At 40.6% G+C, this 288,358-nt stretch overlaps 10 protein-coding genes, 1 long non-coding RNA gene and 7 other non-coding genes across 25 annotated transcripts in view; 9 read left to right on the forward strand and 9 right to left on the reverse strand.

Annotated features, from left to right (window-relative positions):
* The window catches only part of tmf1 (TATA element modulatory factor 1), a 14,138-nt gene extending 6,982 nt beyond the window's left edge, over positions 1-7,156 (reverse strand). The window contains exons 1-7 of the mRNA XM_037776257.1: positions 6,575-7,156; positions 4,192-5,582; positions 3,442-3,545; positions 2,853-2,979; positions 2,551-2,656; positions 1,793-1,935; positions 1-65 (exon numbers count right to left, since the gene is read on the reverse strand). The exon at positions 1-65 is cut by the window's left edge and continues 102 nt beyond it. Coding sequence (XP_037632185.1) covers positions 1-65; positions 1,793-1,935; positions 2,551-2,656; positions 2,853-2,979; positions 3,442-3,545; positions 4,192-5,582; positions 6,575-6,710 — 2,072 coding nt within the window. The 5' untranslated portion in view covers positions 6,711-7,156. The remainder of the gene's footprint in view (positions 66-1,792; positions 1,936-2,550; positions 2,657-2,852; positions 2,980-3,441; positions 3,546-4,191; positions 5,583-6,574) is intronic.
* An 834-nt stretch (positions 7,157-7,990) lies between these two features.
* Positions 7,991-15,542, reverse strand: uba3 (ubiquitin-like modifier activating enzyme 3). Of its 4 annotated transcripts, XM_037783264.1 has the most exons (18): positions 15,425-15,505; positions 15,250-15,288; positions 13,107-13,218; positions 12,918-12,998; positions 12,738-12,820; positions 12,549-12,629; positions 12,373-12,416; positions 11,890-11,954; positions 11,557-11,712; positions 11,345-11,447; positions 10,632-10,745; positions 10,316-10,369; positions 10,098-10,134; positions 9,921-10,002; positions 9,722-9,822; positions 8,857-8,920; positions 8,682-8,736; positions 7,991-8,561 (listed from the first exon to the last, which is right to left on the reverse strand). In XM_037783264.1, the coding sequence occupies exons 1-18, from the start codon at positions 15,442-15,444 to the stop codon at positions 8,473-8,475; spliced, it is 1,380 nt and encodes a 459-aa protein (XP_037639192.1). In that variant the 5' UTR covers positions 15,445-15,505; the 3' UTR covers positions 7,991-8,472. The 4 variants fall into 4 exon arrangements, with proteins under 4 accessions (XP_037639192.1, XP_037639199.1, XP_037639187.1 ...); XM_037783271.1 differs by lacking the exon at positions 15,250-15,288 and having other exon boundaries at positions 15,425-15,542; XM_037783259.1 differs by lacking the exon at positions 15,425-15,505 and having other exon boundaries at positions 15,250-15,424.
* A 33,568-nt stretch (positions 15,543-49,110) lies between these two features.
* Positions 49,111-96,153, forward strand: fgd5a (FYVE, RhoGEF and PH domain containing 5a). 2 transcript variants are annotated; one of them, XM_037778320.1, is made up of 21 exons: positions 49,111-49,436; positions 52,679-55,358; positions 64,193-64,310; positions 66,268-66,326; positions 66,713-66,743; positions 71,052-71,215; positions 72,441-72,597; positions 80,853-80,943; positions 81,783-81,833; positions 82,054-82,112; positions 82,837-82,908; positions 83,072-83,140; positions 87,793-87,876; positions 88,078-88,157; positions 88,303-88,399; positions 89,258-89,395; positions 90,524-90,626; positions 90,708-90,844; positions 92,216-92,344; positions 92,687-92,841; positions 94,626-96,153. In XM_037778320.1, exons 1-21 carry the CDS (start codon positions 49,427-49,429, stop codon positions 94,660-94,662), a joined length of 4,521 nt encoding a protein of 1,506 aa, XP_037634248.1. In that variant the 5' UTR covers positions 49,111-49,426; the 3' UTR covers positions 94,663-96,153. The 2 variants fall into 2 exon arrangements, with proteins under 2 accessions (XP_037634248.1, XP_037634257.1); XM_037778329.1 differs by having other exon boundaries at positions 92,216-92,317.
* On the reverse strand, positions 91,131-91,202 carry trnae-cuc. The gene has a single exon. It is a non-coding gene; the product is annotated as a tRNA-Glu (tRNA).
* Positions 91,736-91,808, forward strand: trnaf-gaa. The gene has a single exon. It is a non-coding gene; the product is annotated as a tRNA-Phe (tRNA).
* Positions 92,928-92,999, reverse strand: trnae-cuc. The gene has a single exon. It is a non-coding gene; the product is annotated as a tRNA-Glu (tRNA).
* Positions 96,154-107,217: 11,064 nt separating the features above from the next.
* Positions 107,218-138,788, forward strand: LOC119494063 (protein kinase C delta type-like). 2 transcript variants are annotated; one of them, XM_037779686.1, is made up of 17 exons: positions 107,218-107,427; positions 123,763-123,893; positions 124,147-124,419; positions 128,655-128,823; positions 130,789-130,820; positions 130,922-131,007; positions 132,027-132,156; positions 132,307-132,407; positions 132,540-132,624; positions 132,843-132,970; positions 134,586-134,759; positions 134,989-135,080; positions 135,209-135,271; positions 135,679-135,817; positions 136,036-136,224; positions 137,163-137,291; positions 137,443-138,788. In XM_037779686.1, exons 2-17 carry the CDS (start codon positions 123,785-123,787, stop codon positions 137,599-137,601), a joined length of 2,058 nt encoding a protein of 685 aa, XP_037635614.1. In that variant the 5' UTR covers positions 107,218-107,427; positions 123,763-123,784; the 3' UTR covers positions 137,602-138,788. The 2 variants fall into 2 exon arrangements, with proteins under 2 accessions (XP_037635614.1, XP_037635615.1); XM_037779687.1 differs by having other exon boundaries at positions 128,658-128,823.
* On the reverse strand, positions 125,367-125,438 carry trnae-cuc. Its single transcript has one exon. It is a non-coding gene; the product is annotated as a tRNA-Glu (tRNA).
* Positions 138,789-141,641: 2,853 nt separating the features above from the next.
* sfmbt1 (Scm like with four mbt domains 1) lies at positions 141,642-168,337 on the forward strand. The gene is made up of 21 exons (XM_037782258.1): positions 141,642-141,810; positions 149,640-149,697; positions 149,791-149,885; positions 150,325-150,568; positions 152,460-152,548; positions 153,360-153,612; positions 155,851-155,948; positions 156,088-156,189; positions 156,502-156,661; positions 156,858-156,940; positions 157,894-158,020; positions 159,838-159,951; positions 160,127-160,169; positions 161,001-161,068; positions 161,192-161,331; positions 162,611-162,720; positions 163,659-163,834; positions 164,533-164,711; positions 164,834-165,055; positions 166,208-166,336; positions 166,502-168,337. Exons 2-21 carry the CDS (start codon positions 149,673-149,675, stop codon positions 166,640-166,642), a joined length of 2,598 nt encoding a protein of 865 aa, XP_037638186.1. The 5' UTR covers positions 141,642-141,810; positions 149,640-149,672; the 3' UTR covers positions 166,643-168,337.
* A 1,358-nt stretch (positions 168,338-169,695) lies between these two features.
* Positions 169,696-181,580, forward strand: stimate (STIM activating enhance). The gene is made up of 9 exons (XM_037780384.1): positions 169,696-169,944; positions 170,342-170,757; positions 173,819-173,867; positions 173,953-174,048; positions 175,164-175,285; positions 175,537-175,649; positions 176,856-176,933; positions 177,161-177,304; positions 181,247-181,580. Exons 2-9 carry the CDS (start codon positions 170,532-170,534, stop codon positions 181,358-181,360), a joined length of 942 nt encoding a protein of 313 aa, XP_037636312.1. The 5' UTR covers positions 169,696-169,944; positions 170,342-170,531; the 3' UTR covers positions 181,361-181,580.
* Positions 180,893-180,965, forward strand: trnar-acg. The gene has a single exon. It is a non-coding gene; the product is annotated as a tRNA-Arg (tRNA).
* A 4,761-nt stretch (positions 181,581-186,341) lies between the features above and the next one.
* On the reverse strand, positions 186,342-186,413 carry trnae-cuc. Its single transcript has one exon. It is a non-coding gene; the product is annotated as a tRNA-Glu (tRNA).
* A 1,861-nt stretch (positions 186,414-188,274) lies between these two features.
* Positions 188,275-192,731, forward strand: mustn1b (musculoskeletal, embryonic nuclear protein 1b). The gene is made up of 3 exons (XM_037780397.1): positions 188,275-188,543; positions 188,664-188,787; positions 192,254-192,731. Exons 1-3 carry the CDS (start codon positions 188,535-188,537, stop codon positions 192,367-192,369), a joined length of 249 nt encoding a protein of 82 aa, XP_037636325.1. The 5' UTR covers positions 188,275-188,534; the 3' UTR covers positions 192,370-192,731.
* Positions 189,778-189,849, reverse strand: trnae-cuc. Its single transcript has one exon. It is a non-coding gene; the product is annotated as a tRNA-Glu (tRNA).
* A 4,037-nt stretch (positions 192,732-196,768) lies between the features above and the next one.
* On the reverse strand, positions 196,769-197,264 carry LOC119489947 (inter-alpha-trypsin inhibitor heavy chain H3-like). Its single transcript, XM_037773002.1, has 2 exons — positions 197,045-197,264; positions 196,769-196,939 (listed from the first exon to the last, which is right to left on the reverse strand). Exons 1-2 carry the CDS (start codon positions 197,243-197,245, stop codon positions 196,769-196,771), a joined length of 372 nt encoding a protein of 123 aa, XP_037628930.1. The 5' UTR covers positions 197,246-197,264.
* Positions 197,265-197,927: 663 nt separating this feature from the next.
* LOC119494458 (inter-alpha-trypsin inhibitor heavy chain H3-like) lies at positions 197,928-265,209 on the forward strand. Of its 3 annotated transcripts, XM_037780341.1 has the most exons (32): positions 197,928-198,110; positions 198,412-198,441; positions 198,650-198,673; positions 200,416-200,570; positions 200,654-200,758; positions 200,895-201,057; positions 221,116-221,226; positions 222,075-222,203; positions 222,663-222,779; positions 222,864-223,032; positions 223,307-223,432; positions 223,791-223,972; positions 224,072-224,257; positions 225,061-225,200; positions 226,106-226,266; positions 226,442-226,468; positions 226,569-226,637; positions 227,187-227,270; positions 228,090-228,158; positions 228,944-228,970; positions 229,071-229,139; positions 229,689-229,772; positions 230,604-230,672; positions 231,588-231,656; positions 232,358-232,387; positions 232,490-232,644; positions 261,445-261,550; positions 262,325-262,438; positions 262,525-262,726; positions 263,364-263,539; positions 263,630-263,723; positions 263,832-265,209. In XM_037780341.1, the coding sequence occupies exons 1-32, from the start codon at positions 197,997-197,999 to the stop codon at positions 263,971-263,973; spliced, it is 3,498 nt and encodes a 1,165-aa protein (XP_037636269.1). In that variant the 5' UTR covers positions 197,928-197,996; the 3' UTR covers positions 263,974-265,209. The 3 variants fall into 3 exon arrangements, with proteins under 3 accessions (XP_037636269.1, XP_037636287.1, XP_037636278.1); XM_037780359.1 differs by lacking the exons at positions 221,116-221,226; positions 222,075-222,203; positions 222,663-222,779; ... (21 more) ...; positions 263,630-263,723; positions 263,832-265,209 and adding exons at positions 201,162-201,272; positions 201,953-202,081; positions 202,311-202,427; ... (11 more) ...; positions 210,233-210,344; positions 210,457-210,875 and having other exon boundaries at positions 197,951-198,110; XM_037780350.1 differs by lacking the exons at positions 197,928-198,110; positions 198,412-198,441; positions 198,650-198,673; ... (21 more) ...; positions 232,358-232,387; positions 232,490-232,644 and adding exons at positions 249,729-249,897; positions 251,866-251,901; positions 252,008-252,031; ... (11 more) ...; positions 259,991-260,151; positions 261,253-261,282 and having other exon boundaries at positions 261,389-261,550.
* LOC119494472 (inter-alpha-trypsin inhibitor heavy chain H3-like) lies at positions 237,581-247,776 on the forward strand. The gene is made up of 22 exons (XM_037780372.1): positions 237,581-237,757; positions 238,059-238,088; positions 238,312-238,335; positions 239,352-239,506; positions 239,590-239,694; positions 239,831-239,993; positions 240,098-240,208; positions 240,862-240,990; positions 241,220-241,336; positions 242,022-242,190; positions 242,294-242,419; positions 242,519-242,700; positions 242,964-243,149; positions 243,256-243,395; positions 243,561-243,721; positions 243,897-243,923; positions 244,024-244,092; positions 244,836-244,949; positions 245,106-245,307; positions 245,413-245,585; positions 247,134-247,245; positions 247,358-247,776. Exons 1-22 carry the CDS (start codon positions 237,644-237,646, stop codon positions 247,494-247,496), a joined length of 2,748 nt encoding a protein of 915 aa, XP_037636300.1. The 5' UTR covers positions 237,581-237,643; the 3' UTR covers positions 247,497-247,776.
* Positions 265,210-266,550: 1,341 nt separating the features above from the next.
* On the reverse strand, positions 266,551-267,460 carry LOC119493935. The gene is made up of 2 exons (XR_005208053.1): positions 267,380-267,460; positions 266,551-267,055 (listed from the first exon to the last, which is right to left on the reverse strand). It is a non-coding gene; the product is annotated as an uncharacterized LOC119493935 (long non-coding RNA).
* Positions 267,461-288,358: the final 20,898 nt, after the last annotated feature.

Here is a 288,358-nt window from a genome sequence, read left to right on the forward strand (position 1 = left end):
ACAGCGTTCAGCTTCTTGATGTTCTCCCTGTGCTGTTTCTCCACCTCCTCCTTCCCATCTAGAACCTAAACACAGAAAACATGGACAGAATTGTAGCCATGATTATTAACTAGATTATTTAAGCCAGTGTTTCCAAAACTGTTTTTCCGGGGGACCCACTTTTTAGAAACAACAAATCATCACGACCCAATTCACAATAGGCCTTATATCTATAGATCATGGGAAGAACGAATTTGTGTGTAAATGAACATTCCTGACCATTACCACCGTTATTTTATCTTGAATAGGTAGATGAACCAGCCATTTCGAAGAGATATATGTTTGATAAATCACAACTTCATTTTATACATATGTTATTGAAAACAGACCAAACAATTGCCTTTAGGCAGAGTTAACAGGCTCTCGTTTTTTTCCCTTCCATCAGTAAAACAAACAGAACGAACGCTAGCCTTTCATATTAGATTAAATGTTATAAGAAGGCTACAATTATTGGAACAATACGAACATTCAGGCTCCCTCATGTGGCTCAACGGTGTACTGCAGATATAAATCTTAAATAACAGACGATAGAAGAAATTCTGAAAATGTATTTGTCCACCCTAATAAAATCTCCTGCTACACACCCGTGGGTCGCGACCCAGTCTGGGGAATAACTGATTTAACATAATCATAACTAACACCATATAATCATGAAAAGTAACCGAGGAACAAATGTCAAGTCTTTGGGGAAAAAACAATAATGTTTTATATTTTTAGGGTTTATGATGGAAGTCAAAGGTAGCAGTAATGAATAGTGGTAAACCAATAACAAATGCACAGATACACAGCATATAAAGGGCCTATATTCTTCCCTATAAGCTTCCCTGAACAATAAGGACACTGAATGAGAACAAGGTGTTTCATCATTTGGCCAATAAATACAGTATCGTGAAGAAGTGTTATTGAGACGTGTTCTTTTTTTTTTTTAGACACACCTTTTACTCAAGGCCTTATACACTATAAAAAAATAAAAACCAAAAAATGATGAGTACATGGCCCAGCCTACTCCATCTATCATCATGTTAAACCTGCAAGGCTACCACAGCCCTTAAGAAAACCGGCACTAGCAGCAATTCAAGTGGCTTATCCATTTCAGAGAGGCTGGTCTATTGTGACAACTTTAGACGGTGTGAAGAACAGTTTTAGGATTATATTTAGTTTTAAATCAAGTCCCATCTGGTGACATTAATTCCTGCTTTTTCTAATGAAAAGCCAAAAACATGTCAAACAATGCAACAACAAAATTACCTCAAAACAATTTTACTGTGCCTCCTAACAATACCAAACCCTGACTGGTCATTTCCTCTAATTTAACCAAAGTAAACTTCTTGAGAGGAGACTTGAGATTTCAAATGCTGCTAGCTGAAACAATCAAACTAAGTTGACTGGCGGAGAGACAAAATTTGCCTGTAAAGAAAAAATTATCCCGTTGAACCCTAAAAACAATATTAACAATGGCTAAATGAAACAGAATGTATCATAGTAAGTACATAAACAAAGTCAATTTAAAATTAAACATGAAATTTAATTCAAACACTAAAATGATCAAACTAAGTAAAAAAAAACATAATCAAATTAAATTTTAGAGAAAGTTCCTCGGACTAAAAATTGATAGGAACTGAAACTGAAAATGACAACTACTGCCCAGATCGCCAAACCTCAAACGTGCTTAAAGCAGTCATTTAACAGTGGCAGGGTAAACATTCTTTCCATTGATAAATTGAGATTTTTAAATCACGTAGTAAAATCTGACCTGCTGCAGTTGCCTGAGCTCCTCCTCCTGCTCCTTGATTTTCCTCTGTTGCTTGATGAGTCTTGAGTCGCTCTCCTTCTCCTTCACACGCAGTTTCTTGATGATGTTGCTGTGCTGCAGCTGCTGCTTGGACAACTTTTCCCCTAAAAGTGATAGAAATAAACACCTGCTCAGCCAACTGAAGTTAAGTTAAACACAGATGCTGAGGCGACACCCTGAGTAATACTTCAGTAACAAGCTGTTCTTCATATCATCGACACTCTACTCCTTAAAGAGTGATGTATGCATGGTTTCTTCACTGATAAATCATTTACAATAACTTTTCCATCAATTTTTTATGGTTTAGTGCTCTCCCACTGTAAGAAATAACACATGTTTGTTAGAGACTTCTGGCTAACATTGAGAGCTTTTTATACAATTTCAATCAGATTGCAAATCTGCAGACTTAGTTAATAGATGACTGAGATATACTGGGACACCAGTTATTGTAAGACAGCTTACATTTTGACATGTATACTGTATATCCTGGTGGTAAATTGCCTATCTAACATTTATATTTCTTTGGGTGTCATGCCCACTCTCCATTCAACACCTTATGTGCTACTTGAGCAACTTTTTGTTAAGTTGGATTAAGTAAAAGCAGCTGTGGTATTATGCAAGACCGAACATTTTCTTGACTGTACAGTCCCTGTCTAGAGTAGAATTGTGGGGGTTGGTGGAAGTGAAGAATTATAGTGTGCTACATAAATTAGTCTTACCTTCTTCCAGCAGGCCTCTGATCTGCTCTTCCTTCTCTTTGATGAGCTCCAATGTATCACTGGAGTGAAGTCTTGTCGAAAGCTCTTCTCGCAAGCCCTTTATTTCCTGTAGCATAAACAAATGTCATCTTTGACACGGACACTTTGGACATGTTAGATTTTTGATTTTAACATCTGAGTCGATAAATATGGGTTAGTTATAACAATAACAGGGCCTTTGTAGCTCTTGGAGAACTATCTCAACTTACCGCTGATGGGAGTAGAAAGAAAGTAGAGCGTTAGATCACTAATGTGTGAATTACCTTCTTGGCTATGTCTCTCTCTTTACAGGCCAGCTGAGCCTTCCTCTCTGCATCTGCTATGCGCTGGGTGAACTCATCCTTCAGGGACTGAACAGTGGAGCTCTCCTCCTTCAGGCTTATCACTTCACTAGAGGATGAACAGACTCATTAGTGTAAGAGCTCATTGTCAAAAGCAACACAGCCTCAAAGCCAAGACGCCTTTTAAAAACTCTGCACACAAGTAGATTATTTTAAGCATTTAACAATCAGCGTGACTTCATGAAAACATCACTTGAAAATGTCAGCAGTATCTCTACAGTGTAGTTACAATAATTACATAAATACATATAATACATATTTAAATAAAGACTATTTAAAACATGATAGTAGCTTCATTTACGAGTTCAACAAATGAATTGCATTTGTTAGTTTCATAGAAAAAAAACATAATACGGTGGTACTGTATCATGTTGCCTTGACCTGGATATCAGCGAGAACATTAACCTCTTGTCAAAACAGCTTTCTTTTCAAGATTAATTGCAGTGCACCAGGTGTGTGTGTGTGTGTGTGTGTGTGTGTGTGTGTGTGTGTGTGTGCACCACGGACTCACTCTTTTAGATTATCACACTGCTCCTCCAGCCCGGCCTTGTCTTTGCTGACTGCCAGCAGCTGAGACTCTCTCTTCTCAAGGCGACCTGACAGCTCATCAATGACCTACAACATGGCCACAACATTTAATTGTGTTTAACAGCAGCTGCACAGAAAAGCCTAAAAATATGAAACTCACTCATAAGGAGAGTTGAGTTTTACGATTGCCTTCTTCATACAGCATAACAAATTCTGGGACTTATGGGAGAAATACTGAGATTTGATCAACTGTTTTTTTAACAAAAACTCTGACAATATATTGGCAGATGTTTTAAAATACACTAGTGTTCAATGGTCTTCAACCACATAGCAAAACCAAATTGGGATTAAAGCTATTAGATGGGGAAAATTGAGCTGGTTTAAATGCATTTGTTATTATTGATTAAATGTTGCATTGTGATTACTGCAGAGTTATAGCTATCTTTCAATGATTTACTTATATTCTATATACATATATATTACTTTTTAGAGCAGTCTAAGACTTTTGCATGGTATTATATACACATACGTATTCCTCATATTTGTTTATCAAAGTGTACATACAGTACATACTGGAGGTATGGTGTTTTTGAAGTTGATAAATAAACTCTAGTGTATTCAACATGATCCACACAGTTATACGGACTTTGTAAACATACTGTACGTACAATATGTACATAAAATAAATCTTTACAGTTCATACTACCAGCAACATAAAAACAATAATTTCTACCTTTTGAAACTCCAAAATCTGAACTGTTGAGACACTCTTCATCTCTTCAGTGATTGGTGGAGTGATCTGTTCTTCAGCTTTGGAGGCAAGATCAGACAGTGTGACATTCCCTTCAGACTCCTGTTCCTGTTCTATCAAGTCTTCTGGCTGCTCTATATTGACAGGTGTCGCACTCCGTCCACTCTCCTCCATCTCATCCAGCGACTGCTCCCTCATTGTTTCAGTAAATCCCTCTTCTTCCTCCTCCTCTTCCTCTTCCCCCTCTCCTACCTTCTCCACTACCCCATCTTCCTGCTTCTGGCATTCAGCTGATGTTAAAGGAGGAGGGCCTGCAGTGACAGACGCTAGTGTCCGACTGCCAGGGATATCATCGTCAGAGTTAACCTCGCTGACACTCCGGCTATCCAACGACTGCACGCTGAATGAATCTATGCGTTCAAATGCATCCGAGGATGAGCCACAGCTCTCCGTGAGCTTGGAATAGTCCTCCAGACGGGGGAAATCTCCACAGGTGGAGGCAGTGAGAAGCTGGAAGGAGCCCTGCATTAGGTGAAGGCCAGCCTTGCCCTCCCCTGTTTCTTGTCTGGAGCTGGCTGAGCTCTCACTCAACACAGACTCGTGGTCAAGCACTTCAATGTCACTGGTGGTGGAGGTTCCTGAGGAGAAAGCGCTGACTGGAGGAGACGGGGTGTCATTTTGACGGTCCTCCCCCTTTGAGTCTTTATGCTCTATGAGTGCTTCCTTAGAGGGCGGCGAGGGCGAAGGATCAGAAGGTGTACAGCACTTAGGTTCAGAAGTGACAGCAGCAGGTTCAGATGAATCTGTGGCATCCTGCTCAACCTGGTGATCTGACGGAGTCTGTGACTGCTCTGTTTCTGAGTCAACAGGGACTGTAGAGCCAACATCTGTTTTTGCACTGCTCGTTTTGCTGTCAGGATCACAAGGAAGATCGCTGGAAGGAGAAGACGGAGGAGAAACTGGCTGCAGGAGGATAGTTACTGCATAAGGTTCTGCTGGTGAGGACTCAAGCTCAACAGGCTCGCTCTCATCATCTGTCTCCTGACTCTCATCAGCAGGTGCTGACATTTGAGTCTCCACTTCATTTTGTGCCTCTCTGTTTTTCATTTCCTTCTCCTGAAGCCGCCTCTGAGACTTAATAGGGGGTACAGACACGACCTGGACCTGGGTGTTGGTGAAACCTTGTTGTACGTCTCCAGGTGGCAGAAAGGCACTGAAAAAGTTTTCGGATTCGTCCACAACTGTGCGGGTGACAGGTGTAGTGATGGCCTCAGAGGAAGGAGGAGGAGTGGTGGACCTTTCTTCATTGGGTGCTTCCCACTGCGTCATTCCCCATCCTCCACTCAATGACAGCTTTCCAGGTATTGTGACATCTGACAACAAAAACATGTACAAGTTGTAGCAAGTGCTCCACAGACAGACTCAGGAAATCCTTTGTCCCCCGAGCCATCAAAGGAGAACGGTCTGCAGGACAGATAATAATGCAAACAATGCACTTTCATAGGCTAAGCTACTGGAGTTACCCTGCACTATACTCATTTTTAACAGTCTCTTCTGCCCTATATTCACTTTTTTTAATGGTCGTGTATCACAGCTGTTACCCTTCACTATATTCATTTTTAACAGTTTTCTTCATCTCCTTGTATTTTTAAATCTGGTATATTTTTTTGTACTTTGTACTACTAACTTTTTTACTGCCTTCTTACTAACATGTTTTGCACTATGGAACTGGGATGCTGGAAACTTGAATTTCCCTCGGGATCAATAAAGTTACTATCTATCTATCTATCTATCTATCTATCTATCAGCAATCAGAAATGTGCATATGGCAACAGCTTTTTACCTCCATATGTTACACTACTTACCATCAAAGGGCAGTACTGGAGTTACCCTGCACTATACTAATTTTTAAGTCTCTTCTGCACTATATTAACTTTTTTAATAGTCGTGTATCACAGCTGTTACCCTGCACTATATTCAGTTTTAACAGTTTTCTTCATCTCCTTGTATTTTTATATCTAGTATATTTTTTTTGTACTTTGCACTACTAACTTTTTTTCTGCCTTTTTACTAACATGTTTTGCACTATGGAACTGTGATGCTGGAAACTTGAATTTCCCTTGGGATCAATAAAGTTACTATCTATCTATCTGTCTATCTATCTATTTCATAATGCTGCTAATATATGAATATTACAATATTGCATCAATGGGCCATAGGCTCAATCACCTTTGTGTTACCACATTTGGCTATAGATAGTGACTTAACAGACATTTCTTTAACATTAAATGAAAATATACAAGATCAGCAATCAGAAATGTGCATATGGCAACAGCTTTATACCTCCTTATGTCACACTACTTACCATCAAAGGGCAGCACAACCGTGTCTCCCCATTGGTCCTCTTCTTTGATATCCAGAACTCGGTCTATGGACTTCTGAGCTGTTGTTAAAGCTTGTTTAGCGAAGCTGGACAGGTGAGATGCGTTGAACCAACTCATTTTTGACTGTCAGGCTAGCTAGCTATCACCAAACCCAGAGATTACACCGATTTTTAAAGGGAATTTGGTGTCAACACACAAAACACTCAAAGCACAGTCACTTTAACTGCATTTAGCAACCTGGTGCAAACAATGTTTTGCAATTTCAACTGTTGTCCCTGTGCAGAAAAGCTTTGTTGACAGCTAGCTACCCCTCAGCTAGTTAGCATAGCTGTAGTGTACATGGACAGTATCGATCCCAGGTACAGTTACAGATCAATAACTGGCCAGTTGGCATTTAAATACAGGTATTTATAATACCGTATCATGAACTCTACTACCGTTATCAAAGCTAAAGCATCCCCATGCTTAATCCGAGCTTGTTTCGGCTCCTCTGCTCGGCCGTCATCGTTTGTTTTGGTCGCTCTCAACTTGTAGCCCCATTAGCATTAGCACTGCTAGCTACTTCCTTTCCACGTAGCATCATGACGTCATGATCCGGCAGTGTATAGAAGGGAACCCCCACATTGGGAATAACTCTCGCGAGATTGTTAAGGTTAGGCATAGGTCGTCGGACATTGAGTCTCGCGAGAGTTTGTCGCAGGTCAGATTTCGCACTTTAAGGGTTACCTTCTATATAATAATAAACTTTATTTATATAGCACTTTTCTAAACAAGGTTACAAAGTGCTTTACATTAAAGAAATTAAATAAAATAAAAATAGATCAGCAAAGAATAAAATACAATCAACAGAGGGATCATAAAAACAAGAAACATCTGTGGGTAAAATACAATTTAGAAAGCATTAGCCTGCTAGCTACTTCCTTTCCACGTAGCATCATGACGTCATGATCCAGGGTCTGACAGACGGCAGTGTGTATAGAAGGGATCCCTCGCATTGGGTAAACTCTCGCGAGATTGTAAAGGTTAGGCATAGGTCGTCGTGCATTGAGTCTCGAGAGAGTTTTCACAGATTTCGCACTTTAAGGGTTACCTTCTATATAATAATAATAATAATAATAATAATAATGAACTCTATTTATATAGCACTTTTCTAAACAAGGTAACAAAGTGCTTTACAGAAAAAATCTTAAAAAAATTAAAAAATTAAAAAGAAAATTAAAATAAATCAGCAAAGAATAAAATACAATCAACAGAGGGATCATAAAAACAATAAACATCTGTCTGCAGAGTGAAATCCTCCAAAATCAACAAACAAATTTACCTTTTACAATTATAAGATTAATGAATTCTACATAATTGCAATATGTAGATATTATTAGCTCAAGAAAACAGAAAACTTTGTAAGAAAAACATTTTTATTCCAGTTCACACATCGTTATCAGTGTCGATTACCACTTCAGTGGTTACTGCAACTAAAAAAAACTGTGTTGGAATAAATAAATATTCAAAATATTCAAAACCAGAACATGTACAGAATAACATTTACCAAAGTAACCAATTTTTGTCTCTTTGTTTGCACGTAGCACGCTTTAGGTTGTAGTGCAGATAATGAAACATTAATGCAGAAATCCTCAACATTTGCAGACAATGTATCACCAAAACATGACAAGGTATGAACTATGATTTTGGCTTTTCAGTGCAAAACATTAGTCAATAAGTACATTAAAACAATGAAATTAGCTACACTCATTTACACTGTGACTGAATACACTGTAAACTGTTCCTAGTTTTTAGGCCATTTTAAATATTCCGCATCAAGTCATAGCTGGCCAAGAAACAAGAATGACATCAACTGTTTGTGGGAGTGCTTGAATTCATCCTATGAGGTAAAGCAAAGTCTGAACAACATGGTTTGGGGTGTGGTGGCATCGGCGACGGCCAGCTCTTGTCTGTCAGACAGCCCCAGCTCTGGAAAAACATGTTTATAACAAAAGTGAGTCAGCATATTCACAGTGTAATTACCTAACAAATTCAGAATGTAGGCATTGCCATTTTTAGGAAACATATTCAGTAAATAAAGCACCTCACCCTTCAGCGTTTTGGACAGATTTGGCCGCGTCCTCTGTTCAATCGAAGCGACAGACTGTAAAACAAAATACCAACTGAACGTCAGCTCAAACCAAAATGTGCATGATTGCCTAATTTCGTCAGGACACATCTCAGACTGAAAACACAAAACAGTGTGAAAACAGAGGCTAATTACCTGTAAATATAATGTTTTGTTCTTTCCTTCCACTGTTGCAGTTATAGCAGGTGATTTCATTTGTCTGAAAAAATACATTAGATTTGGTTGTTGAAGACAATGTGTAATACACTACCAAAAATCTAACAACAAGCAAATATAACCACAAACAAAACTTAAAGGGATAGTTCAGGTGTTTTGAAGTGGGGTTGTATGAGGTACTTATCCATAGTAGGTGTATTACTTACAGTAGATGGCGGTCAGCGTGCCCCCAGCCTCGACAAACAGACAGGAGCACCAACACCGGAGCAAAGCAATACAGTGATGTGGACGTGGACGGCAGAAAAACATATTTTAGCCACTTAAAAGAAAGGCTCACCTAAAAAAATTGATATCCGTTTATGGGTACACTATATTTAGAATATTTTCTGACAGCGAACTGAACTGAAAGTGAAATGTATCTATACTGTTTTTGTCGTCTGAGCCTGCTGGCTTTGGAGAAAGCATAGATGAGTTTCACTTTCAATTCCCCGTCGGAATGGAGAAGGAAAGGGTTGTCTGACAGCAAGATAAAGTAGTGAAAATATTCTAAATATAGCGTACACTTATACAGATTTTTTTTAGGTGAGCCTTTCTTTTAGGTGGCTTAAATACGTTTTTCTGCCGTCCCCTTTCACAGTGCTGTATTGCTTTTCTCCGGTGTCGGTACTCCGGTCTGTTTCTCCAAAACGGGTGGGAGTGCTGACCGCCATCTACTGTCGGTAATACACTGACTATGGAGAAGTACCTCGTACAACCCCACTTCAAAACACCCGAACTATCCCTTTAAGTAAGGTGGTACAGTGCAGTAATTAGTGATAAATCATAATAAGGCAGCTAAACCTACAGGGAGGCACTCTCAGTCAGGTAGTCCAACATCTCCTGGAGTTTGGAAGATGGAGAAAAGTGCAAGTCCAGAGGTACTTGGCTGCAGGCCGAACAGTTTTCCTGCATCAGAAGTGAACATAAACATGTGTTTTTCAAAAAGGCAACTTGATCTCTGACTGTAGCAAATATGAACTGGCAGATGAAAGTCTGGGACGAACCTTCCGCTCTGCTTCAAAAGTGTAGGTGTACAGGCCGTCAACATCATTGAAGACCATGTAGTTATTGAGAGGTATATAGGCACTGTGGATGCAAAAGGTAATATCATGAGGAGCGATGAAAGGCATGTGTGGTTTATACAGAGCTTCACTTTGTGCAAACAGAACGTGCAAACTCACCTTGATGCTATTTTGAAAACCTCGGTTGCGCAAGCAGCTGGGTAAAATGAATCGGAGAATAAACAGTTATGTCCGGGTAGACAGCTCTGTTTACAGGAAGTTAAATTTACTCAGAACTGTTTGGAAATGATTAACTCTTATATGGCAGGATATACAATCTTTCATAAAGGCATCAGCTCTCTACTAACACACCATCACTCTTTAGTCAAGATACTTACCAGCTATGACAGCATTTGTAGACGCTACAGCTGGAATTATCCTCTTTACGACACCTGCAAAATTTAAAAGGATATAGAGAATATACTTATACTTTTAAAAATGGACAATCAAGACATGTTTGTTGCAATGTTTTACCATTTTTCTTGCACAAAAACAAATAGTTCTGAAGACACATACAAAAGTATCAAACTTCCGAAATGATTCAGACGGCAAAAGCTTGCTGTGTTTTATGTACTTTGGCTCGTCTCCCGGCAGAGCTGCAAGAAAAGTAGCAGGGTTGTGGTGGTGACGGATAGATGTGCTGTGTGTGCTCACCCTGGGTTAGTCTGTATGTGACTCCTGTTATGTTGAAATCTGCTGCCCTCTCCAGGGATCTCTGGTACACCCACTGGATGTGATCTGGGTCATCCCCGTCCAGGGCCACACCATCTAATCCACATACACACACACACACAGATAAGAACTTAAGTCAGGGGGCATGGTTTGTTGAAAGTCATGCTTAATGATCATTCCAAAGATTACAAAGACAATTCAACAGAAACAATAACTGCAGTGTGTGTAGCGACTTCAGGAAACAAACTAAGCTACTGAGAGGCTGAGGTCGGGCCTGAATTGTTTTGTCTGACAGCGGGGCGCAACCAAAATGATTCACTGAGATTCAAAAATACGTTGGACAAGATCTTAATGAAAAGGATCAACTTATTATAATGTGCACAAAACTATAATCAGGATAATCAACAGTGATCAAAAGAAAGTTGCGGTCAAACAAAAAATACAGCAACCCACCAAACCTCTCTTTTCTTGCACACTCAGGTGAACAGCTGATTATATTAACTATTAATGCAGACAATATCCGTGTAATGCAACTCTCCCAACATATCGTGATCACATAGTAATAAATGACACAATAATAAATGACATTATCAAAAACACTAACCGATACCAAAACCATCACACATCTTATTAACATTACTACAAACGTCACTCCTTTCTGAATTGGTTCATGGCTCCTACAGTGTGATTCATACCTCCAAAGGGCATCTCTTTGGGCCACTGCAGCATCCGGACATACTCAATGCAATGTTCAGGCAAACGAGGCATGGAGGCTATTGTGCACATGGGGAAGTTGATCTACAAAGACAGGTGTATTTTAGCAACAACAAACTGACCAGGAACTGTTTCTGTAAGACCACCAAGTCGTGGTTGTAAACATCATTTTATAAAAATAAAAAAATCTCACCTGAGGAGGGTAAAGCTCGAGGGTACAGTCGATGCAGGCGTTCATGCCGGGGAGGATGACTCTGGCATTGCCTTTAAAGCCTTCGGTCCCACCATCGATTAGAGGTATGATGGAACCTGTGTCTAAGACGCCATCCTCATATGCCAACAAAGACAGCTGCACAGGAAGACAGAGGGATAGCTTGTAATTACATAAAACATTTTCTTTAGCACATCTTTACAACTTTAAAATTCAAGCATTACACAAAGACAACTTAGAAAAAACAGTTGGCCAAAGAACTAAACCTGAGAACAAAAAGAGTGTGCCAAAGACTGCAGTGAAGGTGTAACTTACCAGCATACCATTCATCCACCTCCTGGCAACTACAGAGTCCAGTCCACAGACAATTATATGGAATTCTAGATGAAAACAGAAAGATGAATGAATGCAAATCTACAGTCAAAGCAGTAGGGGTGTAACAAAATCTCATGATGCAAAAATATAATGCAACATAGCCCTGAAAGATGGAGCGCAGTATCATTTAAATCTCATGTGAGAGGTACAGAGGTGGAATGGAGTGGAGTGCTGTGAAGCGGCTATTTAGTTAGGGAAAGTCAGCGTTCACCAAAATAACAAGTGAAATGTGACTTTTGGTCACAAGTAATTTATTTTAGTGAAAAAAGTATTTTAAGTGTCAAACCGTGAGCCCTGCATCAAACCAAAATAAACTGACTGCATTGCTAGAGCCCTTCCAACCTGACATTAGTAAAGTTGGTACTGAGTAGTCTTAACATAGAAATATAACATATATCTTCTATGAGTCTTAATGATACTTACGTCTGTAGAATGTTTCATCTAAATCTTGAATTTTCTTAAAATGTCTGCACACAGCATTAAGGAGAAATTCATGTTTGGACAGAATGTTCACGTGGATTGGGATTTGGGTTTTTTAAACAACTGTATTTATATCAAGCATCTCAAATCTTGCAGTAGCTGTTCAATCAAAAGGATACGGGATTACACAGCATCCAGGTATGCGGCTGTTGATGAAATCAGCTGCAACTTCCGCCTTGGGTCGACCTACATCTTTTGGCCTGGTCAACATCACACACAACGTTAAAAGAACATATCTGATTGCTTCAAACATTACATTCAACGATAATCAGAAATTTACATAGAATTTTTCACATAATTATACTGACCTGAAGAGGAACTGTCGATTCAGGTTTGACACATCAATGGTGTCCATGTCGACAACTTGAATGTGGCGAAAGCCTGATAAAGCCTGAGCCACAACATGAAGAAAAACGAACAATAAAGTGTTGGCCCTTCATTAAAGCACAATTATAACTTACAACCATTTTAAAATATAATAATCCTACCAGGTCTTTCAGCAGCTCACATCCCAGACCACCAGCACCAATGACCAGGATTTTGCAGGTTTCTAACATAAACTGCAACGACTGTGGTGAGAGGTGATAAAGACATAAAGCAATATAAGATGACACAGGGCAGATGAAATGACAAATACTTACAAATACAAAAACTTGCATATTACCGCTAATTGTTACCTCTGTGCTGGGTTCAAAGTCCGGATGCGTGAAGGGCCCTGACCTTTCCAGAAACTTTTTGATATGGTTCCATCGTCCCTCCCACTCACAGGTGCCTCCATCAACCACCATCCTGTAGACAACAACATGTACATTTAGCATGTATCATCATCTGCATTTAATGGTAGATGGCATGCATAACATTACATCGTTTTGTTGATTAACACTCCATGAAAATATAGTAAAACTGTTATTAAGTTTAACGACTTTACTAGTGAGGGCATCTCCCTCAAGTATCTGATTTACTGTGTCCACATTGTGCTAATGAATCTCGGTGTTTAATCTCTCATTACAGGCTGATTAATAAACCTTGGATGGGCTTCTATGCATTTTTAAGAGACATGCCTGTGGGCATGTGAACGTAATGAATCCATCTGTCTGCAACCTCTCTGATATTATAGGAAATGTAGAAGGTACCTTTTTGCAGAGGTCACCAAAGATCTGCCTAATGTATGCACTGTACATTTAGGATGCATCATCATCTGCATGTAATGGTAGATTGCATGCATAACATTACATTGTGCAGTATGGTTTGATATTACACACAAACTGCTAAGTCTAATATGATTGTGCAAAAAGGAAAAGCAAATCAATCAAGACCTAAACTGTGATTACCTGTCACATAGTGAGGGAGCTATTTATAGTACACAGCAGATCTTGCAGTAATTTAAGAGGTTCAAGAGACTAGATGTATTTTGATATGTCTCCCCTATGTTGTTTAACACTGCATGAAAATATAGTAAAACTGCATATTTCTGACATGTGGGCGTTTCTGACCCTCTAAGGGTTAGCTAGCTTTACTCTCTAACCTAGGCACTGTACATTAAGGATGCATCATCATCTGCATTTAATGGTAGATGGCATGCATAACATTACACTGTATGGTTTGATATTGCACACAAAAAACTGCTAAGTCTAATAAGATCGTGCAAAAGGAAAAGCAAATCAATCAAGACCTAAACTTAATACTTAAACTTAAATACCTGTCACATAGTGCTATTTATAGTTCACAGCAGATCATGCAATAATTTAAGAGGTTCAAGAGACTAGATTTTGCTTTGATATGTCTGCTCTAACATGTGTAACGTTTTGTTGTTTAACACTGCATGAAAATATAGTAAAACTGCATATTTCTGACATTTCTGGCATTTTAAGGGTTAGCTGGCTTTACTCTCTAACCTAGGCACTGTACATTTAGGATGCACTGTACATTTAGGATGCACTGTACATTTAGGATGCATCATTTTCTGCATTTAATGTCAAATAGCATGCATAACATTGAATTGTACAGTATGGTTTCACAGCAGATCATGCAATAATTTAAGAGGTTCAAGAGACTAGATGTGTATTGATATGTCTGCACTATGTCAGCCTCTGCTCTGTGTAAAGTTTTGTTGTTTAACACTGCATGGAAATATAGTAAAACTGCATATTTCTGACATTTCTGGCATTTTAAGGGTTATCTAGCTTTACTCTCTAACCTAGGCACTGTACATTTAGGATGCATTATCATCTGCATTTAATATTAAATAGGATGCATAACATTAAATTGTATGGTTTGATATTACACAAAAAACTGCTAAGTCTAATAAGATCATGCAAAAGGAAAAGCAAATCAATCAAGACCTAAACCTAATACTGTGATTACCTGTCACATAGTGCTATTTATAGTTCACAGCAGATCATGAAATAATTTAAGAGGTTCAAGAGACTACATATGTTTTGATATATCTGCACTAACATGTGTAACGTTTTGTTGTTTAACACTGCTTGAAAATATAGTAAAACTGCATATTTCTGGCATTTTAAGGGTTAACTAGCTTTACTCTCTAGGCTAGGCTAGGCTAGGCTAGGTGAATAGCTAGCATGTCAACAGTGAGAAGGTAGTCCTCTAACTTTACATAGAGGTGAATGAAACCATCAATGTTTGACTGTAGAGACGTGTTAGCTACTCACGACCCAACTAGTCACTATGTATAGCGTCAGTGTCCTCTCTTTATACAATAACACCATCACCAGGAGGTTAGCTGTTAGCTCCTCAGCTAGCTGCCGTTAGCCTCCTGTCTGTGTTTAACCTCAAACCTTCTACAGATTCATCACTAACTTCTCAGTCAGCTCCACTACTCTCCTTCTTTTCTTCTCCCTAAAAAGAGAGAATAAAAGAAGTTTCATTCCATGCTTCCCGTGCCCTCCAGTAGGTTAAGAAGCATCTTTCCGGGCAGTTAATGACTGTTAATGATGAAGTGTTTCTCTGCTTGTTTTCTTCTGCAGCTACTTACGGCTCATCCGCGTCCGCCATGTTTCAATACTTATGCGTTCAAGTGCTGAAGAGAACTGTAGGAAATACGGACTCTCATAGGCAATAGTGTCAAAAATAGACCTTAGGACAGGGGTCAGCAACCTTTACTATCAAAAGAGACATTTTAGGCAAAATAAATAAATAAATAAAAATCTGTCTGGAGCTGCAAGATATTTGCAGTGAGGTATTAGGGCCACATTGAGGGGGAAAAAATCAGAGATTTCGAGGAATAAAATCACAATTTAAGGAGAAAAAAAGTCATATTACCAGAATAAAGTCATAACTTTACGAGAAAAAAGTTGTAATATTACTAGAATAAAAACACAATATTACGAGAATAAAGTCATAACATTACGTGAAAAAAGTTGTAATATTACTAGAATAAAAACACAATATTACAGGGATAAATTCAGAATTTTACGAAAAAAAAGTCGTAATATTACTACAAAAAAGTCATAAGTTTACGAGAAAATAGTCGTAATATTACGAGAATAAAGTCATAACATTACGTGAAAAAAGTCGTAATATAACGAAAATAAAAACAATATTACGAGAATAAAGTCATAACTTTATGTGAAAAACAACGTAATATTACGAGAATAAATTCAGAATTTTACGAGAAAAAAGTCGTAATATTACTAGAAAAAAGTCATAAGTTTATGAGAAAAAGTCATAACATTACAAGAATAAAAACACAATATTACGAGAATAAATTCAGAATTCTACGAGAAAATAAGTCGTAATATTACTAGAAAAAAGTCGTAAGTTTATGAGAAAAAGTCATAACATTACGAGAATAAAAACACAATATTACCAGAATAAAGTCATAACTTTACAAGAAAAAAGCATTAGCTATGTAGTTTTAGTTGAATTCTAAAATGTCCGATAGACTTGAAGGCAGCATTGTCAGCCATCCACTACAAAGGCAAGGCAGCTTTATTTGTAGAGCACATTTCAGCAACAGGGAAATTCAAAGTGCTTTTTACATAAACATTCAAGAACATTGCGACAAAGTGCAAAAGAACATTAAGACATAATTAAAACAGTTATAAAAACATTAAAGATTAGAAAATAAAAACAAGCTAAAAATAAAAGCTATAGGATAGAAGCTAAAATAGAATATAACACCCGAGAGTAAAAGCTTTAGTGCAGTATATAAGATCATTATCTGGTTTAATAAAAGGCAGCAGCAAACAGGAAAGTTTGAAGCTTTGATTTAAAAGATCTCAGAGTTGGAGCAGTCCTGCAGGTTTCTGGGAGCTTGTTCCAGATATTTGGTGCATAACACACATATTTGAACGCTGCTTCTGCATGTTTAGTTCTGACTCTGGGGACACTAAGCAGACCTGATCCAGATGACCTGAGAGTTCTGGATGGTTCAGAACATAGCACAAGATCAGGAATATATATTGGCCCTAAACCATTTAGTGCTTTGTAAACCAGCAGGAGTATTTGACAAAGACTGCAAAAACACCACAGATCCAACAGGTGGCAGCATTTACCCTCTGTTTTTTGTACGGTTCAGAGATGTACAGTACATACACTACTGTGCATACCTACTTTAGATTATATCAAACTATTTCCCTCAAAAATGTTAATGGCTAAAGAGTGTATTTATCACAGATGTGTTCATGCAAGATGAGGTTGTATGAATGTAGGACATTGGAGCAGTGGGTTTAATAATAGCAACGTGTGGTAGATAATTGACTCTACCAGTGATTACTTGATAATTGCTCTGTTCTGTATGTTTCAGCCCTATAACTTTTTAGCAATTATCTATAAAAACGGTTAACAGCCAAGGAGGGGACAGGATGAGAGAAATGGCCCATTTGAGTTAAATAAACGTGTTTCAAGAGCATAATCAAACTGTCCTGGATGCAAACTGGATCAATAATTCAATCTTTCAGTTTAGTTACAGCATTTGTCCTTGTGTTGTTATTATTATGTCTTTTACTTGCTACAAACATCCGAGCAAAACAACTGCATAAAAAATGACACAGATTTAGTGCCTTGAGTTGCCTTATTGTGAGTTGCTGCATGAGGCTCTTTGCATGAATAAGACATGAAACTGAGATCCTGTTATTAAGTTTAACGACTTTACTAGTGAGGGCATCTCCCTCAAGTATCTGATTTACTGTGTCCACATTGTGCTAATGAATCTCGGTGTTTAATCTCTCATTACAGGCTGATTAATAAACCTTGGATGGGCTTCTATGCATTTTTAAGAATCATGCCTGTGGGCACGTGAACGTAATGAATCCATCTGTCTGCAACCTCTCTGGTGTTATAGGAAATGTAGAAGGTACCTTTTTGCAGAAGTCACCAAAGATCTGCCTAATGTATGCACTGATAGCCTGGTGCTCTCAAATTAGGATACTGTGTGTGTGTGTGTGTGTGTGTGTGTGTGTGTGTGTGTGTGTGTGTGTGTGTGTGAGAGAGAGAGAGAGAGAGAGAGAGCATGCCCAGCAGGACATAGAGCTTGTTTTCCTCTGAGTTTTGGCGATTTGAATGGTTTGACGGAGCACCAAGATTTTTTTCTTCTGATTTTTAATGAGATGTTCCGAATGACAGCCCCTGAAAACTGATAACTAAAAATAACTGCTCCGTCCACATGTCCTTCATAGCTGACTGCCTGCCATCTCATCCCTCCTCTCTCTCTCTCTCTCTCTCTTTCTATTTGTTCTGTCTGTCTTGTCCTCTTTCATTTAACCTCATCCATGCTCTCATGTTAAACAGAAGGGAAATGTGATGACATTTCATCAAAAAAATATGGAAGATTGAAGCCCGCAAGACACTTAAAAATTATGTTATGAATGAGGACGACTGCTGTGGGAGTATTACTCGTGGGCACCTCAGTAGGTGTGATTCATATCTTCAGGTTGAAGTCAAATCAGTTATATATTTTACAGCCCAATATCACAAATCGCAAATTTGCCTCAGGGGTCTTTACAATCTGTACAGGATACGACACCCTCTGTCCTTTACACCTTTACAGTACGATCCTCTCCAAAAAAAACCTTCTAACCTCTAAGACCTGCTGACTTTACTGTCTTTCAGAGGCTGTACAGGTTCAGTTTTGGGGCTAGAGTGTGAAGGTACTGATATATGAAACCAGTGCATGTCATGTTAGCTTGTCGGGAAGGAGGCTAAATAACGCTCCAAAGTTGGGCTAAATTTTGGCGAGGAAAAACTGGTATGGCCATTTTCAAAGGGGTCCCTTGACCTCTGACCTCAAGATATGTGAATGTAAATGGGTTCTATGGGTACCCACGAGTCTCCTCTTTACAGACATGCCCACTTTATGATAATCACATGCAGTTTTTTTGCATGCAGTATAAATGTGTTATTTTCGCCCATTAAAAAAATGCTTTCTTCATACTGGGGTCCCTAAACAGTCTTGGAATTGCATAAATTGGGTACCACTGTAAAGTTGAGACTCTTGTGGATCCAATGAGCCCAACTGTATTCATGTGTGATGATGTTAGTCCCCATAGTAACCATTTCATTCAGTTTCCAGAACAGAAGTTTTCGCCATCCAATCGCCAAAAAATGCAGATATCTTAAAATGTCAAAAGATTTTAATACAAAATGTATTTATTATAGCAAACTTATCAAGGAGTCAAAGGTCTTTAGCTGCACAGTTAAGAACAGGAATCCTTCCTCTGGCCCTTGAAGTCGGTAGATTTAAAAACATCCAGGAGAACAACAGGTTGTGCGAAGTATACGAGTTAGGAGAAGTTGAAAATGAATCACATTTCCTTCTGTATTGTCCATACTATGAGTTAAGAACTTCTATTTTAAATGAAATGTCTGTTCAAAATCCAGAAATGTTTTGGTGCTAGGATTATGATAGAATGGAAAGGCTATTTAATTTTAATGCTCATAAGTCGGCTTCTTTTCTTAAAAACGTCAGGATGGTTTATTTGTTTAGTATTGTTTGTAATTTATATAGCTACTCTGGTTTCTGCCTTTGTCTTTTCTTTATTTTCTAAATAATTGTGTCCTGTAAGCCTGTTTGGGCTGGGCATATTATTTATGCATGACACAATAATAATAAAATCAAAACCAGGCGTCGCCAAACAAACAGAGCTTGAGCAACATGACCTCCTCTCCACTACAGAGAGAGGACAAGATTTTTCAGTTTTTAGTTCACAGTTGCGTTGGTAATTGAAGCAATGTTTCCCTTATTAATTTTGCCTCCAGCGGTATTTCGAAGGTCTTTAAAGCATCAAGTGTTGCTGAATTCAGATCTAAAGTAGGGCAGCAGGGAACTAGAAGTCAAAACATCTTCCAGTGCTGACACATTTTTATAGATTCATTGAAATGCCATCTGTCATTCCCCCCACCTTAAGCAGGGACACTCTGAATGTCACTGCCGTGCCTTTGAGGTGACCCAGCTCTCCGCCATCCATCACAGCCGAATACAGTTCATGCAGAGATTGAAGAGTCCACAGTTAAATAGACCATTACTTGAAATACTAGCAGGCTATCAGTGATGTGACAGCTTGCTGGGAAGGAGAACCTCAGAGGAGCTGTTGATGTTTTCCAGTCTCTCCTCATCTCGCTCTCCAGTTTTTCAGCTTTTCCTCTGCGAGCACTGACGTGGGAATCAGGGTTTGTCAGCTTTATGGCCCCATATATCTCCATATCCATTTGCCGTTTGATGGCTCTCTGTCAGGGCGTCCAAAGTGGTGTTGATTGTGCTAATGATAATGTGTCACACAGCAATGTGTCCCATGTTAGGCACACAGAGCGGGGCTGCCAGACAGAAGACAAGGAGACGCTACCGGCTGATGTTGTGCTGCTGTATAAGTGATTGATGACTCTCTCTGTTGTAGTGCTTTGATTAAGACTCCAGTGATTTATCGCCACTGCTCACAATTCAATTAAACTCCATATATACACTCAACAAAATAGTGTTGCTATGATCCCAAATACGTGTGTGATTGTGCACCCACTCGTGTGTTATCTTCATATATTATTATTATATTGTAACGGTGTGCATCTAAATGCTTCCCAAGTCTGTCTGAGCAGATTCCCAGGAAATAAAACACACCCCTCTGCTCACTTTTTTTGTAATAAAGCAGGAAACGTGTTGCATGTGAGGTATTTATTAAATTATTTAATATGTGATGGATGTGTTTACTCTTAACGGAAATTGCCTGGAGTGTCTTCGCTTCACTATTGCCAAGAAGCTCGATAAATAGATGTTATTTGAAAATGCAACCGTGCTGTGTTTGATGGTTCAGGGCTGTGGGTTTTGGTTTGTCTTGGTCTCTTTAGTTTGATTGAAGAAGAGGCAAGAAAGCAGATATACCATGAGGGCTAGCGATTCATTCTTGGTATTTCAAGTAAAAAACAACCACTATAATAAAGACATTTTGTTCCGACATTGCTACTTCTAATGCAGATGCTTTATTTTTGAAAGTATTGCGGCAATATATAAACAAAAAATCCTAGGTTCCCACTGTCAATGTCTTCATTATTTTAATATTCGAATATTTTTTAAATATTAACAGACAAAGGTGTAACACGAAATATAGACATTAAGGTATGAAACAGATGTTATGATTTTATTATGGTGCACATTTTTGGTTGTTTTGAGGAGTATTTTAAGTGTTTGTGTTCATGTATGAAAGTGTGTTGTGTAAGTGTGTCATATACAGTATGTGAATAACTGGGACCAAATGCATGTGCAGGTATGTCCGAGGAGAAGGAGGAGAAAGAGGAGAAGGAGGAGGAGAGATAAATAATTTAATAAATAAATAAATAGATAAATAAATAAATAAATAAATGGTAATTGGAATAATGTTGATAATAATAATAATAATAATAATAATAAGAAGAAGAAGAAGAAGAAGAAGAAGAAGAAGAAGAAGAAGAAGAAGAAGAAGAAGAAGAAGAATATTAAGGAAAATATAAAAGTAAATAGTAATAATATTTAAAAAAAATACTACTAAGTTTAGTTTTCTACTAAGTAAACTACTAATAATAAGAATAAGAATAATGTAAAAAATAAATAAGTAAATGAATCAATTAATATTAAGGGGTTTGGCCGATGCCACCATTATAACATGAGGCCAGAGGCTGGGCCAGCAGATCTTACTGTACATCGGGTTGTTGCAACATCACCAAGGTGTCCAACAACACAATCCATCTTCCTTGAGTGAGGGGTGTGGCGTCATTGCTGGTTTGCACTTTGTTCTTCCTGTTTCTGATGGGCAGAGCCCCACAGACGATTTGTGCTCGGCACTTCCTGCCTGCAGGGGCGGAGGACTTGCTGTGACCTTGCTGCACATAGTTTGTTTGGTCCCTAAGAGTTATTTCTAAGATGGAGGAAAAGCTGAAGATTGGGACCGAATCACGTGGTGACGCCTCACTACACTGATGATGATGTAACAGAGTGTAGTGTAGTCGGGCCATTAAATGCAGCCACTGCATTGATTAGTGTGTCTTATAGGTTCAAGTCTGACCCTACAGTTATATTTCACATGAATGCATTTTCATTACTTAGTGACTACAGTTTCATTTAGCTTTAAAGGTGACAGACTTTTGACCATATACGTTCTCATTAAAGCTGCAGTGGGTAGAAATGGAGCAAATATGATTTAAAAAGTTATTTTTATAGTGCATGAGACAGGTAATCTGAAAAAAATCATGTGTCTCTGTGTCCTCCGGTGCTCCTAATGTCATCTGCAAGATTTCACAGACAGGAGGAAAACAACCAATCAGAGCCGAGCTGGAGCCTGTCATCTCTGAGCAGCTGTCAATCACTCGCTAACTCCGATCAAACGGTCAAACTAGGCAGCGTTGATCAAATATGGATCAATATTCTGTTACTGTAATGCCTATTTTTCGCCTCAAATGTTTTCAGAAACATCTTGTAGTGCACTGTTTAGCTGTAAATTGAGAAAGTTTGTGACCCGGCAGCCATGTTGTGATCAGTTGAGGACCAAGCACCGCCCACCAGCCAGAGCACAACCAATAGGAACGCTCTCTCTCCAAAATGACCTGTGATTGGCCAAAGTCTCCCGTCACAGGCTAGGTTTTCTAAAGCCAGAAAATAGAGGCGGTGCAGAAGTGTAGTTTTCTCTCAGAACACTTGAATTACAATATGCTGAAAGGTTATTATGGATTTCTTTGCCCAATGATGCCAAAAATATTCTGCCTACTGCAGGTTTAAAGGTGGTAAACAGGCTGAGCGATGTGTCACTTGTTTGAAAAAACGCTCACTTTATGCGAAGTTTCACGAACCTGCTCCACCTCCAACCTACTTTTATTGGTCAAAATCGACACTGACAGTAACTGACTAAATTAATATTACTATTACTATGTCATATATTGTATATGACATTGCTCATAGTATATCTACACAATTTTTCTCGCTCCATTCTTTCACGAGTTTGCTCGTGTGCTGTATGTTAGGAAGAGGTGTCAGGTGAGACAGAAAGATAGACATGGAAGTGAAGAGAAAAACAATAACCTACAGTAAGATGCCAAATTAGAGTCCCAATTAACAAAGACTAAGACAAAAAAGACAAAAAAACATGACTGTAGTTTCAATCTTCTGATCTAATTTTGGGCCAGAAGGAGAATAAAATGTAGAACTATTCCTTTAACTTTCATGATAAGTCTTGACAGCCACCAGATTGTGGGTGCAGTCTCATACAGCGGACTGATGGTAGGACTGATTTTCAATGGTTTTGGCACTTATACTTGTTTACAATATATTGCTCAGGCCAAGACAAAGAATTGCATGTCCTCATGTCTCCATTATGCTGATTTGGATCAGTGCAGTGTTAACGTCAACCATGATATATATTCCTCCTATCAGATCGTTCGTCTTTGGGAGAGGCTCGCTCTCTGTGTCTTTCAAGGACAGCGGAGGAATTGCTTGCAGGACAACCTTAAGACAGTGGAACGGAAATTTTCCCTTCGGCTATTTCAACAGCGTTTATTCCTGCTTGCGCTTCCTATTTCCTGTCCTCCTCAGCATGCTTCCTGCTCTGCCATTCCTACTGTTCCTCCATCACTATTGTCCCCTCCTTGCTATAAAAGACACATTGTGAAGACAACATCCAGTCTGTCAGCAACAGTCACCCAAGAATTTCCTCACAGGAGTGAAACACACCTAGAAATGATGTGGCAAACAACAGATATTTCAAGGCATAGGTTGGACCAAGTCAATGTTTTGCAAGTCACAAGTAAGTCTCAAGTCCTAAACTTTCAGTTTTGAGTCCTAAACATAAACATAAGTCATAATGTGCCCTTCACCAAATGTAATGCCATTTGCATCTCCGTGTAATTTTTGACCTGCAAGTTCTGCATACCGCAATCTGTTTTTGTATGCAAATTAGATTATTATTGCTATGTTTTTTTCCAGCTGGCGCTCAGTAACGTAACGTTAATTCTTCATGGTTCTTTCCTGCAACTTGGTTGGATGCTGTCAGATTGGTTCAAACAAAGCCGATCTGCTGGGAATGAATAGCATTAACAGAAGTTGATTCAGGAAATGAAGGTAAATTAATTGATTTGTGGCGCACTTTTTAAATAACATATACTTTTAAATCTGTGGGCTTGGGGGGAAGGTATCAACTATTTTCAAGTCAAAAGGCTCAAGTCCAAGAGATATCACGAGACACTGGCCCAACAAAGTCTTTTTTGATTTTGTCAAGTTGAGTCTAAAGTCGTCAAATTTGTGATTCAAGTCTGACTCAAGTCTAAGTGATGTGTCTCGGGTCCACACCTCTGCTTCAAGGCTCAGATGCTGAACATGAGAAGGTACATATCAAAAAAGGAAACTCCCTTTTTCCTAAAATGTATTGTGTGGTGTGTTTTTATCTGCGGGGCGTCAGTTAACACAGCGGAAGCACAATGCAGAAGAACACTTTGCCAGCAGCACTTTGTCAGCCCAAACACCCCCACGGTCACATCAAGACCCACTCTGATGTCACCTTAGAGAAAAAAGGAGTGTAACTATAACACAAATGTCCATTTTTCAGTCCTGCCCCTGACAGCGTCTGTGGCGCATGGAATGTGATTTTCCTTTTCTATCAAAACCTCAAACCTCCCATTGATCCAGCACATGTTGGTGTGACAAAGTAGAGCAATAACTCATTTGGCCAACAAAGGAACATTGCTTCAGAAATTTCCTCTGATTCTTTTATTTGTGACAGTTTTGCTTGATCTTAACCCTTTATCATTCTGCCCTTGTTTTTTAGAGGGTTAGGGGTGGGAGACGGGATGTTCAGGGGTAGATAACAAGTCAACAGTAAACACTGCTGCACAGAAGTGGTGTACATCATCTGAAAGCTGGGAACCTGAAGATTCATTTGAGATGTAGCTCAGCACTATGTGACAAGTTGTTCTAGTCATAAATCAGAAATGAACATGAATCAATTAATTAAAATAAATAGTGAAAGGGCATAAGGGCTAAGAACATGATAATAGAAGTATATGATGGTCATCCCCATGCTCTATTATGTCTCATAAGTTGTTGCAGCAATTTTGGGGTTGATACCATTTGTTACACCGATTTGGTGCTAAATTTAACCTTTTTTTACCACACAAGAGTTGATAAAATATTATCAATAATCCCTCCAAAATACCACATTAAGACACCAAGACCTTGAGGAACACCATAGAAAAAGCCATGCTGTGATTTGGAATCAAAACTTTTGACATTTGGAGATTTCTGCAAGAATTGCATTTTTTGGCGATTGGATGGTGAGCACTTCTGTTCTGGAGACTGCTCAGAAATCCCCTTATTGTCAATCTACCTAGGAAAGCCATCCATCTTCTGAATGCTCTAGGTCTTTATTTTGTGGCTGCAAAGTGTCATGAGGCTGTGATTATCCTAGAGGTCACCACAGGTCATTTTATACAGTGAGGTCAAGTTCCAAAAAATGGCCTCACTACAATGAAATGGCTACTATGGGGACTAACATTATCACACATGAATACAATTGGACTCATTGGATCCATAAGAGTCTCAGCTTTACAGTGATACTCAATTTATGCAATTCAAAGACTGTTTAGGGACCCCAGTATGAAGAAATATTCAAATACACCATTTTAGAATAGGTGAAAATAACACATTCATACTGCATGCATAAAACTGCATGTGATTATCATAAAGTGGGCATGTCTGTAAAGGGGAGACTCGTGGGTACCCATAGAACCCATTTCCATTCACATATCTTGAGGTCAGAGGTCAAGGGACCCCTTTGAAAATGGCCATGCCAGTTTTTCCTCACCAAAATTTAACATAACTTATTTAGCGTTCTTCCCGACAAAGGAGCATGACGTGGTTGGTACCAATGGATTCTTTATGTTTTCTAGTTTCAGATGATACCAGCAAATCCAATGATCAAAGCAACCAAATTCACTTAGGTTAAGACATGACAAGTTACCATATAAACAGGCCTGATTTATGATAAGAGACGCTGTCCATGCTGTTCCCACCCTATAAGGTTTAACCCCCAGAGAGTTCCTCAGCGCTGCATTTTATGTTCTCCTCTTTCCTCTGCAGAGTACGAGGCAGGGTGGAGCTTTAGGAAGTGGGGTATATCCTTCCTCTCCACCGAGAACACGACTGAGGAGAGAGGCTGGAGGCTCGGATGGCTGGACGACAGATCCCGCTAGCTACTTACAGCTTATCTCCTCTGTCTCACGTGTTTACAAGTCATATTCATATGAAACAGTCACAGGAGATAAAGTATCCTGAAATCTTTCCCCACTCAAGTAATAAACCGCAGTGCACCTTGCAGCCCTCGGAGTTAAATTGCCTGTGAGATTTGCATTGTAAAACTGAAAAAAACATGCTGTCATAACAACTTCATTGCAGCAATATGTATAAAAATGTGTAATATTGTGGTTCTCTACAGCTGGATCAGTGAGATTTAGACCTTCCTACCACCGAAACAACAACTCATTTTTATATGCACTCTTAAGATCGACTATATCACATAATGAAAAGAGCAACATTTTTATTCGCTTTTCACTTCGATTTATATACAAAGTGGACGACAACCATAATCGTAACTGCGGAGACTGTTAGCTGAAAGCACAACATTACTCATGTTGACATATCACACATAAACGAATCATAACATTATTCATTTGTGTTTTCCTCTTTTAATCTTTGTGGTGGCTGTACATCTGCGTGCAGCCTGCATTGTAATAAATCATAATTTAATCTGTGAATATGAATTTATCACCACATTAAACAACCATAATGACGATATGATGTGACTTGTTAACATCTCAGTGGTGGAGACACTTGAAAAAAACACCTGTTTGAATTCTCAAATGAATATCGAGACAAGAATGATGCAGTTTAAAGGATAGTTTACAACTTGGATCTTATTCTTGTAGTTTTGGTAATCATTCCTGACGGTAATAATAACGTTGTATTCACCAAATGAATTGTGGCGATGTGGGAACGTGGAGATAAAAAGAAGACAGTTTTAAACAAACCCCTCAGTTTAGCCAAACAACAAAAGCAAATGGTAAAATAATCAAAAACTGTCTGTAAACATCCATCACAGTTAAAAGCTGCTGTAATCAATATCTATTTCTATGATCTATCTTTCTATGAGCATCTTTGCGTCTTTCAGCGCATTGTTTCGTTTTTAAGGTCACAAATTTAGTTTTGGTTTATTGTCACTACTCTCATCAAACCCACCGCTGTTTTCAGTAAAAAAGTTCTGATAAACACTCTACGACCTGCCGACCGGCACCAAAGGGCAGAAAGGCAAAGTTTGTGAACATAGTGGAGCATTTAGTAACTAAAGATCCTGATATTTTTCCAGTGGATTAAGTGAAGTCAATGCTGAAGTGCCTTAAACTTGCATTCTCTCTAACTGCCAGCAGGGGGCGACTCCTCTGGTTGCAACTCCTCTGAAGTCTGATTGTATAGAAGTCTATGAGAAAATGAGCCTACTTCTCACTTGATTTATTACCTCAGTAAACGTTGTAAACATGAGTTTATGGTCTCAATTGCTAGTTTCAAGTCTTCTTCAATACAGCATGATGTTCATTTAGTAAATTATGGTCCCATTTAGAGTCAAATAGACCATAAAGCAGGGGATGCTTTATGGCGTGGCTACAAAGTGATTGACAGGTCGCTACCACGTTGTTGTCCGGTCTGGGAGTTGTCTGTGTATTTGTCTTACAACTTTAACCCTTTCACGGTGTGTTTTCAGTTCATGAAAGTTAATTATAACATTTTTGGTCGCCTAAAAATGTTTCATTCAGCGTTTGGTTGTACTTAGCTCCACCCTCTCGTCTCGTGGTGACGGCCAAAATGCCAAACTCGAGGCTTCAAAACAGCAGTCCACAAACCAATGAATGATGCCGCAGTGACTACGTCCACTCCTTATATACAGTCTGTGTATTTTTCTCAGAGATTGGTGGAGACCAAAACAGAGCTAAAAGGACAGTGAATGTTGGACTTAGGTCGGGTGGACACAAAAACAACTCCAAATAAGTTCTGGACCTTGTCTACTGGATGTGTAAATAAAATAAGCAACTGTTTGCTAGCTGCTGATAACTTATTGACAACATTTTGGGTGTTCTCACTTTCAGTTTTTGAAATAATATGATTACATTTGTTTAAACCTTTCTGGATGACAGGTTTCACGACTTTGTTGTGGCGATGTCATGGTCCATAGTCCTTTCCTCTTGCGTCTTCTCTGGTTTTACTTCCTGCTTTATTTTGTTTCCTTCCATTTTGATTCTCTGACCTGATTAGTTTCACCTGTCCCTCATTATTCCTGCACTCACCTCACATCCTGCTCACCTGTTCTCACTTCCCCAGTTAGTCAGTCACTATTTATAACACCTCAATTCTTTCATCTTTTGTTGTAAGGAGTTTTGTTTGCCAGCTGTACCTGCCTGCTTTTTGTACCTGGAGACTTCAGTTCTATTAAAATATCTGCGTGAATTACTTAAGTGAGTGCAATGTTGTCATAACTGACAGAAAGGATAGCCCAAACTATGAGAAATAAGACAAAAAACTAGACATAGAATTACCCTTTAACCATTGGGAAGATTCATACACAAGATATGACTCGTGATTGTCTCAGATTCAGCTCTGTTTGATGACATAACGGTGGATCCCCTTGGTGCGGATACAAGCAACTTGCCAACCAGCGTTAAGCTCGGTGTTCTCCCCAACCCACCATAATGAATTCATTAGAGCGCAGCTAAAATGAAATCTTGATTAAAAACAATTTGGGTGCTAACTTATTTATTAAGGTGGTGGCCAAGTGGTGTTTACCAGCTCCTGTGGGCCACTCAGTGAAGTAATGGTCGCCACGTGACTCAGTATACTGAATGTGTAAAACACAAACACACAAAAAGAGGCAGGCACCCACACATTCATGTAACACTTGCAAGTGTTTGTTGCACACATCTTCCTCTCTCAACCCAGGCCAGCTGGCGCCTCATCACACCAGGCAAATTATTACTCTCTCTCTCTCTCTGTCTCTATCTGTGTCTACCTCTCTCTCTCCCCGCTGCCTGAAGTGATGACTCCATCGTATGTCACTGTCTCCCAGCATCCCCCTGAGTGATTGCCAGTCCTGACACCCACCTGCTTGTACCACTAACCCACCCAAATACCGGGGAAATTAAACGCTCCGCCGAAGTAATAAAGAGAGTAAATCCTGGTTGTGTTGTCTGCCGACGGCCGGGGTGTTGTGGGGGCAGGTATTACCATATTAAGCCCGAGGCAGGAGGGGGATCACGGCCCAGCACGCCCTCATTACACCTCATCTAGAGGGGATTTACTGCTTTTCCCAAAAACAGCTTGCGTACAGCTGTAGTTTTAGTCCGTGGGTCAAGTGCCGGCCTATTCATGTTTGAGCACAAAAATTCTGGTTATGATTTAGGGAAATAGTTTCATGCATTTCACTGTAAATTGTTTAAAATTGATGGTGAAAGTCCTGCTACCATTCACAGTGGCAACCTCTTCTGTCTTGTTTATCGAGGACGGCCAAAAGTGTTTGAGTATATATGTGCATTTGTAGGTTTATACATACTGTATAGATGTACTATATGTGCTGCATGTATGTATATACAGTATATATATATTTCTCTTGGTCATGGACACACATTGTAGACAACCATCTATCGGCTGGTGCTGATTGTTTTGCTAATCATATTGCTTTGTGCCCTATAAGAGCATTTTTTTATTATTATATTTTCTTGTTTTGTTGTTGTTTTTATCCCTGAGGGCGGGGGGTGGGTTACTACGTTGTAGCTGTGTAACTTGTTTATGTTATATTTAAATATATATATTTATTTTCAAAATCTTTGAATAAAATATTAAAAAACTACTATTCACATCAGTAAAACTCACCTGAATTAATATAGGAGGTTTAAATTGATTCTTTATCCTGTAGGATTTTGACCGTAAAATCTAAAATACAAATTTGAGTCTCATAATAATAATAATAATAACAATAATAATAATAATAAAACGGCACTTCAAATATAAGTTAAAAAAACAATGAAAACAAAATGTTTTTTCTTGTAATAAGTGAAAATTCGCTTGTTGAGATTTCTTGAAATAAGATGTAATATTTAGGCCTTTCAATATAAAAAAAGAGATCTTGAAATTAGCTTATTTTGAGCCATATTTCACTAGTATTAGGAAGTGTGATGTGTGTGCATTTTTCCCAGAAGATATTCAAGATGCATTGTCTAAAAACAAGTCCCTATATCTCACTGAAATGTTACTTGTTAGATGATGATGTCTTATATTCAGTGTTATAAGATATTTTGACTGGTAATTAGACAAGTCTACTTGGTAAGATTTTGCGTTTTTGCACTGTTCAGTATTGGCCGGTGAGGCAGTATGAACAGCTTGTACAGTGACTGCAACAAACAAGATAAAACCGCTCATTTTGAACAGATTTTCCCTCCTGATAACAGCTGTCGAGGAACAGATTAATAATGAAGTAGAAAATGAGATTATGTTGAGTCATTAAGTTTATAACCCTCTGTAGAAGTAGATAATGGTTCTGCAAGTGATCATAACTGTTGGCACAAAGAATGCTTGATTATAGTCCGTGAGATCTTCCTCCGCTGAGGGCGGGATAACTTTTTATTACTGACGTGCAATGTCAGTTTATGAGTTACCAACAGTTGTTTGTCTCTTAGAAGATAAAGTAAACAAAAGTTTAAAAAACAAACTTAAAGGAAGGATCAGATAACTCAGTTAAACCCTTAAGATAAGACAGCGTGCATTTCTTGTGCACCCAACCGTCACCAATCCACTAAATGCATTTTCAGCTCACAAAGTCAGAGACTGTAAAAGTCTCCTGCCAGGTGTCTACGTTTCCACAATACACAGTTTGTGCACACAGGTATGTAGAACAAAATTGGCCTTTTTTGCACAACTACTGTAATGTGACTGCAAACACTTAGTAAACAGCCTGGGGCGGGCCCACTGAAGGTTTGTTGGTGTATCTATTTGCATTTTACACGTTGTCTTCCTACAGTCGATCAACCTGACTGTTTTCAGAGATTGAAGTAATCTGTTGGCACAGTAGGGGACAAACGGTTGTCATTAGCATCAAGCTATATTGCTATATTGAACAAATTAATTTACCTCAGAAGAGGGAAATTCAGTTTAGGTCTTAACTTTGCGAGCAAATCATAAATTTGCATTTGGGATTTTTAAACTATTGGAACTGTGCACTAATGCACAAATACCCTTTAAAAAGCAGCAGCAGCAGTAAAAGCATGGAAGCTCCTTTTTTAAAATACCCGTCTGCAAAATTCAGCTAATTACCTCGGCGACAAACTGGTGCTCTGGTCTTTCATTTCAACTGTACCACATCTGTGCTGCAGTAAACACGCTGCTGTTTTGTAGTTGAACTTGATAAAAACATATTGTAATTCTAAACTTTTGGATTTTTGGAGAAAGTTGCATATTGTAGAAAGAGAGATTTCAATATATTTTTATGCCTCTGCGCCGGCGACAGCCAGGCGTCATGTTTTCAGGTTGTCCGTCCGTACTTCCATACCCATTCTTGTGAAAACGATATCACAGGAATGCCTGGAGGCGTATAAAATTTGTCAGAGAACTACGGTGGCTTTCAGATAACGTAAAAACACTAAAGTCCCCTCTAGATCCATTCTGGGCTACTGTACAAACATGGAGGACTACGTGAAGAGGACCAACTCCCTATGTAGATACGAAGGGCTCATTCTAAGCTAACGAAAACAATTCTCAGGTGATTAAACATTAAAGAAAACATAGAATGAAAACTATATTTTATTTCCACCCGAAATGTCACACACTATACCTTTAAAACTTTACCACAGATTTTTTCATCACACACAAACCCACAGGCAAATATCTGTTAAGTGTTCAATCACAGCTGTCAAGAGGAGGATTTAGCATGTGGGGTGTTGATGGAGGATCAATACAACTCCATCATGGCTAAGCTGTTTTCTCGCTCACTGCAAGTAAACACAAACCAGTCACCACTTTATGATGTTCAGGGACAAAATGAATCCAACATACACACTTCAGGGGCTTAACAAACACACAGAGAAACAACTTGGGATGTGATCACACACACATCACCATCAGTTACCCCGAAATGTCTCCAGCATTTGATGCCTCGCCTACAGCTGCTATCAGCTCCACATCACTGTTGAACTAAAGCATCCTCTGCCGCCATGAAAAGAAACAAATAGGCCTGATGTATGTCTTGATATGAATGTATGAATGGTGAGAAATCAAATAAGAGCAGGTGTTCCAATGCTATATTTTTCATAATGTGATAATGCAAGGTATATATATCTGTGAGTGCAGGCCTTTACTGAAATATGGGGACCCCTAAGCTACTGTGTGATAAGAGACGTATATTTGTCTTGGTTATATTCTTCCCATGGTGATACTGAGGGGGAGAACTCCCACTATGTGTTAAAGGCAAAGCGATAAAAAACATAAATGGGGGTCGAAACGGAGAAGATCATTGTTTATTGTGGTTTAGGAATTTTCATATTGCCTGAAACCAGCAACATAAATAGAGAGATACCCCTTGAGATTTCCAGGGTATAGTTTATATAAAACATATATAAAGGTCTCTCAGATGTGGGTCCAGCCTCAGGTGGATCAGCACTAGATAGTCTCCTGATTCAAAGCCTGCAGCCATACTACAGCTTTACTCCATGCAGCCCCACAAAGAAGCAGCACCTTCTCTTATCATTTCCCTCAGCAAACGCCTTTGTGTGTAGAGAGGGAAATGTGAGAAAAACTGTAGCAATTAAAAGAAGAAAAGAGGTGCAAAAAAGAGAAAGTTGCTAATGGGGGAAGAACATAAATCAAACGCATGTGTTTTTCTGAAAACGAGGGAAGGGAAGGGAAGGTGGAGGGCGGGGGCAACCATCTGTGTCTGCGCACAAAGTGGCACCGAACACTTGCATTTAAGCACATGCTCGACTGGTCACACGTACTGTATATTAGATCACTGAGCGTATGTGCTGAGGTGGGATGTTCCTGTGAAAGGCTGGTGGCTCACAGGAGGTGTTGTCTGGATTTACACCCTCGGAGGGCGACTGCTGCTGCTGCTCCCCTCGGCAGAGGAAGATCCAATCAGGAGGATGTCGAGCACGCAGAGCATTGTTAAAAACCTCACACTGACTCTGATTAGCGCGTGAATTAGCATAGACTTATTGTTTATCACATGTAATTCCAATCCATCCAATATTATCTGATAAAAATACAGCTCGTTCTGTAATCACTGCATGTATTCATGTGATATTAATGCGATAAGACATACAGCTATGGGAATATTTTCATAATTTTCCACTTCATCATTTTGATTCTTGTTAAACAGACTGTCATATTGTTTTGGCCACATTAGCAGCCTAGCCAGGAAGAGCTGGAAAACATTGCTGGGGAGAGGGACGTCTGGAATTCCCTGCTTAGACTGCTGCGCCCGCGACCCGGCCCCGGATAAGCGGAAGAAAATGGATGGATGGATAGCAGCCTAGCTCTAGAGCAATTTCTGTCTGTTGTTTGCTTTGTGTTAGCATACTAACCATAGACTGGATATAAGAAGTGGACGTAGCACAGTGACATCACCCGTTGGTTTGTGGACTGCTGTTTCGAAGCCTCGTGTTCGGGATTTTGGCCGTCCCCATCTTGGTTTTTGAAACCAAAAGAGATGCAAGACGCAACACACACGCACACACATTTGTCTTTTTTGATACATTTATTGTTATTGTTGCTATTATATATATCTTGTTATAATTGTTTGTTATCACTATAATGTAGTTATATTATTTCTTTATATTAATCTTGTCTCTAGGTGGAGGCTTCAGATAAGCCCAGTTATTTTTTTTGTTATGTTGTGTAGTCTTAAATTGTGCAAAGTAAATAAACAAAGGGTGGAGATAAGTAAAACTGAACGTTAAAAAAGACATTTTAGGCAACCAAAATGTTACAATTAACTTTCATGAACTGAAAACACACTGTGAAAAGTTTTAAGACAAAAACACAGACAACTCCCAGATCGGACAATGTCATGGTAGCGACCTGTCAATCACAAGGTAGCCACGCCCTAAAGCATACCCTGCTTTATGGTCTATTTGACTCTAAATGTGACCATAATTTACCAAATGAACATCATGCTGTATTAAAGAAGACTTGAAACTAGCGATTGAGACCTTAAACTCATGTTTACAATGTTTACTGAGGTAATAAATCAAGTGAGAAGTAGGCTCATTTTCTCATAGACTTCTATACAATCAGACTTCTTTTTGCAACCAGAGGAGTCGCCCCCTGCTGGCTGTTAGAAAGAATGCAAGTTTAAGGCACTTCAGCATTGGCTTCGCTTTTCAGACCCGGATGTTGCCCACTGATGCCAACAAAACTAAACTAAGATGATTAATAAACATATTACCTGCTTAGCATATGCATGTTAACATTGTCATTGTGTGCATATTAACATGCTGACGTTAGCATTTAGCTCAAAGCATTTATCAAGCAACGTTCAACCTCACAGAGCCGCTGGAATTACTTTAATTACAATTCCTCGCGCTCAGATTTTTACATAATTAAAATCACTATTATCAATATATTTTCCATATCATGTCAGAGGAAACTCATAGTTTCCTCCGTGTGGTTTGCCATCACAATGAGAAGCCCTTAGGGACTGTTTAATCTCAAATACAACCAGACAATATTTATAGCAGCTACGGAGATGGATGTTAGAAATATCTGCCACAGGTCTCTCATATGTAAAAATTGTGATTCTGGCTAATTACATTTGCTGACAAAGTGTGAACTAAATGTTGGTATGATGTATTGTCGCCTGCCAAATCCCCCCTCCCCACCTCCAACCCCATGCATCACAGTGATTGAATAGCTTTAGAGGTATCAACAACATTCACCAATCGCTTGTCTGCCAGACGTGAAAGTCAATGACATTATGTCTATTTATGTGTTTTGATTAATTGTCAGGAATTGCTTTTTCAGTGCGCATCTCCCCGGCGTTGAGAGCAGTAGCTGTTGACAGTCATTACCATAATCATGTTAGTGTTTGGCTCTGCCCTTGTAGTGGCTCTGTCCCATTATAATTCCACACAGTAATGGATGCACATCGGAGATGAGACTGTGACAGCCGTGTCCTCTGCAGGTTAGGACACTGGTCTCAAAACAAAATCTGTTTTTATAAATGCGCTCATCAAATTTGATGCTTCAAACATGCACCTTGCTGATGAAATTTCCTGTTTATGTGCACCCCTTTAGTCTGAAGTTGCTGTAGCGTACTAGAGCAAATGTGTCTGTCTTATAATTTACGCAGTGCTCCGCTGACAGTCTCCGCAGGAAGCTCAGTGTGCTCTGCTGTTAGCTTGCTGTTATCTATCTGACTGAGACATCTCTTGTTCCATCTCAGCGGCCACCTTAAGCTTCATTTCTCCGCCTGTCACGGCCGCCCCGCTCGCTGTCTGTCGCAAGGACGCCGCGCGGTTTGATAAAAGCCACTCCGCCACATATTACATCTCATTTCACTGACACTAGTCGTGCATTTGCGCTGTAAGACCCGAGCCGACCTCACCTCTTGACCTCACCTTATGAGAGTAATGAAAAGTGCAGTTGTGGATAAATGTAGGCCACACGCACATTCACATCTCCCAACGGGCAGGAGAGGGGGGGAAATGCTGAAAGGTGTTGTTGCTAAAGGGAGCCGGGGTTTTGTTTAGCACAATAAGCATGTGTCCATCCTGAGGAGAACAGGAATCCAATAGCAGGGTTTGCCCCAAGGATGATATCTCCGGTTTTATGGCCTGTTTATGTCGGTGTTAGCACAAACTTTGTAATGGAGCTCATAAAATGTGCATACTGCTGGAAGGTACAGATTTTCTCACAGTGGGGACCTCTCGCTGCTACAATGGAAAGAGCACCGATGCTTGTACTTTGTGTTATTTTTACCTCTTTTACAGTTTATTCTGCAACATAATTTGCAAACAGAATTGACAGTGAGATAGCTACATCTTCAACATTTCGCCCTGCAACATTGTCATCTTTATGCCAATGTTAAATCAGTTTAATATGATGCAGTCTGCAGATACAGAGAGAGCTGGAGAGACTCTAATGACGGTTATGTTTCATACCTCAGTTCATTGACAGCAACGCCATTTGAATACATCTAGTTAATCCAATCAGCCACATTTCATTAGCTTAGTCTGAATTGTTGCTTCTATTGCGACATTTATTCCTCAATATGTTTTGCCGCGGCTCGGTACTTTGGGTTGAAATCGGCTTCACACGACAGGGGAACCAATTGAATAAAACATGACAACAATGAATGCTCCAAATTATTTTTGTCTGGTGGTCTAGCTATAACCTCAGCTGTGCTTCACCTCCAGGTGCTACTTAACCTCATTAGAGGGGAAATAAAAAGTATATATATATTTGTCTACCCATGCACACATGAAATATAAACAAATATTTCAACGCTCAACGCTTAAAAAGACACTTTCTTTAAGGCGATATATCTTTATTACCTACTTACGCTATAAGCGGCTCCATCACCTGACATTTAAATCTCCGTTATTGCACTGGCGCCGCGGTGCTGAATTCATAAACCAATATGATGCAGCAGAGCCAAGACCCCTCTCAGGGAAACAAGTGTGGGCATTAACAGACAATGGCCACCGGGTCAATGAGGGGTGAGGAGAGGAAGTGAGTCCCAGGAGACGGAGCAAGAGGGATTTTCACTGCACCAAATAATGACAACTCAGGCCAATATCGCCCTGCCGATGAGTTGCGACGACAGTAACGATCGGTTGTGGTTCATTGTATCAAAGCTGACCCTTTTGACCTCTGGGTCGCCATGGAAACACTTCAATAGGAGTGATAGCTGCTGATTGACATTGTTGAGACACATCACTTGGGGCAGATATTACTTATAGACTTCTGTTTCCCGCCAGATGAGCACACATGCTAAAGGTCTCCACAGGTCAGCGTGTTTTTCATTATCACCACCGGAGTGTAGCAATGTTGTGACCCGGGCATTGTTTTCATGATAAATCGCATGATCAGATATACACGCAGAAGCATATTCCACACTTTGGTGGTTTTTGTGGCTTCCATAAATGAAAATTGACCGTGTTGTTTGTGCTGATGTTGTTAGAAAACCCTTCAGTTTGCACATGAAGCATCCTCCCCCCGCCCCAACACCACACCCTTCATCCCCGGAGGCTCACTGTGCATGAGAATACACAAGAGCCTGGCTGAAACCACCTCAGCGAAATATCTGACTAGAGACAGGACAGCTAGACCGCTCGCGTCCCTCGAGAGTGTTTCACTGTGTGCGTAAAAGAAAGGATAACAACAAGGTGAATGAGGATGTTACTGAGGATGAGGATGGAGAGAAAAAAGAAGGGGGAAAAAATAGATATTAGCAGTCAAATGTATTCAAATAAGCTGCCATGACAGCCTCCTATAGGGTCACCTTGTGTTGACAGAATGGACGTCAACGTCTGGGGAAATGTTGTCCTGCCAAAGGAAAATTCACAATGACCTGAAGTGAATCTGGGCATCAGATGGCATTCAGAAAGGACATAAACATGCTATGAGTTGCCTTAAAGATGAAATAAGATAGTAATTAAAAGGGACTTATCATGTTTTTCCTTATTTTCTGTCATATATATAACGTTACAATGTCGGATGTTCATATTAACGGTGGCCAAAGTGTCAAATAATGACATAAACGTATGTAAAAGTATTTCCTGTGAGCGTTGTGAACACTCTGATGATGTTGTATTGTTTTTTTTGTTGTCAACAAATCCCATTATAAGTATCAAAACCTACAATGAATTGATCCTACTAACAAGTACTGTCTGTGTATGCACAGCTTATTCCTCTGTGCCATAGAGCTCCATTGTTGTCCAAAACCTATTAGGAACACATCAGCGAGCCACATTGTTGCACTGGGTGACGTGTTCCCTCGTTACCATGAACACACACACTGTAGTTTATTTTGACTCAACCCCACTCACACTGTCCTGATGCTGAAAACACTTAGTTGAAAACCAAATGTGTAAAAATCCGCAGCTGAAAATAATCCCCAACAAATGCTTAATTTGCTCCTGTTTGAGTAACACTTGCTAAAAACTACAGTGCCCAGCTGCTATAGGAATTTATTTAGGTTTTTGTTTAAATGTATGTTAACAGTCATTGCCCATTTTTTCCAGTTCTGGTTTGAGTCTTTTCATGGGATTTGTTAATTGTAACAAACATATACAACAATGCCAGTTATATCCTTTAAAGGAACAGTGCGTAGCATGTTGGGGGATCTATTTTCAGAAATGGGATATTCATAACCATGTTTTCATTAGAGTACAATCACCTGAAACTAAGAATCGTCGTGTTTTCGTTAGCTTAGAATGAGCCCTTCATATCTACATTAAAGAACATATATTGCCAAGAAGTGAAAGTCAATTGTTCGTTCCATTGCAACATCAGCGTCCCGCAGCAAAGCTACGCTTCCGCCATTTTGAACTGAAATCGACTACCGGACGGCAATAAAACGTCCACCTAAAAAGTGTCGTACAAAAGTAAAACAACATTATTTCTATTCTATTGTCATATTCTGCTGAAATGGGCTGTGTTGAACAATAAAATATTATAAATATAATAAGCGTTTTCAGTCCAAAATGGCGGCAGCGGCTGTTGTAAAAAAAAAATACCAGAGTTTCGTCTTATTGCTTCTATACTCTTTGTCTACATAGGGAGTGGATCCTCTTCACGGAGTCCGCCATGTTTCTACAGTAGCCCAGAACGGACAAACCAAACACTGGCTCTAAAGGCCACCGTAGTTCTCCGACATGCTGCGGTAACGTGAGCCGCAGAGTGCAAAACCATGGTACCGCCAGCCACCGTCTGAATTCTCCTAAAGTAGTGTTATTATGGTATGGACGGCCTCTGAGTGAGGTGAACGGCGTTACCACGGTTTTGCACTCGGCGGCTCACGTTACCGCAGTCTTGGAAAGGGAGGAGTGAGCAGAGGGTTACTCAGTTGGTTGCAATCTGCAACCACACCTCTAGATGCCGCCAAATCCTACATACTGTACCTTTAAGATAGATAATTGAATGGTTTTATCTCTGGAGTAAATACATGGAGTGCAGACAAATGACCAAGCACGCAGATAAAGTAATCTACATCATCAACAATTGCTGTCGGAAAGTTGATGTACAGTACAGAGATGCACAGCATGAGTAGAAATTTAAATATAAAGGTGCACTAAAACAACACAATGATCCAAAGCGGAAGCCTTGAACAGATTTATAATTTTGAAATCACATTTTTCTGATTTAAATGTCAAAAAATACTCAAACTTATGAAATGCCTGTCACTATGAGCACATGTGCTGCATGATACGAACGGTAAGTCTCATTTGAGTGTAAAATAAACATGACCAGTGAGTTAGAAGGGGTCTCACATTGTTGCAAAGGCTACCGTTTCCAGCTTCATCTAATTTTAATGCAGATCTCTCATTTCCTGTCTGTCACGGACCCGTCTTGATTCGAAAAGGACTTAATTATTCCAAAACAAAAGCCTGGTGGAGACACAAAAGGGAGGCCGTGGTGCTGGCTGTTGATATTGTTCTATCAGACAGCTCGAAGGGAGGAAGTCCTCTGTCTGAGCTGCCAGGCCGGGCTGTTTTTGGGGCGGGGGGGGATAAGAGACCGCCCTGTTATCTTTGTGTAAAAAGGTCACACAGGTCTGGCGGAAGAAGCAAAAGCAACAACCATCTGTGTTTTCCACACACTCTGCTGCGGCTATCTAGACCGCGGACAGCCGGGCTGAGTGAACACTGCACACATGCACACGGACATCACATCGCTCACTCATATCTCTTGTCGTATGATGGAAGATGCGTTGTCAGAAGAAGCTGGAAAGCCCCCAGATGTGTTTTTCCGCCTTGTGATGTGTGCGTAAGAGTATCATTGTTTTTGTAACGCACACAATTTATGCACATGCTATTCAGAATGAATGGTACTGATTTATCAAAGGAATAATGGTTTGTGCTGATATTGTGCAGATTGTTGTGTGTTTTTTTTTAATTCATGTGACGCCTTCAAGGACGATATTTCATTTTGCAACTCTGACATATCACAAAGAAATAAATTGTTTTGCTCTACAGTGAATGCACTCTAGCCAGATGACTGATAGATTTAAAGGACAGATATTATGAAGAATTCACTTTCTCAGTGCTTTGTGCACAAACATTTGGGTATCTGGAGTGTTTACCAACCCACACACTGTGAAATAAGACAACCCAGTCAGTTTTCTGTGGGCTGCCGAGATCAGAAAACATGTGATTCAACAAGCCATCCAGATTTGGCTCCCCTTCCTATGTCACGTGCCTACTCATTAAGCTTTGTTTATACCGGCACGAGGCACCGTGGCCTCCAACGATGGGACATTCACTACAAAACCTGCAAAAATGCACTTATACTCAACACGTTGTTCATTGCAGTATTTGCCGAAACGCCACAGGGCATACAAACTAAATATTTTGTGAAGAGCCACAAAATCAATGAGTGTCATCGGCAAAAAACAATAAACCAAACTCCTCAATGCCGGGGGGGAATTGTAATTATCTGTGAACTCGTATCTCATATTCATGGACATAATAATTGTTCACCTTTATACAACCCCTGTAAAGAAAGGAGCCAAGTATTAAATGTATTATAATGAAACCAAGGTTGAAAGGTTTTATATCCTGAAAACAATTTGATTCGGCCAGCAAAATATTTACTCACATGTAGATTTCTAAGATCTGCTTGTAAAGCATTTCAAAATTAATTTTTCTAATTCATTGTTTTACTTCCTAATTTGTGTTAATTGCTTTTATCTTATTGTGGCAGTCATGTCTGAAAAGCCCTGTGTGCACAGCAGGCGCCTCGTTACAAAGATTCAGAGGTACATACATGCCCAAGCGCTACGACAACTTGCAGAGCCTTCGCGCTTTATACGCAATACGTGATGATGTCTACAATAATACGGTGAGTAGAAACCCGCCCTTAGAATATGTCGCCCACAGCTTGAGAAATACCTTTGCAAAGGTACGCCCTATTTTTCTCGCCAGCCAATCAGAGCAGACTGGTCTGTTTCAGGAGGGGGGTCTTAAAGAGACAGGCGCTAAAACGGAGCGTTTCAGACAGAGGATGTATACAGTTATATTTGGACAGACAATGTGAGGAAAATAAGGTGTTTTTTGAACATTAAAGCATGTAAACATGTTCTAATAGAAACACAAAATACAAGTATGAACCTGAAAATGAGCATGATATGTGCCCTTTAAGCCTTGGTTTAAATCACAAAGTTTCTTCTGTTGCACGTTTTTACTTAAGTCAGACAATGTGCTAACACTTACAGCTGCATGAGACTATAGAAAAGCTCTGCCAAAGACGTGTGTTTCAGCAGCAACTAGAGTATCTGCATCCTCCCAGTCTCCCTTTGGCTGAGACATGTGAAAACACTCACAGAAAGAGTGAGTTCTGGCTAAGGGCTTTTTTTCATGATCCTATTGTTGCTGTGCCGTACACAATGAGAATGGCGGTCGTGGATCTTGCACACACACTTTTACGTACAGCACACACCTGCATGAACACACATTACACACACACTTTACATGCTCAGAGCATGACTCCATGCGGGGGGAATTCATGTTATAGCCTATTGCCACGCGGGACCTGAGTGTTCAAGGCCATTAAAATGGTAAACACAAACATACCGCAGAGATTGAGGAAATATATAATGCAGTAGAAACCTGCAGAGACACAGACCGCATGAACTCAACAGTCTCTCACAATGAAAGGCCTCGACGGCGCTCGTTAATCTGTGACGCCAAAAGCCCAGCGTCTAATGTTTTGACTGTGCTTTATTTGGAGAGGATCATAAATGCTTCTTTTTTCTCCTTGAGAATTTTTATTTTGAACCAGTAAATCATTGTTTTTACAGTGCGGCTCGGAGGATTGTCTCTGCAGCAATAGAGAATAAGAATAACAAATGCATCTGTTATCAGTCTGACCTACTCTCTGGGCTTCTGGCTAATTAACGGCAGTGTGACAGCTATTGTGCCGTAGCCGTGGCCTTTTACTGCTGAGCAATAATACTTTGTTTTCTGGTAATGGAGCAGCGCTGCCGCTTTATCTCAGGTCGGGTTGGTAGGCTAGACTTAACACAAACAGCTCCTCTGAAATTACGAGGTAATGTGACCTAATGAGCCACTGACGCACCACTCGGTCATTATTTGGTCATTTTTTAAAAAGTGCTTACACGTGGGGAAAAAAACCCCATTGTGATGACTACAGCACTATAACAATAACATACCTCGGACATTTATGAACGTAATAAAATGTGTCTTTGTTATTCAAATGACAACAATGATACAGGCCAGTTTTATTGATTTGTTCTGAAGGCCCTGTGGGGAATTAAACCTGTATTTGCTGCTTTTTGATGAAGTGCTGACTTCCATGGTCCACCTGTTTACTGCTGCTGTTTTGTGCATGCAAAAGCAAAGGGGGGGTCATTGGCTTTATATTATTGGGAGAATACACTGCTGACAAAAGGCTTTTCTTATTTCACTCAGGTTACACAAAACTATTATTATGCATGCACAGAAATGCACGTTTCCAGCGGTTGATGTGTTTTGTGTTTAATAATGCATCATCTATCTTGTCACAGTTTGTAGAAACAACCAAACTCCATTAATCCTAAAATAATCTCTGCATATTCGTTTTTTTCTGACATTTTAATAAAGTCTGTTGTCCTCATATATACATATCCTTCTGCTCCGAAGTCCCTTAATCAGGATCTAAAGCTCGGGGGCGAATACACAAGTCTCAGAGGAGCGCCGTGCACAGCTAGGAATCAATAAAACATGTCAATAATGATTTGATCCGTTGCAGCAGTCAAACGCTTTGCCATCTAATTACAAAGGTGTTTGGGTCACTTTAAAGAATGGAAGCCTGATTGTACTTGAGTATCACATAAATCAATACCTGAACTTAATACACTACAGCTAGTTTGCATAACGGCATGATTAAGTGCCTTCTTTTTCTTAGAAATGAATTCTGCTGCAAAGCTGCCACGCATGCATTAAAGATAATAATAGCTTATTAAAGGGAGGGTTGGTAGTGCTGTTCAAATAATTTCTTTGTTATATTTCTTTGAAATTCTCATTACATCCCGATAGCAATCAAAAACGTTACTCGCTCTCGTTCTCGCCCTCTCTCTCTTGCTTCACCATTCACTTCCCACATACACAAACACACACTGTAAGTACTCTACTCTTACAACAACTGACTCTAGAGAGGACCATTCACGTTTTCGCGTCGGCCACCGTAGCTCTCCAACACGCTTGGCACACAGGAGAAGTTTTCATCTTTAACCTCACCGCTAGATGCCTCCAGATCCTACACACTGGTCCTTTAACGCACTACAGCTAGTTAGCATACCAACATGATTAAGTGCCTTCTTTTCTTAGGAATGAATTCTGCTGCATAGCTGCCACATTAGAGTACACGCTGTGCCATAATGGGGCAAAAAAAAGCAAAACATGTGCTTTCCAGTAATCAGCTGCACTAAAGTGTGATGTCACATAACTGTGAAGTCTCAGAGGGGAATAAAAACACTCAGCACATCCATTCAGTCCCGTGTCCAGTCGCTGGCAAAGCAGGTGTTATGGATTGTCTCAGCTCTGGGAACGCGTCGCTGACCCCTTTCCCTGATCCCTTTCCTGTTTGGCATTGTGTGTGCAGCCCAGTCGAGGGGGAGATAGTGCCGGTTTGTTCCCTGCTACTATACGGCGTGTTTTTCCAAAATATCACCATTCCCTTTCTCTCTTCCAGTCAAGTCATGTTCCAGGTGGGGTGACAGAGCACAGCGCGCAGCTACAGGCGGTCCAGGAAATTTGTGTCCTCCGTCCAAAAACATGTTTTGACCGTCTGTGCCACATCTGGAGGGATATTTACTCCTGAAGCCATTCTTTTCTGCAGCCACATGACACAATACTCTTGACAGGTTCTATTTGCGCGCCCCGCAAAACCAAAACATATTTTGCACAAATGAAACCAAAAAAAAAAAGGTCATATGTAGCAATTGTGAGCAGAATACTCTCGAGAGAGGCGGTTTGGCACCAGAGCGGAGCTATCTTTAGTCGTCCAGTTTAAAAACAAAAGGTTACTTTATGGCAGCTATAAATGTGCTACTACTGACACATTAAAACTGGTCTTGGCTTCAACTCTCCATAATGGTTATTACAGTATCTCATTGTAACAAGGGGAAGCAAAACAACTGGTTCGCAGTGATTTTATTGTTTTGGTGCTGTTGTTGCATATTGCAAAAATACATTACTCAGCATCCTATTTACACAAATAAACTGCTTAATTACTGCAGCAAACACAGAGGCCGCATCTTCAACAGAAATTATTTCATATTTAATACCCTCTTTAGTGGCACGCTTAACCCTCTGAAACCCACAATAGACCTGTTTTTGTATTTTTTAGGTGGGTACAGGGATATTTTAGGGGGAGATAGCAGGTCAACAGTAGATGTCACATAGATTGGTGTGCATCATCTGAAAGCTGGAAACATGAAGATTAATTTGAGATGCAGCTCAGCACTGTGTGCCAAGTTGTTGTAGTCATAAATTAGAAATAAACATTAATTAATTAATTAATTATTTAAAATGAATGTAAAAGTGTATAAGGGCTTAGAACATTATGATGGAAGTATATGATGGTGATTGCAATATTATATTGTAGATGCAATATTATGTCTCATAAATTGTTGCAGCAATTTTTGGGTTGATACCATTTGTTACGATAGATTTTTTACCACTCGAGATTTGATAAAAATGATCCATAATCCCTCCAAAATATCACATTAAGACACCAAGACCTTGAGGAACAGCATAGAAAAAGCCATGCTGTGATTTGGTATCAAAAACTTTTCACATTTGGAGATTTCTGCAAGAATTACATTTTTTGGCAAATGAATGGCGAACACTTCTGTTCTGGAAACTGCTCAGAAACCCCCTTATTGTCAATCTACCTAGGAAAGCCATCCATCCTCTGAATGCCCTATGCGATCCCGTGCGTCTCAGAAACCATTACACACACCAACGTATTTATTGTTTAATGAGATGACCTGTTACGACTGGTGAACCCACAGAGAGAAAAAGGCAGGACTCAAATGCACTGTTCGAGACAAGGCAGGTGTAATGCGGCTGTACTTCTTCCTACTCCTTTTCGGACATGTAATATTTATTTATGTTGATTATTTGTTAATTGAAAGTTTGCTATATGTTTACTGTTCATTTTATTAGTTATTTTTGTTTTGTTTTTTACATGTTCAAAATAAATAAATAATTAAAAATAAAGTGAAACAACATGGTTTTCACTGTCCACTCATATTTATCAATATGAATCCCAATTAGTATATGATATTGTTTGCTTTCATGAATGGTGCGTATCGTTAAATGTTGCAAATGCCGCAAGGAATTGTGAGGCGGAATTATCTCCTTTCCTTTGGTAAAGGATGGCCCAGTGTATCCTATAAGCGAAGATAAGATAAGATATTCCTTTATTAGTCCCGGAGTGGGGAAATTTGCAGTGTACAGCAGCAAAGGGGATAGTGCAAAAACAAGAAGCATCAGTAAAAAACTAAAATCAAGATACAACACGGTGCAAAAAGCAAAACAAAAGTAGACAGACATATAAAATATGAACAATTTAAATAGAAGGAAATATAAAAATAGGAACAATATACAAGGGGAATATTAAATACAGTATTGACAATAAACCGACTATTAACAGAATTGCACAAGTGGAAATATGATGTTGCACACAGTGATTGGAATGAAATTGCATCTGAAAGTATTGCACAGTATGAATTGAAGTTGCACCTGAGTAGTATTGATAGACAGTCAGTGCTATGCTATGCTAAAGGAGATAATAAACAAAGCATTGAAGACAATTTCCTCAGCATTTAGAGGATTCAAACAGCTCTTATCATGGCTGCCACTTAGATTCTTCCGGGTCATTTCACTCCGTGAGGAACCTTCCTAAGCAAAGAAGACTATTCGACCGCAGCAAGACTAAATACACTGGGGAGGTGAGTCTAATTGGGCACAGGTGAAACCAATAGAGGCGGGGCAGATAGTCACACATAAGGGCAGGGAGTGAAGTTTCTGAAATGAGAGGGGAGGTAAGTAACACAAAATAAAACAGGAAATTATAACTTAATATAATAAAAGACATAACCTAAGGAGCAGGACGAAATATGACATGCAAGTGCAAAGATAACATGAGGTGATTATGACATGAACTCTTTGAGTTGAGAGCTCGTGCACCTGCAGCAGAAGCTTCATCCTTCCTGCACCAAACCATCTGGAGTGGGAGTTCAGCTGTGTGTATAATGTATGTGTCCGTACGCCGCTGCAGCAGTCAGGTCCAGAGCCCCGCGGCGATACAGCACAGCTGATTCTTTTCTTCTCCACTCCATCACTATCCATTTCAACTCTGCTGGAGAAATCCCAGAAGTCTTTTACATTGTTTGACCTTCAAGATGTTGGGTGTTAAACCAGCGGAGCTGACAAATGAAAGACCCCAAGTGGACGACGATCAGCCTCCCCCCTGTGTTGTACAAGGTGCTTCTGTCCTTGAAAGCCTCATTGGACTAGAGCTGGTTTTAAAGTTTTTATCTGTTCCTCGAACCATCAGGCTCTGCACAGCACCAGTCAATCAGCTCTGTTAGAGAGTTACCTAAGGGGTTAACATTGCCAACCTTTCCCATCTGTTGCTAAGGAAGTGTTGCCTGTTGTGCAGGAAACAGGGAGAGCGGTTTCCTGTTATGAAGAGAGAGGGGTTTTAAAGGCTTGCATTCATTCAATCATGCAACAGATGCCGGGCCAGGAAGCTCTGCCAATAGCAAAAAAGCTTTGGTGTCCTGGAGAAAACTGTATTTGGAAACTGCTTTTATAGGAACCTTTTCTACGGTTCAGGAAATAATACATGAGCAAAACAGGGCTGGGGGAGAAAACACTGAGAAGAGCTGGATTTCTGTGTTATCCTCTCTATACGTGCAGTCATTCCATACTGGAACACTTTCCAACTGCTGAAGAGACATGCATCAAAACATGGCCAGATGTGATGTGAAAAAATAATTGTGCAAAAAAGCAGTAGCTGCAGATTTAAAGCTGCGCAGTGAAACACTGGTTTATAGTCTCATATTAATGGTCCAAATCTCTCACAGTGAGTGGATTTGGTCAAGTATGAATATGAAAGAATATGGCACATCACATACGTGGTGGAGTGTCCTGAAACAAAACATGCCCAGACAAGATAAGATAAGATAAGATAAACCTTTATTAATCCCCGGAGGGAAATTCAGATGTCAAAGCAGCAACATCAGCAAACAGAGTGAAACACAGGAGAGGTAAAGGTATACAAAAAATTATAAAAACAATAATAGAGATATAAAAGATACAGAGTGAATGGGTGAACATAGTGTGTACAGTCCATCAATAAATAAATGTAGTATGTGCAATAAATAAATGTAATATGTGTATATGTGCAGTCTATAAAGTGGTATATAGGATGTATAGTGTAAAGTAAGTGTAAAGTGCGCGAGTGGTTAGAGTCCAAGATGGTTGCAGATAGTGCATGTTTAAAGGCAGATAGTGCATGTTTAAAGGTACACTGTAAAAAAATAAAAAGTGTAAAAATTTTTCCAGCAGCAGGGGCGCCAGAAAATGACTGTTAAAAAACGAAAAAATACTGTCAGTTAATTAACATAAATAAACTGTAAAAAAAAAAACAGTAATTATCTTTATATAATTAGCCTTTATTACTGTAATATTACAAGAAATACTTTACTTTTAACATATATTTATTGTTAGAAAAGTCAATCACAAATGAAACATGTAATTTTACATTGCAAAAGCCCAAATTTTCATTAACTCTCAGAAGTTTTGCAAAAAAATCTGTATTTTTAAAAGAAATATTTTTAGAATTTCATGAAATCCTTGTCTTCTTACATAAATTAATTGTTAAAATAGAGTCATACACCTCTAAAAAATAGAATAATTACCTTTAAAAATTATCAAGAAAAGTTTAAATACAGATAATTATGATTGTGATTACAAAAAATACTGTAAATCTAAGACCATTTACATATATATCACAAATGAAACATTTGAAACATAATTTTGAATTACAGACAAAAAATTTAAAAATTATTGAAAAAAACTTTTTTTTACAGTGTAGATAGTGCATGTTTAAAGGTAGATAGTGCATGTTAAAAGGTAGATAGTGCATGTTTAAAGGTAGATAGTGCATGTTCAAAGGTAGATAGTGCATGTTTAAAGGTAGATAGTGCATGTTTAAAGGTAGATAGTGCATGTTCAAAGGTAGATAGTGCATGTTCAAAGGTAGATAGTGCATGTTTAAAGGTAGATAGTGCATGTTTAAAGGTAGATAGTGCATGTTTAAAGGTAGATGGTGCATGTTAAAAGGTAGATAGTGCATGTTTAAAGGTAGATAGTGCATGTTAAAAGGTAGATAGTGCATGTTTAAAGGTAGATAGTGCATGTTCAAAGGTAGATAGTGCATGTTTAAAGGTAGATAGTGCATGTTCAAAGGTAGATAGTGCATGTTTAAAGGTAGATAGTGCATGTTCAAAGGTAGATAGTGCATGTTTAAAGGTAGATAGTGCATGTTTAAAGGTAGATAGTGCATGTTTAAAGGTAGATAGTGCATGTTAAAAGGTAGATAGTGCATGTTTAAAGGTAGATAGTGCATGTTCAAAGGTAGATAGTGCATGCTTAAAGGTAGATAGTGCATGTTCAAAGGTAGATAGTGCATGTTTAAAGGTAGATGGTGCATGTTTAAAGGTAGATAGTGCATGTTTAAAGGTAGATAGTGCATGTTAAAAGGTAGATAGTGCATGTTTAAAGGTAGATATTGCATGTCTAAAGTTCTTAAAGTCCTAAAATGTGAATATCTCCAGATGTGCATTGCAGAAATGCCTCATAGACAGAGAGAGTGTGTGTTGGGTTGTCTCTAGGCTGGTCCTGCCTCAGGAAGCGCCCAGCAGCTCCTCCTGTCTCCACACCAGAGCTCACCAACCAACCAGTTCACTGTATCACTGTACAGCATCAGCTACTGGAGAGAGAGAGAGAGAGAGAGAGAGAGAGAGAGAGGCAGCCGGCTGAAAGCTCAGCAGAAACACGGACAGTCTTCTTCCACAACTCTCACTGGAGAGGAACGAACCAACACAGTGAAGCTCCTCGACTCTCCGTTTACAGCTTGATGATTTCTCCTGCAGTGTGTTTGTGTTTGGATTAAGTTTCCACGTCATTTGGAGGAGCGAACATGAGGAGAACTGTGGGATCCCGAGGATGAGGATGATGAAGATGATGATGCTCCTCCACAATGAACGCAGGTTGGTTAATGCTTTATGTTCATGACTCCAGAAACCAAACTTTATACATGTTTTACAGCAAACTAAGTGAGACAGTGTTGGTGTGTCGGTGGTGATTCATGAAATGTGTTGATTCTGCCTGAAAACACACAGTATCTTTCTTTTCCTATTTTACATGCAAATTGATATCCAATGCAACTTGATGCAGCCTGTTGTAGAGCTGCTTTAAATGAGTTTCAAGTTTCTTTATTCGTCTTATGCACAATAATTAAAGCAAGCAGTCGTTGGCAGTGAAAATCTGAGGTCTCAGGTACCATTTAACAATGCTCTTTGAACATGTATATAACCTATAAAAAAAAGAAAATCACAAATGAAAGAATCAAAGAAATAAAATAGTGCAAGTTATATAATATTAACATACATAAATATAAAATAAGTAATTTAAATGTGAATTTGTGGAAGGTTTCAAATGCTGAATGTAAACAGGATGTAGTATGTATATGCATTTATAAAAGTAATAAATATATATATATATATATACACAGAGGTGTAAACAGGGATGTAGTATGTATACATACTACTATATATATATATATATAGAGAGAGAGAGAGAGAGAGAGAGAGAGAGAGATAGAGAGAGAGAAAGAGAGAGAGAGAGAGAGAGGTGTAAACAGGAATATATTATGTATAGTATATTAGTTATATTATTATAGTATATTTATTTACATAGTATGTATATATAAGTAATAAATAAATAAATATACACAGATGTGAGAGAGAGAGAGAGGTGTAAACAGGAATGTAGTATGTATATGCATGATGAAAGTAATATATATATATATATATAGAGAGAGAGAGAGAGAGAGAGAGAGGTGTAAACAGGAATATAGTATGTGTAGTATATTAGTTATATTATTATAGTATATTTGTATATATATAGTATGTCTATATAAGTAATAAATAAATAAATAAATATACACAGATGTGTAAACAGTTTGTAAAATAGTAAGTAGAGTATATAGAGCTAAATGGCAGTTATTCTATAGGTAAAATGAAATATAATGAGGGCTATAGATTAATCTTAATTTTCATGGAAGTGATGCTGCTAGTTTTTCCATAACAACAATACAAGTGGGATGATTTCTCTGTACAGAAATGTGTAGTTTAAATCCGTATCTGTGGATAAAGTTGCTTTCCGTGGTAGTCTCCACTGGTGAAATCTGCTGTAGGATTAGTAATGTGGTTAGAGATGGGATTATAATCCATGTCTGTAAAAGTAGTAGACAGAGCCATCGCTCTGTAGAAGGTCACCTGTCTTGCAGGTGCCATTTTCTGTGAATATATTAAGTGAAAGAAGTTGAAACTGGTTCTATTATATGTGATTTCTGTCAAAGGAAATCTTTATTTTGTTCTTCAGCCTTGTAACTTTGTATTTCAGACAGTTTGTTCAGTCTTATAACGGGTGACATTTCATGATGAGGACAAAGTCTGATATCACATCCTGTGAGTTTGGCTCAGCCAAGGTCCCGGTGTCTATCTCTTCCTTTGTTTTTCAAACATTTGTTTTAATTGAATTCTTGTTGCATAATTCACATCCTGTTGTTTGCAGTTGGGTGCTTTGTCAGACTGGGACCCTTGTTTTTCTCTCCCAGTTTTTATTGTTCTTTGACACACTCAAAGGACCTTTTCAGCAAAAAAAAAAAAAAGTGTGTGTGTGTGTGTGTGTGTGTGTGTGTGTGTGTGTGTGTGTGTGTGTGCGTGTGTGTGTGTGTGTGTGTGCGTGTGAGGCGGTATGAGTATGTTTCGTGAGAAATGGGGGAAGAATGACAAGAAGGAAGTCCATTTGTGTTGTGAAAATGTGTACTCCTAGAGAGGTTCATGGAGGAGTGATGGGGGCCGTAGTGTTAATGTCCGTCCCCCCCATGGACATCCTGTGTGGAGTCCAAGGAGGCTCTGCTGGAGCAGCTAATAGAGCTGGAAAAAAGAAAGAGCGTGATGACATTAATAGAGAAAACAATATGTATAATTGATGGCAGAAAGCAATATATGGCAATGAAGGGCCGTTTCTTCATAAGCTCATATTAGACTGAGAGTGAGCGAGAGACAATGACACAGAGAGAAAGAGAGAGAGAGAGAAAACAGTCAGAGATAACCAGAGTGCACACAGGGTTTAATAGGATGTGCGTCAGGGCAGGTACTAAATAACAGGAAGAGACGAGGGGTGTACACACTTTGTTAAGTACGGGTGTGTTTCATGACAATTCTAAATATCGTAAGCATGTGCTCTTTAATGACTTCACACTTTTTTAACACTTAACTAAATATAAAGTCTAAATTCAAAAGCATAGACATAGATGCTCAGTGTCAAATATTAGGATGACGTGATTACAGATTAAACCTGCAGTAGGCAAAATATTTTTGGCATCATTGGGCAAAAAATCCCATAATAACTTTTCAGCATATTGTAATTCAAGTGTTCTGAGAGAAACTAGACTTCTGCACCTCCTCATGGCTCTGTTTTCAGGCTTTAGAAAATGTATTCTGTGACAGGAGACTTTGGCCAATCACAGGTCATTTCAGAGAGAGAGAGCGTTCCTATTGGCCTATTTATATTTTATAGGAATTATGGAATTTTTACCCAGTGATGCCAAAAATATTCTGCCTACTGCAGGTTTAATTAGACCATTTCTTTTTTTGTAATTCAATTTTATTGGTTTTCAAGATGTGCATTTGAAATTATAAAAATAAATAATAATAATAATAATAATAATTATTATTATTATTATTATTATTATTATTATTAATAAAATAAAATAAAATAAAATAATAATAATAATAATAAATACATGAAATAAACTTAATAATCCATTTCAATACAGATAAGACATTTTTGAAGCAATAACAAAATCATCCTCAAAGTTTTTGATCATTTTGACAGTTAGCCAATCATGTGTTAAATCTGATTCTGCTATAAGCGTCCAACCTGCATGTGTCATATCCCAGACAGGGAGATGTTATTGTTCCTCCTCTAAGTACCCTGTGGCTCTGTTGTTTTTCCTGCTGATAATGTCCCCTGCAGCATTCTGCATGTCACTGACTATTGTACAGGACTGTAGGACTTCCTCTTAGCTTTCTATACCAAAACAAGACCCACATATTTATCCTTGTGCAGGCTGATAATATGGTACTACAGAAGAAATGGAAATATTATTGATTTATTACTTTTAAAAAAAATATACATAACTTTTATTCTCTTTGCACAGATTTTCAAAATCCACTGCAAGTCCCTCGACCAAAGGTTCGCAGTCACCTGACCATCAAAGTGCAGTCCAAGCTGATGTCCAGGCCGTGTCCCCCTGTCCGTGGTCCAAAACCTCTCGTCGCCCCCAAGCCCCTGTATGAGCCACCAGAGGAGCCCTGCCTGAGTAACGGAGACCTGGCTCACTCTGATGGGGAGACGGAGGATCTCCATGAGATGGCTGAGGAGAACCACGACAAAGAGGAGAAAAGTGAGGCAGAGGATGGAGTTAATGACAAAGAGGACGTAGCGGAAGGAGAAACTGAGGAAAAAGAAGTAGATGTATTAGATAATGACGGCGACAGCGTTGGCTCTGAGGACACAGTCAAAGCAGGTGATGGTTCTACTGTTGACACTACTGAGGATGAAAACACTGACAATGACTTGAACCAGTCTGAAGGCGGCAATCACACTGATGATGAGAATACGTCAACGCCTTCACTTCCTCCTGCTGAGGAAGAAGCAGGAGAAGAGGAACAGACTTTTAGTGACATAGTTTGTGGCTCTACAGGACGCTCAGACGAACGTGTAGAGGAACTTAATCTCGATCAAACACAATCACTCAGTCAGGGTGATGAGGACAATGATACTGGACTAGTGGAACAAAGTGAGGACTGTGATTTACACGCAGATGAGACGGAGCTGGAAGCTGGAGGATTTGCGTTTGGATTCTGCGTGCTTCCAACTGTAACCGAGGAGTATCCCTACGATGTGATCGGCCCCACAGATGATGCCAGTGACACGTGCGAGTCATGTGACACAGTTGAAACAGGGGAAACGGGGGTATGGCAACCAGAACGGGCCACCAAGGACCTCTCTGGCTGTTTCAGATTCACATCCAGCACCGAGGACGTGTTCGGGCCTTATTCGGTCATTGAATCTCTTCCGCCGGGTATGACGGCCACCGCCGACCCAGAGTGGAGTCAGGACGATGCTGATGACAAACCGGCAGATGAGCTGCAAACGGCAAGTGCTTCTAACCAGGAACCTTTCTATGTGTCATCAGATGACGTGGACAAGCTGGAGGATAAGCAAGTCCTCTCAGAGCAGGGTGAGATTGAGGAGATCACCGAGCAGCTGAATCAGCACACAGACAAAGGAAAGGATGGTGATTCAACAGATGAGTACGCAGACATTGACGATTCACTCATTCAAGCAGGGGACGAACAGCTGGAGTGTGTCTCATCGGAGGATTACGTCGAGATAGGCGATGACGACGACGAAGAGGAAGAAACGGAAAAGAAACACATCAGAGGGAAAAGTGCAAAAGAGAGAACGGCTAAACGAGAGCAGGCGTTCCTCAGCAAGCGGGTGAGCTGCCAGCCTCGCCTCCGGCTGTGCAACATCACGGTGCCAGTGGACCTAGACGCGGGCCGCACCCCGGAGCTCACCAACAGGGTGGTGTTCGCCCACACCACCGAGGCCTTTGAGGAAGACATTGAGGAACTAGACTGCCATATTGTGCCTTACTACGAGGACACAGACTCGGACAGCGAGGAGCACATATACGAAGAGGCGGGGTTTGACTCAGAAGGGGAGAACTTTATGACGCTTGATCGGAAGACGATCGTCACGCGATCGCGCTCTTATTCTGGGAAAGTTCCAGGTTATGTCCCAGAAACTGTACCAGAGGAGACGGGGACGGAGTACCAGACTCACGACTACTGCACAGTGGCCTTAGATAAAAACAACGAACCACTTAGCCATTCACAGCCGCCTGGGATCAACTGTTTGATCCCGTCTACCAAGTCTCGCCGCTTCTTGTTTTACTCCCGGTCTTCAGAGGGTCCAGAATTGACCTTGAACACCCCATCAGAGATCAACCGCTCTCTGAACGATGACATCAGGATGAAGAGGAAAGACGATACCCTTTCGCTCCCGTGTGTCATAACCTCCTCTGGAAGCTTCTCCCAGCGTAGCCTTCGATCATCCAGTGGTGTTTCCACGCCAACCTCTCTAGTGGACATCCCGCCGCCGTTCGAACTGGCATACATCACTAAAAGACCAGTCACCAAGAGTTCCCCGTCCCTTCTGATCCAGCATGAACCCAGTGACATACCTCAGAAGAAGAAGTCCTCCTTCAAGCGTTTCCTGGCGCTCAAGTTCAAGAGGAAGTCAGATTCAAAGGGTTTTAGCGATGGAAGTGTCCGCTCTTCGCGTTCTTCCTCCGAGTCCAGCCACCACGGCCCAGGAAGAGTCATAGAGCTGGATCGTAGAAGCACCGGCAGCTCTCCTCAGCTCCATAACCACATCGTGAACCCCCAGCAGCGCCCTTTAGAACTGCCGTCCCCCTTCATCCTCTACAAAGACCACCAGAGGAGGAAAGCTTACGGCAGGGGCGTCTCCAGAGTGGAGTCCTTCGAGGAGCGTTCTCGGCGCTCCGCCATGCCGCTGCCTTTGACCAAACCGCGCTCCATCTCCTTCCCCAGTGCGGACACCTCAGACTATGAAAACATCCCAGCAATGAGCTCAGACTACGAGAACATCCAGATCCCAAACAGACCCACCAGGTCCCACACTGTGACAGAGTTTTTTGAGGACCCAAATCGCGCTACAGTTGCCTGCAATGAGAATGATGGCTATGTGGATATGAACAGCTTTGGGATTGACAGCATAACCCAGACATCGAAAGAAGACACTGAAAGGTATAGTAAAAGCTCAATCAAGTTAAAATGGCTTTGTATCATCTCAAAAAACATATATTACCTTACCTACCTTACCATATCTAACCATACAGATACTTGCCCAGGTTTGGAGATACCTTTCTCTGAAATTTCTGCTGCCAACTCGCCTTGGCGGACCCGAATAACATTCCCAATTTCAGTGCTATGACCATCCCAAATTCAATTCTATCCAAGTTAATTGCATTGGGGATGAAGCAGTAATTTCAGAGGCAGATATCTCAAAAATCTGGGCAAGTGTAACCAAAATTACCTGCATGGCTGGATACCACGAACCTGGGTGAACCTTTAATGCAGGGGTGTCAAACTTATTTTAGTTCGTGGGCCACATACAGCCAAATTTGATCTCAAGTGGGCCAGACCAGTAAAACCATTGCTTAATAACCTACAATTATCATGACTTACAAATGTTTCCCTTTGTTTTGGTGTAGAGAAGTACAAGTACAGTCTGAAAACATTCACAACTAGAATGGCATTCAGAGAGCGCAGACCTCCGCCTCCCTCTCCGTGCAGCTTGTGCCATCATCCACGTGTATTTTTGTTTATGATGAGATCAGCTGTACGTATTGTAGCATCGTAAAATACTTCATTCAAACTGGACAGAAACAAAATAAAACTCACCTAAACCGTCTTTACTCTTTCCAACAATCACCAAGTGTTCTTTGGTCGAACTCAACTGTAATTTCACCGAGTTTAATGTGAAAAAATGCAGATTCTACAGTTGTTCCCCTCCACCCCCCCACTGTCTCTTTGTCTCTCTCTCTCTTAAGGAAGAAGGCGGGGTCATGCGTCATCAATGCGTCATCAGTTACACTGTGCATGTGTTATACCCAGAGGTCTTAATGTTCTGGCTGATTGTAATGCTTAAAAGAAATCCTAAATCCGGACTATTATCCGGCATCAAATGGCTAAAATGTGTTTTGATTTATGATTGACTATGGCATTACAGCTAATCTTCTTATACATGCCGGTATTAAACTGTAGAAATGAAGCATATCCTGTATGTTCAGTTTTGTAGTCTGTAGAACAGGCGAGCGTGTTTATTTTCTGGAACCACTCTGAATGTACTCAGCTGAGTTGTTAGGCCCGGACCTATCAGCTCAGAGGGGCAATCTTGACCCCTGAACAGCTGACGGATATTCTCACACTGTACCTCAGATGAGCGGAGGACACCTGGCTGAGTAGAGTCGGATCTCCCTCTCGTAGGAAAGTGTTTCGGTGAGAGATGAGCAGCCTGCCGCGTCATGCATCGCTGGCTTTGGAAAGATGGACAATGCATGTGGGAGAGCTTACTCCTGTTTTTTCATTTGGTGGATTTAGAGGACACATCTGGTGCCGCTGCTTCCTATGCAAGTCTGAGGTGATAGAACAGGTAATGGCAATTGGGTCGCTTACCGAGCGTAGGTTACTCCCTCTCACACTAGAGAAAGTCGTTATGAGCTGCAATTAAAAGTGATAAAAAATGTGGGGGAGCTTCTTTTACACAAGGAAGTGGAGGAGGGTGAGAGAAAGGTGAGAGAGCAAAGGGAGGTGATGTGTTGATAGCAGGTGCAGAAGGGTAAGAATACAAAGAGTAAAGTCATATAGAGGAGGGGGAGGGGAAGTAAGAGCAGGAGAAAGAGCAGCTCTGGTGTAATTGCTCTCCTGTACCTGACACTTATTGTTAAGTTTAGGAGGGCTTTTATTAAAGTAGCTCTCTCCAGAGTGCCTCTCTTTCATTGGACCCTTAAGGGGCGGCAGGATTTACTGCAGTGTGTGATAGAGTGAGGAATCACCGCGGTCAGACTGTACCAAATTACCCCGGCCTGTGCCACAGCTTCAGCCACTACGGGCTGCAGTCTTTCCCCAGTCTTAATAAAATAGTTGTGCTTGATGACCTGTGTGTAGTCAAAGAGACAGGCCATTACCAAGAGCTTCTGAAAGGCTTAAGATAATCTTGGGGCAAAATGCTTCTGCATTTGTTTCTATTTCTTCTGGTACTCTTTGTTTATATTTCACCATTTTATTTTGCAGATACTGTCTGTTCTGGCTGGGCGATAATTCAGTTTGATAATTTACCGTCTTTCAATGGAATTCTATCGTAATAAAGTCATACATCAAGTAGGGTTGTCAAAGTAAATGGGATAACAACTCGTTTTAACGCCCCTAATTTCTTTGATGCATTAACGCGTAATGCGATGTTTAGGTTGTAGCGGGCTCAGTTTTAAAGCTAGAGTGTATGGCATCATATAAAACTAGAAAACCTCAGGAATCCATTGGAACCAACCATGTCATACTAGCTTTTCGCAAAGGAGGCTAAATAACACTCCAAACTTATGCCAAAATTTTGGCAAGGAAAACCTGGCATGTCCATTTTCAAAGGGGTCCCTTGACCTCTGACCTCAGGATATGTGAATGAAAATGGGTTCTGTGGGTACCTACGAGTCTCCCCTTTACAGACATGGAGGCATGAGTTTGCCATGTTATGATATGAGCATATTTGTTTATGCTAAATGTAGTACCTGTGAGTGTTTCTGGACAATATTTGTCATTTTTTTGTGTTGTTAATTGATTTCTAATGATACATATGTACATACATTTGCATAAAGAAAGCATATTTGCCCACTCCCATGTTGATAAGAGTATTAAATACTTGACAAATCTCCCTTTAAGGTACATTTTGAACAGATAAAAAAATGTGGGATTAATTTGTGAGTGATAGCAATTAACTATGGACAATCATGCGTATAATCGCGATTAAATATTTTAATCGATTGAATAGCGAGATATCGTGATACACAATTACGTCGTGTATCTTTCACACACAAAGCTTGTCTCCTCCTGTGCAGATACTATACCATGATCCCCCCCCAATGTTTATTTACAGTGTACTTTAAACTTTATACATGTCAACATTTGAAACTCGTCCATTTCGCAGACAATGGTCCCTCAGTGAGGGCTCTTTTTCTCCCCAGTGATGTTATCGCTGTGGCTCATTGTGCGGTGGAAGTCTCACACCACTCACAATGATGCAAAGGACCTATCTGTCCTGTCGCCTTGCCTTCACCGCATTCCCCCCGGAGCTGCTTCAGTTGCCAGGGCCACCCTCTGGTGTGTCTATACGGGGCTTTTTTAATGTTTATTTGAGTGTATATACGTTTCAGTGTACTGCCTTTGTGTGTATACATCTTACACTAAACTCTGTTCAAAGCTTGACATCGCCGCTGTCCCAGGGCCGCCTCGCTGATGATGGCAGTGATTTATTGAGAACACATTCAACAGTCAACGTAGCTTTTAGACCCACAGTAGGGAAAAAGTGGATTTTTGTGGTAAGGAAAATGACCGAACGGCCCCAGAGCCCTGCACACAAAAGGACCGTGCCGACAGTAGCAGACACGCATTTTAAAGAGAAACTCACAAAGCTGCTGTTCCACAGGCTTGGCTTGTTTCCACTCGTGTGATTAATGCACAGCACCATTCAGACGCTACTTCAGCAAAAGCTTGCAGGGTAAGCAAAGAGACATGTTCATTAGCAAGCTACCACAGCGTACAATGGGAACAGAACAGACGCACTAATGATTCATCCCAAACCTAACCAGGGTGTTTGTTTATAGGTGTGTGTGTGTGTGTGTGTGTGTGTGTGTGTGTGTGTGTGCACATATATATGCATGCACACTAAGTTACAACTGCTTTATCAAAGATGATAATGCAGTCTCAGCAGAATTGCAATTGCCAAGTAGCGTTGCAGCAACAAATGAGAAAAGGCAAAGAAAGCCCAGGATTTGTTGTTGTGAGTCCATTAAACGTTCTTTATGTGAAGTTTAAGCAGTTCCAGGTAGACTTATAACAGGGAGGCAGATGTGTTGCTGTCCCTGTGTGCACAGTAAACAGAGCTATACTGCCAATATATGCAAAAATGTACATTTCAAGCTGAGCCTTTGGTGTCATTTTCACCTCTTCAGAGTGATGACGAAGCCCTGCCACGGCCTCTGAAACGGCTCCTCCACCCACTGTTATGTTAGCGTTAGTAGTGATGAGGGAGCCATCTTAAGTACATTGTTGTACTGGGTGGTGGCTGTGTGGCGAGGTGGTGGACAGGGCGTGTCGTTTGGCTCGCCAGGCCTGGTGCCATGCGCTCTGAGGTCATTGCCAGGTCATCCCCCGGGGAGGAAGCGTCCAGCCTAGGAGCTTCCCACCAGCCTGTTTACAGGAAATGCAGGACGAGGGCGGGGCTCTGCATGGCGGGAGGCAGAAAGGGAAGGTGGAGACAGGAGAGGACAGATAGGACGAAGGGAGGAGAAGGGGGTCACCGTGGTGGTGGTGGTGGTGGTGGGGCGGAGGTTCCCAGACTCTCCCTTGAACAACAAGATGAGGTGTGGTGCCGCAAGGAATGCCAGGTCTGCTGTTATTGTTGCTCCAGTTTGTCAGGAATGCCTCCCACTCGGTCAAGTACTCTTGGTGCAGTGGCATAGAGGGTAAAAGAAGTGAGTAGAGGTCATAACAAGCGGGCAACTCCGGGTCTGAAAAGTGAAGCCAATGCGGAAGTGCCTTACATTCTTTCTTACAGTCAGCAGAGGGCGACTCCTCTGAAGTCTGATTGTATAGAAGTCTATGAGAATATGAGCCTACTTCTCACTTGATTTATTACCTCAGTAAACATTGTAAACATGAGTTTATAGTCTCAATCGCTAATTTCAAGTCTTCTTCAATACAGCATGATGTTCATTTAGTAAATTATGGTCCAATTTAGAGTCAAATAGACCATAAAGCAGAGTCTGCTTTAGGGCGTGGCTACCTTGTGATTGACAGGTCGCTACCACGGCGTTGTCCGGTCTGAGCGTTGCCGTGTTTTTGTCTTACAACTTTAACCTTTTCACAGTGTGTTTTCAGTTCATGTAAGAAACATTTCGTCTCCTAAAAATGTCTTATTCAGCATTCGGTTGTACCAGAAAACAAGATGGATCAAACGCTTTGTCCGAAATTGCATACTATGCACTACATGCCCAGCAGGTGTACTATCGCTCAACATACTTATAAACAGTAGTATGTATCTGTTCGGACGCACTGAGCAGTAATTTACGTCATCACTTCCTGAGAGCGTCCTTGCCGGTTGGAGACGTGTAACCATGGTAACACGTGGCAACCTTATGTGAGAATCAAAGTCTGAATTAATTTAAAATGACGTATTATTGACGTCACAGAGCTGTCTGTCAACGTCTGTTATGAACGTTGTCGTTACTACCGCATTACATTGTGGGATATTTAAGCTGCCGTAGTGTCCAGCGTTGCATACTGTATATTTCACCAAAAACAGTATGCAATTCATGCACTATTGGTTTCATATTAGGGTTTCAGACATACTAAAAAATCTCACATACTCTTTTCTCTTACTAAATAGTTAGTTGTTAGTATGAAATTTATATGCAGTCTATGGTTGTAACTCTGTTGCATATTACAGACTGTCACATTATGTGGGGTTATTATTATCCAACGCCGTCTTCTACCACGTCACAGGTGAGGCAGCAGCAGTCAGAGCGCCATGCGTCTTCACAAATCACTTCATCACACGCTGTCACAACAGCAGCCACAGGCTACATGTAATCATCATCACTAAAAGCAGCAAACAATTTAAAACAGCTCCCAATCTCTCGATCCCTCCATCAGTATCTCAATCGTCTATAGTTAGCAGGCTAATGAACCTATTCAGCTGCTGCTATTTCCCATAATAGTGCCATTACAAGTTGGAAAAAAGGCCTGTCTGATTGCACCTAATATATATTTTAATACTGAGTGTTTAGCTCAGTTGAATTACATATTACAGGCATCATCAGATTCACAGGAGACTGGTGGGATGAAGGTCTTTTTCACAGAGAGTCCTCCTCTGAATCTGACACAGTAGATTTAACTTTGCTGTGTTATAAAAGGCATTGCAATCTGCTGGAATAATAGCATTGCCTTAATGATCCTATTAAAGGGCTTCACGTATTACCAAATTACAATATCACATTTTCGCACTGCAGGTTTAAATATGGAAACTGACTGGAGCTAAACAAAAGGTATATTTGGGATTTTATGGTGAGAAATGGGCTACGTTGGTATAGAAGAAAACTGGAACATCAACTTTAAACGTTAATGTTTTCTGTCCAAGAAAAGAGATGTAATTAAGAAACTATTATAATCTAGCTATTTGTAGTAGGGCTGTCAATCAATTAAAATAGATAATCACGATTAATCACAAATTAATGGCAGATTTTTTATCTGTTCAAAATGTACCTTACAGTGAGATTTGTCAAGTATTTAATACTCTTATCAACATGGGAGTGGGCAAATATGCTTGCTTTATGCAAATGTAATGTATATAGTTATTATTGGAAATCAATTAACGACACAAAACAATGACAATGGGAATGTCTGTAAAGGGGAGACTCGTGGGTACCCGTAGAACCCATTTTCATTCACATATCTTGAGGTCAAAGGTCAAGGGACTCCTTTGAAAATCCTCACCAAAATTTAGCTTACGTTTGAATCGTTATTTAACCTCCTTCCTTAGGATTTCTAGTTTCATATGATGCCAGTATCTTCACACTAGCTTTAAAACGGAGCCCGCTACAACCTAAAAATCACAAGATGCGTTAATGTGTTAATGTGTTAAAGGAATTGTGGCGTTAAGTGGGGTTACAACGAATTTGCGTTATTATCGCGTTAACTTTAACAGCCCTAATTTGTAGTAATTGTTTTTTTAGTTTTCTGTTGGGCTTTTCTGGGAGACATTATCATAAATTGGACACAAGCCTCCATTACAGCACAGAAGGTGTGTTTTCTGAGATTGTTCTGTTGATGGTCAAGGGTGAAAAGGTGAAGGTGAGAATCACATGAAGGAATTCCCCTCACTCGTAGAATAAATCAGAGCTTAAGAACGAGTTCAAAGAAGACCCATCCCTCTTTCCCTCCCCACAACACCCAGGAGCCCACACCAGGTTGATCTGTCTAGCCTGAGGTCAACCATGAGTAATGGCCTGTAGGTGCTTTCTGCAGCCCACCCAATAGAGCTGATGGGTGTCTATGTGTGTGTGTGTGTGTGTGTGTGTAGTGTGAACCCCATGAGGTATGAGTGTGACTGAATGGAGATGAAGTCCAGTAGGTAACTCTGTTAACCTTTGGTCTTCTAATAGCCGTCTACACACACACACACACACACACACACACACACACACACACACACAGGAGGCTGTTCAAGACATCAGGACATTGATTATTTTCTGTAAAATGCCAGAAAAACAATCACAATTTCTCACAATTTACTTAAGCCCAAGTGACGTTTTCAAATTGCTTGTTTTGTTGCCCAACAGGCCAAACATATTAAGTTTAATAACACATAAGATAAAGAAAAGCAGCAAATTCTTACAATTGAGAAGCTGGAACCGGACAGTGTTCGGCATGCCTGCTTAAAAAAGGATGATTAATCCATTAGCAAAATATTGCAGATTATTTTTCTGTTGATCGACTAATCGATTAAAGAGGACCTATTATGCTTTTGTGCTTTTCCCATTCCTTTATTGTGTTATCTAGTTTTTTGTGCATGTAGATGGTCTGCAAAGTTACAAAGCCCATAGTCATCTCTCCCCACACAGAAACACAAACTGCCTGAAACAACTTGCTTGAAGTCCCGCCTTTTCTTTCATAACGTGGTGATGTCACCAAGTAACACATAGCGGCCAGTTTCAAACAAATCTAGTTAGAGCGGAGCTGGAGCGGAGTCCGAAGAGTTTGGTCCGGTTGACCAATCACAACAGTGGTGCTGCAGCACTACCGTGTTTGAAGAAAATAAAGTGTTTTTTGAACGTTAAAGCACATAAACATGTTCAAGTAGAAACCCAAAATACAAATATGCACCTGAAAATGAGCATAATAGGTCCTCTTTAATGGAATCGCTGCAGCTCTAGAAAGGAACATCTGTAACGTTGTTTGCTAATTTAAGGGAAAGTCCTTGTAAAATACTCCCCACTTCTGAGGCAGGTTTGTTGTTTGGTGTATTCTTCGTATTCTTGCAGTTAATCAGCCATTTTTAACGTTTAAGTTTCAAATTTATTTGGTTTTTTTAAACGAAGCAAAGAGGATTTGGAAGTATTTGTTCAACATATACCATTCTGCACTGATAAGGTAGAAATTTTTCATTGAAAAAGTGGACATATTGCAAAGCAAGTGTGCTATAAAACCTTTCCATTTGTTGTGAAACCTGCAGCTATATGATATATAGCTATATATACAACTATATGACAAGCTGTCCTATAGCTGCCGTATACTGCTGCTTTTGAGAATGCTTGTTATCTAGTTATCATCGTGGCGATATGAATTAGGTCAAACACACTGAATGGGTCTTAATGGGCCAGAGGACATTAATAATTGCCACAGGTAGCATTTAAAGGGATTACATGTGAAATGACCTCCAGCGCGCCTCCCTCAGGTACAACAGCACACAAAAGGATTACCAGCGTACGAACACAACGGTGCCATCTGTGAGACGAACTAATGATGAAAGAGATTACAGTGGGCCGCTGGAGGACTGTGGAAATGTTCAGAGACACACACAGGAAAAGGAAAAATGTATATTTAAAGTATAGGGGGACTTAATGCTCAGTTTTTTGATGCTGCTGCAAAGATTTACTGTATATGTGCTATTTGTGTCATCAATGCCTCCCTGCAATTGAATCCCAAAACTTTCTTTATGGTTAAAGCAATGCTACTGAACATGCGCTTGCTGTAATAGTATTAGATATTCATATTTCCTGTATTCATACTGTCTTTTCTTCCCTCGGCAGTGCCTACACAGAGCCTTTCCCAATGAACACTGTCTCTGCTGGGCTGTCGGCGGACGAGGACCACGGGCGTACTTCAGAGGAGGAAGAGGGTGCGGCTGAGCAGAGCTATGACCGACAGGTGAGATTATGGCATACAGAGACGAATGAAAGCAGGATAGAAGGTGGTTAATTCAATCCTCGGAGCTGCCAACTGGCACAGCAAATCAACATAATGGGGTGAAAAATGTTGCAGCATGTCTTATTAATAGGCCATAGATTTGAATTTGAAAATATTTTCGAAATGCAGTTGTCAGATTTTAAGAAAAATTACATCATAACATAAGATAGGTGAACAACAGGACCTAATGACAATTACTGTGCACTTATGGGAGGATGCATTATAAACACTTTGGCTCACATTCAACAGCTTATATTGCTTTGATCGAGCATTGAAGGGACAGTGTGTAGGATTTGGCGGCATCTAGTGGTGTGGTTGCAGATTGCAGTCAACTGAGTACCCCTCCGCTCACTCCTCCCTTTCCAAGACTGCGGTAACGTGAGCCGCCGTGAGTAAAATGGTGGTGACTTCGTTAGCCTTGCTCAGAGACCATCCTTACCGTAACAAAGTATTCTCATATAACGATTCCGATGATATCTTTTATTTGTTTTCCTACGAATGTCCAGCAACACGTGTCAATTTCCGTTCGTTACATATATACAGTCTTTTCAGAAACAACTTCTTTAGGTTTAGGCAACAAAATTACTTAGTTAGGTTTAGGCAAAGATCATGGATTGGCTTAAAATAACTCCAAAAGGGGCGTTACTTAATTTACGTAACTTACGTGACAAATAAATCAACGTGGACTTCTGGTTTCACACGGGGCATTAACGGCGATCTCTTGGGCGAAAGTCCGGTATTTTTTGACCCACCCATCCACTCTGACCTCGCCCCTACGCGGCGTTCACCGCTCTTTATATTTCCCCGTTCACAAATACGTTCACACACAAATTGATTTTGTGGGATATACACAAATTACAGGGCATTACTTTTCGTAGGTATAGCTATGAACAGTGTGTGAGACCAGCCTGACCATGATAACACTACTTTAGGAGTAACGGAAGTCAGACGGCGGCTGGCGGTACAACGGTTTCACAAGCGTGTCGGACAACTACGGTGGTCTTCAGGTAACGTCTAGCTCTCGCTAGAGCCAGTGTTTGTTTTGTCCGTTCTCATGATTCTTAGTTTCAGGTGATTATACACTAAGGAAAACATAGCTGTGTATATTATATTCCTTTTCTGCTAATAGATCCCTCTGATTGTTACACACTTTTTCTTTAAGTGGGACATGTACCGGTCCAAATGCATCGCCTCAAACTCCCCAGACTTCCATACAGTAAAAGACGGCCATTTTACAGTAGCTCAGAGAGATGGACCCCGCCCGTCCTGCCGCCATAAAAATATCAGGCAAACAGCTCCCATCATGTGACACGCATTTCCTTGTTTTCTTTCTTCTTCAAAGAGAAAAAATACAGTAAATTGAGGAAACAACAGAGAGGAAGAGGACCAGAGAGACTAGAGTTGGCCCCAGGAACAGTTTCATTTAATGGAGCCGTGTTTTATTTTCGAGGAAATGAGGATCAACGTGCTTTTGATGCAGCATTTGTGAAATGCCCCACATAGGAAAAAATAACACTGACAAAGCACAGGAGCCTTGCCGGTAAACCCCTAAATGGTTTCAATGTTATGTTTGGGCTCGGATGTTTTGAGACCCAGTGATTAGCCTTTAAATCAATGGGCAGCATTGTTGTCGCCACACACACACACACACACACACAGGCTCTCATACATAATGCATCTGAATTTAAAAGTCCCGTGTTTGAGAGAGCCTTCATGTCTGTGCTGTACTGTAATGAAATAATCCGTCTTATTTTGACAGCAGAAATCTAACAAAAAAAATTTGCTTTTTCTCGCCAGTCTCCTTGGCTGCTGCGTAGCTGCTCCTATTAATGTTAAAGAGGAATAAGTGCCCCTAGAGAGCCTTTAAACATTAGCTGTGTTCATTCATCTCCCGCCATTCTCCCTCCCTGTCACGCAGATTGATGGCCGATCCCGGGCCTTCTATGTCGCCAAAGAGCTCGTCGACTCAGAGAGACTGTGAGTATCCGTGCTCGTGGATTTCCCCATTTGCACACTCTCCCCTTCATGTCATCACACACAAACACGTTGCATCCAAATCTTTGTCTTTTTGTCGCCCCGTATCTACTCTCCTTTTCCTTCCAACTCTCCCGCTCCTGAGCTAATCCATCGTGCATGCAGAGTAACTGACAGCCAATTACACAAGTGTCTTGTGTAACGTATTAAACACACCAGCTTTGCCTTTGCCCTGCTACACACTTAACCATTCTTCTGATGTAGTTTTCCCATCATGCATAATTTAGTTAATTTAATGAATCTCGTAGAAAGATTAACATAGTTGTGTAGAAGGTTGTAATTTCTTTTTCACAGTTTAATTATTAAATCTTGTGTTTCTTTTTTTCCAGACACGTCAGCGCCCTCAAGTACCTTCAAGAGGTAAGAAAAAGCTTCCACATAAGTGTGTCACATTGGTTTTAAATGTCTCCTGACTATTAAACTTTCTTGAAAACCTTCTGATAACATCATATCCTGAGTGTCTGCTCCCCAGTCTCTGTCTCCGTCTTGTCCTCCTCCCCCCTTCGTTGTACGGCTCTGCTCAGGTTTATCAATGTTGTTGCAGCAAGATCTGCTTCCTGGTCTTGACAAAGTTGACATGTTGCACTCTGGAGTGGTCAGTTGTAAGATGACGCAGCGCTGCGTGCACCAGGCGCTGTCGCTGATGCTGTCCTTGTATCCTTACTCAACTGATATCTGTACAACTCAGCTGGCAATCTGCCACCTAAAGGTCACTAAGAGGCTGTTGGGGCCTTTTTATAGTGGTTGTATTGGGTGTATGATATGAGCAGGTCGGCCATAAAATGGAGACTTTTCCCCTTACGAGTAACGATTGTAGTTAAAGGTGCTAAATTTGATATCCAGAGCATTAAAATAGCAGCAAACAACTATTATCTATGTAAACATATAGAGGAGTAATGTCTACCTGAGCAGAGAATGAAGTAACTCTCCCTCTGTGTGTGTTATAATCTGAGTTTCTCCGTGCTGTGTTGATATCGCCGGGCTGGCTGTGTGTACTTTTAGTGCATGTTTGTGCATGTGAGCGTGCCCCACTGGCTAGCTCACGGCCGCCGCCCTGCACTGCTCTAATACGGCGGTTACAGCTGATAACGCCATCGGTTGTTGTCACGGAAGAGTAGTCCCCACCCTCCTGTCCTCCCACCCACCCCAACTCAACAAATACAGCCCTCGGCATCGGAGACCGACGCACAGTGTACCCTTTTTGCGTTTTTTTTGGTCGGAGCTGGCACAGCGTGTCAATATAAACTTGTTACATGCATCGTGTACTTTCGAAATAAACTTCCGTTTTCACAGGAAGTTAGGTTTAGGCAACACAACCACTTAGTTAGGGTTAGGAAACGGTCGTGGTTGATGTTAACTTTACCGACTAGCGACTCACGTGACTCACGTAGCTGACAATACTAACGACTCATGCGACTCATGGGACTCACGGGACTTACCGACAGCACCGACGAGTTGTGTGACTAAAGACTGACGTGACAAAATAAGTCAACGTTACTTTTAGTTTCACACGGGACACGAACACCGGTCTCCTGGTTGACCCATACACCACCCCTCCCACCCGCCCTGAGTGGATTCACGCTATTAATACTACGTCACTCGCTCCGACCGTTGAATAACATTACAGGTGGGTTAACATTGGAGTTAGTTGAAAGCCCGGTTCCAAACATACTGTTGCTAAAGGGTGCCTCTGTGTGTCGGTCTCCGATGCCGAGGGGCGCTTACCAAACAGCGATATTTGACGAGTTGGGAGTGAGAACGGGTTGGTTATCTCTGTCAGCACTTTCGCCGTTGTTAGCGCAGTTAGCACCGTTAGCCGTGACCATGTTGAGAGCCGTTGAGAGGCAATAGAAATGCTCCCAATCCTTTATTTAGCACCTTTAATGCAGGACAGAGGTTTTTAAGGTGAGCTGTGGTGAACCTCTCGAGATCAGCAATGCATCACTGCCAACTGTCCTCATCTATTTCCATCATTTCTCACTCACTGCCTGTCAAAACAACCACATCCCTGCAGAGTTCAGAACAAGGAAGGATATTTACCAAAAAAAATACCCCATAAATGACACTGAAACAGTTCAAACAATTATTTCATTGTAATCAAAAAGGAAAGTCGTACAGGAAAGGTCAGATGGGCAACACCTTTTAAAGAATGGTGTGGAAGAGTTGCTATTAAGGTGATGGTTGCCAGTACAAATCTGACAGGGAGAGTCATTGAACCTGGAGAAGCCCATCAGTCAGCTTGTACCTTATAACCTTGGAGGAGGTCGTAACCTGAATGTCTCATGTGTGCCGACTCACTGTGATTTATGAAAGCCTGATGTGGGTACAAAAGCAACTGCTTCGTGTGATGTGTAATTTGATGCCATTAAACAGCAAGTAATGCAAATATTATACAATATAATCATAAATCTGCAATCTCATCATGACGCTCAATTATACTAATTATCTGCTGCATGGCAACGCAGAGACAGAAACACACGCTGCAAGTCAATATGGGCATCAGTGGCGAGTCAGAAGGGACATTTTGACAGTGTAGCCTGAACCATTAAATATATTTTTCAGTGTTTGAAAGATACTGAGCAACCTTAGCTTGCGCTCCTCTTCGGTGTTACCACCTAATTGGATCTTTTCGCCACCTTTCTAAGGTGACACTGCGGTCTTTTTCATCATGCTGTTGCATAATGCATAGGTGCAGTGTTAAGGATCTTGTTACTGTATTCTTCAAACTTCAAATATGTCGAGGTATTAGTTACTGTTTGATGCAGACTGATGTCATAATTAGCATGAATTCAGCTGGGAAACACTCCAGCGGCGCAACATTTTGGGGGAGGAAAAAACCAGGAGCAGCGTTAAGTGAGAGGCACACATGAGCTATTGTTCTATTGTTTGATAAGGAATAACAAGAATACAAAGAATTTCCAGACCCTGTCTCCACATAGGAAGGGAGGCCGTGCTCTTCTTCTGAAGGACTTTCCCTACAACAGCTTCAACACATGAGGCTCAGACTTATTATTTTTTCTCGTTTGTAGCCCGTGACCTCTGAACAGATTCTCCATTGCTGAGTTATGACCGAGTATGACTGGCTGCTCAACCAACTGCTTAACACCGCTTCTTGACCTGCCTTACGTGAGGGAAATAGGGATAAGGTGGAGAGAGTAAAGCTCCTCTCATTCATGGATCTGAGTGTGTTTTTGTGTGTGTGTGTGTGTAACCTGGGAGACAGAGTCAACCAGAGCAGTTAAAGTAGCTGTTCTTCTCACCGGCAGATGTGATGAATGTTAACTCATACGCGATCGATTGTGCATGATGAACGGCGTGTTCTGAAGCGCCCGGTGTCACCACATTATCTCGCGGCCGACTGGGACGACTCTATTTGTTTTATGTCGGTGCTTTACTCAGAACTGGAATAGATGGGCTCCAGACATGTATCCCTTACAGACACACTGAGGATTTATATATGATGTTAGTTTGTTGGACAGCTTGGCCCACAGAGAAAACTGAGGGTTTTTTTAAAGCATGTTGACGCCTCCTGACGATTCAACTACTTTCATCTATTCCTTGTCTTCATTTGCTGCTGTGGCAATTTTAGACTCTTTTTAGGGATGCTCAAGCACACCTAAATTTCATCGCAGCACCCTAAAAGATACGAGAAAACCTAAGGAATCCATTGGCTTGTCTGGAAGGAGGCTAAATAACGCTGCAAATTTAGGCTAAATTTTGCAAACATGCCCACTTTATGCTAATCCTATGCAGTTTTGGGCAAAAACCATGCTGTTTTTTGCAACCCCAAAATTGCTGCAACAACTTATGAGACATAGCCCTTTCACAATTTATCTTAAATAATTCATTCATTCATGTTTATTTCTTATTCATGACTAGAACAACTTGGCACACAGTGCTGAGCTGCATCTCAAATTCATCTTCAGGTTCCCAGCTTTCAGGTGATGCACCACTTGTGCACAAATGGGTCTCTTGGGTTAATTATTAGGCCTACTATTATTGATTAATATGCGTCCCTCCAGTGTTGAAAAAAATCTATGCTCTTGTCTGAACATGTTACGTTCTCATTAGGGGCTGAGCCCTCTCAGAGATCTGATCCTGAGTAGATAAATAACCTCTCTCCGGGTTTTTCAACTCCCATGTGCCATAACTCCTCATGTTAGTCCTCTTAGTCTCTGACACTGCAGCTATTACTGCCTGTTGCGTATGTTTTATGTGTGCTGAATGGACTTCAGTGGACCTGAATTCATTGTATATATCAGTGAGTTTTTCGGCTCTTGTCTACAGAGAAATGAAAAAGTGGCGACTATGTACAAAACGGCATTGTGTCATTGAGCACCAAGGTCTTTATGCAACAACACCTGGTGTGTAACTCTTGTGCGAGCATCGCCGCCTTTCCTGAATGCCTGGACGGAGCCCAAAGTGGCGGGGAGGAGGCACTGAGGTGATTTGAAGGGAGGGTGGCAGGAAGGATGTTTAGGAGGATCTGACCTTCCTTCCTTCCATTTTTCTTTTCATTCCTCATTCCTCTATGCCTTTCATGTCTCCTGCTCTCCCTCACTTCCTCCTTTCCTCCTAACAACCACTTCCTCCATTCCTCTCTCTTTCTACCCCACATTTTTGTCTCATTGTAAATCTCTCCTCCTTTTTCTCCCCTCTCCTGTGCAGGACTTTAGGTCCGCGGTGACGGAGGAGGCGGCGGCGGTGGGTGATGAGGAGGAGGAGCCTGTGCTGGAGGAGCAGAGGTTAGGAGAGATATTGGGCGTGCTCCCCCAGGTCTACACCCTCCACAGCAGCATCCTCACCGAACTGGAGGAACGCATTAGTCAGTGGTAAGAACACACAGCTGGTTGGATGTAGAGTAAAGAGACTTCATTTGTTCTCCACTGAGGGCACAATAACTACTCTGCTTTAAAATGCACAGCTGGATGATATAATACTTTGAGAGGTCATTCTTCCACCGCACTGAAGTGCTTTAGAGGTGGAGTTTTTGATATTAATCTAGTCTTAAAGCATTGGTGGTGTACTTTTCTCATTGTTAAAGGTACAGTGTGTACCACGGTTTTGCACTCTGCGGCTCACGTTAGTGCAGTTTCATAAGCGTGTCGGAGAACTAACGAAGGTAACGTAACATGAAAGGCTCTCTCTAGAGGCAGTGTTTAGTTTGTCCGTTCTGGGCTACTGTAGAAACATGGCGGAGCCGCTCCCTGTGTAGATATGAAGGGTTCATTCTAAGCTAACGAAAACAAAACACGATTCTTAGTTTCAGGTGATTATACACTAATGAAAACATAGTTATGAACATTATGTTCCATTTCTGCTAATAGATCCTCCGAAATGTTACACACTGTTCCTTTAACTCTGTGCTGATTTTAAGTTTTAAAGTCTAAGGGATAGTTTTATATTTTGGGAAATATGCTTATTTGCTTTCTTGCAGAGTTAGACCAAAAATTATATTCCACTCTCATGTCCTGGCTAGCTTAGTTTAGCATAAAGACTGGAAGCAGAGGGAAATACCTAGTCTGGCTCTGGCCAAGTCCTAGCAGCTTCTCTGGCGGCTGCTGATTGTATCTAATAAATGGACAGATATGAGAGGTATCGATCTTCTCAGCCAACTCTCGGCAAGAAAGCAAATAAGCGCATTTTCCCAAATGTCAAACTATTCCTTTAAACCGAAACATCAATGGCAGTGCTTTAGTACGAGACTCTCAGCAATAACTTCTTTCTAGACTCAACATTTTAAGATGATAATCCCCAAAGAGACCATAATGTAGTGCAGTCACAATTAATGTAGCATTTTTGTAAACTCTCTAACTCGCGCAACTTTCAACTAAAAGCAAAAAATGTTTACATCTGTTTGTTGAAGGTTGTCAAACATCATTATGGAAATCAGTAACTGGGGGAGAAGTAGGCAGGTTGAGGGAACAAAAAAATAAATTATAGATTCTTGGACTGCACATCATATACTTTGGATTTTTACATTGATTTAAGTCACAAACATTTACTGTGCATGAAATAACTAAAGATACTTAATCTCTGATGTTCCTTTCTGCGTAGGGAGGAGAGCCAAAGGGTGGTAGATGTCATCCTGTCACGTCGGGAGGACTTTGGGGTGTTTGACACTTTCATCTCAGAGTATGATCGCAGCATGTCCTTACTGGAGGAGAGCTGCAGGGACAACCACGCCTTTGCCAACGTCGTCAAGAAATTTGAGGTAAAACACTGAACAAAGGCAGCTCTTGATTGTGTCTTCTGCCAACCTTTGTGTCTACTCCCATTTTTTTGTGTTAGGAGAACTGTGAGAAGTGTTTTGACAGTCACGTATTCAAATCTCGGGTTCAGTTTCTGTTTGTGGAGGGAAAGTGAAGCCTTGTGTGTGTTTCCAGGGAGCAGAGATCGAACCTGGTATTTCCCCTGGCGCTCACTCTGCGGCTCTCGACTTAGATTTTGTCACCCAGCTTCCGCGGGGAGATAATGGCCTTTCTTAAACCCCCCTCTATCCCGCTCCTCTTCACGGGACTGACCTTTCCACTGTCATGTTCGCATATTTTATACCCACTCAACACCAAATACTCAGTCTTTGTCCAGCATGGATCTCTTCATCCTTTTTACTCCCTGGAGAGCAGGAAAGTGGGATTTGGGTGACGGGATCAAAATTCATAAAAAAAAAAGCTCATTCTTAAGCCGTCGCAGTCGTCCACAGATCGTGTGTCTGGTTCACGTAAGCAACACTTTATCCTCATGTTGAAAAAGAATGGGTATAGTCCAAGCTGGTAACTATTTTTATGCCTCTGGGCAGACGACAGCCTTGTCCGTCTGTATGTATGTACATACATACGTACAGACCATTCTCGTGAATGGGATATCTCAGGAATGCCTTGAGGAAATTTGAAACAAACATCCACCTGGATTCAAGGATGAACTGATCAGATTTTGGTGGTCAAAGGTCAAGGTAGCTGTGACTTCACGTCTGCCCCACTCTTGTGAACGCGATATCTCAGGAATGCCTTGAGGCTTGAATGCCTTTCTTCAAATTTGACACAAACGTCCACTTAAGGCTGGCCCACGCTTAAAGTAAATCTTAACAGATTTAGAAAATGTGAGAGACCTCACACATAACAACATGTAATGTTAAATTTAACAGTTTTGTTCCTATAGTGTGTGGTGAGCAACGATTTGGCCAAAAAAAGTCAAAACAACACACAGTAACAGATTCCGTTCATGAACAACAAGACTCCCGACTCAAAAAAAACGGAAATCTCGCAAAATATGTCGCGATCAAACAAAACTTTAGTCTAAACAAATATGGCGGACAACAGCGATGTTAGTTTTTACGCTACTTTGTACTGAAAATACACAAAGGAAAAAGTTGCTTCTCGATTTCTGAGGTCCATCTTACTACTACTTTATGCTTCACGTTTTGCATTAGCTCATGCATTAGCCGCGACCGCCATGATGGCAGTTTTTGTCCTTCCTTCTTCATTCAGCTTGGTTCCAAACTGGCTATCGTTCTTTCCCACGTGTCGATGTCATTCGCTGTCCTCGGGGTTCCCCACACATCTGATTGTAAATATTGAACATGTTTAATATTTGCGATTTGAAACCCTTGCGGCCAGGATGGACTTCCGAGCAGATCGGGGATGTAGAAATCACTCTTAACACACATCACACCACAGGAATATCTGGAAAGATAATCTCTAGAACCATCAAAAAAATCAGGGATTTGCTGGCAGCTTAATTCTCGTGTAGTGTGTGCCTGGCATTAGACTCAAGAATGAACTGATTATAATTTGGTGGTCAAAGGACAAGGTCACCTTACAAAATACGTTTTTGGCCATAACTTCATAATTCATATGTTAATTATGACAATTTCACACAAATGTCTAACAGGATAAAATTAGCAAGTGATGAAATTTCTGACGGACATGGATGTAAACTGTAACTTGACTGGTTGGCGGATGTATACAACCACAAGGTGGTAATTCTAGTTAACTAAAAGACAGGATATTAAGGGAGCCTATAGATAAGACCACTGAGATACAGCAATAGATTTCTCATTTCCATGCGGCGGTGTCCTGATCTATAGAATTGATTCCCAATTTACAGAGTTTAAACCCGCCGTGTATAGCAGCACACAGGTCACCCTGAGTAAGAGAACAGACCAAAGTAAAGCCTTTCCCAGGCTTCTGTTTATGTTAAACTTCTGTGTTTCACAAAGCCATGCACCTTTCCCTCATAATGTACGCATTACCAGTTCCATGCTGTAGTCTGATTCACCGTGAGCGGCTGACACAATGGTTCCAGGCGTTTCAGGTTTGATAAGATAAGCGAACGGACAAGGCACCAACTGTCTCCGCTCATGAATATTCAGAAGCAGCTGCCCCTTCTCAGCAAAACTTTGGCTCTGCCAGGCTTTAGTGAAGCTAATGTAAATATGAGGGAGTGGACGTGAGAGATGAAGAGACCATCACAATGACCTTTAGTATCTCACACACACCTGGTCTAAGTCGGCTAATAATGTAGCCCTTGATAACCTTGATTGTTCGTTTTAGCCTCATGAAGTTAGTCCCTTTTCTCACATCATAAACCACTAATTGCTATCTGGAGTTGCCATAAAATGATTGATTTGCAAAGGATACATGTATGAAAGGATATCATCTTATCTAAGGACACAAGTTGATCTTTTCTCTGCAGAAAGGTTGAATAGAGTGCTGCAGGGATGACGTATTTTAGTAGACCAACCAGGAAGTTAGAATTGCCCTGGTTCCCTCGACAAAAAGCCAATGGGATTTTGCCATTGGGTTTTGGGTTATTGCAGTAAATAAACTCGTTGTAAGTATGTTCTCATTCCCAGGGCGTCAAATACCAATGCTTTGTGACGGCCGTCGGCGTTAGATACCTACGCACACGGCACCCTTTAGCGTTGGTATGAGACGCTCCGGGTTTTCTATTAACTACAATGTAAACCCATCAACGTCAATATAGTCAATAACGGGGGAGTGTGGTGACGTAGCTTTAAGAACGAAAAGACACACACCGGGCAGGCGGTAGGGGAGATGGATGGGTCCAACAAACACAAGGCTTTCATCCAGGAGATCTCTGTTTGTGTCCCGTGCGTCACATTACAATCACCTGTTCGTTCATGTCCTGTGTTCACAGCGTTCAGTGTCATTTTCACTGTACAAACGTAGTAGTTTTAAGCCCAACCATGTTGTTTTTTCCTAAACCTGTGTTTACTGCGACCGAAAAGAGTGACGTCGAGGGGTCTGACAAAGCGAGTAAGGATGAGAATGCGTTGGGCAAACAAACGTTTATGATACTTACTGTATATGTTTTGTTCAGTAAGATAATCTCCACAAATGAACACCACTTTTATGAATTTTGAAGCGTAAATGCATTTGCCAGAAATAAAAAGCTGACGTTAGGCTATAAACGAACTACACCACGGTCGCATGAACGCGAATACACAACGAGGCTGCAAAGGCGGACGAGTCGGCATGATGATGTTTAGTAGTCTCATTTAGCCACTTGTTAGTAACCACCACATTTAAAGACACATAAAGGCTTCAAAATTCAAGATTTTACTGACGTATTTTATATCGTAGGACAAAATGTTAAAATCTCTTAAGCTTGTGTTAACCAGAGACTTTATTTCAGGCATCTAAAAACATATTTAAAAAACCCGTTGACTTCCAGACGAGGGAACTCATTTCCAGGTTTTAGGACTCATCCCTGCACCTCTCTTTAAAAATCGGGCTATGTGTTTTTTTGTCCTACTCCTCATTTGTGTCCATTTAAAGACTGTGATTCATCTCACACTTCTAAAGTTAACACCCAGAGGCATATTCAATAACTTTTTTATCAGTCCACTGGCAGATTCACCACACCTGCCACTGTATATATACACTGCATATTGTATTTATGTTTCCCATATTGCATATATAGCTGAGGTTTGTGTCCTCCCCGCCCTCCCACACCAGGGCATTGTGAGTGTGTTTGTGTGATGGATGCTGCGTTGAATCGGAGCACTGTCTTGGGAATTGCAAGGTGTGTGTGACCCCGCTGTAATGAGGGAGAAGGAGGGCCGAGGGAGAGCAAGGAGCATCGTACGGGTCACGAGATGCCCGATACGTACTACTGAGAGAGACGATGGTCATTTATCTGTTGGCTGTGTGATGCTTCACATGTCATTATACTTCATAGGAGTGGGGGAATGTTTTTATTCACTGCTTGCAGCTATTTTTGTGGATTTAAAAAAATCTTCTTCATCAATCCCTGCCATTTTATTCTCTTCCTTTTTTTCAAGACTTAGTGACTCAGTGGCGAATAGGGTTAACAAAAATAAAACTAATAGATATCACCATGAAACTTCCCCATTTGATTACTTACATTAAAACAATTATTTTTTCTATTTCAATTTTTCTGAAGATGTATGTTTAATCAGAATCAGAATCCTAAATACTTTATTGATCCCCGGGGGGGAAATTGGGGAAAAAGGAAAGGACTAGTGTGTAATATTTAGGGGGATTTATTGGCAGAAATGGAATATTATATTAATTAGTATGTTTTCTTTAGTGTATAATCACCTGAAAATAAGAATCATGTTTTTGTTACCTTAGAATGAGCCGTTTATATCTATAGGGAACGGGTCCTCTCCACAGAGTTTGCCATGTTGCAGCGCTATGTTTCTACAGTAGCCAAGAATGGCTTGAGCCAGAGTCGATAACGTTACTCGCTCCGGTCGCCGCCGCCGCTCTCTCTCTCTTGCTTCACCACTCACTTCCCTCATACACACACACTCTACGCAGTGGCTCTGCATGTTCCAAATGACCTACGCTGCTCTACAACAACTGGCTCTAGAGAGGGCCATTCGCGTTTTCGTAGCGGCCACCATAGCTCTCCTATTCGCTTGGCACACGGGAGAGGCTTCAGTTGGTTGCAACCTCATCGCTAGATGCCGCCAGATGCTACATACTGCTCCTTTTAATATACACATATTAGGAGAAATCTACAGACGCAAATAGACAAAATGTAGTAAAATTGAAATGTTGCATGTTTTCTTTCCACTAATCTAAAAGAAGACATGTTATGGAAGCAAAACAGTCCAAAATCTCAAAATTGACAAGTGCATGAAAAAGGATGTTTTGTTCACTGGGTGTTTCGCCTTAAACCTTAACCTCCCTCAACACGTCTCTTTCTTCTCCACCCTCCTGCTCCTCCGCTGCTACAAGCCGGCAGTATAAGTGGTAGTAATTTCATTGTGGATGTGGTGATGACAGTGATGAAGTAGCCACAGACCCTGATCAGATCACAGCTAGACCCTTACAGGCCTTAAAGCCTCCTCTCCACAACCAATCGCTTGTTTACCACACCATCCAGAAACATTGGCCGACACAGTGCAGTACGTGTGTCCTCTATGTGTGACTCGTTGTATCGGTGTCTGATCGTTTTGCAGGGGCATGTCCACACACAAATTGTGTGGATTTTGTGAAACTAGTTTTATTAAAAAAAAATCTCTTACCAGCCTGGATTTATATTCACGCCACGGCCTGTGTGTGTGTTTTCTCTTGTGCAAGAAGCCCAGGAGGAGAGGAGGAGGCGGCTGTGCAGCAGGTGGACGGAGAGCGATAGAGGGAGAGAGCAATGGAGTGAATTCCTTGTAAAGGCAGCTGGGCAATGAGGCAGACAGAAGCTAATTAGAGAAGCAGTCTCCTTTACAACTCCCCAATTAGATCAGTTGTGGGTGTGTATGTGTGTGCGTGTGTGCAGGAAACAAATCAGCTGGCCGTGACAGAGTCTGAAAGGTGTGTTTGTTTGTCCGTGCACGTGTGTGTGTATGTGTTTATCTCCCAGCACGAGGCATCACACACTCCCTCTTCTCTCCTCTTCCTCCTCCTCCTCCTCCTCCATCATTTGGCTCGCTCACCCAAACAAACCACACGCTAATTACCATCTCTGGAAAGCCACTTCCTCTGAACAAGTGTCAATTGGATGACAATTTACTAGCGACACTTGAGGAGAGAGGATGTTCTGAAGCCAATACGGTAATAATGGAGAGCTGGTTATTATTGTACTCGATGCATCGTGCAGTGAACGGGAGGAAAAGAGAGGAGGGAGAGAAACTCAAATAAGAGGTTGTTGCTGAGGACTGAAGTCAAAGGAGAAAAGGATGATGAGACAGAAAAAGTAGGGCTGTCAATCGATTCAAATATTTAATTGTGATTAATCGCAATTAAATCGCACATTTTTTGTCTGTTCGAAATTTATCTTAAAGGGAGATTCGTCAAGTATTTAATACTCTCATCAACATGGGAGTGGACAATTATGCTTCCTTTATGCAACTATATATATATTTATTATTGGAAATAAATTAATAACACAAAACAACGACAAATATTGTCCAGAAACCCTCACAGGTACTGCATTTAGCATAAAAAATATGCTCAAATCATAACATGGCAAACTGCAGCCCAACAGGCAACAACAGCTGTCAGTGTGTCAGTGTGCTGACTTGACTATGATTTACCCAAAACTACAGCAGAAAGAGGGCATGTCTGTAAAGGGGAGACTCGTGGGTACCCATAGAACCCATTTTCATTCACATATCTTGAGGTCAGAGGTCAAGGGACCCCTTTGAAAATGGTCATGACAGTTTTTCCTCACCATAATTTAGCGTACGTTTGGAGCGTTATTTAGCCTCCTTCACGACAAGCTCGACAAGCACGACACGGTTGGTACCAATGGATTCCTTAGGTTTTCTAGTTTCATATGATACCAGTATCTTCACTCTAGCTTTAAAACTGAGCCCGCTACAACCTCCAGAACATTGATTGCATTAAAACTAATTTGCGTTAACGCGTTAACTTTGACAGCCCTAAGAAAAAGAAATAGTAACAAAAGGAGGAAGTGAGTTTTTGTGAAGGCCTTTGCTCATTAAAAGAGGCATCAGCTCTCTGTTTTCCTGCACTCCAGATTGCGATAATGAAGACAAAGAGTGGTGTGTTTAACTCACATCCCATCCCTCCCCTTTACAGGCCAAATCACTGTTATCTCATCGCCAGCCCAAGGCCTCTGTGTGTGTGTCTGCTTGTGTGTGTGTCTGCTTGTGTGTGTCTGCTTGTGTGTGTCTGCTTGTGTGTGGAGGGGCGCATCATCAATAATATATTGCATGTGTTCATGAATGTGAGATGTGTGTGTCTGCGTGGGGTTCTTGTGTGTGTGCAGTGTAAATAAGATGAAGATGCTGTTTCCCGCAGGGTGCTATCTGTGCCTCTCTAATGAAGGATAGGACTTCATTGGATTAGAAAAGACTGTGTGTGTGTGTGTGTGTGTGTGTGTGTGTGTGTGTGTGTGTGTGTGTGTGTGTGCACACTCAGTCCCCCGCTGCTCCTCTACCGCTCAGGGCATAAATACCTGTCAGAGACAATTAGATCCTGATTGATTTTCTAAAGCTCTCTTTGATTGTGCCAATTTCTGTCCCCTTTCACCTGCAAATGACTTCTCCGAGAAGAAGAATGGGAGTTGTTCAGGGTTTTTTGTGTGCTGGAGAGATGCGTGAAGGTCAGCCGGTCCGATAGCGTCCCCATAGTCACTTGTGACCTTGACTCGCAGCATCGTGTTATAGAGGTTATACCTTCATAGAGCTGTGGGTTTCTGGGTTCCTTTGATGGGACATCCACATTGAGCAAGATTTTTATTTTGCTATAATTTTATTCAGCAGAAATGATCAAATATCAGTGGTGTATTGGTTAAACGATTCAATAACTGAACAATAATTGTCATATAGGATAAAATATGTGAAGTTAAAGGTCCCATATTGTAAAAAGTGAGATTGGCATGTCTGTTATAGTATAAAGCAGGTTTAAGTGATATATAAATACTGTTAAACTATCAAAACGCTCAATATACGGAGAAACACACACAGCCCGTATTCAGAAATTATGCGTTTGAAACAAGCCGTTAGGATTTCTGTCCATTTGTGATGTCACAAATATACAATATTTAGACCATTGCACGTTTTTAAACGTAAACATTCTAAATGTACCCCAGTTTATTTCCTGTTGCAGTGTATGTCAATGACATCAGCTGACAGGAAGTAAACATGGACCCAGACTGTTGCCTAGCAACGCAATTCCGTTGCAATTCCGTTGAAATGCACTAAAACGGAGCGTTTCAGACGGAGGGTAAATACAGGTATATTCAGGTAGAAAGTACGAGGAAAACTAATTTTTTTTTTAGCATTGCAGCATGTAAACGTGTTCTAGGGGAAACAAAATACAAGTATGAATCTGAAAATAAGCACTATATGGGACCTTTAAAAATTACTCAAACCGATAAATCGATTATCAAAAGAGTTGCCGATTAATTTAATAGTTGACAACTAATCGATTTATTATTGCAGCTCTATTTATAAGCCATGTAAAGCTGTGCTATCTGTATATTTACCTCGCTTTCTTTGTGTGTGTGCAGACAAAAAGCCCAGAGGAAGCTGAAGTCCCACTGAAACACCAGCTGCTGCAGGTTATAGTGAGAGTGCTTCAATATCGAATGCTACTCACAGGTAACACACAAACACAAGCACGTACACAGTAATCTTTAAAGCAAGCCCATGTCGTTTTTTGCTCAATAGTGGCCATTGAGGCCTATAGTAGTAATTATGGGATAATAGTAACTGCTGAAAGTTAATGTAGCACATGTAGAGAAGAGTCAGCCATATTATTATTAATTCAGAGCTTTGCTGCTGCTTTTAACCAGAACAAGAGAGAGAGAGAGAGAGAGAACATCAGCCCAGTTTTAGCTAACCTGCACCGGCTCCCAGTGTCTTTTATGGTTGATTTTAAAGTTGTTTAATTGTTTACAAGACTCTAATGGTTTGGGACTGGCCTACTCTACTAATGCATTGTTGTTTTTTCTAATCCTTCACGGCCTCTTAAGTTTTTTTAAATACCTACAAAATATCACACTAATAAGAAAATAGGCAGCTCAGCCTTTTTTAAACTATGCAACTATGGATTTCCCTACTGAAGGCTATAAGAGATGCAGCTCTGTGAACATTAACAATAGCCACCGTTATCTACTGTTCATGTACCAAAACAAGTAAGGCTGTAGCAGTTAAACCGCTGAGTTTTTTTTAGAGCAAGGGTGTGTTTTATTGCTCATGAATTCAAATTTTCATTGTAATATAATAATGTGTTATTTCTTCTTTTGAAAGCTACATAATCTCACTTTTAAATACACAAATGCTAGAGAAGAGTAGGCTATTAGCATTATGTCGTGGATTAGCTGTACTTTTACAGACAGTTAAAAAATTGTCACCATTATTGTCACCATTAGTAAGCGTTATATTGTATTTAAATAATATTTTCACGTTTTGACTATTTTTTTTTCTGTCTTCTCCAGATTACCTGAACAACCTTTCTCCTGATTCTAAAGAATACGAGGACACGCAAGGTAAAACCTGCAGAATATAACCAGATACTCATAACCAGAACCATAAATAGTGATGTTTCTTTCAGTAGTAAAAGACATACTGACACACATGCATGCACACTGCAGCTGCTCGACATGTATCAGGCCCTATTTGTTGAGTCACAGTCACTGAGTGTGTCTTTATTGAATTGGGTTGCACATAAATCTCCCTCTTTCTTTCTTTGCTCTGTTTGTGTTGCAGCTGCCTTGGTGATCGTGTCCGAGGTGGCAGATCAGGCCAATGACAATCTGAAACAGGGGGTGAGTTCACTCTGGATACACTTCATGTGTTTCACAACATTCAGACTGTTTAGCTCCCTGTTGAGTTTGATATATTCACAGCCCAGCGTGCCATTATTGAGACACCTCTTTATATTCCGCTTGGCAATGAAAGAGCAATTTTCGGCTGGAGATGGAGCGTGAAGACGTTAGACAGCTGAGGTCTTCCTGTGTATGAATCCCTCTTCTCTATAAATGACACGCTGGAGTGAAGGAGAGGTCTATATGCCTCTTTGGCGGCCGGCCTCCGCAGCTTGTTGATTAACGCAAGGGGCGAGGAAAGATGATGTCATCAGAAAGTCCCAGGTGTATCATTACAAAGGGAGCAGTGTGAGGGTGGACATGACTTACGCTCTCCCTCAAACATGAGCAGCTCATGGAGACAATTTACAAACCGTCTCCCCCTCGCTGGGCTCCTCGCCTCTCACTGTCAAGATCCCCCTGTGCCTCCCTTTGGCTCGTCTCCTGTTTATCACACTCGCCTTTTTTTTCCTCTTCTAAGCACATGCACCGACACACATGCACAGGCTGACAGACAGTGGAAACACAGGCTCTCTCTATCTCTGCTTACCCCCTCCTATTCAGTTTTCAGTATCACATCCCTTTCTGCCTCCCTCCCTTCCTTTCATTCACGAACAGGGACAGTCTCCTCTTCCGTCCATCACTGGTTAATCTCCCTCCATCTCTGCTCTCTCTGCTCCCTCAGGAGAACCTGCTGCGTCTGGTCCACATAGAGTACAGCGTTAAAGGCAAGAGGGACCTCCTGAAGCCCGGAAGGGTGAGCACCACCACTGTCTCACTCTCAAAACTACAGTTACACATTTGTTCTGTTATGACATCTGAAGAACAGTATTTGGAGGCCTTCTTGGGGTCTAAAACTTAGTTGACATATGCAGCAATTTGCAACTTTCATATGCTTTTTCTCTTGTTTCTTTTGGCAGATGTTTGTCAAAGAGGGCACACTCATGAAGGTCTCGAGGAAAAGCAGGCAGCCCCGACACCTGTTTCTGGTAATATGTCTATCTTCTTTCCATAGGCCTATCACTCTTAACATTTAGACACATTATTAGACTGTATTTGTTAGTGTTTAAGCCTTTAAATACCCTTTTTTACCCTTCCATAGTTTCAAAGTAATAGTTTGACATTTTCGGAAAATATGCTTATTGGCTCTCCTAGAGTTAGATGAGATACCACTCTCCTATCTGTCTGTTTAAAAAGAAACTACAGCCAACAGCCGACTTAGACTTTAATTTAAGAAGAAGAAAACTTTAATGTCCCCAACAGGGCAATTTATGGTACAGCACAGTAAACATAATATAGACACAACATAACACAGAACGACTGAGACATCTACAAAAGTCTATGATTATGATCTATCAATAAATAAGACATATATTGGGCGGCAGTAGCTTAGTCCGTGGGGACTTGGCTTGGGAACCGGAGGGTTGTTGGTTCACGTCCCCGCACGGACCAAGTATAGACTGTGAACTGGTAGCTGGAGAGGTGCCTTCAAATGGGGTCATGTTTACCGTTTTCATGAGAAGAGTCCATATGAACGCCCTCCTCTTGTGGTATTCACAACCTTGTAATGAACCACTTGCCAGCTTGCCAAATTGTTAGCTTCTGTGGTTTCTGGACTCCGACAGTAACGTTAAAATTACCGTTATTCAGCAGCGGATTTCTCAAGACTTGAACACCAAGCATAACGTGTACACGACTTCCCATGTTGTAAACACAAGCTCACGGGTTTAATTTGAAGGCAGCAAAAGTTCTGTGTTTGAACAATATTTGGATGTACACCATGAATTTGTAATAGTAAATAGTTGTTACATCAGTGTTACATATCAGTGATTGGATCTGGTGCACTACTGAAGAAAACACCTGCAGCCTTATTGTTGCGGCAATGGCGAAAACAAAGCTGGCGTGGTCTGTGAAAATAAGGGTGTAATGCTGGGTGGAGGTCGGTATGCGAGGTAGGTGAGGTTGGGAGGGGAGGGGGCACGAGGTCAAGGCTGTAAGACCTCCACTTGGCACCACACCCATCCAGAGAGGGCCTCCCTCTCCGCTCTTCTCCTCTCCTCTCCTCTCAGGACTTGTTTTCCAGGGCTCCACTTCCTTACAGGATGTTTGGTGTGGGTCACTGGATGCTGGCTTCCTGTGTATTGGGAGGGGACTGACAGCAAAGTGAAGGCCAGACACCCTGTAGAATGCAGGGAGGAGGAGGAGACGGAGGAGGGGGTGGTGGTGCTACACAAACACATAATGTGAAATAGAGAAGCCCACTCTATTGTTCCATGTGCAATCAGTGCTGTCTCATGTTCTGAATTATGCTTGAGCTACATATCCGTAGGAGTTGATTAAAATGACGTGAAGGTTTTAGGGCCGTCAAAGCAAGCGAAAATTTGTTTTAATGCTACAAATTTCTTTAACGTATTAACACATCTTTTGATTTTTACATCGTAGCAGAGCTAGAGTGACGACGCTGGCATCATGTGAAACTAGAAAAACCTAAGAAATCTATTGGTACCAACCATGTCATACCAGATTGTTGCAAAGGAGGTTAAATAATGCTCTAAACTTAAGCTAAATTTGAGTGAGGAAAAACTGGCATAGCTATTTTTGAAGAGGTCCCTTGACCTCTGACCTCAAGATATGTGAATGTAAATGGGTTCATGGGTACCCACGAGTCTCCCCTTTACAGACATGCCCACTTTATGATAATCACATTGGGGCAAGTCATAGTCAAGTCAGCACTCTGACACACTGACAGCTGTTTTAGCCTGTTGGGCTGCAGTTTGCCATGTTGTGATTTGAGCATATTTTTCATGCTAAATGAACCCTGTGAGGGTTTCTGGACAATATTTGTCATTGTTTTGTGTTGTTAATTGAATAAAATATTTAATTGCAATTAATTGCATGACTGTCCATATTTAATCGTGATTAATCGCAAATTAATCTCACAGTTTTCATCTGTTCAAAATGTACCTTAAAGGGAGATTTGTCAAGTATTTAATACTCTTATCAACATGGGAGTGGGCAAATATGCTGCTTTATGCAAATGTATGTATATATTTATTATTGGAAATCAATTAACAACACAAAACAATGACAAATATTGTCCAGAAACCCTCACAGGTACTGCATTTAGCATAACAAATATGCTCAAATCATAACATGGCAAACTCAAGCCCAACAGGCAACAACAGCTGTCAGTGTGATTAATTTGCGATTAAACACGATTAAATACGGACAATCATGCGATTAATCGCGATTAAATATTTTAACCGATTGACAGCCCTAGAAGATATGGATTTATATATCTTTTTTCTCTTTTCTATCATTCTCCAAGTCTCTATAAACAGGATTGCAGTTGAGCGATAGCTGAAAGGAGATGGTGGTTGATACTTGTAGGCTATTAGGGTTATATAGCCATTCGCTCCCTTGAAGTTGACGGTTTCAGTGGGTCAGCTGTTATTTATGGGCTCTTTAGGAAAGAGGATCCAGACAACAGTGAAGATGAAAGCCATCACTCACCTCAACGACGGAGAGAAGCTGTAGCCATGTCACAAGCTTGGGCTCAAAGAAGAAAGAGAAGCGAGGTTAAGGGATTATAAGGAGGATGGAGATGGAGGAAGAGAGGTATGAGTGAAAGAGGCAGGTGAATGAGGTGAAGGGTTAATGGATGAGATGTTGAAAAACTAAGGCCCAATTCCAATCCGGCCCGTACACCCTCTCCCTACCCACTTCCACTCAGTTTGCGCGTTTGCGTCGAGGGTCCGCCATATTTAATGCCATCCCAAACCAATTAGTGGGGAGTTATTTATTAGATACTTTATTGTCTCTTCAAATGTGCAATACTGACTTAACAATACAATAATTTTATGCAATATTAAGCTGTGCAATAATCAGGTTTACTCCGGCATTATTACTGCATTTATTCATACAGTATATTTAAACTAACATTCTTATTTATTTATACTATTCTTGCATTTTTACACAGTTAATGATGGATCCTATTTTCAGAATTATTATTAGCACTGCTGTTATACATATTTCTTATTTATATTTTCTTATGATTTCTCTATTTTTTTATTCATATATACAGTATATATTCTATAACAGCTGTCAATCGGTTAATCGCAAATTATTCGCGCATTTTTTGTCTGTTCAAAATGTACCTAAAAGGGAGATTTGTGAAGTATTTAATACTCTTATCAACATGGGAGTGGGCAAATATGCTTGCTTTATGCAAAGGTAATGTATATATTTATTATTGGAAATCAATTAACAACAGAAAACAATGACACATATTGTCCAGGAACCCTCACAGGTACTGCATTTAACCCATTTTCATTCAAATATCTTGAGTTTAGAGGTCAAGGGACAAACTGTGAAAATGGCCATGACAGTTTTTCCTTGCCAAAATTTAGCACAAGTTTATAGCGTTATTTAGCCTCCTTCTCAACAAAGTAGTATGACATGGTTGGTACCAATGGATTCCTACGGTTTTCTAGTTTCATATGATGCAGGTATCATCACTCTAAACTTTAAAACGGAGCCTGCTACAACCTCCAAAAGATCGATTGTTTTAATGTTAATGCGTTAAAACAATTTTGCGTTGACACATTATTATTGCGTTAACTTTGACAGCCTTAATTTCTATTCTAGATTGGGAGCAAAACGTAACTCAATTGCCCCCCGGGGATCAGTAAAGTATTTGTGGCCGCTGTATTGATACCCTACGCGTTAAAGAAGGGTGCTTCATTGAGCTGTGAGTGTGACTACAAACAGAGTTCACTCCACTGCGGAGTGGGAGGATGTCGGGGCCAGATTGGAATTGGGCCTAAATGTCTTAGGTGCCCAGGGGTCAAGTAGGTACATGTTGTGTCTCATCTGGGAAAGTCGTTTGTGAAGTCTGTTAACTTGGCACTCGGTTGGGTTTCTGTGGAAGGAATCTATGAGTGAATGAGCGGCGCAGGGTGGAGCAGACGAACTGCTGCGGTGGCTGCAGCCCAGAGGTCGCGGGCAGGGCTCGGGCTTTGGCTATCACGCTCTGTTTTGTCTCCAGCCAGTCAAGCCAGCGAACCCGTTAGCTGCGGCTGTTTGTGTTGTTGTTGTGGTGAAGGTGGCCGGTTCCACCCAGTCCTGGTTCTCAGCGTATGCTGGGAGTGCTGGGGGGGAGGCCTGGAGCCCAGAGTTGGGTGGAGAATTCCTGGATGCTGCCTTTACGGCCCCAGCGGATGTTTAGAGCACACATTAGGTGTGACCAATGATGTCACCTCTTTTGTCTGGGAAGGAATGAAATGCCTCTCATAACACAATGGACTTCTCAGTGTGTTCAGGGGATCACAATACTTTTGTTTGGTCAGACAAGCAAATAAACACTTTTAATGCCTTATTTTGTCGTGTGCATACATGGGAATTTTGTTGCGCAGACGTGTGTGAACGCTGCGAAAGGAAACATGATCTATAAGGAACCCAGAAAGTTGCTTTCAATAAAGAAAGAATAAACAAAGAGGTGTGTACTAAAATTGTATTTCCTCTCAAGGTAACACCACCACCTTGTGGTAATTATGGGTTATTACATCCTGAATAGCTGGGAATTGAAGTCTCATTTTTATAACCAAGTAAAATCTAACATAATATTCTTCTTCTTTATCAGATGAACGATATAATGCTGTACACCTACCCTCAGCAGGATGGAAAATACAGGCTTAAGAACACACTATCTCTGTCTGGGATGAAGGTACAGTACATTTTCACATCTCTGACAATCTCAGTGTTACACCAAAATCTGTGACCATGGAAATCTGTGACTGCAGAGAGCTAGCAACACATAAGGTCACCTTTTCTGACGACTGTCGTTACAGATTTCGGTGTAACACTCAGCTCAACTTCATCTATGTTTTTTTGGCTCAACTGTGATGTGTTTTTGCCCCTCACACAGGTGAGCAAACCACTCCTAGACAACGTGCTGAACTGTCTTAAGATTGAGGTGTCTGACATCACTATTACACTCTCAGCCAGGTGAGCATCTGACCGCCAAAACCTTGAAATTAATGTTGTTTATGACTGAAATGCCCATACCTCTCCTGTTAGACTCCTGTAGTTCAATAGATGTTATCTCTTTCAGAAGTATCAGGTGTGATTGTTTGTCTGTTTCTGTCTTCAGTTCAGTTGGAGAGCGGGAGGACTGGTTCCACACATTGAGTCGAGCCATAGCGGACCATGCAGCAGGACTCTGTACGTTTGGTGGACCCTGCAGTGAGGTAAGATAAGTAAAGAAATACTGTTTGATGAAGCTAAAGCTATTTTATAATTGCAAAAATCTGTTATATTCCTTTAACTGGGAGTATTAGAGTAATTTGATTTGTTTTAGTCAAGTCAAGTCTTTTTATTTATATAGCACAGTTTAAAAACAACCCGTGGTTGACCAAAGTGCTTTACACAGTAAAAAGGAAAAAGGCAGAAATTGACAAATGACACAATGACAAAGACACATATTGACATATCTAACACACATTGAAAGCCAGAGAAAATACTTGGGTTTTCAGCCTGGATTTGAAACATTCGATGGTGGGAGCTGATCTATCATATAGATGGAGGCAATTCCACAATTTCACCTTTACACCTCGAACGACTATCTGGGATGGAAAGCAGCAGTTTATCGCTCAGTGTTCTAGGAGGACAGTGGGGATGTAAAAGGTCACTGAGATACACTGGAGTTAGCCCGTTCAAAGCTTTCAAAGCGAAAAGCAAACTATTGTAGTCAACTACAACGTGCGGCCGTATTTTGCATCAGCTGCAGGCATGTCATAGTTGTCTGACTGACTCCGAGATATCATGCGTTGCAATAATCCAGGCGAGAAGAAATAAAAGCATGGATTATTGTCTCAAAATCTCCAAAAGAGAACTTGTCCTTGACCTTCCATAAAACTCTTAGAAGCTAAAAAGATGACTTAAAAACAGCATTTATTAGTTTATCAAATTCAAAATAAAATGCCAAGATTCTTAGTGTAGGGTTTGACATAACCAGAGAATGGTTCTACATTTTACATACAGTGACATCAGCTTATAAAATCTCAACATCATTCTCACCTCATCTAATACATTGTATGTGCCCACAGGCCCGTGAGAAGTTGTGGATGGCGCTGGGCGAGGCTGCTCCTGTACTGGTGCCAGTTTCTCATGCGATGATGTGCATGAACTGCACCTCTGACTTCAGCCTTACGCTGAGACGACATCACTGCAACGCCTGCGGCAAGGTCAGATACACAGAACTGCAAAAACTACTTTGACTTATTTGTGATCAGTTTTTTACTACAGTTTTGTTTCACATTCTGAATTTCTACAGTGAATAAAATATAGCTTACTAGGAGATATTGGGTTTGTGGGTCCTGCCCCAGGAAAATTTGAAGGGTTTTCACTTAAAATTATGCAATTTCACATAATTTTGGACCGTTATTATTACTATGGAAAACGACCAAAAAGTTTAAAGACAAAACTTTATATAACTGAATATTTATTTTATTATTTACACTTATCACAGCCTTCGTTTAAACATTAAATCTGGTAACACTTAATTTTACAGGTCTGCAAATTTCATAGTAATTAGGTGATAATTAGCAAGTAACCTATTTGAATTTTTTCAGGCACAAATCTCACCATTGTGTGACTTATTGTCTACACAAATGTAACCTGGTAGCTAATGTAATGATTCAGGGAGTTTTTTAAGAAATTTCAAAGAAGTTGTTTGCTAATTATCATCTATTTACCAGCAGACATGGAAATAAAGCATCAATTAACTTTGTATTCCTGGAAATGTATTAAATAAATTACCAGCTAGTGGGGAAATAGCGGAATATAATTATTAATTCATATTTATAATAAAGTAATTTCGATCAATTTTGAGGTAAATATTGGGGTCATTTGGCAGTAATTCCAAAGAAATTTCAAATAGGTTACTTGCTAATTATCACCTAATAACTATGAAATTTGTGGACCTGTAAAAGGAAGTATTACCTTAAATTCATATGGAAATGTTTCCCCTGTAAATTCATCATCTGTAAATCAAAACAGCAGATTCAGAAACAGTGCACTAATTATTTTACAAAAAGGACGTGAACATTGGACCGATAAATTACAGCAGCCTCGTTCTCACTCAAAATGTGGTGAATACCGGACCACCTTGAGCACTGTCTGTATGCATCCAATAAACCCATTATCCTTGGTTCATCATTTAATCTCCATAAATGATTGTATAAAAGAGTTATAATGTATTTCACCAAGCAAGTGACATGCTTTAAATAGACTTAAATTTCTTTAATGTATTTTGATCATTCTATGAGAGTATTTATTGGTTGTAAATCTTTGTCTTGTGTCTCTCCGAGCAGGTGGTGTGCCGAGCTTGTTCCAGGAACAGATACCCACTGAAGTACCTCAAAGACAGAGTGGCCAAAGTGTGTAACCACTGCTATGCCGAGCTCAGGAAAAGAGGTGAATCTTAGCAAAATGATCTTGGTGTGTTTCTTCCTCTTTGATATGTTATTAACTGTATGTGTGTTTGTGTGTGCGTAGGTGGCAGCGTGTCGGGTGCGTGCGGTAACTCCAGCCCTCGGACTCACCGGGCCAGCCGTCCCCTCTCTGCCGTCTTCCAGAGCCTGCAGCCCCCGAGTTTGTGGAAGAGCAGGAAGAGCACTTCCCCTTTCAACCAGGTGGACTACAGTTATATCTGCACCTCTTTTTCATTTCAAACATACTTTTTAAAGCCTCAAAATATGACATTTTATGAGCCCAATTTTGAGCACAGTGTATCCCACACTAATCTCACTAACCATATTGGTCATGATAGTCCTTTAGGTGGGTCTGGTGAGACTCGATTTGGCTTTAGTGTTTTGTTTGAATGAAATCGTGCTCATTTTCAACATGTAATTGCCTACTGTAGTACTATATGTCTGAGGTCGTTAATCAAACAGCCTCTATTAAGTAAGTAAAGTTATGTTCCCTGACCGGGAATCGAACCCGGGCCGCGGCGGTGAGAGCGCCGAATCCTAACCACTAGACCACCAGGGACCATGTGTGACCATGTGTCAAGCTTGTGTACTGGAATGTGTGGCATGTATGACACCTGATACACTGCAAATGCTGTTGTGTGTAATGCAAAACGGCTTCCAGTAGGGTTCACTCTCTGCCTCTCTACCCTTCATTCATATCTTCAGGGTTTGGACAAAATAACAGGAATGTAATGCAAATTTGATTTGTTACCTCCGCCAAGGAGGCCTAGGAAGGAGGTCATGTTTTCACCGTTGTTGATTTGTTGATTTGTTGGTTTGTCCGTTTAGAGGATTACTCCAAAAGTCCGTGATGGATTTGAATTACATTTTTTGGAGGGGTGGGGTGTGGCACAATGAACAAGCCATTAGATTTTGGTGGTGATCCGGGTCATGATCCGGCTTCGGGTGGGGGTGCAGCGATGTACAGCTCATCTCAACATAAACAAAAACACATGTGGATGATGATAGCGACTAGATGAAACCTGCCTCGGCGGAGGTCTGCGCTCTCCGAGTGCACTCGTAGTTATTGTTATTGTCAATATTGTTGAACAGGCCGAAATAGCTCAGTTGGGAGAGCGTTAGACTGAAGATCTAAAGGTCCCTGGTTCGATCCCGGGTTTCGGCAGTCAGGTGTGACTTTTGGGGCGGCAGTAGCTCAGTCCGTAGGAACTTGGCTTGGGAACCGGAGGGTTTCGTACGGACTGTGGACTGGTAGCTGGAGAAGTGCCAATTCACATCCTGGGCACCCATGAGCAAGGCACCGACCTCCTAAAACTGCTCCCGGTCGCTATATACAGTAGTAGCTGCCCACTGCTCCTAATGGGAGCAGGGATGGGTTAAATGTGCGGAGGACAAAAACAATGTGTGACAATAAAAGTTGATTTTCATATTTTTTTTTTACATTCACATTTAAATGTACATTGGTGAAACTGTCAGAAAAACTGGAGATGGTAATTTAGTTGTTTGTCCCTTTATCTGTGTATCTGCATTAATGTAGTTTATGTGTCTCTAATGTGTCATGTGTTTCACCAGGTGTCGCTTACTGTGGAAGGATCCACCATGAGTGGCAGCCTGCAGCGCCGGAAGAAGAGCAAGAGGAAGTGGAAGCGGCTCTGGTTCCTCCTCAAAGACAAGGTGCTCTACACCTTCACGGCCCGTGAGGTGAGGGGGCACAGAGTCTCCCACACCAGCCCCAAAAAACACTCGTACACTCCCTCGATCACAGAGGCTTTTCCTCACAACCTTTGTCTATCCTGTTTTCTTCTTCACATCTGGCCAATGCAGGACAGAACTATTTAACACTCACGTTTCCACTGTTCAACCTTTCCTCCTGGGCAGAACACTTCATGGGACTAATGAAGGGACTCTCTGTGCTCTTTCTCTGTTTCTTTTGTTCTCCTTGAAGCATGACATTCTCGTTATTCGCATACTGCTGCAGACAGCAACGATTGTTGTTTTTAACTTGTGTGCCTGTGTTTGATGTCTTCACTATGGTTCCTTCAGGATAAAGTGGCTTCAGAGAGTGTACCTCTGCAGGGCTTCACCGTCAAGCTGACCGAGAGGCCGGAGGGAGAGGAAAGCAGCAACGTGTTTCATCTCTACCACAAGAAAACCCTGTACTACACCTTCAGGGCCGACGATCCACACACCGCGCGCAGGTAGTTAGCGCTGCTGTTTATATAGATGTGACCAGAGATATGGCTTTTGTTTCTGTATTGGAGCTGAAGTGTCTATTAAAATTGAGTTCTCTGACCGGGAATCGAACCCGGGCCGCGGCGGTGAGAGCGCCGAATCCTAACCACTAGACCACCAGGGAGCTGTGTGGTATGTTTAGGAGACAGCCGGTCAGCTTGAACTGCATTCCTGTGTATACAGCTCTGTGCCTCCATAGTGCACTTTCCTCTCACTCCCATATGACCTGTATATCTTATGAAATGTCCCGGTCAGTATCTATCTGGGACCTCACTCAAGACTGTTTGTTTACTAACGGCTGAAATATTGATATCAGTACCAGGCTCAAAAATACATTTGAGCCTGGTACTGATATTTACTATAATTTACAGTACATCATTTTATATAGCAGTTTTCAAAGTAGAAGTTATAACGTACTTGACAGGAGGAAGAAAAAAGCAAAAAAGGAGATAAAAGAGAGAGAGGACAAAATATAAACCATGAAAAAGAAGTGCACAAACCACAAAACATAACATTTTAAAATCAAGAAAAAGAAAATAGGTTTTACGATCCTTTTTAAAGATGTGCACTCATTTATTGGTAATATAGTATTTTTAAACTGATGGTCATCTACAGGCGACTACAGATGAAAGTTTCTGGCTAACTCTGGCGTATTTTCAGAAATGTTATTAATATGCACTGTTCCTGTCAAATAAAATAATAAAATTAACTAAATCTGATTGAAGCACTGAGAACAACTTTGTGTAACAAAGTGTATTAGTTAGTTTAATAGTGCTTTTAATACTGTGTAGCAATTTTAACAATTTAGTATTGCATTTCCATAAATCTTTAGAGGTCAAGATATCCCGACCTCTAAACCTGGTATGGCTATGGTACGCCTTGGTACAGGTCAAGCTCCACAAACACTGGATTCTTCATTTCCCATCATGCAACCAGCAGTATCTTTTTGTGAGACCCTCCGTGCATGGTAAAGCAGGGACTAGTAAAGTGACTGTCTTGTAAAATCAGTGGAATGCCCCTTTAAGACATCAAGACCTTGAGGAACTCCAGAGAAAAAGCCATGCTGTGATTTGGTATCAAAAACTTTTGACATTTGGAGATTTCTGCAAGAATTACATTTTTCAGCGATTGGATGGCGAGCGCTTCTGTTCTGGAAACTTCTCAGAAACCCATCCATCCTCTGAATGCTCTAGGTCTCTAGTTTGTGGCTGTAAAGTGTCATGAGGCTGTGATTATCCTAGAGGTCACCACAGGTCATTTTATACAGTGAGGTCAAATTAAATAAAATGGTCTCACTACAGTGAAATGGCTACTGTGGGGACTAACATCATCACACATGAATATAATTGGGCTCATTGGATCCACAAGAGTCTCAGCTTTACAGTGATACACAATTTATGTAAATACAAGACTGTTTATGGACCCCAGTATGCAGAAATATTCAAACACATCATTTTTAGAATAGGCGAAACTAACCTATTTATACTGCATTGTTTTTGACCCAAACTGCATGTGATTGTCATAAAGTGGGAATGTCTGTAAAGGGGAGACTTGTGGGTACCCATAGAACCCATTTTCATTTACATATCTTGAAGTCAGAGGTCAAGGGACCCCTTTGAAAATGGCCTTGCCAATTTTTCCTCACTAAAATATAGCCCAACTTTGGAGCGTTATTTAGCTTCCTTCCCCAACATGGGGTTAAGTGTTCCATGAACGACTGTTAAAGGGTTTCATGTTTCTTGTGTTTCAGATGGGTCAACGCCATGGAGGAGGCTACCGTTTTATAACACCTGCTCAGTTCAATGAACACGTCCTGCTGTCTGTGACAACATAGCTACCTGCTGCTTCTCAACTCAGACCATCAGTGAGAATTCATCACATCTGACCTGTTTGTGGAATATCATGTGAAATTTAATCACCTAGACAAGGCTGCCATCCAGTGGTAGGAAGGTCAAACTGGGGGATGACGCTGTGTGGAAAGGAGAAGTGGAAACCTCTTGTTGGATCTAACATAATGAAACCTCCATGGTTCCCCCTTTGTGCTGATTCAACCGAGTTCACAGGAGCCTTCACTTTTTATGGATACATCAAATACGTCATCCAAAAGAACATTTAATTCCCTCTGTTTCACCTTTTTACAACAACCATCTCACCAAAAAAAGTTCTCCAAGCTGTATTTTGGTATCTTTTACCTGACGTTCCACTGGATTATTATTAAACCACTCTTTCGGGTTCTGCAGGAGAGCGTCACATCCTTCATTTTTTATACGTGAGACAGTTACATCCTGTGATGGGTATAACATCACGAGTTGCTCCATAGTCGTATTCGCAGCTAGTAAAAATGGAAAATATTGGTCACCGATTTAGAGAGATATTCTGAATATATATTGTGAGATATACACTGAAGTGAATTATAGGATTTGTTTGTATAGAAATGGTGTTACATGATGTTCTGAGTGGGAGGTCGTTAATCATCCCGGTGTGTGTGTACATTATATTTCTTGTGGAGTTTTACTATGATATTGAAAGCTATGGAATGACCCTCAGCATGACAACCACTCAACAGTATTTCTAAGGATGAACACTTTCAAAGATACTTTGCATTTGAATCTGTAGGTTTTAAAAAATATACGTCAAGTGCCAATATCTTCCGGTTGAATGCAGTGCAATTTGCAATTGATGATGAATGTGCCTGAAATGAAATTGTACTCCTTGTTCGTCTTTATATGATCAAAGTACTGTATTACTGTCATGTCTCCAGAAGAGACCGCTTTTTATCTACTCTTATATACCTTCTAGTATTTTTTTTTAACAGTTCGGTTACAGTCCAGTACCATAAGAATATACTATTGTGCCATTTTTATTAATGTTTTTTTTTCATGCTGTATATTCACTGCTGGATTAAATCACACTTAATGGAAACGGCTGGAACAGAAAAAAAGCCATCGTCATACTACCTATAAACTGCAAGCGTTAAGAGTCATCTGAAGTAGTGTGACACTGGACTCTTCTCTACTGTTACTAACATCCATAGTTTCTCTTAAATAACCTACCTAAAGGCAGAATGCAGCTGTACTACTTTCACCCGTCAAACCACATTATTTCTACAGCACACATTTCTTCTTCATCAAGTACTGTTCAGCTTTTCTACCTGTTTCTTATGTGCCATACCTACAGTATAGCGTTATTATTATTATGGATTGTACCTCTTGCATATAGTTCATTGTAAATGTTTATGTATATAGATACATATAAAAATAAACGCCTTTAAAACTTAAGGTGCTTTCACAGTGCTGTGCTGCCTGATCTTACATATGAAGCTGTTTCTTTATTATAAGTTACACAAATATTGAGTGGACACAATAACATGAACACCTGTACAATGATACAATGAATTACTACCCTTGTGTAATGCAATGTTCCTTTTTTTGCTGGGAATATGTGCAACTGTGGTTCAGAGGTAGAGCAGGTCGCCCACCAATCAGTAGGCCGATGGTTCGATCCCCGGCTCCTCCAATACCATAATCCTTGAGCGAGATACCGTACCCCAAATTGCTCCTGAAGGCTGTGCCATCGGTGTGTGAATGAGTATTTAGATTAGATCCTGATAAGCAGGTTGGCACCTTGCATGGCAGCCTCTACCATCAGTGTATGAATGTGTGTGTCAATGGGTGACATAGCACATTGAGTGGTTGGAAGACTAGAAAGGGAGCTATATAAATGCAAGCCCAATACGTCAGAACAGCTCATTTGTACGGTAAATTTAAAGGGGACAAATCATTTTACACCAGTGAAAAAAAAACAACTTACAAATTAACAGGAATTACAATTAAAATGTAAATCTTTTTAATGCAGCAACAAATTGGTCAAAACTTAAACAGGAATTAAAATTCCAGTCTATAGTATATAAATCTGGAGTGCTGCTGTAGGAGCCATTTTAGTTGGTTTTGTTAAAGAACTACAAGGCAGTTTTAAATGACACAATCACCGCCCGTCCGTCATCATCTAGAAACAGAGACAGGTGCGTGACATGAGGACGCCGAGAGGAAATTGTTTTTCAGCCGCTCACAAGCAGTTTTCGCTTTACTTTTTTGATGTTGAACTATAAGGCCTACGTTTTTGAATACATTGATGCATGTATCAAACTAGAGTTTCTTTATTTTGTTACGTTACAAGCGTAACACTCTGCACATTTGCACACACACCACTCATTCATTCATTCATTCATTCTCCTGCTGCAACCCAAACCAAACCTTCAATCAAGCCAACTCAAAAAGTAAGTGATGCATAATTATAAGTTATTGTGGATATTATTGAAGCGTGTTGGAATCAATCTGTCCCTATAGGCGTCCAGTGAGTTTAACTAGCGTGAACTAAACTGTGAAATAAGACAACCCAGTCAGTGTTTTGTGCGCTGCCTCACTCAGAGCAGACTGGGGTTTTTCAGGAGGAGGGTTTAAAGAGACACGCGCTAAAATTAAGCAGTTCAGACAGAGGGTGAAGACAGGTATATTCAGACCAGAGGTCGACCGCTAGTGGATTTTTAAAGGCCGATATAATAACAATAGTTTGGAGCAGGAAAAAGCTGATACCTTCTTTACTTCTGCAGCAACCTAGTCAGCTACTTTTTAAGAAGAATTTAATAATTCGTAAAAAAATAAGTGTGATTTGGTGGATTTCATTATTGGAAAATTTTCTATTTATTTGCAATGAGCGATATGCTATTCTGTGGCTTACACCGACCAGGATTACTTCTGTTGCACATCTCGTACGTTGTTAAATGCCACTCTTCTAAACCATTAATGTTCGTGCATCTTCAATGAATGGATGGTTACGTAGCTGGATTATTTGGAAGAGAGAACGCCAAATTGGTAAACAAGTTCAAGTAACAGTGAATGATTTCTTTTCCGTCTTGTATCTGGGACAAAGAGCTGATACGTTGTATTATATGTTTGAAGGATAACTTTTTTTCTCCCCCTATACCTTCACTTTGTGTACGGCCACTATCAGAGCCCAGTTCCACCAATAACGATAGTTTGTAAAACGTCCTATCGGCGTTGATTAATCTGCCAAACTAATTAATCAGTCTACCTCTTATTCAAACAGACAGTAGGAGAAAAAATAAAGTGTTTTTTAGAACATTAAAGCATTTTAACGTGTTCGTAGAAACCCCAAATACAACCTGAAAATGAGCATGATATGGCCCCTTTAAGGCCGTATTTTGTACATACACGATTGCATTTTATCATAAGTTTCTCATATTATTCCGTCTTTCTACTCAACCCCTATATCTACATGTATATTAAAATACTATTCAATTCAGAACCAAAATACTGCACACTCACTGTAGCCACATACAGTAGTTCAGTCAATGGTCTTGCACAATCTCAGGAGCTATAATTACAGTATGAGCTTCATAAAACCAGTACTTATTGAAGGGTTGATGCTATGCATTGTGTTTGTTTGTACAGCTGTTGGTGCTGCTCTTATCCCCTGTAAGTGATAAATACTGGAATGCTGCTGAAATAAGTACATACTGTACCTGTGTGTGTCCTTTGTTTGTGGCATTGGCAAACAGTTTAGTTAAGTTTCTCTTTCATCCAGCAGAGCGCAGCAGCACATCAGGCCAAACAGATCTCAGAGCTCCTCCTGCATATTCCTGTTTGTCCACTAGTAAGATTCATGGTGTTGGGGATGTTTGAGTTTACAATGAAGATGAATAAGAGGCAAATACAATACTCACATTTTCACATACTAGTGAATGATATGTCCTAAAAGTTCAGGCAGCTTTGTGTTTTCATCATTAATGGAAAACGAAACTTGAAGTATCAGTCTTGTCTTGAAAACATGTATTGCTTTAGACAACAAGAAGAGAGAGAAGGAAAGAGTGCAAAGCTATTATATGTGAAGTAGTGTGACGTGTATCATATACCAGGCGGCCCCTTTATGCTGCAGATATATACAGTCTTTCTACACACACACACACACAGTAGTGGAAGAACTACTCAGATCGTTGGCTTGAGTAGTAGTAGCACTACTACCGTGTAAAAATACTCTGTTACAAGTGAAAGTCCTGCATTCAAAATCTAACTTAGGTAAAAGTACAAAAGTATTTGCATTACTACTTAATACTTAAAGTACCAAAAGTAAAAGTACTCATTATACAGATACATTTCAGACTCTCTCTATATATATATTCATATATAGAGTCTGAAATATGCTGGTAAAGGTGGGGCTGATTTTAACTATATATACTATGGGTTGCCTTACTCCTTAATATTACATCATAATTTATTTGTTGATTATGTTTTATATTTTGCATTGATAACCTGAATCTGCAAAGTAACTAGTAACTAAAGCTGTCAAACAAATGTAGTGTAGTAAAAAGTGAAATATTTTCCTCCAAAATGTAGTAGAGTAGAAGTAAGTAGCATGAAATGGAAATACTCAAGTAAAGTACAAGCACCTGAAAATACAGTACTTGAGTACATGTACTTGGCTACATTCCACCAACGCACACACAGATACATAAGAACAAATGTCAAGTGATTTTATCGTCATAATGCTTTTACGTTTAGCCTGTGAATAACGTTGGAGATTGTGGGGATTGCATTTCAAGGTGTAATATCGCTGCAGATTGTGTTTAAGATCCAACCAATACTCTATTTGACAGATGTTAATTCTAAATTAAACATCTGTTAAGGAAAAGAATGGTGAAACTTTACAGCAGTAATTCCATGAGTGAGAGTAAACTAACCGTCCAAGCCAAACCTCTGAAGTTTTAATCTAATATTTCAATTGACATAGGAGGAAATGTGTCGAAGCAGTTTACAAGACTTCTGTATTTTTCTTACTGTGATGTCCTGAGGTTTCACAGTTGTCAGCACCTTTATGTATTATCGCAAAGGTCTGTGATTCTCCCACTAAAAACAAGAAATACTGTATTTGTCAAGTCATTTATACGTCACACTGGATCAGAATTCAACTGCACTGATTGACCCAAGGGAGGCCCGCTAACTTTAGGTCAAATTAAGGTGGCATATTTGTACTGCCCAAAAGGGATTACACATCATTACTGGGAATTGTTGCCTTGTTGCTGATGTAAATTGGCCAAATATAAAACATTCCCATCCACTGCTAGAGACCATAATGAGCCTTTCTTTTCTCTTTTCCCAGCCCCATGCAGCCAGACTGCTGGGTAATACAAGCCATCCCAGATAAGTTAATTAGTTATACCAAAGAGTTCCACCAAGCCAAAAGTCAGACGGCGATGGGCCGCGACCAGGAAAGCAGTGCTGGCATAAATATTTAACGACAAAGAAACAGCACAAAACATTTGGGCCTATTTCTTTTTTCAACGTCTGCAATATTAATGAGCGAGTTAACCAGAGCAGGCCCGATGTGACAGCTTACTGAAGAAAAGAAAGAAGAGGTGGCTTTAATTTATCGGCCAGTGCAGCTCCTTTGATAATTCAATTTGATTTGCTCATTAATAATTTTATAAAGGCTGTCTATACAGATAATAAGGAAGGGAAGGGGACACTGTTACTGGATGGATCAAGACCAAAAGATCGTTTCCCATTAGATGAGTTAAGATGAAGTGACTGCACGTCAGTCAGAAAGTAGGCAGAACAGAAAAAAGGAAGATTGGGGTTGCTCTAGATATGTGATCCCAGGAGCGTCAGTGACCCAATACTTACTTGAAGTATAAAGAGAAAGAGAGAAGTGAGAAAGGCATTGTAAGCATGGGAAAGTTGTACGTTCCCTTCAACCACCTGAAAGTTAAAAACACCTCGTTCCATTTCTCGTCGTTGAGCATGAACTCAGTCACATGGTCTATCGCACATGCAAACATTTCCCTTCAGTAGCCAGCTAGGGAACCAGAGACGCAGACAGTGAACGTTTGATTCAATAACCTTCAATTTCTGTAGTCGAGGCAAATTGTAAGAAAAGGAACCTCTAAAAATAGTAAAAGGACAGCTTCTCCTTGTACACACTCAGTTTCTCCTTGTACAGAAATTCAAGATAAGAGTGTCTGTATTGCATTTGCAAAGCTCCAAACTATGCAGGCAAACAGGTTCAGAATCAAACAGAGAAAACTTATAAATCAATATGAAAAGATGGTGTGAGATTTAATTCAAGATCAGACAGTGATACTGACTGTATGCTGGAATAATGAGTACACAACACCAACGTATACCAACTTTCCATGCTGTAATCTCAAAATAATTTTCCAGTAGCTCTAGACACACCTGACCAAACTTTGAAGTAAGGGTTTTTTTTTTGAAGAGGAAGTTTTCCATGTGATTGCGTCTAAAGCTCCTATTCATGTTATGTTAGTTAGACAATAGAGGATAAGTATGAATGACAGCATAACATAAGCAGCTGAGTACACTAATGGACACAACAGGATGTACCGAAGCCGTGCATGCTGATATTCCAGCTCAGTGTTTTATATATCTGCTGTCTGTGGTGGAACATTTCAACCGGAGACAATACAAACACTTGTAGATGTTCTTTTGTCACGTTGACAGTGTATAAAAGAGGAAAGTCAGCTGCTTTTAGAGAGAAAACCCACCAACTTTTTTCCTTAAGGGACCATTTTCCCATCATCGTGTAAACTGATGACCCCTGACTAAGTGACATATTTTATGGATATTGCATAATATATTCAATGTATAACAATAACAGTACAGAACGCCTGATAACTGTACAATTAATCCAAATAGTGAACGCAAGAACTGCAGGAAGTTTGTGTAAAATGAGTGATTTGGATGAATTTTGAGCAGATTATTTCCTGTAAATATTTAATCAGAGAGGAGTTTTCCTGTTATTTTTTAGGAACTATAATAATATAATTTATATTTTTATATTTTTTAAAAATCATACATATATAATAGGCTTCTTTTTTTGACAAATTCAGTGTTTTCTTCTCCCTGACACTTGGTCATTGTTCTATCAGCTCTTTGGTTGTTATAACTGCCTTCTTTTCTAGTGCAGGACGAGGTTGTTTAGCAGAGAGGGAAGACTGTGAATATAACTTGTGTTCAGGTCTTCATCGTGTCCTTATCCTGTTTGTATCTTAAATAATAATCCAAACTTTAAAAATAACAATTTCATTTAGTTTTCTTCACAGGTATGGATTAAATGCTGAGATATAGGCCAACTGTATATGTTTTTCAGGGCTGTCAATCGATTCAAATATTGAATCGCGATTAATCGCAAATGAATCACACATTTTTTTATCTGTTCTAAATGTACCTTAAAGGTAGATTTGTCTAGTATTTAATACTCTTATCAACATGGGAGTGGACAAATATGCTTGCTTTATGCAAATGTATGTATATATTTATTACTGGAAATCAATTAACAACACAAAACAATGACAAATATTGTCCAGAAACCCTCACAGGTACTGCATTTAGCAAAAAAAATATGTTCAAATCATAACATGGCAAACTGCAGCCCAACAGGCAACAACAGCTGTCAGTATGTCAGTGTGCTGACTTGACTATGACTTGCCCCCAAACTGCATGTGATTATCATAAAGTGGGCATGTCTGTAAAGGGGAGACTCGTGGGTACCCATAGAACCCATTTTCATACACATATCTTGAGGTCAGAGGTCAAGGGACCCCTTTGAAAATGGGCAAAACAGTTTTTCCTCACCAAAATTTAGCGCAAGTTTGGAGCGTTATTTAGCCTCCTTCGTGACAAGCTAGTATGACATGGTTGGTACCAATGGATTCCTTAGGTTTTAGTTTCATATGATATCAGTATCTTCTCTCTTGCTTTAAAACTGAGCCCACTATAACCTAAAAATCAAAACTTGCGTTAATGCGTTAATGAAATTGCATTAACTTTGACAGCCCTACTAATAATCCAAAACTTTAAAACTAACAATTTAATTTAATTTCCTCACTAATGAACTAATGAAATGCTGAGATACAGTTCAACTGTATATATATAATTTTTTTAATTGTCTTACACCCCTTAAAATCAACAATGCCTCGTGACCCCCCCTTGAAGCTTTAGCGACCCCTAGTGGGGGTCGGGACCCCCTGGCTGGGAACCAGTGCTATAGCCAATGTTGCTATGTACAGTATGAGCTAAGCCAACCCTATGTCTGTCTAAATACTGGTCTGGTTTACCTCAAGGCCATCTGAATGAAGAACCTGTTGAACGTCTCTTTGTCTACAAACATGCAGTCATCAGCCTTGAAACATGAAAAGGCAGAGGAATGATATGAAGAGACATGTAGGAGACGTAAATGAGGACAGATAGAGAAAGGCAGATTCAGTCTGTGGCATGTCTCTTGATGAGAGGACTATTTCTCTCCTTTTTTAGGGATTGTTTTTTCCCCTCCCTCCCTCCCTCTGTCTGCTCTTCTCATTACTCACTCTGATGTTTGCCCTGGCACCGCTGGGATTGGCAGAAATGGCCGTCACAACAGGAACCGTCTGCCCGGATACAAGTCTAATTCACAGGGAAAACATGAAGCCAGTAGTTTCATACAGTATATGCTGCTACGTGTACTAGTGAAATTACATAACCCACAGAGACTCAACAACAGTCAGGTCAAAGTGAACTAACTCAAGCTGGAATTCTAACAACAGATGACGATGCCTGTAATTTAAACTTTAAAGCTGCAAGGTGTCATTTTGCTTTCCTGCAACCTCAGGTCTTAATTAATTTTCTTACCGTCACATAACTTGTGAGATCAGAAAACTATGCACCCATCTGACCCACATTGCTTCGTTCAAAGGTGACATAATCTTTTTTTGCTTGCTCGTGATGAGGAGTAAATCTTGCTTCTCCAATTTGTTGTATTTCCTGCTGAACCAGAATGCTGCAGGGCGGGACAAAACCCTGCAGGGAGGGGTCACTCTAGTGCAAATCCACTGGATATCAGTTGGGAAAGCCAGAGAGCAGGTTTATCTAATGGGAGTGGCAGGCAGGGGTCACTGATCAAAAGTCGGTGATAGTTTTATTGGGTGGAATTTTTATATATAGCTACTGGTGCAGCATGAGGTCATCGGTGAAGATAGACAGTTTTCCAGGAAATGAAAGTAATGGAAAAAAGTTGGGTTTTCCAGTCATGGGCATTCATGTTTTTATGGTAGATTAACTAACACACACGTTAGTACGACGGAGTATTCGGGCCACTTTGAGGAAAAATAAATTTAAAAAAACTGTAATATTATGAGAATAAAGTCATAAGTTTAAGAGGAAAAAAGTTATAGTATTATGAGACTAAAGTCATAATATTATAAAGTAGTAATTGTACGTTTTATTTTAGAGGGGAAATAGAGCAGCGTGCCGCCTGTGTGAAAATGAGGAACGTGGAGCATCTTGTGAAGTTATACTTTAGTAAAAGTTTCACAATTAAGGAAATACTTAATCTTTCGACACATCAGCAACACATTATCATAAGTATCAGGACCTTGAAAAGACTGTGCAAGAAACAAGAAGAAAGAACCAAGGGGAAAGGGCCTAGGGGAAATTGCCTCTTTTGTGGAGGAGGAAATAACTTTTTTTCTCCTAAAGTTATGACTTTAATCTCGTAATATTACCACTTTTTTCACGTAAAGTTACAACTTCATTCTTGTAATATTACGACTTTTTTCTCGTAAAGTTATAACTTTATTCTTGTAATATTACCACTTTTTTCTCTTAAAGATATGACTTTATTCTCATAATGTTACGACTTTTTTTTCTTTTAATATTAGGACTTTATTCTCGAAATCTCCAAAAAAAAAATTCCCCCAATGTGGCCCTAACACTCCACAGTGTTAGATACTCTTTGTCACAACCACAAATTATAGTTTTGAGTGATCTTGAAAATTACCAAATTATAACATATGCTCGACTGCAAATGTGTGTTTTTGTAGTGAAATCTATTGTCCTTCAGTTGAGTTGCTCCAAATGCTCGTGGTGGTGATGAGGTGATGAGTAACGCCGTAGTCTCACTCAGTAATCTCTATCAGCATTCAAACCCGGTCACCTACTCTATACGTCATTGTTGAACCCTTTTCAGAGCTATAAATAGCCCTTTAGGGGTTGAGACAGGCTGTCTAAATTTACTGGTCCATTCTCTCTTATAGTCCCACAGTTTTGGTGGGTGGGGGCTGATGACTCAGCACCACATGGATCTCTGTGTGTGCTTTGCCTTGTGTGGAGGTGATGTGGGCAGGGCCAATATGGGAGTGCACATGGCTGTTTGGATCAGCCCACAAACTGTATTCTACCTAAACCTGTGTGTGTGCGTAAGACAGATGGAAAGAGAGACACTGTATCCGAGCATACACATTGCATTGATTTCCTGGTTTGTATTGGTTTTCCTGCCATATTCAATTTTTCTTACTGAAGGGGAAAAACATGTCAATTGAGGAGCATCATAGTCACCTCATTGGTTTGCATTTCAAAACTGATATGTTGTCTGAAACAATGTCAAGTTCAGGGCAAGGTTTTAACAGACAAACTGAATCCTACGAAGACACAGCATTACTCATGATACAGTGGCTAAGAGAAGCCAATTTCCAATGTAAAATATCAGGTTTACAATGTTGTTGGTCCAGTCCTGCCAGTGCCAAAGTCTGAAAAGTAAATTATAATAAGTACAGAGCCTGTTTTTTATTAATCTATTTATTTGTACACATATAAAACTTTATAAAATCCAGATAAAAATTATAACAATGTGACAGGAGAGGTCAAGAAGCCACAGGCTAATACAACAGACCTCCTCTCAATGTAAGCAACAGACTGTTATAAAGAAATAACAGACCGTAGAACGCCGTGAATGACCAATCAGAATCGAGTATTCAACAAAGCTGTGTAATATATATATAAATATATATATATATATATTAGGGCTGTCAAGGTTAACACAATAATAATGTGTTAACGTAAAGTCGTTTTAACGGCACTAATTTCTTAACGCATTAATGCAACTTGCGATTTTTAGGTTGTAGCGGGCAGTTTTAAAACTAGAGTGAAGATACTGGCATCATATGAAGCTAGAAAACCTAAGGTGTTCATCGGTACCAACCATGTCGTACTAGGTTGTCGCGAAGGAGGACAAATAATGCTCCAAACTTACGCAAAATGTTGGCAAGGAAAAACTTGCATGGCCATTTTCAAAGGGGTCGCTTGACCTCTGACCTTAAGATAGCCACGAGTCTCCCCTTTACAGACATGCCCACTTTATGCTGCAGTTTTGGGGCAAGTCATAGTCAATTCAGCACACTGACACACTGACAGCTGTTGTTGCCTGTTGGGCTGCAGTTTGCCATGTTATGATTTATACATTATTACTACATACTAAAAAAACAAACAAAAATTACAATGGTAGCGGTCAAAGCTTCGAGGCCTCGAAGCATTTGGGTCAGCCCTATAGTTTTCTGGACAATATTGGTCATTGTTTTGTGTTGTTAATTGATATCCAATAACAAATATATACATACATTTGCATAAAATAAGCATAATTGTCCACTCCCATGTTGATAAGAGTATTTAATACTTGCCAAATCTCCCTTTAAGGTACATTTAGAACAGATGAAATACAGTATATATATATATATATATACTGTATTTTATCTGTTTATGGGAAAAAAAGTTGTAATATTTTGAGAATAAAGTCATAAGTTTAAGAGAAAAAAAATCATAATATTATGAGAATAAAGTCATAAGTTTACGGGAAAAAAAGTTGTAATATTATGAGAATAAAGTCAGAAGTTTACGGGAAAAAATTAGTAATATTTTGAGAATAAAGTCATAAATTTAAGAGCAAAAAAGTTGTAATTTGAGAATAAAGTCAGAAGTTTAAGAGAAAAAAAGTCGTAATATTATGAGAATAAAGTCAGAAGTTTAAGAGAAAAAAAGTCGTAATATTATGAAAATAAAGTCAGAAGTTTACGGGAAAAAAGTAGTAATATTTTGAGAATAAAGTCATAAATTTAAGAACAAAAAAGTTGTAATTTGAGAATAAAGTCAGAAGTTTACGGGAAACAAAATTGTTATATTATGAGAATAAAGTCATAAGTTTAAGAGAAAAAAAGTTGTAATATGAGAATAAAATCAAAGTTTACGAGAAAAAAATCAGACTCATATGAGAATATTATATATATATATAATATTCTCATATGAGTCTGATTTTTGTGTGTGTGTGTGTGTGTGTGTGTGCGTGTGTGTGTATTAATCCTCAGTTCTATTTATATGACTTTAAGCATTGCAAAACCATATAGTCTCACTTCTCTGTGTGTGTGTCTGTGTGTGTGTGTTGGGGGGGATTCACCTGATTGACGTCACACATTCACTCCTCTCTGTAGCGCGCGCTGCCGTAGAGCCGCAGCAGTAGGCAGACAGACAGAGAGAGAGACACAGACACACAGAGGGAGAGGGAGGGAGAGTTAACAGCAGCCGACCTCAACACTTCCTTAACCACTTCTGAAGATTTTGAAGTCGAACTTTTGGGGGAAAACCGTTAAAAAAAACCGGTAAAAAGTCGTAATCGCGACAAACTACAGACAGTTTCCAGCTCAGCGGAAGAGAGAGGTAAGAGTCTCAACGGTTTCTTCAGAAGCGGTTAAACTTCTTTTTCTGCGGTTGGACCAGAACTAGTTGTAGTTTGACAGTTGGGACAAACAGCTCTGGCTCTCCTGGCTGTCAGGAGTCTTCTGTCTTTACTTTAACCCGGGTTTAGCTGCTGTTTGGTCTCATATAGCTCGACTGTAAACCTCGGCTGACATCAGTAGTAGTAAAAGTAGGCTAACAGTGAGTGTTGTCGGGAGTGAGAGGAGGAATGTCTTCCTCTCTCTCTCTCACCGTGGTACAGTTGTAGTTACGTAACTTTTAAGTCGTGTTTCAGTACTTCCAGGTTTGCTGGTTAATGTCACTGAACTTTACTTTATGTCGCCTGATTCTGAGTGGAGTAATATATCCAACACAACACCGGGAAGCGTGTTTGTTTGCTTTATACATTCCTCTCGGGAAGTGTTGTATCCTATGGCAACAGAGGGTCTGTCTCAGTGATGTAGTAACTAGTGGAGTATAAGCATGGAGGTGGCTTTCATCATTATGCTGCTAACACAATAAAAACAGAAAAAACATTACTTTAACTCAAGCTCTTTATCCCATTTAAAGGTTTTCTTTTTTATAATATTAAAATTATCTGATTACAGCTTGCTCCTCTATGACAGTAAACTGCATATCTTTGAGTTGTGGACAAAACAAGACATTTGAGGACGTCATCTTAGGATTTTGGGAAACACTGATAGACATTTTTCACTATTTTCTGACACCATATCTGACCTGACAGATTAATCAACTATGAAAATAATAGTTAAAGCTGAAGTAGACGAGATTGGAGCAAATATGATAAAATTATTATTATTATTATTATCCATCCATCCATCCATCTGCAACCGCTTATCCCGTTAGGGGTCGCGGGGGGGCTGGAGCCGATCCCAGCCGACATTGGGCGAAGGCAGGGTACACCCTGGACAGGTCGCCAGTCCATCGCAGGGCTAACACATATAGACAGACAACCATTCACGCTCACATTCACACCTACGGGCAATTTAGAGTCCACAATTAACCTAACCTGCATGTCTTTGGACTGTGGGAGGAAACCGGAGTACCCGGAGAAAACCCACGCTAACACGGGGAGAACATGCAAACTCCACACAGAAGGGTCCCAAGCTGGATTTTGAACCTGCAACCCTCTAGCTGTGAGGCGCCAGTGCTAACCACTGCACCACCGTGCAGCCCCTATTATTATTATTATATATGATTGAATTATTAAACGGTCGCTATATCCTGACAGTAGTACATGAAACAGGTAACCTGAAAATAATCATTTGCCTCTGTGTCCTCCGGTGCTCCTAACAGTATCTGCAAGATTTCACAGACTGGAGGAAAACAAGCAGTAAGAGCTGATCTGAGGTCTACTGTCTATGAGAGCCGGCTGTCAATCACTCGCGTACTCCGACCAAACGGTCAAACTAGGCCGCGCTGATCAAATATGAATCAATATTATGTTACGTTAATGCCTATTTCTCTCCTCAAATGTTTTCAGAATCATCTTGTAGTGCACGGTTTAGCTGTAAAATGAGAAAGTTTGTGACGATTGTAAAATCTGTTGAAGGAACCCCAAGTTCAGGTCACATGACCGGAGCATTGCCAATAGTAACGCTCTCTCAATGAATTAGAATGAATATATATTTTTAAAGCCTGAGAACAGAGCCATGAGGAGATGCAGAAGTCTAGTTTTCTCTCAGAACACTTGAATTTCAACATGCTGAAAGGTTATTATGGAAGTTTTGCCCAATGATGCCAAAAATATACTGCTTACTGCCACTTTAATTGCAGACCTACTACTTGTCGTAGTATCATTTCGTTTTGTGTGAAGCCGCTCAGTGAACTACATCTCTCGTCTCACACAATTTACATCATCAACACTAGCTGGCTAGGTAATTTAGCTATGTTCCAGGCACAGATTAAATGTTATCTTGCCTGATGTGTTTTATCCAGCGACTCCAGGTCTTTTTATCAGCCGGGAAGCGAAAGAACGAGCGAGAGCTGTTACTCGTGTGAGGTATAGCTTCAGCGAGAGAGACGTCACTACACGACTTTTAACTGTGTAGTCTTTCTAATTATGTATTTTCCAAGACTTATGCTTCAACAGTTTTACAACAAACTGCGACTTTCGTGACTTGCAAAATGATCTTTTAAATTGACAAACATCATATGTGTGATTCATGGCGCAATTCAAACGGTATCCAGAAAATATCTGTACCTTGCCGTTGACTACTGTTCATATTTTTTCTGAAATAAGGTCCCATGATGGTCTACCGGAAGGGGCGGGACTTCGCCTCTCTTTACATGGCGAACAGCAGCACTTTGCTCGTTGTGACCTAACTTGAACTGGAGCCGGTATGCATTGTTCAGCTGAGATTAAAATACATGAGCTTGATATGCTCTTCCCTCATTGCACTCAGGTGTAGCAACTGGAAATTCCATCACATAACTCCCTTACTGTCCTTCATCATCTTTTGTGGGTGAAGTCAATGATTGAGAAGTAGGCCACATGTAAAACACAATGAGAACGATGTATTTGTGTCGGTAGGATGACGACATGAGCCTCTGTGTCAAGACTACCCTGGAATCTTGTGGTTATAAACAACTCCTCTGAATCTACAGTAGCTGACATGACTCTTCAGCTCCCCAAGTACACTAAACACATCATCATATTTTGAAATATTCCTTCCATCTCTTGCGAAAGTCTTGTGTCACTAACTACAACACAATTGTGCCTTTGTGGCAATAAGACTCTGTATCCTGTTGTTATCTTGTGGAGGCGATGCAGCTTTGTGAGCGCAGGTAACACTATCTGCCTGCAGTTACTGGTGTGTCAATATTGGCTTGTGGCTTCATGAGCTGCTTGGAGGACGCGGTTGGGACATCTGCTCAGTGAGGAGTTGCCCATGCAGCACTGATCCCTCGATAGTGAACAAGCATATAAAAACATCCCCGACTAATTTAGACGGACTGATATTAGGCTGCATAGTGTGAATAATTGATAATTTCTTTTAAGACAGGATGTCAGAGTAGAGTAAGCTTGTATGCCATGGTTGGTACCAATGTATTCCTTGGGTTTTTCTAGTTTCATATGATGTCAGTATCTTCACTCTAGCTTTAAAACTGAGCCCACTACAACCTAAAAATCACAAGTTGCGTTAATGGGTTAAAGAAATGAATGGCGCTAAAATGAATTTGCGTTAACACGTTATTATCGTGTCAACTTTGACAGCCCTAATAACTACACACACAGAGAGCAGACACTCACACAACAAACAGAGCCGCTCGGCATGAATTTGCTAAATCAGCACTGGATGATGATAGTTTGGCTCATTGTGTGCCCTTGGCCTCTTGTCACTACCTCTCTCTCTCTCTCTCTCTCTCTCTTCACATCATGCCATCCTGCTCGGCTCTCCTTGCTCGGCTCTCCTTGCTCGGATGCTGTTTTGTCCGTCTTAACTGAGCCTTTGTGAACTGTGATCGAGGCAGAAATGGACACCGCTCTTAATGCATGCACACGCACACACACACGCACACACACACAGTGGCACTGGCAGGATTCATTCCATGCTGGTATAGCAGGTTTGACACGGTGCCAAAGAGCTCGATGATACATTACTCAGGAGGAAGGTAGGGAAAATCAGAAAAAGGTTATCATGCCATGCAGTTTGGGTTCATGTGTACTGTCAGTTTATCCAATAGACAGTTATTAACAGCTTGCGTTGATTTGGTCTTAGGTTTCATCAAGGCACAAAGTGTATTATTATAACAGTATCACTGGAATAAATGTATCACAACAGCTATTCATCTGACTCTGACCTTGAACCAGCAACCTCAGCTCTGGTGTCATTCTTCACTCACTCTTCTTTCCTGTCTTACTTTGTCCTGATCGCTGGGTGTACATACTGTATGTGTGCGAGACAGAGAATTTAACATCACAGTAGTAAAACATACAACTTCTGTAGTATTTCTGTTGACATGACCTTTGTGAGTGTGTGGTATGGTGGCGGGGTGGGCTGTTAGACATTAACCTTGGTTAGTGAAAGAAAGGAAGGCTTTGATTCTTTCAAGCCAGCCTCCACTGAAATTCATTAAAGGCTGCTTTGTTCAAGGTTATTAGTGTGTGTGCGCGCGTGCACAAGGGCACTTATGTGCTTTCGAGGCTGTGTTAATGCGGTAATAATACATGCCACCATGCCTCAGTGAAAGACTTGTGGATTAACGCAGGATTATTTGTGAGAATTACGCTGCTTTGTTTGCATGAATTTGTCAAAACTGGGAATGAAGAAGAAAATGAAGTGATTGATTGGGCCCAAAAGTTACCGTCTCACATGAGATACTCTATGTTATTACCTTTCCACCAAGGAGGTCATGCTTTTTCGCCCTACTGTGTCTCTCTTTATATAGACTGTATATAAGAAGTGGACGTAGTCACCACCACGTCACTCATTGGTTTGTGGACTATGGTTTTGAAGCCTCAAGTTTGGCATTTTGTCCGTTGCCATCTTGGTTTTTGGTTGTTGCCATCTTGGTTTTGTGCAACCAGAAGTGATACGAGTGGAGCTAACCAAACTGAAAATACATTTTTAGGCGACCGAAATGTTACAATTAACTTTCATGAACTGAAAACACACAGTGAAAGGGTTAAAGCTCTAAGATAAAAACAAGGACAATTCCCAGATCAAAACCACTGTGGTAGCGACCTGTCAATCACAAGGTAGCCACGCCCTAACTCATACCCTGCTTTATGGTCTATTTGACTGTAAATGGGACCATAATTTACTAAATGAACATCATGCTGTATTAAAGAAGACTTGAAACTAGCGATTGAGACCATAAACTCATATTTACAGGGTCATTTTCTCATAGACTTCTATACAATCAGACTTCTTTTTGCAACCACAGGAGTCGCACCTGCTGGCTATTAGAAAGAATGCAAGTACTTCTGCATTGGTTTCACTTTGCAGACCCGGCGGTAGCCAAGTGGTGTCGCTTGATATTTGTATTTACCACTCCGATTCCCACCGTCACGGATTTTCATCATAAATTTTTTTGCAAAACACTTTTTAATCACATTTGGTTGATCTTAAAGAAAGCTGTTAAATTGTTTGTCATAAATTCATTCTTGAAGGCATTGTGCAGTTATAATGCAATTTTGACATGTGCTCATATCAATTCCACTTCTGCAAATTTAGTGGCTAAAGCAGCATTATCATTTTAAATGGCCAAAACTCTGTGGAATTTTGTTCGGCTCACTTGAAAAATGTTTGCAAAAATCATCTGTACAGCCCTAATAAACCCTAATATTCACAGGAGTTTTGTATTCTATAAAAGTCTGCATGACTGCCTTTCTCCATGTATGTTTAGCTGCAGATGATGATGAAGATAAGAAAAAAATGGTAATGGAGGATTGTTCAGACTTGACAGAGGTACAGTTTGTACAGTATGTACTCTCTCAGTTATTTCTAGTTTATGTACTTTATGTGAAGCTAGGAAAATTGCTATCACAGTTAGGAACACACCTTTTCCACGATCACTGTTTAATTTTCAATGTTGGGGGACGGATTGTTCTTCTTTGAGCTATCATAAAGAGCGGTTTTATGATGTAATATATGTTTATTCACTCAACCAAACACCAGGTTATTAGCTTTAGGCGCGAGTGTGGCCTGGCTGACTCTGACCGTGCTTGTTCAGGTACATTATGATGGTGTGGAGCGTGTTTGTTCAGCTGTAATTTGCCAGCCCACTGCTCCATCCAGCCAGGCTGTTCTGGGTCTGTTGTAGACCTTTGCGTCTCTCACTCAGCCCTTTCTTTCTCTATCATTGTGCGTTGACGGCACAGTCTCTTGAAGTCACTGTTAAAGGAACAGTTAAACTGAAAGGTGTTTTGACATACTTAGTTGCCAACCCTCCCGATTTTCCCGGGAGACTCCCGTTTTTCATTGCCCTCTCCCGGTTTCCTCCCGGGGTCACAATTCTCCCATATTTCTCACTATTTATGGCAAATTTTCACACTTTTTTTCTCTTTTCGTTATCTTAACCTGTTTTGGCACTGTACAGCGTGTATAATCCCTAAAGTGTCCACCCGGACAACAATAGAGCTACACCAAATGTCGTTTCCTGGCGGAAGAGAGCAGTCTGTGCTCGGGACACAGCGCAGTTTGAGCTCATGTTTGAGCTGCGTTCGCTGCTGGATTCAGCGCACATCACAGCGTGCAGCGCCCGAAGTTGGGCTTTGCTCGACATAGCAAAAAGCCGTTGTGACGCAGTGCAAGCCGTTGGAAATAATGGGTTTCAGAGCGCAGTGGTGCCGTTGTCACTTTGTGTCTGAAAGGACCTTCAGTGAGTGAGAGAAGGAGAGAGGAATGGAGAGTACTAAGAGAAAGAAATACTCAAGCAGGGGCAAAAAAATGAATAAAAACTGATGAATATTAGTTTACGCTAGAGATTCACACGCCAATTTTACGTCAGAGGGGCGAATTATTCAGTTTTCCTTCCTAAGAATTAAAGCTAAAATTTAAAGCTTAACATAAAAATGCTGTTACAGTGTACTTATTATTTTGTTATTTTCATTCTTGCAGGAAACAAAGTCCCTGAAACTCATATTCCCCCACTTTGATTTTGAGAACCTTAGTTTTAAGGTCTCAAGGTTGGCGAGTATGTGTGTGGATCACATGGAGTACAAGCACACGGCCTATTTTATTTTCTCTATATTTCCTGATATTGATTGCTGAATATACAGGATACAGTACGGGAATATGTCAAACACTTCCTGGTTTTGCTTGACCACAGGCGCAGCAACAACTGAGCCGGAAACCTCCAAACCTGACATACTCTCACACTGGTTGACATAAAATGTAGTTTTGCAAGACTGACGTTGTCAAAACCGGTTGATCTGTTAACTGCGTCTTACTTTTTTCATCTTCTAGCTTAATTTAGCATCCTGTCAGGCCAGTTTTCATTGCTCGAGGCCTTTCTTCTGTCACTGAGGCAGACAAAGCTATCTCAAAGCCCCATTTCGCCCTTTTTTATAGAAGACAAACACCATGTGAAACTTTTGTGAAGAAATGTGCCACCCAGGTCAAAATATATCAAAAGTACTGAGTCAAAGGAGCCAGTATGCTGCTGGTGTGCTGGACTTTTTTCTCATCATTTCTCATCCAAGTGAGTTGGATGAGAATTATGCCTTATAGATTATGCCTTTTTCACAGCAGGTATTTTGGCTCATCCTATTAGGAAAAGCTCAGATGTTTGTAATAACATTATTGATGGCTCTGTTCTATTCAAGTGTATCACGGTGCCTTCAAATAGGGTCGTGTTTACCGTGTTTACGAGATGAGTCCATATGAACGCCCCCTCATGTCGTATTTACAACATCGTAAGTGGAAAGTTTTTCTGAAAGCTCAGAGTTCACGATGTGTTTGATGGTATTGTCAGATATGGCAGAGGCCATGGAAGTTTGTTTATCGGTGCATAAGTTAATATATTTTAATTTTGTTGGTATATTGTTTTTCTTGGTAATTTTATAATATGTCTGAGGAAAATGTTGATATTCCCAACAACCTCATCTTTTTCCTCTGTCATTATGCCTTTGCATTCCCTGCATTATTTTACCCACTTGCTAGCTTGCTAAATTGTTAGCCTCTGTGGCTTCTAGACGCCGACAGTAACATCGATATTGCCGTTGCTTAGCAGCGGTGCTCTCACGACTTGAACCACTTGAACTCCAAGAATATTGTGTACACGACATCCCATGTTGTAAACACGAGCTCACGAGTTTCATTTGAAGGCACCATCAGACAGTAACCCATGAGGGTGTGACAGTGAGTCAGCATTCACAATACCAGGACCCTGAAACCAAAGCAGCTAAATGGAACCCAGCCATTGTTTTTTTTTTTTTTTTTTTTTTATTTACACCTGTGCTTGTCCATCTGTGACATATTCAATAGGCCATTTTCACAGCAGCCATTTGTACATGTAGTTGCAGTGTAAACACAGTTGTATTGATAAAATTTAATTATGGTCCCGTTCTATTTAGTGTCACAGCCATTCCAGTGAGCCAGCATGCACAATACCACCTAAATGGAACAGCACCATAATTAATGTTATTAATTGCACCTGTGTTAAATGGATGCTGTGAAAAGGGCCCGTTGGTGTTGAGTCAGCTGAATGTGAACCTGGGTATTAAAACCTAAGTTTAAATAGACCTTTTTCACTGCAGACATTTTGACATGTCACAGTAGAAAAGGCACAGGTGCACAGGAGACAGTTTCAGTCCTGCTGTTTTACAGGCAGTTCACTGGAATGGCTTACTGCAAGATTTAATGACACTACTGTAACTGAGCTGTCGTTGCTGCTATTCCTTAAACCTGTGTGTTTCCTGCTATGACAAGTCAAAATGTCTGCTGTGAAAAAGGTATGTGCCCATGTTTAGGTTTGAGTGCCTTTAGTCCTGAAAGTCTTTTATTGTTAAACAAAATCACTGCTGTCAGTACTTCTAGACACTGAGTATTTGGATATTGACACATTTCTGTTGTTGGTCTTGTACTCCAGCACACTGATGGTGTTTACCTTCACATCACATGAACAATGTAGGAACTGTAGCCCATTTTAATATATATACACCCAATTTAAGGGCGCAGAATGTAATTGGACAAGTTACCATGAACTTAATTGAATTCATGTTTAATATGTGGTTCCTTTGCAATCAATGACATCAGTAGACACTTGGTATCTTTCCTGGTGATGCTCTAATAGGCCTGTACTGCATCCATATTCACTTCTTGCTTGTTTCAGGGGATTTTTTGCCTTGAGTCCGGCAAGTCAAACCAGCCCGTTCGCACAAAAAGGCGTATGAATGACACGATGATGCGCAAGGCATTTAGCGTGCAATACAAATGCCTTTCTTGCTTTTGATGTGTCATTTGTATGCCATGTAGTCTGTACTGAGTCCAATGTAAACACATCCGTGTAAATATGCCATGCTCAGAGCTAGTGACGTAGAATAAAAAGCAAGAAAGACCGCTTAAGTTATACAACCTTTAACCAGGAGACCAGTGTTTTGTTTTGCAAGTTACGTTTGTCATGTATTGTTTAGTGACATTTGTGATGTGTTACGTTGTTTCCGTACGTATTGTACTTAGTTTACGTACTTATTTTAAGCCCAACCATGATGTTTTTCCTAAACCTATAAGGGGTTTTGTTGCCTAAACGTTACTGTGGACGTTACCGTAGTTTTGTTGTGTGATGTACAAATAATAAGTGAAAAGCGGCGTACAAATGACACGCGAAAAAGGCTAAAATGCATCCTCATGACGTGCGGAATGTGTAATGTCCTGCTATTAGGGCTGGGACAATACATCTATCTCCCGATACAATACTATCATGATACTTGGGTGCCGATTCTACAAGTATTGTGATTCGATATTATGATTTATTGCAATTTTTGTTAACTTTTTTAACACTATACCATGGGAAAAAGTTGAATCATACACTTCTAGGGACCTTTACTTTAGAAAATATCTAAATTAATACAGTCAAAATATTTGATTTTCAGCACGTATGTAATCAGAGATGTCCTAAAAGTCAAATATATTAGTCATTGTCAGGCACTATACCAATATAGATGCATGACACGCATGCTCCTTTTGATGTAAACAAAACCTTCCTTGTAATGATGTAGCATTGATTTGTGGATCTCCAAGTCAACTCTGCTAGTGGCAGAATTCAAGGTGCTGCAGTAAGAGAGGGAATTCTGTTGTTCTTGTTGCTCTCTGTATAATCCTACCTGTCTTTGCTCGTTCCTACTGATTAAAGGTTGACAAAGCTCCCCAACCTGCTAGACCTGCTGGATCACCTCTTACACTAAATGGCATATCCTCTAATTCAGTGCATACCAAACCTTTGAGTTGCTTGTGGTGCTTTGCTGAGCATGACTTTGATGATAGTCTATCTGTTGCAGACAGTCACGTATCTCTGTCTCTCTCCAGTACTGTGTTGTGTTTATGGAATATTAGTTTCACGTCATTACAACTAAAGGTTATTCTCCTTTAATTAATTAATACTCTTAATCTCTTTCATTGATTTGTGGATCTCCAAGTCAACTCTGCTAGTGGCAGAATTCAAGGTGCTGCAGTAAGAGAGGGAATTCTGTTGTTCTTGTTGCTCTCTGTATAATCCTACCTGTCTTTGCTCGTTCCTACTGATTAAAGGTTGACAAAGCTCCCCAACCTGCTTGACCTGCTGGATCACCTCTTCCACTTAATGGCATATCCTCTAATTCAGTGCATACCAAACCTTTGAGTTGCTTGTGGTGCTTCGCTGAGCATGACTTTGATGATAGTCTATTTGTTGCAGACAGTCACGTATCTCTGTCTCTCTCCAGTACTGTGTTGTGTTCATGGAATATTAGTTTCACGTCATTACAACTAAAGGTTATTCTCCTTGTTGTACATTAATCTGCTTATTTTATGAGCTACTTGTGATTCTGCTGCTGTAAATGCTGATTCTGTAATACATTGCACTCAAAACATAGTAGTTTATAAGTTATATATTGTTCATATAGCTTCCTCAGAGCTGCCAAGTAAAGTGGCATTTAATGGAATGTTTTAGTTACTTACATCTTGTTGTTTTCATGTTTTCCGCATACTGTGCCTTCTTCAAGTGACTGTATAATTTATGAATTATGTTGTGTTGAGCAGGGTTAACACAATGCCCCACAGGGTGGTCCAGCTTTACATTTAAATCTAGGACAAAAGCTAAAGACTTAGAGAAGCTAAAAAGTTCCTTGAGGCCACAGACATGCACATCCATCTCGCTGGAAGTCGACTTCATTGTGGCTGGATCTAGTGAAGGCAAATCTGGTTCTGTCATTGAGTCGGATTTCTCCTCATGTCCACTGGTCTGCCTTCCAGTGTGTGCTTTTTTTCTTTCCCTCCCTTTTGCTCTTTCCTCTACCCACCCCTTCCCAATTGCATGTGCTCATTTTTTCCACTCTCTCTGGGGAAACAAGGCTCTCTTTTCTGTGTAGCAATGCCTGTGTATGTGTAGGCCTACATAAGAGAGTGTTTGTGTAAAGTGGAGAGAAAATAGGAAATGGACTCTAAAAAAGCAAGCTCCATAACTGTCTGTCTGTATGTGAGCATGCTAAAATAGTTGCTCGACCCTCTTGACCTCACTCAAGCCCCTTTCACACAGAGATTCCACAATACTACTGTAAAGAAGATCCGCCGTTACACCGGCTTTGCTTTTACACAACTGAACAAAACAACGGCCGGCATAATGCCACCCCGGGGTTTGATTTTTGATAGCACGCCAGCACCGTGGGAGCAAAAGGGGTGTGACGTTAAACACAAAAGCTTTGGCGTCTCTAGTATGTGTGTGCGTGTAGACTCGCTGTGCCGGGTGTCCCTTTCACACAGACATCGGCTCGGCTCTGTGACTACCGTCATTGGCGGTTCAGCGGCGGAACAACTCTATCGCCTCATTCCGTCTCCGTACCTTTCATACAGAACAGCGAGTCGGAATAACGACGCAACATTCCCACCTTGAACAGGAAGTGTGAAAGGGGTTTCAGAAACAGTGACAGTTGCTTGTTTAGGAGTCTTTAGTTCCGTGACAGGATCACAGTCAAAGCTGCAATTGTTTTTTTGAATGGGTTTTTAGTTAGATGACGTCAGTAAATATCCCACTCGTGAATTTTGAAGCCTTTACGTGTCTTAAAAAGGCGGTTGCTAACAAGTGGCTAAATGAGAATACTAAACGTCATCACGCCGACTCGTCCACCTTTACAGCTTTCGTGTATACTCGCGCTCATGTGACCGTGGTTTAGTTCGTTTATAGCCTAACGTTAGCTTTTTAACTTCTGGTGATTGCATTCCCGCTTCAAAAATCATAAAAGTGGTGTTCATTTGTGGAGATTATCTTGCTGAACAAAACGTCCAAGTATCATAAACGTGTGTTTGCCACAGAGCTTATTTTCTGCAGTAATCCAAAACCCACTGGAAGAATCCCATTGGCTGGGGTGGTATGATGAATCATAGACAGGGCTGTGAAGGAAGACTTAATGATGAATCATACCACCCTGAATTGTTTGGAACACAAAGGTTTGAATGAACTGGCTGAAGGACTTTTTGTATGGAGATGTTGAAGCATGGACTGTGTGTGTTTTCTTCCAGGTGCTCCAGTTTCCTCCAAAGTCATTAAATTAGAAAATTGCTTGTCTGTATGTTTATTTCACTAACTAACATTTTGAAACGCATGCTGTGTTTCTTATCAACAACCAGCAGTTTCTAAGTTACTGTCAGTCACTCCCAAAAATATAAGTCATTAAGTCTTTCTTAACATGCCATTGGGGTAGCCAGTTAACATTAAATGAAACTGGACTGTTGACATTTTCTCACCTATTTGCCGGCTGCTGACTAACCTCTGACTTTTGGAGCAGCTGGAGGTTAAGACGCTTGCTCAAAGGGCACCGTCAGACGCCCGTGTTAGTCATTCACTTCCCCATCCAGATATTTCTTGCTTGTCTGCTGGGATATCAAACCACCAACTCCCAGATCAAAAGCCAGCCTCTGTTGGGCCCCAATGCCTGAGGTATTATTTATCAAGAATTATGTTCAGCTGCACACATTTATACTGCTGCACGTACATTAACACCTAAGACCTGTTCAGTGCAGACAGTAACATCTTGTACTGCTAAGCAGCTCCACATAGCGATATAAAAAAAAACAGCGGAGAATAAGAGACGAGGTTTCCACTTCAGAAAACCTTTCAGCCGCAGTAAGAGAACATAATGCTTTCTCTCTCTGTAAAAGTCTGCATTTAGAGTGTCACTCAGCCCAAAATAGCATCTGGTCTACCTTTGTAGGCCGAGCAGCATACATGTACATGTTCATAATATCACAGCACGCACTGGTTCAGTCACTCAGGAACTGAGACTGACAATCAAGTTGACATTCAGCAATGTGAAAAGGAACATGGACACAAACAAAACTCATGTCCTTATGAATTATTTATTATGAAAACAGACACAGGGAGGCGACTGCAATTCCTGTTCAGGAGTTTAATGTACATAATACTCACTTAAAAGAAGGACATGTCTCTGTGCATTATGCTTTTAGGCATTTTTGTACAGAAATGTTATTTCATAGAGAAGCTAAACATCATTGTATAGTAAAATGAGAGGATGTTTGCCTTAAATCAAAGGCGTGCCATGTCGCTGAAATGACTAATAAAACTGAGATTATGTTAATGGAGCAAGAGACTACAGCTAAAAGAGATCAAGTTAAGGGAACTTAAAAGCTCATAAAAAGTGCAGTGTGGAGGAATTCTGTGGGATTTTTTCGCTGCTTTGGGAATTAGGATGTAGGTTGATAGGTCCTCTGGGTCCTGCTAGTTTGTGACGTAGCATATGTGTGACTGTTGTGTGTGATACAGCCTTGATAACATGAATGGTTCAGAATTTGTTAGTGCAGTTCCTTCAGGTACAGGTCCAACATGAGGCTTAACTGGCTGCCCGCTACGTCACCCTTTGTAATCTGTTATAACAAGGCCCCTTGAAGGGAAACGGCACTAGTAGTCTCAGCTATTGTTTTAACGGTAAGACTGTTAAACCTGCAGTAGGCAGAACATTTTTGACATCATTGGGCAAAAATTCAGTAATAACCTTTCAGCATATTGTAATTCAAGTGTTCTGAGAGAAAACTAGACTTCCTCATGGCTGTGTTTTCAGGCTTTAGAAAATCTAGCTGTGAAGGGAAACTTTGGCCAATCACAGGACATTTCAGAGAGAGAGCGTTCCTATTGGCTGTGCTCCGGCTGGTGGGCGGTGCTTGGTATTTCCTCAACACAGCTGCCGGGTCACCAACTTTCTCATTTTACAGCTAAACAGTACACTACAAGGTGTTTCTGAAAACATTTGAGATGAGTAATAGGCATTACAGTAACAGAATATTGATTCATATTTCATCAGCGCTGCCTAGTTTGACCGTTTGATCGGAGTTCGCAAGTGATTGACAGCTGCTCAGAGACGGCAGGCTCCAGCTCGGCTCTGATTGGTTGTTTTCCTCCAGTCTGTGAAATCTTGCAGATGCCATTAGGAGCACCAGAGGACACCGGAAGACACAGAGGCACATGATTTTTTTCAGATTACCTGGCCCATGAACTACTGTCAGGATATAGTGACCGTTTTATATACATAACTTTTTTAATCATATTTGCTCCAATCCTACCCACGGCAGTGTAAAGTATACACACCAATATAGTATATGTAAAGTGTAAACAAAAATGACTCCCTTTCCAAGAACTATACTATCAGCCTGCTGTCATGTTGGCTGCCACAAAGAGTTGCCCAAAAAGTGTTTTTTTTTGTGATGAAAAAATAATTGAACATTGGTGGATTTTATATATGTGTGTATTTATGTATTTATTCATCACAGCATTACATTTACATAATTATATACTTGTGGGTAGGAAATCATTCATTAACATGTTATACAGCTTTATACAGAGTCTCTGCCACACTACTTGTTTTAAGATGTATAGAAGGGATGTCAGCTGGCATGAAACACCCACAAGAGGAAGTGTATGAAACACATGGAAAATAGAGCTGAACAAATCTTTCAGTGGAGCAATTCAGCTTAGATGAAGCAAGCAGGTGGACACTGTTGCAAGCTGTGGTTTCTGTTTCAGTTTTGAAATGAAGTGCAGAATTGAATTTGCACGTAGAATGTAAAACCTCTGAGAATTAATGCATTTTAACATAATACATCAAAATACTTTTGTATTAGGTGAATATATATATACGTGTATATATATATATATATATTTATATATATATATATATTTATATATATATATATATATACACACACGTATATATATATATAATACCTTTACAAATGACTTGAAGTAGGTATTTTGTCTTTGCCAGCATAATAGATCTAATCCTGCCATTTTCAGATGTGGCCTTCAGACAGCCTGATGTTAGTCTAGATTGACTCAGCAACGTTGTAGCAGTTATAGATAGAAAAGAGGGAATTTATTTTTGCAAATACATTATTCCAAAATACAGAAAGGAGATACCTGAATGGTCAGTGAAGTCCAACAAAACAGAGCAATGGAGAGGCGTTTTGGCCAACCATTCAATTAGCAACTGGCCCCAGAGCTACACCCTATACTACTTACAGAAAAAGGAAATACTAAAATATAAGATGCATAATTTTGCTACTACGGACTACTAGTACCTTTAAAAGATTATAGAAGATTAAATGTACTCCACAAGTGTCTACTCACAATCGACAAGACTGATGCTCGTGATCACAATTGCTCTATGATGTAATGCTCCAAAAGCCCTTTAAATAATAGCCGTACAGACCCAAATATATACAGCCAACTATAAGTAGAGACAGTTGTGAGGAATAAAGGCTAAACCAGGATTAAAGAGCATAATTTGTGATGGAAAAAACCCACAAATTCAATGTGAAAACCGTAAAGTAGCAAAGAGACCGCACTGCTTATCTTTTTACCCTCTATTTGTCTTTTTCCCTAACACTGGGACTTTCTGTTTGTCTTTGAAATGTGATCCTTTTGATTTTTTGTTTTTTCTCTCTGGTAATCCCAAACTGTGCACATGAGAGCAGGATGAGGGAATCAGACAGTTTCTTCTTCCCGCATTACTGGCTGGTAGTTTCCAAAGTTATGTCTTGAGTTGAAACTTGTACTTCCTCTGTAGTTACCGTCTGCGGACACCGTTAGCCACAGACTCTCTTCCTTCTTGTTTTAAGTGCCGAACTTAAGCAATCAAAGTACAAGAAGAGTGTGTGTGTGTGTGTGTGTTCGTGTTCGTGTTCGTGTTTGTGTTCCGGTGTGTGTGTGTGTGCATGTGTGTGTCAAGTAAAGTCAAGTCTAGTGCTGTCCTCGACCAAAGAAATTCTTAATTGATTTACACTCATATGATTTTGTGGACTAAATTTGATTTAGTTGATTTAATCGACAGATCTATAAAATTGCGTTTCTCCACAAAGAATGACACAAAAGCACCACTTTAAATCTTGTGTTTACCAGAGATGTGCTTATAAGTTTCTTGGATATAAGTCATTCAGCATGAAAATCTACTAAAGAAATCTTAGTCGACTAAGACCAAAACGACCGATTCATGGACTAAACGACTACGAGGAGGCAGCCCTCATTTCAAGTGAATTTTATTTATATTTATATTTTTATTTATTTATAATTGTATTTATATAGCCCTATATTGACCCTACTGTGTGTGTGAGATGTTCTAACTGTGGGTTTATGTCTTTGTTCTAGGAGGCTTAGGTGAGCGGTCACCATGGCACCCTTCCTGCGTATCGCCTTCAACGCTTATGACGTGGGCGCTCTGCCTCCTCTGACTGAAACTCCCATCTGCGCCATCAAGATGAAGGAGTCTGTCAACACCCGTATGTACAGATGCACACACACACACACACACACACACACACACACACAGTCATAATTTTATCTAGATATAGGGGAGTGGTACAGTGAGTAGGGAGACCAGACGTCCCGCGTTTAATTGCCTTAACATCCGCCATCTGCTGGGCTCAAAAATTCACAGGCAATCTCTCTACCAACTTTGGTCTTTTTCCTGAGAAAGGAAAAGTAACAAACAAACGTTTTGTTCCCAATGATGATGCCAATCGTCTTTCACAGAGCGAGGAATGACTTTGGTCCAGAGGAAGCCCACCATGTATCCAGCCTGGAAGTCTACATTTGATGCTCACATCTACGAGGGGCGTGTCCTAGAAGTGGTCCTCATGCAGAGCGCTGAGGAGCCGTTGGCCAAGGCCACGGTGGGCGTGTCTGTACTGGCAGAACGCTGTAAGAAGTCCAAGACCAACGGCCGTACTGAGTTCTGGGTGGACCTGCATCCTTCAGGGAAAGTCCAGATGGCTGTACAGTTCTTCCTGGAGGACAATGATTCAGGTAAAACTGATGCATCTTTAGATCATTAGATTAGATATGCTTGACTAGATATGCACGTTAAAGTTCATAAAAAAACATTCTTAGATATTATTTGTTAAAGGACCAGTGTGTAATATTTCAGGGGATCTATTAGCAGAAATGGAATATAGTATTCATAACTATGTTTTCATTCGTGTATGATCACCTGAAACTAAGAATCGTTAGCTTAGAATGAGCCCTTCATATCTACACAGGGAGCGGGTCCTCTTCACGGAGTCCGCCACGTTGCTCCACCATGTTTCTACAGTAGCCCAGAACAGACAAACCAAACACTGGCTCTAGAGAGAGCCTCGCACATTCTTACGTTACCTAAAGGCCACCGTAGTTCTCCAACATGCTTGTGAAACTGAGGTAACGTGAGCCGCAAAGTGCAAAACCGTGGTACCACCAGCTGCCGTCGGACTTCCGTTGCTCTTAAAGTAGTTTCATTATGGTAAGGATGGCCTCTTTGCACTTTCTGCACTCACGTTATCGCAGTCTTGTAAAGGGAGTGAGCAGAGGGGTTCTCCGTTGGTTGCAATCTGCAACCACACCACTAGATGCTGCCAAATCTTACACACTGTACCTTTAAGAGTTATTATGTCAAAAAGATCTGCTTCATCAGGACTGTGTAAGTGTAGTTTGATCAGATTAAATCAACAATTTAAGCAAGCAACCCCACAACTGTCATCACATTTAGATTCAAATATTGCTAAATCTTGATCGGAAACATGTGATACCACAACAACATTTCCTTTTTCTAACTAAGCCCAACACAGTTCAAATTAGTGAGAACAGCACAGTGATGTGAAATAACCAAAACTATTCCAAATTTGGTAAGAAATAGTGTGTTCTTGTAGGACCCCATCACTCAGTGAAGTGTAAATAGGTGATTTAGAGAACGTGTTTACACGGCTTTTAAAACAGTGTTCCCTGACCGGGAATCGAACCCGGGCCGCGGCGGTGAGAGCGCCGAATCCTAACCACTAGACCACCAGGGAGTGGTGATCCCCATGAAATAAGATAGTCTGCTGACCATAGCTGTTAGGAAAGTTCCCCTGCCCCCCCTCTCTCCGCTCTCCCACTACTCTCATGTAGACCCACAGGAAATCGCTCTGCTTCAGTGTTGATACAATGCCCTCTGCTGGCGGAAAGGATTCCTTATCTAGTTTTCATTTCATTGCACTTTCTACACACAACCACAGCTTGACATGTTAGCTAATGTGGACCTCTCTGGGGAATGTGGAGTCGTCGTGCTCTGCGCCAACTGCCCTGCAGTAAACTGTCTACCCTACACTGCCAAGGGTTAATCTGCATGCTGGCGACATATCTCACACTAAGCTTGTCAGCTGACTACAGGTGTGGCCATACAGCCAATGCACTGTAAGAATCCTTCAAGGCCATGAAGGAATTTAGCCTCGGGGCTGGCTGTACTTTGAATAAGTAGCTATGACACTAAACACAACAATGAATGTTTACTGCTCAGCATAACAAGAAGTGTTAATGCCTATTTCTCTTTATACAGTGTACAAATGTGTTCACTAGGACTACACTAGGATGTAGTGATCCAGTGATATCGATTCAATGATCAACGATCCAATATCATTAATGCAAAGTGAAAACATCGATACATATCGTCATCTTTAAGATACGCCTTTATTTATAAATTCCAATGGCACGTCTGTGTCACCTTTTCCGTCGAAGAGCTCCTCCTTCCTCAACATTCAGCACACATTCAAACAGTGCTTAAACATGAGAAATGTGGCCCTTAATATTGAACAACAAGAGGCCTATTTGTATTCTTTTTATTAAAAAGAATAGATTGTTTTTCATTTAAATGTCTGGAAGAGCCCAATAATACAATTGTCAAAACATATTTTAGTTGCTTTTTGTTAGTTGATGTCAATATAACCGATAATGTTAAATGGGCATATGATATCATCTAATATTTATCGCAGACAGTTGAATTGAATCAAATCCAAATCGTATCGTGGCAGACTTTGTGATATCAGCAAATATCGTATCGTTGTTCAAAGAATCGGTATAATATCGTATCGTGATGAAACTGGTGATTTACACCCGTAGGACTAGGGTTAAACAAGTACATACAGTATATTAGGCCTATATCGGTATTATATAATAAGAGATTATTAGTATTTTATGCTTTTTTATTATGCTTTTCAATGCAGAGTTTTAGATCTTCATGGTCTAGCCTGTCGGGTATGAGGGGGAAACATTGAATCATTGAGATATTCTGGCCACTTAAAGATATTTAATATCAGCACAAATGATCCACCATTGAAAGCTAGATTTCGAAATCATATCGCTATCCTTATCTGCTTTCAAAAACTACTTTTTAGTTTCACTTCAGCTGTTTGAAGCAGAAGTTAAGCAGCTGCTAGTTCACCACCCCAGACAGGGAACCCGGTCTATGGTAGTCACCGCTGTCTGCCAACATGGAGTGGGATCGGGTGAAGATTTACAAACTGGTTCTGTTCGGGGGGAATTTCTGCGTAGGAGCAGCACAGTCGAGATTCACTGTTGAGGGTTGGAGAGGGTCATGAGAGGGGGGGTGTGTCTGCTGTTATGAAAGAACTCCATACTCCATCAGCTGCCTCCTACACACTCCGCAGGTTTCCTGAAAAGCAGCATAGAGTATTTTTAGGCATGTGTGAACAGCCCTCGTCGCTGTCTGTCTTCTCTCTCTCACTCCCACTGTCTTGGCTCAGCTCACTGAAGCACTGTCCAAACATAAACATCTGTCAGTAGGATGGCAGAGAGGAAATTAGTTTATCTCACTCGCCTCATCACTCTTCCCACTTTTCCCTGTCTATCAATTGTCTCTTTAAGGCTACTCCTTTTTTTGAACCGTCCCTCTATCTCTCTCCTCCCCCCAGTCCACCCACTTACCCTCCTTATCTCCTCCAGAGTAGTTTCTGCCTTCTTTGTTTACCTCTCTCACGCCTCTTTTGCTGTCTTCTCTGGATGACTTTTGACCCCGACCCGGCTGAGTTGTGTCAGTGGAAGCCGCTTATCCAAGATGGCATTTTTCTATGCTTACCCTCCATTTAGCAGTAGCAATAGTGGCCTCCTTTGAAAGCTAGTAGGGCTTTTTCACTAAATACCCCGCTCAGTAGGGCTGCAACAAACAGTTATTTTCATTGATAATTAATCTGTTGATTATTTTCTCAATTATTTGATTAGTTGTTTGGTCTATAAAATGTCAGAACACGGTGAAAAATGTTTATCAGTATTTCCCACAGCCCAAGATGACGTCTTCAAATGTCTTGTTTTGTCCACAAATCAAAGATATTCAGTTTACTGTCATAGAGGAGTAAAGAAACCAGAAAATATTCACATTTAAGAAACTGGAATCAAAGAATTTTGACTATTTTTTCTTAAAAAAAATACTCAAATTGATTAATTGTTGCAGCTCTAAAGCTCATCCGATAGATTGTAAAAAAAAAACCCGTTTATTTTCCTGATATCATATTTATTTGTCTTTGGAAATCAATAAGAATTGTATTTGGATAACACTTCTCACTAACATAGAGAGAGCGAGCGAGCGAGCGAGCGATCTCTGGCGAGTGGCGTGTGAAAAGTTGTCCAGATATACTACAAGCTATTACATAGAGAGAGTGATATTACTTTATGTCAGTTACTGTCAGCGTTGATTTTGACCATTTAAAATAGGTTAGAGGTGGAGCAGGTGCGTGGAACTTTGCATAAATGGAGCCAGGATGGGGCTTGGCAATATAACAATATATATCACCAAAACGATATAAAAATGCGTATCATATATTTTTCTATATCATTTCTATCGTGATATAGGCTAGGCCTATATTTATATCTTTTTTCTCTATAATTTAGCTTAATGAGAAAATACTTTTCATTTGTCAAGTATTTTTAATTCACATTGGAGTATACAAAAACAGGCCTTACCATGTGGTTATTTCATACAGACTATTTATTTATTGAATTACCAGAAAACATGCTATATCGTATTTTTTTTAAACAAGCGTCACGTTGCTCAGCCTGTTCGCTGACGCACGGAGCAGGTTTGTACATCTTCACTGGGAAAAACTGAAACAATCTGATGTTCGTTTGTTCGCAGATTGAAAGAGGTGTAATATTGCACTTTAAAGCTGTTTGACAAGCAAGTTTTGAATACAAAAGAAATACAGTAGATTGATTTGTAAATTTATCTCTCTTCTCAGCAGTGGGTCAGCCATCGGTGAAGGTTTCTGCCGAGGATGGACTCACGACCCTCAACAGGAGGAGAGGAGCTTTCAAGCATGCCAAAGTTCACATCATCAGGGACCACGAGTTCACCGCCACCTTCTTCGGCCAGCCCACCTTCTGCTCCGTCTGCAGAGAGTTCGTTTGGTGAGATGCCATGTCCGGCCTTGGTTACATTACACATTTCATTATTATGTTTGTGTGCTTTAGCTGGTTAGCACATAGAAATACTTCTTTTACTTTGACCTTCAGTATGTTTTCAGTATCTGCTGCATTCCAGGGAGAGACTATAATTTCCGATGTTTCTCTGTCTGAGCATGACTTATCCAGAAGGAGATAATTTGCCTGTCTACTTGTTTTCTGCATTTGTTTTTATTAAGATGCCACTGACACAGCTTTGATAATTCCACACCATTTATACTGTCACCTTCTGTATGTTCTCTGGCTACCAAATGAGACAAAAACATCAGTTGTCCAATAAGAAAAGTCCAGCCCCCCAAGGGTGCTTCTCAAAAGACCAATTAGTAGCGGTTCTAGTTTCCTAAACAGAGCCGTCCGGTGGGGGGTTTTGTAATGGTAGAAACAACAGCAGGACTGCTACTGTGAGAATGAGTCACTGTCTGGGGAAATCCCACAACGCTGTCATGTTGTGTTTCAACTATGTCAGCAGCACTAACCTGTTAGCCAAGCTCCTCCTCACCCCAGTATTATATTGTCTATCCCCTTCAGAGACAGACAGGCAGGAGGAAATCTGATGCTGTCTTTAGTCTGTAGTCTGTAAGTTTCAATCTCATGATCTAACATGTGAAAGATATCTTCCAGTTAGGCTAATAACAAATATATCCCATGGGTCATTGCTGTTGCCGACTCTAGTAACGGGTATCTCATGCTTTTCCCATGCTTGTTTTTATACTTGCATAACACTTTGGATAAAAGTTTGCTGACAGATGTAGCTGTTACATAAAGGAAACCAGTGCTCAAAGTGGGACGGAACTCACCCTACTTAATTTTACTCCTTGGTGTAACACGATTCTTTCTTGCGCACCAGCACTTTCTGTCCTCTCCATATCAGGTTCTCTGGGAGATTCATAATTGCGATTTATAACAGCGCAGCGCCAGCGTATTTGCACCAAGCACCATAAACCATATGAATATAAAAACAATGTGGAGACGACTGGATGACGTGCAAGTCATCAATACAATGTTCACGTCCTTTTTGAAAATAAATAGTGAACTTTAGTTCGTCATAACTTTTTTTATTTGTAAAAAAATATATAATTAATGAAACATAATTTTAAAAGTTTTCTGAATCTGCTCTTTTAGGACAAACATTTCCAGAAGAATCAAATGTTCAGACGAAGGCTGTGATATGTGTAAATAATAAAATAATTTAACTAGTAATAATAATGGTCCAAACGAAGTAAAATTGCAGTTTTAAGCCAAAAACCTTAACATTTTCTTGGGGAAGGACTCCCAATTCAATATCTCCTAGTGTCTTTTATTCTCTGTATAAATTGAGAATGTGTCTCTGTATAATATGTAGGAGCATCCTGACTGCGACACTGCTGCTAAAATCCTAATGATACCCTACTATATGCAACAAATAACACAGGAAAACACTTTAACTATTTACACTAAACACACCACCTTAACCCTATAATGTTCCAGTTGGAATATTATTGGGGTAATATAGGCCTACTATAAAAGATGCACAGCCCAAGTATAATAATATAGCAATAAAACCACAGCTGGTTATGACTGACACAGTATAACGAGCTTAAAGAAATAAGGAATAAATAGGAATAAGTGGCAAGAGATTACTGATACGGGCCGATACACACGCCAACATGTGAATAAGAGGAGTACCGGCACTTATTTTTTTCCACTTCAAGCACTGAAGGACAGTAAAGTTGTGCTTTACTGCTGCTAATTATCTGCATGCTAGCTGCAGTACATCACTGTCATATCCACAATCCTAGTATTATCCATCCTAGATATATCGCTCTAATATCAGCAGCCATATTTTTCTTAGTTATAGCTGAGTAAAAAATTTTTTTTTGCTTCATCTCAGCCATTGCAAGGATTTCATTACTCTCCTTTCCTCCCATACAGGGGACTCAACAAGCAAGGTTACAAGTGCAGACGTGAGTGTTTTCATTAACTGCTATCTGCATTTTCGTCACATTTTATCCTTCTTGTATTCTTCGCAGTTAACACAATATATATATTTTTTTATTTCACCCAGAATGCAATGCCGCAATCCACAAGAAATGCATCGAAAAAATCATCGGCAGGTGCACCAAGACGGCGGCCAACAGTCGAGACACCTTGGTGAGCAAAGTTAATGTTCTCCAACATCAATGCAAAACCGCACCTCAGTTCTGACTCTTTATTTTATGGCACATGACTTATGCACTATGTTATGAAGTCGTCCATTAATCATTAATTTGGTCAATGTCTTTTTCCTTACACAAAATTACACTAATTTTTTTTATGAATCAGTTGTTCAGTACAACTTAATGCAGATTCAACTAAAGTTTACAAACAACATCAATATTAGATTCATTATGTAAGTATTGGCTGTTTCATTAAATTTCATTTAGATTTCTACTCGTCACTCAAAAGCAACTAATAGGGCGTTTTCACAAGACAAAATTGAGTCCATTTTAAATGAACTCTGATGCTGTTCGACATCTGGTGTGGTTTGTTTGGGCGGTTGTGAACACAATAATCGGTCCGAGACCGCTTGAGAGAGGTGGTCTCGGACCGTTTCCAAGCGAACCAAAACGCAGGCTGCCTGTGTGAGAATTTGTTGAGATGGACACAGGTAAACGACAAGTTAACATGAGTGGGAGAGGACTGACCTGGAGTCTGATGTTTGCTTGACATTTGGGCCGAAGAGAACACATAGAATATACTAAATAAAGTCCACAAAAAAGTGACATTTATAAAGTAATTTGAGATAAACTGGAGGAGAAGGGATTCATGTGCACAATAGATCAGTGCTGAGTCAAAATGAAAAAACTTCGACAGCAATATTTCAGTGTCTGTGAGTCCCTGCATAGAAGTTGCAGCTCTCAAGACAAAAAAAGATAACTTTGCTCATTCGTACACGCCCCTCAGCAAAATAATGTTTTTATGTGGTCCGCTTTAATTTGTGCACTGTGAAACCGAACCAGACTAAATAGAAAACGGACCAAAAGTATAAATTTCACTCTGATTCGGACTAGCCAAACAGACTATGGCTTGTGAAAGCGCCTAAAACTTACAACATACAGTCCCACATGTGTCTACTTTATTATCAGATAGCAGCTTTCTGTGGGTTTAATGGATCTCTGTGTGTTTTGTAGTTCCAGAAAGAGCGCTTCAAGATTGACATGCCGCATCGCTTCAAGCAGTACAACTATAAGAGCCCCACTTTCTGTGACCACTGTGGCAGTCTGCTCTGGGGTCTCTACAAACAGGGCCTTAAATGTGAAGGTGGGTCTAATGTTTTGTTTTTTTTACTCTGTCCATAAATGTTATGTTCCCTGCCTCCTTCCATGCCTCCATGACATTTGTTTTCTTTTCATTTTTTCATTGTATTCTCTTTCTCCACTTGACAAATCCATTTTTCACACCTCTGACCAGACTGTGGCATGAACGTACATAGTGGCTGTCAGAAGAAAGTGGCCAATCTGTGTGGAATCAACCAGAAACTACTGGCAGAGGCTCTGTCTCAAATCAGCCAGGTTTGTACTGTAACAAACTATGTTTATATTAGTTTGTATGCCAGTCAGTGTTCAAACAAAAATGAAGAACAAATTATTGATTGTTGATGTACAATGTCAAGAATATTCTAGCAAACCTTTTCTCATCCCTAGAAATCTGTGAAGAAGCCTGATGACTCCAATGCAGCAGATATTGGGATCTATCAAGACATCAAAAGTGCAACAGCAGACCCTAGTGGTAAGATGGGTTCATTGTAGCGCACGCTGTAGTACAAAGTCATTTGATTTAAATCAAGTTTTATCATTAAAGGTAAAATAGGAAAAGTACTGTGGCTGATAGTCTGTATAACTTTATTCACGTTCTCAGATCTTTATCATTTGTGTGAGTTTGCATGCATCTTTGCATTCAGGTTTGCATAATGTATTTACTTTGTGTGTGCAAATGTGCATTTACAGCAGATGGCAATAGCACGGCCACTGAGGGCGTGAGCCCAACCCCGGCCGCACCTACAGGTCCCCGAGTACGCCTCAACATGAACCACCTGGTGTTCCACAAGGTGCTGGGAAAAGGCAGTTTTGGCAAGGTACAGATGTCCCCGTGGTCCCCGTCTTTATATCATTTCCTGGATTTATCATTTAAGGATTGTGTAAACACAAAAATAGAAGACACTGTAAACTTAAAACATTGCAAAAACATATTATGCCAATGATGTTACACATAATATATATGGTAAAAAAAAAAACGCATTCATCCTGAAATTATCCCCATGTGAATACTAGCTTTGTAGATGAACATTATCTACCAAAAGTAACCATGGTGTCGACCATGATATTCCATATCTTCATGTTTTAGGTAGTTTGGAACCATAAGAAGAGGCATTACTAAGAAAAAAAAATATGTTTGAAAGCTGAAATCTAATACAAGCAAGCTCTGAAGGGCACACATCTTCAAGAGGCAGATTCTTATTATGTTATAGGACTGCACGATTATGGCCAAAATGATTACCCCGATTATTTTGATCAATATTGAGAGCACAATTATTTATCACAATTATTTATTGATGTTAGGGACAAAATATTTTGATTGTGCTTTCACAATTAAATAGACAGAGCGCTGCTTTCACTTCCATGTTGTGCCACATTCCTGCTAATGTACAAATATTTGCATCCAAATAAAACTGGTCTTTATTCACAGTGTATCTCCTAGAAGCAAAATAAAACTGGACCAAAACTTTTCACCCAAAATGAAATCCGAGCACTGCTTTCACTTTCCCGTTGTGCCAGGGTACATTCGTACTAATTAACAAATCTTTGCATCAATATAAAAGGGACAGGGACTACATCAAGGCACTTGAAATAAGGTTCTTCTTCACCTGAAATCAGCGTGTTTTCATTTTGCCTGTCTGCTCTATTTTGTATAATATAACAGAGAGCATACAAGCAAAACAAGTAATATACAGTACACTACTCTTGTACTCTGGACTTCAGACGCAACATTCAGGAAAGTTTTTCACAGGCTGCAGCTGTAGGGTGCGCGTGCAGTTCCCCAAAAGTGTTGCCAAAACATCTCGATCGCTCCAAGGTGGTTGGGTGTTAGTCTAGGAAGGAAGCGCTTGATTTGATATGTAGCAGCGTTTTCTATGAGCAGAGCACACATTTTGAATATCAATATCACAGTCGATCATGTTCATTTAGATGTAGGAAGTCAAAGTCGTGATCACGATTAATATTCGATTCATTTTGCAGTTAATTGTAATTTATAATTAATTCATTAATGACAGCCTCAGCTGTAGTTTACCTAATTTTTTATAAACTGGGTTTACTAGATCAATACATCTACTCACTGCATGTTAGATGACTTCCCTCATATCGATGTTGGAGTGGGAGATGGTTTTCAGATGAGAAAAGAGCTTGGTTATTCATCCATCACTAGAGATGCTAGGCAACATTTGACAAAGACATACATCCTACATGAAGGTTGACCTATTTGAGGAAAACAGAGACGCAAAGGATCGAAGATTCATTTATATCCAGTGTAGCCGGGGTGCGCTCCATTTCAGTGAGATCAAACATCCAAAAGAGGGGGAGATATAAATAACCTCCTCATTTTGATTATATTTTTGCTATGATTGTACTCCATGAAACTGGTTTGATCACACTGACGAAGCCCTCACTCTAAGCGGCTTTGATACCCTGTAGGTGCTGCTGGCAGAGCTGAAGGGGCAGGGCCAGTACTTTGCCGTGAAGGTCCTGAAGAAGGATGTCGTTCTCATGGATGACGACGTGGAGTGCACCATGGTGGAGAAGAGAGTCCTGTCCCTCGCCTGGGAGAACCCCTTCCTCACACACCTCTACTCCACGTTCCAGTCTAAAGTAAGCACACTCACATACTGAACATCTTTGCTAGTAAAACGTATATTCTCTGATAGGGCGTCAACCCAGGCAGCAGCGACAAGAGTGACAATCCCCAGTTGTTGATAAAACCCCCCTTATCTGAATCCATTCTCTCTCACACACACACACACACACACACACACACACACTCTTCATATCTCATTTTTGTCTGTGACAGTGAGCTGACAATAATGTGTTGTTTGCACAGGAGCACCTCTTCTTTGTAATGGAGTACCTGAATGGCGGGGACTTGATGTTCCACATCCAAGACAAAGGCCGCTTCGATCTCAACAGAGCCACGTAAGTACACTTAAAGAACTATGAGTAACACTGCAACTGTCATTTTACAAAATGGAGGATCTGTAACTGTAGCTCTCGAGCACAGTAAAGCTGTGTTTAATGGTTGTTTTGCACATTTCAACCCTCAGGTTCTACGCTGCTGAGATAATAGTGGGACTGCAGTTCCTCCACTTGAAAGGAATTATCTACAGGTAAGACCCCACAGCCGCTCTGTGCTGGTGTCTGCAGTCTCGATTTTCAACCCATAGACTGTGTATATAGATGGATAACGCGTCTCCACACCTCCCACTACCTAAAATGACAGAAACCATCTTTGGGAAAAATTTGATTGACATGTACTTTGACTTTGTAGTTTGGCAGGGGGGCAGGATTTATGACCTATACTGCAGCCAGCCACCAGGGGGCGATCAAGATGTTTTGGCTTCACTTTTAGGGAGCTGTCATGTCATCCATCTTTATATACAGTCTATGGTTCAACCTGTTACTGCAACAGAGGAGGCTGGAACTGAATCTCTTTGGATTTTTGACTACAGTACTTCAAACAGAACAGCAGAACTGGTTTTACATTGTATACATCTCTTCCTGTGTCTTTCCTCAGAGATCTGAAGCTGGACAATGTGATGCTGGACAAGGACGGACACATAAAGATAGCAGACTTTGGCATGTGCAAAGAGCGCGTGTTTGGAGACGCCAGAGCCACCACATTTTGTGGGACACCGGACTATATCGCACCAGAGGTTAGCTTCATTTCATACCACTGCTTTTCCAATAAATTCCTTATAAAACCTATTTACTCTGCATTTTTTTTTCGTTTATTCCATCTATAGTCCTCTTAGTCATCATTAGGAGACATGGCAGGCTCTGCACATGTTCACTTCTGCGATACTGCTAAACAACAGCAGAGTGCTTCCATCTAGACGGCGTGTGTTCTAACGTCTGATGTCTCTCCTCTCAGATCCTGCTAGGACAGAAGTACACCTTCTCAGTAGACTGGTGGTCATTCGGCGTGCTGGTGTACGAGATGTTGATCGGTCAGTCACCGTTCCAAGGCGACGATGAGGATGAGCTGTTTGAGTCCATCAGGTCGGACACCCCTCACTACCCTCGGTGGATCACCAAGGAGGCCAAGAACCTCATTGAACTGGTACCTAACAGGATTCATATGTTATTATTCGGGACACTTTGTTCCACATAGGGAGGGACGGCGTTTTTATCATACACATGAACAGATTTTAATTAGGGCTGTCAATTGATTAAAATATTTAATCGCGTTTAATCGCATGATTGTCCATAATTAATCGCAAATCAATCACCAATTTTGTATCTGTTCAAAATGTACCTTAAAGTAAGATCTGTCAAGTATTTAATACTCTTATCAACATGGGAATTTGCATATAAGCTTGCTTTATGCAAATGTATGTATATATTTATTATTGGAAAACAACAACAACACAAAACAACGACAAATATTGTCCAGAAACCCTCACAGATACTGCATTTAGCATAAAAAAAATATACTGAAATCATAACTCAAGCCCAACAGGCAACAACAGCTGTCAGTGTGTCAGTGTGCTGACTTGACTATGACTTGCCCCAAACTGCATGTGATTATCATAAAGTAGGCATGTCTGTAAAGGGGAGACTCGTGGGTACCCGTAGAACCCATTTTCATTCACACATCTGGAGGTCAGAGGACAAGGGAACCCTTTGAAAATGGTCATGCCTGATTTCCTCACCAAAATTCCATGTAAGTTTGGAGCGTTATTTAGCCTCCTTCCACACAAGCGAGTATGACACGGTTGGTATAATGGATTCCTTAGGTTTTTCTAGTTTCAAATGATACCAGTATCTTCACTCTAGCTTTAAAACTGAGCCCGCTACAACCTAAAAAAACGCAAGTTACGTTAATGCGTTAAAGAAATTAGTGGTGTTAAAACATATTAGTTTTAACGCGTTATTATCTCATTAACTTTGACAGCCCTAGTTTGAATGCATACATATCACAACATATTATTAGAGGGAGTTGTTGTATTGTTTCTGAAATCAAAATGGCTCTCTTCCTTCTCTCCATCATTATTCCAGTTGTTTGAGCGAGATCCCAGTCGCAGGTTGGGTGTGGTGGGAGACATCCGTGCACATCCGTTCTTCAAAACCATCAACTGGCCAGAGCTGGAGAAGAGAGGGATGGTCCCTCCTTTTAAGCCCAAAGTGGTACGAGCCTATGATATATTTTTTCTGAACAAACTATATATGTAACTGAAATCCATTTGTGTAAATACGACAGCATGCATCCAGGATACCGATTACTTCAGAGTGCTGTGTTGCATTAACCTAACTGAAATCCCTGACCCTCCACCCACAGAAATCCCCCAGCGACTGCAGCAACTTTGACCGAGAGTTCCTGAGCGAGAAGCCGCGTCTCTCCCACGCCGACAAGAACCTCATCGATTCCATGGACCAGGCAGCGTTCGCTGGCTTTTCCTTCATCAACCCCAAACTGGAAAACATGATAACCAAATGAAAAAAACCCAAAATGGCTCCTCTGGGAACACGGTCTTAGCCCTGCACTTGGAAATAGGCTCTTATCCTATTCCCTTTTACAGTCTAAGTTCAACTGGATGGATAACAAGAACATAAAAAGATTTGACTATGACTTCTTTAGTTCCTCTATTGGAGGATGAGAGATAAAATGAAACCAAGATGTTTGTTGGGATCTAAATCTTGTATAGCTGTATAAACGCTCCAGGAAATTAAGGGAGATTCTTCTGAAACAAGGGTGACCATAATCAATTATGCATTCTGTCTTTTCTTACTTTTCTGTCATGTTTTCCTCGCGATGACACCTTGAATCTATACGAATCATCTAATGTACTGTACCCGGAAATTTTAAATTCACAGACACAAGCATGACACCCTTATGTAGTTATAGAAATATATACACCTGGCATCATGCACATGCACGTCAAGAGAGTTCAGTTCAGTATTCACTCTCACTCTGTGTTGCTTCGCCGCTGCATGCCTCCTATTACACCCCACCTGTATGTGTTTGTGTGTTACCACATGCATACAAACACGGGTGTGTGCAGGTATTTTTTAGCTGCAGATGGTGCTACTGTAGTCGGGCATGTTGTCTGTTATTATTGTCGAGTGAGTCCTCAGTTAATCCCTCTGCCAGACATAAATACAGGCATCACAGAGAGAGCTGTACTATAAAGTTGAGGGGAGACACTGACTGCACTGTCTTGAGAAATCAGAGTTGCTCTAAGCACATCCCAGAGTCTCACATAACCTCAAAATCTGTTTTTTTAAATTTAGCACAGATTTCTAGTCTTTTGTGTGCCATTGGTGTCAAACATCATGCTACATCAAACAGTGCAAACAATCCATACATAATATTTTTTTTTTTTGGGAAAGCAATGGTGTGGTACTATACCTGTACATCTATATGTGTTGGATGTGAAGGATGTGTTGTTTTGTGTGGGAGGGAAGGGCATTTCACTGTAAGCATTTTGGGTCTTTGAAATGTGTTATATTACTTGAATGTAGGAATTTTATCATGGAAAATAATAATAATAATAATAATGATAGTGCTGTATATGGAAAATTAATATGTACATTCCAATGCCTGTGAGTTATATGGGTGTACTTTTTTTTACTCTCCTCATCTTTTACATCTGATTATAAATAAATATATTGTAAACTCTTAAATCCCTGTCAGCCAGTGTTACTTACTGTTACTGTTAGTATTTACTTTACACGTGTTGTGTTGTATAATCACAAGGCCTCACATGTAGAAAATCCTATTGTAAAGACCGGCATACCGTAGGAATTCCTGTACTAATCACTGCATTCCTGCTGTTACGGTGTGGTACTCTGGTTCATGTTTATTTGTTTCACACATATGAAAAATACAATTCACATGAAAGGAATGTAAAAGAAATGTGTGAGGGTGTGGTGAAGACCTATAATGGCGTATATAAAAACCACACCCAAAGGACATAGAATAGGTAAAAATATTACCATGACAAAAATCACCAGTACATTTTAAGATAAGATAAGATAAGATATTCCTTTTTTAGTCTAACAGTGGGGAAATTTGCAGTGTACCTCAGCAATGGGGATAGTGCAAAAAACAAAAAGTATCGGTTAAAAAACTAAAAGCAAGATACAACACGGTGCAAAAAGCAAAACAAAACTGAAACAAAATATGAACAATTTAAATAGAAGGAAATATAAAAATAGGAACAATATAAACAGTATTGACTATTACCAGACTACTTTCACAATATTAGTATTATTAAGTATTAGTGTTCAAAACATCTCACATATAAAAATATAGTGTAAAGTGTAGGTGTAAAATAGAAAAAGCAGGAGTAATTGCCATATTTACAGTTTCTAAGAGTCATCTTTTTTTTCCAAATCACATGTTTTTGTCAGCAGAGCATTTCTAAGTCTCTTTTCATACATAGACAATGACACAGAGGAATCCATTAAATTTACATTTTCCATACCACTGGATGTTTCTGGTCACTGCTGGTTTCCAGTGATTATTTGGGTCTATATATTGGACACTTGCATTGCTTCTACCTCGCCTCAAAAAAATGTGAACTCCTTTGTAAGGACACCCAAACAGGGATTGTGTCAGTGCCTATGAGAGAATGACCTGTGAGGTTTTTACTGCCACCCAGCGGTCAGGTGCTGTAACTGCACTCTCCAGCGTGTGGTGGACTATACAGGCGAGGAGACATTCCTGCAGTGCGCACGGCTTTATGACCTGTCCTCGTCCTCTGTCCCCAGCAGTAATCCTTCCTCTTGCCTGCTGCTGCAGGATGTGGACAGTGAACAAAATAACTAACAATAAAAGCGACAAAAACACAGTCAAGTTGTTCATGCAAACAGCCTTAGTATATAGAGCAATGCAGCATTAAAGTTGTAGACCCCTTAGAAATAAATAAATAAACAGATTTTACATCATAATCAAAACATTTATTTTTTCTTTATGTTTATTTATTAAATAATTTCTTAATATGAGTCGTTGTGTTTGACTAGTGAGAGCACCTCTACACTTCTTTAATAAAATGACTGAATGAATTTGGGAGTAAATGCCTGCCCCCTTCTGATTTGTATTCATGCCTCTCCGATTGTTTCGACTATTTCAGGATCCGATCGCTTCTCTGTAGCACCACATTTATTGCAGGTTTCCACCTCAACGCGTTGCATATATTTTTTTCTTTTGTTATAATAGGCATCCGAAGGGGTTGGTCTATTGTGGAGGATTATGTGAAGCATGCAGCAGCAGCAGCAGCACATACATATGGTCCAAAAAAACCTGTTTGACGCGTATTTAATAAAGAAATCACATGCATTATATAAAATAGATACACTTTGAGCATTGCACTCACAGTGTCAAGGCATATTTGCAGCAGTTTCTCCCGCCCTCTTCTCCAAAAAAAAAAAACCCGACTGTGTGCAGCAGAAGTACCGTCTACCAGCAATGACATGCAGTCATTATAACAGGGCGTTATTGGGATTTTTTTAACAAAGTAATTACCTATTCAGCCTGTTTGTTGCGCATTTTGGGGGATGTTTTGTTGACTAATAAAAACAAAATAAAATTAAACTCGAGGTCACCTTCAATAACACAAAATTACGAAACGAATTGCTTTTTCGTGGAAAACAACCCACTCCACTTATCGAAAGTGGGTCGATTATATGTGCAATTAATTCCAGCTCAGGCATTAACTAAGTGTAGATTCCTCTGGGGATAAACCCCCTCATTAAACGACATGACAGGTTAACCCCTCGTGTTTATGTGTGAATTAAAGCAAATATTTCTGCTTTATTATTTATTTATTTATTTATTTTGTATTTATTTATTTTTTATAGATTTTGGTCTTCTGGGTTGTGTGACATTTTATTGTGTGTGAATTAAAGCAAATAATTCTGCTTTATTATTTTATTTATTTTTTATTTATTTATTTATTTTTTATAGATTTTGGTGTTTTGGTTGTGTGATATTTTATTGTGTGTGTTTGTGTGTGTGTTTATGTGTGTGTGTGTTTGTGTGTGAATTAAAGCAAATAATTCTGATTTATTATTTATTTATTTATTTATTTTTTATATAGATTTTGGTGTTCCGGTTGTGTGATATTCTATTGTGTGCGTTTGTGTATGAATTAAAGCAAACAATTCTGCTTTATTATTTATTTATTTGTTTTTATAGATTTTGGTGTTTTGGTTGTGTGATATTTTATTGTGTGTGTGTTTGTGTGTGAATTAAAACAAATAATTCTGCTATATTATATTTTTTAATCTATTTTTTATATATATATTTAGTTCTTCTGGTTATGTGATATTTTATTGTGTGAAGATGGAAGTGAGCGTGATGTGGATGTAGCCTGGACTCAGAGGCTCAGAGAGGCTCACATATAGGCGTGCAGAACAGAACATGCGCAGTGGTTTCCATATTGGAAATGAGGTCGTGAACGAGAACTGCGCGTCAAGCTGACGAGATTCTACGAGAGCTGACACCGGAAGTAGCGCTCCACATATAAAAGAGCGGCTGTTGCTCTGACAACGGTTTTAACTTCCGCACCGTTTTATGTTGAAAAACACCCAACCGGGACTCTCCGGTGTTATTTCCGTTAGCTTAACTTAACTGTTAGCGAGCAGCAGTCGGAGAGGAACGGCATCTACTAAAAAAAAAGCGACTTGGAAAAACTACTTATCGGTAAGAGGTGAATTTAGCGACTAAATATTCACGTACTGTGTGTTGTTAGTGACAGAGTGGTAGCGGTGTTTAGCGTCGTGGTGCAGCATCCGTCTTTTTTCCCGTCTCTCAAATAAAGATGAGTTCGGCTCGAGTGTAAAGCGCCCTTATTGCTCGTCAGCCTGCTCTCTCTCTTATATATATACTGCTCAAAGAAGCCGTGTGACGTCCAGTAACTTACACTCACAGGCGGGTTTAACATGTGTCTTCCACACGTTATAAACCACGTGTTTATGTATTAAAACACACATTTAATGATTCTCTCAACCGGTTATCTGTCCTGTTCTCCTCCAGAGTGAAAGTTAGACTGCTGTAGTCTCTCTCTCTGCATTAATGGCCCATCTCTCTCTGTGTGTGTCTCAATGCTGCGGTTAGTCTACTCTGCACTAAGCTAGTTTTGAAGGATTGTGTGGACATTTCTATTGGATTTGTCCTTCAATAATCAGTATATTTACAATGTCGAAGCCTTACATAATGACAGCCAGCTAAATAAACTGTTATGCTATTGGTGTGCTTTTTTTAAACAGCTGATAGATAGACTGGGTGATGCTCAGAAAAGGTTGCATTTGTCAGTTGACTTGTTATTGCAACCTATTTTTGGTGCTTAACTTCCCTATTGTTGTGCAACTTGAGTGATCCTCTGGCAGGCAGCAAGCAGCGCTGCTCCGGGTTGACGTGCCGCTATGCAATGATGGCAACGAGGTTGCATTTGCAACTGAATGACTGAAACCCGCCTTGTTTATTTAGCCCATCGTGCGAGCTGTTTGGTGGATTTTTTCATCTCATGCATCCTATTTGGTGTGAAGTTATATAGCAAGTTGTTGACAGAATTAGAGGTCAGTTTGGCAGAGCAAGTCAGCTCCCTATTGCTTGGTCTTTCAGAGCAAACCTTTGTTGACAACCGTGATATCCATATTAAAAGTGGCAATCCTTAAGATTTCAGTCATCGTTGAATTTCTTTTTTTTTTCCCACAATATTTTATTGAATTTTCAAAATCAAAATACAACACAAAAACAGAAATCGTGTGACAGCAAGGACAAACCTGCTCGTGGTTGGAAAGACTAAAAAAAACAGTATGGTATTTAGATCTATACATTACATGAAAATACATTATGCAGAATTGTCAGGGCTTGGATATATTATACAAATCAGGGAATACACAGCCAAGGCAAGGCAGTAAAATGCCCAGAGAAGAACGTTAGACGCTCATGGGGGCACTGGAAGGGCACCAGTCCACAGTGCAATGCCCCCTACGTATTAAATCTGCTGTACAGTTTGGGAGGTGGTTTAGAAAAGGTGCCCACAACTCATCGAAAGCCTTCTCATTCCCCTTCAAGATTGAGCTCAAGTGCTCCATTGGCAAAACTTTCTATGGTTGAATTTCTATTTCAGTGAAAACATTGTAATTGTGCTTAGAGTTTAGCAGTCTGGTGGATTTTTGTTGATACATGAGCATAGAAATAGATTAGAAAAATTCTATGTCTGTACATGAGCTTCAAGTTTTCAGAATTGTGTGCATCCATTGTGTGTATACACCATTTTTTTCTGAGAATATCAGTACAGACATTTCATAATACAGCAAATATATACATAATGCAATACTCTCATCCGTGGACCATATAGGCTCAATCCCCAGTGTGTTACCTCTAGCGCGGTCAATCGTTAAAATATTTAATCGCAAATTAATCACACATTTTTTATCCGTTCAAAATGTTTACCTGAAAGGGAGTGGGCAAATATGCCTGCTTTATGCAAATGTATGTATATATTTATTACTGGAAATCAATTAACAACACAAAACAATGACAAATATTGTCCAGAAACCCTCATAGGTACTGCATTTAGCATTAAAAAATATGCTCAAATCATAACATTGAAAACTGTGGCCAAACAGGCAACAATAGCTGTCAGTGTGTCAGTGTGCTGACTTGACTATGACTTGCCCCAAACTGCATGTGATTATCATAAAGTGGGCATGTCTGTAAAGGGGAGACTCGTGGGTACCCATAGAACCCATTTTCATTCACATATCCTGAGGTCAGAGGTCAAGGGACCCCTTTGAAAATGGCCATGGCAGTTTTTCCTCGCCAAGTTTGGAGCGTTATTTAGGTTCCTTCGCTAAAAAATCGCAAGTTGCGTTACTAGTTACCTCATTTGGCTATAGATAGTGACTTAACAGACATTTATTTAAATGTACTTCTTTGCCACTTTGATGACGTTATTTAAATCGCCATGGCAGGTGTCATGTATCAAGTCATCATAGAAACCTGAAAAAAACTCCGCTGGGCTGCGGTTTTATCATAGCTATTATCAGGGGTGCCATGGAGTGTAACCTCAACTTTATTTACCAGCCTTTTAAAGGTCATTTCATCTAAACTACAAAAAAGCCCCCATGTTTTCTCACTTAGTGCTATTGACCTATCATCAGATGGTTTTATGGTGTCAAGTCTTGAGACATCAGTCTGAGATTTCTGCCACCACCCCAATACAAAAGAGGCAAGTTTAATTTTGATTTGCCTAGCGTTGCCTGTTAAACAAGATAATCCAGACTTCACTGTAACCTGTTTTCATTGGAATTACTTTCTACCGAAGAAATAGTTCATATTAAAACTGTTCACAGTGTTGATTATTTAGAGTTTGGTGGAAAGAGATGTTGCGGTAGAATTTTTTTAAATGTAACTTTTCAATGTTTTGAGTAGAGCTGCAACGATTAATCGATTAGTTGTCAACCATTTTGATAACCAATTAATCGGTTTGAGTGCAGTAATGTGAGCCGCCGAGTGCAAACCCATGGTAACGCCGTTCGCCTCACTCAGAGGCCATCCGTACCATAATAACACTACTTTAGGAGCAACGGAAGTCAGACGGCGGCTGGCGGTACCACGGTTTTGCACTCTGCGGCAAAACTACGGTGGTCTTCAGGTAAAGTAAAAGCATGAACACCTCTCTCTAGAGCAGGTATGGGCAAACTATGGCCCGCGGGCCGTATATGGCCCGTTGGGCTTTTTAATACAGCCCGTCGAATATTGGTACAAAATTGTCCAAATTATGGTAAAGACCGCATTCATTTTGCCTTTTTCCTGCGATACCCGGCGTTTCAGTTGATCCCACTCCCCAGTACGAACACTCTAATAGCCCTTATTTAAAAAATTAAGATCTATTTCGACCTCACTCTGACCGTCACCACGGTCTTCACCTTGAATGAACCCATTCAAGGTGCATAGTTGGTTAGTTCAGCGGTTTTACATGTAGCAACTGTGTGTTATAGATCACCCGGTAGAGCGGGAGCTCTTACCGCGGCAGGCCGGGGTTCGAATCTACCTTTCGGCACTTTTTATTTAGCCAAGGATTTTGCCTTGTGTTCCCCCTCGTGTTTAAAAGGGCGTTTTCATTTTCTTTTTTCATAAATTACTGTTTTTCCCTTAAACCTCTGTGCGCAGTAGGTGGGATTGGTTTAGAATTGCCACAACCAAACTGACACCAACCTTTGATGCACTGGCAAAAAAGGGTGACCAACAACACTGTTCCCACTGAAATTAAATGTAAGTTTTTGTTTACTTTTTAGTTAATGGCTTTTACTTGTAATTTATATTAGTTCACACAAACATTTCATCCATCTGATACTGGCACCGGCCCGTCTGTCAAATTTTAAAACTCATTGTGGCCCCTGAGCCAAAAAGTTTGCCCACCCCTGCTCTAGAGCCAGTGTTTGGTTTGAGCAACATGGCGGACTCCGTGTAGAGGACCTGCTCCCTATGTAGATATGAAGGGCTCATTCTAAGCTAACGAAAACAAAACACGATTCTTATTTTCAGGTGATTATACACTAATGAAAACCTAGTTATGAATATTATATTCCATTACTGCTAATCAATCACCTGAAATGTTACACACTGTTCCTTTAAGAAGAAAAAAAATAATTCTCTGATTCCAGCTTGTTAAATGTGAATATGTTCTGGTTTCTTTACTCCTCTATGACAGTAAACTGAATATCTTTGAGTTGTGGACAAAATAAGACATTTGAGGACGTCATCTTGGGCTTTGAGAAACACCGATCAACATTTTTCACCATTTTATGACATTTTATAGACCAAACAACTAATCGATCAGTTGCGAAAATACCAATTCATTCCTTTGTATTAATGTGAAGGCAGAAAGAACCTGGTACCATAAAACCAAAACTAATTGCATGGCTCAATAGCAACTATAGGTGAGTGAGAAAAATATGTTTTTTATACTTTAGTTGAAATTAACCTTTATGCTACAAATTCACAACACTTACCGTAGTATAACACCAATGCAGATAATAATTAGAAAAACAAATAAGTGCTCTTCTGAAAATAGGTTTTGGATGGACACCAACAGGAGAACATACTAATTTTCTGCCACATTGCTGCTTATAATGTCATACTGGTGATCAGCAGATGCCATTAAATAGTGTTTGGGGAAATGTTTCAGCCGCTAATTTTATTGAAAGCTGACTTTTATTTCCTGCAGACGCCATGCATAGGCCTACATGCTGTGTGAATGTGTATTTAGTCAGATTGTATTTCCCTCCCAGGGACCTCAAAGGTTCAGGAAGGCTTGGTAGTTTAGAAAAGCTCATTCTGATCACATGTTAAGTGCGGATGAGAATAATTCAGTAAGTGCTTGTAAAGAGGATGTAGTGTGGATCTCAGTGGTCTGTGTGAGTGCTTGTTTGTGTGTGTGTGTGTGTGTGTGTGTGTGTGTGTGTTTGCGTGGGTGTGTGCACATTTGGCCCTTTCTCTTTCAGGTTCAGTCAGAGTCTCGGCTGGTGCAGAAAGACTCAGGCAGGCTGCTGTTAGCTGTCGTCCATGCAGACCACTTGCAGTACATGAAACAGGGGAAGTTGCTTTTCTTCCTGCCTGGCCGTACAAGCCGACACCGTGCTATTCTGCAAAGTCAACTGCTGCAGAAACCTACAGCTCAGGCAGTCGAATAAGAGACAATATTGAAAACGCGTCTTCAGGAATTTCAAATGATAGTTCTCAGAAGTGTTGTAATCAATATACCTCTTTAAAGGGTGACACTGCTTTAATTGAATTTAGAATGACTGATTCAGTTTCATCTGGTTTAAAATGCATTAAAAACAATCACATACATAGAAAAGCCAGGAAATGGATTGTCGAGGAAGGTGCAAGTAGTTTTTATATATCATAAGCATAAAACTAACACTGCAACTAACGATTATTTTCATCATTGATTAATCTGTTGATTATTTTCTGGATTAAACAGTTAGTTGTTTGGTCAATAAAATGTCGATCGGTGTTTCCCAAAAAATCAGTACGTCACACAAGTAATTTGACTCTCAATGTACTTACAGAAATAACAGCTTGGACAACAAAGCTGGACAATAAAGGTGAGGAATAGACAGGACTGTTATGTACACAAGTAGTGAAAACATAGGTGTGTATATATAAATAGTATATAAACATATATAAAAAAGCACCAATGACCCAACAATAAAATAAGAATACAATAGTAAAATAAAATGTCTATTTACAAGTCAAGTGTTCTGGAAGTTGTAAACATGACGTCCTCAAGCGTCTTTTTTTGTCCACAACTCAAAGATATTCAGTTTACTGTCATAGAGGAGTAAAGAAACCAGAAAATATTCACATTTAAGAAGCTGGAATCAGAGAATCTTTCCTTAAAAAATACTCAAAACCCATTAATCGATAATCAAAATAGTTTAAAAGTTGACAACTAATCGGTTAATCGTTGCAGCTCTACACAAAACAGAACTCATAAATGAGCTATAAGCTCAGCATCAGGTGTTAGAACACAGCTTCTTAACTTTAGGCCTGTATTTCTACTCCTGTCTTCTTAACTGCTCTTTTTTTTCCGCTCTTGTGTCAGGAGTGTGACCCCCAGAGACAATAAGGCCCTCTGGTGTGTGTGTGTGTGTAAGGGGGGGAGAAAGACAGAGGGAGTCTGGGGCAGGGTCGCGGGTGAAAGGTGGCGCTGATCCCGGTGGAGCACGGGGGTCGCGTTGGCAGTCCGGTCGTCGTGAGGTGGGGTGGGGTGGTGGGGGTTGTTTCTGACGGCAGCCTTGGTTTTAATAGAGATGTCAGACGTGACAAAGACGGGCCTGACAGGCCGGCTGAAAGGAGCTGCTGTGACAGAGCAGCTCTCCTCAGCATCCCATACACCGCTCTCCCCGCTGTCGTCACGCCCAGCGCTCCCTTCCCTCGGTCTCATTCATGCCACCTCTCTTGTTGTATTAACTTATTTCATCTGCTCTCCACAATGCCGTGGGGCAGTTTGATGTGTCAAAGCTTGACGTGTGTGTCCACATTCATGTCAAAGCCTTGTTTGAGATCTTCACATGCAGGGCAGGAAAATGTATGACGGTTTTTAAAAAGACGAGTTTCACAAGTAGAGGTGGAGCTGGATGAGATTTGCATAGTTCAATATATTTCCACATACCATCTGGTGTGTGTTACTTAGGTGGTGGTAGCCTGTGCCGCCCTAATGAACGGCAAATGTGCAGCATGTAAATTTGTGATTTTATTCATCACCACTTCTCCTGTTTTGTATTGATAGAGTCCAGGACCAGATAGAAGCTCTTGAATGTTGATGTAGTAACCAAACCAGCTCTATTATCAAGGCCTACGAGGAGACCTTGATTTTAGAATGGCTGGAAAAATCCAAACAAATGCAAATTAATTTCATTTTGGCCTTGAAACAGGGTTGATAAATTAAGGCCATTAGATTGTGTCTTTCTTGACCTAATGATGCTACTGTCATGGTTGCTGGTATATTAATGTATTTCAATGTTGACTGATAATATCCCACTACTATAATTGGAGAGCGGTTTGTGGGTTTGTGTGTGTGTGTTTGTGTGTTTGTCTCATAAATATACTATTCATCCAATCCCCTCCAAACTGGCCCCAAAAAAGGTTCAGTGGGGCGGCGGCCTTTGTTTAGTTTATCGGCGTTTTTTATCATTTTATTTAATATTTAATGTTGAATAAATACAATGTGCCGCGAGGCATCTAGTGTATCTCAAACTCAAGGATGCTTGTCAAGGAAGAAATGGACGTGTTATTTTGTTGTTGTTGTTGTTTTTTAACTTTATTTAGAACGATTCATAGTCTGGTGACCTGTCCAAGGTGTACCCTACCTTCGCCCAATGTTAACTGGGATCGGCTCCAGCAACTCATTAAAACCATCTTTATTAGCTCTTTCCACAATTCCAACAATCACCGACTCTGGTTTGGATGAAATAAACCCTTAATTTAACACGTTGGATGTCAAAAGAAACAGCTGTTATGCTACCAGACTCAACTGAAAAAAAAAAAAAATGTTACCTCGCTGATTGTAAAACATACTCAAACTCGACAGAAACAAAACAAAACCATCTTGGTTAGCTTATTTTTTATTATCTGTAGCTGTTGGCTGACACATTGCATGCTGACCGATGTGTCTTAGGAGGTGTGTTGTGAATATGGTGGCCAGCTAAAGTAAGTCTTGATCTCTGTTTCCAGCTCTTTTGTGTAACTTTTTGCTGATACAGTTGGTTTTTGAACTGCTGAGCGGGCTGTTAGAAGCCAGCGGTATCATCACCCTCATTAATCTTTATAGTAGCGAGTTCAGTTTACCTAGTGATGTCCAGATCTGCAGATTGTGATTTGATTAAGTCACAGCATAGCGTGCTGCAGATGAATGCGATAGCTGCAATTCTGCCGCCAGAGTTTTAAACCGGCGCTTGTTCATTTACTCTCGTTAAGTCGCTGGATAATAATCCTTCTTCTGTGTTCCTCAGAGCTCCTAGTCTCGGCCTTGAGGGGGCACCAGCATGAGTCAGGAGTCGCTGGAGTCTGGTAAGAACTGTTCTGTGAACGGCTGTGTGAAATGAAAAAGATGATCTGTTGTAGAGCAGGTTGGAAAAGAGAAATGTGTTGTGTGTCTTCCAGACAGAGACTCTGCTCAGGATGCGTCTGACTTTAACTGGGACGACTACCTGGAGGAGACGGGTGCCGCGTCCGTGCCCCATCACGCCTTCAAGCATGTGGGTGGTGACAACCTTCACAGCTAACACACACATCACAGGATGTTCCAGCTATTCATAATCAATTACTAAACATCTGTGTAACATTTTTCTGAAGAAGTTAGTTTCAAATGATGTATTAAATCTGAAAATATGACTCAAATTTATGGAATGCGTCAGCTAGTAAAGCCCCTAGAAACAGCTGTAGAGGCATCCAGTCATAAAGTAATCTACACAGAAGTCACTGTAGCATCACCAGTAGCAACGCTTCTATAAATACGCTTTTAACACATGATACTTAACTGACAGGTAGAATGAAAGTAATCATTTCCCTTCTTCTCTGTTATTTATGTAAGTTTTTTTTTGTGTAACCAGCTGCAGAACAAAATATGGTTTAACTGCGAGTGTGCAGATGAAGTTAATGATTCCATGTATCTCTGTTCTTCTGTCCTGGTCTCAGGTGGACCAGGGCCTGCAGACAGGACTGACTCCAGGCATGAAGCTGGAGGTGTGTGTGCGCTCAGAGGCTGACAGCCCCTACTGGGTGGCCAACATCATCACCACATGTGGCCAGCTGCTGCTGCTGCGCTACGAGGGCTTCCAGGATGACCGGCGTGCCGACTTCTGGTGCGACTTAATGACGGCGGACCTCCACCCGCTGGGCTGGAGCCGCCAGCACGGGAAGACAATGAAGGCCCCCGAGGGTGAGGCATGGCTGCTGTTGGCACGGCGGTTTATTTTTTTTTTGCTGTTGTGAGAGGTGTAGTTAAAGTAGTAATCCACCTATTGACACTAGACAGGTTGCATGGTGTCTTTCTGTAGAGCTGAGTGTGATATAAAACTTATGTGCAGCCATGAAAAGTTGTTCCGGTGCCAAATATTAATCATTTTATTTGGTACATGAAAGTCTCTCACAGTTAGCTTTGATGATGAATTGCAAATTGATGATTCATTTCAGATGCTAAAGTGTCAATCCGTAAGATTTCAGTCTTGGTTGATTTGGCGTCACCCTGTTTACTGGTGGTAACAGCAAATATGGTTTAATATTACAGTTCCCAGAATACTTGGGGCAACAAAACAAACTATTGTTGTTTTAATAAGATATTCCTTTATTAGTCCAACAGTGGGGAAATTGCAAGAAGTCAGGAAATAATTGGCCTTTTTTCATCGTTCTGTGAACAACTGTGATCTGATTTAATGCTGCACACGGCATGAGTCTGCGAACAGCTAAAGTGAAAGTAGTTGGTTACCTCATTGTCACTGTTCTTGTTCCATTACTCCCAGCAATATTTAAAATCTGATCCGCTGTCAAAAACTAATGAAAATGACCGTTGTCTTGTTTTGTAGACCCATTTTTGATGAATGATAGCAGTCAGTGTCAAGCTCACTGACAGTCACTTTGCATTTTCTGTGACTACTTCATAATAACTCGTGTTTCACCAGATAAATGCTTTTAATGCGACGCTGCAGCTGTAGGAAATGTTGGGTTTTCGTTAGCTGTAACTTAATACAGTCCGTGAATGTCGCCACAGACACCCAGTTCATAATGCTGTAAATATATAAATATTGCAATACTTTTATCAGTGGGCCATAGGCTCAATATCAATTGTGTTACCTCATTTGGCGATAGATAGGGACTTTAAATGAAAATCTTTGAGATTATTACTTGAAGTTTATACGTCTTTAGCGTAACGTTAGTGCTTCTACTTGAGGATTTTTTTTCTCTTCTCTTTTTATATTTTTCTGTGAGTGCGTCAGGGACAGGTGAGCCGTAGAGAGAGCACAGAGTTGTTTGTACTGTGTACATGTTGTCAAAATGCTATTTAATTGTAGAACTCAACTAAGTAATTGCACTTTTGTTCAGCAAGGCCAGGGGTAATGAATATTTCTGTTTTCCCGATACGGTGCTGCCACAGTTGTCACAGTTGTGTTGTCCTTCTAGTTTCATGAGAAATAGTTTTGTCTGGAAAATCGGTGTAGTGCTGAAGCAATTTCACTGTTTTCTTCTGTTCATTTTTAATTACTGCAAATAATGTTATGGAGCATTTATATTTATTTATTTATTATTATCATTACTATTTATTTATTTTTATTCATATATTGTTAAATACATTTATTAAATTATTATTTTTTTTAAATGTATTCACTTATTTATATTTTTATTTTATTATTTTTACTTTTTTCAATTTACAGTTACCATCTGTTATATGTACATATTACTTATATTTGTTGTGGTTTAGGCTGTTGTTGTAGTCTTTTTTTCTTAAGCAAACAATAAAAAGCATGATTTAAAAAAAAAAAAGAAATATTATGAAGTGAAATACCAGAGCAGCTGAAATACTTGATTTGTCTTTCCAGACTGTAATAACTGCATGAAGCAATTGGATAACACAGATGAAAGTTGTTCACAGTATGATGAAAAACTCCTATTAGATGTAATAATCTGTTATTTTTTAATTAATTCCAGTATTTATTCTTTTATTTTTAATGGCTGATGCTGTGATTTAGGGTGTCAAAAGGAGACCAGGCAGATGAGTGTATATTTCTGTTGGTTAATAAACTAAACACTGTATATATGTGTATGATCCACCTCAGGTGTGCGTGAGAAGCACCAGGACTGGGAGGCTGTGCTGGAAAAGGCCCTGGCTGAGGAGTGCAGCGCGCCTGCCAACCTGCTGGAATTGGTAAGAGACGGGAACGCAGCAGCTGTCCTTCTTAGAAACTCCTCACACAAACACACACACACACACAGACAGTGTGGGGCGTTAGCTTTCGTCTTTCACCCAAGTCTCTGTTTGGGCCAAGAACAATCTCCCCTATCAGTATTGATATGATTAATCTGACTTTAAAAACACATAATGCAGTAAATAACACCGCTGAGGTTGTCATAATAAATCCAGACTTTCCCCTTTACTGTTCAAGTGGCGAGGCAAACTACAACTGACATTAGAAAAACACCAAGCTGACAGGTTACACCCTCAGGTGATCAGATTCGTGAACTATGACTCTGCTGTCTTGACACGCACACAGCTGTCAACTGTACAACGTTATGTTTTGTTTTACTGTTGTTTGCCACTTTATAGTGTTGATTTAAATCTCAAAGAACTTGATATGTTTGTTATGCCCGTTTTGAAATGGCAAAAAGACAAAAACATCACACCTAAAATGTCCGTCGGATTAAATGTGAACCTGAACTAAATAAGATTTTGTAGCTGTTATGAAGTCTTGCATGCGTACCCTGCGTGGAGTCTACAATAAAACAAGGCTGTGAGCTTTTGTTCCTACAGCACCAAGGTTGTGCTGTAGGAACAGCCTGTGAAATTCTTTCGAGCCATTAGTTAGCTTTCAGTGACTGTGCTTCAGTTCTGCCACTTAGTCATGCAGTGCATTCTCTCCCCGTACAAATTCCTCGCTTCGCCTAGGCGTGTGTTCATTTGTGTTTGTGTAAGTGTGCTATCAGCTTGTTATTTACCCCCACCCCCCACCTCCCCACAGCCCCAGCGTGGTAGAGACCCGGTGGAGCTCCTGTGTGCCGGCTGCTACGTGGAGCTCCAGGACGGCGCTGACCCGGGGCTCGCCTGGGCCGCCAAGGTGGAGGAGAACGTCGGAGGAAGGCTGAAGCTGCGTCTGTTAGGCACCGAGGGCCTCCCAGACACGCCCGCAACCCTCTGGCTCTTTTACCTCCACCCACGCCTCCACCCACCAGGCTGGGCTAAAGAGCACGGCTGCACCCTCAGGCCTCCCTCAGGTCGGTGGCACTGACACGGGTCAGATTTTATATTTAGAAACAAAAGGAAGAAAAGGAAAAACAATGTTGAGGTTTACTGCCAAACCATGCATGAGTAATAGTTTCAGATGGAAGGACACATGAAGAATCCACTTGGCGATCATAGACTGGATGCATGTTCAGTTATACATTATCATATGATTACTAAGGCTGTCAATTGATTAAAATATTTAATTGAAATTAATCGTAAATTAATTGCACATTTTTTATCTGTTCAAAATGCACCTTAAAGGGAGATTTGTCAAGTATTTAATACTCTTATCAACATCGGAGTGGGCAAATATACTTGCTTTATGCAAATGTAGTATGTACTATGTATATATTTATTACAATGACAAATATTGTCCAGAAACCCTCACAGTTACTGCATTTAGCATAAAATATATGCTCATATGATAACATGGCAAACTGCAGCCCAACAGGCAACAACAGCTGTCAGTGTGTCAGTGTGCTGACTTGACTATGACTTGCCCCAAACTGCATGTGATTATCATAAAGTGGGCATGTCTGTAAAGGGGAGACTCGTGGGTACCCATAGAACCCATTTTCATTCACATATCTTGAGGTCAGAGGTCAAGGAACCCCTTTGAAAATGGCCATGCCAGTTTTTCCTCGCCAAAATTTAGTGTAAGTTTGGAGCGTTATTTAGCCTCCTTCATGACAAGCTAGTATGACATGGTTGGTAAATATGGATTCCTTAGGTTTTCTAGTTTCATATGATACCAGTACCTTCAGTCTCGCTTTAAAACTGAGCCTGCTACAACCTAAAAAACGCAAATTGCGTTAATGCGTTAAAGAATTTAGTGGCGTTAAAACAAATTAGCGTTAACACGTTATTATCGCGTTAACTTTGACAGCCTTAATGATTACCTATGACACTGTGTCATTTATATATAATCACTACATCAGATCTACTGTTTAATTACTTTATGAGTTTTATAAAAAAAAAATAATACTTTGAACCAATACTCAAAATGTGATGGTACCAGTAGACCTTGAAATTGATTTTCCATGCAGGATTAGATAGATCATTGTTCTCAAGGCCACGATCTGCTAATGCTCTTCAGGTGAATAAAGTTTGTTAATGTGCACGGTGTAAGAAGCACCGGAGGCGATATCTCTCTCCTGACACAGCTGATCTACCTTCTGCTACCACTACAGCTAAAGCCTCATTGATATTTAATGCCAGGCTTTTATTATACCTGGATTCCTTGCTGTTGCAAAATGTAGTGAGCAGTAGTGGTGCATAAGAAGTAAACACAGCCTTTTGTCTTACTTGTATTTTATCGTTTCATAAAAGAATAGGGGAGATATCAGGGTTTTTTATATGTAATTAAAGGTAACAACCGAAGTTCAGCCTTATTAATTCTGCACATCATCTTGTTTATAAGGCCGTCTGGAACCCAGTGCCGCCTGATAAGAAGTTAATGGGGTTTGTGGTTGCAACATTTTAGAGGACAACGCTGTTTTTTGTTTGCTTGTTTAATTCATTGCGGCGACCTGAGTGGAGGTCCAGAACAAAGAACAAGCAACACATATAAGTTCAGTTATTAAAATAAGAAAGTGTGCAGTGTAAAATTATATCACATGTACCTTTTTCATTAACCTCTTGCACTCCTTGAGGGCACCGGCGCCCTCGGCCGATTTTACTGTCTGTCAGAGGCTGTAGCAGGCTCACGTTTAGCGCTAGAGTGAAGGTACTGATATATGAAACTAGAAAACCTAAGGAATCCAAAAACTGGCATGGCGATTTTCAAAAAGGTCCCTTGACCTCTGACCTCAAGATATCTGGATGAAAATGGGTTCTATGGGTACCCACAAGTCTCCCCTTTATAGACATGCCCACTTTATGATAATCACATGCAGTTTGGGGCAAAAACATGCTGTTTATTGAATGCAGTATAAATGTGTTATTTTCACCTATTCTAAAAATGATGTATTTGATACATACTGGGGTCCATAAACAGTCTTGTAATTGCATAAATTGGGTATCACTGTTAAGCTGAGACTCTTATGGATCCAATGAGCCCAACTTTATTCATATGTGATGATGTTAGTCCCCATAGTAGTCATTAAAATAGACAAAAACAGGTCTCTGTGGGTCTCTTAGGGTTAAATATCTGTATGATAATCAAAAGGATACCCTAGTCATCTGGACGTCTCTTCAGCAGCTGATTTGTGTGTGTTTGCTTGTTTTAGACCTGTTGGCCCTGCGGACAGAGGCAGAGTGGGAGGAGGTGAGGCAGAGGATCAGTGACCTTCCTCAGGATGAAGCTCTGACTGCAGAGTTCAATAAGGTACTGCCAACCTTGCGCCCCCAAACAAATCACTGCTTATTGCATATTTGCTAGTTAAGATTTGATAATTATTATTATTTAATTGGATGCTGAGCTTTTGAAAATGACTCTGCATGTGTGTGTGTGTTGTTTGTCTCAGGATCAGCCCGCCATCGCTGCTCATTGTTTCAAGGAGGGAATGAAACTGGAGGCTGTTGACCCTGCTGCTCCTATTTCAATCAGGCCTGCCACTGTCACCAAGGTAACAGACTTTCCTATCAAATCTGTCTCTCCGATGCTGCAATGTTTTTCTCGTTTGCTGCTCATTTGCTGTAGTTGTTTATGCTTTCTGTCTTCATTACCACCCTGTCTTCACTAGCTAAAATGATCACCCCAGAGTCTTGAAAGACCACAAACATGTGTGAAACTACATCCTTTTGAACGTTCATCGTACAGTCTAGTAAAGTCTTCGCTTGATGCACACTTTAGTGTGACTCGGTGAAGTGAAACAGATGGTAAAAACTTTAAATACTGTATGTCTGGAAGTGTCCTAAAATGACCTCCTCTCCTTCAGGTGTTCAATGAGCAGTACTTCCTTGTGAAGATGGACGACCTTTGTGGTATCGAGGAATCAGAGGGTGCTTGGAGGTCCTTCCTGTGTCACAGAGACAGTCCAGGGATCTTCCCGACTCAGTGGAGCCTCAAAAATGGACTCACTCTCAGCCCCCCACCAGGTCTGCTCTGTCAAATGTTGTCCCTTTTTATAGCCACTCACTTTATCGGTTATCAGTGATACCAGAGAGTAAGGAATGGGGATGATTAGATCAGACATGCTTTCCTTCCCTGTCTTGATTTGCTTCCGTTATCTGTCCTCGCTTCTCTCTTTCTGTCCATTCTTTCTCCCTTCTTTCTTTATTTTATCATGTACAGGATACCAGGGTCCGGACTTTGACTGGGCAGATTACCTGAAACAATGCGAGGCTGAGGCAGCTCCTCAACATTGCTTCCCAACTGTAAGTCAACCTCCGTTTTTTTCCCCTTTTACACCGAGTTCACACTGGTCAGGCTTCAGTGTAAAGGCCCTGACGCACCAAACTGACGGTCGGCCGTCGGACAGTTTGGGGTCGTTGGTGAGCGTTAGTTTTTGTCGGCTTGGTGTGTCTGGGCCTTAATGGGTTCATGTACAAACCCACCACCAGTGAAAGACCCAATGGCCCTGTTCAGACCTGATATTAACATGCGTCCTGGGTGATCTGATCACAAGTGGACAGCTCTAAGTACACTCAAGACGCATTGAGATCTGATCGCTCAGACCACATTGAGAGGTGGTCTGAGCCACATATAGCCACATATGGCCACATTCTTTTATCAGTGTGTAGGCGAATGTGTCCTGGACCACATTAAGCACCGTCAACTCAACTGATGTGTGTCTGTGTGTGCTACTCACGGTGAGAGGTGACCCCCAACAGCTTGTAATATGATGGAACACTGGACTGAAATTGACAGTACTCTGAAAGCATTGTGCTTTAGCAGCTTATTAAGTCCGATACCTACTGTATCTGGTGCCCACTTGCTTGTCACATGTATGGGTTTGGTTGTTGGGGAACAGAGGTTGAACATTGCTCAGATCAATGCTATAATACTCTACAGCAGACAAGTGTCAGTTCTGTCTGTAGTCTTGTAACCATTATACCTTGGAGGAGATGGATTTTATATTCAGCTATCGCATACAATCAGAAATGTTCTTAATCGTAACATCAACATCATATACGACAGAATGTAGAAAATTAGGTTTTACCCATTTGACAGACAGCATAGTAGAATACCAGTGATGATGCCATGTGTCATCACTATGTTTGGTTTTCATAACAGATACAAATCACACAACGCTTTGCAGTGAAATCGCTCTCACATGAGTTCTCTCTCTCTCTCTCTCTCTCTCTCTCTCTCTCTATTTGCCTACCAGGAGCTGTGTGACCACAGCTTCAAAGAGGCCATGAAACTGGAGGCCATCAACCTGCTGTCACCTGAGAACATTCACGTGGCGACTGTCACCAAGGTCAAAGGTCAATACCTTTGGCTCAACCTGGAAGGTGAGAGGGGGCCACTGAAACAATGTGTTTATTTTAGGAGATGAAAGTAGAAATTTAACGTGTGTCATTTCTGTGATGTCCCACAGCACAGGTTAAAGCTCTACATGTCATGTAGAACATTAACCTGTGCTGGTTCCCAACTTGGGGGTCGCACAAACTTCTCGCGGGGTCGCGAGTCCTTCTTGATTTTAAGGAGTGTAAAACAACTTTTTAAAAAAATTTTGTTTTACAAAAAAAAGTTGGCCTACATCTCAGCATTTCATATATTTATGTGAAGAGAACTAGTAAATTCAATTATTTTTAAAGTTTGGATTATTATTTAAGATATAAACAGGATAAGGGCACAGTGAAAACCTGAACACAAGTTATAATCACAGAGTCTTCCCTCTCTGCTAAACAACCTCGTCCTGCATTAGAAAAGTACGCAGTTAAAACAACCAAAGAGCTAATACAACAATGACCAAGTGCCAGGGAGAAGAAAACACTGAATTTGTCAAAAAAAGAAAAAAGCATATTGAGAATGTATAATTGTCAAAATACATAATACAAACAGAGAATTGTATTAAAAATAATAAAAAACTCATCTCTGATGCAATATTCACAGGAAATAATCCGCTCAAATTCATCCAAATCGCTCATTTTACACAAACTTCCTGCAGTTATTGCGTTCATTATTTGGGTTAATTCTACAGTTTATCAATTGTTCTAGCTGTTATTGTTATGCATGGGATATAATACGAAATATCCATAAAATATGTCACTTAGTCAGGGGTTGACAGTTTACTCAATGATAGAAAAGAGGTCCCCTAAGGGAAAAGGTTGGGAACCACTGATGTAGAGCATTAACATATGTGGATCTAATCTGGATTTCCTGGCTCCCTAGTTGAGCAGCTCCCTTTCTATTTGTGTGAGAGACACAGATTATAGTATTTTACACCAGCTTGTACACAAGATCACTGCTTCTGAGATTATACAGTCTGCTAGAGAAGCAGAAATTAGTGTTGAACACTTCAGACACAACATCTTGCTGTTTCAAGCAGCTAAAAACTCTTTAAAATGGTGTTAACAAGAGCTTTTTAAAAAAGAGGTAGTGAGAGTAGCTCTCAAAAATGTTGATTTGATTGACAGCGGCATCTCCCTTGCAACATATATCTCTTACAGTAAGAAGCTGTATAATAATAATAATAGGTTTTCAGGGCCTTTAAGGTGTGTAAACATGGTGAAGCTTCACAAATGGACATGTTCCTGTAAAATTGGATTTTCAAATTAACATTTATATATGTTACGAGATGTTTTGTCACAGATTAACCTGCAAATAAAAGTAAATCATTTATAACGCTGTGTGACATTTGTTTTTCCCATATTATTGGATGCTTTGATGTCTAGACACTGCAGATACAACATTGTTACGTATTATAAAATGTAAGACTATGACTGCATTCACACCAGATCTGGCGGTGCGGCTGCACTACAACCCTGCAGCGAATCGCTGCAATACCTGATATGGTGTGAATGGAACCTATGTCTTGTCTTTGCGCAATTAAAAGATGGTAATATGTTTGTGTATATACTTCCACTCATGCAAACAAGTAGATTAAGTTTTACTATTGTGCGACATTATACATTTTATTTATTGCTCAAATCACTGTTAATTTCTTTTGAAAATATTACATGATGTAAGTGTTTAAGGAGTGATGAATGTCACTTCCAGGTGCTCTAGCTGAATGTGCCATCCATGCCAGGGTGAATGTAGTCTGTAATATCTTTACCGCTGCTCACTGTCAGTGATTGTCTAATAGCTGTGTGTTTTTGTACAGGACTGAAGCAGCCCATGCCAGAGCTGATCGTCCATGTGGACTCCCTCGACATCTTCCCCGTCAGCTGGTGTGAGACAAACGGCTATCCGCTCGTCTACCCAATCAAACCCTCAGGTATACAACATGAGTCATCATAGTGGACTCTCGTGATCTTCACACATCTGCCTTAACGAGACTGTTACTAATGCTGTAACAAATAATAGTACAGTTTTTTACCCTGACTTCTAAATTAGTGGCGTAGTGTCATAGTGTGTGACTGGGAACACATTAGTCTGTCCTTGTTTTGCAGTTGAAAAAGAGAGGAAGATTGCTGTGGTGCAGCCAGAGAAACAGTGAGTATAAGAGGAAGGGTGGGGCTGTTGACCATTGACTGTATATATAGATGGACGACACATCTCCACTACTCCCACTGTACAAAAGTGAAAATATCCCCGACACAGGAGCTGCCATCTTGAGATTTTTACGTCATTTGCAGCCAGAGTCTGCGCAGTAGTGATTGGGGGGCTGGAGTCGTGGTATCGAGGTCACATGCTGAGTACAGCCGCAGCTTGTTAGCGTGAGCCACCTAGCTGGTACGTTAGCACCACGGTAGCTGTTTGGCTAGAAAGACACAACAACTAATCATAATATCTTCATAACTACATTTATGATCAAATTGACACATGTTCTATTAGACAGACTGGTGCCGGTTATGGAAAGTTAAAGTTACCTCTCCTCTCGTAAAATTCCCGAGCCTCCGGTTCCGCGACTACTTCCCTCAGAGCAGCTGTCAATCACAGCTGCCAATCATGACGTCTCACCCCCTTTTTTATCGCATCTAATAACTAATCAATTCCAAACTTATCAGAAGAATGAACACATTAACATCAGCGTGATAATAACTACCTAAAATGACAGAAACCATCTTTGGGAAAAATTAATTTGACGAGTACTTTGACTTTTTAGTTTGGCCCATGTCCCATTTGCTGACATAGAGAGTATCGGGATTTATGACCTATAGTGCAACCAGCCACTAGGGGGCGATCGAGATGTTTTGGCTTCACTTTTGGGGAGCTGTCATGTCGTCCATCTTTATATACAGTCTGTGGTGTTGACTGGTTTATCGGTTTGAATGGATCGAGCCCTGTTGCCTTTCAACATCTCACTCAATTTTCACTTTACAGCCGACTTCCACCGAAGTCATCGTCACCTGACGCTGTCAAGCAGCAGATGGCCTACCATTCAGAGACAGGTGAGTGCATCATCCCAGGTCCCATTGAGGGATCCCAATCTGTGATAAAAGTCCCATCTACTGACTCTCTGTGTAATCTGTGGTTGTGTCATCATTTGTATCTCATTTTGTGTCCACGTGCAGGACAGGGAAACGGGAAATACTGCAGTCCCAAGATTTACTTCAACCATCGCTGTTTCTCTGGGCCTTACCTTAACAAGGGACGCATCGCAGAGCTTCCTCAGTTCATTGGTCCTGGAAACTGTGTCCTTGTGCTCAAAGAGGTGAGAGGGGCCAGTCCAGCTGTTTACTGTATGAATAACACAAAACAGGTATCATCCCTCAGTCACTAAATACAAACAGGAAGGTTGATGGTGATATGTTCAGGGTTTTTGTTTAGCTGTGGATGGCAATGTCGGTCACTGGGTCTGCCACTATTGAATAGATTGTCAATAGGGCTGTCGCGATATCAGATTCTCACTACACGATTATCTTGGTCAAAAGACAACGATATTATCGCAATATCTATAGATATATCTATAATATCTATTTTTTTTTAATAAATAAATAATGCTATCAGTCAAATTCATAACTGCACAAAACTGTGATTTAAGACACGCTGGATTGTTTACACCATATTATCATAGGTGTATTATTAATATGATATCAATGTTTCATTTCTTAAATATCCCAGTTATCGTCAAGACTGGTATATCGCGACACCCCCTAATTGTCATAAAGCTTGGGACAGACATTCGGGGTTCCCAAATTGTAAGCTTTGAGGGACCCTTAGCTTTCCATATAGCATCAAGTCTTTGGTTTGTGACCAAATACCTGCAAAACCTAATGGCATTCCCATCAGCCTCAGCTGTACTTTGTGACGACAACGTTCATAACTGACGTTGAAGGACAGCTCGGTAACATCAATAGCGCTTCAATTTAAGTGTAAGTATAAGATTTCAGACATTGATCCTCGCAAATCGTCATTTTGGTCACATGAGGTTGTTACGGGTTACCATGGTTACACATCTCCAACCGGCAAGGAGGCTCTCAGGAAGTGACAACGTAAAATTACCGCTCAGTGCATCCAAAAAGATAAAAACTACTGTTTATTCATGCAAAAGTATGTTGAATGATAGTACACAATTTGGGTATGTAGTGCGTGGTATGTGGTTTCAGAGACAGACTTAGTCTTATAATTGTTTAACTAGTTGAATACTTTGAATATTTACTTGAAACAAATGAAATCATGTTGGAGATGACTGATGTCCTCAATCTCACACCATGGTGTTGAAACCTACTGCATTCTGACAAAAAGAGGAAGTTGCTACTTGTGCTCCTTCTCAGTAAATACATTCTCTCATTCCTCTTTCTTCAGTATTTCCCTCACATTTGTAATAGTAACAGTAACAGTAATGAAAGTCTTCTCTCAAAATGAAAATGGTAACTGTTTGATGTTAAAATGCTACACATAGCACAATTAAAAAATAAAAGACATAAACCTTTAACCTGCAGATAACCTGTATAGTAAGTGTCGCAACTCTCTGCATGTCTTGTGTCCAGGTTTTGAGTCTGCTGATAAACTCGGCGTACAAGCCCAGCCGTGTGCTGAGAGAGCTGCAGCTGGACCAGGAGAGCCGCTGGCAGGGCCACGGAGAGACGCTCAAAGCCAAGTGAGGGGAAGCACCATTTAATCCTCGGCCCAAAATACTCCATTCTGTAGAAAAACCTGCAGGAGTAGTAGGAGTGTTCACAGCTGGCCTATTTTAGGATCCATATGCTGGATTAAACACGTACTTGAATGGACAAGTGGAAATTAATGAACCCAGCACGAGCTCCTGATACTTCATTAAAGCAACGATATAGCCGACAGCATCTGAGTTACTTATAAAGGAACAGTGTGTAGCATTTGGGGGGATCTATTAGCAGAAATGGAATATGATATTCATAACTATGTTTTCATTAATGTATAATCACCTGAAACTAAGAATCGTTGTGTTTTCGTTAGCTTACAATGAGTCCTTCATAACTACATAGGGTCCTCTTCATGGAGTCCGCCATGTTGCTCCACCATGTTCCTACAGTAGCCTAGAACGGACAAACCAAACACTGGCTCTAGAGAGAGCCTTTCATGTTTTTATGTTACCTGAAGGCCTCCGTAGTTCTCCGTCACACTTGTGAAATTGTGTTAAAGTGAGCCGCAGAGTGCAAAACCGTGGTACCGCCAGCCTGACTTGCTCCGTTGCTCCTAACCTAGTGTTATTATGCTAAGGATGGCCTCTGAGCGAGGTGAACAGGATTTTGCACTCAGCAGCTCACATTACCGCAGTCTTGGAGAGGGAGGAGTGAGCAGAGGGGTACTCAGTTGGTTGCAATCTGCAACCACACGACTAGATGCCGCCAAATCCTACACACTGTCCCTTTAAGGGAGACCTTGCTGGTCGTAGTAACCTTGTTAGATCAAACATGAACACAATAGGAGCTTTAGTCAGATACGTTTGGCACTTGGTTTTTGAAAATATACATTTTTTACGATCTAATATTGTGTGGAAATACGAAAGATTTATCACTATTTATTTACTGTTTAACCTTTCTTTTCTTTCAATGTCAGGTACAAGGGAAAGAGTTACCGGGCCACTGTGGAAATAGTCCGCACTGCAGACCGCGTGGCAGACTTCTGCAGGAAAACCTGCATCAAGCTAGAGTGCTGCCCGAACCTGTTTGGACCTCGCATGGTTCTAGAGCGCTGCTCGGAGAACTGCTCTGTCCTCACCAAGACCAAATACAGTAAGTGGTTTACAGAACGAGAGACTGCTCATTGAACAGAAGCTTTCTTATCAAAGCAGACGATGAACCTCTAATTGCTGCGATTGTAATAGCTTAGAAATCTCTATACTTGCTTGGCAGTTGTGACTTTAATTCTAAACATTATTCAAACTCCCTGTAATGAAACACAAAGCTCATTAATTTCTCCCTTTCCAGCAACCTTCAGTTCATTTAATTTGTGTTGCTCATGAATAGAAATAATCAACGAGTACATAAATGATGCCTTAATGAATAGAGAGTCTGTGAAGCAGAGGAACAGAATTTGTGATTTAGAAAATGCAATAACTTTCCACAGGCAATGAATATTTGGTTGGTTTGCTTTCATCTTCTGCTGAACTATGTTGACGGCACAAAGTCCCAGATTTGTTGGTATGTTTACTTGCTGCTGCACTGCAGTGTTTGGGTTAAGAAACTGATGCAATTTGATAGCAACAGACAAATGATTACACTTTATGTTCGGTCTCTTAAGTTTTCATATCACTCAGACAGCACATATACTCCACAGACGTGCTTTTACAGCCTATTTATCAATGCTCTCCCTGTAGAGAATGCACATATTAAAAATTAATTAATTACCATCTATATTGATGACGTATTCAATTCTTTCAGACATGTCTAAATGCAACATTTCACAATAAAGCCTGTTGTCTTGTCGTCAGCATATTACTATGGAAAGAAGAAGAGTAAACGCGTTGGCCGTCCACCCGGGGGCCACTCCAACCTGGAGGGTGGAGTGAAGAGAAGAGGGAGGAGGAGGAAGAGGAGGAAGCAGCTTTTTGTACATAAGAAGAGACGCTCCTCAGCCTCAGTGGACAACACGCCTGCTGGGTCTCCACAGGTAACGCATGCTCATATTTCCTTGATTACATTAAAGGATGCATAAGTTCATTGTTAACCTTGATTCTTCCTCACACTTTACTTGCTAATGGACTGTTTGTTTTCCGTGTCTTTTGCTCACAGGGCAGTGGAGAGGAAGAAGATCTCGATGAAGATGACTCCCTGAGTGACTCTGGCTCTGAGCTGCAGGACGACCTCCAGGATGATTCTGAACAGTCGATTGGGAAGTCTCAGCCCACCACGCCGTCGCCCTCCCCACCAGCGACACCCAGGCCCACACGCCGGCGCCGGAAACCCCGCTCGCCCTCATTCTCTGACGATGAGAACCGACCTCCTTCACCAAAGGTAATGAAAGTCAGGAAGAATTTTAAAATGACTAGGTAACAACAAATGCTTTTGAAAATATTTATCTTCTGGTATCCAAGTTTACGTTCCAGACAGTGTGTCTTTAAGGGGCCGTGTCCACCAAAGCATTTTATCCCAGCTGAAAACGCCAGACGCTCTTCTGAAAACGCTCAGCTGGGAGCGCTTGAGGGCGCTTTGGAGGCGCAGGGTTTTTTTCAGTTGAGCCGCTTTGGTTGCAACTGGTTGCTATGATACAGAATATCCACGGAAGTAAACATATCGGCACAAGGTAGAGTACTCGCTCTGGATGAAGGGAAGGCTTGAGCACGTAGGGAGAGAGGACGGACCCGCTGGTCATGTCGGTTCATGAGATTTTGTGGCCGAGGAAACATCTTGGTGAGTATGATCGTTTGGTTCAGATTCAGATCAACTTTATTATCCCACACGGGGAGATTCGTTTGGTCAAATGCTCCGGACATGAGGACAAGATAAAGTCCACAGTAAAAACAATAAAACAATAGCATAACAAAAACAATAAGACCACAACATACCCATAATAAAACACATTTGTTCACGTCTTTGTGGTAGGATATTTGCCCCCAACCCTCCTCCACTGTGATTGGATGGCTGGGTTAGAAGTGACAGTGACGAGCGCAGTGTTTTTCTTGGAGACCTGAAAAAAACACCAAATGCAGAATAGACACTCAGCGCCTCGTCATGCTGCTGCCGTTTCTATCATAATGTAAATGCGCTGTCATTGCAAAGCATTAAAAAAATACGCTGCCCTCAGGAAAAAACGCTTTGGTGGACACGGCCCATAATGAATACTCTATTGTGTACCACTAGGCGTAAAATACAAATTCTTGCCAGCATAAAATTAAAGATTGTATGCACAATCCCACCTCTCTGCCCCTTCCATCAAATGCAACTTTTTCTACCTAACTAATCCATTTCAATCAAATTTAAACAATGTTTTCACCGTGACCTGAACCTGCTCTGAACAGCTTATGAGAAAATCAACAAGACTCAAGCAGCCGGTGTTTCTTTTTATGAAATGTTCAGGTCTGCTACCCTTCTCCTCAGCATTAGCTGTGAGCCTTTCCACTTCAGCTGTGAGTCTCTGTCTGATTCACCATATCTGTGTGTTCATAGACCTCAAAGATCGAGCCTCCTCAGAAGTTGTGTTTGGACACCAGCCCCCTGGAGTGGAGCATTACTGATGTGGTTCGCTTCATCAGGACCACCGACTGTGCGCCTCTTGCACGGATTTTCTTGGATCAGGTAAGAAATACTCACAGACTCAAAGGCCACTCAGGATGAGAGCTCACTCCACTCTACTGCAATAAGTACATTATACACTTGTATTATATCCATGGTCACAAATACAGAACATCACTTTACCAGCCAAAACTAATTTTCATGTGATATGAATTCATGTTTTCATAGGAGATTGACGGACAGGCGCTGCTGCTGCTGAACCTGCCCACAGTGCAGGAGTGTATGGACCTGAAGCTGGGACCGGCCATCAAGCTGTGCCATCACATTGAGAGGGTGAAGCTGGCATTTTATCAGCAGTTTGCTACGTAGCTGACGGGGAGTGAACAGTAAACACGGATGTGACTACATACTGTTCTGTGTGTTGATTCTGTGAAAAACACTGTATTTTCCAATTTTGACATTTCCAACACTGGACATCCTTTTAGAATCCTGCATAAACCACATTGTGTCAGAAAAGCATGGACATGAGGTGGACGAAGATACAGCTTCTGATCATTGAAAAAAGAACAAAGAAGAAGAGCTAAGGTGCTCTTTAGGAAAGACACAGGGGAGGACTGAAAGACGGAAGACTTCAAGACACTTTGATGTCATAAATAAGAGTAAAAGCCTTTATTAATCCCAGCATGTTTGGCAAAAAAAACAAAACAAAAAAGCAAGCCATCATCAAAGACTCACTTCCAAGTTTCTAGCTATGATATAATAAAGGCTTCTTAACTTATTTGTGTCTTCAGAGTGTCTCGGATTCTCCTCTTTTATTCCCTCTTTCTTTATGAGGATGACTGAGTGCCAGTGCTACAACTCCATTCAGGATTTCCAGCCCGCCCTGCTGTCTCTGAAAGAGAAAACCACTGAATCACAGCTTTTACTTGTCCTACTCAGCCCTAGAATATTTGGTATCCACTGGTCAACATTTGCTATTGTCTAATCTGGTGATTTCACACTGACGTCTAATTTCATTGAAAAGATGCTCAACATTTTTGGTGCAGATGAGGCTAAACACAGTATATGACAGCCCACTTACATTGAAGCACTTAAACACAAACATTGTTTTGAACAAAATGCATTTCACAGCAAGAGCTCCAAGCTGAGACTCACTTATATTCATTTGGCCCATAAATTAACACAAAAATAGCTAACTAAAACGACAAGTTGCATAGAATAAATACGGTTTGAAAGTTAATTGAAAGCCATAGGTAATATTAAACTAGATATACTGTTAATAGAATTGAAATAACAGTCATGATAAGGAATTAGATTTTAGTGCAAACACCAGACATTTATACTCTACTAACACTATTTGCAAATGTTATCCAGCTGAATTACAGATGTAAATGGGGCCTTCATCTCAAGAGATCAAATTGCTTTCTTGTTCAAGCTTCTACCATATGTAAGAGCAGTTTACATTGTAAAGACTCTGTAATGCAAGCACAAGCAAAACCATATACTGTATGGTGGTTATGCAAATATGATGATAGATTTCCATGATGTGCATGTTTGTATATAATGTATATAATCAAATATCTTCTAGCGCAACAGGGTGATTCGAAAGAAAAAAAACTAGACTATTGAGCAATTAACTTTCTGAATAAGCAATGTGTAAATCCCCTAAATATACTGTATAATTGCACAGAGTACGCCTAAACTTTCTCATAATGGGGTGTATGGTTAAAACTAATACAGCTACAGTTGATTATTTGAGCCATTTCATACTAAATAATTATTATTTTAACAATTACCTTTATGATGGGCAGTTTTAAAGCAAGAAGATATTCTCAAAATGCTTTTGTAAATCATTTTTTTCCCCTTTTTACCTGTTCTTGTAGTGTGATTTACTGTAATGTGCTTCATTTTGTGTGAGGAAAAACCTCGGTAGGTGTTTTGTTTACTAATTTCCTTGTAGTTTACTGTACTCAAAGCAATGGAGCAGTTTTTTCATTCATATTTGAAGATTATAACTGCGCTATTTAAAGAGAAGGTTGTAATTAAAAACAGTGCAACAACTAATTTTAGCCTGCCGATGGTCATTACTCGTCTGAAAATATGACATACAGGATTAAACCAAACACTCCATAGAATAGGCAAGCACCCAACTGGACTATGCACGCACTGTAATAAACCGGAAACTGTCAAGCATGTTCTTATAGAGTGCAACAAATATGACGAAGAAAGAAGGGAATTGCTATCAGGAGTAGATGATGGAAATATTACAATGGGGAATCTGCTAGGAAAGATATCTAAGAAAGTACACAATTTTCTAATTAATTACTTAAGGGCAACAGGAATAATGGAGAGAATTTAATTATTATTAGTATTAGTATTATTATTGTTATTATTATTAATAAGTATTCTTTTTTTTTATTTTTTATTTTTATATTATTTTTTTTTTTTTTCCTGCTAATTTACTGCTCCACACTCCAGTCCAGTAGGTGGCGGTAATGCACTTATAAGCTGGTTTGCCAACCGCCAATAAACACCAAAGAAGTAGAAGATTATTCTAGCCTGCCTGGGCCTAAATTGTCTTTTCGTGGTTTTAAAGGCTGCATTACAGTAAAGGGATGTCATTTTCTGAACTTACCAGACTCTTCTAGCTGTTCTATTATCTGCCTTTACCCACTTTGTCATTATATCCACATTACTGATGATTATGTATCAAAAATCTCATTGTGCATATATGTTGCAATTTTTTTTTTTTTTCAAATTTTAGGGAAATTGTCATAGTTTAAAGAACATGCCATCATAAGCATAAAATCTGAGTAAAAAAGTTACTTTTTTATACAATCAGAACAGTGGGATCTGCATTTGCAACATCTAACATCATAGCACTACTTTGAGAGGGCACATACTTTTGCAAATTAAATGAACTATTGACTGAGTTAATCTTTGCATACAAACTATTAATTAATATTCAATATGTTTTTGAGAATCAACACAGTATCACAAAACATCATATCTCGATAAGAGAGATTTTAATACATCCATGCTGCCTGGGTGTGTTTGTGAATACATTTCCAAGAAGAAGAAGAGAAGGAGGAGGAGGACGAGAAGAAGAAAAAGAAAGAAAGAAGAAAAAGAAAGAAAGAAAGAAAAGAAGAAGAAAAAGGAAGAAAGAAAGAAGAAGAGAAAGAAAGAAATGAAGAAAAAAAAGAAAGAAAGAAAGGAAGAAAAAGAAAGAAAGAAAGAAAAGAAGAAAAAGGAAGAAAGAAAGAAGAAGAAGAGAAAGAAAGAAATGAAGAAAAAAAAAGAAAGAAAGAACGGAAGAAAAAGAAAGAAAGAAAGAAAAGAAGAAAAAGGAAGAAAGAAAGAAGAAGAAAAAGAAAGAAATGAAGAAAAAAAAAAGAAAGAAAGAAAAGAAGAAGAAAAAGGAAGAAAGAAAGAAGAAGAAGAGAAAGAAAGAAATGAAGAAAAAAAAGAAAGAAAGAAAGAAGAAGAAGAAAAAGAAAGAAAGAAAAGATTTTAGCCTGCCTGGGTGTGTTTGTGACTACATTTCCCAGCGTGCAGTTCGGGGGGTGGTGTTACGCACTTACGCACTTACGTAGGGATCACGTCACACCACGTCTGTCAACATGAGTGGGCTCTGACTGACTGCCGGGCAGAGAAGCAGCTGGATGGATGTAGGAGAGCCGTGACCTGCAATTATTCATATATTACAAAATATATATTTATAAATACACAGACGAGCCGTTTTGATAGACGTTAAAGTCGAGAGGAACCTGCTGTTTTCAACCTATGAGATAAAAAATAGAAGTTTTCTAGCTTAGTGTTAGCTTAGTGGGACTGTTAGCTTGATGGCTAGCTAGCTAATAACGTCTTTATTTTATTACTATGGACGTTTATCTGTCGCTAAAATGTCACTTCCGGTTGACCTGCACTGTAATACACATTATAAATAAGTTATAACACTGGTTTAGTGTGTTTAAGTAGCTACATGGTGTGTTTAATACCAATATTAGCTTTAAACTAGCTATTGATGTTTAATGTCGGTTAACTTCTGGTAACCTTAACAACCAGAGATGAGTGCAGCATGGATGTGTGAAGCAGGAGGATGAGAGGCTGCTTCAGAGGGAGAGGATGTCACCATCTTTCACCCAACACTGTCCGGCTGAACGTATCGATTAGCTGACCAACAGAAGGAGGACAGGAGGACAGTACAGCTCCTTTATCAGTCAGTGTCGTCCAGCTCTTCTTCTTGTCTTGTCCCATGGCTGCTGCTGCTGTTAGTGGTGTCAACATGTTGGCAGCAGGAGCAGGAGGAGCAGGAGCAGGGCTGCAAGCTGTGTCCTTCACCAACACGTCGGTGCCTGCAGCCAGCCCGACACCACCAGGTACTGATAACACACGGGGGTGCGAGAATGGAGCCCTGATGGACTCGTTTGGGATTTTCCTGCAAGGACTTCTGGCTGTGATGGCTTTCAGCACGCTGATGTGTGAGTATGTGCGTGTGTGTGTGTCTGATATCTGACACCTAGCTGCTGATGGGGCAGGGCAATTATCCAATCAGATCACTGAGTTAATCAGATATTGATATCAGCTGATGAGGCTCATGCACTCAGTCTATAACAGGAAAAAGCAAACAATAGTAAGATTTGTTCTTTTTAAAGCTCAATGCAGGGCTTTACAGTTCAATGGTGTTCCAAGTTATTGGCTGTTGTTGTTAATAATATCTGCTACTTACTCTCTACACTTCCTGGCACATGTTTGACCTTTCCTGCTACATAATAATAATAATAATAATAATAATAATAATAATAACAATACTAATACTAATAATAATAATAATAATTAGGGCTGTCAATCGATTAAAGTATTTAATTGCATGATTGTGCATAATTAATCACTATTAATCACACTTTTTTTATCTGTTCTGTACCTTTTAAAGGGAGATTTGTCAAGCATTTAATACTCTTATCAACATTGGAGTGGGCAAATATGCTTGCTTTATGCAAATGTCTGTATTTGAGGTGTAAGAAAATGTCGAATATCGCGATATTATGGAGATAGACAGGAAGGCAATCCAGGCACTCTGAAATAGTAAAACAAGTGGCAACGAGGAATGAAATATATTAAAAAGCCTTTATTGTAGCAGCTAAATCATTAACAAGCCAACATGTTTCCACCACTTCGTCAAGGCTTAAAAACAAACAGACAAAGCGGATATGGCCTCACCTACAGTATATGGTATCAGCAACCACATGATCACCATAGTATTACAAATTATCACAAAGAAGAATATTCATTTTGCATCCATAGGCAGCTCAGTTTGAGAAAAAGTACACAATAGACATACTGTTACCATAACAAACAGACAAGTAGGACACATCAGACAAAAACACAAAACACATCACAATTAACCATACATAACCCATTAAAAAATTACCATCTGTCCTCTGGATTTACATCTCCTTAGCAGCACATTAATCATTATTTAGCACCAAGATGGACAAAAGCGTTCTTCAGCCTGATCCGATTAAATGTAGGGACTCTAAATTGCCTCTTGGAGGGCAGAAGTTGATACTCCCCATTTAAAACATGCGAGGGATCAGAAGAGATGCTGTTGGCAAGTCTGAGCATGCTCTAGTCATCCGCAGACAAAAACTGTCCTATTGTAGATGTAGAATAACATGTGCAAAGTAAGGTACACTACCTCAAGTGACTATTACAGTTGCTTCACCATAAAAGCTATAATCATCCCTCTTTACTGGGAGTGTTTTTATAAGAACTGGTTTTTGTGCATTTCAAAAAACTGATTTTTCACAAGGGTTGTGCACTAAGCTTGTTTAATCTCTCTCGGTGAATCATTTGGCACAGATTTGTTTCCAACTCTGGTAAAAGTGGCTTTACATTAGAGTTGAGCAGCCAAACTCCTTTTTATATAGACATGGAAAGATTTGCGTAGAAAGAAAAATAACACTTGGGCTTCATGGTTCCATTCAGTCAGTGTCTGGCAGCTGTGTGACCTAATGAGAGCAGTTTAGTGTGTCCCAGTAGCCTCGCAGCGATGAGGAATGTCCAACATTTTAGACCTTTCCTTTTTTCTTGAGGCAGCTCTCTGAGCAGGAGGAGTAGGATGAGGCCTCTGCCTGCGTCCACATCTCACACCCAGCTGCACACAGGGTGTGTTTAGTCTGAAGTCACGCTTGTGCTCAGAGCAGAAACTGAGGTCACAGCTCGCAGTATAGCTCGCCCGCATGAAAACAGAAAAAGCAGTTGAGTAAACGGTTGGGCAACACCACAGTATTTTAGTGATAGTTTTGAGGTTGTCGGATGTGTTCTCTGTGAATTAAGGGGCTTGTGTAGAAGGAAATAGTCCAGCTGAGGCATCACAGCAAGCTTTGAACAATGCATAATAACATGGTGAAGGTCCACTCTCATTATGCAGCCCTGTGTCACAGGAGTTAAAAGGCAATGGTAGTGGGGGTGTCATGAAAAACAAGACACTATTGTGAAGAAGAGCAAGAGCTTTATTTGTGCTGGACTTACACTGCTTTCAGTGGTGAGCCTTCTTGCATAAAACCCTTCTTACTCCTTCACACAACAGGATTCATTAAAGTGAGGTCTTCTAAAAAGACCATAACTGAGACACCCCATATATATGTACGTACACATAGTTATTGCAGAGTTTATCTTTGTAACACAAACAGGACTTATTTATTGGGGGCCGGGCACCAGGCTTCTTCTTCTTCTTCTTCTTTTTTCTTCTTCTTATTCTTCTTCTTCTTTTTTTCTTCTTCTTCCTCTTCTTCTTCTTCTTCTTCGGCTATTATTGCATTTTAAAACTTTTAGGACCTAATGATTTAAATAAGGGCTATTAGAGTGTTCATTGTGGGAAGTTGATTCACCTCAAAAAAAATTATCCGCGGAATTACAGACATCTCTTTCCCAATGTAAGTCTATGGGAAAAAGTATTTTTGGGCCCATTGGCGTGTGACGGACACGGAAGGTGTAGTACCACCGTTTGGCCACTACGAAAATAGGGATCAACGACTGGTGCTCTTCCTGGGGGCTTGCTCCTCCTCCTCCTCCTTCTTCTCCTCCTTCTTCCCAGGATGTCTTACTTCCCATGCATGAAAATAAACCAAACTTTGTACATAGGTACAGTCCTACGCCAAACTTCCTCAGCTGGCTTTGTGGGCCAATAGTCCTGATGGTGGCACTACAGCAACCGTCTAAAGTTTAAAACTTATCAGGCATATGTGCTACAACTTTGCAACTTCCACCAAAATGTAGACCCAAGTGACCAGATGCTTCAAGCTGGCAGGAATAATATGAAAACATTGGTGAATCCCAGAAATCAATGGGCACTAACAAAATAAGAACGAATCGTGGATAAGAACATTTGTTGTCTTATTTTTGCTTATTATTCTTCCTGCATGAGGCCCAATGTCACACAATGGAAACAAAAGATATTCTGTTTGATTGACTCTTTGTTTGTGAGAGTGATCTGTATTAAAATCCCACTATCTTTGTGGTGCACTCTTTCCTCCACAGTGAAACGCTTCAGGGAGCCAAAACATGAGAGGAGACCCTGGAGGATCTGGTGAGGCGGCTGAGCCAGCTTTAATTCATTTCTTTGCAAATGAATCCCGCTGGAAGCAAATCAAGCGTCCTGTTTCTCTCTGCAGGTTCCTGGACACCTCAAAACAGGCCATCGGGATGCTGTTTATCCACTTTGCTAATGTCTACCTGTCAGGCCTCACAGAGGCGGATCCTTGTTCGCTGTAAGTCCATCCTGTATTTGACTGTTCTCTTCTGAGTTACCTGATTCTGCATGTTACAGATAGATTTACCCCCAGGTGAATAGGGTAAAAAAATTAACTAATAGATATCATCATGAAACTTCCCCAGTTGATTACTTACATTGAGACAATTATTCTGTGTATTACAAGTTTTCTGAAATGTTATGTTTAAATATGCAAATTAGGCATTATTTTATCAAATGTGTTAATTTGCTTACATTTTCAGAACAGAAATCTGAACATTGGATAAAGCCAGGTTAAAAAATCTTGTTTCATTTTGTTGACATATTAGAGTTAAAGGGTTTTACAGAGGGAATGTTGGATATATGTTATTATCACTACATAAATCAGAAAAAAAACTGTCAACAACCATTAAAAAAAATCTGTTTTTGCCATGTTTTTAGGAATAAAATGTTTTATAAATCAGGCTATGAATGATATATGAACAAACCCCTCTGTAGAAACCTTCAGAATATTGATAGGAATGAAACTGGAAAGTGTGGTGCTACTGAAGTGCAGATTTCTGACTCAGTCTGAGAAAAAACTCATTTTGAGAAAACAGCCTTGAAGGACATAGATTGTAAAATTCCATACATTTTGAAGACACTAGAGTGTCACACTACGGAGCCGTTTTGCGAGTACGAGTACATGAGCACAGTATCAGACCGAATACCCGATACTGGTATCGGTATCAGTGCATCCCTACTTACATTAAGACATTTTTTTTGTTTTACAAGTTTTCTGAAATGTTATGTTTAAATATGCAAAAGAGGCATTATTATAAACTTGGTGAATTTAGGAGAAATCTACAGACGCAAATAAACACAGTGTAGTAAAATACCTAAATGTGTATTTTGGATGTTTTCTTTCCACTAGTCTGACAGAAGACATGTTACGGAAGCAAAATAGCCCACAATCTCAAAATTGACCCGTGAATGAAAAACAGTGTTTTTGCCAGTGGTGTCTCGCCTTAAAATGGAGGTTATTTAGATTAGTATACACAAAGTGTTGATTTCTAACTTGGAATCCCTCGGCTGTCCAGCAGGAAAGCTCTTAACTGCAGATTCAAATTACATTCACTCCTCTGTGTCTCCCAGATACCTCATTAACTTCCTGTTGGATGCGTCTCTGGGCATGTTGCTGATCTATGCCGGGGTGAGAGCCGTCAGTGCTATTGTAGAGTGGAGGCAGTGGGACTCTCTGCGTTTTGGTGAATACGGTGAGGACCTTGTGTGTGTGAGTGGTGAAATGGGAGCTCCAGCACATTCCTGTAATGCCCAATGGAGGGCAGTAGCTGCCCTCAGTACTGCAGTGCTGCAATGTCATTTCTTTCCTTCTTTTGTCTCTGAAACAGTTTGTGTCTCACTGAAGCAGTGAAATCTAATATTGATCTGTGCTACATAAGCTGTACACATACCTAAGCAGATTTATTTGACTGTAATCTGCCTGTCTTTTCCTGTGTGTGTGTAGGGGAGCCAGTGCAGTGCACAGCGTGGTTGGGCCAGTGTATCCTCTACATCCTCATCATGATGTTTGAGAAAGTCCTCATCATGCTGGTCCTCCTCATCCCCCAGTGGAAGAAGGTCAGAAAAAAAGAGTTGAATCGATTTGAAAATACCGTAAAACTTCATTTAAAAGCCGAGCCCCAGTTAGACACAGAGATGATCAACTATAAACAATATAAATTATAATCAGCACATAATGTAATAAAACCTTGAGCGCATAATGTAATAACAGTTTACAGAACATTATTACATTATAACCTCAGCAAAAAAAAGTTGAATAATGTAATAAATTTAGTGCATAATGTAATAATAATAATAATAAAAAAAAAAAGTACTCTCCTTGTCTTTTTACGGTACAGGAACCCTCTAGTTTTACAAGTGGAGGAGATAATTTAAAGCAAGGACATTTTCATCAATCAGTTCAGCCTCTTGGATGTGAGACTACAAGATATCCAGTGAACTGGACAAATGAGAACCTTTACAGAGACGATGCTGAATTTAATATACTGGTGATTCTTAGCATGTGAAATAATTGTTCAACACATAATTATTCCAGTTCTTCAGTACTTTTATTTTGGAGTATGGGAACCCTTCTTTTATTAAATACATGATGCAAGAGACACTTTACTATCAACCCAATGTTTATTTTGTAAATGTACAACAACATTTTACAACTAGAAACACAACAAGAAAATGATTACATTATGCTCTGAATTTATTACATTATACAACTTATTTTTTGTTGCTAAGTTTATAATGTAATAATGTTCTCATAATGTAATGACATTACATTATGAACAAAACTGTTATTACATTATGTTCTTATTAATACATTATGAGCTTTTGTTACATTTAAATAATGATATTATGCGCAGTTATTACATTATGAGTTGCTACACACTACTATTGACATTTCATGGTGCTTCTGCATCATGTGACGATGCAATTAGTGAACAAAAAAACACATGAGGGCTTTTCTAAATACTGTAGAGCATGCTCATTGATTTAAAACCTTCACAATCCCCTCAGCAAATCTGTTCAGCAAATCTTCACGTATGGTAAACACTTCTTTAGATTACTTTCCATTTGCAGACGGTATTCTCTTTCTGATGATCCTTAGTAGTTTCCAAGTTGTGGTGTGTGCTCCAGTGGACCATGCTGCTACTTTATTATTGCCTCTAGTGCTGATCTTTGAACTTTCTAGTCTAAGGCTCGGTGTGCTGTCTGTGTTGCGGTGTAAATGCTGATGTCTTAGCTTGTGTTGTATATGTTTGTGTGTCGCAGCTGGCTCACCTCAACCCCATACAGAATCCTGACCTGGAACTGGCCATCGTCATGCTCATCGTCCCGTTCTTCGTCAACGTAAGTCTGCTGTTACTATGTGTTTTCCTTTGCACCCTGATTTAACAGCTCTTGCTACACCAACGCTACACATGTCTAGTGAGATTCATACCATGGTCATTGTCTTGTGTGTGTATGAATGTAAAATAAAATCTTCAGAGTTTTGGTGTATAACAAAAACAATACTTCTGTTAATTCCCTTTGGGGGAAATATCATTCACCACAGTATTTTCTGTGTTTTCCTTTAGGCCCTCATGTTTTGGGTGGTAGATAATTTCCTTATGAAGAAGCACAAGACAAAAGCAAAGCTGGAGGAGAGAGAGGAGGACTCGCGGGGGAACAGCAAGGTGCGCTACAGACGAGCTCTCTCCCATGATGACTCAGAGTCAGAGGTAAGTCCCCCTGTAGTAATACAGCTGTAGGGTACACCAGGGGTAAGAAAAGATCACTAGCTAAACGGTGACTGCATTTACATGCACAAAATATTCAGTTTTTTGTCCTTATTCCGAAAAAGACAATATTCCTACAAAGTATGGAGGACGGAACCTGACAAAATAAAAGATAAATTAATAAATGACTCAATAAATAAATACATAATGAGGCAGAAATGCATAAAGAAATGTAAAAAGAAATGTATAAATAAAAGAATACAGAAATAAATACGTTTGAAGAAATAAATAAGGGGTGAAATGCAAAGGGAAGATCATGCAGAAATTGGGCAAAAGTGAAGTGAAGTGCAAAAATAGATAAATTAAAAGTAAATGCAAAAATAAATGAAAATATTAAGGAATTAATAAAAATAAATAAATAAAATTGAAAATTTGAATCAGAATGATCAGAAGAGTAAATAAATAAGTGAATTAATAAAAAGATGAATAAATAAAAAGGCAAACTTAAACCGACATATTGCTTGGTATTAATTCTGCACACCCTCAGTCTGAAGAGGAACGTGTCCTAGAGCTGTTATGGTTGCCTACTAGATCATGGTTTATAAGCTTGTAAAGCAGATGAGCCCAACGCAGAGCTCTGCTCCAGACACACAACCAACCATTCATACGCCCACCAGCACATGAAGTCATGACACCAGGCTTGTATAAAGCACATTTTCAAGAACATTTACCCTAGATTTTTCACCGGAATCTGGTTTCTTCCTTACATGTACGTATGTAGGGCAGCCCCCTCTTAGTCGATTAGTTGACTAATTGGTCTTTTTTGTCTTAAGCCGCCCACACATGATCAGCAGTAAAATCGCTCTAAGCTGGCTGTGCCATTGTTTTCCTTTGGGGAGAGCATACCGAAATCGCCACCGAGCGATGCGCTCATGGTTCAAATTATTTCAACTTTGACCGCGGTTTCAAAGCGCAACCAATTAGAGCAGCTGCAAATATTGTTGTTGCCTGGTAATGGTGAATGGCGTTCCTTGTGCTCTTTTTGGTGACATATTATACCTGCTGCCTCTGCAAAGCTCTGTGCACTACCTCGTGATGGGCGGAGACCAAATTTCGTATCATGTGAAGACAACTTTAGTCGACTAAGATTAATTTAGTAAATTCAGTGTTTTTGTTTTTTTTTAAAGCTTTTTAATGCAGAATGACTTATTTCCTTATGATCACATCACTGGTAAACACCAGATATAAAGTGGTGCTTTTGTGTGATTCTTTGTGGGGAACGTCAGTTTCACAGATCTGCCGATTAAATCAACTAATCGAGCGTTAGTCGACCAAGAATTTCTTTTGTCGAGGACAGCCTTACATGTTTGAATGCGGCCCTTGAAGTTTGAACTACCACACTGTTTCTGATCTTGCATTCTCCACACATAATAAAGCGTTCCCAGGCCGCGCCCGCTGTTTTAGGCATGTACTCTGGAATTTCTGGCCTTTTAAAGAAGACAGCGGTTGAAGTACCACATACTGTCTCTAGAGGGGATATTGTTCCTGTGGCACGATGTGATATCTGATACTGTGATTGTCACTGAGGACTTCTATCCAGTCCAGCACCTAAGAGGTGAATCAGGCAGAAGATGGAAGGACACTATCGCACTGACAAAACAACAAATGTATCTCAATCGCTATTATGTCTTCATCATAGTTATGGGCTGGTGTCATCAGTGCAATGGAGCTTTTTTTTAGTTCCTAGAAGGCTAGTACAAAGCAGGCTGCTGATTTCTCACAGGTATATAGTTTCATGTAGCTTTGAAACTCTCGAAAGCCACAAAGTTATGTTCCCTGACCGGGAATCGAACCCGGGCCTCGGCGCACCAGGGAGCTGTGAGTATCAGCGGTTGTTAGAGATACAACACCAACCCAATCTGATCTATTTAATATTAATTGGGGAAGGTGAGACACTGACTTAAGTTGGACACTTATATCACACTTATAATTAAAAACAGTGAAGCAGTCGGGTGTGTCTCACCAACACACAGTGTAGTTTTACTGCTTCATCAAATCTGTGAATTGAGAGGAAAAACTGCCATGGCCATTTTCAAAGGGGTCCCTTGACCTCTGACCTCAAGATATGTGAATGAAAATCAGTTCTATGGGTACCCACGAGTCTCCCCTTTACAGACATGCCCACTTTATGATAGTCACATGCAGTTTGAGGCAAGTCATAATCAAGTCAGCACACTGACACACTGACAGCTGTTGTTGCCTGTTGGGCTGCAGTTTGCCATGTTATGATTTGAGCATATTTGTTATGCTAAATGCAGTACCTGTGAGGGTTTCTGGACAATATTTGTCATGGTCTTGTGTTGATTTCCAATAATAAATACAGACATGCAGAACACGCTGTTGAACGGGCTGTAAAACATGTGATATCATTCTTGCTGTGGTCACATAATGAGGCAGAGATGAGAAGTAAAAGTCAGACAGAAGTCAAGAGGAAGTAATCAGGTATGCAGGTTTGGGTTTTGGCTGCTGATCTGTGTTTGCTGAGGGTGGCACAACACAGTGTGCCAGAGGTGCAATGGGTAAGGTCCTACCTTTGACTCCTGGCTGGCTCATGAATAAACCTGACCAGCATCACTGTGTTGGTCTGAAGTCTGAAGCAGACACAAGCTAAACACTGTCCATGACCATGGGCCTGTACTACGAAGTAGGATTTGGCATTAGCGAGGTAACTTCAGGGTTAACTCTGGGTTTTCAATCCTATGACGGTCGTTAACTTCTTACCGGAGTAGATCGCCATGGTAATTTATGCTGAACACATAATCTGCTCCGGAGCAGGTTATGTTCCAGATAAGAGATCAACTCGTGATCTCGGTTGTTAGGATACCCTAGGTATGTTGAACTCGCTTCGTGGTACAGGCCTCTGGTTTATCCAAAATAGTTTTACTTGGAAGTGTTTACAGTGGTCAAATGATTGTCAAAATCAAGGCCAGATTATACACTTTGGTCATGTCCTCATATAGTGGATTTGTCATCTCCCATTTGTGGCACAGTCAGCTTTTAGGTCAAACACTGAATCCAATTTGTGTCTGATGTCAAGTACAGTACAGTGACTCTGTCCCAGAGGGGACAAAAGCATAAAGCACAGAGTGGACTTTAAGTCATGTTCGCCTACTTTCTTATTCATTAAAAAAAACTCATTAAATTCAATATCAGATGAAAACACATGTTTAATTTTAAATTTGCAAACAGAAAACAAAAATCTAACTGCTGATATTTGTGTCTTTGTGCTAAAGAATTTGAGCAACACAGTGTTGTTTCTGGTATAAATAGTTGCGGCATTTCCTGTCAGCCACGTGTTAGTACGTTTTTAGATCACAAAAGGAAATGTAAAGCTGCTTTTCGAGGCATTTTAACATTTGAATGGTCAACGCAGTGCAAACAAAAGCCAGCTTCGTGGTGTGTTTCACTAGCTGCGTGCGTTCTGCAGCTGGCCTCAGAGAGCACGCTCTCAGCAGCATGCAGAGTGGTGGGGGAAGGGCTGAGCTGCACTCACACACACATAATCGTTTCTGCAGCAGTGAGCATGCAGGCGGGCCAGTGGCGCAATGGATAACGCGTCTGACTACGGATCAGAAGATTCTAGGTTCGACTCCTGGCTGGCTCGTTAATCTTTTCCTTATGGCTTAAATTAGGCTGAAATGCAGCATGCGCTGATGTTGATTATCAAAATAAAATAATCACTCAGGTTTTGTTGAGAAGAAACTAGCGATTGAGACCATAAACTCATGTTTACAATGTTTACTGAGGTAATAAATCAAGTGAAAAGCAGCTTTTTTCCATCCATATGTGCAGTGCAGTATTCCTTTATGGTGCTACCATGAACCTGTCTCCCACTCAGACAATTCGACCAAATATTTATCCGTCTCTCTTTCCTGTTTTTTTTAGATCCTTTTCTCAGCTGACGATGAAATGGATGAGTCGGACGAAGACGATGTTCGTCGGCTCACCGGCCTGAAGACGGTTAAGAAGAAGAAGCTTCGCATGGGGATCCCCGTTTGACCCGTGTGCCGAGCTAAACCGCTACCATCAAACGGTAGCTGTTCACCTCGCAGGCACACGCGTACATTCCCCGTACCTCCACAGATGTCAGCCGTGGGAGTCGACACAATCTCTTCAAACATAGGCTGCCATTTGATGACAGAAGAATATACTGTACTTCCCTTTACGTTTGACTCCTGGAGGACTTCTGCATAAACAATGTCTAACCTGGGATTTAACTAAACACACTGGGAGATATTTTTTGCGGTTATCTAGGTACTTCGGATCACTGTTGCATTTCGACATGGCGCTCTTGGGACGAGTGTTGTGTTTAAAGACACTGTTTGGGGAAAAAGAGTCCCACCATGAACAAACTTAATATTGTTAAATCCGTTATAATAGGAAAATGTTAACACTGATTTAATACTGTTTGGACTCCAGTGGTGTCATGTGTATGGGTGATCCAGGATCAGGTTGGTTGGACTAAATCTAAATGGCCACAACAGAACCAAACATCATGCAAACAGTTTGTTACATTTGATAGTCTAACGTGTCCTCTACAGTGATTGTATTCCTGATGTAGATTCCATGTAAACTTTGTCCTCTTGTTTTCTCATATAGATGTACCATCATGGCCTGTGATGTGTGTGAGGGTGGATGTGAGGGTGTGTACAGTTGGACACACCTCTAATTTAGAGGAGTTTTACATCTGTTTGACTCACCGTATGGACCACATTCACACAGAGGCCATTTTGCTCTTACGTCACCCTCAGGGTGGGATGGATCTCTGGAAAGTAGTCACAACTGTATAGCTATGGTGAAGCGGTCCAAACATTTAACTTGTGTACCACAGCTAAGTGCTGAAACAATCAAATGTCGACGGATAAGTCTGTAAAGATCCCCAAAATAATCCAAACAAAGGGATACAGCGACTGGATTGAAGGTTACATCCACAATGTTGAAAGAGAAACCACCGGCACTCGGTGTGCTGCTATCTGACATTAGCTAAGTTAAGTTGGCAAGTAGCTAACTTGCTAGCTAGAGTTGTTATAAGGAAATAGTGCCTTGGCTTGAAGAGGTGATGTTACAATTAACTATTTTGTCAGAAGAGACATCACCAGTCTGTTGGCCTATTAGCTTGATATATTAGTAAGTCAGGGCGAACTCACAAATTCACCTGGTAAACAAACACATAACGTGACCTAATGTTCATGTTATACGGTGACCAGACGTCCCGGTTTCAAGCTGGGTGTCTGGATTTGGCTATTAGTGCAATTCACTACTTTTAGGACCTAATGAAGGGCTATTCAAGTGTTTGTACTGGGAAGTTGATTCACCTCAAAAAGAATTATCCGCTGAGTTACAGACGTGTCTTTCCCAATGTAAGTCTATGGTAAAAAAGTATTTTTGGGCTCAATGGCATCACGTGACGGACACGGAAGTTGTAGTACCACCGTTTGGCCACTACGACAATTGGCATCAACGACCTGCGCTCTTCCTGGGGGCTCGGTCTGACTACTTTCCAGAGATCCTTCCCACCCTGAGCGTGACGACATAAGAGAAAAATGGCCACCGCAAGAATATGGTCTATTGATGCAACTCTTAACACTTTCCAGCACAGTTACACGCTTAACTTCTACATATCTTGTATGTAATGTTACTCATGTCAAAGGGAGCACATTAATGCTTGCAGCAACCTTCCATTTTTATCTCCTGTACTTTCAACTGTTGAACCTGTAGGACTGCAAGAACCACAATGCAACGTTCCTCTGATTAATATCAGCTCAGCATGTGTTGTCCGTCTGTAGACACAAGACTGCAGTCTCTCCGTTTGTTTGTGACCGTTTTACTGATGTGCTCTGACTATGTTCTTTGTCTGTCTCATTTCAAGTTGTTTTTATATATAGTTTTTGAGTGTTATTTTCGGGCCAAAAAGGTGACTATGCTTGTTCCAAAAGTGTTCTTTATTCCTTAACTCCAACGGGGAGAGTAGATATGGGAACCAATTCTTGCACAATTTCCCATTTATCACAGCTTTCACCTTTCCTTTTGTGTTTGTGTGATTTTTTTTTTTGATTTCTTTTTTTGTTACAATAATGTGCCTGAGTGAAATTACCAGCAGGTGTTTTTGTTTGTTGGTTTGATTTAGTTTTTTGGACTGTTTTATCCAGAGCTCCAGATGTTCAGGCATGAAGCAGCATTCAGCAGGCTCTGATGTTAAGAATGTGACATGCATAGACCTCTAAACTGTTAAGTGACTGTGGACCAAGACAGTCGGGAGAAAGGGTGATTGTGTATGTGTGTGTTTGTGTGTGTGTGTGTGCATGCCAGTGTATATATACAGTATACCTGCATGTACTGGCGTGTGCTGGATGCATGTGTGCATAGTTGGTGTGACTGCTGGTCCTCTTTTAAAGTAAATGGAGAGTGACAGATACTGTGACTAGTATGGTGGTGGTGGTGATGATTTCATTATGATGTTTTTGGCATGTTGGCAAGGAATAAATGACTGTGCATTTTAAAGGAGGAAAGTGCAGCAGCAGTTATAGGAACTCTCTGCTCAGCCAGGACAAAGACGGCTTTTAGTATTTTACAAAAGTGAAACTACTAGATGATTATAAAGGAAAGGGATGGAGTTAAATTATCATTCTAAATGCTTTTCCAATAAAAGATGTGATACACTATCTTGATAGCTGTTTAATTTCTTTTAATTTTTACTACTGAGCCATTGTCAATGTTATCAATTCCACCTGTGCTTTTCCTGCTGTGACAAGTGAAAATGTCTGATGGGAAAAGGGGTCTATTGTGTCACCCGATTAGTCTGTTGTCAGGCTATTATATAGGCGTTATCAGTCGCTATAAGCCCCATAAATGTGGGTCAATAGGGGCCTACTACACCCATTTGTATGTCTTGTCATCTATTCACATGGTAGATCACCGAAAGAAGGTATAAAAGAACATGACAGTGACCTCTAGCGTACGTAGTAAGTATGACAGGAGCAGAAGCAGAAGTCAGACGTTGTAGTATAGACTGAAACTCCATAAGAGGTGGAGGTTGTGCTTATAGATTACTCGGTTATAGATCGGTGTTAACTTTTTGTCTACCTGCCACTGTGGCTGGTGGACTCCAAAGTCTACCAGCCACTCGATAGATTACCATTGGTTTGTTTTGGCTGGTGAGGGAAGTAAATCTAGCAGCCACTTGCATATTTTACCAACATTTGGCTGGTGGCTGGCACTAATTTCCAACCCTGATTGCCCGATATTGCCAAGAAAGTGAAAGTGAAAGTAAATTGTTTGTTCCATTGCAACATCAGCAACAAAGCTGCGCCCCCCGCCATTTTGGACTGAAACAACCACCGGACGCCAGTAAAACGTCCGCCTAAGAAGTGCCGTACAAAAGTAAAATATTTTATAAATATAATAAGTATCCAAAATGACGACAGCAGCTGTTGTAAAAAAAACAAAAAAACACCGGAGTTTCGTCTCTTTGCTTCTATAGTCTTTGGTACCACTCAATGCCTATTTAAAGTGGCAGTAGGCAGTATATATTTGGCATCATTTGGCAAAAATTCCATAATAACCTTTCAGCATATTGTAATTTAAGTGTTCTGAGAGATAACTAGACTTCTGCACCTCATCATAGCTCTGTTTTCAGGCTTTTGAAAATCTAGCTTTTGACCAATCACAGGCCATTTCATTGAGAGAGCGTTCCTATTGGCTGTGCTCCGGTCATGTGACCAGAACTTGCCGTTCCTTCACCAGATTTTACAATGGCGGTAGCATTACAAACTTTCTCATTTTACAGCTAAACCGTGCACTACAAGATGATTCTGAGAACATTTGAGGAGAGAAATAGGCATTACAGTAACAGAATATTGATTCATATTTGATCAGCGCTGCCTAGTTTGACCGTTTGGTCGGAGTTGGCGAGTGATTGACAGACGGCTCTCATAGACGGCAGCTGGACAGCAGACCTCAAATCAGCTCTGACTGCTTGTTTTCCTCCGGTCTGTGAAATCTTGAAGATGGCGTGAGGAGCACCGGAGGACACAGAGGGACATGATTTTTTTCAGGTTACCTGTTTCATGTACTACTTTCACATATAGCGATTTATAAAAATAACTTTTTTTAATCATATTGGTTCTAATCTCACCTACTTCAGCTTTAACGGCCTGATAACAGTCAAATCGGGTGCAACTGTTATATTTTAGAAAAGCCTGTACATGTATTGATGATATTTTTCACTCCCCCATGTTGAGGTAAGGCTGGCCTGTTTAGTTTCCAGGTAGAGTATGGTAACTGCTATTGAGGATTTTCTACCAACGTCACCATCTCTTGATGAAGTAGCCTACATCTCCGACACTTTAACAAAACCGTGTTCCCTGACCGGGAATCGAACCCGATCAGGGAACACGCAAGCACAGGTGTTGCTAATAACACTAACGATGGCTGTGTTATATTCAAGTGATCGATCCAGTGAGGCTGACAATGAACCAGCATGCACAATACCAGGATCCTGAAACCAAAGCAGCTCATTGGAAGTCAGCCATCATTAATTTCATTATATTTACACCTGAGCTTTTCTTACTGTGACAAGTCAGAATATCTTCCATGGAAAAGGCCAGTTAGAGTATGATAACAGTATTAATGCTGCTGAGGATTTCATACCAACGTCAGCATTTCTTTGAGTAAGTACACCACGTCTGCAGGACAGATAATAATGCACTATTCTCACTTTTAACAGTCTCTTCTGCACTATATTCACTTTTTTAATAGTCCTATATCACAGCTGTTACCCTGAACTATATTCAGTTTTAACAGTTTTCTTCATCTCCTTGTATTTTTATATCTGGTATATTTTTTTGTACTTTGCACTACTAACTTTTTTTACTGCCTTTTTACTAACATGTTTTGCACTATGGAACTGTGATGCTGGAAACTTCAATTTCCCTCGGGATCGATAAAGTTACTATCTATCTATCTTGTGATAAAAGTGTCGTTCCCTGACCGGGAATCGAACCCGGGCCGCGGCGGTGAGAGCGCCGAATCCTAACCACTAGACCACCAGGGAAAGTTAGGAGGCGCGTCTCCATTTCTGTACAGTAAAAAGTGAGTAAACATAACAGATATGGAAGAGCCTTCAGTCATGATTGTATGTTCAAAAATAGACCCAGCTGGTACTTATAGCTTCTTACATACGCCTAAGGGAAGACACACATTTAGCATCAGACGTCATCCTGCAGGAGCTCTTAAAAATACATCACATCCTGCTCATCAGCTTCACTTTACACACAGTTTCCATTTACTGTATTACTCTTAATGCACGCTGTGATCTCACCCCTTGTCTGACATAAGCATATTATTTGTTGGGTTCGTTGTTTTTCCTCCATCCCCATTAACACTAAGTATGACTACTTTAAAAGCCACTGTGTGACTCCAAGTACAGGTTGTAGTAGGCCTAGATGCTAATTACCTTAAGCTTTGCACTTGTAAGGGCCTAATAAGCACCTACACAAACGTGTATTATTATTATTATTATTATGAGACATGGGTAACAGCAACTTTGAGAAAGTTCAGTGGGAATAATGCCGGCTCTAGCCCTTTTGGTGCCCTAGGCTTTTTTATTTTTATTTTCATAAATAACTGTAAACAATTGGTCCCTGATATTGTTGGCTAAAAAAGTGTTTAGTCAGTTAGTTACAAAAAAAATAAATGTAACTATTAATTAATTGATAAAATATAAAAAATTTACTGTTTTAATTTGCTTCTCTATTTATTTATCTTTGTATTAATTTCCTTATTTATTTATTATTCTGTTTAAGTTTTCCCTTTTATTTTTTATGTATTTATTTGTATTAATTTTTAAATTATTTTTTGTGGTTATTTTTTTTATTTATTCATTTATTTTTGCATTTATTTATTTTTGCATTTATTTTGTATTTATTTATTTTTAAATGTTAATGTTTACATATGTATTTAAGCATTTACTTAAATGCTTAAATACATTTATATAACACATAAATGAAAAAGTGTGGGAAAGAGAGTTACAGTGGTGAAAAGTGTATTTATTTATTTGTTCATTTGTTGCCTCCATGCAAAAAATGACGAAGGGCACCCATGGGGCACTTTTTATTTATTTATTATTGTTATATATATTATTTATTTATTAAGCCCAACAGGCAACAACAGCTGTCAGTGTGTCAGTGTGCTGACTTGACTATGACTTGCAAACTGTATGTGATTATCATAAAGCTGGCATGTCTGTAAAGGGGAGACTCGTGGGTATCCATAGAACCCATTTTCATTTACATATCTTGAGGTCAGAGGTCAAGGGACCCCTTTGAAAATGGCCATAACAGTTTTTCCTCGCATAAATTTAGCGTAAATTTGGAGCGTTATTTAACTTCCTTCATGACAAGCTAGTATGACATGGTTGGTACCGATGGATTCCTTACCAGTATCTTCACTCTAGATTTAAAACTGAGCCCACTACAACTTCCAAAAGATCAATTGCGTTAATGCATTAAAGAAATTAGTGGCATTAAAACAAATTTGTGTTAATGTGTTGTTATTGCGTTAACTTTGACAGCCACAATTTATTCATTTCTTTTTGGCAGGCATTATTTTGGCAGGTCCTCCATACCCTGGGTTCAGATATAGCATTGACGGACCTCCTGTAACTCAAACAAGACAGTTTTCTTAGGTCACTTCTTGGTTCAGCCCGCATTTTGATGAATCACATGTTAACTGTCTGGAAATTCTTTTTACAACACCCAAAAAACACATTCCCTCCGGCTTAAATCAAGTTATACTAATGGTCAGGCAGAGGCCCAACCACTAGACACTCTTGATACCCCATTTAGTGCCAAGTCCCACAACAACATTTATAAAAGAGGGTATCTGCCAGGAGAGGCGGAGGAGGCAGCCACTTGTGTTGTGTCCCGAATTATCAGCTGTTGGCCTTTAAGCTTATCGTAAAAAGACGGGGGACCCGTTCCAGCTTATCCCTCGCGTCACACCTAATAATACCCACTGACAACAGGCAGAGTGGGACAGAGGGTCTGACTGGGTCTGGACCAGGACTATATATAATGTCAGGCTTGCTGGGAGACAAAGACACACACTAGGAAAACAACCAGCGGATCTATCACACTGGAAAGAGGCGTCTTTGGAAGCAATAACTTCAATCACCATGTCACAGGTAAGTTACGTCAAATATGCTGTTTTGATACAGAAATTGAACACAGTGCTTTCTTTACGTGTGACGACAACACCGTTAACTTTCCTCATAATCTTCCCTTCTTTCTTTAATTCTCTCCAGCCAGCCGAGGTGAAGAAGAAGAAGCGTCCCCCGATGAAGGAGGAGGACCTGAAAGGAGCCCGCAGTAAACTGGGACTGAAGGGCGAGGTCAAGAGTAAGACCTATGAGGTCATGGTGGAGTGTGGTGAGAAAAAGCTTTTCGTTAATGTTTTCTCTCCTGACACTGAAACACAAGACAAGATGATAACGACGCTCACATCCGTAAAGACATCTCAGCTCTCTATCCTTACAAAACTATTCTGTCTTCGTTTTATTCCTGCTTGGCATGTAGACCTCAAATATCATGCTTATTGACAGTGAATATAACTTAATTATAGACTAACAACTTAACAACAGCCTCTTCCATGGAGAACAAAAAACGACTTATTCATCAATAAGCTAAATAAATAAATACATAGATTAATGCTGAAATAAACACAGAAATTATAGATATTTAAATTGATAAATAGAATGCTGAATAAATAAATCAAAGACGAAATGAATACATAAATGCATAATAAAATTGATAAATAAATGTTGGAAATGTAGAAATACATTAATTAATAAAAGTAGCTTTGTAGAAGTGTAGAAATAAATTAAAGATATTTATTTCCCAAACTGTATTTATTTATTCATGTAATTATGCATTTAATAATGCATTCTGTTTTAATTTCAACACTGATTTTTAAATGTATTATCTATTTTTATAATTTAATAATTACAAATTATGTATTGATTTTTTTCTGTATGTCACACACAATATGCTGAGGTAAAGCTAGCTGGTTTAGTTTCCTGTAGGCCATTTTCACAGCAGACATTTCGACTTGTCATTGTAGAAAAGCACACTAACGATGGCTGTTATATTCAAGTGATCGATCCAGTGAGGCTGATAGTGAACCAGCATGCACAATACCAGGATCCTGAAACCAAAGCAGCTCATTGGAAGTCAGCCATCATTAATTTCATTATATTTACACCTGAGCTTTTCTTACTGTGACAAGTCAGAATATCTTCCATGGAAAAGGCCAGTTTGAGTATGATAACAGTATTATTGCTGCTGAGGATTTCATACCAACGTCAGCATTTCTTTGGGTAAGTACACCACGTATCTATCTATCTAGTAATAAAAGTGTCGTTCCCTGACCGGGAATCGAACCCGGGCCGCGGCGGTGAGAGCGCCGAATCCTAACCACTAGACCACCAGGGACGGCTACTATTGCAAAATGGCAATTGATTTTCAAAGTTGAACACAACAGTCTCATCTTGTCCGTGTTTTGACAGGTTAGACTTGAGGAAAGTAAGATTAGACGTACTAGTAATAAGTAATAAAAAGACAGTTGGAGCTTGTCAAAGTCAGCTAACGTTAGTTATCACATTTTAACGTTTCTAATGAAAGCTAACGTTACCAAGCCTAGACCATGGATGTATACAGAGAACGGCCTAGACCAGGGGTCAGCAACATGTGGCTCTTTAGCCCCCCTCCAGTGGCTCCCTGGCTAACTGTTTTTTTGTTTACATTTTCATTCATTCAATCTGAGATTTTGAGAATAAAGTCATAATATTACGAGAATAAAGTCGTAATATTACGAGAATAAAGTCATAATATTACGAAAATAAAGTCGTAATATTACGAGAATAAAGTCATAATATTACGAGAATAAAGTCATAATATTACGAGAATAAAGTCGTAATATTACGAGAATAATGTCATAATATTACGAGAATAAAGTCATAGGTTTACGACGAAAAAGTCGTAGTATTATGAGAATAAAGTCATAATATTACGAGAATAAAGTCATAATATTACGAGAATAAAGTCGTAATATTACGAGAATAAAGTCATAATATTACGAGAATAAAGTCATAGGTTTACGACGAAAAAGTCGTAGTATTATGAGAATAAAGTCATAATATTATAAAGTAGTAATTTTTTTTTGTCATTTAATTTTTTTCTTGTAAAGTTATGACTTTTTTCTCGTAATATTACGACTTTTTTTTCTTGTTAAGTTATGACTTTATTCTCGTAATATTACGACTTTTTTTCCTCGTTAAATTATTACGTTATTCTCGTAATATTACGACTTCGTCTCGTAAAATTATGACTTTATTCTCATAACATTATGACTTTTTTTCTTTTAAACTTCTGACTTTATTCTCATAATATTACGACTTTTTTCCTCGTAAAGTTATGACTTTATTCTCTTAATATTACAATTTTTTCTCGGAAAGTTATGACTTTATTCTCGTAATATTCCGAAAAAATCATGTGCCTCTGTGTCCTCCGGTGCTCTTAACGGCGTCTGCAAGATTTCACAGACCGGAGGAAAACAAGCAGTAAGAGCTGATCTGAGGTCTGCTGTCCAACTGCTGTCTATGAGAGCCGGCTGTCAATCATTCGCAAACTGGCTGTAGTGGTTGCTGGTCAGGAAGTCCACTGAGTTCACAGGAGAACACAGGGTAACCTCTAAAAGCAGAGGGCTGGCCACCTCCTCATAGAAACCCTCCGGTGTTCCTAACTGCATCTCCAAGATTTCCCAGAGCGGAGGAAAACAACCAATCAGAGTCGAGCAGGAGCCTTACGTCTCTGAGCAGCTGTCAATCACTCGTGGACTCCGATCAAACGGTCAAACTAGGCTGCGCTGATCAAATATAAATCAATATTATGTTACGTTAATAACTATTTCTCTCCTCAAATGTTTTCAGAATCATCTTGTAGTGCACGGTTTAGCTTTAAAGTGATAAAGTTTGTGATGCTGCCGCCATTGTGAAATCTGGTGAAGGAACGCCAAGTTCTGGTCACATGACCGGAGCACAGCCAATAGGAACGCTCTCTCAATGAAATGACCTGTGATTGGTCAAAGTCTCCCATCACGGCCTAGATTTTTTAAAGCCTGAAAACGGAGTCATGATGAGGTGGAGAACTCTAGTTTTCTCTCAGAACACTTGAATTACAATATGCTGAAAGGTTATTGTGGATTTTTTGCCCAATGATGCCAAAAATATACTGCCTACTGCCACTTTAACTCATTGCTCAAATGCAGAGTAATCTGCAGCTGCCTTTAAAAATGTGCTAACACCATCTGCAAACGACCCTGCTCCACTTACATAACCCTGATCCTCTATAGATTTGTTTTTATGCCCTTTCAACTTTGCCCCCATACAAATATTGTCTCACCTTAAGTCGATATTTGTGTGTGCGGTCAGAATCAACATAAACAGCCAACATTCATTGTCTGCTGCTCACTAAGTTAAAACTGCTTTTTGAACTACCGGAGATGTTTTTCTGGTATACTTTGTCCAAATCTCAGAGGAAATTAACAACATTATAAAATATATTGCACTCAGTTGAGTGATTAAAAGAGTTCATGTGAGCCAGAATTGAGAGGCAGTGTTTACTGTAAAGACATGAAAGCCAGTGGGCGAGAGTGCTGCATCATAAAACATAAGACCAGCGGGGAAGATGAAACAGTAATAGACATTTTTGTTGTCACATACTTTCCCTTGATGATACCCAAGTGGAATTCTGATTACACGTTGAGGATGAGCAGCCACCTGGTTTAAGCATCTGTTTTTCTGCCGTTACATGTCTTTGTGTCCCTCTCTGTGTTTAGAGCGAATGGGTAAAGTGGCTCCATCTGTGTTCAGCGGTGTGAGGTCAGGGACAGAGACGGCCCTGGGCAATCCTGCTGCTGCCAAAGCTCCTGGAGCCAGCGTGTTCAGCAAGTAGACGCACTGAAACAAACGCACTGATGAAACACACTGTTGTCTTTATGATTCTGAGTCAATGGTGATGCTGCGTAATGTGGACTGCAAACATTTTTTTTTTTTTTAATGAAGTTGGATTTAAGAGAGATAAAAGGGCTAGTTTTATGCCAGTAGAGTGTGATGACATTACTGCTATGTAAGCAGTTATTGTACTTTGTAATTTGCACAGTCCATCTGACTTGGAGATTGGCAGGTTGTGATTACTGTGGCTGTAAATGAGTTGTGACATTTATTTATCAATGTTGACAAAGATTGTTAAAACATTTGCTTACTTGTTCTTTTTGTAATGCACAATTTTACTTAAATAAATGATTTCCCCCTGTATTAATAGTTTTTTTTTTATCTGTAGTAAACTACAAAAAGAGGGTAATTTCTATGGAAATGGTAAAAATCATCAAGTAAAGTTGATCTGTATGTCAACAGCACAACCATAATGACCGACATGAAGTGCTATGTTATGTTTGCAAGCACGATAAGGCATAAAAGCACATATACTAGGGCTGTCAATTGATTAAAATATTTTTTTATTTGTTCAAAATGTACCTTAAAAGGAGATTTATCAAGTATTTAATACTCTTATCAACATGGGAGTGGGGAAATATGTTTGTTTTATGCAAATGTATGTATATGTCTATTATTGGAAATCAATTAACAACACAAAACAATTACAAATATTGTCCAGAAACCCTCACAGGTACTGCATGTAGCATAAAAAATATGCTCAAAACTGCAGCCCAACAGGCAACAACAACTGTCAGTGTGTCAGTGTGCTGACTTGACTATGACTTGCCCCAAACTGCATGTGATTATCATAAAGTGGGCATGTCTGTAAAGGGGAGACTCGTGGGTTCCCATAGAACCCATTTTCATTCACATATCTTGAGGTCAGAGGTCAAGGGATCCGAAAAGGTAGTATGACATGGTTGGTACCAATGGATTCCTTAGGTTTTTTAATTCCTTATTAAACCAGTATTAGCTTTAAAACTCGCAAGTTGTATTAATGTGTTAAAGAAATTAGTGGCGTTAAAACAAATCTGAGTTAACTTGTTACTTATCGCATTAACTTTGACAGCCCTAATTTAAATCAATAAACAAAACAAGCAAACTGGTTAACAACAAAGCCCCAAATAACCTGATTTGCTCTGTTATGAGATGAGCACTAACTATAGTACCTGAATCTATCACTAACATTGTGTCATGACATCCATACTGCAGACTGTGAAGGTACATTATCAGATGAGTGGGTCATCTCTGTCCAGCACACCCACACATGTCAAACACAGATGAGCTCACATGATGAAGATGACTCACCAAATGGAGAGCAGAGTAAAGCTTGCCCCAAAATAATACTGTTTGTTTACAAGGTTCAGAGTTGTAGAAATACAAATATGCAGCAAAAGGTTCTCTGTTAAATCTACATTTGTGGAGATAATTAGTGTGGTCACCATGACACAGATTTCTTTTCAAAGACACTCTGTATTCACGTTTATTTGTCCCAGTATCACATCACAACGGTCAGATTCATCTACATGTACTATGCCTGCTGGCCAAATCTAGCTCTAATCAGGTTGCTTTTTTGGTGGATAATTTAGCTTAAAAAAATATACAAGGGTCTGTCTGATTTTCTTACAGTACTTTACTGTTTGCTCCCTGGCAAGTGGGAAATTACATAAACCCTCGCATCAAGTAAAGCAGTCTCCATCTACACTCCTGCTCGGTGACTTCAATATTCATGTGGACTCCACCAGCTGCTTGTTTGCTACTGAATTCTTGTCACTGTTGGACTGTTTCAACATCACACAGCACGTTAAAGGTCCCACTCACACTAAAGGCCACACACTGGATCTGGTGTGCTCCACTGGCACAACTCCCTCCCATCTGCAGTGCCTGGACCTTGCCGTTTCAGACCATCTCGCTGTTCTTTGCACTGTTCCTGTCACCCTGCCCAGGCAGCGCACAAAACGTACCATCTCATACAGGAACATCAACACAGTGAGTACACCAGCTCTGAACGACCTGATAGCGACCCATCTGGCCTCAGATCCCCACGACACCTCTGCTGATGGGCTGGTTGCCCACTACAACGCCACTTTATCTGGCAGCCTTGACTCATTTGCCCCCCCAAAAACCCGGACTGTCTCCTACACCTGTCCCGCCCGGTGGTTCACCACTGAACTCCGCACCCAGAAGACCACCGGCCGTCAAATGGAGAGGCTCCACAAAAGATCTGGCCTCACTCTCCACCTTGAGGCCTATAAAGAGCATGTGAGGGCCCACAAAGTAGCTCTCTCCCAGGCCAAAACACACTACTACTCCACCCTCATTGCCAACCAACAAAACCACCCCAGAATGCTGTTCACCACCATCAACCGGCTCCGTCGCCCCCTCGATTCCCCCCTCCCCTCAGGCGCCTCCGACCTGTGCACTAAGTTCCTGGACTTTTTCCAGGACAAAGTTGAGTCCATCCATCAACAGCTCTTGGCGCCTGTCTCCCTCCGACACACACCTCAGCCACTGGGCGTGGCTCCCTTGGATGTTCGCCTGCCTCAGTGCTCCCTCTCCTTCTTCTCCCCTGTATGTGCTCCTCAGGTCGCCAAGTTGGTCACTAAGGCCAAAGCCTCCACCTGTTCTCTGGACCCCATGCCCACAGCCTTGGTCAAGGCTTGCTTACCTGCCCTGTGCCCCATCATGGTGAACATCATCAACTCCTCCTTGGCATCTGGTTTGGTACCCGATAGCCTCAAGATGGCCTCAGTCACTCCCATCCTCAAAAAGCCAGGTCTGGACCGGGATGACTGCAACAACTACTGACCGATCTCCAACCTTCCTTTCCTGAGCAAAATTCTGGGAAGAGCAGTGGCCGCCCAACTCCGTCAACATATGGCCAACCATGAGCTCTATGAAACCTTTCAATCTGGCTTCAGACCACACCACAGCACACAGACCACCCTCATCAAAATCACGAATGACCTCCTCATCGCTGCAGATTCTGGTCTTATCAGCATCCTCATCCTCCTGGACCTCTTCGACACAGTCTCTCACACCATCCTCCTCACCCGCCTATCTGACTACCTTGGCCTCACCGGTTCAGCAAACTCCTGGTTTCAGTCCTACCTCATCAAACAGAAAACAGTTTGTCACCATCAGAGACTCCAGTTCCACCCCGGCCCCAGTCAACCATGGTGTACCTCAAGGCTCTGTGCTGGGACCCCTCCTCTTCACCATCTACATGCTCCCCCTTGGTCAGATCATCCGCCACCACGGTCTCAGCTTTCACTCATATGCTGACGACACACAACTATATCTTAGCACCAAACCATCCACCCAGCTACCCCCACAGTCACTTGTAAACTGCCTGCATGCAATACAAATCTGGATGACATCTAACTTGCTAAAACTCAACAGCAACAAAACCGAGCTCATGGTTGTGGCTCCCAAGGCCCTGCTCCGGAAGGTTGGAGATCTATATCTGGACGTTGATGGCTGTTCTTTCTCCCCATCCTCGGAAGTCCGCAACCTGGGTGTCATCCTGGACCCAACACTCTCATTCCAGTCTCACATCAGGTTCATCACCAAATCCACTTCCTTCCACCTAAAAAACATCTCCCGTCTCCGGCAATCACTCTCTGACTCTGATGCAGAAATCCTCATCCACGCTTTCGTCACCTCCCGTTTGGACTACTGCAATGGAGTTCTGTCCGGGGGTTCCCAGCAAAGCCCTGGACAGGCTCCAGTATGTGCAAAACTCAGCTGCCAGGGTTCTCACCTGCACCAAGCCCTGGCAGCACATCACCCCCACCATCATCCATCTCCACTGGCTCCCGGTCAAGTCTCGCATCACCTACAAAATCCTCCTCCTCACCTACAAATCCCTCAACGCCCTGGCTCCTCAGTACTTATCTGACCTCCTCCACCCTTACACACAGCCCCGGAACCTCAGATCCTCAGGCACGGGTCAGCTCTTAGAGTACTTGAGTAGATGCACTTCGTTACATTCCACCACTGGCTATACTGTAGGTGAATATACATATCACAATGTCTGCTGCTGTTGCTGATAGATACATTTGCTTCATTCACCCCTCACTTTCTCCCTTTTTGCTGGATTCTTTCACTCAACCTTCACTGCTTCACTTGAGGTGGGTGTTTATTTCGTTTCCCACTTTCCCACAGCAAGCAAACAGTAGATTTTTTAAAGCCTGTAAACAGAGACATGATGAGGTGCAGAAGTCTAGTTTTCTCTCAGAGAACTTGAATTACAATATGCTGGAAGGTTGTTATGGTTATTATAAAAACATTCTGCCTACTGAAGTTTTAACAATCATGACGCCATTGGGAAATAAAGATTTCCAAGCTAAAGCAATTCAGGTCCCAGTTTGAGTTACTAAAACAGACCTCTTCTCCAGTAGCTGCTGGATGGTGAGGTAAGCCCACAGACGCTCTGTGAAATCCCCAAAGATGTACTGCTCATTTGGGTACATCACATCCCAATCCAGAGCACTGGCCAGGCCCTCCACCTTGTAGGCCTCCTCAAACTACAGGAAAGAGAAAAGGAGGAAAAAAAGATCTCTTGTAATAAACACACGTCTTTTCTCCACCTCAGCATTGTCTCCAAATTTCTGCCATTTCCCTCTCCTCACCCCTTGGCCGAGCACTTCCACCATGAAGTTGTCCAGGTCGTTGTCCATCAGCCGACCGGCCACCACGATCTCTGAGCCGTTAAACAACTGGCTGTAGTGGTTGGTGGTCAGGGAGTCCACTGAGTTCACAGGATAACGCAGGTCAACCTCTAAAAGCAGAGGGATGGCCACCTCCTCATAGAAACCCTGGTATAAATGCATACTCACATTGTATTACATGTATTTGTACAAAATGTGGTATATAAATAGATTTTTATTGTAATTTTATCAAAAGATATTGTTTACATAATTGTGGAAGAATGTGACATAGCTGGCATTATTTACATTTAAAGAGGAACTATAATGCTTATTTTCAGGTGCATACTTGTATTTTGGGGTTTCTAGGAGAACATGTTTATGCTTTATTATGGAATTTTTGCCCAATGATGCCAAAAATATTCTGCCTACTGCTGCATTAAGTAAGGGAGTCTGAGTACCTCTTCCACACCGCCTATATCTTGCAGTAACTGACAGAGCTATTTAAACATGTACACAACATATACAGTAAATACTACTGTTTGTATTAGGAATTATTGCTTATCACTAATATATAATAATGCTAACGCTCCAGGTGTTGTGATAGGTGTCAGTCCTACCAACGTTTACACCCTCTTCAACCTGAGCACAGACCTTTTCTTTGAGCTTTAGAAGCACCAAGGCCTCCTGCACATTGAGCTCAGGTCTGGTGGTCAATACTCCAGGCCAACACACACACACACACACACACACACACACACACACACACACACGCATACACAAGCATACACACGCACACACACACACACACACACACACACACACGCACACACACACATATACACACACAGTACATATACACGTTCTGTCCCTCCCTCTGGGCAGAGAGCTTTTTTCTCAGCAGTGAAGTCAGTTGCTGTTCAGTAGAAGTTTGGTCATGTCTGGACTGCAGGGTGTTGGACTTCTGCTGCTGTGGGGCAGCGTCTGCCTCTGGCTGCCCAGCCTGGCCAGCGGGGCTCTGGTCATCTCCAGGGACCACGAAGATCTGCAGGTAACTTCACACACACATACTGACCTGTCTGTTCTCTGATCTTAATTTGAAATCACATTGTTTTATAGCAGAAGTATTTATTATATGGTTCCTGATTTAGTCACTAGTCTGTTTTCTTATGTGCTGCTTCAGAACTAGTTTGCAATTTAAATCCTACTCGGTTTTACTTTTCCTATTTGTATGTATTTGTGTGACACAGAATGTAAAGTTTTTTTTCTGATAAATTGGTTCATGTTATGCGGGTGTTTTTTTCAAATATCATGACACCATGTTGGTTCACCCTGCTGTATTTTTATTTCAGGAGACAAGAGGAGCTGCCAGATCATTGCAGGTACTTGTCAGAAACAATTTGCAGTCAGAGAGTCCTTTGATATTATGGTGGAAATGTTGTGCTAAAGTTGCATCTTTCTGCTTGTACATTACAATCCTTAAAGTAAAATGAATAACGCTATATTTACTTTACATAGATAATTCATGTTAACAAATTGTCAGATTTGCACAGTCTTGATTTATCTCCTTTTTCTTTTTTTTTGTTACAGAAAAGAAGTACAAATGAAGACAAGGTAAGAAAATAATCTGTTTGTATCTCTATTGATGATAACGGTGATGAGAAATATTCAGTACAACTTAATTTGTCCTTTAAGGTAATGTTATGCAGCAGATCAACAGATACACACACGCAATAGATTCGAGAAGAACGAACGAACTCTATTAATCACAATTTCTGTTCTTCTCTGGCAGGCCAGCAAATAAAAGAAAAGGTCAATAGACTCAATAAAAAAAAAAAAGATTGAGAATCACTAAACTGACTGAAAAAGAGCTTAGTTCTCAAATATCCTCACTTTCCCTGTTTACAGCACCGAGGTTGACTCACTCCGTCCGTCTCACACAACCCTCCCAAAGTGGAATCAGTGACATAAAGCTGTTTTCTTTGGCTCCCATCAGGGCAGCATGATGTGGACCGAACCTGGCTGCAAATAAACATTCAGTTTGAAACCGAAGAGAAATAGCAGATTTTACAGTAATTCATTGTATAAAAAATGCTGTGTGTAGTGCTTGTGATAGGAGGCTTTCCGTATTCACTAGTGCAGGGGTCAGCAACCTTTAATATCAAAAGAGCCATTTTAGGCAAAAAAAAAAAAAAAATCTGTCTGGAGCCGCAAAACATTTGAGCATTGTGATGAAGGTAACACAGTTTATAGTCTAAGTATATAGTATATACTGTAAGTCTAATGCAGTGAGGGCCAAAGTGCAAATGTACTATGGAGTATTAGGGCCACATTGAGGAGGAAAAAACATCTGAGATTTCCAGAATAAAGTCATAGAATTACAAGAAAAAAAAGTAGTAATATTATGAGAATAAAGTCATAACTTAACAAGAAAAAAGCAATTATATTATGGGAATAAAGTCACAACTTTACGAGAAAAAAGAAAATAACACATAAAATTACTACTTTATAATATTATGACTTTATTCTCATAATACTGCGACTTTTTTTCTCTTAAACTTATGACTTTATTCTCTTAATGTTACGACTTTTTTCTCGTAAACCTTTGACTTTATTATTATAATATTACAACTTTTTTTCTCATAAACCTATGACTTTATTCTCGTAATATTATGACTTTAATCTCGAAACCGTCGTACTATAGAGTTACAAAAATAATAAATAAAAATTAAAAATTAAACAAAAAACAGTTATTCATTTCCATTTTTAAAAATCCACAGGGAGCCACTGGAGAGGGGGTCAAGAGCCACATGTGCCTCCGGAGCCGCAGGTTGCTGACCCCTGACCTAGTGTAACGATTCTCAAAGTGGGGTCCGTGGCACTGTGCGAAATAATTTGCTATAAATTATGAAATTGTGCTGTATCATTAAAAAGTGCATATGTACAGATGGGGACCATTTGCGCCAATAAAACAAGCATATTGTGTCCATTACTCCCACCTACGTTAGCTTTGGGCCAATAGAAACTCTGATGTGATTGTGACACACAGAAATAAATTCATTATTTTTAAGCACTTACTGAAAGTCACCTTTAGACTGGTAAGTTTAAATGTCTGGATTTATTAGTGTTAAAAATGCTGTCAAGTTGAGTCCTAATGCAATTTGAATAAAATCACCCTCTGTTTAAAAGATATAAAAGTGGTATTAAAATTCAATAACATTGCAAATTTCCCTGCTGTCAGACCTTTTATACAGTCTGTGTGTGGGACTAACATGAATCAAACTGAAAGGTGTCCTTGGAAAAGGTTTGAGAACCCCTTGCACTAGTGTTTCAATCTTCCTCTCTTTCTGCCTCAGGTGGAGGTGTACAGCGTGAAAGTGGAATGCACTGTGACGTCTCGTTTCGCCCACACCGTCATGACCTCCAAGGCTCTGAACAAAGCAAACTCCTCCCAGGAAATCTTTTTCGAAGTGGATCTGCCAAAGACCGCTTTCATCGTCAACTTCAGCATGTCAGTTAAAATGTAGTACTTTAAACTGTGAGCATAGATCCTGTCTTTCTTCACCTTTTGACAAGTGTCTTTGTGCCTCACAGGGAAATTGATGGTCAGATGTATGTTGGGGAGGTGAAGGAGAAAGAGAAAGCCAAGAAACAGTATGAGAAGGCTGTTTCCTCTGGACAGACTGCTGGACTGGTGAAGTGAGTCAGTCAAGATGAAAAATACATAAACACACTGTAAAATACATGTTAAAGGAAACATACTGTATCTATGGAAGATCCTAGTTTGCTCATTTTAACATTAGAGGCTGTCAGTGATGTCCGTGTTTCGTTCTAGGGTTTCTGGAAGGAAGATGGAGAAGTTTTCAGTGTCTGTCAACATCGCAGCTGAAAGTAACGTGACTTTTATTCTGACCTACGAGGAGCTCCTTCAGAGGAAACTGGGCCAGTATGAGATTATGACCCGGGTTAAACCCAAACAACCGGTCCAGGAGTTTCAGGTGACGTTCAAATCCCGTCTCTTGGTCGTTTCAGATATTCTAAATGAGTGGCTCACCTTACAAATTATCTTTATGTGTGTGTGTGTTTGCCTGTGTGGAGACAGATTGTGACAGACATCTATGAGCCTCAGGGCATTGCTTTTGTTGATGCCTCTGCAACCTTCCTCTCCAACGAGCTGCTCCCCCTGGTGGAGAAAACCGTCACAGACAAGAAGGTACATGATGCATGAACAGGCCTTGTAAAAATGGAGGACGAAACCTGCCACAATAAAAATAAATAAATAAATAAATACATGACTCGATAAGTAAATATATACAAAAAGTAAATGAAAAAATAAATAATAATAAATAAATAAATAAATACCTCGATAAGTAAATATATAGAAAAAATACATGACAAATATATAATAATAAATAAATGACTCGATAAGTAAATATATAGAAAAAATACATTGAAAAAATAAATTTAAAAGATAATAATAAATAAATAAATAAATAAAAGAAAATGAAATAGAAGAGTAGATAGATTTGGGAATTACTAATACAAAGTTAAATAAATAAAGAAGCATAGTAAAACAGAAATATCGATTTGTCACATTTTATCAATTAATTAATGCCTATATTTATTTTTAATATTACTTTGTACTTTTAATGGCATATGTATTTATTTATTTATTTATTTATCTATCCATTGAGTCATTTATTTATTAATTTATTTTTTATTTTGGCATGTTCCGTCCTCCACATGTAAGAAGCTGCCTCTGATTCTTTGCATTTCTTTTTTTTTATTTTTTTCGAAATGATCTTGGTCTCACTTCCTTTTCATCATTCAATAGAATGACTGACCCAAGAACTAAGAGTAAGCTTAACTGGTTGTATCGTATCCCATTGTCAGGCACACATCTCTTTCTCACCAACTATGGATCAGCAGAGGAAGTGCGCAGGTTGTGATGGGACACTCATCGACGGAGATTTTATCATCAAGTATGACGTGAACCGAGCAAAGAGCATCGGGGACATTCAGGTCAGATATCAACACATGCTCAATATCTGCTGAATGCACGTTTAAATCAGGCATCACATGTAAATCTATACAGATTCACTTTGTCTGGAGGCTGAGTTGTAAATTACAAATGATGAATCTGTGATTAGATTGCCCAACAACATGAAATTAATTACATTTTGCAATTGTCACATTGCCTTGTCATTCTTTTGTGTATGTTACAGCTCTTTATTGATTCTCTTCCCTTCAGATTGTGAACGGATACTTTGTGCACTTCTTTGCTCCGCCTGACCTAACCAGAGTACCAAAGAATGTGGTGTTTGTGATTGATAGGAGCGGATCAATGTCCGGAACAAAGATGGCACAGGTGAGAGACTGTTCAGACTTTTATGGTACGAGTCCACAGGGGCTGTCACTAGACACGAGGCACTCTACACCTGATTGAACGAATGCTTTCCCTTGTGGGCTGCTGCTCTCAATATGGCGGCTCGTTTGGAAACTTTCATCTCTTATTTCACGAAAATAGTTCACCGAAATGTGTTTCTTAAAACATTTTATGAGAGAACTAAGCCATGTAGTTGCTGAATCTGTCTTCAATTTTGATCGTGAACGCTTAGTTTAAAAGTTTGTCGGGAGTTTCCAAAGGCGGCGAGTCGCGTCAGACGCCCATGATTTGCATGAAGTAGCCTAGACCTCAACTTTATGCAAATGAGGAGCGGGCGCTGTGATGGCCTCGAATCACGCCAACACGCTACCAGAATGCATTGCACAGCTGCTTACATAGACAATGAATAGGAAGCGTGGAAAGGACGGAGCCTGTAGACACGTACCTTTAGTGTGTTTCTGACATATTAGCCCGTTTGCACGAAAAGACATATTAATGCCACGATAATGTGCAGGGCGTTTAGAGTGCAATAAGTACGCTGTTCTTGATTTCTGCGTGTCTTTTGTACGCCATGTATCCTGTACTGACTGCAATGTAAACACATCCGCGTATAAGCTAAGAGTTAGTGACGTAGTATAAAAAGTGTGAAAGACCACTTATGGATGGCCAGGAGACCCGTTTTCAAGAACGTTGTTGAGGTTGTTGACCATTGTTTTGTTTTATAAGTTTTGTTAGTGTTTGTCACGTGATATTTGTCAAGTGTTTTTTGTTGACGTTTGTGACATGTTTTACGTAGTTGTTTCCATACGTGTTTTACTTAGTTTACTTACTTATTTTAAGCCCAACCATGACGTTTTCCGTTACCCTAACTAAGTGATTTTCTTGCCTGAACCTAAGTGGAATGTCCATATAACGTCGTGGTATTTATACGCCTTCCTGTGATACCGGCTGTTGCATTTATTGATACCCACATTTTGACCTTTGAACTTGTAACTCCTTGTAGACCCGAGAGGCATTGCTGCTGATCCTCCAAGACCTCCACGTGGATGACCACTTTGCCCTCGTCCCGTTTGATAGCATAATTGAGGTTTGGAGGGAATCACTTAGCAAAGCAACCGAGGAAAACGTGTCTGAAGGCATGAATTACGTCAGAGGAATAGATGCCAGAGGATGTTAGTAGAAAAACAAGTGACACTAGTCATCTTAACTCCATAAATTATAGAAATACACATTCATACTATACATTTAATGATTTGTTGTGTGTTTTCCTTCAAGCAACCAATATCAATGATGCGGTTTTGAGAGGCGTAAACATGCTGCTCACAGACAGGCGGGAGAAGAGGCTCCCAGAGAGGAGCGTCGACATGATTATTTTACTGACTGATGGAAATCCAAATTCTGGTGAGCATGCATACTGTAGGAAATACTGTGTATTTGTGTGGGTGAACTTTTGATCAATTTAAAATTAAATTTCTGCATGTTGTATCTGTGCGTTTGAAGGAGAGTCTAACCCCTCGATGATCCAGGCGAATGTTCGTTCTGCCATCGAAGGAGCAATGTCTCTGTACTGTCTTGGATTCGGAAATGATGTGGATTACCCCCTCCTGGATGTGATGAGCAAAGAAAACAAGGGAGTGGCCCGCAGAATTTTTGAGGCTTCAGATGCAGCCATTCAACTTCAGGTGCAGGCTCTAGGCTATGAATACATTTTTGAGCCGAGAGGACCTATTATGCTTTGGTGCTTTTCCCCTTTCCTTTAGTGTGTTATATAGTTTGTTTGTGCAAGTAAAGTTACAAAGCCCAAAGCCCTAGCCAAAGGGAGCTACTCTCCCGCACAGAAACACAAACTGCCTGGAACGCCTCGCTTGAAGTCCCGCCTTTTCTTCCATAACATGGTGATGTCACCAAGTAACACATTTGCATAATCCCTGCTTAGAGGCTAGTTTGGCTCGCCCTTCAGCAATGCTAGTTAGAGCGGAGTTGAAAGAGTTTGGTTCGGTTGACCAATCACAACAGTGGGCCAGCTGACCAATCAGAGCAGAACGGGCTTTTTTGGGAGGTGTGGGGCGGGGGGGGCAAGACCTCAAAGGCCCCAATCACACAGAGACACAACGCTAGAAATGCGTCGGCCGCATAACCATTGTTTTCCTATGCTAAATCCCAGCTAAACAGTACACTACAAGATGTTTCTGAAAACATTTGAGGAGAGAAATAAGCATTACAGTAACAGAATATTGATTCGTATTTGATCAGCGCGGCCTAGTTTGACTGTTTGATCGGAGTTCCTGTGATTGACAGCTGCTCAGAGACAGCAGGCTCCAGCTCGGCTCTGATTGGTTGTTTTCCTCCGGTCTGTGAAATCTTGCAGATGCCGTTAGGAGCCCCGGAGGACACAGAGGCACATGATTTATTTCAGATTACCTGTCTCATGCACTACTGTCAAGATATAGTGACCATTTTATAAAAAATAACTTTTTTTAAATCATATTTGCTCCATTTCTACCCACCTCAGCTTTAAAGCATAAACATGTTCTAGTAGAAACCCAAAATACAAGTACACACCCGAAAATAAGCATAATAGTTCCTCTTTGAATGTAAATAATACCAGCTATGTCACATTATTCCACAATTATGTACAAATACATGTAATACAATGTGAGTATGCATTTATACCAGGGTTTCTATGAGGAGGTGGCCAGCCCTCTGCTTTTAGAGGTTGACCTGCGTTATCCTGTGAACTCAGTGGACTCCCTGACCACCAACCACTACAGCCAGTTGTTTAATGGCTCAGAGATCGTGGTGGCCGGTCGGCTGATGGACAACGACCTGGACAACTTCATGGTGGAAGTGTTCGGCCAAGGGGTGAGGAGAGGGAAATGGCAGAAATTTGGAAACAATGCTGAGGTGGAGAAAAGACGTGTGTTTATTACAAGAGATCTTTTTTTCTCCTTTTCTCTTTCCTGTAGTTTGAGGAGGCCTACAAGGTGGAGGGCCTGGCTAGTGCTCTGGATTGGGATGTGATGTACCCAAATGAGCAGTACATCTTTGGGGATTTCACAGAGCGTCTGTGGGCTTACCTCACCATCCAGCAGCTACTGGAGAAGAGGTCTGTTTGAGTATATATTTGCTCCAATTCTACCCACTGCAGCTTTAATGATACTTTTTGGGTATCGTCTGAGAGCCCATGATCAATCTTCTAATATTAATTAATAGATTCCACGATGGTTCTCTGAATACCAGTGTCAAATTCAGCACATTTTCCTTCTTGCAGCAAGAGTGGTTCTGCAGACGAGAAAGCCAACGCCACAGCCAAGGCCCTGGACATGTCCCTGCGATACAGCTTCGTCACTCCTCTCACCTCCATGGTGGTCACCAAGCCTGAAACTGAGGACGGAACAGAAAGCCCTCTCATCGCTGACAAGCTGACTGAGGGTAAGGGAGGAAAAAGAGGGGTTACAAACGGGATACAGGGCAGGCTTTCCCTGACTATTGGATTCATGTTTTCAACATATAACTTTTCTTTACTCAACTATACCAGCAGAGGGTGGTGCTGCAATCTGAACTGTGCAGTGTGCTAAGTTGTTTTTGTTTATCTGTTTTTTGACAGAACAAAGACAGCAGGCAGAAAGAATGTGTAAGACTGTCATTTTTCGTTTTACATATAACATAAATAAGACTTCCGGGATTCACTGTATTGTTTTTAACTCAAGTTGTATTGTTCCTGTATCTAGCACATCGACATGTACCCAATTATTATGCTAGGGGACCACCAGCACGAATGGCACCAATGGCACCCACATATTTTGGTAAGTACACTTTTAGCAATGGTAGCTGCATGGCTCTGGCAATTTAGTGCACACATTCACGGTCCTCAGGATGAGTTGTAATGACTTTGATGATCCCTTACTTTACATTTGGCGCCACCATCAGGTCAAAAACTTTACCAAAGCAATGAAATATCTCAACATCCTCTAGATAGGTTGGTACAGATATTCATGGTCCTTTCATTTATCAAATACTTTAGTTTATGACCAAATACCTGCAAAACAAATGACATTCCCATCAACTTCAGCTATATTTTGTGTTTAAGGTTAATGAGCTCATACAGCATGTATTGTAGCAAATAGCATGCTAACACACGAAGCTAAAATGATGACATGATAAACATTAAAGCTACTAAACATCAGCATGTTAGCATTGTCACTGTGACCATATTAGCATGCTGACGTTAGCATTTAGCTCAGAGAACTGCTGTGCCTAAGTACAGCCTCACAGATAGGGCAGTGTATCGGTACTCAATACCTTAAGGTATCGAACGAAATAACCCAGTACCAAGTAGGATTGAAACTTCTCCAGTCAAATGATACCTGCAATCGGCCCTTTTTGTGCCCAGATCTAGAAAAAAAAGAGACTATTTGTCAGAGCATATGAGCGCGAGTGAGTGGGTAGCATGAGCGGAAGGATTTGGGATGGAGCGCAGAGCGGATTTTTAAAAAAGTTGGAGCATCGTCTTATCTCCCGCTTCAACCGCTCACACCAGTCCAAAGCAATGCCGAGCGAGCCTGACCCAGAATGTATCTGTGTATTGCGCACAGCGGCCGCGTAGGATTGCTTCACACTTGTTTGATCCAAACATTTCCAATAATTCCAGAGCGTTGTAAAGTCCAAAAGTCAACAGTAGATGCAATAATTTCTAAAATTCATGTTTTTATCTAACAAAATATTCTGCTTCAATCCATGTTGGCGTTTAGCCTTTCAAAAACATTTTCACTGCGGGAAAAAAACTGTTCGCACACAAAGGATGCAACCTTTATTAACGGGGTGGTCTAGCAGCAATCAAATGTTAGATTCATAAAAGAAAGTTGATTTTAATAAAAAAGACTGGCTCATTTAATCTGATGAATCATTTTATTCAAATTGAGAATTTTGTTTGAGGATTTTTATTTAGGTTGATGTGGTCATAACAGACATTTTAAGCTTCATCGCTTGAACTACTCTATTGGTATCGGTATCACTTAAAGAGTAGCCTATACTGGTATTGGTATTGGCATCTGTAGCTGTAGACTCTTAGTCTTCTTGACACGTTGTCATCAGCAAAACAAAATCACATCCATTTTGTTTATTACTGTCATTAAATACTCTGGTATCACCTGCAGTGGATGGAGATCCTCATTTCATGATCGAGCTCCCTGAAAGAGACGACGCGCTGTGCTTCAACATCAACGAAGTACCAGGAACCATTTTCAACCTGGTCAGAGACCCAAAACAAGGTCAGCCCTGAGTCCTGATCATCATCATGACCTTCTTACTCCTTGACTTTTTAGTACACATGTATACTCCTTGTAGATGATGAAGACTTTGGAGACCACACAAGTCGCAGTTAAACAGTGAGTGACTGAATCCCGTGTTGTTTCCTCAGGTATTTTGGTCAATGGCGAGATCATCGGAGACAAGAAGATTGCCCCTGATGGTAAAATTAACACCTACTTTTGGCGTTTTGGCATCGTCCACCGGACTCTGGGGGTGAGGCTGGAGGTGAGCACTCAGGACATCACAGTGCTCCAGGATGGCAAACTGGTCACAATGCTGTGGTCTGATACAGCTTCTGTCAAAGGACCCAAGTAAGGACCCCTTTATTGAAAGAGAACTATCTCTCTAAATGTGAAATAACAAATCCAGTTCAGGATGAACAGTTGTCTATCTAACTCCCCTTATTCCTCCTCCAGTGTGGATCTTCTCTTGACCAAGGATCGCAGCCTAACAGTATCTCTAAAGGATTCGGTCAAGTTTGTCGTCCTGCTACACAAAGTGTGGGCGAAGCACCCGTACCACCGGGACTACTTGGGTTTCTACACCCTGGACAGCCACCTCCTGTCCCCTTCTGTTCACGGCCTATTAGGTACAACATCACACACGTCAGAGAGCAGACTGCATGGTTTAAAGTCAAAACTAGTGATGTGGATTGCTTTTCTGAATTTATTGGTTTCTCCTCAGAGCAGACAAAAAAAGATAATAATAAAATAAATTGACACTAACTAAAGCAGTCAGTCCACAGATTGTCAGGATATTTGCCACCGTGTTTGGGGATTAGTCCGATATGACATACATGCTAAAAGGCGTAGCCTGCTTAATACAGTTCATAGTTCACTTGGCAAGTAATAATCATGAAAATCTAAAAGTTGCACATTGCAGTGCGAGCCCAGGCAGAATTTCACCTCATCCTGCACCCACTTAGGAAAAATATCATAAAATAAAACAAGTTAAAGGGACTGTTTGTAACTTCTTACACGTATAAATCATTGCGGGTCGGTGTCCCATGGGCGCTCCCGTGTGGCTACGCTGTTCAGACAAGACTCCAACACAAACTACACGGAAACACCAAAACCGCAAAGTTATATCTAGTGAAGCCCGTCTTGCAAAACAGGGTTGGCCGCGGTCGGAGGACGCGGGGGAGACCGTAGCTTTGGTCTCCAGGGCCGGAGTCTCTGCTGTACTCTGCTCTTCTGCTCCTCTGCCTGCATGCCTTCACTCACACACCACGCTCGTTCTCACTCGCTCTTTCGCTCCACTCTCACGTGCATGCACGCACACTACACACTGCAGAAGAGTTATATTAGCACTGAGAATATCTAGTGAAGAAGAAATAAATAAGTAGATAAATAAATAATAAGTAGAAACTAGAAAATTTTGCAAGAAATTTTGACCAGTGTGCCTGGTGTTGGGGGGTCTGAGGACCATAGTGAGGTTATAAGAAGGGGGATGATAGGCCCAATAAAGTCCAAAGTCTAAAGTCTATTCCAATGGAGCACGAATCTCTTAGTCAAGTCATAGTACACGATTCCCGATCATTCCGCACGTGTTGATGTACTTTTTGTACATGTGCTGGCAACGTTGCGGGACGAGTAGCGCGGCAAAGTTTAGGAAGAAGAAGAAGCAGAAAATAAACCCATCGAATAATAGACCAGACCAACAGAGGTTTCCCGTGTCTTGTGAAGTGACGGGGCTCTGCAGCGAGAAACGTCATTGTCTCCGACCAAAACTCAGGTGTCTCCCCTGTTTCCTCCGGCCGCGGTCGTGAGGCTGAGGCGGGAAAAGCCAACACTAGGATAAGCATTGATTCATGGAGAGATCTTCGTCTGGTCAGCTAACATTACTGTCAAGCAGGTGAAATATAGAGTGATATTGTGGTTTTAGCTGACGTGTGTCGCCTCACTGTTATGAGCGATGCTCGTTCATGTCTATTTAGAGCGAGCACAAGCGCGAGCAACAGGACGCTGACTTTGGTTGACTTAACGGCCACAGGTGTCGCTGTTAACAAGCAATTTCTGATTCTTACATAGAGTCCCTGTAAAGAAACAGTGTGTAGCATTTAGAGGGATCCATTAGCAGAAATGGAATATAATATTCATAACTATGTTTTCATTAGTGTATAATCACCTGAAACTAAGAATCGTTGTGTTTTCGTATTTCGCTTAGAATGAGCCCTTCATAGCTACATAGGGAGCGGGTCGTCTTCACGGAGTTCGCCATGTTGCTCCGCCATGTTTCTACAGTAGCCCAGAACAGACAAACCAAACACTGACTCTAGAGAGAGCAAAATATATTTGATCAATTACACTATAAACAGAGCAATGCTTAGAAATATAGGACCTTCAATCTTTTCGACATTACAGTATAATAGATATGATGAAGCTCAATTTTTTTTTTTTACTGCAGTTGGAAATTATCACTGGTGGAGAACGATTTTATATTAAAATATTTACTTTAAATGGTGCTTCGTCCTTCAGGTCAGTTCTACCATGGGATTGAATATGAGGTGTCAGAACTGCGTCCAGGTAAAGTCCCAGAGAAACCAGACGCCACGATGTTTGTGAAAGGACTGGAGCTCAATGTGACCAGGTACACTACATACATATACAGATAAAAGTGTGTCCCATCTCAGTTTGCATGCAATGTGTGTCTAAAATGAATGAATAAATGGTCCACGTGACATTTCTGTGTTGGTCCACAGAGGCTGGCAGAGAGACTTCAGGCAGGATGTGAAGAACGGAGAAAATGTTCCCTGCTGGTTCATTCACAGTAATGGAACAGGCCTCATCGATGGAGAGGCATCAGACTACATTGTGTCAGGCCTTTTTAAAACAGTTTAAAAACAGGTCACACATCATCAATGTCTACCACAGAAATGATCTAAATCAAATTCATACAATTAATATTCAAATCTGCCTGTACTCACGCCATGAATGATCTAACATTTTGCACCCAAACAGGCTTCATTCATAGCATTGTGTGGACAGTTTCACGGTTTCTATCACTGTAATTGCTGGAATGATAAGAATGGGAAGTAACGCCAACCCAAAATAGTGAGAGGACCTGGGAGAAAGCCTCAGCGATCACTTGTACTGAATTAAATCTTAAAGATGGACACAAGTTGGATTTGATCATTTCATTTCAGTCTTTCATTTAGGGCTGCAACTAATGATTAGTTTCAGTGGTGATTAATCTGTTGATTATTTTCTCGATTATCGATTAGTTGTTTGGTCTAAAATATGTCAGAAAACAGTGAAAAATGTCGATCAGTCAAAGTCCAAGATGACGTCCTCAAATGTCTTGTTTTGTCCACAACTCAAACATATTCAGTTTACTGTCAAAGAGGAGAAAAGAAACCAGAAAATATTCACATTTAAGAAGCTGGAAGCTGAACTCTCAAACCGATTAATCTATTATCAAAATAGTTGGCGATTAATTTAGTAGTTGACAACTAATCGATTAATTGTTGCAGCTCTAGTTTCAGTGTTTCCGACATTGTACAGCAGATAAGGTAGTTAACGTTTGTCATGTCTGACTTTGAAAATGTCTTGCTAATTAAAAAAAAAATCCACGTATGATGACACTGACGCGTCCTGCTTTTTGAAATGGTACAGTTTAAATGTTTGCTAATGTCAAGAGCCGACAAGATGTAAGATGTGGTCGGTTGTGCTTAGCTCCACCCTCTCGTGTCACTTCTGGTTGCAGAAAAACAAGATGGTGACCGCCAAAAACCAAGATGGCGATGGCCAAAATACTGAACTCGATGCTTCAAAATGGCAGTCCATAAACCAATGGGTGACGTCACGGTGATTACCTCCACTTCTTATACAGTCCATGATTCATTACTATGTTTTCATTAGTGTATAATCACCTGAAACTAAGAATCGTTGTGTTTTCGTTAGCTTAGAATGAGCCCTTCATATTTACATAGGGAGCGGGTCCTCTTCACAGAGTCCGCCATGTCGCTCCGCCATGTTTCTACAGTAGCCAAGAACGGACAAACCAAACACTGGCTCTAAAGAGAGCCTTTCACCAAAAAATTTGAGTTTCAGATACTTTGTTTCCTGCATTCTGGTGACTTTTAAAGAATGAAAATTACAAAATAATACATACACTGCAACAGCATTTATAATAGGCCTACTTTTAATTTAACTTTTAATTCTCAGCAAAGAAAAATGAATAATTCGCCCCTCTGACTTGATCCTCTAGTGAATCTCTGGTATAAACTAGACTAATATTCATCAGTTTTCATTCCTTCATTCATTCATTCATTTGTTGCCCCTCCTTTAATATTTATTTCTCTTAGTACTCTCCATTTCTCACTCTGTCTCTCACTCACCGAAGGCCCTTTGAGACAACGCGACAACGTCACCACTGAGCTCTGACATGTTATTTCTAATGGCTTGCGACTTCGCTGAGATGCTGTGATGTGCAGCGAGCGCAGCTCAAACTGCGCTGCGGTGTGGTGAGCAGCTCTCTGCTGGGACATGACGTAGGTGTAGCTCTATTGCGTCTGGGTGGAAACAAGAAGGGCTTATACAAACTGTACAGTGCCAGAAACATGTTGAGATAATGAAAAGGGAAAAAAAGGGTGTCATAAATCGGGAGAACTGGGATCTGTCATCGCCCTGAAGGGGATTCACGCACACACACACACACACACACACACACGGGTACCTCTGAAATAAACAAGTTGTGACTGGATGGGTGTCATTTTAGTTCAGGGGTGCCCAATACGTCGATCGCGATCTACCGGTCGATCGCAAAGGTAGTGTGGGTAGATCGCATGGCATTAAAAAAAAAAAAAAAAAAAAAACTTAGGGTTAGGGTTAACTTTTTTTTTTTCTTTTTTTTTTTTTAAAATAGACGTCAGCCAACAAATTGCAACACTGTTTCACTTGAACTCATCTGGAGTGGAGGATGAGATTTTGACACTACAAGCTGACATTCAGCTTAAGTCCAGGGCTCATGGACAGTTCTGGAACTTCCTCACAGAGGAAAAGTACCTCAACATGAGGAAGTGCTACCTCCTTCACTGCATTATTCGGCTCCACTTATTTATGCGAGTCAGCCTTTTCCCACATGAAGATTATTAAGTCCAAATACCGTTCCACCTTGACTGATGATCATTTGGAAGTGTGCTTGAGGCTGGCTATCAGCAGCTACTGTCCAGACTATGCATCCCTGGCTGATTCCATTCAGTGCAAGTCATCAGAGTAAGGTAATGACAAAACATGTACAGAGTTATATTGTACAATATGGGTTCATGCAGTTATGCAAGGTACACCAACATATATTGTACATATAAAGAATACTCAATATATTTATAAATAAATATATGTTTTGCATTTTTATAGTAGGTAGATCATTTTGACTTTGTCATTTTATAAGTAGCTCGCATGCTGAAAAAGTGTGTGCACCCCTGTTTTAGTTGATGAAGTCTTCCCGCTGCTGCACATGTAACAGGGTGACCCCAACACAGAGGCATCTCTCATCGCCCTGAAGGGGATTCTTTCACAACAATGACCCGCCAGCTGTTCATTATCACGCTTATTACACGGCTACTTAGGCTAATTAATAAATCAATATTTTGACACATAAACCTCCAGAGTCCCACATCAGAGCTGCACACATAGCAACGGTCTGCTCTACATAGCAACGGTCTGCTATAAAGACATTAGAGACCACAGAACGCAGTGATTGACCAATCAGAATCAAGTATTCAACACAGCTGCGTAATAAGCTCTTTCATTCACGGGAAAACAAACAAACAGTTGCAGAGGCTGAGGGTCCCTCCTCCTGCAGCAGAGTGTATGGGTGGAGTAAAACTCCAATGGGAAGACTTCATCTCCACATGCCTTGAATTGCATGCGCACTTGTTTTCATGTAGCATGCAGGAGCAGAGGCTCCTCTGGTTCTCCGTCATGCCTGCTCTGTGGACAGTCACCATGCTGCTGTGGATTTGTGTCTGCATCTGGCTTCCGGCTCAGGTTCAGGGAGATGTGGTCGTTTCTCGCAGAGATGCTCTGAAGGCAGGTATTTATTAACATGTATAGGAGCGGGCTGGTTTGACCACATTAATTAGGGATGCACTTGATAACTGATTTCGGATATTGGGCCAATACTGACTCAAATAGCTGGATCGGTGACAGTGAGGCCGATCTATTCAATTAAATTAAATTCTATATGTACATACTATATACATTATATCGTATTATTATATTATACGTTCCTTCACCAGATATCCCAATGGTGTTCTCATTTTACAGTTAAACTGTGCACTACAAGATGATTCTGAAAACATTTGAGGGGAGAAATAGACATTAACATAATATATTGATTTTTTTAGCAAGTTGCTGGTGCACTATTTATTATTCTAATAATAAAGAACAATTCAATAAAAATAGGTATTTATTTGTTACATTTTGTTGTTTTGTTTTGTTTGTTCAAAGTTAGGAAAGTAATGTTTAAGTCGAGCCTGATGTTGCCTTACATATAAAAGAATGACTTCCACACAGTGAGGCTTGCAGCTTATTAAAGCTGCAGTAGGCAGAATATTTTTGGCATCATTGGGCACAATAACCTTTCAGCATATTGTAATTCAAGTGTTCTGAGAGATAACTAGACTTCTTCACCTCCTCATAGCTCTGTTTTCAGGCTTTACAGTTCATTTCGGAGAGAGCGTTCCTATTGGCTGTACTCCAGCTGGTGGGCGGTGCTTGGTATTTCCTTGACAGATCTCAACATGGCTGCCTGGTCACAAACTTTCTCATTTTACAACTAAATAGTAAACTACATCATGTTTCTGAAAACATTTGAGGCGACAAATAGGCATTACAGTAACAGAATATTGATTCATATTTGATCAATGACCGGTTTTCCTTACAAAGCAAAGATTTAACATGAAGACATGATAAATTGAATTGGAGGTCTGCGGCTAGGCAAGGCCTGCCAGCCCATTCTCATTCCCAGGACGTCAAATACCGACGCTTTGTGATGGCCTTCGGCGTTGTGATGCACAAGGCACCCTTTAGCGACGGTATGAAACCCACCAGGCTTTCTGTTAACTATAATGTAAACCCGTCTGCGTCATCATTAACGTAGCTGGACGCAATAGTGGCCTTTCCTTGCACATCAAGCAGCTTTTTGGCCAAGATACCCGATGGATGAGGGCATGGATTGTAGTTTGACACATATCCTTTGGATGGTTCAAAATAATAAATTAAGCTTTTTTTCCCCCTAAAATACTCCAGTGTTTCAGTTTTAGTTTCATTGTGTTTCTCTATACCGTAAAAGTTTTGAAACAGGGTTTTGAACCTAGAATTCCTGGTTGCAACATTTTGTGTGTTGTTGCACAGATTTAATGATAATTTTTCACTTTACTTAAAGGAGCAGTGTGTAGCATTTAGGGGGATCTATTGGCAGAAATGATATATCATATTAATAAGTATGTTTTCTTCAGTGTATAATTACCTGCAACTAAGAATTGTTGTGTTTTCGTTACCTTAGAATTAGCCTGGTTTATCTACATACGGATAGGGTCCTCTTCACGGAGCCGGCTGCCATGTTTCTACAGTAGCCCAGAACTGACTCTTGTTGTGTTTCTAGCTGTAAAATGTTGTTGTACATGCTACAAAGTAAACATTGAGGTAATAGTAAATATGCCTCTTGCGTCATGTATTTAATGTAATGTAAGAAGGGAACTTCGCATTGCAGCATCGCCCTGAAGGGGATTCTTTCACAACAATGACTGGCTCGCTGTACATTATCCCTTACGTAGTAAACACACACACACACACACACACACACACACACACACACACACAGGTACCTCTGAAATAAACAAGTCGTGACTGGATGGGCGTCATTTTAGTTGATGAAGTCTTCCCGCTGCTGCACATTTAAGAGGGCGATACCGCACCCCAGAGAGGCGTCTCTCATCGTCCTGAAGGGGATTCTTTCACAACAATGACCCGCTAGCTGTTCATTATCACGCTTATTACACAGCTACATAGGCTACTTAATAAATCAATATTTTGAAACATAAACCTCCAGAGTCCCATATCAGAGCTGCGCACATAGCAACGGTCTGCTCTACATAGCAACGGTCTGCTCTACATAGCAACGGTCTGCTCTAAAGACATTACAGACCGCAAAACGCTGTGATTGACCAATCAGAATCGAGTATTCATCACAGCTGCGTAATAAGCAAATTAATTTACGGGAAAACGCTGACTCACAAACGGTTGCAGAGGCGGAGAGTCCCTCCTCCTGCAGCAGAGTGTATGGGTGGAGTAAAACTCCAATGGGAAGACTTCATCTCCACATGCCTTGAATTGCATGTGCACTTGTTTTTATGTAGCATGCCGGAGCAGAGGCTCCTGTGGTTCCCAGCCATGCCTGCTCTGTGGACAGTCACCATGCTGCTGTGGATTTATGTCTGCATCTGGCTTCCGGCTCAGGTTCAGGGAGATTTGGTCGTTTCTCGCAGAGATGCTCTGACGCAGGTATTTATTAACATATATAGGAGCGGGCTCGTTTGACCACAGAAAAACGAATGACGTCTGGCTTGACCGCATCTAAGAAAGTCTTAATTCAGTTTGTCTGTTATTTTGTTTTGTACCGTTTCTCCGATTTCTCTGATCTGCACTATTCAAAGAAAAACATGTTTTAAATTGAAAAATGAAGGTACATCTTAAGCAATTTAAAAAAAAAGTTAATCAGAAATAATAAGCAGGTTCATCAGTGATGATAGAGGGACGGTAGCCTGATATTATATACACCTGATACTGATTTCGAATATTGGGCCAATACTGACTCAAATAGCTGTGTCGGTGACATATAGGCCGATCTATTCAATTAAATTAAATTCTATATATACATACTATATACATTATATAGAGGAATTTCATGTGACCGGAACTTGGCGTTCCTTCACCAGATATCCCAATGGCGTTCTCATTTTACAGCTAAACCGTGCACTACAAGATGATTCTGAAAACATTTGAGGAGAGAAATAGACATTACAGTAACATAATATTGATTCATATTTGATCAACACGGCCTAGTTTGACCGTTTGGTTGGAGTTCGCGAGTGATTGACAGCTGGCTCTCATAGACAGCAGACCTCAGATCAGCTCTTACTGCTTGTTTCCTTCCGGTATGTGAAATCTTACAGATGCCGTTAGGAGCACCGGAGGACACAGAGGCACATGATTTTTTCAGGTTACCTGTTTCATGTACCACTATCACGATATAGCGATCGTTTTATAACAATAACTTTCTTTAATCAAATTTGCTCCAATCTGGCCTACTTCAGCTTTAAAGACAACAGTAGTTTAATATTTGGACTTAGTACTTCTTAAACTACTTGCTCAAATACTGTGAACTACTTTTACTGTCTACTATTTCAGTAATCCAATGTCAAAGTCCCCTCTAGAGAACAAGAGTAAGACTTTTGTCTAACTTTGAAGTCGGATCAAACACATTTCTTCCATAAGTAGTTTATTAGTCTCATATATTTGAACAAAGTACTTCTTATACTACTTGCACAATTAATATGAAGTACTTTTACTGTGTACTTTTTGAGTAATCCATTGTCAAAGTGCCTTCCAGATACCAAAAATAAGCATCTTTGTTTGAATTTGCTGTAAGATAATAATAAATTCTTCTATAAGTAGTTTATGATTATGATATTTTTGGACTGAGTACTTCTTACACTAATAGCACAAGCACTAGGAAAGAAAAAAACGAGTCAATATTTCGTTTTTTTCGGGGTTTGTAGGCTTTAAAGAAGGAAACTAACTGCAAGTTTTCTTGTTTTCGTCTTTAAATGGGTAATCTCAAAAAGTCTTATTTCAGTTTGTCTGTTATTGCGTTTTGTACCGTTTCTCCATTCTGCGCATGCGCAGTCTGATCTGCAGAGTATTCAAAGAAGACTTTCGCCAATCACAGTTCATTTCAGAGAGAGAGAGCGTTCCTATTGGCTGTGCTCCGGCTGGTGGGCGGTGCTTGGTATTTCCTCGACAGATCTCAACATGGCTGCTGGGTCACAAACTTTCTCATTTTACAGCTAAGAGAAATAGGCATTACAGTAACAGAATATGATTCATATTTGAACGGTGTAAGAATTTTCCGTCCTCCTCATCGATATGTTTTCAAACATGAGAGGTCTCACAATGCTGACCATTAAAATAAATTGGCATTTGAACATTTTCCTTGCAAAGCAAAGATTTTAACATAAAGACATGATAATTGGAGGTCTGCGGCTCGGCAAGGCCTGCCAGCCCGTTCTCATTCCCAGGACGTCAAATACCGACGCTTTGTGATGGCCGTCGGCGTCCCAATGCACAAGGCACCCTTTAGCGATGGTATGAAACCCACCAGGCTTTCCGTTAACTATAATGTAAACCCGTCTGCGTCAACATTAACGTTCAAGGAAAGTGCTGTGGTGACGTAGCTATCAGAGTGAAAAGAGGTGATGGGGGGAGGTAGATGGGTCCAACAAACACAAGGCTTTCATCCTGGAGACCGCTGTTTGTGTCCCATGCGCCATGTTACAACCAGCTGTTTGTGTCCCGTGTTCACAACGTTCAGTGTCATTTTCACTGTACAAACGTTGTAGTTTTAAGCCCAACCATGTAGACTTTTGTTTTTTGGGGGGGGTGCTTCAGATAGGGATGCAGTGTCAGTACAAAATTGTTTGAAAATCTGTGTTTATCATGCCAAACATACAAACATGCTGTTTCTCTCTCAATAACCATGCAGTCATGCTGTGTTGTCTTCCAGGAAACCAAAGAAGCTGGGGGCGCCAGGACAATAAAGGTACTCATAATTCAAATAGTTATTAACACAAGTATAAAGTACTCTACTGATGTTCATTTCACCCTGCAACAAAACTCAAAAAGGACTATTTTTGTCTCTTTTTCTTCTACAGAAAAGAAGCACAAGCTCTGCGAATGTAAGGAAACAATTTTGATATTAATATAAAATTAAAAGCACTGTGTGCAATTGCTAATGCTAAAGTAAGCCCAGTACGCTACAAATCCATGGAGGAAAAGGTTGAAAGGGGAAAGAGACAGAACAAAGGAGTGTCCTTTGATTTTGTCCTGGGTGAATTTCACAAGTATGTGTCAATGAGTCATCATGCTACAGTAGTCAATGGTTAGTGAGCTGAGTCCATGGGTCAAGGATCATGCGACTGAGTTCATGTGGTCTCTTGCAAACCTCTTGAATGGTGTACATAACAGTAACCTCTCTGGATTTTGTGACATGGATAATTTGGGGACATTTCTCATGACATCTGATCCTCAGTTCAGTAGAGAGACGACAATAAGCTGCCAGTTCTCATGGCCACTGGTGTTGCTATAATTAGAGCTGAGCGATAATTCAATATGATAATTTATCGTCTCTCAATGGAATCGCATCGTGATGAAATCATATATTGTGATACACAATTATGTCGTCTAAATTAATAAGAAGAAGCACATCAGTGCTTGATTGGGAAAAAATACTCTCTTATTCACATGTTGGCATGTTTATTGGCCGGTATCAGCCATCTTAGCGACTTATTCCCATATTTATTCATTATTTCTTTAAACATGGGAAGGGTTCAGAGATTTATTGGGAAAAATTAAAACACAAAGGCGTAATGGCATGGGGTGGCAAGTCTGAACAAAATTAAATGAGGCAGGTGCAGGTAACAAATAGTATCAGATGATTGAAAGCAATGACACTAAGTGGAAACATGGTGGTCAGGTGACTGGAGGTAAAGAGGTTACTTCAGGACAGATGAGGGCATGAGGGAAAGTCTGAGGACCTCTGGTGGACAAGTAGAGAATGACAAAGAATGAGGCAGGATGTGTCCATCCTTTCAGATGGTGGAGGTGTACAGCGTGAGAGTGGACTCCACTGTGACGTCTCGTTTCGCCCACACCGTCATGACCTCCAAGGCTCTGAACAAAGCAACGTCCTCCCGGGAAATCTTCTTCGAGATGGAGCTGCCAAAGACCGCCTTCATCGTCAACTTCAGCATGTCAGTTAAAATGTAGTACTTTAAACTGTGAGCATAGATCCTGTCTTTCTTTACCTTTTGACAAGTGTCTTTGTGCCTCACAGGGAAATTGATGGTCAGATGTATGCTGGGGAGGTGAAGGAAAAAGAGAAAGCTAAGAAACAGTATGATAAGGCCGTATCCTCTGGACAGACTGCTGGACTGGTGAAGTATGTTGTTACAGTGTGCATTGAACCAGTTGTGGTGGTGGTTGTGTGAACAACACATTAACCCATTTGTGCCCAAAGACTATATTAAGTATGTGTCACAGTTTGCTCCTTTTCATGCCTGTACTCTGGATTTTCCCACAACTCTGCCCTCACCTCACCCCACCAGTCAGCCACTTCCCCCTCATCAACCCACCTGAGCTCCCAGCTGCAAATCATCAGACATCAAGCCAGTATTTAAACCTCCCCGTTTCACTCACTCATTGCCAGATTGTTCTTCGCCCCCATGCAAGACTCTCCAGCGCTCATCCTTGGACTGATCTCCCGTTGCCGACCTCGCCTTTCTCTGACTTACCACCCGTTACAGTATGATAAGGAAAAATGCCACAACATTTGTTCTGATTGGTCAAAAGTTTTTAAATTTGGTGTGGACATACCTTGGGCAAGTATCTAACAGTTCAACTTAAAAATCACACTTTTATTACAGTAATAGTCAAATTCAAGATTTTTAAAAAACAAGGAAAAAGGCTAAAATTGTGTTCATAGATACCAAATACCTGATTGTGCTCCTTGTAGTTTCTGAGATACAGACATTTTTTAAATCATACTATGTAGTGTTTGGTCACATGGGACTACTGCTTTTTCCTAAAATATAATGGAGTCTATTGCAAAATCAGTAGTCCCATGTACCCAAAGACTAGATATAGTATGATAAGAAAAACTCACTTTTCAGCCAATTGGTTTGAACGATTTTGAAATTAAAGCTTTCAGTTGCGGGCACAAATGAGTTAAAGTAATACATGTACATCATTACAGGGCTTCTGGAAGGAATATGGAGACGTTTTCGGTGTCTGTCAACATTGCAGCCAAAAACAGCGTGACTTTCGTTCTGACCTACGAGGAGCTCCTTCAGAGGAAACTGGGCCAGTATGAGATTCTGACCCGAGTTAAACCCAAACAACCGGTGCAGGAGTTTCAGGTTGGACACACTTTCCTCTTTTAGTTTTCTTAATAATGGCATACTGGTCAGGAGGAGCTGAAAAACTGCTTGTCCAGTGTTAAGAATGTAAAATGTGAGGAATTTGTGTCCACACTTAATCTGCCTCGGTGATAATGTGTTCGTCTGTGTGTGTGGAGACAGATTGTGACAAACATCTATGAGCCTCAGGGCATTGCTTTTGTTGATGCCTCTGGAACCTTCCTCTCCAACGAGCTGCTCCCCCTGGTGGAGAAAACCGTCACAGACAAGAAGGTAAAGAGTTAACAAAGATCTTCTTTATAGACTTAAAAATGTTAGGATTTTTTTTAAGGGGAGACCCCTCCAGGTGATTACGGTACCTTTTGATTACTTACATTAAGACAGTTATTTTTTTGTATTACAAGTTTTCTGAAATGTTATGTTTAAATATGCAAATAATGCATTCTTATTAAATATGTGCCAATGTGCACACATTTTGGATATATCTTTTAATAACTAGAAAATACTGTCAACAGCCATTTAAAAAAAAAAAGATTTTTGCCATGTTTTTAGGAATAAAATGTTGTATAAATCAGGCTATGAATGATAAATGAACAAACCCCTCTGTAAAAACCTTAAGAATATAGATAATGAAACTGGAAAGTTTGTTGTTACTGAAGTGGAGATTTCTGGCTCAGAGTGAGAAAATAAACTCATTTTGAGAAAACGGTCATCAAAGATATGGACTGTAAAATTCCATACATTTTACAAGACACTACACATGAATGGGGTAAAGAAAAAAATAGATATCACCATGAAACTTCCCCAGTTGATTAGTTACATGAAGACAATTCATTTTTTGTATTACAAGTTCTCTGAAATGTTGTTTAAATATGCAATGAGGCATTATCTAATAGTAACTTTGGTGAATTTAGGAGAAATCTACAGATGCAAAAAGACATAGTAGTAAAATAAACACCTAAATGTGTATTTTGGATGTTTTCTTTCCACTAGTCTGAAAAAGACAAGTTATGGAAGCAAAAAAGATCAAAATCTCAAAATTGACCAGTGCATGAACGACGTTTTAAAAATAAATGATGTGTCCAATAATGGCAACTGGAATGGATCTCTTTGTCTCTCAGGCACTCATCTCTTTCTCACCAACACTGGAGCAGCAGAGGAAATGTCCAGGATGTGAAGGCACCATCATTGACGGAGATTTCATCATCCAGTATGATGTGAAACGAAAAGACGGCCTCGGGGAAGTTCAGGTCAGCAGCCAAACAAAGACTTTGAAGCAGCACATAAGACTCAGTTATGTTACCTGAAGCATGATGATATCATGAGATTCACCTGCTGGAGCACCGCCTCTTTTCACATTAACTCAAACACGTAACGTGAGCTGCAGAGTGTAAAACCGTGGTACTGCCATCTGACTTCCGTTGCTCCTAAAGTAGTGTTATTATGGTAAGAATGGCCTCTGAACAAGGCAAACGGTGTTACCACAGCTTTGCACTCGGTGGCTCACGTTACCGTAGTCTTGGAACTGTGAGCGGAAGGGCACTCAGTTGGTTGTAATCTGCAATCACACCGCTACATGCCGCTAAATCCTACACAGTGTACCTTTTAACTTCTGATCTTAGTTTTACTTTCCTAGCCCTTTGAGGTGAGCTGTGCCCTTGTGTTATATTTCCATATTGTTCTCAATCAGATGTTGTATTTCCCTTCAGATTGTGAACGGATACTTTGTGCACTTCTTCGCTCCACCTAACCTGGCCAGAGTCCCAAAGAATGTGGTGTTTGTGATCGACAAGAGCGGATCAATGAGTGGAATAAAGATTGCACAGGTAACATGCTTTTTGTGTAGGTGAGCTCCATACTGTATGCATCACTGTATGTACATCTTCATGATGTGAATTTAACCTTTGCAGACCCGGGATGCACTGGTCGCCATTCTGAATGACCTCCACGAAGAGGACCACTTTGCTCTCATCCTGTTTGATGCCAGCATTATCACCTGGAAGGACTCTCTTACCAAAGCAACAAAGGGAAATGTGACTGAAGCCATTGCCTACATAAAAAAACTAAAAGAAAATGGATGTAAGAGGAAAACAAGTGGTACCACTTAAATGCAATGTTTTTGTGCACTTTCTTTCTTCATTTGTCACCTCAATGCAGAAAATGAGGAAGGGTGCCCATAGGCATTTTATTTTGTTCAATTATTATAATTTTTTATTTAGTTTTAGAGGGTGACCAATTCCTTTAACGAACATATTGAAAGAACATATTGATGAATAGTTACTCTATTTCCTTTATGATAATGTATCTCAAGAAATGTTCATGTTAATCTGCTCATTGTGTTATTACCTTTCAGCCACCAACATCAATGACGCTGTACTGAGGGCAGTGAGCATGCTGGAGAAAGAAAGAAAACATAAGAACCTTCCAGAGAGGAGTGCGGATATGGTTATTTTACTGACTGATGGGATGCCAAACGCCGGTGAGCTGGAAGATCATAATATTTCATTCTCGAAGGTCAGGGAGGTCACTTTATGTAGATTAAGGACAGCATCTTAAAATAAGTCTGAGATGTAGGTAACAATCTGTGATCTGTGTGCATAAACATGTTGATAAGTTAGTAGTTGTATCAGAAAGTAGTCAAAAGGGATTTGTCCTTTCAGACAGCTATCTGTATTGTGCTGAATCCCCTCCAGATTTGTAAATGCAACAATTTGATTCACAATATACTGTAATTCAAACTTTTCAAAGTGTTGACAAGCTCTTAAAAAATCATAGATGTTAAGCAACTGTCTTGGCTTTCATTGCATGCTCATACGTAACACTTTGTGTGCCTGTAGGGGAGTCCAACCTGGAAAGGATTCAGGAGAATGTGCGCTCTGCTATCGGAGGAAAGATGGCCATGTACTGTCTTGGATTTGGAAATGATGTGGATTACTCCTTCCTGGATGTGATGTCGAGACAAAACAAAGGAGTGGCCCGCAGAATTTTTGAGGGTTCAGATGCAGCTGTTCAACTCAAGGTAGGGTAAAAGAAATGCATGTTTGTGGACATGTGTTTGCACCTCCAAAGACGTTTAGGAAACAGACATTGCATGATTTGGGATGTGTCTTTGTTGCAGGGTTTCTATGAGGAGGTGGCCAGCCCTCTGCTCCTGGAGGTGGACCTGCATTATCCTGACAGTGCAGTGGTCCTCTTGACCAAAAACCACTACAGCCAGTTGTTTAACGGCTCCGAGATTGTGGTGGCCGGTCGGCTGACCGACAACGACCTGGATAACTTCTTGGTAGAAGTGTTCGCCCAGGGGGTGAGAAATGAACAGTGATATGTCCATAAAAGCATAAATAAGACACTTTGTAGTCATGGTGATGAATAAACAGCATGTGCACTGAATATTGAATGCTAATAGTGATACTATGAACAAGTTGAACTTAGGTAGATTGTCGTAGTCTGGGTATTTTTACAGTTTGAGTGGCGTGTATTGAATGGATTGACATGTAATTTTGTACATACAGTCATGGTCCCCAGCGGATGAATCATACTGACCTGATCCATTCATTTTTCATGAGGCTTTATCATCAGGTCAAAATTCAAATTTGTCCAATACATTGGTTTATGACCAAATACCTGCAAAACTATTGATATTCAACCTCAACTGTGCATTATACTAATTAGTAAATGTTAGTGTGATATGGTGAACATGGTAAACATTACACCTGCTAAACATCAGCATGTTAGCATTGTCATTGTGACGTTAGCATTTAGCTAGCATTTAGTCTGCTAGCGTGCATTGCTGAAGACTCTACTATTAATTTCCTCTCTTGTCTGGCGATCTGACAATACGATATACTGGCGATACGATACAGGGGTTACAATGCAATATGCTTCAAACTGCCATAGTATGAAGAACACAACAGAGGGATCTGCATTTACATTTATCACAGTCACTGTAACATCCAACATCAAAACACAACACAAAATGAACCACTGACTGACACAAATCTTTGCATGTAAACTGTTAATAAATAATCAATATTCAAGTGTCTTTATATTTTCTTACACCCCTACCTGTCAGTAATACCTGTCATTTAATCTCTCCTCTTTCTCTAGCCTGAAGAGGACTTCCAGGTGCAGGGAATGGCCAGTGTGGCAGACCTGGATGTGATCTACCCAGGACAAGAGTCCATCTTTAGGGATTTCTCAGAGCGTCTGTGGGCCTACCTCACCATCCAACAGCTACTGGAGAAGAGGTTTGTTCATCTGAATTATGTCTGTCAGCTTTATCTGTACTGAAAAATGTAGAAGAAGGTCCGCACACTGCAGCTCCCTTTAAGTGCAATTTATTGGCTTATCTGAGGATCTAACTTATCTTAGTTAGTGCCGATTCGAGCAGATGCTCTTCTTCAGACTTAATCAATCTGCACAGAGACGCCATCTTAATAAACGCTCTGGTCACATGATCATGTGAGCAGTGTGTGGACCGTCTTCTACATTTTTCATTGCTGTCTTCTAATGGTCCAGCACCGGCCTACTACGGTTTGGGATGTGCGTGACCACTTTACATTGTTTAGCTTTATCTGTATTACCCACACCAACCCAGCAAATTTTTCCTCGACCTGCGTTGGGGCCAACAAGTCCAATAGACGTTGAGTCACAATGTGACTTTATTTTGACCCTTTACCGACTTGAAAACATAATCTTAGGGGAATGGTGATTTTGAGGGCAACTTGTTTGACGGTAGTGTTTACACATGAATTGTGTTATTGAAAGGTATTACTATTCTAAAGGCAATATGCTATCGTATATGGCCAATACAGGGGCTAAACAGTATGTTTTATTCCAGCGTTTCCTCGAGTTCCATGTACTGTAGGACTATTTTTCCTTGTGCTCCAACACTAATCCCTTTGGCCTCCAACGCATGCGCAACATCAGTTCCACGTCAAGTTCGACAGTCTGTGGTTCAACAGGACCAACGTTGATTAGACGTCTGATCAACGTTGAAATGTTTGCTGGGAAGAACTGAAGCAACTATGACAGATACTCAAAGAATACAATTTTTCTCATCATTGCAAACTTTTTGTTGTACATCTTGTGAGTCATATGCCATTATTAAACAATCAACTAATCCGCTCTTTCATTTTTTTAAATCTCCCAGTGACATTGGTACTCAGCAGGAGAAAGACAACGCGACAGCCAAGGCCCTGGACATGTCCCTGCGATACAGCTTCGTCACTCCTCTCACCTCCATGGTGGTCACCAAGCCTGAAACTGAGGACGGAACAGAACCTCCTCTCATCGCTGACAAGCTGACTGAAGGTAAGGGAGGAAAGAGAGGGGTTAAAAACGTGATCCTTGGCAGGCTTTCCCTGACTATTGGATTCATGTTTTCAACATATAACTTTTCTTTACTCAACTATACCAGCAGAGGGTGGTGCTGCAATCTGAACTGTGCAGTGTGCTAAGTTGTTTTTGTCCATCTGTTTTTTGACAGAACAAAGACAGCAGGCAGAAAGAATGTGTAAGACTGTCATTTTTCTTTTTACATATAACATAAATAAGACTTCTGGGATTCACTGTATTGTTTTTAACTCAAGTTTTATTGTTCCTGTATCCTCTAGCTGGATCATATCGATATGTACACCCTTCTTATCCACCAGTAGCACCCACATATTACCCTCCATATTTTGGTAAGTACACTTTTAGCAATGGTAGCTGCATGATTCTGGCAATGTCAGTCAGTCTGTCAGTCAATCACGACAACTATTAGATAAATTGCTAAGAAATGTAGTGCACACATTCACGGTCCTCAGGATGAGTTGTAATGACTTTGATGATCCCTTACTTTACATTTGGTGCCACCATCAGGTCAAAAACTTTACCAAAGCAATGAAATATCTCAACATCCTCTAGATAGGTTGGTACAGATATTCATGGTCCTTTCATTTATCAAATACTTTAGTTCAGGAATCATAGGAAACTGGCTGGACAGACCTTTGTTGAGTTTGAACGTGAGAAAGGTGTTCTTTTTGATAAGTGGTGTGCAGCCAATGATGTTGAGAATAACTTTGAGTCCCTCCGTCAGTTGATTCTTTTGGAGGACTTTAAGAATTCTCTCTCAGAGAAGATGGTGATGTTCTTAAATGAACAGAAGGTGACCTCAGTGAATAAAGCAGCAGTACTATCTGATGAGTTTGTTCTTACTCACAAGAATGTGTTTGTGTCTTCCTCTCGTCCAGATAAAGTCACTGTGTCGCGTCCTGTGAGACCTGATCCCTCACTGGAGAAAACCTGGGGACCACGGTCTCCTCCACGTAGTAAGCGTGAGTGCTTTTACTGTCGAAAAAAAAGGTCATCTTATTGCTGATTGTTTGACTCTAAAGCGTAAACAACAAAATCCGTATAACCCGACACAACCGAAAGGTGTGGGTCTGGTGAAGACTGTGTCCATGCCAGGAATCAAGAAAGTTCACAGTGAGGATGTTGAACCTGATCCCTGTTTCAAACCTTTCATTCAAAAAGGTTTTGTTTCTCTTACTGGTGATCCAAAAGACCAGCAGTCGGTAACGATTTTGAGAGACACAAGAGGTTCCCAGTCGATAATTCGAGCAGGTATCTTACCATTGTCGTCTATCTCATCATGTAACTCAAGTCCAACGAAAAAAAACAGTACGAAGTAGGATTGAAACTTCTCCAGTCAAATGATACCTGCAATCGGTCGTTTTTGTGCCAAGATCTAGAAAAAAAAAAAAAAAAAGGCTATTTGTCAGAGCATATGAGCGCGAGTGAGTAGGAAGCATGAGCAGAAGGATTTGGGATGGAGCGCAGAGCGGATTTAAAAAAAAGTTGGAGCATCGTCTAATCTCCCGCTTCAACCGCTCACACCAGTCCAAAGCAATGCCGAGCGAGCCCGACCCAGAATGTATCTGTGTATTGCGCACAGCGGCTCAACTATACCTGCAGAGGGTGGTGCTGCAGTGTGCTAAGTTGTTTTTGTCCATCTGTTTTTTGACAGAACAAAGACAGCAGGCAGAAAGAATGTGGAAGACTGTCATTTTTCTTTTTACATATAACATAAATAAGACTTCTGGGATTCACTGTATTGTTTTTAACTCAAGTTTTATTGTTCCTGTATCCTCTAGCTGCATCATATCGATATGTACACCCTTCTTATCCACCAGTAGCACCCACATATTACCCTAAATATTTTGGTAAGTACACTTTTAGCAATGGTAGCTGCATGGCTCTGTCAATGTCAGTCAGTCTGTCAGTCAATCACGACGACTATTAGATAAATGCTAAGAAATTTAGTGCACACATTCACGGTCCTCAGGATGAGTTGTAATGACTTTGATGATCCCTTACTTTACATTTGGCGCCACCATCAGGTCAAAAACTTTACCAAAGCAATGAAATATCTCAACATCCTCTAGATAGGTTGGTACAGATATTCATGGTCCTTTCATTTATCAAATACTTTAGTTTATGACCAAATACCTGCAAAACAAATGACATTCCCATCAACTTCAGCTATATTTTGTGTTTAACGTTAATTAGCTCATACAGCATGTATTGTAGCAAATAGCATGCTAACACACAAAGCTAAAATGATGACCTTTAAGGTATCCAACGAAAAAAAACAGTACGAAGTAGGATTGAAACTTCTCCAGTCAAATGATACCTGCAATCGGTCCTTTTTGTGCCCAGATCTAGAAAAAAAAAAGACTATTTGTCAGAGCATATGAGCGCGAGTGAGTAGGTAGCATGAGCGGAAGGATTTGGGATGGAGCGCAGAGTGGATTTAAAAAAAAAGTTGGAGCATCGTCTAATCTCCCGCTTCAACCGCTCACACCAGTTCAAAGCAATGCCGAGCGAGCCCGACCCAGAATGCATCTGTGTATTGCGCACAGCGGCTCAACTATACCAGCAGAGGGTGGTGCTGCAGTCTGAACTGTGCAGTGTGCTAAGTTGTTTTTGTCCATCTGTTTTTTGACAGAACAAAGACAGCAGGCAGAAAGAATGTGTAAGACTGTCATTTTTCTTTTTACATATAACATAAATAAGACTTCTGGGATTCACTGTATTGTTTTTAACTCAAGTTTTATTGTTCCTGTATCCTCTAGCTGGATCATATCGATATGTACACCCTTCTTATCCACCAGTAGCACCCACATATTACCCTCCATATTTTGGTAAGTACACTTTTAGCAATGGTAGCTGCATGATTCTGTCAATGTCAGTCAGTCTGTCAGTCAATCACGACAACTATTAGATAAATTGCTAAGAAATGTAGTGCACACATTCACGGTCCTCAGGATGAGTTGTAATGACTTTGATGATCCCTTACTTTACATTTGGTGCCACCATCAGGTCAAAAACTTTACCAAAGCAATGAAATATCTCAACATCCTCTAGATAGGTTGGTACAGATATTCATGGTCCTTTCATTTATCAAATACTTTAGTTCAGGAATCATAGGAAACTGGCTGGACAGACCTTTGTTGAGTTTGAACGTGAGAAAGGTGTTCTTTTTGATAAGTGGTGTGCAGCCAATGATGTTGAGAATAACTTTGAGTCCCTCCGTCAGTTGATTCTTTTGGAGGACTTTAAGAATTCTCTCTCAGAGAAGATGGTGATGTTCTTAAATGAACAGAAGGTGACCTCAGTGAATAAAGCAGCAGTACTATCTGATGAGTTTGTTCTTACTCACAAGAATGTGTTTGTGTCTTCCTCTCGTCCAGATAAAGTCACTGTGTCGCGTCCTGTGAGACCTGATCCCTCACTGGAGAAAACCTGGGGACCACGGTCTCCTCCACGTAGTAAGCGTGAGTGCTTTTACTGTCGAAAAAAAGGTCATCTTATTGCTGATTGTTTGACTCTAAAGCGTAAACAACAAAATCCGTATAACCCGACACAACCGAAAGGTGTGGGTCTGGTGAAGACTGTGTCCATGCCAGGAATCAAGAAAGTTCACAGTGAGGATGTTGAACCTGATCCCTGTTTCAAACCTTTCATTCAAAAAGGTTTGTTTCTCTTACTGGTGATCCAAAAGACCAGCAGTCGGTAACGATTTTGAGAAACACAAGAGGTTCCCAGTCGATAATTCGAGCAGGTATCTTACCATTGTCGTCTATCTCATCATGTAACTCAAGTCCAACGAAAAAAAACAGTACGAAGTAGGATTGAAACTTCTCCAGTCAAATGATACCTGCAATCGGTCGTTTTTGTGCCAAGATCTAGAAAAAAAAAAAAAAAAAGGCTATTTGTCAGCGCATATGAGCGCGAGTGAGTAGGAAGCATGAGCAGAAGGATTTGGGATGGAGCGCAGAGCGGATTTAAAAAAAAGTTGGAGCATCGTCTAATCTCCCGCTTCAACCGCTCACACCAGTCCAAAGCAATGCCGAGCGAGCCCGACCCAGAATGTATCTGTGTATTGCGCACAGCGGCTCAACTATACCTGCAGAGGGTGGTGCTGCAGTCTGAACTGTGCAGTGTGCTAAGTTGTTTTTGTCCATCTGTTTTTTGACAGAACAAAGACAGCAGGCAGAAAGAATGTGGAAGACTGTCATTTTTCTTTTTACATATAACATAAATAAGACTTCTGGGATTCACTGTATTGTTTTTAACTCAAGTTTTATTGTTCCTGTATCCTCTAGCTGCATCATATCGATATGTACACCCTTCTTATCCACCAGTAGCACCCACATATTACCCTAAATATTTTGGTAAGTACACTTTTAGCAATGGTAGCTGCATGGCTCTGTCAATGTCAGTCAGTCTGTCAGTCAATCACGACGACTATTAGATAAATGCTAAGAAATTTAGTGCACACATTCACGGTCCTCAGAGGACGAGTTGTAATGACTTTGATGATCCCTTACTTAACATTTGGCGCCACCATCAGGTCAAAAACTTTACCAAAGCAATGAAATATCTCAACATCCTCTAGATAGGTTGGTACAGATATTCATGGTCCTTTCATTTATCAAATACTTTAGTTTATGACCAAATACCTGCAAAACGAATCACATTCCCATCAACTTCAGCTATATTTTGTGTTTAACGTTAATTAGCTCATACAGCATGTATTGTAGCAAATAGCATGCTAACACACGAAGCTAAAATGATGACCTTTAAGGTATCCAACGAAAAAAAAACAGTACGAAGTAGGATTGAAACTTCTCCAGTCAAATGATACCTGCAATCGGTCCTTTTTGTGCCCAGATCTAGAAAAAAAAAAGACTATTTGTCAGAGCATATGAGCGCGAGTGAGTAGGAAGCATGAGCGGAAGGATTTGGGATGGAGCGCAGAGTGGATTTAAAAAAAAAGTTGGAGCATCGTCTAATCTCCCGCTTCAACCGCTCACACCAGTCCAAAGCAATGCCGAGCGAGCCCGACCCAGAATGCATCTGTGTATTGCGCACAGCGGCTCAACTATACCTGCAGAGGGTGGTGCTGCAGTCTGAACTGTGCAGTGTGCTAAGTTGTTTTTGTCCATCTGTTTTTTGACAGAACAAAGACAGCAGGCAGAAAGAATGAGGAAGACTGTCATTTTTCTTTTTACATATAACATAAATAAGACTTCCGGGATTCACTGTACTGTTTTTAACTCAAGTTTTATTGTTCCTGTATCCTGTAGCTTTTTCACATCGAAATGTACGCCCTTCTTATCGACCAGTAGCACCCACAGATTACCCTGAATATTTTGGTAAGTACACTTTTAGCAATGGTAGCTGCATGGTTCTGTCAATGTCAGTCTACGGCGTTACCACAGATTTGCACTCTGCGGCCCACATTACCGCAGTCTTGGAAAGGGAGGAGTGAGCGGAGGGGTACTAAGTTGATTGCAATCTGCAACCACACCACTAGATGTCCAAATCCAACACACTGTACTTTTAATTAGTTAGCAGCTGATTTATTTTTTTATTTTTAAGTATACAAACAAGTGATAGTGATCAGCTAAACTAACTAGTAAACCAGAATATTCTTTCTTTTCAAATTTATAGCATATTTTTACATTATTAGAAACCCGTTGAATCATAAAACCTACTCAGTGTGCAGACAGTATATAGACGTCTCCACATGTACAATGCCATACATAATCATCCAGTCCATGAATATCCATCCGGTATTTATTTCTTTGCTCTATTTGTATTGTTTGCAACTACCGAACACTTGACCTGTATATAGACATTTTTTTTATTTTTAGTATTGTATTCTTTTATTCCGTTATTTCTATTCTGTGTAAGTACATTGAGAGAACTGCATAAAAATTGGAGTCAAATTCCATGTAAGTACATATTTGGCGAAATAAACCTGATTCTGAATCAGTGTTTGTAAGTAGAACACTAACTAGACATCCAACTAACTTTGTCTTGTGTGTTTTCTAACTGTTGTCCTGTTTCACAGACCAGCGACCGGAAGCAAAGAGACACGGTGGTACGACAATCTCTTTCAACTTATTAATGTGACATACTTTATAAATCTTATTTTGGGCTGAACAAACAACTTAACTATGCTTTTATTATTTTTTTGATACAGGTTTCAGGCACCCTCCTACTGCTGACTATAACCCTGGTGTCAGACCCACTTATGGCGGTTCTCGTAGTAGCAGTTCTCGTGGTAGCAGTTCTCCTGGTAGCAGTTCTCGTGGTAGCAGTTCTTCTGGTAGCAGTTCCCGTGGTAGCAGTTCCCGTGTCATGGTCCTGGGTTTTTGTAGTTTGTTTCCTGTTTTTATTTTGAAAATTCACTCCTTGTGTCTTGTCTAGTATTACTTCCTGCCTTTGTTTGTTTCCCGCCTTTTGTGATTGTCTGCCCCGCCCTGATTTGTTCTACCTGTGTCTAATCACCCTGCTGTCCTTATGTATTTTAGTCTGTGTGCTTCCCTCAGTCAGGCCCTGTTCACACCTGGTATTAACATGCGTCCTCAGTGATCGGATCACAAGTGGACTGCTCTAAGTACAGGTGTGAACACACTCGAGACGCATTGAGGACGCATCGAGATCGGATCTTTCAGACCACATCCAGAGGTGGTCATTGCCACATATGACCACAGTCTTTTAGCAGTGTGTACGCGAATGGGTCCTGGCCACATTAAGGACCGCCTACTCTGATGCCCAGCCGGGATCCGCGGGATCTCCGCGCCCCTCAGGTGAATAAACAGGCAGACACGGTGCTTGTCAGCATGGAAATGGCCTCTGTGCTCTACTGTATGTAGACTTGGCACGCGAAGTGCATTATTATCATACTGTCAGTGTTTTTGTTCCGCTGGCTGCTTTGCGCGGAGCTGACACCCAACCGCCCGCCCGCCTGTTCTCTGTCCTCCCCGGCTCTCTGGAGCACTGTACCCCGCTGTTGTCTGGCAAAAGCAGCGGTGCCGGCAGCGCGGAGGTCCCCAGGGACCGCCGTTACAATAACCTTTTATTTTGATGTTAATATAACGTACCAGAATTAACGAATATGTAGGATATTACTACTGCAATTCATGTAATATTACGTCACAATGGCTGCTGTATTAGCCGTGTGTTTACGACGTGTTTATTTGCATATGGGGCGGGGAAGTGAGATCGGATCACAAGTGGCCACTGAAGACGCATGTGGAGACGCATTTTAATGCCAGGTGTGAACAGACGTACTTAAAGCTGTCCACTTGTGATCGGATCACTGAGGACGCATGTTAAAACCAGGTGTGAACAGGGCCTCAGTGTCAGGTCATCTGCTTTGTTCCTCGTGTTAATCCTGCCATCCTGCCTGTGATCTGTCTTCTGGTTTGTAATTTATTTTTTGTTCTCAGTTTAGTTTTTGGTGTTTTTCCTTTGTAATTTGTTTTATCTCAGATTGTGCACTCTGTTTATCCTGGTAGATTTTTTTTTTCCCACTAGCTTTACAAGCTTATCGTATTTATAATATTTTATTGTTCAACACAGGCCATTTCGGTAGAATATGACAATAGAATATAAATAAATGTGTTTCAATTTTGCACGGCACTTTTTAGGTTGTAGTTTTGTAGTTGCTTTCAGTCCAAAATGGCGGAAGCGTAGCTCTGCTGATGTTGCAATGGAACGAACAATTGACTTTCACTTCTTGGCAATATATGTTCTTTGTTTAACTATTACATCATTCTATCATATTTATGCTTTTATTGTTCCTGTCACTTCTATTAAAAGTTCTATTAATTATTATTCTATTAAAACCAGACTCATCAAACACAGGAGTCATGTATTTTTTCTTTCTTATATTAAATCGTTACAGTGGTCCGCCATATCTGATCCAATGTCATGACACCTGTGACATTTAATTATTCCATTTTAGTCTATTTAATACACTGCTCAAAAAAATTAAGGGAACATTTAATCATCACAGTATAACACCAAGTCAGTTAAACTTCAGGGATATCATTCTGTCCATTTAGGAAGCATGAGTGATTGTGAATCACTCTCAGCTTCTATGGTGCAAATGAAAGTGACAACAGGTGCAATGGAGAGGCAACAGCAAGACAACCCCCCAAAATGGAATGGTTTTGCATGTGGTGGCCACAGACAATTGCTCTTTCCTTATCCCTCCTGACTGATTCTTCTCTAGTTTTGTGTTCTGCTAGTGTCCTTGTCACTACTTGTAGCATGAGGCGGTACCTGCAGCCCAATCAGGTTGCACAGGTAGTCCAGCTCCTCCAGGATGGCACATCCATACGTGCGGTCGCAAGAAGGTTTGCTGTGTCTCCTAGCAGAGTGTCAAGAGCACGGAGGAGATACCAGGAGACCGGCCCTTACACAAGGAGGGCCATAGAAGGGCATCAACCCAGCAGCAGGACCGGTATCTGCTCCTTTGTGCGAGGAGGAACAGGAGGAGCACTGCCAGAGCCCTACAAAATGACCTCCAGCAGGCTACTGGTGTGCATGTTTCTGATCAAACTGTCAGAAACAGACTTCATGAGGGTGGCATGAGGGCCCGTCGTCCTCTAGTGGGACATGTGCATGCAGCTCGAGTGGCATTCGCCAGAGAACACCAGAATTGGCAGCTCCGCCATTGGCACCCCATTCTCTTCACAGATGAGAGCAGGTTCACACTGAGCGCATGTGAAAGAATCTGGAGACGCCGTGGTGAACGTTATGCTGCCTGTAACCATCATCCAGCATGACCAGTTTGGCGGTGGGTCAGTGATGGTCTGGGGAGGCATATCCTTGGAGGGTCGCACAGACCGCCATGTCATAGCCAACGGTACCCTGACTGCTGTTAGGTACCGGGATGGAATCCTTAGGGCGATTGTCAGACCTTACGCTGGTGCAGTGGGCCCTGGGTTCTTCCTGGTGCAGGACAATGCCCGGCCTCATGTGGCCAGAGTGTGTAGGCAGCTCCTGGATGACGAAGGCATTGATGCCATTGACTGGCCCTCACGTTCCCCTGACCTAAATTCAATTGAGCACCTATGGGACGTTATGCATCGGTGCATCCGACGCCTCCAAGTACCGCCACAGACTGTCCAGGGGCTCACTGACGTCGTGGTCCCGGTCTGGGAGGAGTTCCCCCAGGACACCATCTGCTCATCAGGAGCATGCCCAGATGTTGTCGGGAGTGCATACAGGAACGCGGGCGCCATACACACTACTGATTCACATTATGAGTTGCTGTGATGAAATTCACCGGATCAGCCTGTGATTTAAATTTTTTACTTTGTTTTTCGGTTTGTTTTTAAATCAGTAACTTAGATGGCAGTTTGCACGCTCCCAGTTTGGAATAGCAGACAGGAGTACCGGCACGGGAGCTAAGCAATGAACTGCTGTGTGGACGCCACGTTAGTTCAGATCCAAAAGTCACACAATAACGCAAACAAACTAACCGATTGATGCAGCGATAGACCAGCAAGTTCTGTGTTCTGCGAGGTAAAATTACTTTTTGTGAGTGGAGTCTGGTCTGGTAGGTTTGAGGGCTGCGATCAGTTAGTTGTTAGTCAGTTAGGGCTGTCTGATGGCGAGGTAAGGCTGTGATAATATTCTAAATATAGCCCAGACTTAAACTGATATTAATTTTTTTAGGTGACTTAAATACGTTTTTCTGCTGCTCCCGTCCACAGCCGTCTAATAGCCCTTTCCAGCGGGGAACTGAAGCCATTATAGCGCTCTCTTCAAAGCCACCAGACTCCATTTACAAAAGCAGCAATTTTACCTCGCAGAAAGTGGGAGTATACGTACAACCACACTTCAAAAAATGCAAACTAACCTTTTCAGTTATTTCCAACCTAAGCACAGCCACCTTTGACTCAGCTAGTGCTAGCCTTCACATTATTCATAACCTTATTGATTAGCTTCGATTAGTTTTACAATTACAAAGGCAGCCTACTATCACCTGAAGAATATAGCAAGAATTAGAGGACTGATGTCTCAGCAGGATTTGGAAAACCTAGTCCATGCATTTATCTTCAGCCGACTTGACTACTGTAACGCCGTCTTTCCTGGTCTTCCTAAAAAATTGATCAGACAGCTGCAGCTGATTCAGAACGCTGCTGCTAGAGTCCTCACTAAGACCATGAAAGTGGATCATATCAGTCCAGTTCTGAGGTCTCTACACTGGCTCTCTGTCTCTCAGAGAATTGATTTCAAAATACTCCTGCTGGTTTACAAAGCACAACATGTCTGGAACAGTATTTATATTCAGTACTTTTATTTTTAGCTTTTTTTTTTCTTCTAATCTTTAATGTTTTTTATAACTGTTTTAATTATGTCTTAATGTTCTTTGCACTTTGTCGCAATGTTCTTGAATGTTTGTGTAAAGCACTTTGAATTGCCCTGTTGCTGAAATGTGCTCTACAAATAAAGCTGCCTTGCCTTGCCTTGCCTAGTTTACTATGGTAACCTACGGCTGATTGGACGTTTCCATTTGAAAAAAAACCCGGAAAAGCACACAGAAACACAAAGGCCTTTATTGTTTCAGTGTATATTGTGCTTACATGGTGCATTGTAGTAAATAAAATGTTGCTTTATCTAGTTACCACAAACTACTGATCATTAACCAATACATACAAAGAGAAGTGGGGGCACACAGCTCATTTTTGCTCTGGGACCCCTAGTGGGTTAATCCTGCCCTGGCTGAGATGATTTAAGTATTTAAACCAATACACAAACTAACAACAAAACCCCAATCAACCTGTTTTGCTTCGTCATGAGATGAGCACTAACTACAGTACCTGAATCTATCACTAACACTGTGTCATGACATCCATACTGCTGACTGTGAAGGTACACTGGGTCATTCTGCCCAGCGTTGGTCTCGCACCCACGCATGCCAAACCCAGTATTACATGATGAAGAGGAGTCACCAAATGGAGAGCAGAGTACAGCTTGACCCAAGTGATAAAAATAATATAATTTTTTCAAAAGGTGCAGAGTGGTAGAAATACAAATATGCAGCCAAAAGTTATCTGTCAAATCTTCATTTGTGGAGATAATTACTGTGGTCACCATGACACAGAATTCCTTTCAAAGACACTCTGTAGTCAAGTTTAATTGACCCAGTATCACATCACAACATGCCTGCTTGGCCAAATCTAGCACTAATTATTTTTTTTTTTTTTTTGGTGTTGGTCAATACTCAAGGCCAACACACACACATACAGTACATATACACTTTCTGTGCCTCCCTCTGGGCAGAGAGCTTTTTTCTCAGCAGTGAAGTCAGTCGCTGTTCAGTAGAAGTTTGGTCATGTCTGGACTGCAGGGTGTTGGACTGTTGCTGCTGTGGGGCAGCGTCTGCCTCTGGCTGCCCGGCCTGGCCCGCGGGGCTCTGGTCATCTCCAGGGACCACAAAGCTCTGCAGGTAACTTCACACACACACACACTGACCTGTCTGTTCTCTGATCTTAATTTGAAATCACATTGTTTTATAGCAGAAGTATTTATTATATGGTTCCTGATTTAGTCACTAGTCTGTTTTCTTATGTGCTGCTTCAGAACTAGTTTGCAACTTAAATCCTACTCGGTTTTACTTTTCCTATTTGTATGTATTTGTGTGACACGGAATAGTTTTTTTTCTGATAAATTGGTTCATGTTATGCAGGTGTTTTTTTCTCTAATATCTTGACACCATGTTGGTTCACCCTGCTGTATTTGTATTTCAGGAGACAAGCGGAGCTGCCAGATCATTGCAGGTACTTGTCAGAAACAATTTGCAGTCAGAGAGTCCTTTGATATTATGGTGGAAATGTTGTGCTAAAGTTACATCTTTCTGCTTGTACATTACAATCCTTAAAGTAAAATGAATAACGCTATATTTACTTTACATAAATAATTCATATTAACAAATTGTCAGATTTGCAGAGTCTTGATTTTCCAACTCCAAATGAATCTCCTTTTTCTTTTTTTTTGTTACAGAAAAGAAGTACACCTGACGCCAAGGTAAGAAAATAATCTGTTTTGTATCTATTGATGATAACGATGATGAGAAATATTCTCACACAACCCTCCCAAAGTGGAATCAGTGACATAAAGCTGTTTTCTTTGGCTCCCATCAAGGCAGCATGATGTGGACCGAACATGGCTGCAAATAAACATTCAGTTTGAAACCGAAGGAAAATAGCAGATTTTACAATAATTCACTGTAAAAAAAAAAAATGCTGTATGTAGTGCTTGTGATAGGAAACTTTCCATATTCACTAGCGCAACAATTCTCAAAGTGGGGTCCGAGGACCCTCAGGGGTCCGTGGCACTCTGTCAGGGGGTCCGCGAAATAATTTGCTATAAATTATGAAATTGTGCTGTGTCATTAAAAAGTGCATATCTACAGATGGGAACCATTTGCGCCAATAAAAAAAAGCATATCGTGTCCATTACTCCCACCCATGTTGGCTTCGGGCCAATAGAAACCCTGATATGATTGTGACACACAAAAATAAATTCATTAATCTTATTAATTATTTTTTTATTTTAAGCACTTACTGAAAGTCAGCTTCAGACTGTTACATTTAAATGTCTGGATTTATTAGGACTACATGTATGCCAGTCTTGCTACTGTACTCCAAGTTGAGTCCTAATGCAATCGCCCTCTGTTTAAAAGATATATAAGTAGTATTAACATTCAATAACATTGCAAATTTCCCTGCTGTCAGACCTTTTATGCAGTCTATGTAGGACTATTAAAGGGTTATAATTTTATCTTAACATGAATCAAACTGAAACATGTTTCTGTTTATCACTATGCAACAGTTCTGAAGTATTTAGGTTGAAAAAGTTTTATAATACAACCAGTTCCAATGGCATCTAAGAGTACAAATGGTAGTAAGCTTAAGCTTAATCGGTGTTGCGATTCAGAGGGGGTCCTTGGAAAATGTTCTGCTCTATAAGGGGTCCCTGGCCCAAAAATGTTTGAGAACCTCTTGCACTAGTGTTTCAATCTTCCTTTCTTTCTGCCTCAGGTGGAGGTGTACAGCGTGAAAGTGGAATGCACTGTGATGTCTCGTTTCGCCCACACCGTCATGACCTCCAAGGCTCTGAACAAAGCAGGCTCCGCCCATGAAATCTTCTTCGAAGTGGATCTGCCAAAGACCGCCTTCATCGTCAACTTCAGCATGTCAGTTAAAATGTAGTACTTTAAACTGTGAGCGTAGATCCTGTCTTTCTTCACCTTTTGACAAGTGTCTTTGTGCCTCACAGGGAAATTGATGGTCAGATGTATGTTGGGGAGGTGAAGGAGAAAGAGAAAGCCAAGAAACAGTATGAGAAGGCTGTTTCCTCTGGACAGACTGCTGGACTGGTGAAGTGAGTCAGTCAAGATGAAAAATACATAAACACACTGTAAAATACATGTTAAAGGAAACATACTGTATCTATGGAAGATCCTAGTTTGCTCATTTTAACATTAGAGGCTGTCAGTGATGTCTGTGTTTCGTTCTAGGGTTTCTGGAAGGACGATGGAGAAGTTTTCAGTGTCTGTCAACATCGCAGCTGAAAGTCATGTGACTTTCGTTCTGACCCACGAGGAGCTCCTTCAGAGGAAACTGGGCCAGTATGAGATTATGACCCGGGTTAAACCCAAACAACCGGTCCAGGAGTTTCAGGTGACGTTCAAATCCCGTCTCTTGGTCGTTTCAGATATTCTAAATGAGTGGTTCACCTTACAAATTATCTTTATGTGTGTGTGTGTTTGCCTGTGTGGAGACAGATTGTGACAAACATCTATGAGCCTCAGGGCATTGCTTTTGTTGATGTCTCTGGAACCTTCCTCTCCAACGAGCTGCTTCCCCTGGTGGGGAAAACCGTCACAGACAAGAAGGTACATGATGCATGAACAGGCCTTGTAAATATGGAGGAGGAAACCTGCCAAAATAAATAAATGACTCGATAAGTAAATATATAGAAAAAATGAATGCAAAAATACATTTAAAAGACAATAAAATAAATAAATAAATGACTCGATAAGTAAATATATAGAAAAATTAATGCAAAAAATAAATTTAAAAAATATAAAAATAAATTTAAAAGATAATAAAAAATAAATAAATAAATAAATTACTTTATAAGTAAATATATAGGAAAGGTAAATGCAAAAATAAATAATAATAAACATTACAATAAATAAAAGATAATAATAAATAAATAAAAGGAAGAATTAAATAGAAGAGTAGATACATTTGGGAATTACTAATACAAAGGTAAATAAATAAAGAAACACATTTTTTATGTCATATTTTATCAATAAATTAAAGCCCACATTTATTTTTAATATTATTTTGTACATTTAATGGCATATTTATTTATTTATTTATTTATTTATTTATTTATTTATTTATTTATTTATCGAGTAATTTATTTATTTATTATTTATTTTTGCAGTTTCTGTCTTCCACATATAAGAAGCTGTCTCTGATTCTTTGCCTCTGAGAATTCAGAGTAAGCTTAACTGGTTGTATTGTATCCCATTATCAGGCATACATCTCTTTCTCACCAACTATGGATCAGCAGAAGAAGTGCGCAGGTTGTGATGGGACACTCATCGACGGAGATTTTATCATCAAGTATGACGTGAACCGAGTAGAGGGCCTCGGGGACATTCAGGTCAGATGTCGACACATGCTCAGTATCTGCTGAATGCACGTTTAAATCAGGCTTCACATGTAAATCTATACAGATTCACTTTGTCTGGAGGCTGAGTTGTAAATTACAAATGATGAATCTGTGATTAGATTGCCCAACAACATGAAATTAATTACATTTTGCAATTGTCACATTGCCTTGTCATTCTTTTGTGTATGTTACAGCTCTTTATTGATTCTCTTTCCTTCAGATTGTGAACGGATACTTTGTGCACTTCTTTGCTCCGCCTGACCTAACCAGAGTACCAAAGAATGTGGTGTTTGTGATTGATACGAGCGGATCAATGTATGGAAGAAAGATGGCACAGGTGAGAGACTATTCAGACTTTTATGGTACGAGTCCACAGGGGCTGTCACTAAACACGAGGCACCTGATTTAATAAGTGCTTGTAAATAACCTTCATTATTATAATTATTATTATTATTATCAACCACACAAGATGTTTGTTAGCAGATGAAACCTTCATTGCACAACACGAGACTAATAGCCTACAATCTAGCGTTAAATATTACAATTACACAGAAAGTTCGGACTTTCTACAACACGTGGTGTTCGATGCCATGTATCCTGTACTGACTGCAATGTAAACACATCCACGTATAAGCTAAGAGTTAGTGACGTAGTATAAAAAGTCTGAAAGACCACTTATGGATGGCCAGGAGACCCGTTTTCAAGAACGTTGTTGAGGTTGTTGACCATTGTTTTGTTTTATAAGTTTTGTTAGTGTTTGTCACGTGATATTTGTCAAGTGTTTTTTGTTGACGTTTGTGACATGTTTTACGTAGTTGTTTCCATACGTGTTTTACTTAGTTTACTTACTTATTTTAAGCCCAACCATGACGTTTTCCGTTACCCTAACTAAGTGATTTTCTTGCCTGAACCTAAGTGGAATGTCCATATAACGTCGTGGTATTTATACGCCTTCCTGTGATACCGGCTGTTGCATATATTGATACCCACATTTTGACCTTTGAACTTGTAACTCCTTGTAGACCCGAGAGGCATTGCTGCTGATCCTCCAAGACCTCCATGAGGATGACCACTTTGCCCTCGTCCAGTTTGATAGCAGAATTGAGGTTTGGAGGGAATCACTTAGCAAAGCAACCGAGGAAAACGTGTCTAGAGGCATGAATTACGTCAGAAGAATAGATGCCGGCGGAAGTTAGTAGAAAAACAAGTGACACTAGTCATCTTAACTCCATAAATTATAGAAATACACTTTCATACCATACATTTAATGATTTGTTGTGTGTTTTCCTTCAAGTGACCAATATCAATGATGCGGTTTTGAAAGGCGGAAACATGCTGCTCAAAGACAGGCGGGAGAAGAGGCTCCCAGAGAGGAGCGTCGACATGATTATTTTACTGACTGATGGAATGCCAACTTATGGTGAGCATGCATACTGTAGGAAATACTGTGTATTTGTGTGGGTGAACTTTTGATCAATTTAAAATTAAATTTCTGCATGTTGTATCTGTGCGTTTGAAGGAGAACGTAACCTCCAGACGATCCAGGTGAATGTTCGTTCTGCCATCGAAGGAGCAACGTCTCTGTACTGTCTTGGATTCGGAAATGATGTGGATTACTCCTTCCTGGATGTGATGAGCAAAGAAAACAATGGACTGGCCCGCAGAATTTTTGAGGCTTCAGATGCAGCCATTCAACTTCAGGTGCAGGCTCTAGGCTATGAATACATTTTTGAGCCAAGAGGACCTATTATGCTTTGGTGCTTTTCCCCTTTCCTTTAGTGTGTTATATAGTTTGTTTGTGCAAGTAAAGTTACAAAGCCCAAAGCCCTAGCCAAAGGGAGCTATTCAAACTGAAAATAAGCATAATAGTTCCTCTTTAGATGTAAATAATACCAGCTATGTCACATTCTTCCACAATTATGTACAAATACATGTAATACAATGTGAGTATGCATTTATACCAGGGTTTCTATGAGGAGGTGGCCAGCCCTCTGCTTTTAGAGGTTGACCTGCGTTATCCTGTGAACTCAGTGGACTCCCTGACCACCAACCACTACAGCCAGTTGTTTAATGGCACAGAGATTGTGGTGGCCGGTCGGCTGATAGAAAAAGACCTAGACAACTTCATGGTGGAAGTGCTCGGCAAAGGGGTGAGGAGAGGGAAATAGCAGAAATTTGGAAACAATGCTGAGCTCGAGAAAAGACGTGTGTTTATTACAAGACATCTTTTTTTTCCTCCTTTTCTCTTTCCTGTAGTTTGAAGAGGACTACAAGGTGGAGGGCCTGGCCAGTGCTCTGGATTTTGATGTGATGTACCCAGATGAGCAGTACATCTTTGGGGATTTCACAGAGCGTCTGTGGGCTTACCTCACCATCCAGCAGCTACTGGAGAAGAGGTCTGTTTGAGTATATATTTGCTCCAATTCTACCCACTGCAGCTTTAATGATACTTTTTGGGTATCGTCTGAGAGCCCATGATCAATCTTGTAATATTAAATCATAGATTCCACGATGGTTCTCTGAATACCAGTGTCAACTTCAGCACATTTTCCTTCTTGCAGCAAGAGTGGTTCTGCAGACGAGAAAGCCAACGCCACAGCCAAGGCCCTGGACATGTCCCTGCGATACAGCTTCGTCACTCCTCTCACTTCCATGGTGGTCACCAAGCCTGAAACTGAGGACGGAACAGAACCTCCTCTCATCGCTGACAAGCTGACTGAAGGTAAGGGAGGAAAAAGAGGGGTTACAAACGGGATACAGGGCAGGCTTTCCCTGACTATTGGATTCATGTTTTCAACATATAACTTCTCTTTACTCAACTATACCAGCAGAGGGTGGTGCTGCAATCTGAACTGTGCAGTGTGCTAAGTTGTTTTTGTTTATCTGTTTTTTGACAGAACAAAGACAGCAGGCAGAAAGAATGTGTAAGACAGTCATTTTTCTTTTTACATATAATATAAATAAGACTTCTGGGATTCACTGTATTGTTTTTAACTCAAGTTTTATTGTTCCTGTATCCTGTAGCTGGATCAAAACCATATGTACAGCCTTATTATCCACCAGTAGCACCCGCATATCAACCTACATATTTTGGTAAGTACACTTTTAGCAATGGTAGCTGCATGGTTCTGGCAATGTCAGTCAGTCTGTCAGTCAATCACGACAACTATTAGATAAATGCTAAGAAATTTAGTGCACACATTCACGGTCCTAAGAGGATGAATTGTAATGACTTTGGTGATCCCTTACTTTACATTTGGCGCCGCCATCAGGTCAGAATCTTTACCTATGTAATGAAATCTCTAAACCTCTTCTAGATAGATTGGTACAGATATTCATGGTCCTTTCATTCAATCCATGTTGGCGTTTAGCCTTTCAAAAACATTTTCACTGCAGGCAAAAAACTGTTCGCACACAAAGGATGCAAACCTGTATTAACGGGGTGGTCTAGCAGCAATCAAATGTTAGATTCATAAAAGAAAGTTGATTTTAATAAAAAAAAAAAGACTGGCTCATTTAATCTGATGAATCATTTTATTCAAATTGAGAATTTTGTTTGAGGATTTTTATTTAGGGTGATGTGGTCATAAAATACGACAACAGACATTTGAAGCTTCATCGCTTGAACTACTCTATTGGTATCGGTATCACTTAAAGGGTAGCCTATACTGGTATTGGTATTGGTATAGTAATTTTTTAAATGATACCCAGCCCTACTCACAGAGCTGCTTGCATGGCTACAGACTCTTAGTCTTCTTGACACGTTGTCATCAGCAAAACAAAATCATTTCCATTTTGTTTATTACTGTCATTAAATACTCTGGTATCACCTGCAGTGGATGGAGATCCTCATTTCATGATCGAGCTCCCTGACAGAGACGACGCGCTGTGCTTCAACATCAACGAAGTACCAGGAACCATTTTCAACCTGGTCAGAGACCCAAAACAAGGTCAGCCCTGAGTCCTGATCATCATCGTGACCTTCTTACTCCTTGACTTTTTAGTACACATGTATACTCCTTGTCGTTGATGAAGACTTTGGACATCACACAAATCATACCCTGCAGTTAAACAGTGAGTGACTGAATCCCGTGTTGTTTCCTCAGGTATTTTGGTCAATGGCGAGATCATCGGAGACAAGAAGATTGCCCCTGATGGTAAAATTGTCACCTACTTTTGGCGTTTTGGCATCGCCCACCAGACTCTGGGGGTGAGGCTGGAGGTGAGCACTCAGGACATCACAGTGCTCCAGGATGGCAAACTGGTCACACTGCTGTGGTCTGATACAGCTTCTGTCAAAGGACCCAAGTAAGGACCCCTTTATTGAAAGAGAACTATCTCTCTAAATGTGAAATAACAAATCCAGTTCAGGATGAACAGTTGTCTATCTAACACCCCTTATTCCTCCTCCAGTGTGGATCTTCTATTGACCAAGGATCAGAGCCTAACAGTATCTCTAAAGGATTCTGTCAAGTTTGTCGTCCTGCTACACAAAGTGTGGGCGAAGAACCCGTACCACCGGGACTACTTGGGTTTCTACACCCTGGACAGCCGCCTCCTGTCCCCTTCTGTTCACGGCCTGCTAGGTACAACATCACACACGTCAGAGAGTAGACTGCATGGTTTAAAGTCAAAAGTCAAAACTAGTGATGTGTATTTACTGGTTTCTCCTCAGAGCAGACAAAAAAGATAATAATAAAATAAATTGACACCAATAAAATCAGACAGTCCACAGATAGGCTGCCAAAATATTCGTTATATTGTTATGATATTTTGTTTTTGTGGATTAGTCCAATATGACATACATGCTAAGAGAAGTAGCCTATACTTAATACACTTCAAAGTACACTTGGTAAATAATAATCATGAAAATTTAAAAGTTGCACATAGCAGTGCCAGCTCAGGCAAAATTTCACCTGATCTTACTCCCACTTAAGAAAACTATATAATATAATATAATATAATAGTGTTTGGTCTATAAAATGGCAGAAAATGGTGAAAAATGTCGATCAGTGTTTCCCAAAGCCCAAGATGGCATCCTCAAATATCTTGTTTTGTCCACAACTCAAAGATATTCAGTTTACTATCAAAGAGGAGTAAAGAAACCAGAAAATATTCATACTTAAGAAGTTGGAATCAGAGAATTTTTTCCTTTTTTTACCTTAAAAAATTACTGATAAAAACTGATTAATCAATTATCAAAATAGTTGGCAACTAATCGATTAATTGATTAAGCGCTGCAGCTCTACTCGTAGTGATGAACCTACAGAGAATTATCACCTGAATCTGCAGCTTTCCTCTGCTTTACGGAGCTTTACAGTGAGTTTCAGCTGTTTTGCTGTCAGGCCGCAACTTTACTCTTCTGGTTCACTCTCACCGCTCTCATAGCGTCGTTTTCAGATTTTCAGTAGGGAGCTGTTGTCAGTGCAAAAGCTCTAAAAACTCAGTGTACACTACCTGCTCAGCACCAAACGGCAGACAGACACATTTAGCAACTAACCGGTAAACATTGTGGAGCATTTAGTAGCTAAAGAGACAGATATTTCCCTCTAGAGACGGTAGAAACGGAAACGGAGCTAAAAACAGAGTCGATATCGGACTTGCATTCATCAGGTGGCCAGAAACACGACTCCAACGACTCCACTCTGGATGTGTAAATAGGCAGCTCTTTGCTAACATGCGACAACTTTATAAGGTGATAATCATTTCAGTATTTAGAGCTCGTTGCGCTCCACTCAAGTGGCTGAAAAAATTATTGTGGCTTTGAATTGATCTGCCTTATGTCAGGAATTAAAATTGCACAAAACAGGACAAGATTTTTTAAAAATGAAGACATGACTTCACATTAGGATTTGTCAGATTTGATGATTGTTTTTGATGCTTTTTTAAATGTTCTTTGTGATGTTTTGCAGCAAAATGTGGTTTACAGAAGTTACTAAACCAAAACCAGATTTGATCAATTACACTATAAACAGAGCAAAGCTTAGAAATATAGGACCTTCAATCTGTTTGACATTACAGTATAATAGATATGATGAAGCTCAATTTATTTTACTGCAGTTGGCAATTATCGCTGGTGGAGAACGATTTTATGTTAAAATGATATTAACTTTAAATGGTGCGTCGTCCTTCAGGTCAGTTCTACCGTGGGATTGAATATGAGGTGTCAGAACTGCGTCCAGGTAAAGTCCCAGAGCAACCAGACGCCACCATGTTTGTGAAAGGACTGGAGCTCAATGTGACCAGGTACACTACATACATATACAGATAAAAGTGTGTCCCATCTCAGTTTGCATGCAATGTGTGTCTAAAATGAATGAATAAATGGTCCACGTGACATTTCTGTGTTGGTCCACAGAGGCTGGCAGAGAGACTTCAGGCAGGATGTGAAGAACGGAGAAAATGTTCCCTGCTGGTTCATTCACAATAATGGAATAGGCCTCATCGATGGAAAGGCATCAGACTACATTGTGTCAGGCCTTTTTAAAACAGTTTAAAAACAGGTCACACATCATCAATGTCTACCACAGAAATGATCTAAATCAAATTTATACAATTCATATTCAAATCTGCCTGTACTCACGCCATGAATGATCTAACATTTTGCACCCAAACAGGCTTCATTCACAGCATTGTGTGGACAGTTTCACGGTTTCTATCACTGTAATTGCTGGAATGATAAGAATGGGAAGTAACGCCAACCCAAAATAGTGAGAGGACCTGGGAGAAAGCCTCAGCGATCACTTGTACTGAATTAAATCTTAAAGATGGACTCAAGTTGCATTTGGTCATTTCAATTCAGTCTTTCATTTAGGGCTGCAATTAATGATTAGTTTCAGTGGTGATTAACCTGTTGATTATTTTCTCGATTAATCGATTAGTTGTTTGGTCTAAAATATGTCAGAAAAAAGTGAAAAATGTCGATCAGTCAAAGTCCAAGATGACGTCGTCAAATGTCATGTTTCAGAGACTTCAGACTTTTTTTTTAATAAAATATACTCAGACTGATTAACGGTACTGTTTGTAACTTCTTACACTCTTATAAATCATTGCGGTTTGGTGTCCCATGCACGCTCGCGTGTGGCTACGCTGTTCCAACACAAACTACACGGAAGCACCAAAACTGCAAAGTTATATCTAGTGAAGCCGGTCTTGCAAAACAGTGTCAACTAATCCTGCTCCAGCCCCCCGGCCGCGGTCGGAGGACGCAGGGGAGATCGTAGCCCTGGTCTCCAGGGCCGGAGTCGATGCTGCTCTGCTCTGCTGCCTGCCTTCACTTACACGCCGTGCTCGTTCTCACTCGGTCCACCTCTCACATGCATGCGCGCACACTACACACTGCAGAAGAGTTAGTTTAGCCTTCAGAATATCTAGTGAATGTACAGAGGAAGTTTGTGCAGAAATAAATGCTGCAGCTCCTAATTTAGTAGTTGACAACTAATCGATTAATTGTTGCAGCTCTGGTTTCAGTGTTTCCTACATTGTACAGTAGAACACATAGTTAATGTTTGTCATGTCTGACTTTGAGAATGTCCTGCTAATTAAATAAAATCCCTGTATGCTGACACTGGCGCGTCCTGCTTTTTGAATTGTTCACTACAGTTTAAATGTTTGCTAATGTCAGGAGCTGACAAGATGTAGAATGGGGTCCAAACTGTCTCCAAGCAGTGTACAGCAACTCTGGTGTAAAGATCGGTTCATGTGAGGTCTACTACAGAACTCCTAAACCACATGATACCAAATAAACTTCACCTTTAGTCGTGACACATTGGTGAAACATTTCTTCATGGTTAAACTGTGTACCAAATGACTCTGATTATTGTTTTACTACAGGAAATATTCCCTTAATGTGAGCCTTAATTGGTGGTTTACACTTTATGATGCTGTAATTGACCTTATTCATATCTCAGCATGTGGAGAAGAAATAAATACATTCATGAAAGAGAAAACCCCGAGATCCATGTGAACTTAAAGGAACAGTGTGCAACATTTTGGGGATCTAGTAGCAGAAATGGAATATAATATTCATAACAGTGGGCAACTCCGGGGTCTGAGAAGTGAAGCCAATGCGGAAGTGACTTTAACCTGCATTCTTTCAAACAGCCAGCAGGGGGCAACTCCTCTCGTTGCAAAAAGAAGTCTGATTGTATAGAATTCTATGAGAAAATGACCCTACTTCTCGGCCAGGACACTCCAATAGAAAACAATACGTCGAATTCTGTTTGGAGGGTGTAATATGTAGGCTACACGCATCCCAATACATTAGATGTCTCTGTGTTATATACATCACATTCCCTCCTCATTTTTTTTTTGTGAACCCCCAACCTTAAAGTTCAAACTGCATCTATGTCTGTCACACTTGTGAAACTGCGGTAACGTGATCCGCAGAGTCGGAAAAAAAAGTGAGTGAGGAGTGAGCCGAGGGGTACTTAGCTAGTTGTAATCTGCAACCACACCACTAGATGCCGCCAAATCCTACACACTGTACCTTTAAAGCATGCAGTAAACAAACACACAGACACAGGTATCCCTTAAATAAACAAGTCTAGACTGGGTGGGTCTTATTTTAGTTGTTGAAATCTTCCCGTTGCTGCACATGCCAATTTATTTACGGGAAACACTGACTCACATAAACAGTTGCAGAGGCGGAGGGTCCCTCCTCCTGCAGCAGAGTGTGTGGGTGGAGTTAAACTCTGATGGGAAGACTTGATCCCCACATGCCTTGAATTCCCTCCACATTTGTTTTTATGTAGCATGCCAGAGCAGAGGCTCTTCTGGTTCCCAGTCATGCCTGCTCTGTGGACAGTCACCATGCTGCTGTGGATTTGTGTTTGCATCTGGCTTCCAGCTCAGGTTCAGGGAGCGCTGGTGGTTTCTCGCAGAGATGCTCTGGGGCAGGTATTTATTAACATGTTGCATGTAAACTGTTTTGTTATTTTCTATGGTCAGTGAATATACAAGCCTGTATATTTACAGTTGTAAGTTGATCTTTCCCGTGAATCCCCAGGCACGCAGGAAGTGGCTGCTTTGCATGTCTGGCAGCAGCAAGTGTTTTCCCGGAAAAGGGAATAAAAGAAAATCTGTTTCTTTTTCATTCAATCCAGGAAAGAAAAAACAAGTCAATATTTCAGGGTTTTTTGGGGGTTTGTAGGCTTTAAAGAAAGAAACTGACTGCGCGTTTTCTTGTTTTCGTCATCACTTGGGTAATCTCAAAAAGTCTTTACTCAGTGTTTCTGTTATTTTATTTTGTACTGTTTCTCCGCTCTGCGCATGCGCAGTCTGATCTGCAGACTACTCAAAGAAAACGTTTTTATGTTTTCAATTGAAAAATGAAGGTACAACTTAAGAAATTTGATAAAGATAAAGATAATAACCAGGTTCATCAGTGATGACAGAGGGACGGTAGCCTGATATTAATTAGGGAAGCACCGATATCGGATATCGTGCGAATACTAACTGAAATAGCTGGAATGGGTAACAGTTTCAATGGGGCCGATCTAAATCTAATCTAAACTTGAATCTTAATTACTGTTTTGACCAATTTGTTGCTGCATTGTAATTCCTGTCAATTTTGAGGATTTTTTTTTACCAAGTTGCTGGTGTACGATTTATTATTTTAATAATAAATAACAATTCAGTAAATGTATATCTTAGTATTTATTTGTTACATGTTGTTTTTACAAAGTTAAGAAAGCAATGTTTAAGTCAAACAAGATGTTGTCTTACACTTAGAAGACTGATCCCAGTCACTTCCAAACAGTGAGGCTTGCAGCTTATTAATTAAACACTGGTATCTGATCGGTATTCGGTATCGTCCGATACTCAAAGCCCAGGTATCGGTATTGGTATAGGTATCGGTATCGGTATCGGGACTGAAAAAGACAGATTGGTGCATCCCCATTATCAATGTAGGAGTGAAGTACACATAAATAAAGTTTCCTGCAAACTAGTGAAATTGTTTTTCGTCCTCACCAATATGTTTTTTGACATGAGAGGTTTCTCAGAATGCTGACCATTAAAAATGACTCGGCATTTCAACTTTTTCTTTCAAAGCAAAGATTTTAACACGATGACATGATAACTCAAAGTATGCAGCTACTTATGCAAGGCCTGCCTGTCACTGTCGTATTTGCAAAGAACATTTTACTGGATTCACCATTTTTTGCACTAAAATTCAACAATAACTCAATTAGAAATCCATTAAAGAAGAGGCAGAGACATAATTTGTTCTACTGCAATTAGACTCAATAGACCAGAATGCAATGCAGTTGCAAGAAACAATACATTTTGACCAAAAAAGGGGCATCACTGTGATGCCTGCTCCGTCCTCCTCTGCCTTCTGTTCCTCTTGTGGCCTCCAACCCACCTACACTTCAGTTTCTTTAACTAACCATGTCCTGTCATTTCAGACTTTGTCATAACTCTGTCCTCCACTAGTTGCCCCTGTGAAGTTTTCCCACCTCTGCCACCTGCCCACATAAATTACATGCTTACTCAGTTTATTGTCACACCAGCCTGCCTGCCGCTCCCCGTTTATTCATGCCAGTGCATGCTTGTTTGTTGTCTGACCTTCACATTCCCACACCTATCTTAAAGCCTCACCTTGCTCGTCTAATCTTCTTGAAAAACCTGCTCTAACAGACATTTTGTGAAACACAGAGGGGGGGCAACTTTAATGAAAATGATGAAGATCATATTAAAAGCATGGGTGCTTTAGATCAGGATGCAGTGTTGGTACAAAACTGTTTGAAAATCTGTTTTTATCATGCCAAACATACAAGGAAAAATCAAGTTTACTGCACATCAATCTCCAATCCTGCTGTTCCTCTCTCAATAACCATGCAGTCATACTGTGTTGTCTTCCAGGAAACCAAAGAAGCTCTGGCCCCCAGGACAATAAAGGTACTCATGATTCAAATAGTTACTAACAAAAGTATAAAGAACTCTACTGATGTTCATTTCACCCTGGTTGAGAAAATAAATACTTTTGTCTCTTTTTCTTCTACAGAAAAGAAGCACGAGCTCTGCGAATGTAAGGAAACAATTTTGATATTGATATAAAATTCAAAAGAGAGGTATGACCTTTCCTAACAACAAGACATTTATACATTCATGTCATTGGGAATTTAATTGTGAAACCTGGATATAATAATTCATTACACATGAGACCATGGTCAAGATGGCTGGTAGCTTCTATCTCACAGTAGTGGTATTGTTACTGTTTGCAAAATGAAGTCCACATTTTCTATAAACTCTCATTGCTTCCAGATGTCACTCGTTCCCCCTGCGGTGTCCATTGGCACGTATTTCTTTTCTCTTTGCTTTGCTGGAGACGATAAACATGCTGGAAGTGATTCGTGTTTATTCCTTTCTCTAGAAAGTTTCATCTTGCGTTGTATTGCATAACAGTGACCTCTCTGGATTTTGTGACATGGATAATTTGGGGACATTTCTCATGACATCTGATCCCCAGTTCAGTAGAGAGATGACAATAAGCTGCCCGTTCTCATGGCCGCTGGTGTTGCTATAATTAGAGCTGAGCGATAATTCAATATGATAATTTATCGTGTCTCAATGGAATCGCATCGTGATGAAATCATGTATCGTGATACACAATTATGTCGTCTAAATTAATAATAAGAAGCACATCAATGCTTGATGTGGAAAAAATAAGTACCAATACTCTCTTATTCACATGTTGGCATGTTTATTGGCCGGTATCAGACATCTTAGCGACTTATTCCCATATTTATTCATTATTTCTTTAAGCATGGGAAGGGTTCAGTGATTTATTGGGAAAAATGAAAACACAAAGGCGTAATGGCATGGGGTGGCAAGTCTGAACAGAATTAAATGAGGCAGGTACAGTTAACAAATAGTATCAGATGATTGAAAGCAATGACACTAAGTGGAAACAGGTTGTCAGGTGACTCGAGGTAAAGAGGTTACTTCAGGTCAGATGAGGGCATGGGGGAAAGTCTGAGGACCTCTGGTGGACAAGTAGAGAATGACAAAGAATGAGGCAGGATGTGTCCATCCTTTCAGATGGTGGAGGTGTACAGCGTGAGAGTGGACTCCACTGTGACATCTCGTTTCGCCCACACCGTCATGACCTCCAAGGCTCTGAACAAAGCAAACTCCTCCAAGGAAATCTTCTTCGAAGTGGAGCTGCCCAAGACCGCCTTCATCGTCAACTTCAGCATGTCAGTTAAAATGTAGTACTTTAAACTGTGAGCATAGATCCTGTCTTTTTCTGTCTTGTGACAAGTGTCTTTGTGCCTCACAGGGAAATTGATGGTCGGATGTATGCTGGGGAGGTGAAGGGGAAAGAGAAAGCTAAGAAACAGTATGATAAGGCCGTATCCTCTGGACAGACTGCTGGACTGGTGAAGTATGTTGTTACAGTGTGCATTGAACCAGTTTTGGTGGTGGTGGTGTGAACAACACATTAACCCATTTGTGCCCAAAGACTATATTCAGTATGAAAATGCTACAACATTTGGTGTGATTGGTCAAAAGTTGTGAAATTTGGTACGAACATACTTTAGGGCAAGTATCTAACAGTACAACTTAAAAATCTCACTTTTATTAAAGTAATAATCAAAATTCAGGACCCGGGCATGGCTCCATTAGCCCAACTGGTTTCCAGTTTGAAGTCGAGAAATCTGTGCCCTGACTATGAAATGGTCCATTAGGCAGGGCTAACCTGTGACTCCGTCGACCTGCCTCACCACATCAGCACTGACGAGGAGATCGACAGACTCATCTCAGCTGTACAGCTGTTTCTGAAGGCTCTGCCCAAACCTACACTGGTTACTATGTCATGATGTCACATACCAGAGGAAAACAACCAGTCAGCGCTGATCTGGAGTCTGCCATCTCTGAGCAGCTGAGAAAAAAATGAGAAAGTTTGTGACCGGGGAACGCTCTCTCTCTGAAATGATCTGTGATTGGCCAAAGTCTCCTATCTCGGATGAGCCCCCAAATGTTACGACCCTACTTAAGGCTAGGGGAGGGAGGAGTAACAATGAAAAGTAAAACCGAGTGGAAAAGAGGAAATGAGGAAAACGGAGGTTGGTGCAACAGCAAATGATGTTTAATTAACTAAAACAGAACCAAAACTGACAACTAAACAACTTAAAGTACTTAACTGAAAATCAAGCTTACTGACAAAGTAAGACAAATAACTAGAAAAACACCTTGTCTATCGAGGATCGAGGAACGGCACGAGTCAGTCCACGCACGCAACCCTGGACTGCCGAACTGGCACACTGGCCCTGCTGGCTCCTCCTCAGCAGCCTTTTATACTTCACCCTCGATTGCCAATTTGGAACACCGGTGCAGGAGAAGGGGGGAAGGGCATCTGGAGGGGAAGAGAGGCAGAGGGAAGGATCACCTCCAATACACACTAAACAGCTCCACGGCCATAACAATTGTGTTTATAAAATGTTTTTCATACTAAATATATATTTTACACTGCATGTGTGTGCACATCTTTGATATTCAAATGGTTGAGTTCATAGAAATATAATGGAGTCTATTGCAAAAACAGTAGTCCCGTGTACCCAAAGACTAGATATAGTATGATAAGAAAAACTCACTTTTCAGCCCAACGGTTTGAACGATTTTGAAATTAAAGATTTCAGTTGTGGGCACAAATGGGTTAAAGTACATACCCATCATTACAGGGCTTCTGGACGGAATATGGAGATGTTTTCGGTGTCTGTCAACATTGCAGCCAAAAACAGCGTGACTTTCGTTCTGACCTACGAGGAGCTCCTTCAGAGGAAACTGGGCCAGTATGAGATTCTGACCCGAGTTAAACCCAAACAACCGGTGCAGGAGTTTCAGGTTGGACACACTTTCCTCTTTTAGTTTTCTTAATAATGGCATACTGGTCAGGAGGAGCTGAAAAACTGCTTGTCCTGTGTTAAGAATGTGAAATGTGAGGAATTTGTTTCCACACTTGATCTGCCTCGGTGATAATGTGTTCGTCTGTGTGTATGGAGACAGATTGTGACAAACATCTATGAGCCTCAGGGAATTGCTTTTGTTGATGCCTCTGCAACCTTCCTCTCCAACGAGCTGCTCCCCCTGGTGGAGAAAACCGTCACAGACAAGAAGGTAAAGAGTTAAAAAAGGTCCCCTTCTCTTTATAGACTTAAAAACCTGATGATTTTTAAGGGGAGGCCCCTCCCCAGGTGATTACGGTACATTTTTAACCAATAGATATCACCATGGAACTTCCCCAGTTGATAATTACATTAAGACAATTATTTTTTTATATTCCAAGTTTTCTGAAATTTTGTTTAAATATGCAATGAGGCATCATCTAATAGTAACTTTTGGTGAATTTAGGAGAAATCTACCGACGCAAAAAGACAAAGTAGTAAAATAAACACCTAAATGTGTATTTTGGATGTTTTCTTTCCACTAGTCTGAAAAAAGACAAGTTATGGAAGCAAAACAGCCCAAAATCTCAAAATTGACAGTGCATGAAAAAGGATGTTTTTTTCTGGCGTGTCTTGCCTTAAGAATAAATGATGTGTCTAATAATGTCAACTGGAATGGATCTCTTTGTCTCTCAGGCACTCATCTATTTCTCACCAACAATGGAGCAGCAGAGGAAATGTCCAGGATGTGAAGGCACCATCATTGACGGAGATTTCATCATCAAGTACGATGTGAAACGAAAAGACGGCCTTGGGGAAGTTCAGGTCAGCAGCCAACAAAGACTTTGAAGCAGCACATAAGACTCAGTTATGTTACCTGAAGCATGATGATATCATGAGATTCGCCTGCTGGAGCACCGCCTCTTTTCACATTAACTCAAACAGCTGACATGTATTGTTGAATGAAGTTTAAGTTGAATAATAGTATTAAAAGGTCCAGTGTGTAACATTTTAGGGGATCTATTAGCAGAAATAGAATATAATATTCATAACTTTGTTTTATCAGTGTATAATCACTTAAAACTAAGAATTGTTCTGTTTTCGTTAGCTTAGAATGAGCCCTTCTTATCTACATAGGGAGCGGGTCCTCTTTACAGAGTCCGCCATGTTGCTCCGCCATGTTTCTACAGTAGCCCAGAACGGACAAACCAAACACTGCCTCTAGAGAAAAACGTTTTTACGTTACATTAAGGCCACCGTAGTTCTCTGACATGCTTGTGAAACTGGTAACGTGAGCCGCAGAGTACAAAACCGTGGTACCGCCAGCCGCCGTCTGACTTCCGTTGCTCCTAATGTAGTGTTATTATGGTAAGGATGGCCTCTGAGTGAGGCGAACGGCGTTACCACAGTTTTGCATTCAGCGGCTCACTTTACCGCAGTCTTGGAAAGGGAGGAGTGAGCGGAAGGGTACTCATTTGGTTGCAATCTGTAACCACACCACTAGATGTCACTAAATTCTACACAGTGTACCTTTAATTTTCTTAGTTTTACGTTCCTAGCCCTTTGAGGTGAGCTGTGCCCTTGTGTTATATTTCCATATTGTTCTCAATCAGATGCTGTATTTCTCTTCAGATTGTGAATGGATACTTTGTGCACTTCTTCGCTCCACCTAACCTGGCCAGAGTCCCAAAGAATGTGGTGTTTGTGATCGACAGGAGTGGATCAATGAGTGGAAGAAAGATTGCACAGGTAACATGCTTTTTGTGTAGGTGAGCTCCATACTGTATGCATCACTGTATGTACATCTTCATAATGTGAATTTAACCTTTCCAGACCCGGGATGCACTGGTCGCCATTCTGAATGACCTCCACGAAGAGGACCACTTTGCTCTCATCTTGTTTGATACTAGCATTATCACCTGGAAGGACTCTCTTACCAAAGCAACAAAGAGAAATGTGACTAAAGCCATTGCCTACATCAAAAAACTAAAAGAAAATGGATGTAAGAGGAAAACAAGTGGTACCACTTTAATGAAATATTTTTTGTGCACTTTCTTTCTTCATTTGTCACCTCAATGCAGAAAATGAGGAAGGGTGACCATAGGCATTTTTATTTATTTTTTATTATTATTATTATTATTTTTTTTAATTTATTTTTAGAGGGCGACCAACGTCCCCCAGAAGGTGGCGCCCTAGGCAACTGCCTATATGGCCTCTATGCCTTAAGCTGGCCCTAAACGTTACGTTTTGAACACAAACAAAACAGTTTGTTTAGATTTAGGCAACAAAACCACTTTGTTAAGTTTAGGGGAAAAGATTGTGTTTTGGCTTAAAATAATTATGTTTGAAAAGTGAAAGTGAAACTTGACGCTTGCGAACACAAAGACAATTACGCGTTGTTGGTTTCACACGAGATGCGGACCCCATTCTCTTGGGTGAAAGCCCTGTGTTTTGTGCTCCATCCATCGCCCCCGACCACCACACATGGAGCTTCACGCTAACTACACTACAGCGCCTGAATTACGGTTTTGCTCCTGTCATAATTACTACGGTCATAGAGATTGGTATGGATCTTCTCATCTAATGCTTGGCAAGAAAATGAAAACTTTCCCAAAATGTTGACCTATTCCTTTATAGAACTAATTGATGAATTGTTACTCTATTTCCTTTATGATAATGTATCTCAAGAAATCTTCATGTTAATCTGCTCATTGTGTTATTACCTTTCAGCCACCAACATCAATGACGCTGTACTGAGGGCAGTGAGCATGCTGGAGAAAGAAAGAAAACATAAGAACCTTCCAGAGAGGAGTGCGGATATGGTTATTTTACTGACTGATGGGATGCCAAACGCCGGTGAGCTGGAAGATCATAATATTTCATTCTCAAAGGTCAGAGAGGTCAGTATATGTGGATTAAGTGCAGCATCTTAAAACAAGTCTGACATGTAGGTAACAATCTGTGTGCATAAACATGTTGATAAGTTAATAGTTGTATCAGAAAGTAGTTAAAAGGGATTTGTTCTTTCTGACAGCTGTCTGCTGAATCCCTTCCAGATTTGTAAATGCAACAATTTGATTCACAATATACTGTAATTCAAACTTTTCAAAGTGTTGACAAGCTCTTAAAAAATCATAGATGTTAAGCAACTGTCTTGGCTTTCATTGCATGCTCATACGTAACACTTTGTGTGCCTGTAGGGGAGTCCAACCTGGAAAGGATTCAGGAGAATGTGCGCTCTGCTATCGGAGGAAAGATGGCCATGTACTGTCTTGGATTTGGAAATGATGTGGATTACTCCTTCCTGGATGTAATGTCGAGACAAAACAAAGGAGTGGCCCGCAGAATTTTTGAGGGTTCAGATGCAGCTGTTCAACTCAAGGTAGGGTAAAAGAAATGCATGTTTGTGGACATGTGTTTGCACCTCCAAAGACGTTTAGGAAACAGACATTGCATGATTTGGGATGTGTCTTTGTTGCAGGGTTTCTATGAGGAGGTGGCCAGCCCTCTGCTCCTGGAGGTGGACCTGCATTATCCTGACAGTGCAGTGGTCCTCTTGACCAAAAACCACTACAGCCAGTTGTTTAACGGCTCCGAGATTGTGGTGGCCGGTCGGCTGACCGACAACGACCTGGATAACTTCTTGGTAGAAGTGTTCGCCCAGGGGGTGAGAAATGAACAGTGATATGTCCATAAAAGCATAAATAAGACACTTTGTAGTCATGGTGATGAATAAACAGCATGTGCACTGAATATTGAATGCTAATAGTGATACTATGAACAAGTTGAACTTAGGTAGATTGTCGTAGTCTGGGTATTTTTACAGTTTGAGTGGCGTGTATTGAATGGATTGCCATGTAATTTTGTACATACAGTCATGGTCCCCAGCGGATGAATCCTACTGACCTGATCCATTCATTTTTCATGAGGCTTTATCATCAGGTCAAAATTTAAATTTGTCCAATACATTGGTTTATGACCAAATACCTGCAAAACTATTGATATTCAACCTCAACTGTGCATTATACTAATTAGTAAATGTTAGTGTGATATGATAAACTAAGGTGGTGAACATGGTAAACATTACACCTGCTAAACATCAGCATGTTAGCATTGTCATTGTGACGTTAGCATTTAGTCTGCTAGCGCGCGTTGCTGAAGACTACTATTAATTTCCTCTCTTGTCTGGCGATCTGACAATACGATATACTGGCGATACGATACAGGGGTTACAATGCAATATGCTTCAAACTGCCATAGTATGAAGAACACAACACCATATGCATAAAATCTGAGTTAAAAAAAAATAATTCTGCAATCAAAACAGAGGGATCTGCATTTACATTTATCACAGTCACTGTAACATCCAACATCAAAACACAACACAAAATGAACCACTGACTGACACAAATCTTTGCATGTAAACTGTTAATAAATAATCAATATTCAATTGTATCGATATTTTCTTACACCCCTACCTGTCAGTAATACCTGTCATTTAATCTCTCCTCTTTCTCTAGCCTGAAGAGGACTTCCAGGTGCAGGGAATGGCCAGTGTGGCAGACCTGGATGTGATCTACCCAGGACAAGAGTACATCTTTGGGGATTTCTCAGAGCGTCTGTGGGCCTACCTCACCATCCAACAGCTACTGGAGAAGAGGTTTGTTCATCTGAATTGTGTCTGTTAGCTTTATCTGTACTGAAAAATGTAGAAGAAGGTCTGCACACTGTAACTCCCTTTAAGTGCAATTTATTGGCAAATCTTAGTTAGTGCCGAATCGAGCAGATGCTCTTCTTCAGAGTTAATAAATCCGCACAGATACACCATCTTAAAAAGTAAATACTCTGGTCACATGATCATGTGAACAGTGTGTGGACCTTCTTCTACATTTTTCATTGCTGTCTTCTAATGGTCCAGCACCGGCCTACTACGATTTTGGATGTGCGTGACCACTTAACATTGTTTAGCTTCATCTGCACTACCTAGACCAATCTGAAGCAACAATGACAGATACTCAAAGAATCTAATTTTTCTCATCATTGCATACTTTGTATTGTACAAAGTACAACCCGCTCTTTCATTTTTTAAAATCTCCCAGAGACATTGGTACTCAGCAGGAGAAAGACAACGCGACAGCCAAGGCCCTGGACATGTCCCTGCGATACAGCTTTGTCACCCCTCTCACCTCCATGGTGGTCACCAAGCCTGAAACTGAGGACGGAACAGAAAGCCCTCTCATCGCTGACAAGCTGACTGAGGGTAAGGGAAATGCCATAGGTCATGTTTAAAGAAATAGTAGTGTTACATTTAACATTTTGGAATATAATATTCATAACTATGTTTTCTTTAGTGTATAATCACCTGAAAGAAATGTTGTGTTTTCGTTAGCTTAGAATGAGCCCTTCATATCTACACAGGGAGCAGGTCCTCTTCATGGAGTCCACCATGTTGCTCCGCCATGTTTCAACAGTAGCCCAGAACGGACAAACCAAACACTGACTCTAGAGAGAACCTTTCACATTTTTACTTTACCTGAAGGCCACCGTAGTTCTCAGAAACTCTTGTGAAACTGCGGTAACGTGAGCCGCAGAGTGCAAAACAATGGTACCGCCAGCCGCACTCTGACTTCCGTTGCTCCTAAAGTAATGTTATTATGATAAGGTTGGCCTCTGAGCGAGTAGAACGGCGTTACCTCGATTTTGCACACTGTCGCCCATGTTACCGCAGTCTTGGAAAGGGAGGAGTGAGCGGAGGGGTACTCAGTTGGTTGCAATCTGCAACCACACCACTAGATGTCACCAAATCCCACACACTGTACCTTTAATTAGTTAGCAGCTGATTTCTTTCTCTTTTTTATTTTTAAGAATACAAACAAGTGATAGTGATCAGCTAAACTAACTAGTAAACCAGAATATTCTTTCTTTTGAGATTTATAGCATATTTTTACATTATTAGAAACCCGTTGAATCATAAAACCTACTCAGTGTGCAGACAGTATATAGACGTCTCCACATGTACATGCCATACATAATCATCCAGTCCATGAATATCCATCTGATATTTCATTCTTTGCACTATTTGTATTGTTTGCAACACTTGACTTGTATATAGACATTTTATTTTTTATTTTATTTTTATTTGTATTTTTATTATTGTATTCTTGTATTCTTGTATTTCTATTCTGTGTAAGTACATTGAGAGAGCTACATAAAAACTGGAGTCAAATTCCATGCATGTACATATTTGGCGAAATTAACCTGATTCTGATTCTGAATCAGTGTTTGTAAGTAGAACACGCCAAAGAAAGACATCCAACTAACTTAGTGTTGTGTGTTTTCTAACTGTTGTCCTGTTTCACAGACCAGCGACAGGAAGCAGAGAGACACGGCGGTACGACAATCTCTTTCAACTTATTAATGTGACACTGTTACTTTATAAATCTCATTTTGGGCTGAACAACTTTACTGAAGTATGCTTTTATTACTTTTGATAACAGGTTCAAATCCAGGTTCCTCTGCCCATTTTGGTAGTTCCGGTCGTGGCATTTCCCAGGGTGCCCAATGGATCTTGTCCCGTCCCCGTGGTAGCATTGCCCGTGGTAGCAGTGCCCGTGTTGGCAGTTCCCGTGGTGGCAGTTCCCGTGGTGGCAGTTCAGATGGTAATCTTTTCATACAACAGTAATTTAACCAAAGAATATAGAAGCAAAGAGACGAAACTCTGGTGTTTTTTTGACAACAGCCGCTGACTCCATTTTGGACTGAAAACGCTTATTATATTTAGAATATGTTATTGTTCAACACAGGCCATTTCGGTAGAATATGACAATAGAAAATGTTTTATTTGTTTTACTTTTTTACGGCAGATTTAGGCGGTCGTTTTACTGGTGTCCGGTAGCTGCTTTCAGTCCAAAATGGCGGATGCGTAGCTCTGCTGCTCGGCGCTGATGTTGCAATGGAACGAACATTTGACTTTCAGTTCTTGGCAATATATGTTCTTTGGTTTAACTAATACATCATTCTCTCATATTTATGCTTTTACTGTTCATGCCACTTTAAATCTTTCTATTAAAAGTTTGTATTGATGCATAAAAGACCAGACTCATCAAACACAGGAATCATCTGTATTTATCTTTCTAAAATTAAATCATTACAATAGTTAGCCATATCAGATGCAATGTCATGACACCTGTGACATTTTATAATTCAATTTTATTCTATTTAGTTTATTTTCCATCACAGCAGTTGTTGTTGGATTCACCACACATGCATCAAGTGTTTAATAGTGAAGAAATCAGGGTAGGCTCTACACCACTGCACTGAGGAATGTAACCAAAGAGTTTTAAAGTTGCTGCAGCAGATTGTGTTTAAACATCATAATAACAAACTTGACTTTGACTATTATATATGCTTTCTGTCTGATGTTGCATGTGCAGTGGACGGAGATCCTCACTTCATGATAGAGCTGCCAGACAGAGACGACGCTCTGTGCTTCAACATCAACGACAAACCAGGAACCATTTTCAACCTGGTCAGAGACACAAAATCAGGTCAGTCCTGAGTTGTTCTAAAAACAAAACACAAGACTCCTTTTTGTGGGAAGGGTCAACAAACTCAAACCTGTCATTATTTCCAGGCTTCATGGTGAACGGCCAAATTATTGGCAAGAAGAAAGTTATTCCAGACGGTAACGTCAAAACCTACTTTGGCCGTTTTGGTATCATCCACCAGAAGTTTGGGTTGAGGCTGGAGGTGAGCACTGAGGACATCTCAGTCTTCTACGGTGGCCGGCAGCTCGTGCTGCCGTGGTCTGATACATTCTCTATTAAAGATACCAAGTGAGTAACACCGCCTTGCAAATATTAACTAAAATTATTGGAAAACAACACATGTTTTAAACGGAAATCATAAAAATGATTTATATTTACTTAATATGTATTTTGTCATTTCGGTCATAAAAAATGCTTTAAAAATTTGATGTTTTTAAAATAATTTTCAATTTGTTGTGTTTATCACACAATAAAGTTCCTGTAGTAAATACATAAAACAAGGTTCTATTGTTATACCTTAAAAATACCACTCCGACGGTATATAAATAGAAACTAAACAAAAAATAGGATCAGTAAAAATACATTTGATATAATACAATACAATATATTATTGAATCTGATTTTAATCTGTGATCCTCACCTCAATCACTGTTGTAAATGTAACGTCCTTACACTGTTTTAATGTAATTAGATTTATTTTTTTAATTATTGTTATTGCTTACTGTTTCTTTTGCTGTTTTTACTATGTAAAGTGCCTTTGAGTACTTTTTAGAGCGCTATATAAAATAAATATGTAATAATAATAATAATGATAATACATTTATTATTGTTATTATTATTACAAGTCGAATAATAACTCTTCACAAGGCTCCTGTGAATCACAAAGAAATTAAATAACCACAACTGTGTTGTCTCTTTTCTCCAGTATGGACTTCATGTTAACTAAGAACAGCAGCCTGACGGTGACGCTGAGGCACTCGGTTAAATTTATGGTCATTAAACACACAAAGGTTTGGAAGAGACGCCACGATCAACAAGACTACCTGGGTTTCTACACCCTGGACAGCCACCACTTGTCTGCTTCGGTTCACGGCTTGCTAGGTAGAGAACGGCCAGAAAGTTTCATAGCGTGATGCTTTGGTTTATGTTGCTATTTTATATTTTCTGATTCCTAATTTTGAATAAATCCAGGTCAGTTCTACCATGGCGTTGGGTTCGAGGTGTCAGACCAGGAGAAATTAGATGCCACCATGTATGTGAAGGGACAAACACTCAACGTGACCAGGTGGACATGCCTCATAAAGTTTACACATAATGCATGCAAGGTGATTTGTTTTTGCATATATAGACACACACACACGTCCTCATTTCGTTTTTTTAATCTCTTCCATAGACACTGGCAGAAGGACTTCAGCAGGGATGTGAAGAATGGGGAAAATATTTCCTGCTGGTTTGTTGACAACGATGGAGCCGGCCTCGTCGATGGCAGACCCTCAGACTACATTGTGTCAAAGCTTTTTAAGGCTGCTTTTTGAAAATGTCAGTGGTAATGCACCGGGGGCCACATTATTATGGCGAGAGATAGCAGATTATAGACAACGTCACAGTTGCAAACATTCCAAATGTATCACAGTTTATTTCCTTTTGCAGTGTATGTGAATGACATCAGCTGACAGGAAGCAAACATGGACCCAAGCTGTTGCCTAGCAACGCAATTCCGTTGAAATTCCAAAACTCATAACAGGACATTAGTTACTAAAAATGACACCGTTACTGACAATGTGTATGGTGTCTGAAAGTTCAAGCGCAGTCTTGATAGATTTATACTGATGACATAAATAATAAAGCTTTCCAGTATTAGGCTATCATAGAATTATGTAATGTAAATGTAAATCCCATTTTATTGTCACTCATTGTACACAGCACAGCACATTGAAATTTAGCAGTTTTGCATTTAACCCATCGTTGTATATTAGGAGCAGCTACTATACAGCTGCCCGGGGAGCATTTTAGGGGATCGGTGCCTTGCTCAAGGGCACTTCGGCTGTGCCCAGGAGGCGAACTGGCATTTCTCCAGCTACCAGTCCACGCTCCGTACTTGGTCCGTGTGGGAACTTACTTGCGGCAAACTTCCAGTTCCCAAGCCAAGTCCCTACGGACTGAGCTACTGCTGTTGAATTATATAAGTCTTCATACTTCACCTGCCAAATTAACTTCAAATATTTTAATATAAAAGAAGTCAGTGCAGGAGTTACACTGGATGTACCTCGACATGAGGTAATATGTGTGTGTACACATGACCCTGGCCACAACTATACCACACTGTGCTTTGTGATCCGCACCTTTACTCACAGAAATACTGCCCTTCACCTCCTCGAGAAGAGGTGAACGATAACTACTTGGCATATATATGGATTGTGTGACTGTGGTGTCGCCCCAAAAAGAGGGAACCTCTACACTGATGTGGACAAAAACCCTCCCACATACTGTACGTCCTGAACTCTCACTGTAGCTCTAACTGGGCTTAATGCCAACCTTGCACCACTGGGGAGAAACCATCAATGATTGTGATGTGATTTTATTGTTGAAAAGTTGCACACTGATAAACTATTAAGACACAAAGTTTAAACAAATGCTGCCATTATGTTACAAGTAATACAATTTTGACTTCAAATTCAAATTTGAAGTCTACATTACAGGTGTTCTTGAGTCTTTCAAACGATTTTGATATTGGTTCTGTATGTGACTACAATAAATACACATGTACACCAGTTTGTCTTTTATTGCTGTAGCTTTTAGGAAGATTAAACTGATCAATTCAGGATAACTAGAAAAAGGTTTGATTTGACATCACAGAGTTGTGCTTCATTAAGCCCAGTGTGTCAGCTTGCTTGAGGCTTAATGACTGGAGACTCTTTCTATCGCTCTCTCTCAGACATCATATGTACCCATGGTACCCAAATATTTATGTAGCCCATGTATTATTCTCGGGTTAGTGATGTCACAGTTATTCCACTAGAGGGAGCTCCACTGATTTTGTGCCATGCAGATTCAAAAACTTTATGGGAAAGGTCTCATTTTTATATCCAGCAGCAGTTATGTGGAATGGGTTGCCTGCAAACCTTAAGTCAATTAGCTCTATTGGAAACTATAAGTCCTCCCAAGAGCTGGCTGAGTAGCAGCTGATCCTAAATATAACTAGTGAATCGGTTGAGTTGCAATAGGTCCTAAATACCCATCTTGTTTCTTTAAGTTGTTAAGTTGCTACTGTAGGGAAATTGTGTCTGTGTCTGTGGTCCACAATAATATCAAGACTTAGAATTGGACACATGGTACTAAACCGCACTCTATTTAAATCAGATAAACATGATACAGGTAGATGTAATTACTTCGGGCGAGAGGAAACGGAGGAGCATGTTGTATTGCATTGTGAGAGATATGGGAATGAATAGAGGTTTTTTAATATCTATATATTGTAATTTGCTTAATGAATTGTATATATGTGTATATATATGTTTTTTTTTTTTAATTTTGTTCTTTTTTTCTCATTATTGAATTGACGCTTTGGCAATATTGTTCACCTAACACAGTCATGCCAATAAAGCATATTGAATTGAATTGAAATGAATTGAATTGAATATGAGGAAGAAAGAAGGCAATTGATTCAAGGCTTTAGATGTCATGTTCTGGCGGTGCCAGCCTCTTATTATTTACTTTTGTGATTTTGGATTTGGTGTTTTTGTATATATTTCTGGTGTTTCCTGTTTTATTTTGGTAGTTCACTCCTCCTGTGTCTTGTCTGGTTTTACTTCCCTCCTTTGTTTGTTTTCCCGCCTTTTTGTTGATTGTCTGCCCCGCCCTGATTTGTTTCACCTGTGTGTAATCTTGTCTGTTACTTAAGCCTGTGTGTTTCTCCTCTGTCCTTGTCGGTTCGTCTTGTCTCCCCAGTCCCGTCTACCTTGTCCTCCGTGTTCATTGTTTCCTCCAGCTCTGGTCTTAGTGTTCCTCCTGCCCGTGTTCTCGTATCCTCTGGTTTGTAGTTTTGTTTTGTTCTCAGTTTGGTTTTGGTATGTTTTCTTTGTACTTTGTTCCCCTCCTTGTTTTGTGGTTTTTGGATTTTGTCAGCTTTAAATAAAGCTCGCTTTTATTTAAAAACTTCCGTTCCTGCTTGTTACTCTGCGTTTGGGTCAACGTTGTAAACAGATCACGACAGAACGAACCAACCATAATGACCCCAGCAGAGAGCTTTTATGCCTTTTTGGGCATCCGGATTCGGCCCGAGCATCAGCCTCAGCCCCGGCCTGTTGGCTTCCTGCAGGATTGCCGTCTGGGAGCTGGAGTCCCTGGAGCGAGGCATGGATATCGGAGAAGAAGATCTAGGCTGCCCAGTGTCTCAGCCGAATCCAGGCCTGCTCCTGTGTCGGGGGTTCAGCCTACCTCTTCTCCAAGCGTCCTGTCGGAGGTCCGGTCGACCTCTGCTCCAAGCGTCCTGTCGGAGGTCCGGCCGACCTCTGCTCCAAGTGTCCTGTCGGAGGTCCGGTCGACCTCTGCTCCAAGCGTCCTGTCGGAGGTCCGGCCGACCTCTACTCCAAGCGTCCTGGCGGAGGTCCGGTCGACCTCTGCTCCAAGCGTCCTGTCGGAGGTCCGGTCGACCTCTGCTCCAAGCGTCCTGTCGGAGGTCCGGTCGACCTCTGCTCAAAGCGTTCTGTCGGCGGTCCGGCCGACTCCTGTTCCACGTGTCCTGTCGGCGGTCCGGCCGACTCCTGTTCCACGTGTCCTGTCGGCGGTCCGGCCGACTCCTGTTCCACGTGTCCTGTCGGCGGTCCGGCCGACTCCTGTTCCACGTGTCCTGCCGGCGGTCCGGCCGACTCCTGTTCCACGTGTCCTGTCGGCGGTCCGGCCGACTCCTGTTCCACGTGTCCTGTCGGCGGTTCGGCCGACTCCTGCTCCACGTGTCCTGTCGGCGGTCCGGCCGACTCCTGCTCCACGTGTCCTGTCGGCGGTCCGGCCGACTCCTGTTCCACGTGTCCTGTCGGCGGTTCGGCCGACTCCTGTTCCAGGTGTCCTGTTGGCGGTCCGGCCGACTCCTGCTCCACGTGTCCTGTCGGCGGTCCGGCCGACTCCTGTTCCAAGTGTCCTGTCGGCGGTCCGGCCGACTCCTGTTCCAAGTGTCCTGTCGGCGGTCCGGCCGACTCCTGTTCAAAGTGTCCTGTCGGCGGTTCGGCCGACTCCTGTTCCGGGTGTCCTGTCGGGGGTCTGGTCGACCTCCGTTTCGGTTGGGCCGCAACCGCCACCTGCTGCTCCGGTTGGGACGCAACCGCCAACTGCTGTTCCGATTGGGTCGCAGCCGTCACCTGCTGTTCCAGTTGGGTCGCAGCCGTCACCTGCTGTTCCGGTTGGGCCGCAACCTCCACCTGCTGTTCCGGTTGGGTCGCAACCGCCACCTGCTTTACCGGTTGGGTCGCAACCGTCACCTGCTGTTCCGGTTGGGTCGCAACCGCCACCTCCTGCTCCGTCTGGTTCGCCGGTTGGGCCGCAACCGTCACTTCCTGTACCGGTTGGGTCGCAACCGTCACCTGCTGTTCCGGTTGGGTCGCAACCGTCACCTGCTGTTCCGGTTGGGTCGCAACCTCCACCTGCTGTTCCGGTTGGGTCGCAATCGCCACCTGCTGTTCCGGTTTGGCCGCAACCATCACCTGCTGTTCCGGTTGGGTCGCAACCGTCACCTGCTGTTCCGGTTGGGTCGCAACCGCCACCTCCTGCTCCGTCCGGTTCGCCGGTTGGGCCGCAACCGTCATCTCCTGTTTCGCCTGGGTTTCAGCCCAAAAACCTTGTTCCTGTGTCTGCTGGGCCACAGTTCCAAGACCCCGAGTTCCCCGGCTCTAACTCTGCCTTGCCCCCGGGCCGTCCGCCCGAGTTTCCCGGCTCTGACTCTGCCTTGCCCCCGGGTCATCTGCCGGAGTTTCTCGGCTCGGACTCTGCCCTGCCTCCGGGCCGTCCACCCGAGTTCCCAGACTCTGTCCCGGTTCTGTCCCCGGGTCGTCCGCCTGAGTTCCCAGACTCTGTCCCGGTTCTGCCCCCGGGTCATCCACCGGAGTTTCCCGGCTCTGTCTCTGCCATGCCCCCGGGCCGTCCGCCTGAGTTTCCCGGATCTGACTCTGCCCTGCCCCCGGGCCGTCCGCCCGAGTTTCCCGGCTCTGACTCTGCCTTGCCCCCGGGTCATCTGCCGGAGTTTCTCGGCTCGGACTCTGCCCTGCCTCCGGGCCGTCCACCCGAGTTCCCAGACTCTGTCCCGGTTCTGTCCCCGGGTCGTCCGCCTGAGTTCCCAGACTCTGTCCCGGTTTCTGCCCCCGGGTCATCCACCGGAGTTTCCCGGCTCTGTCTCTGCCATGCCCCCGGGCCGTCCGCCTGAGTTTCCCGGATCTGACTCTGCCCTGCCCCCGGGCCGTCCGCCCGAGTTCCCAGACTCTGTCCCGGTTCTGCCCCCGGGTCATCCACCGGAGTTTCCCGGCTCTGTCTCTGCCCTGCCCTCAGGCCGTCCGCCCGAGTTCCCTGACTCTGTCCCGGTTTTGCCCTCGGGCCGTCCGCCTGAGATAATCGGTGCCCACTGTTCCTGGAGTCCCTCCTCCGGACCCCCCTCCGCCCACCCGATTCTGTTTGTGGAACGTCTGGGATCCGTCCCTTGAGGGGGAGGCTATGTCATGTTCTGGCGGTGCCAGCCTCTTATTATTTACTTTTGTGATTTTGGATTTGGTGTTTTTGTATATATTTCTGGTGTTTCCTGTTTTATTTTGGTAGTTCACTCCTCCTGTGTCTTGTCTGGTTTTACTTCCCTCCTTTGTTTGTTTTCCCGCCTTTTTGTTGATTGTCTGCCCCGCCCTGATTTGTTTCACCTGTGTGTAATCTTGTCTGTTACTTAAGCCTGTGTGTTTCTCCTCTGTCCTTGTCGGTTCGTCTTGTCTCCCCAGTCCCGTCTACCTTGTCCTCCGTGTTCATTGTTTCCTCCAGCTCTGGTCTTAGTGTTCCTCCTGCCCGTGTTCTCGTATCCTCTGGTTTGTAGTTTTGTTTTGTTCTCAGTTTGGTTTTGGTATGTTTTCTTTGTACTTTGTTCCCTTCCTTGTTTTGTGGTTTTTGGATTTTGTCAGCTTTAAATAAAGCTCGCTTTTATTTAAAAACTTCCGTTCCTGCTTGTTACTCTGCGTTTGGGTCAACGTTGTAAACAGATCACGACATTAGAAGGCATTTGATTCAAGGCCTTACAGAGATTAAAGTGCACTTTGATTTAATAGATATTCTACAAAAGAACTCACTAAATGTGTGTTTTAGAATATCATAATCAGTAATTAGACAAATTAATATTGATTGAAAAAATTTGAGTTTTATTTATTTATTCATTCATTTATTTATTTATTCATTTATTCATTCATTCATTTATTTATTCATTTGTTTATTTATTTAATCATTCATTCATTCATTCATTTATTTATTTGTAGTTATTGTTTTTTTAATATTGTAATTACTAGCCAGTCTGACCCACTGACTAGGTACCTAACAGAATATTATTTCAGTTTCTTAGACAAATTAATATTGATTGAAAAATTGTGTTTTTTTTATTCATTCATTTATTAATTAATTAATTAATTTGTTAATTTGTGCATTCATTCATTCATTCATGTATTAATTAATTAATTAATTCATTCATTCATTTATTTATTTATTTATTTATTTATTCATTCATTCATTCATTTATTTATTCATTAATTTAATCATTTATTTATTCATTCATTCATTCATTCATTAATTCATTCATTTATTTATTCATCTATTTATTCATTCATTCATTCATTTATTTATTTATTTATTTATTTGTAGCTATTGTTTTTTTTAATATTGTAAATACTAACCAGTCTGATCCGCTGACTCCATACCGGATGGTGGCGGTAATGCACCACCTCGTTATGGCCACAAGGAGCAGCAGTGAGCTCATCGCGGCTTGTTGCGTAGGGCTGATTATAAAATAAACTCATCATATTATATGAGTTTTTCCGACCCATTGTAGTTGGGCTAATATTTGAAATGACCTTACATTTGCTTATACCAACATTTCTGTCTGTGTAGCCTCATAGAAGCATCTTCATGGGTCGGGAGGAGACTGTTTCTAGACTGAATCTCCCCTGAAGAGAGAAGACCAGAAACGGGTGTTGAATTAACGTTTAGACGGAGGTATGGACTTTTTCCTGTGTGCTCTAACTAGATGTGTTCACCAGGAGCTCACTAAACTATAACGTTACATATAATGTTACAAACTTGACAACATAAACAGTCTAAATGGTTCCCTTTGTGTTTCCTGTTGCAATGGTTGTTAATGCAGTAGCTGACAGGAAGTAAACTTGGACCAAAGCTGTTGCCCTAGCAACAGAATGGCATTGAAAAGGTTTAAAGTATCCTGTACACTACAGACAGTACTGTAGACTGTACACTACTGTACACTAGTGTAGGACTAATTTCAGTTGCAGTTGGTTTAAAAATGATTTGTGTCAGTGCTTATGAAACCTTAATAATGTAGTTTGCATTATGTTCTCTAATGTTCCTTTACATGTACGCTTTACAAATTATTGAAGGTGGAAAAAGAAGAAGAAGGTGCTTGACTGAGACCAGACACAGGTGTCGGATAAACATGTGGACAGGGGTATGTCATTTTTCTGTGTGCTTTAACTAGAATTTTTTCACCAGGTGCAAGTCAAAACTGCTCCACCAAATGAAAATCTGCTCAAAGATTATAGATAAACCCTTTGAGAAATTCTATGAATCAGCCTATCATAATAACATCTTAAGGCTGGCTAACACCATCGTCTCTGACCCCAGCCATGTTTTGAACAGTGAATATGAATTGTTACCATCAAATCGGAGATACAGGGTTCCACGCTTTAATAAGGTTAGACTGGAGCACTCTTTTGTACACCAGTCAATCCTAAAACTAAATATGGAGCCTAATCCCGGATCAAATGTACGTTGAAGGACCCTGAATATCGTCTTCTGTGATTGTAATGTTTAAATGTTTGTATCCTTGTTTCTGGTCTTTGTCCTTTTTGTGATGTTGCAAATGGAGCTGCTGTGATGCAAAACAAATTTCAAACCTGTCTGAGAATAAAGTATTATCGTATGGTAGCTCACTAACCTGTACATATACAGTATAGTACACTGTACACAACATAAAGTACTGTATATTACTATACACTAGTGTAGGACTACAGTAATTTCAGCTGCAGTAAATTTAAACATATTTGTGTCAGTACTTATGAAACCTTAGTAATGCAGTTTGCATTATGTTCATTAATGTTCCTTTACTTGTATGCTTTACAAATTATTGAAGGTGGAAAATCATTATTGACAGATAATCCAAAATTAAGTCAAATTATAAGTCAAATTAATAAGTCATAGACATTAGGATAGAAAGGTGACACTCTAATGATAACAGAAAAGGTCACGATTCATCTTTGTGGTCATTTTATTTTTATCAACAAGCAACAAATCTGTAAATGTGTTTTAATACAAAGCCTTTGTTAAAGGCCCTGAGTGCCCATGGTACAGCCTCACAGGTGATTTCAATTGACTAGCTGATTAATTGACTCTCTGGTCTGTGTGAGCTTGTACAGACTGTTCTTGATAGACCTTTTTCACAGCAGACATTTTAACTTGTCATAGTAAGAAAATCACAGGTGTTACTAACAACATTTACGATGGCTCTGTTCTATTAAAGAGTCCCAGTAAGCCACCATGACAGTGAGCCAGCATGCACAATACCATGACCCTGAGTCTGAAGAAGCTAGAGTTCAACACTCATTAATGTTGTTATTTACACCTGTGCTTTTTCTACTGTGATTTGTCAAAATGTCTTCTGTGAAAAATTATTATTGATTCTCCTTGTTAGCATTATTGCACCTGTTGGATGGAGAAATTACACCTTTATCATTCTTATAAATACTTACCCTGTAATTCCCTGCATAGTTCCACACAACCTCAACCTGAGCAGAGGTACAGACTACCTGCCAGACTACATGATAACACACACACTCATGTTTGGGTTGCTACCTTTTTTCCCTAATGTCTTTTAGGGTAACATTATAATGCAATTGTTAACTTCACTGAAGGATGCTCCTTTAAGTATTTAATGGCCAGGTAATTGTTTGAAAGTTTACAATAGCTCTCAGTATTCTCAATCATTAGAGTCTCTTTTTTGTCTTTATTTCACTATTTCTATTGAAGTCCATGAATGGCATGTTAGGCATGGTATGTTGTCATTGTTCAAAGTTTTATTGTTTAGTGGACGCATTTTTAGCTTGGGTCACAATTTACCCCCTATTGCCAGCCTCTGGACATTATTGAGCTCTACCTTTTGGAGCTATCAGGTCAGTCTGCATCATAGTCACTCTGATTGTGCTGTAGTGACTGGTGTGATATGTCTTTATTTTACCAACAGCTCAGAACACACATTTTCTCCATTTCCATCCCCCTTTATATGTGTTTTTACATACATACATGCTGTACTTGCCCCTATGCAGAGTCTAAAATGTAGATTGTGTGTATGTGGTGTGTGTGTGTGAGAACACTGTACTGTAACAACCTCACCAGCTCTTATTACATGGCTCTGGTGTGTGTACTAATAGATCCAGGGCAAGTGTGTTGACCCCAGTCATGTCGGAAGTTCAGGAGTTGAGAGGGATTTTCTTAAGGGGATCTTTGCAGAAGTGTTTGCTTGTGTGTGTCTGTCTCTTTGTATGTGTGTGTTAGTGTAAGCTTTGCTGATTAACACCAGATGTGCGGGGCTCAGGGTGTCGGCAATAGCTTGAGAGGGCCCCACTGTACTCCTTTCGGCCCTGGTTGCAGAAAATGCTCAAGCGACTTCTTCACACATGGCTGACATTAATATCTTTGCTGTTCATCCCCCAGATCCCCATGAGGTTAGAAACATCAGGTCAGACTAAGAGTTTTAATAAGAAGGTTGTGCAGCAAAGGCAGGGAGTTAATGTAGGTCTCCTGCTGCTCCACTAGAGGGCGGGAGAGAGCTGTAAAACATCTGTAGAGTCTCAGCTCAGGTCCCATAGTCGACTACTGTGAGATAATGTTATTTTTTCCAGGGATTTTTGCAGTTTTTCAGTTTTTACTTTTAAAGCACAGGAACATTGTGTTTTTGTATTTAATGTATTCAAATCATATTTTAAAGATAAATAGTTGACCTAGAAAGTTCCACATAGAATCTACTGCAATATTTGTGACTGAAGCGACTGAATTAAAGTTGTGATTAGTGCTGCAACTAAGGATTATTTTCATTATTGATTAATCTTTGACATTTGTTTTGATTAACCTATTTATTGTTTAAGTCTATAAAATGTCAGAAAATTGTGAAAAATGACTATCACAAATTCCCAGAGCCCAAAGTGGCATTGATAAACTCATTATTTTGCAGTGGTGGAAGAAGTACTCAGATATTTTACTGAAGTAAAAGTAGCAAAACTACAGTGTAAAAATACTCTGTTGCAAGTAAACGTCCTGCATTCAAAATCTTACTCAAGTAAAATTACATTAGTATTAGCATCAAAATATACTCAAAGTACCAAAAAGATTTTTTTTCAGAATCACATGTATTATAGTACTCAATATATAATTAATGATGCATTAATGTGTACATCACATTAATGTTGTAGCTGGCAAAGGTGCGGCTTATTTTAATTACTTTATATACTGCAGGGTAGCTTAATCTATAATTATTCATCATAACTTATTAGTTGGTTTATTTTTCATTATTTATCTGAATCTTCAAAAGTAACTAAAGCTGTCAAATAAATGTAGTGGAGTAAAAAACATTTCCCTCTGAGATGTAGTGGTAGAAGTTTAAAGTAACAGAAAATGGAAATACTCTAGTAAAGTACCGCAAAATTATACTGAAGTACAGTACTTGAGTAAACGTATTTAGTTACATTCCACCACTGTTATTTTATCTAACTAACAGTCATCAACCAAAGACATTTAGTTAACAATCATGCAAAAGAGAGAAGAGCAGCAAATCTGAGTATCTAGAATTTTTCCTTTTCTATATGACTTAAACGATTACTCGATTATTAAAATTGTTGGTGATTTATCAACTGTCGATTGACAAATTGCACAGCAGATTCATGGTTTCAGTCCTAGTTATGATTATTGCGACGGATTAGATGAAAGTAGAAGTCGTTGTAAACTGGGCTACAACTAACGATTATTAACTCGATTAATCGATTAGTTGTTTGGTCATGAAATATCCGAAAATTGTGAAAAATGTTGATCAGTGTTTCCCAAAGCCCAAGATGGCATCCTCAAATGTCTTGTTTAGTTCACAGGTCAAAGAGATTCAGTTTACTGTCATAGAAGAGTAAATATTACAATAAAGAAAATATTCACATTTAAGAAGCTGGAATATTTTTTTTCTTAAAAAATTACTCAGAAGAATTATCAAAATAGTTGGCGAATAATTTAATAGTTGACAACTAATCGATTAATCATTGCAGCTCTAGTAGTAAATCATTCTAAAGGAAGGAAATCTTCCTTACCACAGAATATTTTGACAGCTTTTTTTGTCAAAGTAAATCTCTTTAATTAATGTTGCATTTTGAAACTGCTGTCCCAGATGAACTTTTATCTTGTTGTATGCAAAACTTGAAAATGCAAAAACGTCTGCTCTTGAACAGCTGTGCAGTGAGACATTTGTCTGAACGCTCAAGTTTGTCACGAGTTCTATTATCTCATGTCACTTCTTCCGTTTCAACCCCACTTTCTTGAACCCTTTCCTCCATCCTCACCTCCCAGGTCTCCCCCCTCCCTCCCCCGCCTGCCCGTCTCTCTACCTTTTGTCCCTGTGTGAATATTTCACATTGCTGCTGCCGCTGGTGCGTGATGCGGGGCACTGAGCGCTCATTGTGTGTATGCAGTGTGGGTGCTGCGGTATGCGGCTCCTCGGCGTGTGGTGTGTCGTGACAGGCGTGTGGCTGCTGACGCCAGCCGGCCGCCTGCCTGTCTGTCTGTCTGTCTGTTCGGTTACACCTGACCGACGCTGACATCGCCGTACTCACACACACCCACACACACACACACACAAAAGCATGCCACCACTAGACATGGTGCCCAAAAGTTAAATTAAGGGTCATCGACCCCTCGCCCAGCACTGTAGTCTGCCCACTCGTCCCTTCAGTACAGAAGGTTGGCATTTGTGGGTTAATGGGTGTCACCAAAATGTAGTTTCACTTTGAAAATTTAACCTGCTTAATTTCAAAGTAATTTAACTACAGCTGTTGCATATCTGCTGCAGTTAATATTAATAATATTAAGGCAGATTTATACTATTGCTTTTCCAGCACATGCACTCTTATATTATTTTGAATATGTACCAAAGTGTGTCGAACCCTATTGCAAGAGAAATTTTCTTGTGGCATTTATTTTACATTGAAAATGCATTATTGAATTTTGTGGTTTTGAAACGCAGGTTGCAGGTCTGCTCTGCTCTGAAATGCAGCGAAGGCCGGGCGATATTGCGGCGCACCGTGGTGTAATCCTTGGTATTTAGTGTGTTCTCTCAGGCTGCCGAGGTGAAAAGTTGAACCTGGTGTTGACCTTCTCTTGAGAGAGGGCTTAGCTCTGAAGTCAGGCGCAGGCCAAACGCACAGGGAGGATATTCTCAAGTTCCTCCTTTCCCTCCCTCACGTGCATCGCTCTCCTCTCCGTGGCCACCCTCCCCTCCCACACGGAAACAATTAGCATCTGTGATAAGACGTCGCACATATTTCCATCATTTTATCTCGTCGGTTTTTGTTTGTTTGTTTTTCCGTCATGACAAAAGTCTTGTGTCCTCTTGTCATGGCGCTGTTAATCACAATTACATCTCATCTAGGTGCAAGGAGTTGGAGAGAGAAAGAAGGAGAAATAGGCTGATGGGGGCCTTATGTTTATCACTGCAGGGAGTTGAATTCCAGATGGAGAGATAATGAAGTGAACAAGCAAACAATTATGCAAAAATAGACAAAGTGGGGGAAAAAAAAGAGAGAGCAGACTGACAGACGACAGGAATGATGTTTGGGGCAAATTAGACACGTTTTTATTTGTACTCCCAAGAGGCCAGTTCAAGACAGGTCTGCACTATCACCAGAAAATAAGAGTACAGGTCTGTATTTTACTGATATATCGGTGATTATCATAAACCCTCACAACCACAACAAATACTCAAAAACAGTTTTTTCCCCTTGTTTTGGTGTGGAACTGTTTGTGTGTACAGTATTTTAAATATTTAGGAGCCTAATGTTGATCCAAAAAGGAAATTGTTTTAGGTGTGTGCTTGTGATAATACACTTCAGTACAATGATCTAAAAAGTTATCTATGTCAGTGGTTCCCAACCTTTTTCCTTAAGGGACCCCTTTTCTGTCATTGAGTTAACTGTCAAACCCTGACTATTTTATGGATATTTCATATTATATTAAATGCATAACAATAATGGTACAGAACAGCTGATAAATTGTACAATTAACCCAAATAGTGAACGCAATAACTGCAGGAAGTTTGTGTAAAACGAGTGATTTAGATGAATTTTGAGCAGATTATATCCTCTGAATATTGCATCAGAGATGAGTTTTCCTGTTATTTTTTGGGACTTTTAATACAATACTCTGTATTGTGTATTTTTTTTTAATTTTAACAATCATTTATACTTAATAGGCTTTTTTGGACAAATTCAGTGTTTACTTCTCCCTGATGCTTGGTCATTGTTCTATTAGCTGTTTGGTTGTTTTAACTGTGTACTTTTCGCTTCGTGGCTTGTGTTCAGATCTTCACCGTGTCCTCATCCTGTGAGAATTGTTTTAAATTTATATTTTAAATAATAATCCAAACTTTAAAAATAACAGTTTCATTTAGTTTTCATCACAGAAATGAATGAAATGCTGAGATATAGGCCAACTGTATCTAAAAAAAAAAGTAAGTGTCTTACCCCCTTAAAATCAAAAATAACTTGTAACCCCTCCTGAAGCTTTGGCGACCCTTAGTGGGGGTGGGACCCCCAGGTTGGGAACCAGTAATTTATGTGACCATGAATGTATAGAAAGAGGCATTTCAACAATGTTTGTGTTTGTGTGCATCTCTTGTTGTTTCTATGTTGTTTTCGTCCCCTTGAGGGAAAGAGCATTAACCACTGTGTATGATTTAGCGTCTTTAATCATTCATGTGTCGTATCATCATACGCCTCAGACGTGCTGATCCACACGCTATTTTGTTAAAGCAACTTGACCCAGAATTCAAAACTAAGTCTGACATTCTTCCAGTCCGGCGGAGCAGGAGAATACACGGCCTGAAGATACGAGTCCGACAGTAGATGTTGAGTCGTGCTGCCCTCCGTTCTCCATCTGTTTTAGTTTTGGAGTGGTTGTGATAACCTCAGCCTGACCCCTGATTGGGCTAATCTCACCCTCATCTTCTCGCGCTGGTCAGCTGACGGAACGCCGCGCTGCAATTGGTGGGCGCGCTGCTGAGGAAGAGGAATTTGTTTAGCATTGTGTTGGGGTAACAGTTAGCCACTGAGAAGTTTAGTCTACTGTCTGAACCATAGCAAAGCTTCAAAACACAAAAACAGAAGGAATGTTTAGGGTGAGCGTTCATAGAGCAAAACATGTTGGCTTTCCCAGGCATGAAAAACTGTTCCCCCCGCAGTCAGTAAATATAAACTCATGTGTTCAGCACAGTGCTGACATTAATAGTTGTAACATCTGTAAATAAGTTGAACTAGCCCTTTGTCTTCCATCTCCAGAAGTGAGCGCTTATATCCAGTTCAAAGCAGATATTATTCTAACTCTCCCCTAATGCGTCCAATGTATTAACCCATTAAAGACTATATTTAGTGTGATACAGAAAAATGACACAACATTTGTTCTGATCGGTCAAAAGTCTTGAAATTTGGCATGGAAATACTTTACAGTATGTACAACAGTACAACTTTGAAATTTTTGGATCACATAAAAAAAATCACACTTTTATTACAGCAATAGACAAATTAAGGTTTTTTAAAATTATGAGGAGAAAGGCTAACATTGTGTTTATTAAATGTTTTCCATATTAATATTTTTTTTTTTTACACTGCATATATGTGCATATCTTTGATCAACTTGGTATGAGTTCATAGATACCAAATACTTGATTGTGCTCCTTGTTTCTGAGATAGAACCCTTTTCTTATCATACTATATCTAGTATTTGGGCATATGGGAGGACTATGAAACTAACTACCTATGAAATACTGTCCCTCACAGTCAGTAAATATAAACTCATGTATTCAACAGAGTGCCGACATGAATAGTTGTTGTGACATCTGTAAATAAGTTGAACCTGCCCTTTGTCTTCAGTCTTCAGAAGTGAGCGATATTTCTAGGGCTGCAACTAACTATTATTTTCATTATTGATTCATCTGCATAATAATTTCAACATCAATCGATTAATCGTTCAGTCTATAAAATGTCATAAAATAATGAAAAATGACCATTCCAGTTTCTCCAAGTCCAAGGTGATGTCTTTAAATGTCTTGTTTTGACAGTCCAAAACTCAAAGATATTCAGTTTAATATGATGATAATTTGAAAAGCAGGAAAGCTCCATATTTGAGAGGCTGAAAACAGCATTTTCCGCCATTTTTGCATGAAAAATTACTTCTAACGATTAATCGATTATCAAAATAGTTGGCAATTATTTGTCCATCATCTAATCCAGTGGTTCCCAACATCGGGTCCAAAGATCACATGGGGGGAGGATTTGTCTGCTCTGAGGTTGTCAAAATTAGATTTGCACATGTATAACTAAAGTCATAATAACATACTTACTGGATAATTTATACAAAAGTCTATATCAAATTATTTAAAAAAAAGATATATTTGTTGCTGCTTAGTAGGCCGCATTCTGTTTAAACCCGGTATTTCTGCACAGTTGCAGATAAAGATCAGGCTAATATTATTTATATTATACTTTTTCTAGCATTAGATTCTAGTGGTGGCTGCGTAGGATTGTTTCCAACTCCTGTGATCCAAACATTTCCAGTAACTCCAGAGTGTTGTAAAGTCCAAAAGTCTAAATTGATTGGTGAATGATAGATGTAATCATTTCCAAAATTCACATGTTTTTATCTAAAGAAATATCCATATTTGTTTGCGTTTAGCGAGTTATATTCATTAAAGAAAGTTGTTTAATAATAAAGACTAACTCATTTAATACACCGAAACACCTTATTCAAACTGAGTGTTTTGTTCAAGGATTTGTAAATTTTGGGGTGATGATGTGAGAGGATATTGCAACTAGCCTCTAATATGTCCAATGTATTAATGTAAATGAGTTTCATCTTATTAACTCTGGATGGAAAGAGCCAGTAAAATGAAGTTATTGTAATTACAGTATCTTGTAAATTGCTGTAAGGGACAGGACAAGCTGCTGTGTAGTAGCTGCTCCAGGCGGTCTGTTTGGAGGGCTTTAGTCCAGCCAGATTAGATCAGAGGACCACTCTGTTTGTTTGTTTTGATTTGGGAGGGGCCAGGCTCCTGAGGGATAGCTCCCCACCCCCCAACCCCCGTCTCTCAGCTACCACTCTGCTATCCCTCCCCAGGATTCCCCCTCAGGGCACAGTCCACTGGAGCCCCCCTGACCTCTCTGTCACCCCGTCCTAACCCACGTTAGCCAAGGCATCCTGAGAACAAAAAAAAAAAAAGAAAACGAGGGAAGACTCTGCTGTGTCTTTTAGCGTCCTGCAGAACCAAAATCACAACCAGACCCGTACATCTGGGGGTGTAGGCACGGTGCCACCCAGGCAGGCAGCGCCTTTTGCCCTGGTCAGCCCTAGAAGAGGCTCACCCCAGTGGGTTGACCTCTCTTTCATCTGCTTGTGGGTCTGATGTGTTCGCTCACACCCAGTAGTGCTTCAAGGGAAAGGTATAAGAAAAAGCCAAGAGGTTGGCTGCTGCACTCCTGTCCGTGTGTGTGTTGTTATGTAATCATCATCATCTTCATAACTAATTAACACTACTTTAAGTTGCTGTAAAAGAAATGCCGTCTAAATTTGAATTTGAGGAGTACCAGTATGGATGGAGTCCAAATTGAGTACTACAGGAATGAGTCCTAAAACCCAGAAATGAGTTAGCATTTTAGCACTTCCAGTTCCCTCGTCTGGAAGTCAATGGGTTTTTAGTTAGTTGCCTGAAATAAGGTCTTAAGATTTTAACGTTTTGTTCTACGATTTTTGTACTCCACTTGTGAATTTTGAAGCTTTTACCTTTCTTAAAAAAGGCGGTTGCGAACAAGTGGCTAAATGAGACTACTAAACGTCATCACGTCGACTCGCCCGCCTTTACGGCCTCGTCGTGTATACTCACGTTCGTGCAACCATATTGTAGTTTGTTTACAGCCTAACGTTATCTTTTTACTCCTGGTGATGGCATTCTCACTTCAAAAATCATAAAAGTGGTGTTCACTTGTGAAGATTATCTTGCTGAACAAAACGTGTAAGTATCATAAACGTTTGTTTCGCCACAAAGCTTATTTTCTGCAATAATCCAAAATCCAATGGAAAAATTCCATTGAATCCCATTGCTTGAATATATCCAATTTGGCGTCTTTATCACATGCTTTTCTGCTACTGTTTGTGTTCTGTTGCGTAGCCCTCTGGGTCCCATGATTGCAATACATGCGTCTCTCTTTCCACCTATTCCCACGTCTTTCCGTTGACACACTCTTCCCATTTCTCTGCCTTTCCATGTATCTGTCTGTCCAAGCTCGATGAACAACATCAGCCAAGGGCGTACACCTTCACATGTTCACACACACACACACACACGCATACACACACGCACACACACACACGCACACACACATACACACACGCACACACACACACGCACACACACAGACACACACCGCTGACCTCTTCTTCATCTCCCACAAGGCCTTGAGGTGAGGCAGCCTGGCACCAGACAGTTATTCAAACCCTCAGGCAGCTTCACAACAGGTCAGAGACAGAAACACAGAGAGAGAGAGAGAGAGGGGGAGATGTATTCACAACTGATTATTTACTGATTAACTGCTGTCTTAAATTCAGAACTGAGACTTTGTGAAGTCTTGTGATTGTTGGGGCATTGTTTGCTGAATTGAAGTCAAAATTTCCTTTTAGAAATATATAAATACCAAATAAAATTTAAAGTCTTAAGAAACTAATTTTCTTCTTTGACTTTAATTATTGCCTTTGTAGATTCCCTTTCAGTCTTTAAACCCAGCAGAAAAATATGTTATTCAGCCATAAATTAATTTTGTTTTTTTTTATATTATGTTTCATTTAATTTTAATCCCATGAAACAGGAAATAAAAGCAGGGGGGATGCTGTGATTGGATTAAAAGTCGTCTTTGTAAACATTGTGACCCATGTCTTTGACACACCTCCTCTCTGCTCTTGAAGAAAGTCTCTTCATAACAGGAGCGCCAGGAGATGAAGGTCTCTTTTTAAAAGAGGACATGGGATGGGGAGGCAGACTTTGGAGTCTTTGTTAGGCACGTGGGCCTGTGTTTTGTGTCGGTTTTGTTCTTCTAAATCCTCCTTGGTGTGTGTTTGTCTCCGAGCTCTGCTTTGAGCGATTAGGGACGAGGGTTTGAACAGCTCAGTTAAATGAAGACATAATTTCAGCCCTTTATTGTGGCTTTGAATAGTCTTCCTTTATATCAATAAATGACACTGGTTTGAATATTAGCTATGTTGAAAGTTTGTTCTTTAAAGAGAAATAGCCCAAAGTGTTCACAGAATTTTTTTTTTTACTGCTGCGTTAGACTTGGGGCTATTTTGCTCTTTATGGGATGAGAGTATATTGTATTGGACAAGTGATGTCAGTAAACCATGCCACCAGAGATGAGCCGTATCACAAGAGGCATCGCTAGAAATCTGAGTTGTGCCATTAGACAGAGAGAAAGGCAGTATCTTGAGAGAGAGAGCGAGAGAGAGAGAGAAAAAGGGGAGAGACACAGAACGGATTGTTCCACAACAGACTGACGGACCTTTTAGCCTTATCTTCCTGAGCTACTCTTACAGAAAACCAAGGAGAGAAGGGAAAAGAATGCCCCGCTCTTTCTCTCCCTCCCATTTCCCATTCTCTCATTTCTCCTGTCTGCCTCTCCCTTCCTTCTTCATTTCTTCTTCTTCTTTTGTCCATCAGTCTTTACCCAGCGTTTCTTAAAAATCCTCTTAACCCTTGCACTCCTTTCATTGTCCCCTTTCCTCGATATCTTCCCTTGATGTTTTAATATCTTGTTTCTTTCCTCACCCACTACTATCTTATCCGTCTTCAGCTCTTTGGAGCACTCTTAGAGCTCATTGCTCCTGCAGATTGTTAAAAGGTAGATTTGTAAGCCGTCTCCGAGTCTCAGCAGCAGTTGACTGTTAGTGTTACACTCTGTAAAATAGATCCCTCTCACCATCTCAGGCTATATGCATGACAGCTTTTCAGGAGGGGGGTTGCCATACAAACGCGGGCCCGGTTGCCTTTGCGAGAACATCTTATTTGCATTTGTTTACACGTGCCACTCTCCGCACATTTGGATTTGCTGCATGTCGTGATGTTTCGGTGCAGCCCCCTCGCCCAGATCCTGATACACACCGACACACACGCGCAACAGTATTTGGTTGTGATGACACCGTGAGTCGTCCCTCTCCTCCCTCTCTGACAGAATGAAACGGATGGATAATTAGATATCAAAGGGAGGGAGGCAGGGTGTGGCGAGGCGCGCGGGCCCCTAAGATGGTAAAGCACTTATTAATGAGATAGGCCTTATCTGCTCTCCTCCCAGGAATTCTGCCTTTGATCGGCCCCGACTCCGGACTTAATACATTTTTGATTGATAGGCTGAGATGACAGAGAGAGGCGGCGTGGATGGGGTATGTGGGTGAGGGTTGGGGGGGTGTATATATGCGTGTGGAAGGAGGGGGGAGGCAACCCGCAGATGCAACTGTAACGATGCCCTTCACATGATTAAATAACTTATGACAATAGTGTTTCTCCGGATACATTAAGATGAGCACACAACTTGTTTGCATGTTGAATTAATTTCAGTTACACATACTGTATAAATGCACACACATACACCTTCACATTCCTCTGCCCACACAGACATAAATTCACTAAGACAACCCGAACAGACAGGCCTATTCAGTCACCTTAACCCCAACTATAACTCACACACCCGGGGCACCAGAAAATCTTTTTCCCTAAGACAGAGCAGGCGAGGGGCAGGCCTGCGGAGGGGGACCGAGATAAGGCCCTATCCCCGTCTGGAGATGAGTTATAGCCCACCCAGAAGGACGTGGCTAGCAACGACCCACCCGGACACGCCGCTCGGCTCGCTGGGATTGGTAGGGATGGTGTACTCCCGTTAGTGAGGCGGCCTCGTGGACAGAGATAACAGCCACGCTCTCAATAACACCTTGACCAGAGGGAGGAGAGGCAACCTCGAATCAGTGAGCCTCTACACACACATACACATACACACACACACACACACCTTCGCTCCCACTCTCCGCCCGACAAAGAGGTGACTGAGCGTAACCATTACAGCGCCGTGTCACCTTGTTATGAGTCTCTGTCAGTGTGAGGCGTAGGGTAAATTAAAGAAGCCATAACTGCTGCTCCGTCAACGGCACGTCACCCCCCCCCCCCATTTATTACCATGCCAAAGGGCGGGGGGACAACCCCCCCCCCATCAAGTGGACCGATCGATCAACGTGACAGGCACATTTCAGGTCTCCAAATCAATCACACTAACAAAGGCAGGTGAAAGAGGAGGTGGTTGTTGATTTTTGTCAGAGGACTACAGTCAGGAGAAAAGGCCTAAACATACCCTCTGTTGTCCTGAGCCAAAGACTCAAACTTTATCTAACTTCCAATTAGGGCCGGGCGATATGACTTATAAATTATATTTCGATATTTTTAGGCTATATCACGATATACGATATATATCTCGATATTTTCTCTAAAATAACTGATTTAACCCTTTGATGTGTATGATCATACCAGTGTGATCATTCTAGCAAACTAATCTAACACTAACACACTAATGTGGTGTACTGTTGTATTGAAGTCAGATGGAAATTAGGGCTGTCAATCGATTCAAATATTTGATCCCGATTAATCGCATGATCGCAAATTCGCAAATTAATCGTACATTTGTTATCTGTTCAAAATGTACCTTAAAGGGAGTGGGCCAATATGCTTGCTTTATGCAAATATATGTATTACTGGAAATCAGTTAACAACATAAAACAATGACAAATATTGTCCAGAAAGCCTCACAGGTACTGCATTTAGCATAGAAAAATATGCTGAAATCATAACATGGCAAACTCAAGGCTAACAGACACAACAGCTGTCAGTGTGTCAGTGTGCTGACTTGACTATGACTTGCCGCAAACTGCATGTGATTATCATAAAGTGGGCATGTCTGTAAAGGGGAGACTCATGGGTACCCATAGAACACATTTTCATTCACATATCTTGAGGTCAGAGGTCAATGGACCCCTTTGAAAATGGCTATGCCAGTTTTTCCTCGCCAACATTTTGCGAAAGTTTGGAGCGTTATTTATCCTTCTTTGTGACAAGCTAGTGTGACATGGTTGGTACCAATGGATTCCTTCACGTCCTTAGTTTTTTATAGTTTCATTTGATGCCAGTATCTTCCTTCTAGCTTTAAAACTGAGCCTGCTACAACCTAAAAATCGCAAGATGCGTTAATGTCATTTACTACATCCGACATAGAACAAGCCTCTTTACATCTGGTATATTCAATATATCGCCCAGCCCTACTTCCAATACTGTGTGGGGCAATACATGGATTTCTGTCCCATTGTTTGATTTGACTCTAGTGTCTCTATTATTCAGGCTTGATCACACAATTGGTTTGGAGTTTTAATTCTGATGCTATGTGGAGCTGGATAATTCATTGTAGAAGGCGGTCGAAGAACAACCATGGGCAGATTTTAAACTCACACATCAAAGTTTTTATTTAACATACAGGCCGAGCTCTGATGCCGGACACAGCGTGAGAGTGCGGCTCCATGAGAAACACGATGAAACGGAGGCTGCGCTGAACAGAGAAGGGGTGGGAAGCGAGACGGCGCGAGGAGGGGTTAGATGATAAGAGTGGGAAGAACTGATAGAGTGGAAGAAACCGTGTAGAGAAAGAAAATGATTAAAAACAGCAATCACCCGTCGCAGACTGATAAACCAACCAGTCGTTAATTGGAAGCGTGCAACTCGTGGGGATATGGTTGGATTAGGTTCACTTCTTCCCCTCCTCTCTTTCTTCTCTTTCCTCCTCCGTGGACTCAAATGTCTCAAAGACACATTTCATTATCAACAGTTAGAAGTATTACAATTAATGTAATATTTATTTTTTCCACGTTTGCCAACCCAATGGAGAATGGACACTTTTATAGAGTTCTTCCTTCGCTACTGTACATCTCAAGCAAACTTGGGAAGACGAAATACCATTTGTTAGCGAAGAAAATGAAAAAGGAAGAGAGTCAGAGATGGAGAGACAAAGAGCGGTGAGGTAGTAGCTATTTTTGAGTGATCTAGGCTTTTGGGGCGTATAGGAGATGGGAGATGGGCGGTGGTCCATAAACAAAGGGCTGACAGCCCACCCATCACCCCGGCAGGTCTGGCTTGTGCTGCCTAGATAAAGCAGGGCTGCTGCCTCCTGTATCAACACCATCCATCATCCATCTCTGCCTGCTCGCCCGCTCGTTCGCCCTCGCATCAGCCCTCTCACTCCCTACACCTGCCCCTCTGCCAGCTGTGTGTGTCCCGTTACCCATCAGCGCTTTCACCAAACTTTTAATACAGCAACAGCTATCTGCATTTCTGTTTTCCATAAACATGTTCCCAAACCAGTTTTTCCTTTCCAATACCGATTCCGATACCTAAACTTGCAGTATGGGCCGGTACTGTTCCGATACCAGCGTGGTAAAAACAAATATATAGTTATTATTTTTATTATTTAACACTATTAGTTATTATTTTTACTACCGACCATGTATGGATGTGATATGATTACTATCTTTGTTGTTAAACCCCTTTGTAAAACATGAACAAATACATACAGAGAATGAATGCAATAGAACTTTCTTTTATTATTAAGGTGGTCAGTTATAAAGAACAGGAATAAATGAAACAGCAAACATTTTCTGCTGTGGTTCGTCTTTTTTTCCCCTAGTGCCACCCCTCAAAACAGAAGCCTTACATACTGCACATGTCGCCATTTTACTTGCACTTACACTGTGAAATATTGCCAAATGGCTGACATTTTCCTCACTCGGACTACCGTTACACTCTCCTCTACCACCGCACTGTTGTTGTTTGCTATCGTCAGGTGTCAACTACCTGCAGTCAGTTCTTCTTTGCTGCTCTAAAACAGTAGTTGCCAGTGGCAGCCATGATACATCCAGGGCAGCAGCACAGTGAAAGCTACTGTTTTGGAGCGGCAAAGAAGAATTGATTCCTGGTTAAACAAGTTGATTTTTTTCTGAGTTTATAATCGAATCGGTGCATAGACTGGCGCACTCGCCGATACCAAATTTTGAGCAGTATTAGACGCATTTCCAATACTGGTATCGGAACAACTCTAGTTTTCCATTACCCCTCTTTATATATTGACATAGTTTGTAAACTTTTCAAGTTAACTCAAACCTTTGGTGAACATACTGTACGTGCTTTTGATGCATCCGAGTTGTAGTTCGTTTGTCCACTCTGTAGTGAATTATGTGAATTATGCATTTCAAACTCAACTTTGGAAGGATGAGCATTAATCATTGATATGTCCTCCATCCTCTTTTACCTTTATCTGCTCATTTTTGGTTCGCAGCAAAGTCAACGGATCCTGACAAGTGAAATGAAAGGCATTGTTTTTATTTCTTTTTTTTTTTGATTATGTGAGAACTATTCAGGTCTAATGTATTTTGCTCGTCAAATCAGACAAAGCAGGAGTCTGACTGAGCTTTGGCAAAATAGCGTTTTCCAAAACTAGCCTGACAAAATATTAAACCACAATTTAGGAAATTTTAGCCCCCTCAAAATGACCCTTCAGGCCACCATTGTTCCCTCGTCAATTTGGTTTTTGTATGAGCATCTCCTTCCTTTCTTTGTTGCTCGTGGGGAATGGAAATTATGCAAATGGAGATGGGCACCCTGAAGAAAAAATGTTGACATCTCCCATCCTTGCTGCCCCCTAAATACACACCCATCATGCACACACCATTCAGCGAGTTCTCTTTTGGCCCAGTTTGGTGGGTCTGTCTCTTTTGGCTGTCTCTCAAGCGTACTTTAACAATTGTAGCCATATTGCCTGCACCCCGTCCTTTCTTCTATCCACTCTGGTCCATTTGAGTCAGACTGGACAGGTGCTGAGACAGGAGGACAGAATGCTGTCAGCCAGCTTAACAAACAATATTGGGGTTATCTAACTTTGGGAGAGAACAGAGGAAGTAAAAGTTGTCTTGTGCTTTGATTAGCCGCCTCCATCAATGCCACCTCTGCACATTTTAAACACAGAGAGGACGGGGGGGATGGATGAGGATTTTTGCTTGAAAGACAGTGAAATTTAGTAATGGTTTTGGTTCAGAAGAAACTTTGTAGATGCAGTTTTTTTTTTATTTCTTCAGTGTTTCATTCAGTTGCACCAATCAGGGGGGATTTAAGAGATAGAGTAGAGACCTGGAGACTGAGCAGAGCAGGGCGGCCGGGGAAATGGCTCAACTAGAGGATGAATTAAAATGAATAAAAGCCAAGAAATGGGAAAATGGGCTATCACTTGTGCAGCATAATGAACAAAGTGCAGATACCAC

The sequence above is a fragment of the Sebastes umbrosus genome, chromosome 1, assembly GCF_015220745.1.
Source record: "Sebastes umbrosus isolate fSebUmb1 chromosome 1, fSebUmb1.pri, whole genome shotgun sequence".
NCBI classification, from domain to species: Eukaryota; Metazoa; Chordata; class Actinopteri; order Perciformes; family Sebastidae; genus Sebastes; species Sebastes umbrosus.

Bases quoted from the DNA above. Each gene is read 5' to 3' on its own strand.
- uba3 (XM_037783259.1), bottom strand. From the start codon at position 15,317: ATGAAACTTCTTTTATTCTCTCTTTTTAGGGAGAAGAAAAGAAGGAGA. The intron at 12,999-13,106 runs GTAACAATTAGC...CTCTCACCACAG, and splicing joins ACTTTGAACCCAGCACAGAG to TCGTTGCAGTTTATGTTAGA. The intron at 9,823-9,920 runs GTTCGTCCCAGA...CTTCTGATGCAG, and splicing joins CTTTTGAAGCAGAGCGGAAG to GAAAACTGTTCGGCCTGCAG.
- fgd5a (XM_037778320.1), top strand. The intron at 82,113-82,836 runs GTGAGTTCACTC...CTGCTCCCTCAG, and splicing joins ATGACAATCTGAAACAGGGG to GAGAACCTGCTGCGTCTGGT. The intron at 88,400-89,257 runs GTAAGATAAGTA...ATGTGCCCACAG, and splicing joins TTGGTGGACCCTGCAGTGAG to GCCCGTGAGAAGTTGTGGAT.
- LOC119494063 (XM_037779686.1), top strand. From the start codon at position 123,785: ATGGCACCCTTCCTGCGTATCGCCTTCAACGCTTATGACGTGGGCGCT. The intron at 123,894-124,146 runs GTATGTACAGAT...CGTCTTTCACAG, and splicing joins GAAGGAGTCTGTCAACACCC to AGCGAGGAATGACTTTGGTC. The intron at 128,824-130,788 runs GTGAGATGCCAT...CCTCCCATACAG, and splicing joins GTCTGCAGAGAGTTCGTTTG to GGGACTCAACAAGCAAGGTT.
- sfmbt1 (XM_037782258.1), top strand. From the start codon at position 149,673: ATGAGTCAGGAGTCGCTGGAGTCTG. The intron at 153,613-155,850 runs GTCGGTGGCACT...TGCTTGTTTTAG, and splicing joins CACCCTCAGGCCTCCCTCAG to ACCTGTTGGCCCTGCGGACA. The intron at 159,952-160,126 runs GTATACAACATG...CTTGTTTTGCAG, and splicing joins CTACCCAATCAAACCCTCAG to TTGAAAAAGAGAGGAAGATT.
- stimate (XM_037780384.1), top strand. From the start codon at position 170,532: ATGGCTGCTGCTGCTGTTAGTGGTGTCAACATGTTGGCAGCAGGAGCA. The intron at 175,650-176,855 runs GTCAGAAAAAAA...TGTGTGTCGCAG, and splicing joins TCATCCCCCAGTGGAAGAAG to CTGGCTCACCTCAACCCCAT. The intron at 177,305-181,246 runs GTAAGTCCCCCT...TGTTTTTTTTAG, and splicing joins ATGATGACTCAGAGTCAGAG to ATCCTTTTCTCAGCTGACGA.
- mustn1b (XM_037780397.1), top strand. The intron at 188,788-192,253 runs GTGAGAAAAAGC...CTCTGTGTTTAG, and splicing joins TGAGGTCATGGTGGAGTGTG to AGCGAATGGGTAAAGTGGCT.
- LOC119489947 (XM_037773002.1), bottom strand. From the start codon at position 197,245: ATGCATTTATACCAGGGTTTCTATGAGGAGGTGGCCATCCCTCTGCTT. The intron at 196,940-197,044 runs GTGAGGAGAGGG...TCTTTCCTGTAG, and splicing joins TGGAAGTGCTCGGCCAAGGG to TTTGAGGAGGCCTACAAGGT.
- LOC119494458 (XM_037780341.1), top strand. From the start codon at position 197,997: ATGTCTGGACTGCAGGGTGTTGGACTTCTGCTGCTGTGGGGCAGCGTC. The intron at 200,571-200,653 runs GTCAGTTAAAAT...TGTGCCTCACAG, and splicing joins TTCATCGTCAACTTCAGCAT to GGAAATTGATGGTCAGATGT. The intron at 232,388-232,489 runs GTACGACAATCT...TTTTTGATACAG, and splicing joins GGAAGCAAAGAGACACGGTG to GTTTCAGGCACCCTCCTACT.
- LOC119494472 (XM_037780372.1), top strand. From the start codon at position 237,644: ATGTCTGGACTGCAGGGTGTTGGACTGTTGCTGCTGTGGGGCAGCGTC. The intron at 243,722-243,896 runs GTAAGGGAGGAA...GTTTTTTGACAG, and splicing joins CGCTGACAAGCTGACTGAAG to AACAAAGACAGCAGGCAGAA. The intron at 244,950-245,105 runs GTCAGCCCTGAG...TTGTTTCCTCAG, and splicing joins GGTCAGAGACCCAAAACAAG to GTATTTTGGTCAATGGCGAG.